The 287017-nt window shown below is 47.3% G+C and overlaps 4 protein-coding genes across 13 annotated transcripts; 3 read left to right on the top strand and 1 right to left on the bottom strand.

The window, feature by feature from the left end:
- The first annotated feature begins 71672 nt into the window (after positions 1-71672).
- On the top strand, positions 71673-146837 carry PKNOX2 (PBX/knotted 1 homeobox 2). 4 transcript variants are annotated; one of them, XM_088017561.1, is made up of 10 exons: positions 71673-71759; positions 86906-87045; positions 103920-104091; positions 115505-115693; positions 127259-127376; positions 127842-127939; positions 128743-128862; positions 144456-144532; positions 145439-145617; positions 146611-146837. In XM_088017561.1, exons 1-10 carry the CDS (start codon positions 71673-71675, stop codon positions 146835-146837), a joined length of 1407 nt encoding a protein of 468 aa, XP_087873687.1. The 4 variants fall into 4 exon arrangements, with proteins under 4 accessions (XP_087873687.1, XP_027981763.1, XP_087873688.1 ...); XM_028125962.2 differs by having other exon boundaries at positions 127247-127376; XM_088017562.1 differs by lacking the exons at positions 127259-127376; positions 127842-127939.
- Positions 146838-158658: 11821 nt separating this feature from the next.
- FEZ1 (fasciculation and elongation protein zeta 1) lies at positions 158659-202695 on the bottom strand. 6 transcript variants are annotated; one of them, XM_028125992.2, is made up of 11 exons: positions 202553-202693; positions 196806-197161; positions 188525-188624; positions 172816-172902; positions 170741-170909; positions 167566-167837; positions 166518-166598; positions 165321-165396; positions 161413-161478; positions 159459-159549; positions 158659-159001 (listed from the first exon to the last, which is right to left on the bottom strand). In XM_028125992.2, the coding sequence occupies exons 2-11, from the start codon at positions 197114-197116 to the stop codon at positions 158914-158916; spliced, it is 1341 nt and encodes a 446-aa protein (XP_027981793.1). In that variant the 5' UTR covers positions 197117-197161; positions 202553-202693; the 3' UTR covers positions 158659-158913. The 6 variants fall into 6 exon arrangements, 4 of the variants coding, with proteins under 4 accessions (XP_027981793.1, XP_027981794.1, XP_027981795.1 ...); XM_028125993.2 differs by lacking the exon at positions 172816-172902 and having other exon boundaries at positions 202553-202695; XM_028125994.2 differs by lacking the exon at positions 159459-159549 and having other exon boundaries at positions 158903-159001; positions 202553-202691.
- Positions 202696-237026: 34331 nt separating this feature from the next.
- Positions 237027-249943, top strand: EI24 (EI24 autophagy associated transmembrane protein). 2 transcript variants are annotated; one of them, XM_028125938.2, is made up of 11 exons: positions 237030-237216; positions 239442-239551; positions 242630-242775; positions 243241-243301; positions 244359-244425; positions 244908-245032; positions 245363-245482; positions 245835-245946; positions 246638-246749; positions 247139-247213; positions 248804-249943. In XM_028125938.2, the coding sequence occupies exons 2-11, from the start codon at positions 239510-239512 to the stop codon at positions 248964-248966; spliced, it is 1023 nt and encodes a 340-aa protein (XP_027981739.1). In that variant the 5' UTR covers positions 237030-237216; positions 239442-239509; the 3' UTR covers positions 248967-249943. The 2 variants fall into 2 exon arrangements, with proteins under 2 accessions (XP_027981740.1, XP_027981739.1); XM_028125939.2 differs by lacking the exon at positions 247139-247213 and having other exon boundaries at positions 237027-237216.
- A 6296-nt stretch (positions 249944-256239) lies between these two features.
- Positions 256240-286060, top strand: STT3A (STT3 oligosaccharyltransferase complex catalytic subunit A). The gene is made up of 18 exons (XM_028125914.2): positions 256240-256316; positions 258581-258707; positions 259972-260032; positions 263455-263576; positions 263938-264083; positions 265272-265362; positions 266184-266290; positions 267124-267288; positions 268716-268896; positions 269890-270045; positions 271569-271660; positions 272505-272660; positions 272887-273075; positions 274090-274206; positions 274324-274426; positions 284040-284228; positions 285037-285152; positions 285782-286060. The coding sequence occupies exons 2-18, from the start codon at positions 258620-258622 to the stop codon at positions 285818-285820; spliced, it is 2118 nt and encodes a 705-aa protein (XP_027981715.1). The 5' UTR covers positions 256240-256316; positions 258581-258619; the 3' UTR covers positions 285821-286060.
- Positions 286061-287017: the final 957 nt, after the last annotated feature.

The raw sequence follows: 287017 nt of genomic DNA, 5'->3' as shown, positions 1-287017 counted from the left end.
GGAATTTGGGGATGAGGTTTGGTGGGCAGTGTGCGTTCCTGAGTTAGGGGGCCTGAGTTCCAGATCCAACTGTCGCTCTGTGACCTTGTGGGCTTTTGTGGGCTACAGCTTCCTGATTGGCAAAATGGGAAGGTGATTTCGGTGTTGGGGGCCCCGGGCGTCTTTTCAGCGCTAACATTCTATAGTTTTTTGGAGTTGTTTTTTGTTTTTTTTTTTCCACGATCACAAAGACTTGAATAGGTGCTTAACTATTTGTTGTGCTGTGTGATTCAAGATGGTGTAGGTGTAGTTAACCCTCAAGGAACTTACCGTCTAAGACAACATGGGACATGGACAGTCATGTGAGCAGGAACCAGCAGAAATAAGAATCTTCTTGGATATTCTGAGTAAGACCGGGGAATGGCCAAATGAGAAGTACCTTCCTCCTGACAATGGTGACGTAGCGTTATGCAGGCTCTGGGGCCAGAGGGTGGAGTTGGAGGACCTAATGTCTATGATAGTCCCCACTTATTGAACGTCCAGAGCTATACCGAACACTTTGCATTTATTATCTTGCTTACCTTGATACTAATCCTTTGAGCTAAGTGTGATTATTATCCTTCCTTTGCGGATGAGACTCAGAGAACTGAAGTTTCTTGCCTGTGGTCACATAACGCAGGCCTTACCCGGGTCTGAATGACGCAGGGGGTCCACACTCCTAACCACTCTGCCACACGGCCTTCCATGACCCGGGGGAGGGAGTGATTAACCTCAGAAGGGTGAGGGATGTTTAGCAGCAGTAGACGAGGTCTCCTCGCTCCCGGAGAGGGTCCTCTTCCTCTTCCCTGACAAGAGCACAGGGGTCATGCCCTGTGGGACCCCACATGCTGGAGCCCTGCCAGTTCACCTAGGAGAGCTGTTTGTCAAACTGTAGCCTTTTTTTTTTTTTTAACCTTTTAATAAACTAGAAAACAAGTGGCACAGCAACCACGGCACCAAGAATACAGACAAGGGTGCAGTGGGGGCAAAAAGAGCAGCCAGCCAGGAGGAAGATTGACCTGGGGCTGGGGGCCAGGCCCCGCCTAGGCTAGGCTCTGTGGGCAATGCCTTGGGCTACTCTCTCAGTTGCTGGGCTTCCTCCCTGAATATTCTAGGATCCTGGAAGGCTGGAGGGTTAATCCAGGGTGCTAAGAGAATGCTGTGTGTCCCATGTGTTTATTATGCAGTGGCCAGTAGCCAGGCATGGCTGCAGGTCCGGTCCTGGGCACAGAGGTAAGGGAGACAGCAGTGCCTGTCCTCAAGGAGCTCACATCTCATTCATTTTCCTCATCACCTCCGTGCTGGGTCTCAGAGTCCCCTCTTGCCCCTCCTGTCTACCACAGATTGCGTCCTTCAGGCGGTCGGTCAAGGAACGTTAAGTACCTACTGTGTGCAAAGCCTTGTTGTAAGTGCAAGGAATAGTGCTGAACAAGGCAGAGGCTCTGCTGTTAGGGAGTTCCAATTCTAAGTGGGGTGGGAGAGAGTGAATAAACAAGGAAGCATGTATGGAGAGAAGAAAATGTTAGGTGCTGGTGAATGCTACGAGGAAGATAAAGTAGGTGCCATGGGAGTGCGCCTTGGCTGATGTTGAGGGAGGCTCTCTGAGGATGGGAGATCTGCATCAAAACGTGGTAGATGAGAGGGTGGCAGCAACATATGGATAGGAAGGGAGAACATCTCCGTTGGAAGGAAAAGTTAAGGCAGAGTCACCGATGGGCCTGAACCCATGCACCTGGAAATTAGCAGACGAGAGAGAGAGAGAGAGAGAGCGCACAGAGAGAAATGAGATCAGAGAGGCAGATAGGGGCCATTCAAAGGGTCTTAGGAGGCCATGCACAGGCATTTGGATCTTACTCCACACACAGTGGAGAGCCACCGGGAGACTGTCAGTCGGGAGGGGAGTGAGGAGAGCCGACCGAGTTTGCTACAGAAAGACCCCTCTGCCTGCTGTGTAGAGTCAGAGAGACTTGGTCTTGGCCATAGAGATAGAAGATAAGGGATAGTGGTTGGATTCAGGTAGCTCTACTCCCATGTACTTTGGGAGTTGGGCCAAAAGGCCTTCCTGATGAACCGGAAGTGAAAGGAAAGGGGGAGGAATTAAGACTGACTCACGGATTTTCAGCAAGTGAGTGGAGAGTATGCCTTTACTTAGATGGGGAAGGCTTGGCGGGAGGGAATGTGTGGATTTGAGGAGGGAAATTAAAAGCTCTGTTTTGAATATGCTATGTCTCAGATGCCTTTTAGACACTGAAATAGAGACGTTGAGCAGACAGTTGAATACAGATGTCTGGGGATCTGGTAGAAGATGCAGCTGGAGATGTCAGGCCTAGAGACCTGAGTGTGAAGGAAAGTACTTAAAGCTACAAGCCTAGGTAAGAGCTCACGGAGACAGAGCTTACAGAAGGGAAGAGTACTGAAGACACTCTAGTGTTTATAAGAAATGCCCACAAAGGAAACTGAGAAAGTGTGCCAGCGAGGTATGAGAAAAACCAGGTGAGTGAGGTGTCACAGAACCTGGAGAAGACAGCTTTTTGAGAAGGAACAACTGGCAAACTGTGCTGAAGACAGATGAGGACAGGGAATTGACCATCCATTTTGGCAAGGTAGAGTCATTAGTAACATCGGCAATGAGTCATTGGTGGAGTAGTGATTGGAATGGGCTTTATTTGGAGAGAAAAGAGTCAAGGTGAGGAAGTGGAGGCAGTAAGTATAGACTCCTTTGAACAGATCTGCTGTGACGGGGAGCTCAAAAAGGGGTAGAAATTGGAGGAGGGAGTGGGGTCAAGGGAGCGTTTATTTAAAGGAGGTGTGTTTGGATGTCAATGGAAACAACCCAGCAAAGAGGGAGAAAATGATAAAGCAAGAAGAAAGAGAAAAGCTGGGAAAAAATGAGGGGTTGGTGAGCAGGGGAGGGGATGGGTTCGGAGTCCAGGGAAGGTGTTGACCTTGGGTAGGAGCCAGGACTCTTTTTCCATTGCAGTCAGAGTGGGGTAGGCAGAGCATTTTGGCTCCGATGCAGACACAATAAAGGACTTGTTGATGGGAAGATGAGGTAGTTCTCATCTTATAGAAATCTGTTTTCTTTATGAAATAAATGGCAAGGTCATCAACTGAGAATGGGCTAGGGAAGGGAGTGTTGGAGATTTGAGGAGAGAGAAGGAAGTGGGGTAGTTTCCCCAGAGACTGGGAAATTGAATTTTCTAAGGAAGTGTAGTAGGTTTCTCTGACAGCGGCGAGTGAGATTTGTGGTCATGTTTGTAGCGAGTCTAGTCAGCAAATTTGTGTCATTTTTCTCAGCAATGTGCAGCTGCTCTGGGGCGGGCCGCTAATAAATGTGGATAGGATACCAGGGCTGGAGTTCTGTTAGACCGGTAGACCGGTCCAGGGGAAGGAGAGATGCCAGATGTTCAGGGTATTGGCAAGGGAGTCGTTCAAGTGTTGGACTGTGGAATCAGAGCTAGGTAAGGAAGAAAGTGGACATGCAGGGAGTGGTAGCAATGGATAACCCCCAAAAAGTGACTTTTTAATGAAATGAAGGTCTTGATGAGGTTGGAGAATTGATGTAGTGGGAGTGTCAGAGTAAGCTAGCTCTAAAGAGGGTGGTGATGGTCAGAAAGTAGGATATTAGAAATCTACATTTAGTAGGTGATTCAGTGATTGGTGTGACAAAGTCTAGGGAATGGCCATGTGATTAGAGCGAAAACTCGTTGGGGCTAGAAGATCAAGGAACTAAGAGGCCAGGGTATTGGATGGACCATCTTCATGGGTGTTGAAGTATCCAATGATGATTGCAGAAGTAGCAGTGGAGAAGGAGTCAGAAATCCAGATGCTGAAGTCATCCATGAATGCAGGAGAATGACCAAAAAGTTGGTAGAAAGAGAGAATTATATATGTAGGAGGGGTCAAGAGGTCTGATATTAAGCTCTTCAAATAAGCTTGGGTTAGAAGGGAGAAAGAGACAGTTTAGATGGGGAGCAAGGTAGGCATATACCCACCTCCCATTCTGAAGCACAATGGATGTGGGAGATAGACCTACCTCTATTGGAAAGGGCTTCTAAGGACACATGTCCTCAGGGGGAAGCTGGGTTTCACTTAAAGCAAGAAAGTGAAGGAGACAGTCCAAGAGGACCAAGATTTCCAGAGGGCACAGTCAAAGGATGTGGAGAAGGAGGAGAGAGGGAGAGGTGGAGGGGGGAGGTGGACACAGTAGCAGGAAGTTGAGCATCTGTACGGTGTTACATGATCAGGTAAGCTTAGGCTTCTGATGGTAACTCAGGTAAATGGGAAACTGAGGCATATGGGAATTAGTCCTGAATGTCATAGCAGTCTGTGGTTGAGGACATTGATATGGCTGAGCTTGGCTCGTGATAGAGATGTTGGGGCTCCAGTTGAAAACCTGGGGAGACGGGCTGACTCACTGGAGTTGGAACCATGTAGCGGCTAATCTAGCTCACTAACGGAGCTGTTCACATATGGGGATGGAAGAGTAGAATCATATCACAAAAAATATCAAAGTAGGAAGAGCATTTTAGAGATCCCCAATCAACTCTTACTTTTCAGATGAGGAAACTCAGGCCCAGAGAGGTCAAATACTTTGTTCAAGGTCATCGAGCTAATAAGTAGGATTAGAACTTACCTGGAATAGAGGTATGCATATAGTTTGTCTACGCTGCTTGTCGAAGGCTGAGGCAGAAGGAGCGGGAGCATCCTGGCTCCATCTGGGACAGCATTTTGTCTTGCTGAGCTATTCCTGTCTTGGGGTTGCCATGTTTGTTCCAAACAGGAACATGTACCTGGCTTGACGGGGGCTATTGGAAACCAGAGAGCTTGGACTAGGGACTCTGTCCTCGTCACCATCTGTGTTATCTTGGTCAATTGGCCTAGCTTATCCTACTTTAGGACCTCCCTCTGTGATTGTATGTGGCAAGAAGTAGTTGTAGGCCTGTGAAGTGCCGTGGGCTAGGCTATACCCAGACCTCTCAGGACCGGGCTGTGGTATGTCCTGGAGTAGGCTCCTGTCTGACCAAATGAATGACACATTTCCTGGGAGTCTACCCTGTGCCCAGCCCTGCTTCCATGAAGCTCAGGGTCTACTTGAGGAGACCACACTTGCACACGGGAACTCATAGGTAAGCTTAGTGCTAAAAAAACACCTGGAGGTCTTTGACACACACATTTCGGATGAGGAACTGCCATGGGAGCAACAAAACAAAGACTCTACCCAGGCCTCTTAACGTTTGGTCCAAAGCTGTGTCACCAGTGTGGGCTACGTTTTTATTCAACTTGCAGTGTCGGCGCTGTGGCCCAGCATCTGAGGGACTGCCCAGTAGGCCCCGTCCATCTCTCTCCTGCAGGACGCCATCAGAGTTCTAGTCCCCTCCCCCTAAGCCAGGGGCAGGTACTGAGCAGATCATGGTGCCCGGGGGTCCTTTGGCCCTCAGAATAGGATGCCAGTGAACATGCCCGGATGAGCTGGCTCCTGCCTTTCGGCCCCTCTCTCCTTTCAGCCTGTGCAAGTGTTAAATACGGCATCAAATTAAACAAAATTAAATACATTTCCATGCAGCATTTTTCTCTTGACTGAATCAAACAATGCGGTTGCCATAGGAACAGCCTTTTCTGAAAAGGTCACCTGCAAGAAACTGTGTTTTAGGTACAACTCAAGGAGATTATGGGGGATTAACTCATTTTATACATATATATTAAATATATATATTTTTTCTTTAAAGGGGCTGTTATGAAGGAATAATATCCAACTGAGCTGGAAGATACCCACAGAAAAAAATTTTAAGTCCCTGATAAAGGTTTTTTTTTTCCTTTCCTTTTTTTTTTTTTTTTTTTTTAACCAGCATGCAGTAAGGGTGATATCTGAAATGGCGACTCTGTGTTTTTACTTGGCTTTAATTAAACCTCAGTCGGGGCTGAGAAATGTGGTGAAGCGAGATAATTGCACTATTCCCAGTACAGTTTTTAAACTCCGGCTTTGATATGCACCTCGTGACAGCCTCAACCTGCACCCAGGCTCCTGGGGCTGCTTGAAGCTCGGCTTATAACCACCCCTCTTAACCTGCAGGCATCTGGGGACCGGCACTCCGGATCTGGAATGGGAAATTAGGGCTGGGGGAGGAGGGGCCCAGGCCATCTGCACAGAGGCAGGGAGAGACCGTGTCTCCCCTAAAAAAAGTTCCTCTCTGGCATTCTGGAGTTCTCTGTCAGACTTCAGTATCCCACATGCCAGGGGAGGACAAGTTCAAGCCAGCCTAACTTGGAAAGACAATAGGATGGGTCTTCTCCAGCATTTCCCCATAATTTAGAGAGTAGTGGAATGATCCTGAGGAGATTCTAACTGTATGTGAGTGAAAACAGGCTGTCTGGTAGAGTCCTCCATGAGTGTCCCAGGCAGGATAGGGGACAATCTGTGTTTCTCCTCAGTGCTTTTTCTCCAGGGCCTGCATGAGGTTCTCCCAAGGTTGAGGCTCCATATCTCACACACTCACACAATACCACGTCACCCCTCTGGGCTCCACATGCCCCCCTCCAAGTCCATCCGTGACGGCGCAGGCATGGCAAGGTTCTGGCTGTCCCTGGTGCCAGGGAGATGCACATGCTCAGCTAAATTGTGCAAGGATTATGCCTGACACTTTCCCTCATGCCCACTGAGTCCTGCTTGCTTTCCAGGAGGGCAGAGGGTGGGTTGTCTTGTCTTAGGCCACTGGGGATCTGTGTAACTGCCCTGGCGTCCTTGTCACTAGCTAGATCATTCAAAACTAGCTGGTCCGGGCAGATAAGCTCGGCTCTCGCATCAAGGTCACACGGGGCTCAGTATCCTCCAGAGCTCAGGCCACTCGCTGGGGCCAGGTCTCCCCTGTGGGCCTGGAAGAGTTGGTGGCCAACACCAGCTTACAACTACCTCAGGAGGAAAGGGATTGAAAGCGTGGGATATATACACGTGAGAGGGTCAAATATGATCCTAGCCAATGTATAGAACAGACCCAATTTACACAAATCCCCTCAGAAATGTTCCTTCGAAGCCTTCTCCATGGCTGACCCACCATCACACAGAACTTCTTTCCCTGTCTCTATCAGCCTGCTGTGCCTGAGATTTTCTTGTATTGGTCCCCAGATCCCCAGAGTCCAGTCCCTTCTCCTAATTTACCCCAGTGCCAACCACCGTAGGCTTAAATAGTAAGAGTGAGGACTTGCAAAATAGGCAGATCAGGGTTTTAATTCCGACTGGCCACTTTACCAGTCGAAAGCCTCTCTTTTCTCATCTGTCAAATGGGGAAAATAATAGCCACCATCTTAAATAGTGGGTCCTTGTGGGGCTGTTCTACAGATTAAATGAGGTGGCCTGAGGGAAAGTATCTGGATAACATAGGTGCTCAATGGATGTTTGTTGAATGTTTCAGGAACATGACTTTTGTACAAAACAAACCCTGTGTTTCCTTTCCTATAAAATCCGACTTACCAGCCTAGGGACTACTGCAGAGATTAAAGAAGGAACAGCAATTTCTCACTCTAATCCCCTAATACAATCACTGGCGGTTCTCTTGAACTCTTAAGAAAAGCTAATCTATAGTTATCCAGGGAAGAAGTTTATTTTTAGAGCAATTCATCTCTCTGAACTCACATGCACCCTTAAGACAAGATTCCTGAGTGCCTGGCCAACCTGGAAAGACCCAGAAAAAGACCACTGCCCCGAGTAGGAGGGCTGGCCTTTGGGTTACCCAAATCTACCTCATTTCCCCAGTTAGGGCAAGGTGGAGCTGCTGTTGGCAGGACAGGCTGTTGTTGCGAGTATGGGTCTCCTTCTTTTTCCCCATGTTGGGTCCCACCGTTCAGCTTGGCAAATGAGGAGACCCTCCCAAGTATCCTCAGAGACAGTTGGCAAGGAGGAGAGTCAAATCAGGAGCTGTTAGTCCATGGGCTTTAGAGTCAGACCAAACTGGGTTTGAAACCTGCCTCTGCCAATCTTGAAGCTGTGTGTGACCTTGAACTAGTTACTTCCCCACCAGAACCTCAGTTTCTTGTCTGTACAATAGGAACACACTGTCCATCTCACAGTGTGGGCACTAGGTTTAAGTGAGATAGTACTTGCAAAGCACTTACAATGGTAGTCAGCACACAGAAGACTCTTAACACATGGCATCGTTATTTATCGAGTATAGGGTGAGCATCGGAATCCCCTGGAGGGCTTGTTAAAGCACAGATTGTCAGGCCTACCTCCAGAGTCTCTGATCTAGTACGTCTGAGATGGGGCTGAAGGAATTTCCATTTCTGACTAGTTCCCACATAATGCTGCTAGTACAGAGACCACACTTGGAAAAAACATTGGTCTATACAATCCAAATTGACCATAATCCATTAAATTTACACCTTAAGCATCCAACCTAGTTTACAAAGACTTCCAAGTGGGTTTAGAGGACAAAATTATCTAGACCGGTGCTGTCCAATAGAACTTTCTGCAGTGATGGAAATGTTCTATATCTGTCCTGTCCAGTTTGGTAGCCACCAGCCACGTGAACACTTGTAATGTGGCTAGTAAATGTGAGGAACAGCATTTTACATTTAAACTTAGATAATCACTTGTGGCTAATGACGGCCATATTGAATAGTGCAAGCTAGATTCTCATAGATCCAGCTTAGTGAGGGCATGTCTGTTAACCAGGAAAATATATGGTGAAGTGGATGATACCTCAAGAACATTACAGCCACCTGCTCTTTCAGTGAGTTCCTTCTACCTAAGGACCTTCTCTGGAGACTTTAGGAGTCGAGAAATGAAGCCTCCCCCTGCCCTCAGATATCTGAATATCTAGGTATACTGCTCTCTGAAGGAAGTAGGAACCATTGAAATATATGAAGTGTGGGGTTTGGACATCCAAGTCGAATAAATACGATGGACCTCTTAGGGACAATGGCAGAGGAGCGATGCACCCGGGCAGGGACCTGTGTTTCAGGGATAGAAAACAGTAAAGATATTTTCCGGAAGGACGTAGGGCTCAGAAGGCAGTATGATTTGTTCGTGGTTAGAAGACAGAAAAACAGAAGGGTCTGTCTAAAAGGAAAACATTCTGTGACCCAGGGCTCGACAGCTAGGAACAGCGTGAAAGATCAGGACTTGTTCATGGTGATGGAGAGTGGGAAAGAAGACGATGATATTTGTGGCTAGGATGGAGAGATGCTAATTTGAGCCAGTTCTGTGAGTGGGAAAGCAGGAAAGTGTTACTATTCAAAAGTCACCCTGACGATGTTTGCCCTAAAATCTCTCATCTCACGCTATGTCGACTGTGCTTCGGAAGACACTATAACATGGCATTTAAGATCGGTTCTGAGAGTCTCAAGGATCTGATTTGGAGCTAGTTCTGCCACCTACAAGCCATAGGCAAATTATGTAACTCGTCTTAGCCTTGGTGTCTCCGTCTGTAAAGGAAAATAGCAATGGCACACACCTATAGGGTTGTTTTGAGAATTGAACGAGATCATGGATATCAGGCGCTTCGTATGATGCCTGGCACAGGGCAGGTGCTTTTGAGAAGGCAGCTTTTATTATGTTGCACGCACCTACTGACTTTGCTTCTAGTCTCAGCACTAGAGTTGCCCCATGGGCTGTCCCATCAGGGCAGGATGCAGGTCAGACTCTGGAAGCCCTTCCCTGAGTGCGTCGATAGGGGAGGGAATGTCTTATCCTGGACCTCTTCCCTGGACAGAGGTGACCTCTCTGCCTGCAGCCCCCCGGGGGTGAGCCTTTACAACAATAACCATGATGGATTGTGGTGTGTGTTAGCGCCAAGACACAAGAAATAGCATCACCAGAAAACCAACTTAAGCCTGGCCTGATTTAGTACAGAGAAAATGACAGCTGCTGTGCTCGGCTGGCTTCCACCCAGCAGAAGGCTATTTTTTGCAAATAAAATGGTAAGTTGCTAATCAGAAAGATAAATTAAGAAGCATTAAGATAATGATGGTCTAATCACCGTCCACACAGAGAATTGCTAGAGTGAATATCCAGGCTACCGAGTGCTTGAGCACATTTGGTGATTATTTGTATTATGAAGGGAATGATGGATTCCAGGCCTGGAATCAATCTAGCTCAGGAAACCCACAAGACCAGCTTCCTCGGGGAGAGGACACTGGGGACTTCTGGAGGTCATCTGATCCTCTTTCCGCCCCCACCCCCAGATCTGAGCAGCCTCCCCCAAACCATTCTTCATTTACGGCTGTTTCACTGCTGAGGTCCTTCTGCTTCTGTGAGGGCATTTCTTGGCCCAGCTTTTCAGGTACCCAATATGCTTCTGCTTGGGGACTGACTGTATGGGAGGATCTACTCTAGTCTGAGTGAAACAGAAGGAGCCACATCTGGGAGTGAGCAGGCCACAGAGCAGAGAATAGAATCTGGGTTTCTCCTGCTTTCCCTGGGCTATTAGGCAGAAATGTCCCATAGCATACTAGAGTTTGGAGCGATTAAGACCGCAGAGACTGTTGTTCCCCTCATTCTTCAGTTGGGGACCGCAAGTCCTAGGGATGGTGATTTGCTCAATATCTCAGAGGCGGAGCCAAAGCTAAGACTCAGGCTGGTGCTCCTGTACAGCCATCCTGCCTTGGAAAGGACTCTCATGCTAGAATGAGAAGGAACTTTTAGGAAACCTATCTCAGATTCCCAGTTCTGTCCCGATGCCTCACTGGGGATAAGGACATTGACTGGTGTTGAGAAATCAAACTATATAAATAAAGAAGGCCTAGTTCATTGTCTTGACTGTTGGGTTGAGGAGTTGAGATGTGATCTAGGGCTATGAGTCATTTAGCTTCTCCTAAGCTTCAGTGTAACCTCACCGGGATCCTCATCTGTAAAGTGGTGATAATAAATGACCTAACTTATAGGTTTGCCATGAGGCTTACATGAAAGGCTGCATTTAAAGTGCTGTGCTTGACGTCATTATTATTACATTACCGTGAGTAAATGTAGCAGATGCCTGGCGGCACTTAGTTTCTAGACAGTGCTGTGCTCGGGCCAGCCTGTCCCAGTTTGCAAAAGCTGTTTGTTAAATTTTCAGGAATTTGTCAAGCCACTGGTTAAACATGGCCATGATTAAAATTAAATTATGTAAACTTGAGTTTAATAAATTATATTTTAAAACAAAGGTATCGGGGAGTTCTTGTTGAATGGGTGCAGGGCTTTTGTTTGGGATGATAAAAATTCTGGAAATTAGTAGTGGTTATGTTTGTACAACACTGTGAATGTACTTAACACCAGTGAATGGTACACTTAAAAGTTTTTTCTTAATTGGCGTGTAATGGACATATAACATTATATTAGTTCCCAGTGTACAACATAACGATTCGATGTTTGAATATATTTTTTAAATTAATTAATTAATTAATTTACTTACTTATTTATTTATTATGTTATGTTAATCACCATACATCACATCATTAGTTTTTGATGTAGTGTTCCATGATTCATTGTTAATATATTGCAAAAGGACCACCACAATAAGTCTAGTTGACATTCATCACTCTACAGAGTGATGAGAATACAGAATGAGAACTTTTAAGATTTACTCTCTGAGCGACTTTCAAATATGCAGTACAGTATTATGAACTGTGGCCACCATGCTGTCCATTACATCCTCTAAAAATGATTAAAGTTGTAAGTTTTTTTGTGTATATTTCACTAAGATTAGAACAAAAACAAAGGTAAGAAATACTCAAAATGTATGAGTTCCTAAGCATTTCGCTCCATTTTACTATTACCGCATCCTTGAGGTTACTCATGCCTATTGTGGCTGGGTGGCGGATCGACTGTGTAATGGTGACTCAGCATCTCTTCCCTGTAGCTTGGACTTGGCTATGGTGGGTGCAGTAGTCCGTAGAGCAGACTGTGAAATATTTACCAGCATACCCCTGGTCCCAGGCGTGCCACGAATGAGGGACGGGGCATGGTGAGGGTCTTGTGAGGATTAATGAGGAACCATAAGACAAGCCCCCAGCCCAGCACTTGCCATGTAGGACACACTCAGTTATGGATGTAACTGGGGAGACGTGGAAGGAACAAAGAGGTGGTGAAGAACAGAACTGGGGACAGGGCACCAGTGCCTACAAGTGGCTAAAAATGCAGAAGTGGTAACTAAAAGAAATTTTTGTGCTTCACAAATTTGCTTTCCCGAAAATTTGCTTGTCATTTGAGTTTTTAAAAATCAAGTCGTATCTTAAAGGTGTTAGGAATCTGTCACTGACAAGTCCCATGGTAAATAATTTTGCACTGGAAGGAATCCTTTTGAAACATAAATAATTTCTTCCCCTAAACTGAAATTTTGTGTAAAATGGATTTTTACTCAATTTCTTCAAAGTAAGGTGACCCAGACCTCATGAAAGTATTGTGTCGAATGGACTGGCTGGCACTGACCCGCTGTGCCACCCCTCGCTACCAGCGGAGGCTCTAGGAACCCCTCGTCCCCACTGCCCACTACCTGTCCCTGGCGCCTGGGGCTGGCTGAGGGCGGCGTGCTGGGCCTCCCAACTGTGTACCTGGCTGGCCTCTGGCAACCACTGGTCAGGACAGTTTTTTGCAGTATGCTCTCCTTCCTCCCTCCCCCCCCCACACATGGTTCCTTGTGAATCTAGCCGTGAGTTCCCTCTGGGAGGGACATCTGCAGGCGTGGCCCTTGGCCCTTTCCCAACAGGGGCTGGCGTTGCCATTTGGCCAGAGTCTCCCATGCTGATTTGGCCCGAATGTTCAGGGAAGGCTAGCACATGTTGTAAGCGTCAAAGTATGGCCTGTAGGTTCTTGTCCTTTCCTGAGAAGGAGGGCGTTACCGATGCTTTCATGCTGGAAAGCATGTACTGTACATGGGTCCTCTCCTCCAGCTCACTCGAGCAAGCAGTGCTGAGGCCCAGGCTGCCTGAGAACTTGCCGACCAGGGAGACCTCTCTGCCTCTGACCTTTCTCTCCCTCCAACTTTCACTATTAAGAATCTTACCACGTTCATCCTCCCCAGCACCCTATGAGGTCCATATTTTATTATCCCATGTTGTAGCTGAGAAAACGGAGGCACAGAGAGGCTCGTTAGCTTGCCTGAAGTCTTCCAGCTGGTAAGTGGGGGTACCGGGCCGCTGTTCCAGGGCTGTCTGACCTCAGAGCCCAGGCCGAACCAGAATACCGTGCCATCTAGGGAGTAGCCAGTGGAAGCAGGAGAAGCAGCATCCCTTTGGGGAGAATTCAGGTGGAGACTCAGCCCAGACACTCTCCATCTGGGCTACCCATCCCCACCCCCCCCCCCCGGACTCCACCAACTCTGCTTAGCAACCCTGGGACTGGTGGGTGGCTCACAGCGCAGACCAGTTCCTCCCCCTACCCCCCCCCAACCTCCCCCACAGAGCCGTCGTGGCTACAGCCTGGGGAAGGATGTGTTAGCAGCCAAATGCTCTGGAGTCCTTATGGAAACAGAGCCTGACTCTCCACCCATGTTGGCTAGGTGGAAGGGTCCTCGGGGCCCCACCAGATGGGGTAGTCACTCCCTCTGCACGGTCTCCAAAGCCTAGGAATCTCCAGGCAGACAGCAACATGTGGCTTTGGGCTAGTTCCCGGCTGAGTGGGTGGGGGACGAAAGGGGCTGGAAATTCCTGAAGACTCAGTCTTCTGGGGAACAAATGAATCTTCTTCCTCCTGGGTCTCCTCGGCAGCTGCTGAGCTATAGAATTTATCGAAGCCCTTCACGCTTTGTGACAGACCGCTAATGAAAGAGAGGCCAAGCTTTTGCGTCTGCCGTCTTTGGTTTCTAATTTGCCCGGGATTCTACCCCCAAGAGGGGGCAAGTGACTTGGAAGCCAGGAGGGCCCCACAGAGCCCTGCAGCCTGTCAGCAGAGCTTGGCTTGAAAGGCCCCTGCCGAGGGCCACCCAGGGGGCTGCTCCCAGCTCCAAGTACCTGCCAGGGATGTGAAACATGCCCTGGGATTAATGGGAACCAGATGGGCAGGACAGCCCCTCCACCTGGCCTCCACCAGAGAAATGCTCAGATTTCTGGCATTGTGGTGAAGCTTTTCTTAGGATTTCTCTAATACTGTGGGGGTTTTTTGTTTTGTTTTGTTGTTGTTGTTGTTGTTTTTGCTCCAGGCCAGATGCCCAGGAACAGAAGCCAGGAGTCCTGGTGCTTTCTATCCAAATGTAAAGATGAGGAAACGAGGCAGGGGGGGACCCTTAAGGTCGCCTAATGCAATGGTCTCAACCCAGGCCTCTCATTAGCATCACTGGGGGGCTTTTTAAAACTACCTGGGCCTGAGCCCTACCCCAGATCACTACATAAAAACCTCTCAGGAAGGAATCCAGGTGTTGTTTTATTTTAAAAGCTGCCCAGATGTTCTAATGTGCTGCCCAGGCTGGGAGCCACTGAACACCTCCTTTAGAGAGGAGGAAAGTGGAGCCCCGTTTGTAGAAGTGATAAGCCCAAGGTCACACAGTCAGGACAGGTTTCTCTGCCTCCAACTCCCAGCTGAGAGTCTGTTCTACTAGGCCTCTTCTGTGTCCCCATGACCCATTGGCCCCCAGAGTTTCTATTGAGAATTGCAGCAGCCTTTTTTCCTCCTGCTTTGCCTATTTCTGGCCCTCACGTCCTCCAAACCACACCTAAGTGCATCTCCTCTAGGAAGCTCTCCCTGACCACCCCAGCTCTTCTGGCTTGTCATAGTACGGACCATACATAGCCTTGCTATTTGAAGCGTGGTCTGGGGACCAGCAGCACCAGCATCATCTGGGAGACTGTTAGAAATGCCTCAGCATGTCTCAGTTCCCAACACAGACGTACTGAATCGGAATTTTAGCAAGATCCCCAGACTAAATATTCATAAGCATACCAAAGGTGGGGAAGCGATGATGTTGATTGTGTAACACACACCCTCTATCAGATTCCTCTGTGTAGATTTTTTGTCTCAACAACAACATTGCCTTCTTCTTGAGAAGGGGACCCATGTATTACATCTTGCACAGAGCATGTAACAACAGAGCACAATGCTAGGCATGCAGTAGGTGGTTCTTATTTTTTGGTTGACCAGAAACTGTCTCTCCCAGCTGTCTGGGGTGCGGACATCTCAGAAGGGTGGACATGGAGTCGGGAAATGGTCAGCTCTTCAAGCTGAGTGCAGAGCAGGCCAGCAGGGGCCCTGTTGACCAGGGCACGGCATCTCAGCTGCTGGTTGGGGTAGGGGGTGACTCCCACAGTGGAGGGAGCCCGGAAATAAGGACAGAAGTGAGCACCTTCTCATCTCTAGCTCTACACCCCTTCCCTCCTCAGCCACTGACCCACTGCATGATCTGGGCAGAGAAGGTGACTTTGTGCTCCAGCATCCTTTTCCCCACAATGGGAATGATAGTGTCTGCTCCATAGCCCTTCTGGGGTCACCTCGAATTTTGGGGCACCTAATTTTGAATGAGGATCAAGTGAGATAATGGACGTGAATGCACTTGGCTACCTCCAGTCCCATTTACTTATGAGGCCAGTTTCTTATTCTTCCCGTTCCCATTTTCTGGATGAGCAAACTGAGATTTCATTTTCAGCCCTCTGCTTTCAGGATCTGGGTCAGATTTAAGCAGAAATAGTTACCCCTGGTGCTGCAGCCGGAGGCTCCGTGGAGAAGGGGGTGCTCGTAAAGGAACAGAACAAATGTTGCCCAGGCCAGAGCATGGAGTTAGCCTGACCTGGTCCTAATGGGAGAGGAGATGAAGGTGGGAAGGAAGACTGGAACCTTAAATCACTTTTTGCAAAAAATGGCTCCTCACCACTAGCATGTCACCCGGTGCTCATTAAATGTGTAAGCACCTTCACCAGAGGCCTGTGCCGTCTGGATGCTTTATCCTTTGCCCAATAACCGTTAATCAGCCCGCAGCAGAAGCTCGAGCCCTGTGAGGGCTGGGTCTTGCCTGGCAACCACAATCTGTTCCTATTTCATCTAAAAAATAAAATGGATAGGATGTTGTGTTTCTCCTCCACCCCCAGCATGAAAGAGTGAAGGATCAGAGCCCTCTCCCAACTCCCACCCCCACCCCTTGATGAAAAATTAACCAGCTGTGCAGAGTGAATGAATCCCTAAAGGGGAATGAGGTCTCTGATGTGAGCTGGGCTGGGTTCTGGGAGCTCCAGAAATCCTCCTGGTCGTTAATTCTCCAGCCCCTGGATCCTTGGAGCAGCCTTGGACAGGTGTGTGCAGCATGCTAATTGGCCACTCCTCCCGCACCAGCTGTGCCCAGCAACTGGTGGAGCTGAGAAGACCCTGGACAGGGTTTTGATGTGATGCTATCCCTGTGTGCTTTGGGGGAAACTGGAGTAGCTTGAAGCACACTCCTGGTTTCCCTGGGTCTCCATTTACTCTTCTGTGGGCTTCCTGATGACAGAGGCGGAGACTTCATTTGTATCTGAACCCCAGTACCTAATAGGATTGGACACATAGCAGTGATTGTAATGAATGAAGGAAGATGTGGGTGAGCAAGCGTGTGAGTGAGCGAGGGCTTGACCATGAGCCAAGAGTCTACTCCACAAGCTCACTCAGCCCCTGTGATACCATTCATCCATTCATTCATTCATTCAGTGGGTCAATATTAAGCAGCGTGGTTATTTATAAAGAGCACATGGCTCATTCACTCAATTACTTTCATTCATTCATTCAACAAACACTAGGTACCAGCCTCGTCCTAGGGATACACACGTAGCATGCTCATTCTCTGAGATGCTAACCTTACAGTGGGAGAAGCAGATGGTAAGCTGAAAACAGCAAGTGTGTGAGAACAGCCTTGAGAGTGAATTCCTGAGGGACCCCAGAGGAGGGTGCCCAACTCCACAGAGGGGATAGGGGGTTTCCGTGGGGGCTGGGGGTGGAGCGGTGACACCTGAGCTGAGCCTGGAAGTGGGGGACAGGAGTGAATGAGGAGAAGCTGGTGGGAGAAGGGAGTTTCTGGCAGAGGGAGCTGAGGCCAACACCAGTATCACCCCAGTGGTAGAGCTAGAGCATGGAGGGTGAATCTTCCCGCTCCACACTGGGCAGCCCCATTTTGTCCAGGTGCTGGCAGGATGGTACAGCAGAAAAAATAAGGGACAGGAGACTTAGGTCAGGTGTCATCAGATCTCTGGGCCTCACTTTCTCAAATATAAAACAGGAGGCAGGTGGTGGGACCCTAGGGTTCCCTGCCCCGCACCCTGGGGGCTTACAGTGGGCTCTCTTCCAAGCACTGGCTGGGCACACTGGGGAGCAACTTGGAGGACAGACTGGCTGGACCCTACTCTGATGCCCCTCAGCTCTGGACTCTTTCTCCCTCATTCCGCTACAGGCCAGGGCAGCCACGCCGGAGTATGGCAGGTGGTCTCTCAGGACCAACGTATTCAGAGCCCTATCTGCTAGAGCAGGGACTGAGTCATCCTTCCAAGTCTTAGGCTAGCCACTGCAGGAAACAGTAGGGCCGTTCCTCAAAAAGCTAAACAGAGTTTCCACGTGGCCCAGCAATTCCAATCTGAGATATACACCCAAACGAATGGAATACAGAGACTCTAAAATATACTTGTGTAATATGTACGTAATCACAGAAGCATTATTCACAAGAGCCAAAAGGTGGAAACAACTGGTGTCCATCAACGGATGAATGAATAAACAAGATGTAGTGTATCCGTAGGCTCTAGTGCTTACTACAACATGGATGAACCTTGGAAACATGACGCTAAGTGAAAAAAAAGCTAGACCCAGAAGACCAGATATTATATTATATATTGCCACGTATATGAAATGTCTAGAATAGGCACGTTCATAAAGACAGAAAGCAGATCGGAGGTTCCCAGGGGTTGGGAGGACAGCAGGGATGGGAAGTTATTGCTTAAAAGATACGGCGTTTCCATTTGCGGTGATGGAAAATTCTTGGAAACAGGGGTGATGGTTGCACAAAAGTACGGACGCAATTGATGCCACTGAATTGTACACTTAAAAATGGTTAAAAGGGCATATTTTATGTTATATACGTGACCACAATTTTTTAAAAAAAGAATCGTAGGCTAGCTTTTGTGGAAGACCAACCAATCAATACTTGATCTGATAGACCCTCCCAGCCACCTCCCCACAGGCTTTTCTCCCCACCCCCCCACCCCCCCCACCCCCGCCCAGGATTTCTCCCAGCATTGAGTTCTGCCAGGCTAGCGTGTTTCATTTTTGTTTTTATTTCCTGCATCTGCATCTGCTACCACCAGAATCTATTATTGCTCTCTGGGGCTCGTGCCCCTGACAGCGATTATTTGTACATGTAAATCAGAGAGCCTGGGACAAAGCTTTAATGACAGTCTCTTTGGTGGTGCGGTGGCAGCCACAGGAGATGAGTAAGTGCCAGCCCCCGCTGGTTTCCCTTTGGTGCGTGCTCGGGTGGCGTGGGGGTGAGGGGCTGACCCCAGCCGGTTCAGTTTTAAGGAACTCCTTCTGATAGTAATGTTGATTCTGGGGGCACTGCTGCTGAGTCCTCTGCAGACAGGCTCCATGTTTGAATCCCCAGCTCCTACTACAAGGCCAGGCATGTAGTGGGCACTCCCTTCAGGACTATTGGAACTTAGTAGGTCTCGTCCTTGGGATCGGCAACAGCAACCCCTTTCTTTCTCCCGTCCCTTTGCTATCAGTAATGTTGAGGTCACTGAGATCCCAGAGAGCACTGGGCTTCTCTGAGACCTAAGACCGACTTACACTATCCATGGTAAGTGCTTGCCTTGGAAGAGAGGAGATACAGCAGTTGGAGACCGGGGACTTTGACCCACGTTTGATGTGCGCATGAAATGTGGAAGTGGTCCAGTTCGAACAAGAACCCAGAGTGGGGACAGACTGTGGGTGTTAGTGAGCTCCTGTGGGGAACAGGGGCAGTCCCTGTGGACCCCATAGGCTTATTTCCAGGTCAACACCGAAGGGAAAAAGCCAAGATCGAGAACAGCACTGTTGTGCGTGGTGCCATTTCTGTCAGAAACATATCTGTCTGGAGGCAGGTACACAAACTCTAACAGTAATTGTCCCTGGGGGTGGAGTGGTGGAATGGGGGATTCAGGGTCATAAGTGGGAGAAAAAGCTTTTCATATCTATACCATCTTGTGCTGCTTCAATTCCTTACCTTCTTGGCCATATGCTTTTAATTGCCTAATCACAAAAACAAATTTTAATTTTTTTTTAGGCCAACACCATTTGTTGGAAGTGAGCAGGTGTCTGACTAATGGGCAAGGGAGGGAAACGTAGCTCCCTCTCCCTTTGCTTCTGTCGGTGAGTGACTTCAGGGGGAGGTTGGAGGTATGGAGAGGGACCCTGTCCTTCTAGAGCTCACTCAAGTGTGAGGCATTACTCGAATTTCTTTCTCCGGGAGAGATCTTCCTTTTTCAGTAGTTCATTTCCTTGTTCTTTGTCTGGCCTCTTGGACAAACAGCTCTCTGGTCTTAGATCTGAAAGAATCCCCCTCTTACTCTCGGGTCTTTGTCTTTTGCAAATCTTTTCAAACTTTGGAAAGAATCAGTCTTCATCAGTGACCAGCCTCAGGGAAGTTAGTTTTTATTGGGGTAGTTATAACACACACACACACACACACACACACCACATTACATACCCCCCCACACCACACACACCACATTACGTACCACACACACACACCACATTACATACCATACACACACACACACATTACATACCACACACACACCACACACACACACACACACACACCACATTACGTACCACACACACACACCACATTATATACCATACACACACACATTACATACCACACACACACCACACACATTACATACCACACACACACCACACACACACACACCACATTACGTACCACACACACACCACATTACATACCATACACACACACACACCACACACACACACACACCACATTACATACCATACACACACACACACACACCACACACATTACATGCCATACACACACCACACACACACACACCACATTATGTACCACACACACACCACATTACATACCATACACACACACACCACACACACACACACACCACACACACACACATTACATACCATACACACACACCACACACACACACATTACATACCATACACACACACAGCACACACACCACATTACATACCATACACACACACCACACACACCACATTACATACCACACACACACACACACACACACACACACACACACCACACACATATCACATACATATGCCACATACACATATCACACACATATACCACATACACACCACACACACATATCACATGCATATACCACACACACACAGCACACACATACCACACACACAAACTTCACACACACCACATACATATGCCACACACACCACACATACATATACCACACACACACAACACAACACACCATATACACACACCACACACATACCATACACATACCATACACACACTATACACACGTATAGCATACACATACCACACACACACCCCCTACACATATACCACACACACACCCTATACACACACACCACATACACACTCTCTCTCTCTCTCTCTATCCCTGGGGAAATACAATGTCTTCTCCCTTCTCCCTCTTACCTCTTATTCAAATATCTTCAAAATGGCTGTGGATATTACCTTTAATCTCATTTCCTCAGGCATTGATGGAGGGAGGAAAAAAATCAGAATGTTACAGAATATTCTGAGCAGTGGAAAACTGTGTGTCAAGGAAGGAAGTTGTCTCCTAGGCTGAACTCCATAGCTCACTGCCACTAACGTTGTAATAATATTTTTCTCAAATGACAAAGCTTCCTAACATGACGATCCTACTTAACTTGTAATTTCAGACAATTATTTCCACGTTAACTAGAGGAAATTAACACAATAAACTGAAATACAAATGATTCTTGCTAGAAGTTGTTTTGAATGTTTCTGTTCAAAGAACTAGTTGTTATCATATTTTCATTTCCATAAGTATTTATGGACCATCTCCTTTGGGGCCTCACAGAATGTGTGGGATAGCCAGGGGTCTGAGACAAGCCCCTGCTCTTCCGGAACTTGCCATCACAGTGGACAACTTTCTCTAGCTAGGTGGCCAGAGGAGGAGTCAGAAAAGAACCGACTTAGGCACGAAGAGAAAGGAGAAACCCGTGCCAAGTGGAGAAGCTGGGAGAATTGGGATCGGAGGAGAAAGAGACCTGGGAGCTGGGCCATAAAGAATATAGGGAGGTGGGGTCAGGGGAAAGGGTGGGGTGGGGAGGCCAAGTGGCTGGGCGTTGTGAGTGAGCAGAAAAGTATGAGCCGTCTCAGCGCCGTGGAAAGGTTACTGTGAGTGTTGGGCACAGTATGGTATGATGGAGTCTCCCAGCTTCTCCACTTGGCGTGCACATACCACTCTCAGAGCCAGAGAGCATTGTGGGGACCCGGACGGCCTTTGGTGGGTGCAGGGCTTTGGAGGGGGAGCTCACAGTGAGTTGGAGCAGGGGGCAAGAGGGCAGCACAAGGAAGCTGTAGCTGTGGGCGGGTCCTCCCAGAGTAGGGTAGATCCTAGGGTCAGATGTGACAATGAGCCGAAAGGAAATGAGGCCCGAGAGGTCACTGGGTTTGGCCAGAAGGTGGCTTTCATAAAGGGCAGTTTCGGAGCCTAAGCCAACACAAGTGATCCCCTTCCTGACCAGCCATAACCTTTCTTGTCTGTATCATTTTGGCATTTGGCTTCTATTTAGTTTATTCTTTCATAGATTGCTATTTCTTATTCTTCCCTCATACACACCATGCATAATTCTCCCTCCGGCCCCATGTGTGTGTAAGCATTTGGAGAATGTTCTCTTGTTCTCTCCACCTCCGCACCAGCTAGCGCATGGGAGGCAGCCTTCTCCCTCTCAGTGAAGGACAAATCCAGGCTTTCAGGTGCTCAGGTCAAATACCTCGGGGTCATCCTGGCCTCTTTCTTTCACACTCTACAGCAATGAATTCAGAAGCCTTGGCAGACCAAACTCCTCCCCACTGTTCCCACTCTGGTCCCAGACTCCACTCTCTCTTGCCTAGAGTATTGCAGTTGGCCCCCAACCTGTTGTCCTTCGTCACCCTTTTCAGCCTGTTCTCAACCCCCGCAGCCAGCCAGAGTCTCCGTCTAAAATGATAATCGGATCACGCCACTCTTCTGCTCAAAAGCCTCCAATGGCCTCCATTTCATTCAGAGTGAAAATTCAGTCTTCCCAAGGCCCTACCTGCTCCCGATCCTTGCCAGTCGGTTCTGCCACATCTCCCGGCTGGCTCTGCTCCAGCCATGCTGGTCTCCTTGCTCTTCTTCCAACACACCCCTCCTGCCCTGAACACTCTCTGGTTGCTTTAAGTCTCTTGCTCAATTGTCATCTCACCAATGCGGCTTCCTGACCCCCCCACCCCCACCCCACTTTGACTCCTAGGACTCCTTCCTCCTTTTTGTTCTGGCATATTCTTCTCCATGGCTCTTATCTCCTCCATCTGGCATTATCTATCGCACCCAATTAGAAGGGCATTACAAAGACGGGGAGTTTGTTTTGTTTCCTGCTATGAGCCCAGTGCCTAGAACAGTGCCTGGCACATAGAAGGTGATTAATAAATACGAGCTGAATGAAAGGGAAGGGAAGCTAACATTTATAGGGTACTTGCTATGCGATAAGTTATATCTTAAGCAACTTTACTTATATCATTTATTCCTTACAACGATCCTCAGAGTACTATTATTTCCATGATATAGATGAGGAAACAGATCAGTACAGATATAAATCAACACTTATTATTTAAGCTGAGGATTCAGAATGGAGGCAGAGAGCAGGGAGTGAATAGAATATCTGACTTCAATTTGCTCTCCTTCATTTATCCATAAAATAAGCACCTGAGTATGTCAGGCCGTCTGCTAGTTTCTGGGGACCTAAAACGAATAGGAAACTATATGTGATCTCCAGGCTAGTGGTGGAAACAGCGATTTATAAGTACTGTAAGGGAGGTAGGAATTCATCATGCAGAAAGTACTTAATTCTGGAGAAGTCAGAGAAGGCTCCCTGGAGAAGGTGACATCTGAAGCGAATCTCTGCAGGGAGTGCTATGCATTCAAGCAAATGACTGCTCCTGGAAGGATAAAGGCCAAGCTTCTGAGCCTGGCATGTGGGGTCCTCCATAACCCAGCCTCTGTCCTCCTCACCGGCCTCATCTCCTGCCACCCCTTCATCAAATACACGAACTTCTCATCATTTCCTGCATCACCGTGCTATTTCCTACCCTTGCAAATGCTATTTCCTCTGTCTGGAATGCTCGCCTCTTCAGCTCTGTTTGTTTGTTTGGGCCCAGGTCAGCAGCAGCATCTCCCCAGATGGACCTGGCCCTTCTTTGAGCCCCATATTACCCTCCCCATCCACTAGCTCATGGTCACATTTCTGTAACTCCCTCCAAATCATAACCCCTCTGAGGACAAATGGTTTTAATCGCTTTTGTTCTTGCTGCTGTGTGACACCATGGACCTGTCACGGGGCGACACTCAAATTGGGACTGACTGTTTGGACCACGCTGAGCCTATGCTAGAGGGGAGAAGAGTGCTTTTAAGGTTTGGGGAGACCCATGTATGGTGAGGGGGGGCTAATGAGCAGTTGAACCGGCCCGACTGAACAAGCTAGAAAGTGGGAGCTTGGGTCCCTCAGAAGGTGGTATCGAGGACACGGAGGAGCCCCTGCACTGTGGAAATATTGACGGGGCTGATGAAGCACCCTGCACGGGGCACCCTTACAGCTGGGCATGGGAGATCTAGAAAAGTCAAGCCTCGTGCTGAGAGCCATGAGCCTCGAGGGCCACCTGTGCATCGGTGTCCTGGCTGGAGGCCCACGTGGAATGCTCTGGAGCGAACAGATTGGTCACAGCCTTGTGGAAACATTACTGCCTACTCCCCGCAGCCTGGCCACCTGAGTGGAGGGCTCTTTCTAGACTGGAATGAAGCACAAAGGGCATTAGCTAGAGGGGCTGTCCCAGACTCGGGTCCAGATAAAAGCAGAATCAGAGCCTCCTTCCTTGTGCTCCCACCGTGCCCTGAGGAACATTTAGCCTTGGCCATGTGCAGGAAGGTCTCCCAGGTAGCAAGTGTCAAGCTCCTGAAAGGGTAGCTGTTAGCACAGCCTCAGGGACCAAGTAAATAGTTGGAATGAATGCATGCATGCAAGCTAAGCTGCAGGCCTCCATCAGAAGTGGTCAAACTTCTGACGGGCCCCTGACCTTCCACTTATTCCCACGGTCTCCTCCACCTGTGAGACAGGCCTCTGGGCCAGGCCTCGTTCTTCCCTTTCTCAGTCCTTACCCGACCATCCATGCTCAAGTCAGAAGTCCAAAAGCACCTGTCAGGTTTCCTCAGGCCAAGTTCTAATCCGGGCTCCAGTCTGAGCGTGTGACTCTGCCGACATCCCCTCCCTGGGCGCAGGATTCGGGACTCAGTTCATGAGCCCCTCAGCTACCTCCCGGGGGAAATGAAGAACTGGCCACTCAGGGCAGGGTGAAGGGCAGGGTGGTGGAGGGAAGGTATGCTCCACTAGGAGTCAGGATAGGTGGGTTTGAATCCTGGCAACACCACTTCCTCATGACAGTCAGCATCTCTGCGCCTCAACATATTAATCTATGAAATGGGGTCAGTTACCTCTGCCATGTTTGTCTCAAGACTGATTGGGAGAAAGCAGGGGATGTGGTCATGTTCCGCCAGTGGCACTGGCGGGTGTCTGAAGTTGTCCCGAGGGCCTCCTGGTTCCCCTCCCGGAGAGGGTGAACGAGGAACCTGGGAGCTGGGGCAGGCTGGGTCCCCTCACATCCTCTCACCTGCTTCCCTCTGGGCTTTCCTGAGCTCAGGTCCTGGGCCAGGAATGACCTAGGTGCTCCCCCCAAAACTGCAGAGCAAGCCCAGAGGGACCCAAAGCCTCTTGGTCTCTTCCCTATTTCTGAGCACCGCCCCCCCCCCCCCCCCCCCCGCCACGGCCCTGCCTTCCTCACTGTGGCTGGGGGTGAAGGTAGGCCCTGGCCTGGGAGACTGATGGTCTCTTTCCCCATGAAAGGCTGATACTTGTCAACCCTGGGCTGACTGTCCAGGGTCGGGGTCACCATCCTCTGCTTCTTGCCCCTACTCTCCCCGGGGAAGGAGAGGGAGAAAGCTTGCAACAGCGCCTCGGGGCAGTCCACTACAGGGCGGGGTGTGGGGACAAGAAGCAGGCTGAAAGGGGTGGCTCCCATCCTCCTATTGGAATGGCCCTTTTAGACACTGCTTGGGAAGGAACAAAGCTGACAAAGGCTAGGGCTAGAGAACTCTCTATTCCCACCCCAGTTAGCCCTCTTTGGGCCCCTCCCTATCAGACTACTACTACTAGTGACAACAGCAAGTGGTGCTTGAATAAGGTGGGTTACCTAACCTAGCTGTGCTAGGCGCTGTGCTAGGTGCTGTGCCTCTCTGATTCTATCTCATCCTCTTTGTTCTGGGGTGTTATCATTATTATCCCCATTTCACACGTGAGGTCACTGAGGCACAGAGGCGTCACCTGCCACAGTCCCCCAGCTGTAGGGGCTGGCAAGTAGTAGGACCAAGATTCAAATCCCAGTATTTAGAATCTCAAGCCCACACTCTTAATCACTAGTCTATGAGAAGGAGAAAATGGCACATTCGTGCAAGAGCCCTGCCTCTGGGTACTCAGTGTGCTTTAGGGTGGCTGGGGTGCAGGTGAGTGTGTGTGTGTGTGTGCGCGCATGTGTGTGTGAGAGAAGGACTGGGGGGACGTGGGTACAGGGAGGGGAGGCTGGGGAAGTTGAAAATGCCTGCAGAAGCCACATATTCTTTGTCCTGATACAACCTACATAGATCCAAACAGGCAGAGCCCTGCATTTTGTCTCAATGGGGAAACCTGAAAGCCAAGCTGCCCCGACTCAGAATAAGCTTCCTGGGACCTGAACACGTGCCTGGCACATGGCAGGCATTTAAGATTTGTTAAAGGACTCAAAGCGTGGATGGACAAATAGATACATCTCTGATCTAGAGGTCGGAAGAAGAGGTTTGAGGCTCTAGCAGATTGCAGTGCGTGGCCCTGGGCAAGCCTTGTCCTCCAGCTCGTCCCCAGTCCCCTTCTCTGGGAAATGAAGGTGCTGCTAATAGATGCTGATTTCAGCCCTGAGCTGAAATGGGCTGCTCAAGTTGAGAACCTGAGCTCGAAGGCATCAGCCTGCTCCACTAACGTCCAGGGCCCTGCTGGCTCTAGCTCAGGAAGAGTTTGTTCGGAGGCAGATCAGATGCAGCCAATCCACTGCTGGGACTGCCTGAGAAAGGACCATGGGCAGCAGAGATAGAAGGGCACGGAGAGAAAATGGCTCAGCCCGTCCTGGGCACCTCAGGTGCACGATCCACCGGCCTGTATCCCCTGGGGGGAGGTGGGACCAGGCTGCCCTTCACCTTGGATTAATCAGACATGAGGTCCTAGGCTCTCCTTCCCAAAGACCCTCCAGTAGGGACAGGGTCTCCAAAGCAGGACTGACTTCTCTTGCATGCAAGAAGGAATGTGGCATCTGATTTCACTTCCCACAGCTGCCAGCATAGATTCGAGATATATATATATATATATATATATATATTTTTTTTTTGTGGTGCAGACAGAGTAAAAAGAAAAAAGTGTTGAATTGTTTGGCATTATCAAGGATTTCGGCTCCCCAGGACTCCTGCATAAAGAGATGGAAATATAGCTGCTAGAGCCAAGAAACACAGAGAAGTATATGAATTTATTACATATTATCTTTCCTCCTTTCAAATAGCCTGGGAAATGTCAAAAGATCATCTATTGTTTCATCGCTGATAAAAAAAACCATTTGGATTTGGTGGGCTCTGGGCTTGGGGTTGAGGCAGGCAGAGGGAGAGGTAGACAGAGGTGTTCCCCACCGGGCAACCTTCAGGAGGCTCAGCCATCTCTCCAATTCTTCCTTTCTGGGTGTTCGTTTCACAGATATACTTGGGCGCAGGCAAGCATGCAATTACACAGTTGCGTGCTTGTGAATGTTGAAATGCCTACTGTGTGCAAGGTTCTGTGTGTGCTGCTGTGTCCCAGGGCGTGGTGGCAAGCTCTGGGCTACAAGGAGGTCAAGGCCTGGGGCTGACTGTGTGCTGAGCATGGTCGTGGCATCTCGGGCACAGCTAACTGTGCCAGCCTGGAGAATCCAGAGCAGGGGGTGACTCTGCTGCCTGGAGGAGATCCAGGAAGGCTTCACAGAGAAGGTGACATCTGAGCTGGACTTTGAAGGATGAGTAGACTTCCTACTGGCAGAGGAGGAGAGGAAAGGCATTGCCTGCAAAGAGAAGACAGCGTGGATGGCACAGGTCAAGAGGCCACGTTCTGCCATCAGACCTAGAAGCTGGGCCTGGAGAGGAGGAGAATACCTGGCCAGAGAATACTCTCTGGCCCCGAGCTTGACCCAGACTCTGGCAATCCATGGAGTCACTGAGGCCATGTCTGTGGGTGTGAAGCTCCCACTGACCACCATCTCCCCTCCTGCCTTCAGCAAGCTGGCCTGTGGCCCAAGCTGGGCTCAGAGCCTTCCAGGGAAGGAGCTGGCCTCTGGCTCACCCCACCCTGCTGCCCTCCGCTGGCTGGAAAGAGGCTGACTGTTGAGGCGCTCTTGGCCACCCCATGTACTGGTGGGGCCATGGACCAAGGGGACTGGGTCAGGCCCTCCAGGGCCAAGGCAGTTTCCAAGTCAGGCCTGGTGCCAGGAGCCGCCAGTCTTGAGTACAAACAGTGCCTGACAGGGGACAGAGTCGGCAGATGGGGCCAGGGCCAGGGTGTTCTGGCTGAACGCCCCCTCAAAAAGAGGCCCATATCCCCCTCTCCATGCCCTCTCCACCTCTTTTCCCAGGAGGGTCTCAGAACTCAGGGAATGTCTGTTGTGAGAAACTTTGGAGGCAGCCGAAGCGTCCAGAACATTGTGGTTGTCCAGCTCCAACCCGAGCCCAGCAATCCACAAGCATTTTGTGGCCAGCCTGTTCTTCCTTTTGTCAAACTGAAAGCTTCCCCCGTGGCTCCACCTGGACAGGCAGATCTTTGAGAGCCTGCTCCCTCAGAGGTCGGGCCTCTGTCCACTCCAGCCTCTCGAAGAGACCCAGGTGGAGCGGGCGCAAGCCTCTGCTTCCCTCAGCAGCCCCCTCTTGTTGCTCTTAATTCTGGCCGTGGAGAACCAGGCCGATTTTCCTTTTTTTTCCACGCAGATGGCTGTTTCTCTACATCTCCCAAAACCTTAACCCCCAGGTAGGTAAGAGAGACCCCCAAGTCCTGAAAATAAGCATAACCTAAATCCCTTACTTTTGAGTTCTGCTTTTCAGTTTTCATTGCCTTCCCACACTTCCTTCTCTTCTGGCCCGCAAACCACCCTAAGGGGTAAGCAGAGCGAGCATTGCCTCACCCTCACTTTTGCAGATGAGCAAATGGGGTACTGACTGAGTGACATGCCTGAGGCCAGACAGCTTTTCTGTGGCAGAACTGGCACTGGGCCCCAGTCTCCAGGCTTCTGGTCACAGCCCCGGCCTCCGTAGCACGTCCCCAGGCAGACCAGGGTGCAGTGGTGAGCCCTTCCCTGCCCGGAGAGACCTCACACCCCACCTCCTTCTCCCCAGTGAATCAGGGAGTTCAGTGTCATGGCCTCGAAGGTTCTTCCCCACCTCAAGGCTCCTCCTTCAGAAAACGGCTGTGTAGACGTTTCTCCTTCCGTTTTTGGGAAACGTTGATGGAAATGGAGGACAAAGCTGAATCCGCACTGCAGAACCTCGGAGAGAACTGGGCTCCTGCGTAGGGACGGGCACGAGGAGGATGACACAGCATAGGCTCGTAGATGATGCCCCTTACCACATGAAGGTGAGACAGCCTGTCGACGCAGTCCTCCGTGGCAGGGCACGTCGTCGTTCGTCGCCAGACCGTTTCCGCCCTTCCGCCACACTCCCTTCTTTCCGCACTTCCCCGGGATAGAGGTAGTGCCTCTCTGAACGAGGGGCCTCTCAGAGAACGCAGGGATGTTGCCGGGTTCTGGAAGCACCAGCCGTTGCAGGAGACTCTCCCCACACGCAGCGAGCGTGGCTTTGTACAGGAGCTCCACAGGCTGGTAGACGCGGAAAACAGCCCTGGGCCACCACAGAGAAGGCTGCTCAGGTGGGGCCGCTTTGAAATGAGTTCGCTTGGATAGAGACCAAGAAGAGCTGATGCCCTGGACTGTCGCCCCAGCCCTGGCCCCAGGGACACGTCTCGCCCAGCTCTGGCCCTGGAAGGAAGACTTTCCATTCCCTCTCCCTGGAAACCCCCTGACTTACGGGAAGCTGGGTGTTATCTTAAGGTCTGTAAACGGCCTGCCTGCTTTTCCAGCTGGAGCTGTTCATTCAGAACAATTAGCACGCAGTTTAGAGCTGGAATGGAGCATATGGTGGGGGTCCCCAGGAGCGAGCGTGTGGCAGCTCAGAAAGGAGGGGTGTGGCCTAGGGAACGAGGGGAGGAGGTCTTTGGAAAGGGGAGGGCTCCAAGCCTGCTGCCTGATTCAGGTACACCTGCTCTTGGTATCTGACAGAACAGAAGTGAGGGCTTGTGCAAATTCCTTTTACGCCTTGGGTCGTGAATGCATTCGATGCTCCTTAAACTGGCATTTTATGTCAAGAGACTTAAAAGCCCCATAAGCCTGGAGAATGTTCTCCTCTGGAGAGCTTTAGGGCACATACCCAGGCATCTGCACTGGGATGGGAGCAGAGATACAATCTACCCCAGCACTCTTTTACATTCATTCATTCCCTAAATATTGACGGATTGCCTATGACGTGCCAGGTACTGGCCCAGGCCTTAGAGATACATCCGTGAAGGAAACAAAGCCCTTGTGAAGCTTTCATTCTAGTGTGGAATGGCAGGCATAATATTTAAGTCAAACATGATACCTAAGTAAACTGCTGAATGTGTTCGAAGGCATGCTGATCTTGGCAACCTACAAGATACGCACTGTGATTTCCTTTTTTACGTCCAGGGAGACGGGGACCCCAAGGGTTTGTAAAAAGCCTGTTCCCAGAGTTAGGAAGTGGCGAAGCCCAGATTTAGACTCATCCAGCCCCATGCCTGCGGCACTCACCTTGCCTCAAACATAGACGAGACACCCGAGGTCATCTGAACAACCTCCCGACAATCTGAGCAGGTCACAGAGTCAGACTTGCCGAGAAGACCTAGAAAGTTGCCAGTCTGGCCTCAGCCTTTTACGGAGGAAAAATGACCCCCAGAGACGCAGTCATCTGTGTAAGGTCACACACCATTGCAGAACTGAAACCTGGAGGGCCTGGCCTGCAGGCACCCTTTCTTCCTACCGAACCGCGCTCACGGTGAGGTCTTCTCAGCCAGCCCACAAATGTGTCCTTAAGGAGAGCCAGCCTCCTGCCAACTCTTTGCATCCCTTCCTGCCTCAGGGACCGTACCCACGGCTCAAGGCTCCCACCTGTGCTCCTGTCCCAGGTCAGAAGGCCTCGTGGTCTGGCAGGGGTGAGGGGTGGGGGGTGAGTCTCGGAGCCTCCCCGGATGGTGATTTGTGGTGATTTGAGAATACCGGAGAGGGGGCTGCCGAACAGCATTGCCACCCCACCCCCAGCCCAAGTTTTAATGTGCTCAAAGGAATGGCTGTAAACAGGTGTTAGGTGTCTTGCAGGGTCAGGAGCTAAACAGCACTCTGTCTGGAAGAAAAATTGCAGTAACAGCATCGGGGGCGACTGCAGAGGTAGAGAGGAGGGAAGAGAAAAGGCAAACTGACCGTAATGCAGTGGTTATGAGGCTTAAATTGGAGCCCAGGGCAGGCAAAGAACAGAGCCATAAATTCAGCCTCCTGAAAGAAGATTCTGGAGGTAGGAGACACAGGCTCACTTAAAATATGTCTGAGATGAGAACCAAAGATCGTTATTTTTGAGTAAGGATATAAAATGCTAAACACTGCCTTTATTAGTCCTTTCTAAAAGCCAGGTGTAAAATACTGCCATTCCCAAGATTGTGTTTTTCCTTTTTTTTTCTTTTAATGGCAGAAATTAAAATCTCCTTAAGCCATTAGCCATTACTCCCCAAGGTGAGCCCCCAAAGCCGTTCTGCCAGGAACCCATCCCCTCATCCAAAAGGTATGGTGGCCACCCCACTAAGCCTTGGACGCCCCTCCCCTCCCCTCCGTTGGCCTCCATTGGCACTGCATGCCCTCCTGGCAGCAGGTGGCTGAAAAGGCCAAAAAGTTTTATGGGTCTACCCAAGTAGACCCTGTCTCCCACCAGTTGCCAATTTGGCCGGTTGCTCCCCACTCACAAATACCTAACACGAAAGATATTCATCGTGCTGGAGCGCGGCCAGGCAGGCCTTCCCCAGAGCAAGCGGTGCTCAGTGGATCAGCCCTAGGTGCTATCAAATGGCACTTCTGCTCCCAGGGCCCCGGCTCCGCATGCCGCCTTGCTTTCTGCCTTTCCACTCTGTCTTTATTTCTTTCCTTTTTTTCTTTTCTTTCCATCAAAGGCTGATGCTACCAGAGAAAAAGTTCATAAAAATGTTATGTCCACCATAAAACCCCTAATGTGGCATTCTGCATGATCCATGCATTAACATTAACATTTCCCAGACAGTTATTCTGAGATAATGGTCCCAGCCATAATTCAGCGGCAACGTTCCTTCGAGCAAATGTTATGGAGGAATAAATGACTTGCCGAGTGTGCTGCTGCACTGGGGGCAGGGAGAGGTGAACAGCTCGGAAATGCAGACTCTGGACCTCAGAGCCCCCTGCACGGCCTGACAACGGCGTGTAGGGCTTGCACCGGCTCTGACCACAGACTCTCTGTGGCCCCGGCAGGCCAGGACCCTCTGCACCCTGCTTCTGTTCCACACCAATCCTGTCTTTCTTCTCGGTGCTCTCTTGGGAGGATAGGCCAAGGAGAAGGCTTCAAGCCATCAGGGTCGGAGGCAGAGCTGCGAGGATGAAGAGGGTCTTCGGCACTTTAACCAGCCTCCTTTCCCCCGTCCCTCCCCATGTGGTCCCAGCACGCTTCTTGCTCGCCTGTCCCCGGGGATTTGTATTATCCGTTTGCATGGCTGTGTCCCCTGGGGTAACTGTGCTCTCCTTAGGAGCAGTGTACACATCTTTGTCTTTTTGGTGACCCAGCACAAAGCAGATGCTCAATAAATGTTGGTTGAAGGTAAGGATGCATGGATGGACAGACGGACGGATGGATGGATAGTTGGATGAGCGATGACAGAAAAAGATCCAGAAATGAAAGGAGACCATAGGATGAACAGGATTTGACCTTAGTGATAAAGGGGGAAATGCTTCAAATCAACATTTAGTGAATATAATCATAAGGGTGTGAACCCAAATGGAACTTGGGGATCTGCTGCTGTACTTACTCGTTTGACTCTTCAGGAACAGGAGGCGTGGAGGAGTTGCTGTCCACGCCAGGGCCAGAACTCTAGACCATGAGCGCAATGCTCTACTCGCCACCATCTTGCCACTAATATGCAAGACTAATCATGTGCCAAAGGCCCCCTTTCTACCCTCCAGGAACTTGCTTCCTGATGAAGGAGGCATATCAGGCACAAATACAACTCACCATAATTCAAGGCAGAAAACAATGAGTGCTCCAGTGGGAAATGACTTCAATTCAGAAAACTAAAAAGGGACACAAAAGATATGCAAAGGATAGGCCTTAGAGGATGAGCAAGACCAGAAGAGGCAAACATGGAAGGGAGGGACAGCATTTGGAAAAGAGGAATCCGTGTGAGCAAAGGCCCAGAGATGGCTGGAAACAAGAATCCCTCACAGATAGTTCATTTGTATCAGTGGGTGTTGAGTGTATGGTCCAGGGAGACCATTTGGCTATTGGGTTGGCCTTCCTTAGAATGTGCTCTTTAATGGCTTCTTTTTCTCCGTTCTGACAAGTGATCAGCTTGTGATCACGCCCTTGGCCACAGTGGTCAGCTCTCCGGTTTGTGCCTGGGCTGGGCCTTGCTAGCTTCACTGGCCTTCTGAGCTCCAGCAGGAACTGCCCCCCAGGGGTGACAGCCACACCACTGCTGTCCCTTCCCACCCCTGCCCAGCTCTGCTCACGCCCCAGGAGAAGATTAAGCAGGAGCCCCATTCCTCCCAGAAATGGGGGGAGGGGGCAGGGAATCTCTTTGAGAAGCACAGGGAAACATGTTGGCTCTTTTCCAAATGCCACATGTCACGACCGCTCTGATCTCTCCCAAGAGCAATTCCCCAGAATGGAGGACCAGATTTATTACACTGGCAAAGGAGATGATGACCACCACAATGTATTCGAAGCACCCTGGAGAGGCTTTGCCCCAGTCAGAACCATCTTCCTCACTCAGGGGTCTCATCATGTCCTAGAGCTGGAAGGGGTCTTGGAGGTCAACTGGTTTAACTTGCCATGCTGTGAAGGCACCTCCAGGACACAGGCTTTCACTGTCTTCCTGGTGGAGGCAGCTTGTCTGCTCTGGGGCAACTCTCACCGGTAGGAGACCCTCACATGAAGGGGAAATGTGTCTCTCTGTCACTTCCCCCTTTCTGTCCTGGTTCTGCTCTGAGCCTCACAGTGTAAGACCAATAGCTCTTCTGTGTCGTGGCGATTTAAACATTGACAACACTCATGTCTCTCCCCGGGTCTTCTGTGCTGTGGGTAGATACCGTCCATCAATATCGTCGCCTACCTCCCTGATGCACTCCGTAGGGTCAGTGTTCCTCTGATCAAGTAAGTAAGCGTGGCCCTCCAGCATGGTCTAAACCATTGCCTCCTTCACCTGGACTTGTAGGAATGCAGCCTAAGATTGCAGTTCCCTTTTTTTTTTTTTTTGGCAGCCACACACAACACTGGTACCCATTGAATTTTCAGTCAAACTTCCCTCTTTTTTATTCACATGCAATGATTTGAAGCTCCATCTCCCTCACTTGTACAGCTTGCATTTTCCTCCTGCAGTAGAACTTTCTATTTCTCTTTACTCAACATCATCTCCTTGCTTTCAGCCTGCGTTTCCTGCCTCACGAGCTCTTTCTCCATCTTCATTCTGTCTGTAAACACATTAACTCTCCCTTCCAGGGTGTAGAAGGATAAGCTCACCTTCTAGAACGTCATGCAGATCTCGCTGGTAAACATACTCAATGGCACAAAGCCGGTCACTTCAACACGAAAGCCCACCCTCCACACTGGGATCTGCTGACCACTACTGACGGGGGCGATCACAGTCTCGCTAGAAGTTCACCTACCTGTTTTCCTGTCCAACTTGCTCCTCAGACCAGCCTATCTTACCCAGAAGGGTATCATGGAAGGTGCTGTCATGGGTCTTGCTGAAATCAACATACTTCTCAGAATTTTCCTTGGGTCTGCCAACCTAGGAATTCTGGTCTTTCCACAAAGGGCAATCAAGTTAAACATGACTGGTCTTCAATGAAGCTATTCTGGTTCTTGGTCATCACTTCTCTCTTTCATAATTAATTCAATGTAGAATTTTTGTTAGTAATTAATATTGAATTTACAGTTATGTGGCTTCCAGAATCTGTTTGCCACTTTGTGAAAACAGAGATGACTTTTGCGTGTTTGCATCTCTAAAAAAAAAAAAATTTTCTTTTCGTCTGTTCACAAACAGCTAACTGTGCCTCACAGTCCTATCTTTAAGTTCTTTCCATGCTCTGAGGTATGCTTTACTGGTATCTGCGGCCTTGACTTTACTTAAAGCCATAAGCTCCTCGATTACCATCTCCTCACCTATCTCAAACTTGAACCCTTTAGAAATCATTTTTCTGTTTTGATGATTGTTGTCCTTGAAGAAAACAAAGTAAAGTGGGAGTTAAATTGTTTGCTTTCCTTCTGTCGTCCGATAACCTCATATGTCTTCCCTGGGCTGTAGCTACTCACTCTCTGATTTTTTTTCTCTTCATTTTGCTTCAAGTATTGCTTTTTAAGAGACAAAAGAGAGGGGGGATGTTGGGGGGGTGTTTTCAGACACCAGTGCATTCTGGGCTTTGGCCTTCCTAACACCCTTCTAACAGGTGCAGGCTACTCTTTTGTTGCTTCTTGTTTATAAGCCCCTCCTTTCATCTTTTGTACTTTTAAATCATCCTGGAGCTCAGAGTTGAGAATGAAGACAAAAGATGTGATGTCTATGACATTGCACATTCACCATGAGAAAGACATGGATGAACTCTACCTTCTTTTACCAGCCCTCCTTAGAAATATAATTAGCAATGAAATTCAACCCAACCAATATTTTTTGATCACCTCTTATGCCCAAGGCACAGTTCCAGATACTGTGAGTTGTCCCCGCCTGAGACACGATGGAGGAGGCAGACACACATATTACCATAGCCCTAAACGAGATGAGACAAAGTTGGCAATGCTGGAATATGCAAAGTGCTGTGAGAGCCCAAAGGGAGGAGAGACCATTTCTGCCTGGGAAGATCCAGGAAAGATTCTTGCAGAAGGTAGCATTTGAAATGGCCATGGAATGCTGGGTAAGATCAGAAGTCAGAGACGCAAAGAAGGCTATAAATTCCTTAGCAAAGCACAAAGGTAAGGAAGCAAGATGGTGTTTGGAGAACAGCAGGTGACTTTGCGTGGCTAGACCATCTTGTGGACTGGGGTAGAACACAGCCCCAGACGCTCATTCCCAGCTTTCTGCTCTGCCCTGGTGTCCCACCAAGACACCGAGCACCATGCACCCTCAAATAAGCCCATCGGCTTATCCTTCCAAGCGTATTTTTCCTCTGTAATCCATTTTTTCGGACATCAGTCATCCTCCCCGTAAATTGAACACTGAACTCAGAATCAAAAGATCTGACTTGCAATCTAGGATCCAGCACTTAGACCGGACGAGTCTCTTAATTCCTCTGAGCCTCTGTTTCTTCATCCCTGAAATGGAGAAACAGTGTCTAACTTCCCTCCTCACAAAGGGGAGTCATGAGGATCAAATGAAAAAACGAGGCGGGAACTGCTCTGTAAGTGAGGGGTGGAGCGCTGTGTATGGCAAAGAACCATGTCAGTGCTGAGGACTCTGGCCCCCAGACAGGTGCACCGCGTGGTAAGTTCTCTTGGAGGGAAGGGGAGGTGCCTTCGGGCAGAGCCTGATGCTGAGGTTACAGACGCACCTTGGGGAGGGAACGAGGAGAAGCCCAGGGCAAAGGGAGAGATACGGTCATTCAGAGGTGGCAGACCCAAGCCCGTTTTGGTTGGGGTTGAAGCAAACCGTTTTTGAGCCTTCTCAGAGCTGTCGGCATTCACCCTGAGTGCCAGAGGCTGTGGAACATCACTGTGCCCTGCCTCGGGGCAGCCGACTGCGAGGTGCATCAGGAAGGTCTCAGGGAACTTCCCCGCAAGCCTCCTCCAGCAGAAAGGCCGTGTGCGGGTGCATGTGCGTGGGAAGCGGGGGAAGGCCGGAGCAGCAAGCGCGTTAGGTCTCAGATAACAGCTGGTGCAAACACGTCTGTACCCTTCCTCCCTCCCTCCTACCCCGTGCCATACACTCTGAGCACAAAAGTGACAAAGCCACAATCTCCGACCCGAGAGGACACCAGGGGATATGCCTGCACTTCCAAGCCATTATGGCCAGTGGCATAAAGAGGCGTGCTGAGTCACGGGAGCGCGGAGGTGGGAGGTAGCCTGCCGGAGAGGTAAGGAGGCTCAGGCAACACTCCTAGGTGGAGAGAGCCCTGAGCTGAATCTTTAGTTCTGTGCAGTTGTCCAAGGAGATGAGGCAAGAAGGGGCATTCCAGGAAGACAGAAGAGCAGATGCAAAAGGCCAGAGGCAAGAGAAATCGTCCTAAGCTCCTGTCCAGCCATGCGGCTGGAGCCCGTGGTGAGGCGACAGGAAGAAGCTGCAGGTTGAGGGGCAATGGGGGGCATAGACACTGGGGATGGGAAGGAGAGGGTATTTAAAGCACATTTAGGAAGAAATCTCAACACGTCTTGGAAAGTAGAAAGTGAGAGAAGCAGGGAGGAAGGGAAAAAGAAAAGTTGAGGGCGTGTCCGGGTTTCCTTCTTGAGTGCCTGCCACAGTGACGGTGCCGTTCATCCAAAAGGAGGAACATGCGAGAACCAACCGTGGGCAAGTGGGCAGAATGGAGATAACGGAGTTGATGGCTGGGTGGGGTTGACTTTGGGGGCTGGGGGTGCTGTGGGAAGTCTGGGCAACATCCTACTGCAATCGGTTCTGCACCTAAAATCCCCCATCCCGAGTAGAATTCATTTTGTCTCTAAACTGAATTAGTAGCACCTTGAGGGTAGAGACTTGTCTTACTCATCTTTGCATCCCTCACAGTATCCCTGGCATCCTTACAGACCCAGGGCTGGAATGCGTCCTAGACTTGCTGATGACGGACCATTTCTTCGACTTCTCTGGCCTCAGTTTCTTTTTATTTATTTATTTATTTATTTGACAGAGAGAGAGAGCACAAGCAGGGTGAGCGGCAGGCAGAGGGAGAAGCAGGCTCTCCGCTGAGCAGGGAGCCGTACGCGAGGCTCGATCCCAGAACCCTGAGATCATGACCTGAGCCGAAGGCAGACGCTGAACTTAGCCACCCAGGCGCCCCTGGCCTTAGTTTTCTTAATGCACTTGATCATGATGCCTCAAAGACACCATTGTGGAGAAGCACAGATGCCCTGGAGGCAGACACACCTGGTAGGAAGCCTGGCCCCTACCAGCTGGGTGATATTGACCGGGCTGCTTGACCCCTGTAAGGCTGTGCTAAGTCGGTAGCCACCAGCCACATGTGTCTATTTAAATGAAATTAAGTTACAAATATTCAGTTACTCAGTCACAGCGGCCACAATTCAAGTGCTTAATAGCCACATGGTGTCTATGATATTGGAAGGCGCAGACAGAGGACTTTTCCAGTGTTGCATGGGAGTTCCGTTGGACTATGCTGGGCGAAGACACAGGGATATGAGCATCTACTTCACAGGGTCAGTGAGGGTCAATGAGGTCATGCGTGTGTCACACACTGGGCACAATGACTGGTGTACAAGAACCTGCAGTAAACATCAGAGCTTCTTTTTCGGAATGAACTAGAAGAGATCACTGAGGCCCAGGATAGCAGCATTGCTTGAGAACACCCTTGGGGGTGCGGAGCGCCGTGGGCACCAAGATGCTGGGCCCTGACCTTAGGGAGAATACGTAGATTCGTGCCGGGAGAGTTGAAGGGGCCTCAATGTGCAGTTTGAGAATTTGGGGTTGATGGGAGGGGCCTCCAGAGAGAGGCATTTTGGGGACTTATATGACACTAAGATGATCTCAGAAAGACTAAGGGGTGGGTGCCCCGCTGTGACGTCACTTATGGACCTGGGTTTGGATCCTGCTCTGGGTCCTGGGCTGCAGCAGATGGCCTGGGACCTGGGGGTGGGGAGGGGAGTGGGAAGCCCTTGCTCACAAGTCCATCTGCATTATAATAGCAGGAAAGGCGCTGAGCCTGTGTCCAGATGGCCTAGCGATGTCTCTTCCTGAGATCATGCTGTGTCTCTGCAGGCTTTTGCCCCTTTTTGTGTGCCCTGCATGTTGGGGGCCAAATGAGCAGGATCCATCACTGATCTGGAGTCAGCAGGGAGGGGACAGGGGTTGTCGCAGGAGGCCTGGCCAGAGGGAGCTTGTGGCTTCGTGCTGGGCTTCCCTCAGAGCTACACTGGATGCCAGGAACTGGAAAGGCAGCTGGGAGCAGATGACTTGCAGTGCTGAGAGGCTCCCCCTTCTCAGGGGCTATCCCAGGGAACCGCACCTTCCCTCCCTGAGCTGGGAACCAGCCTGGGCTAGAGGCAGAGATTTTCTGATGAGGATTCCCCTTGGCCCCCCAGCCCAGCAGACAGCCCTGGCCCAGGGCCTCAGACAGACTCTGGGATTATCCCTGATGAGCAGCTTCCCCTAGGGGAGAAGAACGTTCACTTTGGGCTGGGAAGAGGGAGTGGGGTAAGGGAAAGCTGGTGTAGTGGGAAAGCCCCAAGCTAGGCTGGGCTCTGGCCTGGGCAAGGGCTCTCACTCATCCTAAGTGTGGCTGGGGAATCATGCCCCTCTGGTCTTCCCTCCAGTCAAGGGCCTGGACTGGATCACCCCCAAGCACCGTCCAGTCCTCTGCTCCACCACAGTGTGTGGAGGGTGGGTGGAGGGTGGAGAGGAAGAGCGGGTGTGCTGTAGTTTTCCTGGTGCTGACAGGGCTCAGAGGCTGGAGGTCCACTCCTCGGCAGCCCTGCCCCTCCCCACCTCCTCCACTCTCTCCTCCCTAGTAGGATGGATTGAGGCGGTGTGGAGAAATCCGAATAACTAATCAGAGTCCTCATTAACCCCCTGCCGGGATGCTCAAACATTCACTTTGCTGTTTGTGAAGCAGAAAAAAAAACCCTCTCCCTGCATTAAAATTGATGCGTTATTAATCCCTGTGCTCCCAACCTGGTGGGCTACTGCCCCATCCCACCTGGGGCCCAGGGGCTTGGAGTCACTACCTTGGGCCACTTGCATTTTCTATTATTGATCGGCCCAGCACAGAGGCCTCACTTCACAGGGAGCCGGCCTGGTGCCAGCACAGAGAGGCAGCGGCTTTGTTTTCTCCCTGGCCAGGTGGGGCCCCTCTGCTTAGCCCCACCCAGGGGTACAAGTGCCAGGCTGCCTGTGACACCACCCGCCGGGGTGGGGCAGGTTGAGTGACCCTGTCTCTCTCCAGACCTGGGAAGGCATGGTGACCTGCTCTACACTTGAGCCGGCCCATGGAGGGGGCAGCTTCCTAGTACAGTGGTGGGCTGGGCTTTGAAGGCCTTAGCATTTGTCCTCCCCAAGAGCTGACACTTTCTGCCCCCACGGCCTCCCTGGCACTACCCCACACCAGGCCTTAAAGCTGGTCTCTGGCTCTCTGACCCAGGCACTCACCACTGCATTGCACAGCCTCCAGATAAGAACAGCATCCACAGATATTCATCTGGACCTGGCACCAGGAGCCATGGGGGATCCAAAGTCACTTAAGGCACAGTCCCTAACCTCAAGAAGATTGCATTGTAGTGGGGTCAAGATGTCCATGCGCATAAAGAACACTATATAAGAGCAAGGGAAGGAGGAAGGGAGAGAGGCAGGGAGGGGGGCAGGGACTTATGGAAGAGAGAAGGCGCCCCCTACGTTCCCTTTGAGCCTAAGATGGTGTGGAAAGGAGCATGGAGGAAACAAGACCTACCATGCATTCGTCATTCCCATCTGGTTGGTCCTGGCCCAGGCTTCATTATTGGTTATTGATCAGCCCTGTATGGGTCTGTCCACATCTGTTGCCTGTCTTGTCCTGTGAACTCACAGCCAGTGCCTCGGCCTGTGTAAACCCCATTATGCCCCATTATGTGCCCTTCTGTGCAGTAGGTCCCTAGAGACAGCTTTGTTAGGATCAGGAGAAGGAGAAAGAGCTGAAAGTGGAGGATGAGAAGAATTTAATCCCTAGCTCTTATTTCCAGTCACTTCAGTTTACTACGCTGAGTAATGGTCAGAGGTCACCTTCCTGATCTTTGACTCGGGTTGGTGCGATGATCATTCCGCTAATATTTTTGAGTACTACTAGGTGCTAGGGATTCAAGGTGAGCGAAACAAACACGGTTCTCTGCCCACATGGAGCTTATAGCCTAGTGCCTTAGAGCCTAGGCATTATTCAAAGAATCATATATTAATGTATAATTATAAACTGAACTAAGTACTCAAACTGAATGAAGAAATGCAATATACAGAGGTTCCTCACCTGGCCTGAGGGTTTAGTGTAGCTCCTCTGAGGGAGTGACTTGAGCTGAGATGTGAAAGTGAAGCAGGCTGTTACTAGTTGAAAGCAGACAAGAAAAAAGCATCTTCCAGGAAGCTAGGTTGGCTTGTGCAAAGGTCCTGTGGTCAGAAGAAGCATATTCTATTTGAGGGACCAAAGGCCTGGGTGGCTAGAAGGCAAAGAGCAAGCTAGATGAAGCTGGGAGAGGCAGCTGCTTCAGGGTGAGGTTGGACAGGGCCAAACCACACCTGAACTTCTAGAACAAGGTAAGGATTTTGGCCTTGATCTCAAGAGGAATGGGAAGCCAGTAATGTGTTAGAAACCAGGGAGAAGAGAGGGAGGGGATAGAATGGATTTGCACTTCAAAAAGACCTCCCTGGCTGTTTAGTAGAGAACAGATGGGGAGTATCAATATGTTAAATGGGTCATCTTAGTTTCTTGCTGTTTCCTATCTCCCACTTTGGCAAGTTGAAGTCTATAGAATATGCTGGAGCTTTATGAAGGGAGATATATATCTCAATTCTGAACACCCAGTATTATGCCTCAGCTGAGGACCTGCAGAAATAAACTATCATCCTTGAAGTGGTGGCCCTCCCTTTTATTGTGACCACGGCAAGCCCAGCATTCTGATGTATATGGGGACCCCAGCCATCCTGAGAGATATCTGGAGGGAAAGCAGTTGAGCTATGGCTTGGCAGAGCTAGGAAGAGGAAGGTAGGGGGGGCCGCAGGGGAGGCGGGGAAGCAGAAAGGTAGGAGTACCTGGGGGTAGCAGGCACTGGCATGACACCTTGTGCGGGGCGTGCATGCACATGACACAAACAGGTGTGCACCCCCCACTGGCTGCACGTGCCTCTCCGTTTGCCTAACGGCTCCTCTGTCCTTGGTTGTTCCAGCTTGCTGCCCTTAAAGAACTGCTTTTGTTTCATTTCGGACCAGAGCCCTTCCTTTTTTCATTTCAACAATCATTAATTGATCATAGCTTATCTATATGGATACTCTCAGGATCAACAACCCCCCCCACCACGATACACACACACACACACACACACACACACACACACACACACACACACACACACACTGTCTTTGCCATTGAGCATTCTGCCTTTTGTGGGAGCTAGATATGTAAACGCCTGACCCTTAGAAGGCAGAACAAACTAAGCACTAAGTGTAGGGCCACCCTATGACCCCATTTGCTTGGGACGGTCTCGGTTGAAGGCTGTAATTTCTGTGTAATTATTAATCGTGCTCCCCTTCATCCACCAAAATTGGGTGATAAATTATATGTGGTCATCCTAACGATATGCCGTGGCTGTACAGAGGTGTGAGCAATATTTATAGGAATGCAGGAGATATCACAGAGTAAATAACGTATAAGCTGAGGCCTTGAAGAATGAGCCACATCTCGGCTACTAGAGCAAGGGAATGGAGCATCCCAGTCTTGGGGAGTAAAACCAGCAAGGGCCGGGAGGCATCTATGAGTAGAGTCTGCAGAGGGGAGGATGAGCACAGTTTGTCTAGAACCTAGACCAGGGTCAGCGAACTTTTCATGGAATGTTTCAGCCAGTAAATATTCCAGGTGTTGTGTTTCAACTACTCAACTCTCCCACTGTTGAGGAAAGCAGCCATGGATAATGGCAAGTAAATGGGTGTGGCTATGTTCCAATAAAACTTTATTTGCAAAAACAGGCCGCCTCAGGATTTGGCATGGGTATAGTTTGCCATCCCCTGACTTGAAGGAGAGATGTGAGAGATAAGCCAGGGAAATGAGGTAGGGGCCATATCATGAAAGGTCTCAACTGCCTGACCTATGTTTGTTTGTTTGTTTAATAAGATTTTTGAATGTAGGAACAGATCGTCTAGGTCCTAGGGTTCACTGTCAGGGTTTGGAGGGCCCTGGAGGAAAGCAGGGAGCAACAGTGGGGAAAGCAGTTCCCCACTGTCTCTGGGTCCAGGCACCTCCCTTGGAGGCAGATCTTTGAGCTGGAGGGCTGGGGTGCCCTGGAGAGCACTGGCCCCATCATACAGAGTCTTCCCTTTTGTTTTATAATTCCTTCCCGTTCCCTACCCCCGGGGTGGGGGTGGGGGGATCACACCCTGTTGGGCAGACACAGCGACAAAGTGCCACCCTATCCTTTCCCTTGGAGTGAAAGCAAATAGTGACCACCTTCCCCTCCCCTCCCCAACCAGGGCAGGGCTGCTGATGGTGGCTAATGGACTCCCCATAGACCCTGGTGCCTTCACAGTTTAATTGTCACAGTGGACCCTTGGCTGCGGAGCTAGAAGGGGGAGCAATTGGCCATCTGCCATCAGCCGTGTGCCCCCAAGCCCTCCAGACTGCAAGGCTTACTTTCCCATGAATATCTCAATGGAACAGCTTGAGATTCCCAACCCCACTGTGGGAAATGCAGCTTCCCCGAGGTCCAAGAGAGGAAGGGTGTTTGAATTCTCCTGGTCCTGTCTTGCTCCAAGGTTCATGCTCCAGGAATAAGTCCTGCTCCCCTTCCGATCTCTGTCTTGCTTGTGAGGCCTCCTTTGCTCTACCTGCACAGCTTCCCTATTCACGGGCATGGCCCCTTCTCTCTCTTCCCAGCACAGAGCTGTCTCGTGTGTGCATTCTTACTAAGGATGCAGGAGCCAGGCCTGCCGGAACTCACTCCCCTCAGGCCCCAAAAACTCAGTAATCAGAAGAAATACTATTTTAATGAAAGAAAACAATTTTAATCGAGATCAATGACAAAAATACATGAGACACAAAACACAAAGGCTTTTAAATGATGACAGGATCGGTTTTACTGATTCTTCCTTCTGCCTCACATTACAATATGACTAGGCAGCACGCTTTTATCGATCCAGTTTTTATCTTCATTACTGAGCTTTTTGACGCCCCTTTGGCCTCACTCACCCAGGCCTGGTCTCTGCCAGGAGAAGAGGCCAGAGCCCCAGAGCCGGAGTAAGTTAAGCTTCACAGATGAGGCAACTTCTTCAGATCCCTCTCCCATCTGCATAGAAGGAACCTCACTGTCCGTTTTCTCCTGCACAGTCTGGCCTGCCCACCTTCTTGCTGGGACCTTCTTTCTGCTCTCTTCTGCTGAGTTTCACACTTCATCTTTGAGGCCCTGGCTTCGTTTCCCCAGGAAGTTAGTGGGGAACTTTAAATTCCAAACGCTCTACTCCCTTCCATTTACCTTTTCTGCTTTTATTATCTGACACTGTGTATTTTATTTATGTGTCTTGTTATATCACCTGTCCACCACTCTCATCTCCACCCTCCCCCAACCAGGATGTGAGCTCTGTGAGTGCTGAGATTTTTATCTTTCTTTTTTTTTTTTTTTAACAATGATGAACAGTTCCTAGCACATAGCAGGCACTCGATAAATTTTTGTTGAATGAGCGAATGACAACTGAGTTCCCTTTTCTTTGATCTTTCCCCTCCCAGACTAGGCCCTACTTTAGTAGCCAAAGGATGGTTAAATCTTTTTGCTAAGTGAGAGAACATCTGCCCTGGGCCTCCATCCTAAGCCATGCAAAAAGGCAGCAGGGGCTTTAAAGTCACAGCCATTATTTAACAAGTCCAAGACAGGCAATAGAAAAAAATATATTCCAGAGCAAACTCCAGGGTTTTCAAGGTATGTTGTGCATGTTTTTCCCTTTAAATAGGGAGTGATATTTGAAAGATTTGAATTCCGTGTAAGTTGAATCAATACTGATTCTTTTTGCAGCCTTGGCCAAGACACCTTAAGCCTTAGTTTTGATTATTCTATCTGTAAAATGGGTGTATTGATTTCAGCACTATCAACGTCACAAAGTTACTGTGAAGCTCGAGCAAAAAGATAATGGATGTGGCTGGATATGCTTTGGGATGTATAAATCACCGTGCAGATACAGAGGTGTACGTAATCTCACTAACACTTGGCTAAGGCAGAGCAAGGGGCCTTCTGATGAGACCCTGACGCAAGCAACAATCTGGTCCTAACTTCCTCACTTTACAGATAGAGAAACTGAGGCCCAGGACGTGATGTGCCAACGGTCACATCCAGAGCTAATAATACAGGAAGGTTATGGCTAGGAGTCGGGTGTCCTGGCTCCAGGTGCAGTTTCTAGCCTCTCTGAGTATCTCCGTTGTTAATTCCACCAGAACGGGGATCGTGGGCTCTGCTCAGAACCCAGGTCAAAATCACCATGGACAGAAGAGAATTCCTGACTTTCAGATATCCTTGTGAATCCCAACCCTTCACAACCAGCCTAGGGAGGGAAGCATTTTAAATGCAATCTTTTTACCATCCCTTCCATTTCTGAGATTCATTTCTGAGTGGCATCTGAATGAGAATTTTACAGACATTTCATTTCTCGTCCTTGTTATCATGCGTTTGCTGTCCTCCAGGAGCCAGTTAGGACCGAAACCTCTGTGAGGCCCGAGGTGTAACTCTCTGGGAGTGGGGACTTGTGGCTTGGGGGGCAGTTCATCAGGTTGGCAGCATCTCCACAGGCATCGTGATGGTTGCAGGAGGGAACAGGGCCCCCCGAGAAGGTAAGGGGGGCACAGAGAGATTCAGTTTTTCAATGTCATGCTTCCTGTGCGTTCCTTAATGGCTGAAATTTACATGTGTGGGGGAAAATCACAGTTTCCCCTGGAAGGCCTGAAAGGGAAAGCCAGAGCCATCAGACTGTGTTGCAAATGGGTATACCCACTTGCAAGAACTCTGTACTGGTGTGACTGGGAATCTTTTGACTTCTTACACAGGGTGTATGGCTGTGATCATGACTGGTAACTGGAGTTTGTGCCTTTGTGGGTCTGTGACCGTGTTTCTGGGATTGTGTGTTTGTGTGTGTGTGTGTGTGTGTTGTCATCCCTCCTATCTTTGTGACCATGTGCAGTTCAACGTGTGTTTCTTTAAAAAAAATTATTTCTCATTTCCTGCATAAATTACTCCATGTAAAAGGCCATCCGGAGCTCAGTTCCTAGCATCCTTTTTCAATAAAGCAATATTATCACAGGCTAGTCCCAAAACTAGTCCCAGGAGAGGCTTTTCCTAGATTCTTTGTCAAACAAAATGTCAGCAACTCACCAAATGATGAGAAGAAGAATTCTTCTTGTTTATTTCCCAAGTGAGGCCGACCTGAAGCAGCTCAGCCTCTTTGCATCCTTTCTCTGGCTGGGCGGACCGCGGCAGTTGGGCAGGTGGACAGGGGTGCTGAGGAGGTCACCATGAAACCCCTTGGGCTCTGCTCTTTCACTTCACTCTTTACCCAGCTTTGTGACTTTGGGCAAGTGACAAAGTCACTTTTCTAACCTCAGTTTCCCCTTTTAAAAACAGGACTAATAACACCTACTTTATAGGGCTGTTGCAAGAATTAAATAATAAACTGGATACCATAGATCTTTGTAAAGGACATTAGCATGTTATGTGTACATATCCTCTGCTGAATATAGACATTTATTAATTCCTTTGTTCAACAAATATTTATTGAACACCCAATATGTCCAAATATATATTGGGTTCTGCAGAGATATATAGGTTTGAGACTCAGTTTAGGATGATAAAATCTAGTGGGGTAGACAGAGTGGCAGACAGACAACCACAATCTGGTGGGATAAGTGCTAAAAGAATAGCACAGAGGATGTTCTAGGCTTCTAGAACCGTCCTTGCAGCAGCCATGAGGAGGATGGAGTAGGCCTATTAGGAGGGCCATTAGGAGGCTATTGCTGAGCTAAGGTGTGGTAGAGGAGCTAGAGAGAAGGAAAATGCAGTTCACTCCAGTTGGGGCAAAAATGGTTAGCTTGTGCCAAGGTACACTTATTTTCTGCTTCTGGAGAGATCTTTTGGGGCTGAGAAGGCTGTCTCAGAACCAGGGTCATTCAGCAGGCTGGCTGGAGGAGGGAGCAGGGGCTCACTGGCTGGAGGGTCAGAGCCCTGGGGGTAGGAACTGCAGGGGAGTCATCAGAGAAGGGGCTGAGCCCAGCTGAGCAAAAAGGGAGGGTGGAGACAGGCAGGGCTTTGCAGAGATATTCAGAGTGTTTCCAGTGGGTCTGAAGTTTTCTCCAAGAAAGGAAATCCCACTGGAAAAGTTAAGGGCTGGTCTTAGTTGTGTTGAAAGGGACATTTGCTCTCCATAATGGAGTCCTAATCAGCAGTCTCTGATTTGTTTCTGGTCAGATTCTGCCCAGGTCTCTTGACTGCCTTTGGCATTCCTGTTCATCCATTCATTACCTCATTTAATAAATACACATTGCGCCTGATGGTGGGCCAGAGCTGGAAGCACAAATGTGAGGAGCACCTTGCTCAGGAAGCTCAGAGTGTAATGGGAGGGCCACCTATAGGAGCATATAACATCATTTAGTGAGACAATAGCCTGGACTTCACGGCTAAGAATTTTGAACTTTATTGTAGAAGAGATATGGTCCCAGTTATTCGGGGAGCAGAAAGGAGGGAATGACTTACCCTGTGTGCGATAGGGGGTTATGGAGAGAAAATGTTACAGAGCTGAATCTTGAAGGATGGTTAGGATTTGGCCAAACAAGATCTGCGCAAACTGTCATTACCATCTTTGTCATTAATGACGATAGTCACCATCTATGAAAGTCTAGTCTGGGTCAGGACTGCATACTTTACTATATGCTAGGCACATCACATGGGTGATGTAATACCACAAACTCCTAATAAATAATTTGTGAGTTAGCGATTATTGTTTGCATTTTACAGAAATAGGAAAACCAAGACTTATAGAAGTCATACAGCTAGGAACAGCGAGCTCTAGGATTTGAATCCAAGTTTGTCTGACTTCAAAGCCTCTTCTATTCTGCTGGACTATCCCTCTGCATTCATTTATATTATATGTTAGTGCAGGAGTCCTCTGAAATAATCCATAGTTTGGTCAAAAGCTCTTCATTCAGAGACACATTGAAATACAGAGAATTAGAATGCCTTTGGCAATAAATAATGATAACTAAATAGCAAACTTTCAACTGAACTGATTAAGCATTCATCTGAATTAGTATTTTCCAGTAGCAATCCCTCTTCATGTGACAGGAGTGATACTTTCCATATCTACAAGGACACAGTACTAACCTGGGTATGGATGGCAGGGATAAAAGAAATAGAAGACACAGATCTTGTCCTCAAAGACATATGATGCCATTGAGGAGATGCAGATTAACACAGAAAGCAGAAGGTCACAAAATAGAGTAAGCCTGAGTCACAGGGCGGGGGTGCAAGAGGTTGACTTCATTCAGTTGCTGAAGATCAGAGAAAGGCAAGCCTTGAGCTGGTCTTTGAGGAAAGGGGACCCGAGTAACTGCAGGACCTTGATGGAGCTGGACACGAGAGAGGAAGGGGGAGCAAAAGGCCCTCCCAGAAGGGCACGTGGCCTAGCAGCGGGGGCACAGGGCTCAGACATGGTGTGCGCTAGGTCGTGAGACAGTGGCAGTCTAGTCTGGCTGGAGATACGTTTGGGTTGGAAAGATCCAGGGGGTTTGGTAGGAGAGGTAGGTTTGGGCTGATTATGGGGGACAAAATGGAAGCTAAGAAATTCAAATATTGCCTTCTTAGGCCCTGGAAGCCATTATAAATTTTTGAGCAGGGGAGAATCAGTATAAACAAGTCTGTAAATCATCTTAGCTTCTAAGGAGTCCCTCTCTTCCTAGAGGAATGGAATCTGGTCTCTTTGAGACCAGCCTTGTCGCTCTAGTGATATGTGAGGCTTTCGCTGGGACAGATGAGTTCAACAGCTGATACAGAGCAGTCAGAGAATGAGATCACACTGTCAGGTCCAGCTTTTGGTGTACAATGATGAAGACTGACGATGAGGATAGTGATGATGGACCAGAATTCAAAGGGTGAAGGGTTTTGACCCACATCGCCTAGCAAACCCATGGCCGGCCTTGAACAAGCTGCCATGCTTCCTTGGCTTTCTCACCCCAGCAACGAGGTGAGAGCAGCCTTAGACCCTCACAGATGTCTGCCATTGGGGAGGTGCCTAAGGGTCCTTCCGTCACTGCCCTCATGCCACAATAGGCCCTGGGATGGGTTCCAGAGCAAGAACAGGCTCTTTCAAGGCTCTTAGGCCAAAGGAGACAACGACTCTGATGTTTTTTGCTCCCGGGATAGATACAGGGTGGGCAGCTTTCCCAAAGTGGACAGGAGATAGGCCTTTGCTGTGGGCTTCTGGCCAGAGGCTTCAGAGGCCCAGGGTTCACCACTGTCCTGTTCATCTGCAAAAAGTACAAGTTGGCAAAACAGGCAAAGGCATTCTCTGGGGAAGCCTGCCCGTCCTTGTCAGAGGGTGCCCTGGTTTAAAATCTGGACAGGCCAGGAAGGGCCCGACCAGAGCCAGAGAACCGGGAGTGGAGGCTGCTCCATTTCCTGGAGATCTTGTAGGGACAGAAGGGACTTCATCTTCAAGATGAAGCTCCTGCCTCCTTCTTTGTCCCTGAAACATCTGGGCCATCGGGTCACCCAGGGTCCATGTCTTCCCATCCATCTCTCTCTCTCTCTCTCTCTCTCTCTCTCTTTCTGTCTGCCTCCCTGCCTGTCAGGCTGCCTGTTAATTAAGCCCAAGTCCTCGGGACCGGGCCGGTCGTGTTGCAGGCCACACACTAGTCTCTAGAGGGGAGGGATTTCGTAGGGCAACAAGAGGGAGGGTGGTGTGTCTCTCTGGCCAAGATGGAAAAAGGGACACTCCGGCCCCTCCCTCAGGCAAGGCAGGCGTGAGTGTGGAGGGACAGCGGGGCTCCCAGAGCTGCGCCTGGATAGGATGGGGGGGCGCAACCCTCAGGCTGTCTCCTCCCCACGCCCCCCAACCCCAGACCGTCTCTCATTCTCCTCAGCGCTTTCTGTCATGTGTGTTGCCCTCCTTATGCTCAGAGGAGTCGCTGACAGCGACAGAACGGAGATTACGAGTGATATTTCTGCCTGGAACCTTTCTCCAGGCTGTTGGGAACTAGGTAGTTGTCGGTTCTAGGAAAGGAGAAATCTGTATATTGTAGCCCTGAAGCAGTGCCCTGAGTGGGGGCATGCGGCTGTCACCTGAGACGGTTCCTCCTCCCTCAGATGTGTCCTTAGTAGTGCCTGCGCGGGGGCAGGGTCGGCTTCTCGTCTCTAATGTGGTTCCTGCCTGAGGCGCTCCGGACCCTCAGTGCCCCCTTAGGGGTGGCAGCTAGAGGCGGGGCTAGAGCTAGAGCAGAAAGACAGACAGACATGGAAAAGCCTGTGGCTGCACCAGAACATGGAGAAGGAGCTCCGGCCCCTCAGTCAGAAAGGACACAATTAGCAGCGCCTGGGGGGCTCAGTGGTTAAGCATCTGCCTTCGGCTCAGGTCATGATCCCAGGGTCCTGGGATCGAGCCCCGCATTGGGCTCCCTGCTCGGCGGGAAGCCTGCTTCTCCCTCTGCTTGCTGCTTCCCCTGCTTGTGTTCCCTCTCTCTCTCTCTGACAAATAAATAAAACCTTAAAAAAAAAAAAAAGGACACAATTAGAGGCTGAAGGAGCCAGCAGGCAGGGCTTCCATGCTTCCACGCCCCGACCGAGACCTTCTCTCTCCCCCACCCCTACACTGTGGACTTGGGCAGAGGAGGGGGTAGCGAGGCCGACAGCCAGAAACAGCAGTAGCCACACGTTGGAGGGTACAATTATTTCCTTATTATCTAGACTGTGAGCACCTCGAAGCCAGGGAGAGCGTGTGTGTGTGTGTGTGTGTGTGTGTGTGTGTGTGTGTGTGTGTGTGTGTGATCTTTGTATGCCCAGACCTCAGTACACGGTAGGTTCATAATACATGGAGGCTAAATTAAAGCAATGTGCACCTGCCCAGAGGGGTGGAAGAGGGGAGGAAGGAAGAGTAAAAAGCTCCCCAAGAACAGAGCTTCCATCTGCCAGCTCGGCCCCAGACACCTGGGAAATGAGGCAGGGGAGGCTGACAACCGCAGAGCTCCCAGGAACGGCCCACCCCACAACTCAGGGCATATCCACCCCTGCTTTCTTCTGGGAGCCCAGCATTTACTCAGCACTTACTACTGCAGGCACTCCCTTTGGATGGGTAAGAACTACAAGAACAAAGACAAGGGGGGAGGTTGGAATAGCAAAATGTCAATGTCTGGAGTCAGAAGACATGCCACTTGCTGGCTGGTGTTTGAGGTGAGCCCAGTACCTGACCTTCCTAAGCCTCCTTATCCACATCTGTAAAATGGGAACAACCACCTGGCAAAGAAAAAGCACCTCTCATACATTGCAGATAGGATGTAAATTGGTGTGACCTTCCTATAAGTAATTTATAAAAATTTTTTAAAAGTGAACATATCTTTGGATTTGGCAGCTCCACATCTAGAAGCTTATTCTAAGACAATGATCAAGTCTGGAGCAAAATTCAGCTATAAGAATGGGCATTATTTATAATAGCAAAGACTGGAAATAATCTAGACAACAAATGATGGAAATTTGGCTGAATAATTATAGTACATCCATAAATGGAATGTCATTTAACCGCTAGGATTATAATGTATATTTTCCTTATATGCAAAGGTGTTTATATGTTACAGATATAAAAAGCTGACTACAGAACAGTCTATATAGTATGATACTGTTTTTAAGAAATAGGAGTTTTATTCTACATATTAACTGTGGTTATCTTCGTATTGTGGGATTACAACTAACTTAAGTTTTCTCCCTCTTACTTATCTATTTTGTACTAATCATATATTGTTTTGTAGTGATAATGAAAATTAAGTTGTATTAAAATAATGACCTTTATAGGTTGCTTTAAGAGTTAAAGAAGATATTACATGTGAAAGTCCTTTGTAAACTGAAAAATTACAGGCATAAGACAGGGTCTCTGCCCATGAGGAGCTTAGAGTTTGGAAAGAGATGAAAAATACATACGATAACTATCGCATGAAACAGAATGTGGCAAGAGCTTCCAGGGAATGATAAACAGCATGTTATTGGAAACACAGAGGAGGTAAAATTACTTGTGGTTCCAGAGGAAAGAGTCAGAATGTTTGAGTTGAATACTGAAGAATTGCTAAGGTCCTATCAGGTAGAAATATAGAACTGGGGCTGCAGGAGAAGTGGGAAGCTGCGGGACAGGTTTGGAGAATGGGAAATGCTTGCGTTTGGGTGGAGGGCAGAGAGCCTGCAGGTAATGGAGAGAGAGTCCAGCAGGGCAGTTTGGAGCCAGACTGCAGACACCTTGAAGGCTGCACTTGGTAAAATGCCATCAGTGAACTTTTGTTGGTGTCTTCGATGAGTAGGGAGTCACTGAAAGTTCTGGGGAAGGAGCTGACACCGCGGCAAACCCCTCAGGAGTAGTGGGGTCCTGCCTCATATGGGGCCCGGGATGGATGCAGAGTGAGGGCACCTGCCGGGGAAGCTCAGTGCGGAGGCAGCTGACAAGCTGGAGGGGCAAACTGTGGGGATGACGAGGGGCCTGGCAGCCATGGCCAGGGACAGGGCCCATCCTTGGTTGTGTCACTGGGCATGGAAAGGAGGGAAGACCATCTTCTGCCCTGATGGGAAAGGGATGGGAAGTGGTGGCAGAGTGAAATGAGGTGGGGCTCAGGGAAGGAAGAATAGGACCTGTCTCCTGGGTTTGCTGCCTGCCTGGGGCGGGGGGGGGCAGAGAACTGGGAGCCATTCACAGAATTCACCCCCGGCCCCAGGGAGGAGAAACAGGCTTGGGGTGTGGGGAGTGAGACAAGAGTAATCTGGTGCTCAGGACACATCCTCCCTTAGTTGGTCCTGATCCCTTGGGCCTCTCTGTGTGGCTGTCCCAGGGCTGGCACTGGCCAGGGGGGGCCTGACCCTCCTGCTGCTTTGAATGTGTCTCTATTCCTCAGCTCCTCTCCGGAGGAGTCTGGGTTGTGGGCAGAGGGTTTGTGTCAACCCAGTAAGCTTTTTTTAATGGAAATTCATTAACCAACCTCCCTATCTTGGAAGCTTCTCTCAGCTCATCCCGTCCTCCTGGCATACCCCAGCTTACTGTTTCCTGCAAGCGAGAATTCGTACCCCTCAGGATCCGGATGCTTAGTCTCTGCCACCCTCACCCCCAGTGGTGCCTGTGTTGGTGTGCGCATGCACACACACACACACACACACACACACACACACACACACTGGAAGGAAGGCAGGAAAGTCTTGTTCAGGCAAATGTCTAAATTTCCTTTTCCCCACTGGAGCTCCCAGCCCAGGCCACTGTTTAGCTCCTCCTGTTGTCATGTCACTAGTTAATTACATTCTTTACTGAGGTGCAAATGTGTTTTTACAAGGAGACTAAGATGGTGTTAACTAGGAAGGAACTGTGAATGTTAAAGATGCATTTACCTCGGCTTGTAAGGCTGGGACTCTTGGCTGGAAGTGCTCCCCGAAGCTGCCCTGAAAATGCAGCCCAGGCATCAAGCCGCCCTCCTCCCCCTCCCTCCTGTGATCCTGCCATCCTAGCCCCAAATGCGGCCTCCTTGGGGTCAAACTGGCAACTTGATCCATAAGGAGAAAAGTAATGTGAGTGTCTGGGAAGTGTCAGGCCAGGCCTTAGAACAGTGCAGACCACCGACCTCCATTTCTGAATGTCTTGGTTTATTTCAAATATTGAGAACCAAAAGAATTCCCTTCGATCTAAAAATAAATCAGTAAGTAGTCCAGCCAAAGCCGACTTTAGGCCAAGGCTGTCCTTCACTACCAGTCTCTGCTTGGGGTCCAGTGCCCTCCTGACTCTTCCTCCCTGCTGCCCACAGACCCCCTTTCCCCCACCCATTAACGTCTCCCCAAGACCCCCAGCCAAAGCCTGCCCTTGGAAAAGGATCTGAGACTCAGCCGCACAGCTGAACAGGTGTGACTGCTATCCTTCCTTTGAGTTTCCTACAGTTTAAAACAAGAAGCCCTGCCCTACCCAGGGCCCAGAATCCCTCAGAGACCCGTCCACACTTTGGGGGAGAGAGGGCCACGTATACAACTGATATCAGGAAACCAGACAGGTGACCACAGGGCACTTGCAACTGTGTGACGAGGATTTGGGCTCTCAAATGGCTCAGTGGGCCTGAGCAGCCACACCGAGGAGAGAGATTGACATCGTAAATATGGCGGGGGGGGGTCCCTAGAGCAGATGGCATATATCCCTCAGAGCCAGAGCAGGTGCCCCCTTGTTCTCTGATCACCGGGGCCTCTAATCCCTTCTGAGAGCTGCTCTGCCCTTTTTTCTACAGGTGCTTTGGCGCTAGCTGACAGGAAGAATTTCTGGCCCAGCTGGGAGTGAGAAGAGGGAGTGAGTCTCCTGAGGGCCATCCTCGAGTCCGCCAGGATCACCCGAACAGTAAGAGATGCTTCTCCATCCTTAAACACAGAGTGAAACCCTCCAGGCAGATGATCTTTTCTTCTGAAAACCTCGAGAAGCAGCCATCACATTAGCTGGCACTTAGCGTATACAAGCTGGAAACCCCCAATACTGTATTATTTTTCTCATGTCCTTCCTCCTCAGCTCCTTGAGGACAGGGCCAGAGCTGTGTCTCACCCCTGTGCCCCTCTTTTCTTCTCCGTAGTCTGGGAACAATAAAGTGTTGTTGATGCCGATGCCAATGGATGGGCTGTTGCTTACATCCACGATGATGATAACCTTTGTATAACCTTCCGGAACAAGCATTATCACCTAAGACTCGCCTGGGGGGTCTTTGTTAAGAGGCAGTACCTGGGCCTCACACCAAAGAGTCTGAGTTTCTAAGCCGAGGTTAAGACCGGGAATCTGCACCCCGAGTGTTTTTGATGAACACAGAAGAAACTGCATCCCAGGTGTTTCTGATGAACTCTGAGAAATAGTTCGTTAGAATGTGTAAGGCATTTTGAATGGAGAATCTGCTTTAATCCTCTTATCAGATAGGGATTTTTAAATCCCCTTAAGTAACTTCATGATCTCAAAGACATTAAGTATCAGTATAGGCAGGGATTTAGAAATCCAGTTATCCAAAACAACCCTTCTTTCTTTCCACTATGCCATGATAAGGGCCGGATCTGTTATGGTGAGATTGGGCCCCAACCCCAAAGGACGCTGCCCAGGACTTTTGTAAGTTTCCCTGCTGTCTCAGGCCTGCCGTGACCTTGCAGGTCATCAGCCTTCATTTTGGGGGCAGTCATCATTGCCCAATTCCTCACAAAAGCTGGTTTCCCTGGAGAGAGGGAGAGGGGACAGTGAACCAGAAAGGGGAACGTTCCTGGGGCCAGCTCCCCAAGTTAGCGAGGCCGCAGGTGTTCCAGAGGAGCATACCAGCAGAACTGGCCCCCAATACTTGTCCTGGTTCCTATGCCTTCTGGCCATTTGGGGAGCTCTGTGTTTTAGGTGTATGAAGGGGTGGGGAGCATGCTGAAGCATGCTGTGGCTCCTAGAGGTAAAAGCCAGAGGAAAAGAGAAAAAGGCACACGTAGGGAGCTCAAGGCTTCACCCTAAGTGTGGGTTCGGCGATGCCCATTTCAGGGACAGGCTGACAATCTCTTCAACACCCTTCGGAGCCTGTGTGCACAGCAAGGTGAAAGGGAGATCTCTGCAGACCATAGTTGTGGTGAGGGTTTAAAGAAGATGGGGAGACGGTTAAAAAAAAAAAAAAAAGGAGAGAGAGAGAGAGAGAAAAAAAAAGGGACAGGGTTAGAGACTCCCGGTGAACCAGGGCGGACAGGTGTTGTCGCCAAGTCCAGTGGTTTTCTCAGGGCCTGGCAATCGCACTGAGCTGCTTCTTGCTGAACTACTCAGTAGAGTCCTATTTCTCTCCACGCCAAGGCTGCAGATGCTCGAGTCCAAACAGGCCAGACCATGCCTATTTATTCTAGACATGCTAGAATAAAGGGAAGGATGGAAACGGGTTGAGGGACTGCTAACGCCTGCCGAGGCTGTGTCTTTCCATAGGAGGGAAAGTTTCCATGGATGACATAGAGGCGACCTCACATGGCCCCCTGACCTCCCCCTCCCCCTCCCTCCACCCCACCCCCCCCACGGCCCACCGGACTCTCTTGCTGAGTGCCAGTCTGGTCCATTCCAGGCACTAAACACAGCTGACCCCGTTGCTGGGATCGGTGCAGTCGGCAAGGACAATTTTTGCAGCTAACGCTGGAAGTGTGGCAATCAGAGGAACCACCAGCTGTCTCGCTTAAATTCTTAGCTCTCTCGCTCTCTTTTTTTAAAATCGTTTTGCTTACATAATCCACCCCCTTTTTATTTTCTAATTCTCTCCTTGCAAAGCTGGCACCAGAGGGGAAGGGCTGGGGCGGAGGGGGTAGCAATTACACATCAGTTTGGGGAGCATTTACATTTTGCAATTACAATTTTAAAAATAAGCCTCGTTAATGATCTCCACGTGTCAACGACAAACCCTAACTGACATACTCTCCTGGGCTTGCCTGCCTCCCCCTGCAGTCAGAGGCTCGGTGGAGGCAGAGGTACCTAGGGAGACACAGGGGGAGGCTGGGGGGGCAGCATCGGAGGGGCCCGCAAGAGCCATCAGCGTGCCCTTGAGGTTGGTGGAGGACAGGTGTGCGGCTGAGCGCCTCGAAACCTAGAATTCGGGACTCCAGCTTCCCTCCTCTTCCCTGCACTCGTACCCCCCGAGGTGGGAATTTTCAGAGCCCTGTTGGGGAAGCGTAAATCCTAGTCTGCAGGAGTCAGCCGGAGTGCCTGGATCCTCGTGGACTGGGTAGAGGGACTGATCACACCGGCGGGGCTCAGGAAGGGAGCAGGATTAGTTGTATCGCAGTTTGGGAAGGATGTTTCTCCTCTTATAATTGGCTAACCTATATTTCATGAAGCCCTCTGATCTCTTGGGCCAGCACTTTGGAACCAGACACACTCAGATTCAAATTCTAGCTCTGCTGTTCATTGGCTATAAGATTTGGGGCAAGTTAAGTAACTTAAGTTTTCTGACTAGCATTGTCTTTATGCAATTGGGATAATGGTATTTACCTTAGAAGGCTTCTTTGAGGATTAAATGAGATAATGTGTGAGAAAGCATCTCATCCAGCAGCTGGCCCTCGATAAATGCCCTGTGAATGTCAGCTCCTCACCACGCCCCTCCCCAGGACCCCCAACATGCTTCCTCCTGCCCGCATTAAAGCTGTCTTTCCAGCTACGGGGGACACTAAGGAAGGGCGATCTGGTCTGATTCTGCCAGGTCTCCCCTCCAAGTCAAGCCATCTGCACCCTGAGCAGCTCCTGAAGGGGACCTCCCACCCCCTCCCACACACCCCTGCCATCTCCCTATAGGATTCTCGGCAGAACCTTGGCCTCAGGCTTCCGTTCCAGCTTTCCACCTGTCGTGGGCTGGCTGGCTCCCGACTCTGACTTTCAACAGCCCACTTCTCTTTTCTGGACACAACTTCAATGGAGTGACCTTTTCTCAGGCCCCACCTATGTCCTTTATCTGTAAAGTGAAGGAGGTGGGCCAGGCGCTCTCCGAGGTGCCTTTCAGGCTTGACATCTGTAAGGCTCAGATGCTCCTTCCCTAGAAGCTTCCTCTCGGCCCCTTATCTGCGTGGAAGGCTTTCATCTCAAGCAGCTTCATCCAGGCCAGTCTTGGGACGGACCACGTATCGTCAAAAACTGACATTTGTTACTTGAAACATACATAAAATAGCTCTTCCCTGTGGCAAAACCAGAGAGGCATCTTATAAAAATCTGAGACAAGGAAGACTTCCGAAAGCAGGCCCCTTGGCATAGGGCGGAGAACACAGAAAGGGACTATATCCTTCCGGTTCCGGTGCTTAGGCGAACCACAGTTAAATATTATGTTTTAGTTATTGTTCTAAAAACTTGCTTTTTTAACCTAGCCTATGTAATGGGCAGCTTTCCAGGTCAAAATAGATTGACTCCATTGTTTTTAACCGATGCATAGTATTCTCTTCTGTGGACATTTCATTATTGATTTTAGGTATTTTTAAAATTAGAAGTAAAGTATGTACGTGAGGGAAAAACAGTGTAAGAGATATAAAATAGAATGAAAAGGGTCCCTTCTTTCCCCTACCTCTACCCACAAGGTCCAAATGACCCAAAGTCAACGACAATGAACAATTTCTGATTTTAGTTATTTGGTGGCTGGTGTTTACTATGTTATATAATATACTTAAATCCCTCTTTCTTAACTTCTGTATTTATCTATTCACTCCTTGCTACGAGAGCCGGGAAAATTAGCACACATTCTCCCCTTCCAATTTGGATTAGTTTGATAATTTTTATTAAACCATATTTGACACTATGTTTATTATATAGTATTCTATAGAATTTAGTGTGTTTATATATTACATGGCATATACTGTGTAGCACATAGTATTATATATAATGAACTCTACGTGATATATATTTAGTATAATAGTAGCTTTACAGATTTAGAAGATCTACAGTCTATCACTGTAGTTCCCTTTGTGTTCCAACTATAGGTTGATCGTAAGATAGAAATATTATCCAACCACAGAACTAAATAGTGTGATTTGACCAAGGGAAAGGAAACGGAACTGTCTGTCATTACAGCTTGGCCGCTGCAGGAGAATCTTCTGATTCTTGCTGCGTACTACTTGCCCCTCTTCCCTGCCCCGCAGCTCGCTCCCTCCCCGCTGGCTCCCGCTGGGCCGCCGCCATGTCTTGCATGGACGCTGTCCCCTTCCTCTGATTCCTCTGTTTTACTGGAATACCACCTCTAATTATTTCTGATACGGATGAGTGGGAAATAAATTCTCAGTTCTTACGTGTCCAAGACAGACTTGACTTTGCCTTGAAACTTGGTTGATCTTCTGATGGAGCTCAGAATCCCATGTTCAAAGCTGTTTCTCTTAGGTTTCGAAGACATTATTCTACCGTCTTCCTATTTCCGATCTTGCAATGAGAATTTATGAAAACTTTCAGTTTGCTTTGCTTTTGCAAGTTTGAAACATCACCACTGTGTGCTGAGGCTTGAGATTTTGTTTGCTCCTTTCTTTTTTTCATTACCCGTGCTCAAGTCCTGGGACCATTTTCGATCTGAAGTCACCTGTCTTGCTTCAGCGCAGGGAAATTGTCATTTCATTATTTCTTTGTTTATCCCGCTCACTTGGCTCTGTTTCCTCCTGGAAGCTCCACTGCCCAGCACAGAGCCTGGTGAATAGTAGGTGCTCTGTTAATGCTTGCCAAATTTGTTGCTTGGGACCTTGATTCTACATAGGTCCCTATTTTCAACTCGCCGCGTGGACTTGGACAAGTTTTCTCGTTTGAACAGAGAGGTCAGGCCTCATGACTGCTCGGGATACTTCCACTCTGCCTGTCCTCTGGCAAACTGCCCTGGAGCCTTGAGTCCCTGCTGCTCCTGGGATTGGGGAAGAAGCTGAGGAGTGAGAAGTGAGGGGAAGGCGGAGGTTGGGCAGTTGGGCAGTCAGTGGCCAGCCTCCCATGACAGACATTTCCCTGAACCTTTCATCTGTTCAGCAGCCCCTGCCTGTCCCCCTTGGAGACCTCTCTCCTTGACCTTCCCCATCATTCTTAAATGGGCCTCCTTTCCTCTTCATCTGTGCTCCCTCTACCTTCTCAGCTCACCTCCACACAAAGCTCCCACTAGTGAAATAATCCCTGACCATGGCAAGTGTCTCATTAAGTGAGATTTTTTTTTTCACTTTTATGACATTCCAGGACAAAGAGACAGCAGACTACCCTCCACAATCCTGCACAGCAGATGCTCTGACCAGAGACAGCCAGGCCCTAAGAAGAGAAGAAAGATTAGAGGGCCCCGCCGATAGATAGCTTGGATCTGCCCCAGCCTTAGGCTACCTTGTGCCCTGGGGGAGGCATCTTGGATGAGAATTCCCACTTGCTTCTCTTCCCCACCCCAGAGACTGGCTCTGGGAGTAGACACCTCACACGCAGCTTCCCTGACTGCCCAGACCAACCTGCTCTGGACAGAACCTCTAGATCCGGGAGCCAAGATGCTTTCCTCCTTTTCCCTGAGAGGGCCAGACGCTGGAAGATCCAGATTCACAAGGGCTCAGATCCCAGAAGATTACTCTGTAAGTCAGAGCATCCTAATTGGTCCCTAAGAGCCAGAGTCCACTGTCTTCTCTCTTCTTCCATCCCCTGGTCCTTGCCCCACCATGGGAAGCGGCGTCCCCTCTTACTGGAGAGAGAAGAGGGGAAAGTAGAGGCACAATTTTGAATTTCAAGGCCACAAAGATTCTGTACCAAAGGCAGGAATGAGAGCTCAATGATAGGACACGAGTTGGCATTGCAAAAAAAGCAAAATTAAGGTTTGAGGTGAGTTCTAATTTTCAGACGAGCTGCTAGTATTCAAAGATTCTGCTGCTAATATGAAACGCTTCTCCTTGGTGCCTGAGTACAGCAGGGGAAAGGGCCAGAAGATGACTAAAGGTTTCCCTATTAGAAGCCAGAGAACTGCAGACCCCTTTCCAAGGCTGGAGTTTGAAGGGGCTGGGGCTTGGCGGGGGACAGGCAGGAGCCAGTGGGAAGGAGAACACAGCCCTGGTCCTCTGCACTTTGTTTAGCAGCTGCCTGCTTGGGAGGCTGTGGGTAACAACCCTGCAGCTGGCCTGCAGAGATGTCCTCACTGGTCACCCGTTTGGACCGCTGCCCAGGATCCATCGGGCTGGGAGAGGAAGAAGACGACGGGAAGGAGGGTGAGCAGGAAGGGACTTCTGCAGGGGGATAAAGCTAGAACTCAGGGAGACATGACAAGAGATGGGATGCCCCCTATGGATGGGCTGCCCCAACTTGAAAAAGCCAATGCTGCTCAACTGGACGGGCTTTCCAAAGCTAGAGCCAGGTGCCTCTGAGCCTGTGAGTCATGGGCATACTTCCCTCCAGAACAGGCACTTCTTTGCAGCTGTGGGTGGTCCCTGGAAAACCAGGGGCGGGTGGGGAAAGAAGTCCAAGCGGAGACAGCCACAGAGAGCAGACGGACGACGGACTGCACGCTCCCTTCCAGCCCACCCCGCCCTGGGGGGCCCCACCTGGGCTGCAGCAGGGTCCCGCAGTCCTGGCTGACAGGAAGGAGACGCTGACGGAATCCCAGTCGCCGTGAGTCAGAGCCTTGGCCCCAGCACCACGGAGTGTGGGGTCAGGGCCCTGGCTGGCCCCGCTTTCGCACAGCATGCATCCCCAGACTCCGACTCCCAGACAGCTAAAGCACACGATCCAATTCCCAATTACACATCGCCCCTTCGATGCAGCCCTCCCCCACGAATTTCTGTCATTTCATACGCGTCCTTTAATTTTATTCCTTCCCTTCGTAATTGAACCCACAGTCCAGTGAGTCGACGATGGAGACTCAGGATGAGTCTCTTTCAGCACGATTCATGTTTTCCATCTTTGTCTCAGTGGCATGATGGTCATGAGACCCCTACTTCTTCTCGCTGCCATCAGCACTTCTGATGTTAACCTCTTCCGCTTACTCTTGTGAAATAACAAAAGCAAACCGCGATGCAATATTGAAGTAACCGGGCCCACACTGCTGTCCGAGGCTGGCGGGGCTCGCGGAAGCAGGCTGCTAAGTGGTGCCTCCATCCAAAGGTGTGAAGTCCGCGTGCGTTAACAGGGCTACAGATGCCCAGATTCGGCATTCGGAAGACCTTTAGGTGGACTGCTATCATAGAAATCCAGGGCGTGGGAAAGTTAAATGACAGCCTGATTGGATGGCGCGACTCCGTCGGTAGCTTGTTTCCACAATCACCCTTGCCTCTTCTGTACTTCTCCCAACTTCTGGGGGGCTCACTCCTCCTGCGGCATTCCCCACCTCCACCCTGAGACGTCTCGGTTAAATGTTCAGACTCTGAAAGCAGACCATGGGTCGCATTGCAGGACTTCCTCAGCCACTCTAAGCCTCAGTTTTCACATCCAAGAGCGGGCACAGCCCTCCTGCCTATCCCAGGTGGTGGCTGGGAAAAATACACAGGGTCATCTGCGTCAGGAACTTAGCATAATGCCCCAGGGCGTGGGGAAGGCTCAATAAATAGCAGCTGTTATTCAGTCCACTTACCAACTCACCCCCATCAAAATTTGCTCCAAGGAAACAAACTCGCCCTCCCTGAGGTGTAAATGACTGCTGGAATTTGAAGAGCTATATTTTCCAGATTTGTTTGGTCCTTTCACATTTTAACAGTAAGCCAGTGAAATTAAATTGTAACTGTGTACATATTCAAGCTCCAAAAGGAGATAGAGCTTGTGACGTCATATGGCACAGGATTTCTGCCCCCTAGAAAGGAAACGCAAGGAAGGGCTGTGATCTTGTCTACCAGGGAGCACAGGGTTCAATGGGCAAGGTGGGACATGTGGATGGGAAGCAGATTTCCCATAATATACAGAAACACACGTACTGATCGTTCACGCTTCCATGCTCTACTTCTGCTTCACGGAAGAGTAGAGTTTTGAGCAAAATTTCGATGAAGGAAAGGACACGAGAGTGTAATACAGAGACCTTGATGGCAGATGAGAAGCCCAGCAAAAAGCATGGAGGAAAACTTTCATAAGGTGATAGAGGGCGTGTCTGCTCAGCTGGGGCTTGAGTCCAGTTGGTAATGCCCAGGAATGGGCTCACTGCCCAGCATCACTTTTTCTTTTGCACATGGTGGCCATCATCCTCCCTTCCTGGGGGCTCCCTTTACTGACAGATGAGGAACACAGAGCCAGTGTCCCTGCTCTCATTGCAAATAGCCGTGAGGACCAAGGTTGAGGGAGGCTCCTGGGCAGCCTTTCCTCCCCGAGCTGACCTTGTTGCTGTGGACTCTGCCTAGTGTCCCTCCCTTTTCTTGCAAGCTCACCTAGGCCACCCCAAAGGCCTCGGGAGAAAGGACATCCATTAGCTGGGTAAGGAAGTATCAGGGATGAGTGGCTTTTCCATGATAAACTGAGCCCAGAGAGCCACTTGCTTCAACAGCCCTGACTCCCGACCATTGTTTTCTGGAGGCAATTTTTTAGAAAACGGAACCAGCGAGAGGTCATGGTATAGTCCTAAGAGAGAAAAGGGGCCTGGCTGACCCTCTTCAGAGCCCCTGGTTCCAGCAGAATCTGAGAACATCACAAGGGACAGTCGGGATAGGAATCGGGGTCCCTTATCTCTGTGGATGCCACCCCCCCAGTCCTGTGGCTCCAGCCCCCTCCCTGCCCTCCCCCGCTTTCCTTCCTCTCTCCAGCTCCCTGGGAGTACTGTCCTCCCTGTGGGCCCACCTCAGAGAAGAGAAAGATTTCTAAAAGGGAGGGAGGCAGATAGGGCAGCAGGGAGGTGGCTGCTTGGCTCCTTCCAGAACAGAAGCGCTCCTTCCATCTGGGCTCCCCAGCATCTGAGCTGTTCCTCTGTCTCTGTTGAGTTGTGAGCCTCAGGGGCCCAGCCCGTGTTGTTTTCTCAGCTCTGTTCCGAGCAGCGGCTGCCGTCAGCTCTTGACAAATAATAATAAACCTGGGAATCAGGTTTGTCGAGGGGGATTTCAGTCCCTGGGTTCATTTTTAGATTTGTTTCTCTGCGTGCGCGCGCGCGTGCGCGTGTGTGTGTGTGTGTGTGCAGACAAGAGAGTACGTGATGGCGTCTTAGGGGAGCAGGCTGGGGCTCCCAGGTGCCATGGCAATCCACTCTAGCCATGGAAGAACTGGAGGCCGCTCTCCTCTGCCGCTGATCGTTGGGACTGCCTGCAGGTTTAAAATAAAAGAGAAAGAACTGAATGAAAGGCCTCTAGCTTTCTCCTTTCCCTCTTCCTCCCCACCTCTCCCACTCTTGCAATTTGGGTAGAGCCGAAGGGGGCTGGCAATGAAACAGAGGGGATAGAATCCCAGCTCTAGGTCCAAGAGTTGCCTGAGCCATGGGTGGGAACTTGGCAATAGGCCCAGGGAGAGGCTCCTTGACAGAACCTTCACACGGACCCCACCCCAGGGCAGCAGCATGGCCTCCCGGCCTCCACTCCTGAGATGCAGCACCAAGTGGAGGGCTTTCCTGGAAAGTGGAAAATGTTCGGAGTTGAGCATCAGTGGCAGAAGCTGGACCCAACCGTGGGTGAGCGTGAAATTTAGGGCCCATCGTGGGGCCCGTCTGGGGCAGAGCAGCACCCACTTTGAGCGGTTAGGGGGTGGCCATCGGAGGTCATTGCTGCCATCCCCCGGCCTCCAGGCAGGCAAAGGTGCAAAGCACTTACCGGTGAGACACATGCAAGGACTGTACTTATGCTGACAACTGGCATGCTTCCCCCCTTTCTGTTTTTTTGTTTTATTTTGTTTAAAGGAACCAAAGGGGGAAAAATTGCCAAGATGTGAAGTGCTTTAAGAGGAGACGAGAATCTTCATCAAAATGCTAAAAGCTGGAGGGGGAGAGTAATGTGAAAACTCTTGCCTGCTATTTATGGGATTGATTCTCAGATCAAGAAGAAGCAAGCAGTCGGATGAAAGGAATTATTGTTAAAGCTCCTCGGTAGGAAGATCTAATGGACAATTGCTGCTATCAGGGGGAATTAAATTGCTGTTTCACTTTGTAAAATATATCAGCAGCTTTTTGAAGCCGGGAAAGGTGTGACAGCTCAGGCAGGGAGGAGAGCGAGGGCTGTCACTTCCTGGCCCTGGTGTAGGGAAGCAGGGGACCGGAAGGAAAGAGGGCTGGGGCAGAGCACAAGTCGCTCTCCTAACTCTGACCCTGGTCCAAGTGTTTGAAGCCAAATTAGCTAAGCCGGGGGAGTCAGGGGGCAAGGCGGCAGCCCTGATGGGCCCAAAGTCTGGGCCCTGATGGTCTCGGAACCCCCATGAATCAGAGAGGCATGGCAGGAAGCAAGAGGGCAAGGTGGGGGCTCCTCTCTGGGAAAGCAGGTCAGGGGGTGACGTGGGTCCGTGACCGCCAGCAGTCCCACTCACAGCCAGCGCGGAGTCGAATCCTCTGCCTTTTGTAACCACTGAGCATCCCCTCACTAAACTGTGCGCACAGAGGGATCCAGGGTGGATAATAACCACCCCTGCTCCCAGAACGGGGTCTCTCGTCTGGGATCGGTGAGTGCATAAATGATCTGTTGACCCAGCCACACACGTGGGAGACATACTGTTATTCCAGATAAAGACCAAACCACAAAATGGCTTTGGGGGTGGGGAAAGGAGGGGAGTGGAGGCCCTTGGGAGGAGGACCACGACCATTTGGAGGAGACTGTGCTCCTGGTAGGGGAACAGGAGGGTCTCTGGCTTCTCTGATTTCACAGAAGGCTCTTACCCCTTCCAAAGACAATTTGCCCCACTTGGCAGTTAAGGGCTGAAGGAGGAGAGAAAGGTGGGGGGAGAGAGACATTTTCCCATCTCTCAGGGAGTCAGAAGTCAGCAGTCCTAGTTACAGCTCGTCCTGGCTTCTGCTGTCTCCACTCTGTTCCCTGGAGACCAACACCGTAATAATAGGGCATGACCTGGCACCACCACCCAAGCAGTCTCCTCAGGAAGGTAGCAAATGACAATTCGCTCAGAGAGCTGGCGGCCAAGGGGTCTGAGTTGCCTCAGTTGCTGTCTTGCTGAAGTCAGTAGAGAAACGTTTCCTATTGAGAGGTCCAAGCAGGAACCAGAGGGGCACCAGGGAAGTGGTCCTTCTGGCTGGGGCATTCTGCAATGACTTGGGGCTCTGTGCCAGGTGCAATGTCCCTGTGGACCTGGGTCATGGTGGAGCGGTGGCTCATTTTGGAGCTTTAGCCAGCCAGCCAGCCTTCAGGACAGCAGGGGTCTGGTCCGGAGCGCAAAGCCTGCTAGGGTCGCCTTCCCCCTGTGCTCCTTCAGTAACATAGAGTCACCTGCCTGGCTCCCACACCCCACTCTGAGCCTGCCCTTTTCAGACTAGAGGACTTCCATTCACCCCCAGCACCCAAGGTCAGAAAGATGGGGGCAAAGCAACATCTGCGAGGCCACGGCATTCCTGTCACCTGAATCCTCAGGCCCCTGAGCTACCACCCGATTCCTAAGCACCTGGTCCAGCGTTTGGTGGGCTCCTGGGGGGCTGGCCCCTTCCCCTTCTTTCCTCAAGGACCTTCACTTTTCCCTCACTTGCAAACATGTCAACCAGACCTCCTCACATTTTACAACTTCCCAGCCCAGAGCTACAGCCTCCCTCTTACCTCCATGCTCTCCGCCATCCCTGCAATGGTCCCACCCCGTCACCACCCAGCACTGACTGCGTACACTACGCACAGTGACCACAGTGTTTCCTCTAAAGCTCGAGATTTCTAGCCCTTCCTGGGTTTTGCGAAGAAATCTGGGGTGTGTGTGTGTGTGTGTGTGCGCGCGCGCGAGCGTGCACACACGCACCCCTGCGTTTCTTTAGATAAATCCACAGAGTCACATGAAATCAGTGACAGGTTGACACCGTTATTTCAAGATTCATCGCTCCGAGTTGCCAGCACAGGAAACCTAGCCAACTCCTTCCCACCAACAACACTTTTTTTCCAGGCATAATTTATAGCAGCGGGGTGAATTTGTTTCCAAAAGATGAATATCACACTATCAGCAACAGCTGCCTCTCATTTTTATTTGTTTTTAAATTTGACTCAAAGTCCAATTCTCTATACACATCCGAGGCTGTAAATCCTAAGGCGACTGATTACATGATTTAGTAAACAGGTTCTATTATATAATGCAATTAAAGTGGGGCTCCGAAGCGCCACCTACAGGCCGCTTCTGGGAAGGGAGCTGGGCCCGAGACTATCATTTTGATCGAGGCTCTAGGTTGAAGGAAAATAAACGGGATTGCGCCAGGGTTGAGGCGGGTGCTCCTGAGGGAGACGTTGCAGCCAGCCAGGTTACTAATGCAGCCTTTTGGACCCTCCTGCTGAGTTCACTCTGTTATTTCAGCCTCCTGCGAATCTGTCTAGACGTCAGAACCCAGGCGTGGGTAGCGGCTCAGACGGCCCCCTCCCAGGCCTGGGGTTAGAGGGTGGGATGGTAGCCACCTGGGGGCTCCTGGGCTGGGGGTGGTGAGGAGAGCCCCTGGCTCTCCGGCCTCAGGGGCCTCCCTCCCTCACTCTCGAATGGGAAGTGAGGAGGCGAAGATGTGAGCTGACTAGCCTTTGAAATGAAGCTACAAGCCAACTATTTCCATTCCATTCAACAAAGCTTGTGTTGAGGGCTAACCATGGGCAAAGACTTTGAGAATATTCTGGTGAAATCCCTCATTTTGCAGTCCAAGAGGGGAATGTGACTTGTACTGGCCACAGGTAAGCGGCAGAGCTAGATGAGGAATCCAGACTTTTTGACCCTGAGCACCGGCTTCAATCATGGGAATTTACAAAAGAGGAAATTGAGGCCCAGGCAGGGGATGGGACTTCCACAGCCTCTACTTGTAGCTAGGGAAGGAAAATAATGAAAATCCTGCTGGTGTGTGTCAGAGGACAGAAGAGAAGGGCTTCTATGGGGCCCTCTGCAGTGTGTCTTAGCTTCCTTTCTGGGGAAGAAAGGAACACAGGGAGGAAGGAAGGCGGGGGAGGAAGGAAGAAAGACCCAGGGCCAATGCTCCCTCCCCTCACCCCTCTGCCCTAAACTACAACACTCTTCAGATGAATCAAGTTCTGGGGCCTCAAGGATTCTAGCTTCTCCAAAGAACTTTTGTAAGCCTAGGTCCCACACATATAACTGAGGTGAGGATGAAGGGACTTTCTTCCCTGGGCGCTAAGCGAGAAACTGGACCAGAAGGGGGTGGGGCACAGATGGATGAAGAAAACAGGACTGTCAGAGTCCAAAAGGGCGGAAATACATCCACACCTCGGCCGGTGCCCACCCTCCGCCCAGTCTCCCACCTAGGGCAAAGAGGTGCGACTGTGAGGAGCCAAAGGGAAGCTGGTCCCGCCCCCCTCCCTAAGCGGGTCCGGACGTGATGTAGTCTCAGCTAGGGTCAGAGGGCAAGAACAAATGCTGTCGCTGTCGGACCAGCTGGCCAGAGAGCTCCCAATTAGACTTTATTTCTCATCCTTAAGGCCCTGAGCCCCCAACCCCAGCACCCCAGCCCAATTACTGCCGGGCAGCATTAACCCCTTGGTGCCCCAGGCCGTTAATGGAATGTTAATTGGTCTAATGGGTTTCATGTCAACAAGTCCTAATGAGCTCCTTCCTAACGAGCTCCTGATTTTTTTCTAAGCCTGTTTGTCAACACACTGGAGTTTGGGCTACAGACCCAGGGCCTCACCTTGCAGGGCTGGGGGGAGCAAGCGTTGAGGAGACGGGGAGTGGGTGCTCCTGGGCTGCCCATTCCTACTTCCTAAAGGGGTGTCTTTTTATCCCCCCTCACCCACCCCCAAACTGTGCAACACGGCCTTACTGGGCTCCGGAGCTCTGTAAAGTGGTGGCTTTAGCTCCTTTTGATATCAGTGACACGAATTATTTCTTCTTGGGTATCATTGTGGGGTTGAATGTTGCGTTAGGGGATTTTCCCCCACCTCCCAGCTGTCCTATAATAAAGGTTTTCAGCATTAAGAACAATCTTTTGACATGAGCCTGCCCTCGACGGGAAGTTTCTCGGTGGTAAATCATTCCCTGTGCGTCCTCCATTTGCAGGCTCGGGTGTTCTCCCTTGAGTGCCCTGGTGTCAGGTAACAGAGCGCTGGGTCCTCTGCACAGGGCCAAGCAGCCTCTCTGAGCCACTGACAAGTAAGTGCAGGAAGCCCCAGGCTGGGTTTCTAGAGCGCAGGCCTGCTGCTCCCCTCCGTACTCCCAAAGAAAGTGCAAAAAGGGCCAGGTACCCAGGGATTGCGCAGGAGTTCCCCCCACCCACTCTGGAGTCTCGCCGGGCCCAGTTTCAGATGAGAGAAGCTGGATTCCCCTTTCCTCTCCAGGGTCCGTTCCATGCATCCCTCAGCCCTGCCCAGCCCCCCAAGCCTAGCCAGCGGGCTTCCCCAAGGATGGGGGAGTGCCTGTGTTTGTGGAGTGGTGTGAAGAAAAGAGCAAGCTTCCGGAGATGGGTGTGGGGTCTCCCCCAGTGTCTCCTTACCAGAGGCTTCTGTGCCTGAGTGAGCAGAGAACCGATGAAACTTAAGCCCCTGATGAAAAGTCCTCCTGTTCTCTGGCAGGAGAAGCCCCCAGAGGGCAATGGGTTAGTGGCCTAGTGGCCTGTGGTGACCCCAGAGAGGGGGAGGGGAGGGGCAAAGGCCATCTGGGTCCTCAGAAAATTGTCCTTGTGTCCTCTGGTGAGGCGGGTCTGGCCCCTGCTCACAGCCTGACAGACTCCAGACTGAAAAATCTCCTCTCAGCCTGGGCGTCGGGGGTTGCTTCTGGCTGCAGACCGCTTTTACCCATCTCTCCTTGCCTCCAGGCTGGGTAGCCCTCCTGCCAAGTTGCAAATATTTCTAGAGACAACAACTCTAAAATGACCCTACCTCCCATTCATTGGACAGTGAACAAAAGAATGCAGATTAAAGCCCCCTCTCTTTAGCCCCAATCCTCCCAATTGAGCGTCCTCTGCTCTGCCTTTACTGGGTTTCTCATCCGTGGAATGAGGTTACCCCAAGACCCAAACCCAAGGTTAAAGGGAACCAGTTGCCCCTAAGAGGGGAAAGAAACCGCCTAGTGAGAGCTCCCACCCCAGACTCTGCCCCCAGGCTCCCTCTCCTGGAGGCTTCTGGCATTACAGCCCCAAAGTGGTTCACTTTCTCCCCGGCCAAGGAGCGTCCAAGACTGGAGCTCCAGGGAAGAGGTCCTGAGGCCCCAACCAAAGTTACCTCGTCTGCCAGAGTTCCAGGAAAGGCTGAGCCTAACACAACCCCTGAAATATCCCGATTTCCTTTTGTCCCTCAGGGTCCAGAAGAGATTCCACACCCATTTTAATCTCTGAAACGTCTTAATTCTGAAAGTTTCTTCTGACAGCTCAAGGAGTCTCTATCCTCTTTTTGCCTCGGGAACCCTTTCCACTCTGCTCTTGCCTTCCTTGGATGTTTACCGCCACCCAGACAAAGAGCCAGCCACGAACACCAGGCATTGGTTCTCCCGCCTGAAGTGACTGGCTCCCCCGAGGGCTCCCTCCTGACACTCTTTGCATAAATAAAGCATGGATCTGGGGGCCTCATGTGTGCGTGAGGTGGGGAGACCCTGAGTGTTTCTGCTGCAGAGACACCCTGGTGTCTTTGGTAAGCCAGGGTAGGCAAGGTGTAGGTAGCAGAGAGGTCAAAGGGAATGCCCTGCAGGCACAGCAGAAGCCCTCTCTCTCTCCGCGGTCTCCTCATCTCTCCCTCTTCTGGCCCGCTGCGCCATCACCTCCCGACTGATAACACTCCCTGGAGAGGAGATCTTCCCTCCTTTCGTTTATCCTCCCACACCTCCTAGCTCTTTGCTCATAGTTGACACTTGACAAATAGTCCTTGAATGAACACCTACATGCCCAGCGCTCCTGCACGCACTTAAGGTCAAAGCATAGTTAGTGCGCAGACTCAGGTCAGGCCAGGCTGGCTGCTTCCTCCTCTTCCTGAAAAATAACCAAACACTCTCTCTCTCTCTCTCTCTCTCTCTCTCTCTCTCTCTCTCTCACACACACACACACACACACACACACACACACACACCCCTCTCAGGGCTCTGGAGACCAGCCCCTTCCCTTAGGCAGCTCCAAACACCCTCAGGTCACCCCAGAATTCACATATATGAACATTTCAGAAGACCCTAGGGAAGGCATGGGAGGGCATCAGTGGGTTGAGGATGGAGCCCCACAGTGCCCTCAGGGAGAGGGGAGGGAAGGTCTGAGTCTGTGCTCTCAAATGTTTCTAGCTCATCAGCACCCTTCACCCAGGAGAAGGACAAGTCCCTCCCCCCACAGAGGTGCTTAGGAGTTTCCAGGCCCCACGATGGACAGGCCTTCGGCGGGCAAGAAGCCCGCGGTTTCCAGCTCTAAATATTTCAGGGCATCTAGTGTAGCTCAACAGCTTTCTGGGCATTCCGTTTCCTTGGGAGGGGGGGCGGGTATTGCCAGGCTGTCTCCACTTACAGCACCACGTTGCATTTCAAGAAGAAACCTTGACGCCCAGGAGGGGCAGCTCACTTACTGGTGATGGGTAGGGTGACAGCGGGGGACAAGGCACGGGGAGATTCGGGTCCAATCCCTGCTTCACTAGCACCGCCCCGCCCCCACCACACACACATCATTCCTCTTGGCCTCTGTCTCCTCCTCTGTAAGAGGGGGTGGGCTTGGCTCTGCTCTTCTGGCCCCAGGTGCCGGGGACTCTACTGAACGCAGGCTAAGGAGGCTTACTTAAAAGAATGTTGCAGACACATCCATATGCCCACAGTCACAAGCACACACCTAGAAAGACTCGGCAAGTGACGGGAGGCTCACCCAGGCTCTCGGACGTCCCCCAGCCTCCTTCCCTTCCCTGAAGACCGACTGGTCGCCCTGCGCTGCCGGCTCCACCCTCCAGTCTCCGGGAGCCGACCTGCACCCCCACCTCCCTTTTCGGCCACTAGGGGGTGTGGCGAGCACACCTGGGAGGGGTTAGTCCTCGCTTCGCAGACCCTGGGGCCGGGAGGTGGGACTTGGAAGGGGAAGGGCAGGAGGCTTCCTGCCCCTGCGGGCGCAGGTGGCTGTTCCAGAAGCCTGGGAAAGGGCCAGCGCCCTTGTCTTGTGGGATACCCGAATGGCCGCCAATGCCCTGTGCTGCCACCAGCCAGGCTCCCCTACTCCTTCCTCTCCCCAGCCACCAGGCCCCAGCTGATGCTGAACAAAGACGAGGCTACGTGGGTACAGGTTGTTTCACGTGTAATTTGAATATCGTTTCTTTCAAGTCAAAAGAGCACAGCAAGCCCCTCCCCACCCTTAGCTCTCTGTTTGTTCCCCTAAAGGGCCTCCAGCGCTTGTTGTAGCCCCTCAGTCCAGGTGGCCCAGCCTGAGAAAACCTCGAGAGCCGGCGGGTCCCCAGGGCTACCCGCGCTCAGCCTATTAACGGTGCGGCCCCCTTTCTCCTGCCACAGATCCTCGATGTGAATCAATCCCATGATGCAACATGCCTCCCCAGCCCCCGCTCTGACGATGATGGCCACGCAGAATGTCCCTCCCCCACCCTACCAGGACAGCCCGCAGGTGAGTGTCGACTGAGCAGATGATGGGAAAGGGGGTGGCCTTCCCCGGGCGGGACAGAGCGAGGTCTCCCCCAGCTGTCTCCTGGCCACTCTCTGGGCTCTTCACACCCCCCGCCCCCGGCTCTGGAGAGCTGGCCAACACAGACCCCCGGAGGGGCCACTGCGTTTGACAAAGTGGGGTTCAGATCCTACTTGAGTAGCTCTGTCACCAACATCTGGGACCCTCGTCTGGAGCGCCCAGTCATGGTCCTGCCCCCACCCTCACCCTGCTTCCCACTCGGAGCAGATATCAGACAAATGCACCCAACCCCTCGCTCAGGGAGATCCAGATGCAGGTAAATCAAGTCCGCTTTTGAGTATCTGGGGAAACCTTAATTAGGGGTTCCTTTGTACTAGATCCCCCCATTTACCGGTCACTGGAGCCCTTTTGTCCCATCCTTCTCTGCCTGCCCATCCCAGGAATCGCCCTTCTGTTCAGGATTCTGTCGGCTTCTTGCTAGAAAAAGGCCAGGACTGTATCTCTACGTCCTCCAGCCCTTTCCCTCGGTTCCCAGTTTCCATCCCTCCGCTCAGACCCAGCAGCCCCCCGAGCTCTCCTGAGACTCCATCCTGGTCGCACCTCTTAAGAAGGTGGCATCTTCACGCTGTCTTCCTATTGTCTCCTCTCCTCCTTCTAGAGGCCTGGCCCAGCTTTGGTGGGTTGGGCTCCCCCCGGTTCTTCAGATCCATCACTTCAGACCCGTGCTTCCCCCCGCGCGCACCTCTCTCCCCACTTGGTTCTCTGGAGACCCTGAGTTAGTTACGCGGTTTGTCACAGGAGCGTCGGTTCCCCGGCCCTTACCTCCACTTCCTCCTATTTTCTCTACGCCGGTCTCTCAAGTCAGTATGACTCCAGGAAGGGTTTACTGAGTATCTGAGATGTGAAATGCAGCTAGCTAGAACCCTCGTTCACTCATTCACTCAACAAACGCTCAGTGAGAGCCTACTGTGCACCCGGGATCCAGCAGCTGGTCTTTGCTCTGATGCCCCTTCCTCCTGAGCCTTTCACACACAGCCGTTCTCAGGGACCACGTGGAAGATCTGTGCAGCGCTCGAGGGCTATTAAGATGCAGCACAGGGTGAGCAGACTTTTGCTCACATTAGGTCCTAGGATCCTGACACCCCCCAGCCTGGTGCGAGCATGTAGTGGCTGCACCATCCATCCCTGTTTCCCACCCCTACCCCCCACCCCGGGAAATCACCACTTTCCAGAACGTCCAGCATGCAGACCACCACGGACTCCTCTCCCCTCACCCCCGAAAATTCAAAAGCACTTGTCATTCCCCGACCTTCGAGCACACATCTTTTTTTTTTAAGATTTTGTTTATTTATTTATTTATTTGAGAGAGAGAGAGAGAGAGAGAAACAGCATGAGAGGGGAGAGGGTCAGAGGGAGAAGCAGGCTCCCTGCTGAGCTGGGAGCCCGATACGGGACTCGATCCCAGGACTCTGGGATCATGACCTGAGCCGAAGGCAGTCGCTTAACCGACTGAGCCACCCAGGCGCCTGAGCACACATCCTTTTACCCCCACCCGTGCCCCAACATGTCAATTCCATGCCTTCCTCAGCTCTCCCCAACCTAGCCTCCTATGTGGCCAACCTTCTGCCCACGTCAGTAGCTTTCCACGAATGACTGCAGGGGTAGACTCGGCATTTACATGGTTCCTCCATTTGAAAGCTTCCAGGCCTGCAGCACTACGTAAGGACCCTCCCCCTCAGAGTCAGAAGGAAGTGCAGGAGGCCTGGACTGGGGAGACCTAGGAGCCTAGGGGCCGTAATGGGGAACTAGCTTCCTCCTCCCTCAGTAGACACAGACATCATTCTCTCATCTGCTCAGGCAGTGTTGGGGACCCCGAGGGTCCCGAGAAAGAGGCAGGCACTTTGGCTCCGTTTCTTTTGTAGTCGGATCCTGCTCTCCTAGCTCCACAGTAGAAATGGCCAACGGACATGGGGTCACTTCCTATCCTCAGCAGGTGGTGGGTGCGAAGGCCTCATACGCAAGGCTCAGGGACAGCCGAGGGCAGGGCCAAGAAGTCAGAGAGCATTGGACTGGCATGGCTGGTGGCTGCTGCCTCCCTTCCGCCCGCCCCAAGCCTTGTTTTGCCTGCTGGGGCAGCTGGGAGAAGGCTGGGTTTGGTGGGGATTAGCAAGAGCGCGGCAGCAGGGCCTCTGTGGTCCAAGAATGCGGATCCGGGTGTAGTTAAGTACAGGAGCCTAATTGAATTCTCAGCATACAGCTGAGAACTAATACATCCCAGCTGCTGAGGGACGTGATGGAGGTAGGGCCACAGCTCTCGGGCACTCAGCCCCCCGGAAGTCACCGGTGAGCGGCTCGAGTCTTTTGCGGGGAGGAAGGGAGGCTCCAGGTCCCCATCTAGGGCCTCAGAGTAGACACCCTGGGCACGACTGTGCAAAGCTCTCCTCTCTTAGGAGCCACCAGTACTTCACCATAGAAAATCCATTTACAGCAAAGGAATACTTTGCCCTGAGGAAGCCACACATCTATTTGTAACCCCGGGGCCCAGGAAAGAGGTGTCTGACAGCAAGTGCCAGTGTCCCTGGTCAAGTGACTAAGCCAAAGTCTGGGGTCCTTATGGCCTTGGCTAGGCCACTAGGCTATGGCTGGATTGCCGTGGGCCTTCCCTGAGCCAACCCGGTTCCCAAAGAGACTGATCAGGATGGGGGCTTGTGGGGAGTCATTCGGGCATTGACGACATGGGCGGGATGGAAGAGGTGAGTGAGAGCCCCAGACCAAGGACCTCTGACTCATGGGGGAAGGCTGGTCTCTGCAGAGAGAACTAGACTTTGAGGCCGATTGGCTCTTGGGGAGGGGCCCTTTCTCCACACTCTTTGGGGGCTTCTAGGAGGGGCTCCCACATAGGAATGTCTTCTATGTGAGTCTTCTGCTGGGGAACTTGCTGTGATCCTCCTGCCTTCTTCCCTTTCTGCTTTCAAGAGGCTGAACCCAGCTTCCCAGGGGAAGCCCTGCTCCATTGCCCTCATCATGCTCATTATCCTAGAGAACCAGCTATTCTCTGACACTCAATGTCCTCAGGAAAGCCGGGCCTAATAAGAACATGGGTCAGGCACACAGGGGAGTCCCTTCCTAAACGGGGCTCTCTGAAAAGGATTCCCCACTTCCTCCGATTCCTTTAGGTCTAATCTCATTACTTTTGGATCCGGTATGACTTGTTTCCTCAAGGCCTGGACAGCAGAGCACATCTCTATATCACCTCCTTGGAAACCCAGTTTCTTCCACAGGCAAAAACGGACAGTCTCTGATACGAAGTCCCCAAAATGAAAAAGGAAGCGAGAAGCAGAGCCCTTCCTCTGAGACCCATGCAATCGTTTTAATAATGTTCCCGTTGTGCTAAGGGCTAGCAATACCGAGCATAATCTATTCAAATGCACAGGAGAATCTCACTTTGGAAAATTAGGAATCTGCATTAAAAAATTCCCAAGCCCCGGACCTTCTTTATAATAAATTAGAATTTTTTTTTTCAAGGCAAGTTCTTAACTTGGCAATTTCATTTTTGAAGTTTGGGGAATAAAGTTATTAAAAATGAGGGAGGCTTTTTTTTCTTCCCATTTCAGGAGAGTAGCCTTAATGGTTATGGCCCCCTGCTATCTGGGCACAAGCCAAGTGGTATGATGGCCAAGCAGCTTCGGGCCCCTCTCTTCTGTTTCAGTCCATCCTGGAAAAACCCTGCAATTACTTGTAAGGATGTCACTGTTTATTGGGCACTAAAGGCCGACCATGAGTTTAGAAGGTGCAAACCCAACAACCCACTGGAAGCCTTCCTGTGGTCAGCTTCCTTCTGGTGGCTTCTGGTTAACTTCTGTTAGAGTCACAGCGCCCTCTACTGTCTGGCCACAGTACCTCGATTCCAGCGTGGTCTAGCTGGGTCCTCGATCTTCACGTTCTGCCCTGAGAGGTAGGGGCAAGTCCGTGGGGACTGAGGATTTCTACAATGATTGTTTAATGAAAACATTGTCTCCAGGGAGACCTGGATATGAGCTAGGTGTGTGGTCCCCCCCGTTCAATATATGCTGTTAATTCCTACCTGACTCTCTTTCCCTCTTCTACGTTCCTGCAGCAGCCTGGCCATCTGTCACCTGGACTTTCCCAGCCCCCTCCTCCCACCGCCCCAACCCCCCACCTGCTCTTAACAGAACTCTAAAAGCCATTCTCTCTACTATTCTCCCCTCCCAGCAAGTCCCCCCTCCCAGGCTTGTCGAGGTAACACAGCCACCCGCTCACGCCTGGGTGTATACCCTCCCTTCATGGACTCTGTCTCCACCTCTGAATGTCCTTCAAGTTCTTCCCCTTCTGGAAGACTCCAGATGCAATGTCACCACCGAGCAAAGTTCTCCCTTCTGCAGTTCCACCAGCAATTTCAGGAAAGCATTGGGATCTAGTAGTGAAAGCAACATCTTCCCCTCCCTCGCCTTCCCCCCACACACCAACGCCTGCTAGCAGCACCCTCCCCCCACGCTTCCTCAAACACAGACACATACCTACCGTTCCACAAATATCTTTGCCCTTGGCTTATAGGCAAGACAAATATTTTATCTGGTCTATTTGTGTGTGTATTCAACGTTTAGTATTCCTCTGTCTGCGTGTCCCCAGCATGTCGGGCTGCGTGAGCATTTGACCAGAAAGCAGACGTCCTGGCAGGTCCCAGTCTGTCCCACTAGGCGCAGCCCCCCTGTGGAGGTGGGCACCCAGTTACCACTTTAGGAACAAACTGGTACGTAAAGATGACTTGGTGATGGGCGATGTTAAAAAGGTTTTGGTCGTTCACCCAAGATGCGGCCTCATTAGTGAGCAGAAGGAGGCAAGGCCGGCAAAGTCAGAACCCCTCTCTCAGGACCAGGATGGGAAGCTCACTTCAGAAGATAGACACACATTGGCTTGGGACCCTTTGGCAAAAGCTGTGTTCCTCTGTCCCCCTCCATCCTCCCGTGACCCTCAGAGTGAGGAGGCTGGTGCTCAGGACCCAGAAAACTGTGCCTGGAGATCTGGGGTCAAAATGATGCTGTCTCACCTGTCCTGCAAGAGGAAGGCGAAGGCTCGGCCAGCCATGTCCCAGGAAGGTCAGACCCAGCCAGACCCGCCTCTCTTGCCCCAACCCCACCCCCCACCACCAAGTACCTTCTTTCCCTCCCTGTCACAGCACCATTCCCACTCTGGGCAGGGCCAGGGGAGCAGACGTCCTGGGGAAGCTGGATGGGCTTTGATCAGTCATTAGGATCCCCATGCTGGTTTCATTAGCTGGAGGCAGAGGGGGTGGCTGGGGCCCCTGGCTGTGAATGGCCCCCAGCCAGGCCATGCAGCTGTGCTGGGCAGAGCGAGTTCAGATGTTTTCACACTTTACATTCCTCTCATCTCTTTGAGGGCTGGAGCCCCCTGCCTTTCACTTTGCAGCAATAGAGTGAATTCAGCAGCTTTGAAAGCCCCCCCTAAGCCTTTTCTGTGGCCGTGATTGACGGCTCCCTCCGCCTCTGGGGGCAACACCCCAGGGACCATATGGGCGACCTGCCTTCCCCAGCTTTGACTCATCAAAATGGACTCTTCTCTTTCTTTTTTTTATTTTTTGCTGGGCCTTTCTTCTCTTTGTGCAGTGACCTCTGTCCCTGGCCTGCTTGGGCCACCCATGTGTTTCAGCTGGACATATCCCTGAACTCCAACTCACTCAAGACCTACATTCCTCATTGTGTCAAAGGCAAAACAACCTATAGGTCTGACCAGGGGGCCTTCGTGCTCCCACTTAGGAGGTGGTGGGCTGGCAATATGACTTTTAAGCTTGTGAAGAAATACTCCACTGGCCTTGTCTAGGTTTTTTTATTTGATGAACTTATACGTGAATTCTGAAATTTACCCAAAACACAGAGATTTAATTGTCTATCCTCTTGCCTCCAAGCAGGGTGAGTGCCCCAAACAGCTACAAAAATAGTTAATGGCCCAAGTATACAAAGCTTAAAATAAATCAGGGAACAGGTGATCAAAGTCTGCAGCAGGCCCGAGGAGCACTTGGACTTGCCTTGCCTCCCTTTCTGGTGTCATCTTCTGGTGTAGGTGTCTACAGGGTCTAGAGGGAGGGGGACGGGTGAGTGAGGGCCCAAGGGTGCTTGTTGTCCTTGGAGTTTGTGGTCCGGAGGAGTGGGAGGACCCCCACATGGCAGAAATTCAGGAATCCTAGGCCTTGTCCCAGTTCCACTGCTGATGCTTGAGATACATTGAGGTCAGTCATTTCAGCACGATTTCTTCCATCCACGCATCCATTCAATAAATACCGAGTGCTTTCTGTGAGCTTGCAGACCTTTTGCTAAGTACTAGACATATAAAATGTATAGTTCCTGACCTAATGGAGTTTGTAGTCTATTTGCTTCTGCATCCGTAAAATGGGAATAATGTGTGCCCTCCCCAGCCCACAGGATTGTTGAAAGCGTGGGCAGGAAAAGCAGAGTGATCTTTCCTGGCCTCTTTACCTCCGTGACCCTGACGCTGAGTATTCACTCACTCTCTTCTGTACATCTTCAGTAGCCAAGATTGCACTGAACTTTCATTACTCTGCTTTTTATTAGGAATATGATAGGCATATCAAATATGTTTCTAGCTGTGAATATACCCCCTTGCGCGCACAGGCACACACATGTGCACATACGCACACACACGCACGCACACACCAGGCCCAAGGAGGCACACCTACACTGAGATTCTGATAAACCCACTAACGGACCTCCTGGAAATCACTGGTTTGGGACTGTAATACAAGTGAGGGGTTCTCCAGAGATGGTTGGGAAGGGTGGAGAGCAGATAGTTGTCCGGAAAGGGCCCAAAGCTAGGAAGTGAGGCTCAGATTTAAGTTCACAACCTTGCCCCCATCAGCCACATGTCACTAATACCCCACAAGGGCAAACAGGGCCAGTGAACATTTTACAAGCCTCATTTTGAAAACCACTGCCTACAAACCCTTTTAAGACTAATTAATTAACTAAGACCCCCTCATTTTACACCACAAAGTCATTTTTCTGTGGTTTGTTCTATCCAGTGGGCCCTGGGATCACAATGTAGGTGATCTAGGCCTGCTGTTGCAGGAGCCCCTTCGAATCAGCTCTTCCCTTCCCTGTGCTGAAGGGTGGAGCGTGGGGACATTTAGAGGAGGCACTGTCAACCCCTCCCTTTTTTGGATCCCTGAACCTTTCGACACCTCTCTCACTCATCCGCTCGCTCGGTCAGTCAGTCGGGCATTTAACAAGCACACTGGGAGCCTATCATGAGCCAGGCATGGTAATGGTGGCTGGGACACCAGTCCACTTAGGAAGACAGACAATGAAGGGCCCCGAAGTGTTACAGACATTAAGGTGAGAGGCATACACAGATGAGGAAGGGTCCAGGCGACCTAGGTCTGAGGAGTGTGGAGTGTTGGGAAAGGCTTCTTGGGAGACATACTGCTCCAGCTGAGTCTTGAAAGAGGGGTAGGATTACACATGGTCGGGAGGGAGGCAGGGCGGGGGAAACGTGGACATTTCCTGCTGACGCAGCTGTGGGAACAAAGGCAGGAGGATGTAAATCATCAGGCATGTTCGGGCAACCCTGCACGGTAGGGTCTGACCAGGGTACAACATAAGGGGAGGGCACTGTACCAGCAACAAGACCAGGGTCAGGGAGCTGGTCCAGGCCTGGAGCACCCTGTGAGTTGTGCTCTCCCCACAGAAACATCATTTTTTGCCCTTGCCCCCTGCTGCCTCCCACCTGTTGAGGCCAAACCTGATGTTTACCAAATAGCTTCGAGCCCTGACCTCTTCCCAGGTCCTTGGACTCTCTCCTGTCGTGAGGGAACCAGATCCTGCCCGGCCAGCTTGCCCAAGCACCGCGGAGTGCCAGCTCCCAGGCAAGCCCAGCCCAGCCCTGCTGGAGCCTCAGCGGCCCCTAGTGGGCCAGGCCTTGCAGGGCCCCCCCGTTCTCCAGAACACGATGCTTCCGTGGCCTGGCGTAGCAGGCACCGGGGATGGGCGGCTCCCACCTTGCCCGGGTCAGGTGGAAGGCTCAGAAGAGGGGTTGTCCTCTTTAGAGGAGTGGCCTTGCTGAGTCACTCTGAGAAGATGCAGGCCTGGGTCGTCCAGGGTTGGAAGAAAGGACTCTGTGAGAGGTTCTTGGGTATAGGAGTCACAAAGAGCAAGGCCACGCGTGGGGGGAAAGGGTGTGACATGGGCAATGTGGGTCCTGGGGCGTCTGCGGCAGGTATGGACAGGGAATGGAGTTTGGATTCGGAGGGAAGACTAGCAAAAAGGAACAATAAAAATGCTTAGAAACCAAGGTTTACTGAGCACTCACTGTGGGCCATTCACCCTCGCATATGGCTTCACTGTAGCCCTGGGAAAAAAGATTATTAGCTCCATTTGTACCTGATGGAGAAACTGAGGCTCAGAGGAACTGAGTCTCACAGTTCCTCTGGGAACTGTGGGCAGTTGTGGGAACTGCCCACAACACCATGGCCCCCTCTCCCTGGGCCTGAACCCAAGCCTGCCCCATTCCCCTGGGGGCTTGGAAGAGAGTGGGTTTCCTCCACAGGGGCAGGACCCCCTAGGCAGCCCATGGGACAGAAGCCAAAGAGGCTTGTGGATTCTATTAATGATAACTACCATATACTGTCTATTAAGTGCAACTGCTTCGCACGCATTATCTCATTTAATTCTAACAACCCTGCACCGTAGGTATAGTTGCTCCCATTTTATAGGTGAGGGCCCTGGATCAGAAAGGTTGAGTAACTTGCCCAACTAGCACAGGCAGAGCGTCACATCGAGAAGAAATGTTCCTGCTCGTATAGCCTACTGTGTCCCATTATCTCCAGCCCTGGGCTGGTTGCCCACCAGTCCCAGACAATATGTAGTCAGCAACTGTGACTTCTCTGCTGGGCCTGAGGCATTCAGTGTCAAGAAGGTAAACCTGCAGCCAAAAAGCTATCTTTGGATGGGAAGCTGACCTCCTCCACACCAGTCATCCCTGCATTCAAGAGATATTTTGGATACTCTCTCTATCAAACCCTGAGGCTACAATAGTAGACAGAAGAGACCTAGCCCCTGCCCTCCAGGGGCCTAAAGGCTAGTCGTTGAGAGAGGCACGTCAGCCCATGTGGCTACACAGCGTGCTCGGGGCCGTGGGAGCACAGAGCCGGTGGGCCTGCCCGCTGCTGATGCTCAGCCAGCATCCCCCGAAGGAGGCAGCAATCCTCACCACGGCGGTGGGAAGCAGGAAGCGTCATCACCATTTCACAGATCAGGAAACTGAGACCCCCTGAAAGGTAAAGTTCCGGATCCAGGGTTGGCCAGTAGTGAGGGGCAGAGGTGGGATTCAGTTCTACCTGATGCCGGCGTCTCCCACGAACCACCTCTGTGGGGTGCTAGAAGGACTCTGGTGTCGTTCCTCGTCCTGAGCCACCTGCCCCCACCTCCCAGGAGCAAAAGAGAGGAGCTCTGAATGGAGGCTGACAGCAGAAGGTGATGGAAGGCTTGGAGCCCTGTGCAATCGGGCTCTGGGTCACAGGCCCCGCTGCAGCCTCGGAGGGGAGTGAACCCAGCAGCCCTGGGCCACCTTCAATTAATGAACCACCCATACCTTCCTGCTTGGGCTCCATACAGAAGGACTGTTTCTCGCATGACCCATGATCAGTGTTTGGGGGATGACTTGTGTGTGGACAGCCTCTTGGGGGATGAGGATTCGCTGGGCCACAGTGGGGACAAGAAACTGCGTGGAGAACCCCCCCCCATACACCCCCAGCATGGCTGAGAAGTAACGCCTCCACCTGATTCTGGCTGCCTTCCTTTCTGTCCCCTTTGTCACTTGACCGGGAGATGGAGCCGGTTGGGGGGTGGGGGCGGTCCTTCCCATTCTCCTCTTCAAAGAAAAAAAGCCCTTGGTTCTTGCCTTTACATACACTGTGATCTCTAGCTGTCTCTTCACCTCTGTGGGCTTCAGTTTTCTCGTGCAAAATGGGGACGACACCAACTTATTGCCCAGGATGACTGTTGAACGTGAAAGCCTATAGAGGTATTTTATTAGCTCATTAGAACATAACGTGCCACTCTCCTCCTCCAGTTGGGGAAGGGTGGTGCCTGGCAGAAACGAAAGCATGGGTGGGCTTTCCAGTGCCAGTGAGGGCAACAGGGGTGGGTAGGTGAGATGAGCTTCTCAAATCACGTTGTGGAGCATCTCCTACCCATTTCCTGGTCAGACTGGACTGTCAGAGAGGCTGCCGGATTTGCCTGCAGATTTTGCCTTCCTCTACACACAGCTTACGAACGTCAACTCTCCCCGCTCTGTTTTAGGATGGGGGTGGGGATCATGAACTTTCATCTCAACGTGTTTCAAACCAAGTATCTGGGCAGGGCCCTTGTGCTCCAAGCTTAAGGTAGGGCCGGTTCCAGCTGAATGAGGGAGAGATGGCCAGTGGTTATAGCTTTCATGGAAGGAAAGAGTATGGAGTGGTGGCCTCAGGGTCTTTGCCCCAAGAAAGGACCCTAAGGTAAGCAGAGGTGGGAACCCTAGAACCCTGTGTAGGCTCTCCCAGCACCCCATCTCTTTCCAGGGAATGCTGTCACCCTTCTCCATCTATTACCCTGTTCTCTCTCTCTCTCTCTCTCTCTCTTTTAAGATTTTATTTATTTACTTGAGAGAGAGCATGAGAGCAGGACCAGTAGGGAGGGGCAGAGGGAGAGGGAGAAGCGGGCTCCCTGCCGAGCAGGGAGCCTGATGCGGGGCTCGATCGCAGGACCTCAGCTGAGATCCTGACCTGAGCCGAAGGCAGATGCTTAATCGCCTGAGCCACCCAGGCGCCCCACCCTGTTCTCTTGATTACTTCTGACTGCTTGTGCAGTAAGTACTCACCCCTGCTTTTTACAGATAAGAAAGCCAAGGGTCAAAGAGGTCAGGAAACTTGCTGATAATTGACAGAGGGAGCAATGAACCCGGGGCCTCAGATTCCCTGCTCCTTCCCCTCTCCAAGACTTCTCCGATCTTCTAGAAAGCTCTCAAAACACTGTTCAACTTTGCCTTTCCTCCTCTGTGCCTCAGTTCTCCTTGGTGAACAGGGACAGTCCTTGCGTCGGTGCAGTGCTGTCCCCACACCCTGTCCCCAGTTTGCTGCCAAGGCAGAATTTCCAGAGTGCTCTGAGGTCCCCTTGGAGGAAGGCTCAGAGTCTGGAGTGGCCAGTTCTGAGACCAGCTGTGAACATACCAAGTGGCCTCGTGGAGTCTGTACCTGCCAGACCGAGCAGAACAGGACAGTTACTTGGAGTGAATGCCTGACATTTAGGCGTGCTAGTGAATGTCAGACAACCAGTTCTCTGGGCTGCCCAGAAACCTCCTCCCAGCACCTCCACAAGTGGCCCTCCTCCCCCCAGGTCCTGAGGCAGCTGCTGGGGGGTGGGGGGCGGTGGGGGGTGGGGGCCTCTCCCTGGGAGCTTCAGTTCTTGGGAAATGGGAAGTCCCTGGCTAGAAAAGGGGATCTATTTGGAGGTAAACACTCATTCTCCAAACCTGGAGGAAATGCAGAGTTTGCTGAATTGGCCCCCAGGAGCTAAATAAATTTGAATCATTGCCCTGCTCAGACCAGATCGGCTTTCTCCCGCCCCCACCCCCTCCCTGAGCCCCAGGAGCAGCCTCTTAGCTGGGACCTCTTGGGATGCTAGCAAGTGACCGCTTTTGATTTATTCTTATTCTGTGCTTTCCTCTGTAACCCAGCAGTCCTGCCTAGAAAGAGGAAGTGAGAGGAAAAGCATTTCCCCTCATCCCTCTCTCCTAGATGCTCATCTTCATGGAAGTCCCTTGTGGATTCCTTCAAGGACCCGAGGAAATTCACCCTTTGGGGGGCAAGGTGGAGCATACCAGCCACCCCTACATCTCACCTGTAATCAAGCTCTGCAGGCATAGCTGTGCCTTGTTTAGAAAAGAAGCACATTCTGGAAATCATGTGTTTAACTCCCACCATCTTGGGAGCACTTTGGAGTTTTCCAAAGCACTCCTACATACTATACATCCTCCAGTCAGAGCCTCTGGTCGACCCTGTGCTGTGGGTGGCGATTGTTAGAATACCCCGATGGTGTCTGAGCCTGTCCCTGTTGGGACTTCAGATGCTGCCCAGCTAGAGTTTCCATCCCCTCCACAGGGGCCCAGCCGGTCAGTCTCTGCTTGGCCCCTGCAGTAGTCGAAATTCACCGCCTCCTGGATGGAGCCCATTCCAGCCTCAAACGGCTCAGAGGCTTGGAAACTTATTATTTGGGTTGAGCCCGAATCTGTCTCCATGTTTATATAGATTGAGTGCATTGCTTGTAGTTTGACCCTTTGGGGCCTGCAGAGCAGAACCGATACAATCTAATCCCTTGTTCAGATATTCAAAGGGGGCTCCCATGTCTCATCTCCGCTGTCCCTCAAATCTTTCTTACATATTCCAGATTCAAATACTCCTCCTACGACATAATGCAGAATCCCTTCACCAACCTGATCAATTCTCTGAACGTACTTTCCTATACTTGTTTCAGCAGAGAGGAGTGAGACTAGAGGCTTTGTGTGAGTCATGCTTCTGTTCATGCATCCTCAGATAGCACTAGGTGAGGTTGCTTGTCTTTGTTTTTTGTTTGTTTGTTTGTTTGTTTGTTTTTTGACAGACGCATTACACTTTGGAAATTTTAAGCTTTCTGTCAACTCAAACACTGCTGTTAAACCATGTCTCTCCTGTTCTGCACTTATATTATTTTCTTTTTTTGCCCAAGTGTTAGAAGCATTAAATTCTGACTTATTAGATGAAAATTAATCTTATTAGACTTAGCCTGTGGCCAAAATCTGTAAAGATCTTTTGGATCTCAGTCTTATATGTCACCTATAAATTTGCTGAGCATTTCTTCAGCCCCCTTCTCAATCACTGATAAATATACTAAAGAAGAGGGCTAAGGAGAAAGCATGTCCTAGAAACCTTCCCCTAGCTGACCTCTGTCCTTTAAATGCCACCCTTTGGGTGTAGCTTCCTAATCCATGCAGCCGTCTGCCGGTCACGGCTCTCCATGTCTTCCACAAGGGTGTCGTGGGAGGTACCTTGCTGAGGTCACTTACACCATCCGTGTCTACACGTTTTCCTCACCTGCCAGCAGAGCAACCATGTTAAATCCAGAAACAGCTCCATGAGAGCAGGCACTCAGCCTTGTAACCTCAGTGCCTACCCAGCACGGTGCCTAGGAACTCAGGGAATATTTGAAGAAATGACTGTTTGCATTAGTGGACAAAAGAGACTGGCCCAGATCAATGTGAGGATGAGCAGTATTCAGTTTTTCTGATTCCACCTTCTTTCTCTATTTTGAAAATTGGAACATTTGTTTCTACTTTCGTCCTTATAGCACCTCTTTAAAACCCATGGGTCCTAAGATGACACCAATTTGCTTCCTGATGAGAAAGTAGGAGTTTAGGAAAGTTGAGGGACTTGCCCAAGGTCAAAGGCTAATAATGGGAGACGGTAGGATTCAAGCAATCGTCTTCTGGCTTGAAGGTACCATGATGCTCTGTCTAGCCTCCCATACTCTGAGTTTGGGAGAGTTCCCCCAGTCCTGTCAACAGTGACAAGGTTATCTCTTCCTAACAAAAAATGATAGGGATCCAGTATAATAAAGCAGATAGCTTTCTTTTAAGAAATGAAAGAGCTCATTTGCCATCTGCCAATCATTTATTGAGCCCCAAATATTTATGAGCATCTACTAGTGCCTGGCTATTCTGGGCCCTAGGAATACAACTGCTAATCAAGCCCTCTTTGAGCTTAAAGTTTGGTTGGGAGTGGGAGAGAAAATAACTAAGCAAGTAGATGTGTAATTCTGATCATAGAAAGAAAGCAGAGTAAGGGGACAGCAAGGGACAGAGGGGCTCTGTTTCAAGCTGAACACATGGCACCTGAGCAAAAATATAAATGAGGTAAATGAGACAGCAAAAACATGTCTTGGGGGTATCAGTACTAGCAATAATGTGCTTGTATTGATGGAAGGACCATGCTTTTCCTTTCAGGAAGAAGGGACCTAGATCTATGATGAACATTCCAACTGTAAAACATCTGACTCTTTCAAGATGTATTCATTCATTCATTCATTCATTCATTCATTCATTTTCTCAACAAAGGCTAAGCATCTACTCTGTGTCCATTGGGTGCCATGGATGAAGGTGGAACCACAGCTTTAGTGCAGGAGGCAGACAGGTATATCAAGCCCAACAGTGCTGTGTACAGACTAGCGGAAGAGAAGAGTTGAGGCAGGGTCACCATTCGTGACATTTTAGGGATCCATTTGACTAAAGAAAATATCTTAAAGAAGCATTAAATTCTGTAATGATGGTCATCCAAAAATTTAAGCCACCTAATCCTTTCTTTAAATAAAATTTTATACAGAAAGTCCAATATATAACATTAGAAGGAGTTGCTCTGGCACAAAATCAGGGGCCTAGGGATACCTTCAAAAACATCACATAGAACAAAAATCACTACCCAAAATACTTGTTATGGCTAAGAACAGAAGTCTCTCCAGTGTCCCCTAAAATCTGTTTACCTCCAAGTGCCCAGGGAAACCAAATTTAGAGACCCATTCAATTATCAATGAAAACAGTTACTTCTGGCTTGAGTGAAATGGAATAAAGCTCTGCCCAAATGAGAACTGATTCAGCTATTTTTTTTTTCCTGCTCTTCAAAGTCATCAAATCAACTTATTACTGCCCAGAACAGCCCAAATGACCCATAAGCACAATTTAAAGGGTTCATCATTTTGGTTTTTTTCCTGCATCTTGGCAGAGGTCACCACCTTCATTTGCATTAAGAATCGTCTCTTTTGAAGAGAGCTGATGCCCCACCTGGTTTTGTACGGTCCTAAATTATTCTCTAGAATGTTCTCATCTGAAGAATGCTTTCTTCTCGCTGGAGCACGTAAACAAATGGATGCTTGTTATACACTCACTGTTCCCTGGCACACATTGTCTCGTTCACACACGCACCACAGGTCAAGGTAGGCCTCCCAATTCCAGCTGGGGGCCAGCTCTCCTGGCCACACTAACCCGCCACCTCCCCTTTCTTCTCTCCGCAGATGACAGCAACTGCCCAGGCTCCCTCTAAGACCCAGGCTGTCCACATCTCCGCACCCTCGGCCGCTGCCAGCACGCCTGTGCCCAGTGCCCCCATTGACCCCCAGGCCCAGTTGGAGGCTGACAAGCGAGCTGTGTACAGGTAGGAGACTCTTCAGCTGTGTCCGGAAGCCCCAGGCAGCCTCCGGTCCAGCTCAGCCCTGAGAGATGAGCACGCAGGCCAGTGGGTGGGCTCATAAAGGCCGTGGCCAACAGCCACTCTCCTCACCACCTTCTCTCTCAAATCAATCTGGACATACCTCAGCTGGCTGCTGTGGGTTGACGCTAGCTTCCTGGGATTGTCTAGTGAGGGGCAAGAGAGCCCAGGGAAGAATCTTCCAGAAGGACCCTTTTCTCATCCCAGCTGGGGATTGAGCCCTCGTGGGCATCAGAAACCCTCAGCTCCGCTGACGGCCACCTCGGGAGGCTCTCCTTGCACGTCCCCCATTGTTGCCTTCACTCCAGCAAGCCCACCGGACCACTGGACACCTGCCAGGACCATCTAGGACTTGGTATTACACAAACTTTAGTATGCCTGAAAATCACTGGGGAGAGCTTATTAAGATGCATATTTCTGGGCTCCATGCTCAGAAACGCTGAATCAGTAGGTCAAACTATAAGAAAAGGAAGATGAATGTTTTAAAAAGCATTCTAGATGAATCTAATGCAGCTGGTCCTTGGAGCACATCTGATTCATGGTTGTCTTTGTTAGCAAGAGCTGTGGTGTGCCGCTGTGTAGGTTCTGGGGCCCTCCCTCCAGATGGGGAGATCGCTGAGAGCAGGGCCGGGCCCTGAATGTTGCAGAGGGTGGGAGGGGCTCAGGGCCTGGCTGTTCTGTGTATGCGGTTGAGAAGAGGCAGTTGTCTGAGAGCAGCCTGAACGAAGCTCCAGCAGAGATTTTAGTCATTACGTCTCTGTGCGGAGCCCACACCGCTAGAAAAGATGCCCGAGTCAATGCTGAGTATTGAGGTTGGACCCTTACTCACACTCACTTGTGTGAGCACAGACATTCCCGTGCATGCCGCAAGCACGTCTCGCCTGGGACCTCGCACACGCTGCAGCAGGTGCCAGGATCAGTAACAGGTGGAATGGTCCACCCAAGATGAATGGGAAGAGGATTGATCCCTTCCTCACTCCTCCCCGAAATGACAGTGCTGTTATGGGAATGGTGGTAATTATTGCTGTTACTCTCATTATCATTGGCATTATTTTTAGCTACTCAGATGAGCCGAAAGCCTCTAATGCCAACATGGAGTCCAGAGCAGTGAGGCCTGATCCAGAGGTCCTGCCGCGAGGGTCTTTTCCAGCCCCGGTGGAAGGAGGAGTCACTGTGCCTGGGCCCCACTCTACCCAGTGCACAGGGCAGGCCCAGCTTGCCTGCAGGAGAGAGCCCTGCTTTGGGCCCCAAAGAACTCCCAGATCTGGTCACAGCACCAGTCAGACGGAGCACTCCTGTCTCCTTTCCTTCCTTCGTTCCTGCTGTTTTATCAACCCCTCACTAGAATATGTGGAGGCGCTGAGCTGGACTCCAGGCGAAAGAGGGTGAACCTACAAAAGCAAATGCCTGGGCTCTTCCCTGTCTCCCTGGGAACGGACAAATATGCAGACAAGAAACCAACACCTTGTGGTCAGAGCTTTAACAGAGAAGGCTTCACAGAGGCGGCAGTATTTGAGTTTGATCATAAAGGGTAGTAAGAGAGTCCACCGGAAGGAGAAATGGGCTGGAATAGAGCCTTCCGGACAGAGCAGGGCCTCTGTGTTCCAAGAATGGCCAGTGGCCAGAGCAACTGGGAGTGGGGAGATGAGGCTACATGAGCACCTGGAAATTAAACTGCACGGTGGTCTTGGGCTTGTGTTGGAGCGTCAGAAGGGAGAGGATAGTACCATGGCCCCTGATGGTCTCACGGCTTGGGGGGACAGCCGTCATACTCCATGTAGAGCATTGCTACCCACAGTATGGCCCGGGGACTGGCAGCACTGCATCACCCGGAAGCTGTTTAGAGATGCAGACCCTCAGGTCCCACTCGCACCACGTGAGGCATGTACGCACCATCCACCATCCTAGGCACCTTTGCAGACTCCTAGGGGACAGGGATCTGTAATGAGCACAGACTGTAGCCTAGAAAGACCCCTGATTAGTGGCATAACAAAAAGTTTCTGGAAACCCAGGCTTGCATCCCCCCTCCTTTGTGTACTAATCTCTCGGAGCTTTAGTTTCCCGACAGAAGCTAACCAGTAGGCTTGGTAAGATCACTGAGAGCCCCTGTAAGCACCTGGCACTGTGTCTGGTACAGATGGGTTCCTCGGCCCTTCCCAAGATCCCAGGCTCATTCCCCACCCAGGCCAGCCTGCAGGAGAAGTGGGTTACCTCTTTCATGGGAGCTGCCCATCATGATGTCACTTGAAATATAAAGGGCCAGATCTTCCTCCTACCAACACTTCTTCCTGCTCACCTGAGCTTTACCTTCTCCCACCGGGCTGAGCCCCCAACAGTCCTCGGCATTTGCCCAAATCATCTCTGCAGCTGTCTGACCATGAGGAAGGAATCCCAGGTTGGTTGCCACCAACGGCCCAGCCAAACATGGAAGCCCAGCATCGCAGAACAACCAACACCTTTGCCCGGCTTTTCTCTGCAGTCCTTCCTGCCCCAGGGGCCCGGGGTTTTCTCTCACAACCACACCTCTCCCATTAGTACCAGCTGCTCTCTCTACAGCCATTGCAGGATGACCGGAGAGGGAGCTCAGCCTCCTGAAGGGTCGGGTAATTTTAATTAGATTTGCCTGCCTTGGGGCAGCCTGGCTGCTCCCAGGCACATCGGGGAGTCGGCATTTTATGTCAATAAATGTAACAAGACTCTTTCGATTCAGATTAGTGCCCAGCACCGACTTTTGGGAGACTCCACCGAGGCCCATCCCAGAACCACAGATGAAGGAAGGGTGGAGGGGGCCCTTCTCTGACCAGGCCCCTGCAGGGTGGCAGGGGCACAGTGTGACAAAAGGGAGGGGTGTGCCTGTGAGCCCAGGGAGCCTGCCAGTGCCCCTGAGGTTTTGTGTATGAGGACGTGTTAATGAAATGTATTGGTTCTTTCTGATGTGGAAAGTGTGTGTGTGTGTGTGTGTGTGTGCGTGTGTGTGTGTGTGTGTGTGTGTGTGAGTGTGGCTGGGGAGAGGGGAGGCAGTCTGTCTTTAATTGGATCATACCAGAGCATCATCTGGGCTAATCAGCAAGGCAACCAGGAGCTCCCGCTCAGATTAATGATTGCAGTCTAATCCGAGCAGATCCCATGATTGGATGCACATCGCGGGTAATTGTGTTTGTGGCCCAAGAGCGATGCTGGGTAGGGGTCTGAGGAGGGGAGGCCCCATGCAGTGGGGACTGCAGGATTGGACCTAGCTCAGTTCTCTCCTTCCCTAGCCCCCCACCCCCACCCCTGGGGCTTTTCCCCCAAGAAGTTCAAACTTAGCTTGGACCACCCCACCCCACCCCACCCCTCCACGCTGATGGACAGCATTCAGTGCTGTCCGGGACCTGGTGGTTAGGTTGCCAGGCTGCGCAAAGACAGGGCCAGGAGGGTGAGGTTAATCCAGCTTTTGCTCTCCCTCCTCCCCTCTGGTCTCCTTCGTTCCCCTTTGAAGTGAGTGGGTTCCCATGGAAACCACGATGTCCTGGGGAGCAGAAGAGTGGCAGGGAGCTAGGCTTGGCCAGGTGCGAGGGGGGGAAGAGGTTGGCTTTGCGCAGAAGGCTCTGCTAGGGCATCAGTTCTCCCCGCCGCAAGGCTGAAAAGCTCTCTGAGAACCGGGGAAGGGGCTCCACCCAGCGTGGAAGAAGTTACTCGCTAGTGATAGGGAATGCTGGGCTGCAGGCTTGAGCCATGAGAAAGTATCGGGGGCAGTGTGCTTGGCATCTGCATTGAAAATGCTGGAAAATCGAGCTGTGGTGCAGGTGGAGAGGGTGGATAGCTGCTGCCCCCTGTATTTCTCCTCTGCGGCGTGGCTCACAGTTGAACTGATTGCACTGACAGTGTTTCTGTTTCCCCCACTAGATCATTAACTCCATGAGGGCATGGTCTATGTCTGTTTTATTCATTGATCCATCTCTGGCCCCTTAGACAATACCTTAAAGTCGGCAGCTTGGACGGAGTACGTACCAAAGCAATGCTTGCTGAACGGATTCATTAAATAGGCAGTACCCCATAAATATACCACGGTTCTGGGCTGGTGGCCGGCAAACTGGCCATCAGGGGCGAGGGGATAGAGAGCCCTGCTTTGCAGCATTTGCTGATTTCCACCCCGTAAATGCTCCCACCATGGCCCATTTCAAGCTACCAGTGTGATCCCGCTGAACAGAGTTGTGAAGAAAGAGGCTCTTGCCTGCCACACAAGCAGCCAAGCTACAGTCTCTGATTTTAAACTGGTCAGTACATTGGTTTTTATTATTTCTTTTATTTATTTATTTTCTAAAAGATTTTATTTATCTGAGAGTGTGTGTACAAGCGGGGGTGGGGGCCAGAGGGAGAAGCAGACTCCCTGCTGAGCAGGGAGCCTGATGCCCATGCGGGGCTCCATCCCAGGACCCTGAGAATCATGACCTGCCTGAGCCACCCAGTCACCCTTATTTAATTTTTTTTTAAGAGAGGGAGAAGGGGGAGAGGGAGAGAATCCCAAGCAGGCTCCTTGCCCACTCAGACCCTAACATGGGGCTCGATCTCACGACCCTGAGATCATGATCCGAGCCAAAATCAAGAGTCAGAAACTTAACCAACTGAGCCACACAGGCACCCCCTTTTTTTGTTGGGGGGAGGTAAACAGGTCAGTACATCTTATAACCAGTTCTTTGGAATGGTTTTATTCATGCCTTTAGCCATGATCCCACATTTCTCGTTCCTCACTCGCCTCTCTACCTCTGGGTTCTAAATGTAAAATGTTCTCTCTGAATGAGTTCATACTTCCAACAGTGCCTAGCATGGAGTAGGTGTTTGCAATTGTGCTTTTTCACCTTAACCCCGAGGCAGTGAATTTTCTCCTTCCTAGTTTGTATCTGGCACTATTTCTTCCCATCTGCTTGAGCCAAGCCCCGCCTTCAGCCCAACCTCCCCACCTTCCCCAGGTAGATTCCAAGCCCTTCCTGGTTTACCCGTTAACAAAACTCCTTCCGGCAGCTCCAGAAACCCTGCTTCAAACCAGGCTTCGCCTCCTCTGCAGTTTCCCGGCTTTCAGAGTCTTGGCCTTTCCCTGTGACACGTCCAGGTTTTCGGGTCGCTGTCATCTCTCTTCTTCTCAACACGGACTCAGAGCTTCTAAGGATGTGATCCCTCCCCCTGGGCAGCTCATGCTGAAGTCCAGCTCTAGTCCAGTAAAAACAGTGCATATCTCTAAAGCCCTGTCTCTGTGATACTTGTTCCCGTCTCATCCAGACTGGGTCCCTCTAGAAGCCACACTCAGCTGGGGAAAGATCAGAACAGGGCAGTGAAAGTGTTCAGATCGCTCTCTTGAGACCATCCTCGTGGAGGTCACCGAGGTACCAGGCTTGGGTCCAGCAGCCCTAGAGTTAAAGGTGTAAATTCAGTAGAATGGCCGTGCTGGGCAAGGCCACGCGCTCTAGAAATAGACTTGGGGATCACTAGCTTTGTCGCCTTGAGTGACTTAATCTCTCTGAGCCTCTGTTTTCTCAACTATAAAAAAGAAAACAGTAACAGCTAGACTAAAATTAGAGAATATAGGATAGTACCTGACACACAAATCAGTGTTTGCTGCATGGGGTGGGCCGCGGGGAGTGGGGGTGGGGGTGAGGATGTTGTAGGCAAGAGGGGCCAGCACGCATCCCCTTGGTCTGTTCAGGATGCGAAACAGTCCGGGGCATTCAGGGGTTGGAATTCAGGGCTAGGAACACGGCCCTTGGATTTAGATCGCCTGGGTGTACATTCTGGCTCCACCCAAGGCACTAAGCCTTCTGGGCCCCATTTTCCTTGTCTATAAAATAGGGCTACAAATAATGCTATCTCTTCACCAGGGTTGTTATGAGGAATAAATGAGAGAATGCACGGTAGGCGCTCGGTAAAGAATCTCGCATTTGGTGAGCACGCTGTGGGTGTTCGCTGCTATCAGACATTTGGGGAAGTGCGAGCAGCGATGGGTCAGCCTAGAAGGTCAATGCTGAGAGGCAAGGCAGCCAGAGGTAGGACTGGAAAGGACCTGCAGTTGAGTGGTCTCCATACTGCCATTCAGCTAAACGTGTAGTGAGCTCTGCTCTGTGTAAAGCATTGTGTTAAGTTCCAAGAGGGGTTTTGAATAAAGAAGAGTCAGTCCAGCGAGTAGGAGAAAGACATAGAAAGTCACTATAATATAAACTTGGCACATAGGATGGGCTCACAAAAGTATTTGTGGAATTGACTGCAAGGCTTCTGGCCCACAGTGCAGCGTGGGAGAGTTACACTGCTTTTCCCAAGGGAGGCGAGCCCGAGGGAAATGATAGCCAAGCTGCCTTTCCCGGGGCAGGGCTGGTCAGTGGGGGCAGGAGGAAGCCCTGAGGTTTGGGAGCTGGGCGGAGGGCCTGGGTCCTGCTGTGCCTGTCCCCCTCAGCAGCTGCCTGGCCAGGGGACCCTGGGAACTGGCACTTCCTAACGAAGTGTCTTTGAGGGAACACTTCCACCTTGTGACCGAAGGGTGTCCTGGCTCCAGTGAGTTGACCCTGGGGCTCAACCCTATGCCTTCCCTGGCACTGGGCTCAGTCATTCCTGGAATGTGCTGGGCGAGGTGGCCTGAGAAGAATGTGGGAGAAATTCAGCCATTCCAAGCCGAAAAGGCAGCACCAGATGCTTCATGCTAGGACTTCTAGACTAGATGCTGGGAGCAGATGTTCCAGGCTGTGTTCTGGACTGGGCTCTATGGGCTGGGGGCTCCGGCAGACTCCCTGTTCTTGGAAGCAGTTGGATTCACCGGCATCAGAGATAACGTTTCAGCTGGTGACTATAGTCAGGGGAGTGATCCTGCTAGAGCCATCATCTGGAAGTAAAACCACCCTCAGTTCTCCCCTGGCACTAGGCAAAGCCTGTTCCCTGCCCCTCCTGCCAGCATCTGAAGGCCCCCCAACCCAAGCACAGCCTCTGAACGTGCTGCTGGCAGACAGAGAGGCTGCAGCTGCCTGGTCCAGGGAGCAGATGTGTTCCGAGGCAGTGGGTCCTACAGCTTCCCCAGCTCACCGGCCTGGGCCAGGCCCCGCGGAGAAGTCCAGGTACCCCGCCAGGACAAGGCACACTGATAAGAGATCAGGAGCCTGGAACCCACTGACTTTTATCCTCACAAGGTTATATTAGGATTAAAGGAGATAACCAAAGCTAACCGCTGACAGTGCTTGGCACATAGAAGGCTCACAATGAACGGTGGCTGCATTCATGTGTAGTTACTGTGATAAGTACAAGACTGGATCTGTCCCCCTCATAAGAGGGAAGATGACCAGCGATTGGGCCTCCCACTGCTGGGAACCAGGTGGGGTGGAATAGGAGGAGAGCCAGCAGGTGGGGCTTTGAGGATTCAGGTGACCAGGGACTCTCACCAGGGCTGGACTGAGCCAGTCTTGCCCTTCTTTCCCCCCGCCCAAAGATTTTATTTATTTATTTGACAGAGAGACAGAGAGAGAGAGAGCACGAGCCGGGGGAGTGGCAGACAGAGGGAAAGGGAGAAGCAGGCTCCCCGCTGAGCAGGGAGCCCAATGCGAGGCTCCATCCCAGGACCCCGGGATCATGACCTGAGCCAAAGGCAGACTCTTAACCGACTGAGCCACCCAGGCGCCCCATGTCCCCGTCTCGCCCTTCTTCTAACCATGGTGCCACTCTCTGATTTTCTCAAGCACTGGTCCATTTCATGGTGAAATGGAAAGAACATAAGACTAAGACTTCTGTCTAAATTCTGACCCTACCGCTGGGCAAATTATTTAGCCTCTTTAGATAAGCTGTCCCCCTTCCTCATAGGATAGGCACCAAACGAGAACCCGAAAGGTCTGCAAACATGTAAAAGCCCTCCCAAACACACAGAAATATGATTATTATGAGAGAAGATTCTTTTGGAAACTCATTTGACAAGACAGAGATTCTCTTGCGCTGCAATGATCTTGATGCTCAAAGGGTAAACCTGGCGGCTCAGGTCTGCGACCCCAAGGACAGAAGAGAAAAAGGGAGGAGGAGGAAGTGATTTCAGCAATACACAGGAGAGGGGGACGAACAAAAAATTTGGAGTTTGGGTACCCAGATTTCAATCTCTACTCAGTCACTTACTAGCTTGATACCATTATTTAACTACACGCTTCTCAGTTTGCTAATTGGTAAAACAGGAGTAAGAAGGATATTGAGTGTTTGAATGCAACAAGCACAGGGAAAAGCACTTCGAAGGTAACTTACAAAGGGCCACCAAGTGTGGGGGTGTGTGTGTGTGCAGTCACTGCCAGTGGCCAAGGCAGCAGGGACAGAGCGCCCTCCCCATAACACCCCGTCCCCCAGACGGAACCTCTGGTGCCTTGGACAGAAGCTCTGACTGCCTCTCACTAGCTGCCCGTGGGAAAGACACTTCCCTTCTCTGTGCCTGAGTCACTTCTCCTTAAAACGAAGGGGCTGGACACGAGATCCTAGCAGGTCTCAAGTTTTAGGTTGTTTGTATTCTTGCCCTTGCAGACTCACCTCAGCAATCACTTCGTTGAGATCTCACATATTATTATTATTATTATTATTATTATTATTATTACTATTATTTTAAGGCACTGGAGGGAGGGGTGTGTGTGTGTGTGTGAGTGCGTGGGGGCGAAGGGATGGGGACAGAGCAGACTGTGGCCTGCTCTGGGCCCCACCCTTGCCAAGAATGGACCTGTCCACCCACCTGGGGGAGGAGAGCTGGTTGGAGCCCAGGAACCCTAGCAGATGCGATTCCGATTTAGCAACACGAAGAAGTCCTCTCCAAGGCAACCCAGGCGAACACACCACCCACTAGGCAGGACTAAAAATACACCCGCATGGTTTCAACGTCACACCTGAAGTAAAAATACATCCAACCAGGAGCTGCTGGCTCGTTCTCCCCCACCGCACTCCACTCTCTCCATCTGGTGCCTTCAAGGGGAGGAGAAATGGAAGGCCAGGCGAGCTCTTCCTTCACATTCACCCCCCCTCCCTCCAGGACCCTGCCAGCCCCCACCCCCTCGCAGACCCAGCAGAGCCCAAAGAAGACAGGTCTTTTTGTCGCCATTGTAGCTAGAAGCTGCCAGATGGCAATGTCTGATCAGAATCCAGGGGTGGATTCTGAGCCCGAAAGAACTTGAGGACTGTGTCTTAGAACCTTCCCTCCCATGGTTCATTTGTTCCCACTCATTGATTCACCAAATATTTATTGATCCTCTGTTGTGTGCCAGGCACTGTGCTTGACCCTTGGGAATTCAAAAAGAGAGAAGACAAGCTCGTGGACCAGAGCATCTCGCCACATAGTGAGGAAGACAGATCTGCGCACATACAACTATAGTTAGTAGAATTTAATGAGTGTCATAAGGGAAATAAAAATAAATTCTTACTGGCAGTGCTTTTTTGGTTAAAAAAAAAAAAGAGGTTCTGAGTTCTGATAAATTGTACGTTGCCTCCCCTCCTCCTCTCTCTGTGCCTCTATTTGAATTGGCACGTGGGCTTGTTTTCCCTGCCAAATGAGGCAGTGGATATGGGAATAGAAATTTATTGGAGCTGATGGTGTCAATGTTGCTCTGAATAAAAAAGGTGCCCACACACCTTTCCAGGGAAATGGAACAAGCATTAATTGATAACTTACTAAGTGCCAGACATTCTGTGTGTTTCTTCATTGAATCTTTACGATAACCTGCGTGGTAGGTGATGTTAGCCCTGCTTTATAAAAGAGGAAACTGAGGCTCAGAAAAATTCAGTAACCTGACCCCAAGTCACACAGCTGTCTCACTCCAAAGTCTATGCTTATTTCGGACCACCAAGTTTCTCACCCTAAACTGTAAGCAAGGTCAGGATAGAAACCCCAAAGCATTTCCTAAGATGCTTCCAAGGAGGCCACGGTTTTCTTGCTGGAGAGAGCCACTAGGAAGCCTTGGTAGAATGGATGGCATCTTGAGATGGATACTGAAGATGATGAGAAGGGACAGGGAGAGATGCAGGAACACAGTTCCAGTGACAGGAGCAGCAGGGGCAAAGGTGAGCAGTCCAGTTTGCCTGAGTTGGTGAAGGGGGTTAGTGAAGAGACAAGGACCCAGGGGCCACCTGCTGTCTGGCCAACACCACATGCTCTGCCAACTCTGTTAAGAAAAAAATACTGAAAAGAAGTCTGGGGCCACACCCTGAAGCCCCTGGAATGTTCATCTGAGGATGTGAACTTTATTAGTTTATTAGCATCTTGGAGAAATTTCACGATAGTTGCCAGAATGAATACTTGTAATGGAGCTTCTTGGCCCTGAATAGGGGCCCAGGAAAAAGACAGGGGGCCGTCCCAGAAGGTGGCTCTAGGGTATTGTCTGTGATTCTCTGATCCCAGCGACCTCTGACCTGAGGCACTAGAAATAAAGGATCAAAGTGCCAGCCCCCCGGGTAGAGTTTCCAAGGTGGTGGGCCTTCGGCGACTCAAGACCTGCACTGTGTTTGTCAGTGGAGACAAGTGGGGGGGGGTGGGGGGGTGGCTGCAGAGCGAGCCTCGTCATTGCTTTTCCCACCTTCCCCCACCTCCCTGGCCAATGGACTCATGTCCTCTGCAGCAGTCTGACCCTGACGAGGCCGCTGTCCCACCAGCTCATCATTGAACATCTCCACCCCGAAATTTTGCTCTCTTACCAACCATTTCACCATCTGAACAGTCCATCCCTCATCCCAGCTAGGGAGGGCCTTGGAGGCTCTGGCCCCTCTTCCCATTGGAAGAAGCAGCCAGGGCCGGGGAGGGGGTGAGGGCTAACACTGAGCCAGATGAGCCTGGGCTGTGAGGTCAGGTGCAGGACAGGCCTGGGGGCTCCAAGGTCAGTGACAGGGAGAGGAGGTGGACAGCCAGGCAGGCTGCCACACACTTGGCTGGACCCATAATTGAGGTCTGCAGTCCTAGCCAAGGTCACAAGGGAAGGGATGGCTGAGAGGCTCAGAAGTGATGGAGTGGTATGACTGTGAATCACAAGGTTTATCACCCAGAAAGAGAACTCAACACTAATGTGCCCCGCTGCGTGTGACCATCCTGCACGCGCCCCCGCCCCCAGCCTGTCCACGGATCTAGTCTCTATCTGTCTCTTATGTTCTTTGCATCTGAGCTTTCCTGAAGCTCTGTATTTTTGCATTCTTTCTAACTTTTTCCTGTCTCTGCTTCTGTATTTCTGGTCCTATAAGCAGGAAGACGTGTTAAAAAAAAATTTTTTTTTATTTCCAAAAAACCCAGGTTGTCCAAGGAGAAAGGAGGAGAAGCAGAAAAGGGTCCAACTGTCTTTTCTCGAGTCCTTTTAACAAAAGGAAACGAGCTTCAGCCTTATAGGGGAACCTGAAGTCAGGGATGAGTATATGAATTACCAAAGATGTGATGGTTTCCATCCCTGGGAGACCTTTGAAAGTGTTGGAGAAACCTATCAGGCCAACTTATGTTAAGAATATCTGTCCTGAGGTGGGGAGGCATAAGATGGTGGTATTGAGGCTCGCCCCCCCAAGGAGGATCTCAGAAGCCTCACCAGGAGAGGAGCAGAGTGGGCAGCATTGCTTTGCCCTGAAGAAAAACCGGGGCTGGAGCGAGGGGTCGCTCAGCCCCTCGGCTGCTGGAGAGAGGATGGTATTCACCACTGCCAAGGGCTTCAGCCAAAATCCCGCCCTGTCTCCAATCTGCCCCCCGGGGGGGCAGCCCCACACAGCCCGGCCCCAAACTGGGCATTCCAGGCCAGCAAATGGGTGATGTGAAAAAAAAAAAGCAAAGGCAGAAATGTCAGAAGTAATTAAACCAAACGATGGCTTAAACCCCTGTAGAAATCAACACATCCGGTTTAATCACCTTCTTAAGCTAGCACGAGACTGCAGTTCTGGGGAGAGCGGTTCTTTATTTCTTTGGATCGTTAACAGAAACTGCCTATCTTGAGCTTGATTTTGGTTCAGTTGCTCCTGAGGAGAGGTGATGGGGGTGGGGGTGGGGGTAGGGGCTCAGAAAAGAAAAAAGAAATAATAAATGTTATTTGAGATCATCTCTTCTAACCCTCTCCCCGCGTCAGCCCTGCTCCAGGCTCTGTCCGCACTCACGGCTCTCACCACCCCCCAGCACCCAGGCAGAGGCACAGTGCTGAATGTGCTAAATTAGGCCATTAGAGAAATTCATTTCTCTTTATTAGTCTGTGTCAAATCCTTTTTATTAGTGGCTGGAAACGACCTCTCTTCTGCAGTAAAATGTCATGCCAGTTCACTCCTTTTATTTGTTCTGCACTGACGAGGCTCAAACTCTCACTGAATTAGTGCAGTGAGATTTATTTCCTCCAAATTTTGAACGGCTTAAGAGAGATTGGGGTGGAGGGGGCAGTCAGGTGGGAGGCGACGGGGAGAAGAGTGGAGAAAGATCTGGGAGGGAGAAGGTGAGCTCTTATGGAGGTCAAATGTCCTCCGCTCTTTGGAAATAAAGTCTAACGGCCATCTTTCATATCTTGTACATCATCGCCTGGGCACTGGGGACTGAGTTTCCACATTCCTGCTTCTAGCCTCTGAAGGGTATTGATCCACAATGGCACAGATCTGGACAGCAGGAAAAGGAACTCCTTAAAACCCACTGTAGCTGGACAAACTGAAGCTCGGTGTAGGCCAAGGATAAAGAAGCAAATCTCACACCTACCTGGAAATCCTTCTTCCCATCCTTCGCCTGGTTCAGACAGGCCCATTCACATCCCTGGTGGCTAAGATGCCCAGCTCCCGTGGTCCCTGCCCTATTCACCCCACCCTACCCCAAGCCGGCAGTAGTGGCTTCCGGCCTCATCGCCAGCCTTCTGGGGTAATGTTGGAGGGTAGCTTAGAAATACAGGTCAAGCCATAGGCCAGGCAGCTGGGGAAGGGGCTGGAACTGGGCCTCAGAGGAGCGCATAGCATGACTGAAGCCTAGAACCCAGCCGGCTTGTTGGGAAACAGCCTGTTTCTCCTTGGGGGGCGGGGCGCAGAGTGTCTCAAGGGTCCCCACGCTTGAGGTAGCAGGTGGCAGTCTGGGTTTATCGAGGGATCCAGGAGGCTAGAACATGGGAGCCACAGGCAGCCCACTGACCCTGGCTAACATTTGTACAAAAGCTGTGGGCAAGCTCGGGTGCCATCTGAGCCCCTGGACTCAGGGATCCCGGGATCAGAGTGGGCAGAAGCAGGGATCTGGGGAGCGTGGTATCTGAGAAGAGAGATTTGGGAGCTGATGATGTGGCCCCGGTGGGGAGGGGCTGGAGAGAGGGGGCCATGCCAGCATCCACGAGAGGTCTGCTCTGTGCTCCAGGGGCCCCTGGTTAAATTGGGGGCGGGGGGAGGCGGCAATAGAAAGTATGTTTCTTTCTTCTGAGAGAGCAGAAGCCACAGAAAACACCCCAGATATGCCCTCACACGTGGATACACACACACACACACACACACACACACACACAGACACACACACACGTTCTGGGGAGATCTGACACCTGGAAGTAAGAAGTTTATAAAAAGGGCCCATGCTGTGGCTCTGCATAGAAGGTGCACACTGTTCGCCAGTGTGTGTGACAATGTCCCCATCCTTCCCTACCCTCCCGCCTGTGATCTAACACCTGCTTCTCTCTTCAACCTCATCTCCTTCCATTCCCATCCTGCCTACCTCACTCCACACACACTTATCTGGATTTTGTTCTAGAAACAAGCCAAGCTCCTTCCTATCTTAAATGCTTTGCTTTTTTTTTCCTGTTTGGAATGCCCCTCCCTCAGATCTCTGCCTGACGGCCTCCTCATCATTTGAAGCTTAACTTAAATGTCACCTCCTCAGAGAGGCCCTCCCTGACTACTCTCTGCCCTGCAGGGTCAAGGACGGTGGCCAAGAAGACCACTCTCCCCGCCTACCTGAACTCTAATGCTGGGAGACCCCATCCCTCTTCCCCGCCCCACATGGCATTCATGCTGTGTACACAAACCCACAAACCCCTCACACATACTGCATACAAACAATACATAACGCGTGCACACACGCTGCATACGATATAGGGCATTTGCGCACTGTACTCACAGCACGCAAAACCCGCCCCCGGCTTTCGTACCCACAACCCATATGTGCCTGCATCCTGCACAGACGCCTTGTGCGCGCACAAAACCAACACACGGGACAGGACGCTTGGACAACACTCACACCTGCTCTCATCGACAGCCCACATTCAAGCCGGGTGCACACGCGTGCACACGCATGCACACGCAGAGGCCGTCCGCTCCCCCTGCAGCAGCTGCCCACCCTCCCTGCAACCAGGGAGGAAGGAGCATGCGGTGACCGGTGGCTACTGCGGGGCTGGGGCAGGGGCTGCACCCCCCACCACCTGGCACGATGCCGCGGATTATTAGTTCCTGGTAATTTAGTGCCCTTGTACAGAGTCGATTTGTGCCTTTCATTCCTAATTGATCTAGTGGCTGTTTAAATGGCAGCAGGCATCTGTTGAGAGTAGGAAGGTTCATAAGGCGCAATAATTCATAACACCGTCTGGAATTTGCCTTTCACGTCCCTCAGCTAAACCACTGCAGGGCTCTGCTTAAATTACAGCCACTGAGGCTTTCTTTGGTATTCCACTCAGGGCCAGGAGAATCTTGCATTAAACTGGGATCAGGTTAGATTAGACTATAATATGCTACGGTATTAGTGCCTGCAAATGAAGACTTACACTGGAGTTTAACCCCTGCACCTGGTTTTCTCTTTGTCTTCAGCCGGCTGGGTAAGGGAAACCCATTGTTTGCCCTACCAGCTTCCTGTCGGAGCCGAATGGATATTCTAGCCATGGGGGGCTGCCCATGCACCAGCCTCACACATTGACCCTTTTTCTTCTCCAGACTGTAACCTAGGCTGCAGCCTGGGGCTCCCACTGTTTATGCAACAGCTCCCAAAACAAGGGTCGGGAGATGGTGTCCAGGGACACCAAGCGGCTCATCCAAAGCAGGAATGTATCTCTCCTCATCCGCCACTGCCCCTCAGCCTGAGTAGAATGCCCAGTAGGTGTAGGTGTGAGTGTGGATGGAACTGAGCACCTTCTGTCTTTTTGCCCAGAATTATTAGAATCCCAGCATGGGACAGGCTGTTAAGGGTTCCCTCATCTACGTGCAAACACTGTGTAGGCTGGATAGTCAGTCTTCCTCTTGCTGTGTTCGTAGCGTACTGGAAGGGAAAACGCATGGTCTGTTTGCCTTTTCAAGACTTACTGTGTTCTCCAATATGGTAGCCATTAGCCACATGTGACTATTTACATTAAAATTAGTTAAAATTAAATAAATTTAAAATTCAGTGTTGCAGGCACCAGAGTCCTATTTCAGGTGTTCCTTGGCCCCCTGTAGTTAGTGGCTACCATATTGGACAGAGGAGATTGTAGAACACTTCCATCATTGCAGAAAGTTCTGTCAGACCATGCTGGCTAGAACATGCCTATTGGCAGAGGCCTGAGTGCCAGGCCCAACACACAAACTTCCCCCTCTCCCAGCAAGCAGGGCTTACTCAAAAAGAAAAAGGGCTGGATTGTGTGGTCCCAAGGGACTGAGGAGAGCCCACAGAGGGATGGGCAGATGCTCTTCCGGAATCTCAGTGGAAGGGAATAAGGCTGCAGGTCCAGGGTCAACAATCTGTGCAAACACATGCACCCATGCTGGATGCTAAGACCTCATTGTTCACACGTGCTGCGGAGAAATAAGAACAATGTGCAAATAGACACACACATATAATATGCAATAAATATTTCATGGGATCCACATACCTCTTCCAGACTCTGGACACAGTGAAGAGTAAGGTGGGCTTGGCTCTTGCCATCATCTAGCTCACAGTCTAGTGAGGAAGGCCAATAATAAAACAAACAGCTCAGAGAGCCGTCAGCAGAGGCTAGGGGCAGGGGAGTGAAGGAAGCTTCCCAGACTTGGTGATGTCTAATCGAGGACCCCTAGGGTCAGTCAGGCACTGAAGTAGGCACTCCGGCTTACATAATGCATCCCGGTACGACACCCACATGCTCACACATGCTCACACCCACGCTGTCTTCATTTGCTGATTCATCATCCGCCACCAAACATTTAGTAAGCGCCTGCTATGAGCATGCAGGGCAACATCCTAAGGATACAGTGATCATTAAAACGGGGACTTTCTTGGAAGAGAACGGCGATGCTGATGATCATTGAGTCACGGTTGTGCTAAGTGTGCACTGATAGAAAGGTACAGGGAGATGTCATACGTGTAACTGGGGTGTGTGACCTAAACTGAGTCAGCCAGTAGACGCGGGACAGGTGGAGACACCTGCCCACCGTGCGTGGACGTGTATTCGAGCTCACACACATCCCTCTGTGTACAATGGTAGACACACACGTGAGCACATCTGCTGCCCTCAGCTGGCTCCAGACGGCCAAGAATGAGTCTGTGACCCACCACTACTGCTCACGTCCAGGACTTTTCTGGACACTTCCTATATGTCCTTCCCAGGTTGACCTTGAACCAGAAATGGACACTTATTTCTGTGAAGGCTTATACCCCTCATCTCTCACCAGATATCCACGCAGTTTATCTGACCAAAGAGAAAAGTTAGGCACCCAGAGGGGAGGAATAGAGCCTCTAAGGCTCCAGAAACCGGGACACTGGATCCTCCATGCCAGGGCATGAGGTGCTGCCATCCAGGCTGGCATGGGGACTGGGGAATGTTCTCAAGAAGCAGGACCTTGGGAGAAGAAGTGACGGGAGTGCGGGAAAGGGGCCCTGGTGGCTTCTGAGCCCAGCCAGCAGCAGGTCTCTGTGTGTGCGCATGTGTGAGCTCTTGATGTCCCCACAGGCACCCTCTTTTCCCGCTCCTGACGCTGCTGTTTGAGAAATGTGAACAGGCCACCCAGGGCTCAGAGTGCATCACCTCCGCCAGCTTTGATGTGGACATCGAGAACTTTGTCCACCAGCAGGAACAGGAGCACAAACCCTTCTTCAGCGATGACCCAGAACTGGACAATCTGGTAAAGACCCTCCAACCCCCACCCTGGCTAGGGTCTTCCTACCCTCTGATCCTTCCGCAAGCCCTAGAAATGATCCTTTTATTCATTCCATTCATTCAACAGAAACTGTGCAGTGCCCACTACGGGGCAGGCCCTAGATGCACCCGTTCTAGCAGTTGAGAACCATTGCTGCTGGTTCCTTAAACCAAGAGTTGCATGCCCAGGTTTTGCTGCCAATGGCCTTCTGTTCTCTGCTCACTGCGGCACCTGCATCCTGCATCCCAATACCCTGCCCCCGCCACCACTTGCGGTGCAGAGAGGAGGGGAGGAGGGTCATAGGAGCCAGAAGGCGTGGAATGGCTGCTCTGAGGCCCGGAGTCCTGGCGTGTTAATAAATAATGTCTTGGGCTGCCCAGAGAGGAGCTGACATCTGGCGAGCTCCAGTGTGAAGGATAAGGGCAACAGGCATATTCAAACACATCAATAGAGAAAAAGACCTGGAGACACAGGCGTGTTAAGAAGGCCAATAGATGTCCTGCCCATCTGGGGGGGACACAGACCAAGCTCCTAAACCCAATTTATCATCCAGATCATCACTACAGGTTTTCTAAAATACATATTCCTGGGCCCCACCACCTGGGCATTGTGATTCCATTACGTTTGGTGAGGCCTGTGAATCTACATTTTTAAGTTTCCCAGGCAATTGCAATCATCAATAAGATTTGATAACCACTACCATAGGTGACATCTGAAATTCTCTCCTGGCCCTGGGAATTCTGCTGAGAGAGAGAGAGAGAGAGAGAAACAGAGCAGCTGCTCTATTCATTCAACATGATATACGGTTATCCTGGAATTATTAATTATTAACCACAATTTTTTATTTTTCTGTGGGTGGATTACCTAGACCATGCATGGTGAATTTGGAAACTCTGCAAAACTCACCTCCATAAATTGATTATAGTGCTGACCTCCCGTAGTCAGAGTTTAGCTGATACCTGCTCCTAAAAGGGAAATAGAATTAGAAAAGCAAATGTGGCACCAAAAACAAAGGAAGAAAATGTATGCACATGCGCGTGTGTGCCCATGCACACGCACACACTCAGAGCACCTACAGAACAGATCTCAGTGACTTACGTATTATTCTGTGCTGTGAATTATCCACCCCACTGCTTCTCTCAAGAGTTGAACGTGATATTTTATGGAGTCCAGAAGAGCTGCCAGGGGAGCCCAGCCTGGCCTGGAAATTGGTGAGGTGTGAGAGGGGGGCTGGCGGTTCGAGAGAGGGAAGCATGGGCTGGCCGTCAGGGCTGTTAGGGTGAGTACCTGAGGGCCCTGGGTCGGCTCTGCTCATCCCTGGCCCTCCCTCTCCCCTGGCTGGGATGGGGCAGCCACACTGCCCAGGAGCTCAGCCCGCTGTCTGTCTGGTTCCCTGCAGGCTGGTCCAGCCCCACCCTGCTGGTCAGCAGGTCACCATCTCAGGACCGCCGCTGTGACGTAGGCCTTGGGATTCAGCCCTGCAGCAGCCACAGAGATAGGAGAGGAGGCAGCTATTTTGGCAGCGGGGGGCGGGGGGTTGGCTGGAATGGGCCTGGCAGAGCCACGACCCACTCCCGTCCCATGACACAAAAAGAAGCGGAGGCCCAAGTTGGTAGAAAGTGCCTCAAATCAGGCTGAGTCATGGGAAAGAACTGAAACCTTTTTAGGAAGCAAGAGTCCTGGGGCAGCAAACCTCACCTGCCTTGCCCGCCACTACCTGCCAGGTGAAGTGTTCACGGACACCCTGAGAACAGCCTCCCTTTCTAGGATAACCTGGAATTTACCAAAAAGTGGCCACAGCTCTGTGCTCTCCCCTTGCTAACACCACCTGGGTCTCCCGGGGTTTTGTTCCCTCAAAGAATCCAATCTCTTGATTCTGCCCAGCAGAACTTGGTTAAATGTCTAGCCCCAGTGGCCCCGTACCTCTGGTGTTCCCGGGTCTTCTATCCCAGGTGGCCGGGGTGGGAATGGTCCAGTGGGCAGAACGGTCCTCAGACACCGTGTCCACCCACATGGACCTGATTTACTTAGAGGTCTTGGCCACAGTCAGTGGCTTGGCCGACCGGTCAGGGGTTTGAAGAGTTGAAGGAGCTCTTGGAGACGGAGGACCTGAGCCTGGCTTCACGGCTTAGCCTGTGTGCAACTTGAATGATGTAACTCCTCTGAAGCTCGGTTCCCTCGTCTGTAGAGCTAACACACCTCTCTCAGGTGACGGCAATAAAAAAAAATTAACAAGATGGCATGTGGAACGAAATGTCCTTTAAAAATGCATGGCATCCGGAAGGTTAATCTCAAATGCAGTATCGCTAAGGTAAGGAGATCCACCTTCCCAGCGTCTCCTGCAGGCCATCAAAGAGACTGTGGGGCGGAGACCTTGCAGCTTCATTTGGGGGGTCAAGCAGTGCCCTTTGCCACCCCCTTTGTAGTCCTGTGTGCGGAGGGGGCGGCTGGAGAGGCCAACGACAGGAGCCGTCATTAGAACAAGAATCATGTAGCCAGCACAGCCGAGATGCACATAATTAGAAATTAGAAAAAGGTCAGATCGCGTCATTATCAGCTCAATCAGCTGCTGAGTGCCACAGCCAGTTAATTTGGCATCTGTATTTTTTACAACCCCGCACACGTAACCCAACGGACTGTAACTCTTTATCCGGACAGATATACTGCGCAGCGGAGCAGGGACATAAAATGAGAGACCCCAAGCAAATGAGCTGAGATAATTGAGAGATTTATTTTTTATATATATGTGTGTCAGGGCGGCTTTCCTTTGCCCTTGAATATTGACTTTCACAGATGGGATTGTCAGGAGGACATGGGGGTCCCCCAAAACTTTGTCCCACCCCGGGCCATGCTCTGATCCTGCTTTCTCCCGAGCCCAGAGAGCCCATAGGCCCCAGCCGTGGCAGGCCAACCGTTTGGACGTACATGCCCCCACCTCCAGCTGCCCGTGCTCCATTCCTCCAAGCAAACTGCCTTGCTGAGCGATCCCTTCCCCTGCTCCCAGCAGTCTGCCAGACAAGTTCCCATGGGAACCACTGATTGTGCTCTCCCAGAGCTGCCCAAAGGTCAAAGAGGTTCCCAGATCGTAGGCTTCTGGGGGAACTTCCCTCCCCTGGCTAGCCACCTCTGCCACAGCACTGATGCCCAAAGAGAGACTCAGTCACAAAACGCTAAGGGAAGAGCACAACCACGGGGAGAAGCCAGTCCAGCGCATCCAACTACCCATTTTATAGATGGGGACGCTGAAGTCCAGAGGAGGGAAATGAGTCGTTAGGACCAGAACCCAGGTCTGCTGGCTCCCAAGGCCCTGCTCCTTCCAGGGTGTCCTCACCTCTCTTCTTCCTGGGAGCAGGAAAGCCCTCATTTATAAATGCCACCAGCATCTCCACGCCCCTACCTCCCCTCCCCCCACCCATCCCCTGCCACCCACTCTCTGACCTTCTGTACCTCCCTGTTTCAGGGCTATGGGGGTGGCTTCTCACCCCCATGGTGGTTAAGCTGGCATGCCGGCTGCTGAGCTCCCTGGGGGGATACCCTCCCCCACCCCAGTCCGCACACCCACCCAGGGCTCACCAGGCCCATTTCTCACCTGGCCCACTGATCCCCTGCTTGGACCTAGCAGCCTCTGACTGGCAGTTGGTAAAGTTTGTAAAATTTGCAAGTTCCCCAAACCCCTTTGAAAGGTAAAAGCTTTTTGTTTTATAAAATCTGATTTACGGGCCCCCAGTGCAGTGCCGAGGTTTTATATATTATGCAAGATTTCAAACCGAGGCTGTAAAACGTACGGTTTCAGTTTCATGCATGGAATTTTTTTATGTGTAAATTTTTTAACATTTATGGGGCACGTTTTAATGAGACTCTGGTGTGGCTCGGGGGACAGATTATGGCTGCCTGACCGCAAAGCCAGCTCCAAAATGGGGCCCCCCAGGCCCCTGGGCCCACTCTAAGGAGGCAGGGCCAGAGGCCGGAGGCTGTGAATAAGGAGGCACATGAAGGAGCCGGGCCAGAGCTCTGGGCCCACAGAGACCCCCGGTGGCCCCGATCAGAGTCGTTCACTTCAGCCTGCAGTGCAACTCTCCTCACCGACATAGGAGCAGAAAATCTTACCAACACCAAGCTAGGGAAAGCAAGTAAGACTAATCAGAACTAGTCGTGATAACATTTATAGAGCACTTACTAGGTGCCAGGTGCTGTTGTAAACACCTTACATGATATTATCTTATTTAATCCTCTCTTCAAACCCACAAGGTATGTGCGTATTACGTGTATTATTATCCCCATTTTAAAATGAGGAGATTGAGGTGCAAGGTGAAATCGCTGAAGTTCAAGATCGCACAGCTAGTCCGAGGCAAGGGTGTGAGTCAGATACTGCGCAATCTAGAACTCCGGCACCCACACTCTTAGCAGCCGCGCTGACCTCTAGCCACTGTTCTCCTAGGGCTTTCTATGTACCGGCTCTTGTTTTTAGTTCTTTCTAGATGCATCTCATCTAATCCTCAGTACAACGCTGAGGGACTCACTACTATTATCCCATTTTACAGGAGCAATGGGGAAAGTAAAGTGCAGAGATTAAGTAAATTGTTCAGGATTTCTCAGTGGTTGGAAGACCCAAGACTCAGCCGCCAAAACCCATCATTCTCGAGCATGCTTCTCTGTGCAATTCTCATGACAGCCCCATGAGGTAGTCCTTGTCAGCCCCATTTTACACAGGAGAAAATCAAGGAGTGAGAGTCCTACCGCCAATAAGTTACAGAGCTGGGATTTGCACCAAGTGGGTCTAACTCCCAAAGCCCACCTCTTCCCTCTAAACCACTTGCTTCTCCAAATTCTGAGGACATTGGAGGCGAAGTACCATGTTATTGACTTAAAAGTCATGGAACTTGTCATGCATGATGGCTTCCGTCATCATTCTATCCCGTCGTCTGGCAGTTCTCCCATCCCTGGTCTTCACCTTTTTCCCACACCCCATTCCTTGTTCCAGGGACCCCGCACTTCCAACTGCTCAGATCCAGCTGGTGGGTCAGGAACAATTCCTGATTTTATTTTAGCTTTGGCTGCCCTAACGACCCGCAGGAAATATCTGAGCACTTTAAGGAATGCGAGTTTAGAAACTCTTTTGTCTGTAAGTGAGGGAGAGTAGTTCCAGCTTCCCAACTTGCAGAGGGAGGAGAGGGTGAAAAGAGCCTGCCCTCCAGGGAAAGGGGGCCTCCCTAACTGCCGCGCGGGATTTAGGTTACCTGAACGAATTGCCCCTGTGTCTCCGTAGTTGTGAGACTCAAATGAGATAATGATGAGAAAAGCATTTTGCAAATCACAAAGTGGTGTGTGTGTGTGTGTGTGTGTGTGTGTGTGTGTGTGTGTGTTTTGGAAGGCAAGGATTTATGACCATCAAGGGCAGAAGCCACAATCCTACAGGAGGCCACTTTTTAGAAAGGAACTTGGTGGTAGTGGGGTGGGGGAGAGGGTTGGCATAAAGAATGGGCATTTATCAAATAGCTACTGTGTGCCCAGAACTTTTGCATACATTGTCTTATTCAATTTTCATACCCACTCTACCGGGTAGGTATTATCATCCTAAATTTTACCGATAAAGTAAAACTGCTTGTCCAAAATCAGCAGGCAGGAAATAATAGATTTGGGACATCACACCATGCGACTTCATAGCCAGCGAGAAGCCCCAGTCCTGTGTACTCTCCTGGGACCAGTGAGGTGCTAGTGTGCAGTGGTGTGAGACTAAAATGTAAGGTCGCGTCTTGTTTTGCTTTTGTTGAAGGGTACTCCTCAGAAAAAAGGGACTGTTTCTTTATTTTGAAAGCACAAGGGAGAGAGAGAAGCTGGAGGTGAAGCAAGACTTGGGGGGCAAGATTGAGAACACATTCATCACGTTTGATGATGATATTAAATTAAATGGAATTGTTATTGCTCTAGAAGATTTGAAATAACTTTTTATATGACATTGATCACTTAGAAAAATAGTTTAATAAATCAGAGTTTTATTCTGATTTAGAAGCAAAAACCTGAAATTGCAAACACGTAGGATAGAGAATGATTTACTAAACATAAATACAGGAGGAAAAACACTGGGAATGCTTCTTTTTCTACTCACTGAATATGGGATAGCAATAGAAAAGCCAACAGGATATTAGAAATTATTAAAAGAGGTTTAAAAATTGTACCCATTTGCTTCCCTGTGGTTTCTAAGATATTTCACATCATGTCGCCTTTAGCCTCATCAACTCTTGCAAGCAAGGGATGATCATTATCCCCATTTTCCAAATGAGGAAGTTGAGGCTCACAGAAGTCATGGACTTGGCCCAGTAACAGCTAATTTTATAAACAGTAGGCCTATTTCAGGTTGTCTGACAACATCCCGCACAGACTTGCTACTCTGCCTAACAGCCACCCCCACTAATGGTATGGCCCACCTCTTTCTCTAATATTGAACAGGTCCTCCATATTCATTGCCTCGGAATACCATTATGATTTACTCTACCTTCTTAAATCTTTAAACCAAGGCTCTTATCCCATAAAAAAGTCATCCTTCAATTGTGCTTTGTTAGACCAAAAAGTGGGTCCACTTTTGGCCACTGGACACCAAATCTGGTGTAAGCTCCCTGTGTATTTTATTTCAACAAAACAATTCTGAGTAGATTTTACTTTGTATTTTATCTTATCTGTTTGTACTTTCTGATTCCTTTTTAATAATAAGTATTTATTGGCTATGCTTTTAAAATGAATAGATATATATACCTTTCTGTGTGGTGGATGCATGTATGTAGATTTAAATTAACCAAATGAGTAAATGAAATTTTGATTAAAAAAGAAGAATAGTACAGTAAAAAAAAGCTCAGAGACCGAAGGAAAAAAGAAATGGAAGAAGGGAATGAAGGAAGGAAGAAAGAAAGGAAGGAAGGAAGGAAGGAAGGAAGGAAGGAAGGAAGGAAGGAAGAAAGAAAAGAAAGAAAGAAAGAAAGAAAGAAAGAAAGAAAGAAAGAAAGAAAGAAAGAAAGAAAGAAAGAAAGAAAGAAAAAGAAAGGAAGGAAGGAAGGAAGAAAGGAAGGAAGGAAGGAAGAAAGGGAGGGAGAGGGGGTGGAAGGAAGGAAAAGAAGGAAGGAAGGAAAGAAATAAGAAAGGGAGGAAAGAAGGAAGGAAGGGAGGGAGGGAGGGACAGGGGGAGGGAGGGAGGGAGAAAGGGAAAAGGAAAAGGTTTAAGGAATTAGGATGTTTTGTCTGGAGAAGGCAAAGCCAGTTGGATAATTTATTCAAGTCAGATGCCTTGTCCCATGTATGGCATAGACTGAGACTCCATATTTGTGTTGAATGGATAACAACAAATTAAGGGAGGTTATATTGATGGAGGCACTAGGTGTTCTTGGTGCCTGCAGAAGGCTGGGTAAGTGCTTCATATCCAGGAAGGAGAGATTTTGTACATATAAGGAAGAACTTCTCCATCAGCAGGCTGAGAGAAATAGAGATGATCTGAAGTGAAGGTGCTGGCTGGGAGAGCCTCAGAAGAGAGCAGCCATGTATCGTAAGAGAGTTTGGACCATCCACTCACCTAGATGCCAGCCCAGATCATCTCCCCAGGGCCCCTCCCAGCCCCGTCAGTGAGCCGAGGGCACAAGTCCCGATAATGTTCAGGGAATCAGAAAATGGAAAGCACCTGACAGTCCAACCCTCTCTTTTTACCCAGGAGAAGGCAGACACCTAACATTGGTGAGGTCTTCTGAGTCCTATGGGCGAGGCCAGGAATGAGAGATGAGAAACCAGAGCAGCCGAATGAGAGAAGGTTACCAGGGAGGGCTCTGGAAATCCTAAACTTTAATGTCCCCAAAGCTATTTGGTCTTCCTAGAACCCTGTGCTTCCCATCACTGAACCACAGCCCCCCCCAAATCATGCCCCCTACAAACTGCTTTTCTCCATCTACGCAAATCCCAAGAGCCTGTCTTGGGAACAACATAGGCCATGGGACTTCATAGCCTAGTGTTACCGCTTATCAGCCATGTGACTCTAAACAAGTGAAACTTAATATCTCTGGGCTTCATTTTCTTCAACTGTAAAATATGGGCAATCATGGTACCTCCTTGCAGAGGTGGTTGTGGGGTATAAATAAGGTAAGGCATGTGGAAGGTTTAACACAGTGCCTGAGACATAGTAAGAATAAGACATGTTTGGGGATTGTTATCAACAATCAGTGAGCATTTATTAAATGCTTTGTATGGTGCTAATTATTCTGAAAGACAGAAACCAAGATATCCATGACCAAAGTCAAGTAGAAAATTGAGAGCAAATGTTCCTTCAGTACCAAATAAACCATTCTAAAGTCACAATTCTCTTCTTTGCCTGGGAGAGCACAGTCTCTTTTGGTCTCAGCCCCATGGAGGGAGCACTCCCTTAGGATAAGACCCTTGGATTGAGCCCTGCATGAAGACACAAAATTGTTGGTCTCTATCTTTGAGTGACACTTAGTGTCAGTACTCCAAGAGTCCTTAATTAGTTAAGCACCATTCCTGCCCATCAGGCAATCCAAAAGCTAACCCAGGAACTACTCAATCGTTCCCCACTAGAAATGCCAGTGAAGCTCAGAGAGGAGCGTGGCACTGGTGTCCAGCCACACCACTCTGCTCACGCCGGACTGTCAAAATTCTCTGGGAGAGATTCCCTGCCTTGTTTCCTAGGCATCAAGATGCTAGCCAGCAGTTAGGAGGGTAGGATTAAACAGAGACCCTGTATACTGCTTATGTCGACATCAGTGGCTCTCAAAGGGCAACAAGCCCCACCTTTTTTTTTTCATTTCGATATAATTATAGATTCACACGGAGTTCTAGGAACTAATACAAAGAAGTTCTGATTCCCCTCTTGCATAATGCATATAGTTTCACAACCAGGAAATTGACAATGATGCAATCCACCAATTTTACTCGGATGACACCATTTTACATGCACTCTTGTGTGTGTTTAATTTTGTGCCATTTTATCACGGATAGAGATTCATGTAAACTCTGACACAGTTGAGAGACAGAACAGTTCCTCGCTCTGCACCCCCGGGGCCACCACCAATCTGTTCTCCATCTCCATAATGTTGTCATTTCAAGAATGTTAGATAAATGGCATCATACAGTATGTAACCTTTTGAGATTGGCTTTTTTTCCCTCAGCATAATTATTCCTTTGAAATCCATCCAAGTTGTTGAGTGTATCAACAGTTTGTTCCTTTTTGTTGCTAAGTAGTCGTACATGACATGGACGTACCACAGTGTCTTTACCCACTCACCTGGTGAAGTATATTTTGGTTGTTTCCGGTTTGGGGCTGTTAGAAATAAGGCTGCTTTGAACATTCACATACTGTTTTTGTGTGAACATATATTTTATTTCCCTGGGATAAAGGCCCAAGAGTACAATTCCAGGGTGTATAGTAAGTGTATATATAGTTTTGCTTAAAAAAAAAAGCTGTTCCACTGTTTTCCAGAGTGCGTGAACAATTTTTCATATCCCCCAGTAATGTACGAGTGATCCAGTGTCTGGTTCTTTGCCATGGTGTTATCACTATTTTTCATTTTAACCATTCTGATAGATGTGTAAGTGATATCTCGCTGTGGTTTTAATTTGCATTTCCCTGATGGCTAAGGAAAATGAGTATCTTCTCATGTGCTTACTTGCCATCTGTGTATCTTCTTCAGTGAAATGTCCAATGTTGTCTTTTTCCCCTGTTCTAATTGGATTGCTTGCTATTTTACTGTTTAGTTCTGAGAGCTCTTTATATATTCTAGAAAGAATTCCTTTGTCAGATATATGGTTGCAAGTATTTTCTTCCAGTCTGTAGTTTGCCTTCTCATCTTTTTCACAGGTTCTTCTGAAGAGCAAACATTTTAAATATTGATGAGTTCTAATTTATCAGTTTTTCCTTTTCTGAGTCAAGCTTGTGTGGACCTCCTTGCCCACTCTTAGGAACTCGTGATTTTCTCCTGCATTTTTGTCCTAAAAGTTTTATAGTTTTATATCTTACATTTAGGTCTTTGGTCCAATTCAGTTAATTTTTATATAAGATGTGAGACTTAAAGCAAGGTTTGCTTTTTTTCCTTGTGGATGTCTGAGTGCTCCAGCATCATTTGAACAATGCTTTTTTGAAAAGCAATTTGGCAGTATTTACCATGAGCCAAAAGAATGTCCATAGCTTTTTCTCCTGTCACTTCTGGGAATTCACCCTGAGGAAATAATGCAGACACATGACTCAAAGCGGGAAGCTTGGAAAACAGTCACTGTAACATTTTTTATAAAATTGAAAAATTAGAAGTAGCCTAAATGCCCAACAATGAGGGATTGGTTAAGGAGGGCACACATGAAATAATAGGCAACAATTAAAAATATATTTACTGAATAATTTTTACCCATTCAACAAATATTTACTCAGTGTCCAGAGTGTTGGTGCCAAGGATAACATGGTGAGCAAATTAGACACCCTCTCTCCCTTCTAGAAGCTCGCAGGCTGGAAGTGACAACAGAGAAGATGGTGCTGCTGTATAGAAAAATACATGTGGTAAACTAACAAAGTTGTAAGCACAAAGTGACTAAAGCAATGTTAAAATAGATGCCTGTGGAAAAGAAAAAGAAATCATCATTCTTTTACGGTGATTGGGTCAAGGGCAGTTATTTTCCTCCTTGACTTCCAAACCGCCCGTAGCAATTGTCTTGGTCTAATAATAACCATGATAAAGAGAAAAGCTCCAATTGAGAACTAGCCTCTTGCCATGAAGGGTGGGGAGTGTCCATCTGAAGAGGGACAGTCACACGTCCAACAATCCAAAGGGCACAGGACAGCTCGATGTTCAGAGCCCAGCTAAGTCATGCGGGATGATCCCGTCAGTCAGCAAGTATCAATGGGGCATCTGCAAGGTGACCTGTGTCACATGAGGCCCTCAGAATACATGCTTAAGAACAGACAGTCCCTGACTTCTGGAGGCGCCCACAAGAGCTCCGATCTCCAGCTTCCTCATGCCTGCTCAGCGCTCCACACTTTGCAGCTTCTACGTTCCCTCCTACAATCCTTTCCACAAACCTAGAAGGTTGTTAAGGAGGGCATAATTATCCCCACTTTTCCAACAACAAGATGCAGACCAGTTGCCCGAGGTCCCCCAGATAGGAGTGGCAGGGTCGGGGCCAGAGACCTGTCTTTTAGCTCGATGGTTCTCCAAATACCATTTACTCGAGAGCGGTTGTGTTAACAGTGGGCTAAAAGCATGCAAACCATAACTAGAATTTAAATCCAATGGATGAGAAAGCTTATGCCTAAGGCAGGGCATGGGCTTCTCCTCCCTGGTGGACTTGGGGCTTAGGAGGTCAAGGTGGCAGGAGGAGTGTGATACGAACACCTGAGCTCACCTCCCCCTCCTCTCCTCAGATGGTGAAGGCAATCCAGGTCCTGAGAATTCACCTGCTGGAATTGGAGAAAGTCAATGAACTCTGCAAGGACTTTTGTAACCGGTACATCACCTGCCTCAAAACCAAGATGCACAGCGATAACTTGCTCAGGAATGACCTCGGGGGACCCTACTCCCCCAATCAGCCCTCCATAAATCTTCACTCACAGGTAACACACAAGGCTGGGTCCTATCTCCTAAGCCAGGCTCCTAAGCCAGGTGTAGGAATGTCTGAAGGTCCCCTGGTGGCCTAGGAAAAGAGCTTAGACTCACTGGATACTTTCAGCGTGAGGGCCCTCCTCTGATCCACTCCTGTTCATCAGGCAGCACCAGAACTCACCGTACTGGGGCATGGGTATTCCTTAGAAAATGACCAAAGTGATTCCTGGCTTCCTGGCCCAAGATATCCTAAGAAATGCACGTAAGTGTTGAGATGAAGCAGGGGCAGAGCCGGGAATGGACCCCGACCTCTTAGCCCCAAACACTTCTCGAGAGGGCTTGCTGAGCTCTCTGTGTTCTTGAGAAGGGGGGTTTGGTCCTTCCCTGAATGAGGGCAGCTTCCCATGCGACTGCTTCTCCCGGATCAGTTTCCAGTTGCTCGCCCTACCCTGGCTCATCTGTCTTCCTAAGGTTCAGGGCCGCTGTGGATGTCACCTCCAGTCACCCCCCCCCAAGAGTCACCCGCCACCTTCATCGGGGGAGCTGGGGGACGTAGAAATGGCAGCTATGTGTTCTGGATGAGAATGGGCTCTTCTCTCCAGAGCGGAATATTTTCCCCAAACCGTACGGAGCTAAGAAAACTGCCTGGTGATGCCTTTCCACCGGGCTCACCAACATCTACGTAAGCCATAGCTCACCACTTTCTTCCCTCCCACTGAGTCCCCGAGTCTGGGACAGACAGATGGAGGGCCCCAGGAGGCTTACAGTAACCTCTTCTCATGAGACAATCAGGCTTGGGGAAAAGGGTAAACTTTCTAAGAATGATGGGCGCTGGAAAAAGTGCCTAAGATAGGTGGTGCCATTTTTATCTCTAAGCTTTAGGGGCCAGCACACTTGATCCATCCCTCCAGGTTGTAGAGGCAGGGGAAGGGTCAGGGGGCCTCCTAGAAGGCCAGCCCCACCTTGCACAAATCCAAAGGGATCTCTGGGGGACTCAACAGTGAGTACTGCATGGGACATGAGGCAAGAAGTTTATTTCCTCTTCCCATTGCTTGAAATCACCAACTCACTTTATTACAGATCTAAAAACAGCCGCCCAGGCTTCTGCTTGCTAATATTCTCTTGAAATAGACTCATTCCTTCAGAGTCTTATTGTACTTTCCCTTATGATCAAAATTAGCAAGAAACTTGCATAAAAGAGGACAATAATTGCTCAACGAGCATCTCGTTTGTAATTTATTAGTTTCTATTATTGTGGGTTACCATGGCGACGCTGCGCAGCCTGGTGACGGGAGAGATGCAAGATAGGAGCTGAGGAGGCTGTGAGGCCTCAGCAAACGGAGATGCACATTTTTATCAGTAATTTTCATGAAAATAATAAGTGAGGAGTTAATGAGATGGAAAGCCATCCTGTGGCTATTGTGAATTTTTTTTAAGTGTTGATCTAATTAGAATGCATCGGTCAGGAAAAGTAATGAGGATTTAGTGCCTCACAGAGATGTGAGGATCATATCAGAAAATTAGCACAAGTCTTTGGAAATAATCAGGTCCTTGGAGAGGCTCTGGATTTCCCCTCCTGGGCTCTCCAAGTCTACCTCGAGGGCTGACACTGGGGCTGTACCAGGGTAGTGGGGGAGGAGTGGAGGGCCAGAGGGCTTAGCAGCCACAGCGGGCCCCCTCCAGGTTGGGGTCCTGGGGCCGACAAGGCAGTCTGCTGCAGGCAGGGCCACTGGGGACGCGGGGTTGGCAGAGATGGATAACACGGGCTCTGGGTGAGCCAGGGCGCGGAGTCACTGCCTGCGAAAGTCAGTCCTCCTGGGAGATCCCAGCCTTCGGGGCCTCTGAGCTTTGAGGAAAGAGGAGAGAACTTTGATTCCCGTCATTGTAAATATCAGATCTCTGCCTGACAGCCAAGCTGGCCCTGGGGTGGCCACTGCAGAAAGGCTTCTGATCTGCCTAGAAAGAGGAACTCAGATAATCAGGCAAAAACAAAGACAAGCTCGAAAAAGAAGACAGGACACTTGGCAAGATGTTTCTATTTGGAATTTCTCAAACCTGTCCCTTTCATTGCCTCTGCCTTGCCGCCCCCTACTAGGTTCAGCCTTCAGTGGGTAAATGAGATAATCAGACACACGCTGCTGCCATGGATTCCTAACCTGCTCACCTGTCCTCTCTGGCTAGCCCTCGGCCCTCCACACACACGCACACACGCACACGTGCACGCGCACACCACAAACACAAACACACCTACACATGCCTCTTCAGCTTCTGCTGCTGGATTTATGGTCCTAAGACTCTGTTTATGTCCTTCTGCTCAAAAGCTCTGATTGTCCTCAGAGTTTTCTCATCCTTTCGCCTGATAGTCAAGGCGTTCCCAGGTCCACATTCCCCCATGCCTGTCTGCTCGGACGACACTTCCACAGCTCTGCAGGACCAAACCCGGCCTCTTCCCAAGGACAGTAACAAGGCTGCTCTCCCCTGGAGGCCTCTCTGAAGCCCCATCCAGAAAGGCCTTTTCTTTCTCCCAACTAAGTGCTGGAACACTGGGGGCCACTTATATGTAAATCTCCCATGTCACTTTATCTCAGAGTCGCTGGTATAAGTGTTATTCTCCTCTCCTAGATAACAGATGTGTTTTGAGTACAGACACTATTTTATATGCAGTTATAACCCACGCCTGGTGGCGGCTCACCCAAGGTCTGATGCGTGGACGGCCAGTAAATATCTGTGGAAAGAAGTAAGACAAGGAGACAGATGGACACAGATCAAGGGAAGCCAGAAGAAGCCAAAGGAGGGAAGGAGAAATCAGAAGAAAGATAAAGGCAGAGAAAGACAACTCTGGAGGGAGGCAGAGGAAGGATGAAGGTCTAGAGGAGAAGGGAAGTGAGGCTGAGGAGGCCCCAGGTGGAAAAGAGAGAGAAAAGGAAGTGCAGCAGCTGAGGGCTGGGGGATGAAGGGGCAGGCTGGGGAGGTGCAGGGTCAGTGTGAAGCCAGGTGCGTGGAGGAGGGAGGGTGCGTAGGACGCGCCACCCTCCCAGGGAAGGCTCCTGTCACTCTCCCTGAGCTGGGGGATGCGGGGCTGGCCGGGCCTTCCTAGGGAAGGAGAGGCCTCAGCTGCCAAGAGACTTTGTGTGCAGGAAGCTGGCCTGGGGATCAGGGCATGGGAGCCAATGTGGGAAAGAAGAGAGAAAAAGAGTGTCTGGGGCGTGTGTGTGTGTGTGTGTGTGTGTGTGTGTGTGTGTGTGTGTGTGTGGCGGGGGTGTGCCCGTGGTGGGGGCGGGGGGGGGGTGCGCATGCACACAAACAATGGTTCACATTCGTCATGGTTCAGCCTTAATACCCCCAGCCTGAAATAGCCGCACTGAGCACCAGCCCGGCCCAGGGAGGGGTGTCTCCCCTCTGGAACATGATCCTCAGGATCAACATTCCAGGTGCCCGCCAGCTTTGTTGCAAACTGCTGGCTCATGTTTTTCCCTGGGTGCTAATCATTTGGCCTTGTGTTGCAAAGTGGGAGACATTTTTTTATTCAAATTGGTGTCCCCACCCCCCCACCCGCCCCAGATGCCATACTGTGTCCCCATTCAGCTCTATGGCAGTTGGGCACCTTCCCTGCTTGGCCTTCCATTTCGGAATGTGAGCTGTCTCTTGCGGGTGGGAGGGGGGTAGGGAGTAAGGGAAACGGCTTCCACCAAGCCCGAGAGCTGAACCAGGGTTCCCAAGGAATTGGGCCAAAGCTAGGTTTTCCCACGTCCCCGGGAAGCCATCCTGTTCCACCTGCACCTGAAGACATCCAAGCTTCCTCACACCTCCAAGCCCAGGCTTCTTGCAAGGGCAGCCTCCTCGGTAAGGAGGCTCACTCTAGACTCTGACTTCTGTTTGGACAGGCTTCTCCTGGCTTTTCCTAGAGGGCATAAACCAACTAGAGAGAACCTAACTCCCGCCTTGCTCAAGTATCAATTTGACTTGAAACTCCCCCCTCTTTCTTCAGTGGGGCTGGATCTAAGCCAGGGCCCTATCACAGGGCAAATTGGACTGAGCCGAAGTTCTCAGTCACCAAGCATTTGGGGGGCATTGCACCGTGCTAGGTCCTATGAGAGCATGAGTGAATTATCCAAAAGGAGCTCCCAATCTCAGTGCGAGGGAGCTGTGAGTCACACCTGAGGATCTAGATAAGTTATGTGAGCCATAGAAGGCTCCGGATCCAGGGAACATTGAGGCAGGCAGGAAAGGAGCAGCCAGAGACAGGGGTCTGGACTGAACAAACCACATGTGTGGCTTCAGGTTACCCCCGTCACTGCTCAGCCCCCTTCCCCCTCCTCCCAGAGAAAGCCTGTACACTCTCATGGCCACAGTCTGTTCCTGCCTGGAGACAGAATGAGCAAACCTCAGCATGGATTAGATAGGCCAGCAGGAGGATTTTGCCCATTGTGATTGGAGAAGTTGCAGGTTCTCTGGCCTTGGGAGGACTTCCAAGGGAAGAAGGGAGAGGGGGAGGGGGTGGTAGGCTATTTGGGAGCGCCAAAAGTGAGTGCTCCTGGTGTAGAGAGAAGCCTGGGAGAAGGTAAGGAACAGAGACAGCCTTTCAGAATCCCTGGAGAGAAGGAGCTGGTAAGGACGAGGGGTCATTCATTCTGGCCCCATGAATCTGTTCAAGCACAACTGAGCCTGCTGAGTTCCAGGGACCTCAAAGTGGATATGGCAGGATCTCTGACCTCCAGATATAACAAGGGGACTATCTTGCAACCAAGTTGGAGGAGTTATGCTTTGAGGCTGAAAAGGATGGCCAATCACCAAAGATGGGAGATGTAGTGGGCAGCGTAGGTGATGGGGTAAGGGTCGGAAACATGTCGGAGGCAAATTAATTGAGTAGCCCCCTCGTGTGCCGCTCCAGGAAGAACTGGCAGGGAGCGGGGAGAATGTCAACATTTCCCGAACCTCCTCTACATCTCAAACACCGTATCTACTGTGTGCTTTACATATATTACCTTATTTACTCCTCACAACAAGGCTGCAAGGGGCACATGATTTTCTCCCCCAGGAAAGAGAAGCTCAGAGAAGTTAAGACACTGGCTCAAGTAAGCAGCAGAGACTGAGATAGGTTGCTCTGGAGTCTATGTTCAACTTAATAATAAGTCTTTGGGTTTTTTTTGTGTGACACATAGGAAGAACCGGGGGTCCTGGGCCCTGGGTGGGGATGGGTGACCCCCTTAGCTCTAGAGCAGCGATTTGGAGACTAGAGAGCAAGAAACCCAGAAACCCATTGCTGGGAAGCAAGACTTTAGACTTGCTAATTGGGAGAAGAAAGGCACAGAGTGAACCCAGCTCTGAGATGTGGGGCTTGGCAGAGCAGATAGAACTCTATAGCTCTGCTAACTCTCTAAAAAAATAGGAAGCGGCCAGTGAGTACACCCCTACCTGGGGCAGGTGGACTTGCCTACTGACCTACAGGGAGTTTGCATTCTCTAGATTAGCAGGAGGTCAAGGAGGTGGGGGACAGTCACCTCAGTCACCCCCTGGAAGTTCTGCCCGGTGGCCAAGCATCCACTTGGATTTGACCAGGAAGTTTTAAGGCCGGTGGGAGGAGGGGGAGGTAATCTATCCTGCAAGATCACCACTGAGATGGAAAGGGGGCACCCTTAGACCGCAGCGACAGGAAGTAGAGTTCCGGGAGCTACCCTGCCTCACTCTCACCATAGCCATCAAAGCTGTCCCTTTTGCCATCCTAGCCCCCAGCCCTCCGGCCCAGGGGGGTGCCAGGACACCATGAGGACCGCCCTTCCTGCCAGGCCAGTGAAACCTGAGCAGTTCTCTCCTTCCCAGAAGGAATGTTCCTTAAGAGTGGTAGCTGCCCCTTGTCCCCACAGGCCAGAAGCGCCTTTCCCTTGAGACTAAAGCCCCCAGCAGGAACGGAACAGCAATAGGATTAGGTGGCTTGTTTACATGTGTTGGCTTCCCTGAGTTTGGGAGCCCAGCTCTTCCCAGCCAAAGACAGGACTCTGGCCCTGCCAGAATGGAGGGACACTGCCAGGAACAGCGTGTCTGGGGACAGGGGCAACCTCCCCACCCCTGTAAGACACACACACACACACACACACACACACACACACACACACACACTCAAACAAACCATCCCAGGGCCAAAGCCCAGTCAGGCCATGCATTTATTGAGCATCTATCATGCACCCAACACTGTGGTAGGCAGTTTGGGGGAATTCAAAGAAAGAACACTCTTTCCCTCAAAATATCTGCAACCAAAGCTAGGAAAAGAAGACACACGCATAAGAAAGAGAACCATTATGCTTTATGTCCAGTATATCAGGCCACCAGGAAGCATTGAAGGAGTCAAGAGCATGGGCCACGGGCATGCCCAGGATGAGTCCAGACCAAGCTTTCCAGCAGAAGTGAGGCACCCCAGACCAAGTCCCCACCCCCCAGCCCAGGCCAGTTAGCCCACAGACCTGTCCTCCAGGGAGGGTTTGGGGGAGAGCAATCTGAGCTGGTGGATCAGCAGAGACCCCTAGTGGCCTGGAGGTGGATGGCAGACAGCGGGGCCCCATAGGATGTACTGCCCCCTCCAACTCCTACCCGCTCCACCTGTTTACCAACCCCCCCCCCCACACACACACACAGTAGATCCTAGGGAATGGCATTGGTTTTTCTAAAATCATCAGTCGGAAGGACCTTTGCAGTGTCATCTAGTTCATGTCCCCTGTTCCACAGGCATCCTGGTAAGATAAACATTCCAGCTCTTTCAAAATAACTTAAAGGAAAATTTTTCTATCCGTCTTTGCCTTCACTCCTTCCTTTCTTCCTCCCATCAGTTTATTCCAGGAATTTCTTCCTTTGGTGGAAATTTCGTTTCCCCGGGCAACAGAAGCCCTTTACTTATTAACAGTGAAGACTGGTGGTTCCAGGGACTGAGCCGGCTCCCCCCGGGCTGACATCAGACCATGAGGTCAGAGTTCATAGCCATAGTCCATTCCTTTGTGCCACACACACCCCACCTGAACACCCTCCGCATCCAGGCGCGATCCCAGAACCTTTCACTTGTCCTTAGGAAGGCCTTCCTTTTGAACAAATCATCTTTTTTGTTGTTGTTCCAAAATGAGATTTGGAGTAAAACTCACCCAAGTGACCACCGTGGCCGATGGCGTGAGGCAGTGAAGGCTTTGCAGCTGGTCCACGGGGTTTAGGAGGTGCGAGCTCTCAGCCATTCTAAAGCTGGTCTGCCCACTTCAGAGAGGCTCTCTGCCTCTCTGTGTCTCAGAAAAACAGCACACAAGGATCGTCAGTGGGACAGCTTCTGGGGAGGCCTGTGGAGCCCAGCTCGTATGTTTCCATCCAAGTCCTGGGTCCCTTGGTCCAGGCCCGGAGATGTCATTCCCAGGAAACTCTAGGGAAGTTTTCAGCTTTAGGACCTTGTCCTACTTGGAAAGCAAATCTTGCTACTAGAAAGTAGGAGCCCACACACACCCCAGTTTGGTGGGATGGCTCCACCAGGGAAGCCAGGCTTCCAGCAGTTTTCAGAGGCTTGGGGACACCATGGCCATGTTTCTGGTGGGACAAGGCGGAGTTCTTGAGCTAGATAACCAGCTCTGAGCCCCTGGTTCCTGGACAATTGGGGCAGGGATGTGAGACTCTGAATGCTGAAGCATGTCGCTAAAACCTGTTCACATGTGCTTCTCACTTCTTTATGGGCGCTAAGGAGTCTGGAAGGAAACAGCTCTGTTTGGGTCTAGACAGAGCATCATCCACCTGCTTGGGAGTCTGATAAGCCTCAAGAGGAAGCTGTCAAGAAGATAAAAATACTGTGTGCTTAGCCAACATTTTTCTCCCCAAGGGGCTTCCACTGCTGCTGTATTAGCTCCTCCCTCGGAAAAGCCGTAGACTGTTCCCAGAGATTCAGAGCCTCATCATCTCTGTAGAGACGAAGGCTCAAGAGAGCTAGACCCGCGGCTCCCCCTGAAATGGCGGCAGTCAGGTCACAGAGCTCATTCAAGACAGGGTCGCAGCTCCCACTTGTGGGTCTTGGCTGGGTCCCGGGAATGTCTTCGGTGAGGAGGCGTGAAGGAGGGGGGCGCGAGGCGAGGACGGACCACCGCGGCTCGGTGTGCAGTCCCAGCTGAATCTCCACTGCTACTAAGTAAAGAACCCAAACGGCTCTAGGATCTTCTAGGACAGGTTTTTAAATCCTGGCTGTGCCGAACTCAGCTCCCTCGTTGAGTGGCTTTAGCCCAAGGAAGTGGAAAGTGATTTATTGAGTGCTTACATGTGCCAGGCACCCTGCTTACGTGGAGCCGGGATGTCTGACTCCAAAGCGCATCTCTCCAAGCGAGCATCAGTGCTGCGCTCAGAGCCTAAGGACCTGGGTTCGAGGCACAACTGCGTGACTCTAGGAAGTCACTTTGGTTCTCTGGACCTCAGTTCCTCTTCAGGCAAATAGAATCATCTCTCCCATAGTAGTGAGGAGATTAAAATGAAATAGCATGGTAAAAGAATGCTAATATTCGATGTGTGTAATAAATAGGTAGTTTCAGAGCCATTGATCTGTGGAACCAGCCGAGGGCGGTTTTTACAAATACAGATCACAGAGGTGATCTGTTTTTGTAAGGTCTGGTTCAATGACCCTGACACTCTGTGTGTAGGGGATGGATATTATTTCCCCAGACCTCAGGGAGGCCCAGATTTTCCTTGCTCTTTTTTGCCCAGCTAAGATGGGGCTAGCCCTAGCCCTGCCCATGGTCTTCGATACTCCATTCCTTTGCTGATATAACTTGGCTGCCTCTCGGCATGTTCCAGCCAACGACCCCAGAGTAGGAGAAGGTAGTGATCTAATGAGAAGAGTCTGATCTAATGCATAAATTGCCTTTAGTCCCAAACCCAGAACCTGGCGTGGAGGTCAGCAAGACCGCAGGGCAGAGAACCAGCCAGAGTGTGAGTAAGCAGATGAAGTATCCAGGCGATAGCTTACCCTCCTGCCTCTGGCTGGCAAAAAATGTGTGTTGGTTGAATCCCAAGGCCCACATCTTGTATTTATTTTACTGATTTTGCTTGTGTTTTCCTAACCTTGCTGGATACTTTTTTTCAGGGAAAAAGCAAGTCTGGGGCAACTTTTTATGTTTGAAATTCCCAAATGCCTTTCCCCGATGAGGAGTACCGTGGCATGAATAATTCCAGACAAGAGATTAGTGAAAAGCCATTTCCATTAGTTTTAGGGTGAAAGGCATGGAGGGATGACACCCTCTTCTATTACATTTACCATCCAGCTTTGCTTCAGCTTCCAATGACACCAACATTGGTTTATGTCCTGTGAGAATGGTTGGCGGGGGTGTTGGGACGAGGGCAGGATCAACCTTAGATGGACACAGAGCTGAAAAACAGGCTTTGAGGGCTCCTGGATGTTAGCAGTGGGCCAGACACATTTCATAAATGAGACTGAGGCTCCCAGAAGGGCCAGGATTTGCTGATTCCCAAGTCCATGGTCTTCCCTCTGTAGCCCATGCTGCCTCTTTACTTCGGGGGTTTGATTGTTTTACCTGTTCACCTTGCCTCCAGTAACTATGTACTGAACCCCTATGATTCCAGGAGCACCTCGTAGTCCGGTTCTTGGCACAAGGTGGGTGTTCAGTATTTGTGGATGAAGGAGGGCTGTGTTCTAGTCCCATTGCGGCAAACCAGCTGGGGGCCTTGGGTGAGTCACTTGGGTGTCTAAGAAGCCTCAGTTCCTTATGTGCGCTCAGGGAGTTGGCTTTTAAGGGCTCTTCCAGTTTTTAGGCTTCAGAAGGTGGGCCTCAGTATTAGACTTGAACCGCTTGAGTGGGAAGACCAAGAGTTTGGCTCCAAGAAACTCTAGACCTTCCCTGGAGGCTAAAAGCCCAAGCTTCTCTCCCAGTCCTAAAACGAAAGTCAGGGAGCTTGGGGCCTTCTTTTCCCCCAGTGGTGGTCTATTTTCTTGACTGTTTACCTGTCTAAATTCTTTTTTTTTTTTTAAAGATTTTATTTATTTATTTGAGAGAGAGAGAGAATGAGAGATACAGAGCACGAGAAGGAAGAGGGTCAGAGGGAGAAGCAGACTCCCCGCTGAGCGGGGAGCCCGATGCGGGACTCGATCCCGGGACTCCAGGATCATGACCTGAGCCGAAGGCAGTTGCTTAACCAACTGAGCCACCCAGGCACCCTACCTGTCTAAATTCTTACAGCTCATTGCGTTATGACTCCAAGCTGTGTGCATGAGAGCGTCAGCCCTAGATGGTCATCAGACAGGTTACCTGGTTCAAGCCCTGTTTTCAGATGAGGCTCTGTAGTCGGAGGTGCTCAGGGACCCAGGCCGGTCTCCCAGAGCTCCTTCCACGGCACCTCATTGGCCACCGTTCTTGCTTTCTCCAGATAAAGCCTAGAGACCCCAACCTCTCACACACCCAATTCCTTCCCCACAATTTCTCCCCGCCCTGAGCAAGAGCCCAGCCCCCAGGCAGGGAGGGTTTATTGATGCTTCCTGGAGGCTGCGACCAAGCTCCGTCCCCTCATGCATGGCATGCGGAATCCCTCCACATCAGGTCCAAGCACTTCCTGGCCCAGCTGTGACATGGCAATGACGAGGGGACCAGAGTGCCAGGAAAAAATGCTCTTATCTGCTTTGACTGCTGCAAAAACAAACTGCAAGGATTGTTTCCTGGGAGAAACGGGGGCTGGCTGGTTGACAATGTGGGGCAAAGGAAGACTCTGTCTGCAGTGGGATTCTGTGTTGGCAGCCTGGGGAAAAGGAAGGAATCAATGAGATGTGCCAAAGGGTGGCTTGAGGTTGAGGCTCCTATGAGATGCCCTTAGAACGCAGGTTCTAAAGAGGCTAGGGTGGCTGTTTTTGTATTATTATTGAACAATGATTTTAGTGGCCACTGTGTGCCAGGCACCTGAGTTAGATGCTCAGGATACAAAGATAAAACGTTGGAGGCCACTTGTGTGTGGAGCTGGGTGTAATAAATAATGTGATATAGGTACGTGAGGAAGTGAGGTTCTCAGGGGGAGAGGGTGTCAGGGAAGGCATCTGAAGACAGTTCAGTGTGAAGGGTGAAGAGGTGCTAGGCAGATAAAGCCTGGTTCTCAACCCTGGCCACACGCTAAAACCACTTAGGGAGCTTGTAAGACACCAAAGTCCCGGCCACACCCCTAACCAATTGAATTAGAATCTCTGGGGTTAGAACCCAGGCATCAGTATTGGAAATTCCAAAGTGAAGCCGAAGTGGGGACCACTGGTTTATGAGGTGATTTGTGTCTCAGGTTTCAGAAGAACGGAATGTCTAAGTGGATAAATATTGTTGGTTGGTTGGTTGGTTGGCTGGCTGGCTGGTTGGTTGGTTGGTTGGTTGGTTGGTTTTTAATATTGAGCCTTTTTATTCACTGCTTCTAGAAGGCCATGAGAATTGCCTTTCAGATTTGGGTCCTGGGAGGCGCAGGAAAAAGGGAGGAAGGAAGACAGGAAGGGAGAAAGGGAGAGGAGAAGTTTGGGGCTGTGGCTTCTAAGCATTTAGTGACATTGTCACAAACCACGCCTCCCTTACTGCCAGGACCTCCTGCAGAATTCCCCCAATTCCATGTCTGGAGTCTCCAATAACCCCCAGGGGATTGTGGTCCCAGCCTCAGCGCTCCAGCAGGGCAACATCGCCATGACAACCGTCAACTCACAAGTGGTGTCAGGTCGGTGCAGGGGATTATGGGGAACACCCCTGGGAGGAGAAGGGGTGGCCCCAAGGGGATTCCAGGGGGTGGGGGGCAGGGTACCGTACAAACAATCTTAGGAAATGGGAGGGGTGCCCCCTGCCAAGGAGGGGCTTCCAGTTCAATTTCTTGACTAAAGTGTTCTGTAAGTTTATAGATGGCTAGCACCAACACCTGATTGTGATATTTTGGAACAAATTTGGGTCAAAGTCTCATGAGTCTCTCAAAGACCAAGTAAAGCTGTTGTCCCTGCCCCCAAACACTTCCCACCAGAAGCTCTGTTCTCTGGACCCCATTCCCACCCCATCGCTCCCCAACAGGGGCTTGAGTGTCTCCAGAATAGAAGGTGTTTACATGGGAGTGCCAAGTGAGTTGGAAATCCTGCTTGCCCTCACTCCTACCCACCCCCATGGCAGGGGACCCAAAAACTGGTTGTCTCCTCAGGTGGAGCCTTATACCAGCCAGTTACCATGGTAACCTCCCAGGGTCAGGTGGTCACCCAAGCAATCCCCCAGGGAGCCATCCAGATCCAGAATACGCAGGTGAGTGTGTGTGCACAGGCGTGTGCTCATGTGCACAGGTGGGGGGGTTGGACAACCATAACTGTTTGCTCTCTGCTAGGCCCTTTACACAAGTGACTCACTTAATCCTCATTATTCCTCTAAGAGGTATCATTACCCCCACTTTACAGATCGGAAGCTGGGGCTCTGAAAGGCTTCATCAACTCCTGGGATTTCTACCCCTCAGGGTTATGTCGAAGGATTCTGCATCTCCCATCCCTGGTCTCTAGCCAGAGCCACTCTGTAGCTCAGTGGGATAGAGCACACACACAGGTTGGGGGAGGAAGATGTGAAGTCAGACCTGAGATGTGACATTAATTCTGTCATCTTGGATAAGTCACCTGACCTTCCTGAGCCTCAGAGCTCTTATCCACAGAAGGGGGATTAACACCACCTGCACAGAGCCCTACCAACTTCCGGGGCTGCTGTCAGTGCTAACCACGGTGATGGGGAGGAAGGTGCTTTGCAAACCGTGAAGTAACCTAGAAATGCTAATAACTAGTGGATGGTTTCTGGCAAATTTGTCTCTCCTCTACCCTCTGCATGTCCCTGTTTCCTCTGTGTCCTCTCTCATCCCCTTCTCCTCTTCCTCCTTCTCCTTCTCCCTGTCTCCCGTTCTCTGAGGGGCTGGTGCAGAGTGAAAGGAAAGGTGACCTCCCCAGGGCCCTAAGAATGAGTTGGAAAAGGGGGCTGGCAGCAAGAGCCTGCCATCACTATGGCAACAGGTCCCTAGCTGCTGGCCCGCCAGGCTGTTGATGCTGATTTTTTCTCCACGTGCCCTGAAGGTTAACCTTGACCTCACCTCCCTCCTGGACAATGAGGATAAGAAGTCCAAGAACAAACGAGGAGTCTTGCCCAAGCATGCCACCAATATAATGCGTTCTTGGCTCTTCCAGCATCTCATGGTGAGTGTGCGTGTATTGGGGGTGTGGAGTGGCAGCGTGGAGTACGAATAACCCCCTAGGTTCCAGACTCTGCGGTCATCCTTGGATCTACAGAGGGCGTGGCCCCAGAGAGAGGATCTCTGATAGGGATCCCATCTTCCAGAGGCCAAGGCAGAGGAGAGGGACCACTATGGACCCACTCTAGTGGGATCTAAAGCTGGGAGGCTCTCTGGTGCTTGCTGCTGCCACGAAGAAGTGTGACATCAAGTGAGGGAATGAGGACAGACATAGTCTGAGGCGAGCTGAGGCCTGAGCAAGTGTTTCAGGGACGGGGTAAGATTCTGTGGGGCCAGGACGGTGGTTGCTGTGGGCAGCCATGCACTCTCCTGCCCTTCTCCCAGGGAAGAAAACGTGGATCCTCAGCCAGGGCTCTTCTGTTTCCCAGAGTCCTCACCTCTGGGGTAGCAGCAGATGTGTGTCCCCTTTCCCCTGTCCCTCTGATCAGAGCAGCCGGATGAGGCACCGTGCTGGGCAGCGGTGGCTGCGACCATCAGGTCTGGAAGAGCAGCAGCCCAGGGAGAAATCTCCCTCCTCACATGACCAGCTCAGCTCTGGTGCAGGACAACTGCCTTCATGAGCCTCTGTGGCCATTTCCGTAAAATGGCGACCAAGCCTCGGGTATAAACGTAATGTCTATAAAGAGCCTGCTGTGTGCACTAACATGATAGCAGTCATGTGCTGTGTGCGGGGTTAGTTGCAACAGACAGGGCTGTGGTTGAATGTCAGGAATGAATTCAAAACTATAATCCCCTAGCATCATCCAAGAGCTGTAGTAGTAAATGAAGGCCAATGGCCATGTCTGGGCCGATTGTGAAGGGTGTGCATGCATGTGTGCACGTGTGTGTGTGTGTGTGTGTGTGTGTGTGTGTGTGTGTGTGTACCCAGGGTGGGAGGTAGATTCTGGAAGCACCAGCAGGCTTCCAGCAGTCTGCGAGGTCTTGGCCTAGCATGGCAGTACCAAGATAGATCCATACAAACAAATACTAAGGGACTGTCTTGTCTTGGCCTGTGAGGAAGAACAAGGAGTAAGGGAAACTCTTTCTTCAGAGGGGATAGAAATCAAATGGATCGTGGGAATTAATCAGCTGGTCAATCAACAACACTTTATTTGAAATGGGAGTACCTCCAGAAGCCACGGAGCCTGAGCCTGGGCTGTGGTTCTCCGATACAGGATTCTTAGGGACTCTGGCCCGGAAGCGCTGGGCCGCATAACCCAGTGAACAGGAAGACTTGCTCTGTGGTGACCGAAGTGGGGCTGGGGCTCTGCCTCTCTGCCCCCAACTTGTCCACCCCCCTCCCCGCTCTAGGGTCTTGGAGCTGCCCCAGGGCTTTGCTGAGGAAGCACACTTTGGAAAGCACCACCTAGAGGAACCTAATTTGGAGAGAGGGGGCTGGAAGGCCAAGGGGCAAGGTGAGGGGAAGAGGTCGGAGAGACTCTGAGAGCCTAGTGATGAAGCCCGGGAGCCAGGGCCAGGTCCATCCTCAGGCTTCTTGGGAGCAGCTCTGAATCAGTGGCTGAAGATGGGGGCAGGGATGCCAGGCCTCCTGCCTGTTCTGGTTTTCCACACCGCCAGAGCGCCCCAGTGGCCCTGTGAGCCCGGTGTCCATGCTACAGCTCCCAGCCCACCCGTGGGAAGAGGGGCTCCCTGGGGAAGGATCTTCTGTGCGCTGGCCCATCACAGCCAAGATGGGGGCAGGCGCTCCTCTCCGCCCACCCCCCCCATGGGTCCAGAGCTGGCTCCACCCACCGCAGCACAGTGATGTGTAACCACAGACTGCAGGTGTGGTAGAAAGCTCATGGGCTCCTGCGGTGGCCAAACCTGAGCTCAGGTCTAGACTTTACCTCTGACTCTGTAACCTGGACACATTCACCTCTTGTGAAGAGAACCAGGAAGCAATGCAGCAATTGCCAAGACCCTGGCACACTGAGGTGCTTAATCAATGTTAGTGCCCTGTCCTTCCTGCCTCACCTCCCCCACGCCATGCATTTTTGACGACTGATGGGAACACACCCACAGCCTCACCTCTGAGGGGGAGAAAAGGCTAAGAAGGAGAGGAGACTGCCAGACCAGTTCCCCCGCCCACGAGCCCAGGCGCCCAGGCCAGCACCCCATGCTGACCCCGATCACCCGTCCCGGGGCCCCTGCCTCAGCTGCCTGCCACTCCCCATTTGCATCTCGCCCCTGACATAAGTCTGAGCCAGAGACTGGAGGGTCATCCTATCAGCCCCTCCTGGCTGTGTCTGCTCTCTGACTGCAGACTTCAGTTCACAGGCTGCCCTCTTGCCCCCTCCCTGCTGAGCACCCCTCTATAGCTTAGGGCTGTTTCTTTCCACTCCGTGGCCACTGCCCCCTGGACAGGGGATGGCAGAGGAAGGTAGAGGCGGAGAAGAGAGAGGGGGAAGTCGCTGAGCACACAGCGGAAGAGAAGGAAGGACCCAGATCAGCTCCACCAAAGGGACTGGGAACCATGGAGAGGGCTTGCTGAAAAGCATGAGTAGGACCTTCTGCCCACACCCTCCCCCCCCCCCGGACCCTCTCCAGCTCAGAGTGCACTCAGTGCGGATACTATTAATAAAGCACTTAACGTTGGCAAAGTCCTCCGCCGCTTAATGCCTCCCTCACAGTGGCCATCAGGAGAGGACAAGGGAGTGACCCCCAGGCCTTTAAAAAAAAAAAAAACAGTCACAACTCAGAACTTCTGGACTGGGGAAGGAAGGGGATGGGGAGAAGTCCAGGCTCTAGGGACACAGCCTGGCACAGGGGTCCCCTGCAGACCCAGGCTTGGCCATGGATCAGTCTGGCTACCCAGATATTGGTGGGTGCACAGGCCCCCAAACCCCAGCTCAGGAGAGGCTATAAAGACTGGGTAACAAGGGCACAGCAAAAAGAACGCAGGCTTCGAAGCCAGACAGAGGGGTACGAATTGAGGTCCCGCCACGGGCTATGCAATCTCTCGGAGTCGATTTCTTTGAAAAAAGATGATACCCATTTCCCACGCTTACAAAACTAAATGAGATAACTTATATAAAGAGCCAAAGATGGTACACAGGCACATTTAGGAAATGTGAATCCTCTTTGAACTATCTAGAACCGTGGACTAAGAGCAAGTTTTTGAGACCAAGGCCCACAGTTTGTGAAAATTAGAGGTGGATGCCTGACCTGTTGTTCTGATCTATAACATCTATTGATTTTTACCATCATTTGAACCTAAAAAACATACTGACGAACACTGTTACTTACCTGTTCTGTGTATATGTGTCTGTGTCAAATGTACATGTCGCGTATCTCTGACTCAGTTGTAAATTGCTCCAGAATAGGGATCATACGTTATACTTCTTACGTGGACCCTAAAGATTTGATTCCCAAAGTGTGTACCTTTATAGGATGTTATAGGTGTTGCTCCCAAGATGAGGTAAAGGAGTTTGGGAAAATCTGGGTTATACAGAGTTTAGCTCGGTTCTTGATTCTCAGTGTACTAGGGACATTGTGAATTCACAAGAGGGGGCATGGTTCGAAGCTTTCCCCAAACATATTTTGATTAGTCGAAGCCCCCCTTCCCCACCTTGCTTTCACTGTCTCTTTGAGGAACAACTCTGAGACTGTAGCTCGTGGGAAATCTAACTCTGCAGTAACACCGTATGGGCTGTTCAGTTTTAGGAAAAAAAGGGTAGAAAATGTATGGAAAAGGACAGATTTCAGTATCCAGTGGGTGTTCTCCTATCCTATCCAGTGCGGTGGGGACAACCCATGTGTTGATTGGCCAATTGGAAAAGTTGGTTGAAGAAAGGAACAGCCATTAAAAAGATACATTTTATTTTAATTTAGAAGATACACATATATATTGATTTGCCAATGTCTTGATAGAGGGCCAAGATCTTTTTCTGATGAGAGGTTGTCCTTTTACTTGCGCAAACCTCTCCTATAATAGAACATCTATAAATTCCATCTTTATTTAACATTGGATAAGAACTTTGATGTCTGGGAAGTAATTTGGCTGTAGGATCTTTCTAGATTTTTGTTATGTGTTCCAGCCACTTACATTTGTCCCAGCGATCCTCACTACACGGCATTTTTAAGGAAATCAGAGTCTCGTCTTTCCAAAGCAGTCCAGTTAGTTTTCTTAGCAAGAATAACTTTCTTGTCGCGCTTACGTTTTATTGGTTTACAGAGTAACTACATTACATCATTACACTAACACATGGAACTGGCATAAACCAGCCTGGATACAAACAGTGCCGACTTCCTGATAAGCAGATAAATGGTCTAACGAACATTCTACACAGTAGCCTATTCACCTTGAGCACCGGGACTATGTGAACGGCAGTTGTTGTGGTTTGCGAGAGAAACGGAGAGCATCGTAAATCTACAGTCTCCATTGGTAGAGATTGTTGGTTCAAACTTCTGTAGTGAATCCTAGTTTTTCCTGTTGCCTTCCTTCCCTCGGGGAGAAGTTAGTATTCTTTGATTCCTTCTGTCCCGTGTCTGAGGCTTCTTGTCACTTCCACTGCTGTGTGGCATTAGCAGCTACAGAAATGGATTCCGATGACAGAATGCTCCTGAGGTGGGACTTAAACCCCAGAGCCTTTTCTGTCAGGCTGCAATGAGAGTGGGAAGGTTTCATCCATTAGCTGCTTGCTCTGGGGTCCCTGAAGAATCCCAGGATATTTTCTTGCTACTGCGTTTTTGGCTGAAAGAGGCCAAACTCCTGCCGGAAGCAATCACTCCCCAGCAAACCCAGGCTGGGGGAGAACCCCCCCGCCCCCCGCAGAGGGTCCTCTCCACGGAGGATGGAGGGAGAGGGCTACTCTTCCTGCCTGGCTTCTGCCCCCATCCCCTCTGCTCCGGACTCCAGCGCCCCTCGCCCTGGCCCCGTCATTCTGCTCATTCCCACCCAAAATATGGCTGTTCTCTGTGTCGCTGCCACCAAAGCGTAGAAGCAACATTACAGAATATTCTCTGCATGTGGGGAAATCCCAGAGAGGAAACCAGGCCCCAGCAGGTCCCGCCTCACATCAAACAAGCCACTGCATTCGCCACTGCACGGGGCCAGATTCATGCTGAGCATCGTCAGGCACCATCTCATATAAGCCACCCGACCAGCAGAGGAGCTGGGTACTATTATTACCCTTATTGTCTTTTCAAAGATTTCATTTATTTATTTGAGAGGGAGTGAGAGAGAGCGAGAGAGAGAGAGAGAGAGATCACAAGCAGGGGGGAAGGGTGAGAGGGAGAAGCAGGTTCCCCGCTGAGCAGGGAGCTCGATGTGGGTGGGGCTCGATCCCAGGAGCCCAGGATCATGACCTGAGCCAAAGGCAGACGCCGAACCGACTAAGCCACCCAGGCGCCCTGTTATCCTCATTTTACCAGTAACCAAACTAGACTCAAAGAAGGGAACACGTTCCCCAACATCTCGTGGGATTTGGACCTAAGTCTGTGGCACCTTGGGGCTCTAGTTCCTCACCCACAACGCTCTGCATTGACCCAGGAAACCAGAGCAGCTCTCGACTCCCACACAAAGTCTAGGCGAAGCAAAGGGGACCCCCCAGCTCTCAGCGGATGCTGTGAGCGGAGGCTCTCCATGGAGACACCGAGCCCTGTCCTGGGAACGGGGCAGGAGAGCCATCTGCCAGCCCTAGTTTTCAGATACGGTGAGGCTGCCTCCCCATCCCTCCCTTCGCTCTCCCTTCTCCATCCCTCACATCCTCAGTGCCGGGGTGGCGTCCAGCCAGTGTCACAGTTGTACCCTGCTCGTCCACCCCGCCTCGCGCAGCTGAGGGCCTGGCTCCAGCGCCCTCGCATGAACTCTGTGGCTGTCACAAAAGCCAAGCGCACAAAATGCACCGGGGCCCTTCTCTCTGTGACTTTTTTTGAATTGAAATATAATTCACATACCACCATCCACCCTTTGTAACTAAAGTCAGAGATTTTTTAGTATATTTAGATTTGTGCCATCATCCCCACTGTCGAATTCCAGAATATTTTCATCCCTGAAAGAAATTCTGTACCCCTTAGCCATCGCTCCCCAGCCCGGAGAAACCAGTAATCGACTTTGGGTCTCTATGGATTTGCTGATTTCAGATCTTTCACGTGATGGAATTTATCATACGTGGCCCTCTGTGAGTGGCTTCTCTCACTTAGCATCAGGCTTCCAAGGTTCGTCCGTATTGTCACATGCTTCAGGGCTTCCTTCTGTTTCATGGCAGAACGGGATTCCACTGTATGGACAGCCCACACTTTGTTTATCCACTCATCAGCCGGCGCACGTGGGCTCCTCCCCGCTGGGGGACACTGGCTGCCGCACACCCAGGTACAGTGCGTGCCCTGCCCGTGGGCTCCCGGCCAAGGAGGGTGTGTGGACGTGAAGTCCAGCTGGTTGCCTCTATGCCTTGGTGTGATCTTCAGTGACTCAACAAACATTCTTTGTGTGTCTTGCTTGCCACCTTCCCTGTGCCTAGCATTGTATTAAGCCCCAAGGACCTATACATCGATCCCTGTCAGAGACCCACTTATGGGATCCATCACCAGCTGACTTAGAAACAGGGATGTCTCTTACAAACAGAAAGAGTGTGGTCTACGGAGCGGGCGTGGTATGGGGAGGCAGGCTCTGGATTTGACTGTCGCACCCCTTCTTACCTAGCCGGGGGACCTGGGGCAAGTTGCTGGACCTCATCAGGTCTCAGTCTCCCCTGCTCTAAAATGGGAATCACAATATCCAGCTCATAGCATTGTCGTGAGGATGGAATAAGATGAGTGTGAAAGTATTTTGTCCTGATCCAGACATAGCTACTGTTGCAAATGCCTCCCGTCTCACTCCGGGAGTCCCCGTAATCTGCCCTGTCTCAGAAAAAGCTGAGAGAAATCTTGACACTTCCCGGGAATCTGTGGGGAAAAGTAAGAAAACTTGAAAAGCAAAAAAATAGCTCAGAGAGACTTAGAGAGAACGTTTTTGTTCCAGAACATCTTTTTTTTTTTTTAATTTTATTTTATTATGTTATGTTGTCTGCTACTTTAACTTTGTCACACGATCTGAAATTCCACTCATCGGAGATCCACTTAAAAGTATGCAATGCCTGTCAAAAACAGGTACCAATGGAGAGGCCAGGATGCCATCATTCATTCACAGCTGAGTATGAATTAGTTCCAAAGCTTACTTTTTTACTCCCATTCGGCTAAGATCAGCTTCATGGGAAGAGTGCCAGTGCTTATTAGCGGTAGCAAATGAAGATTAGAATATTGTTTAACACAGCATTTTGAGGAGGCAAACCAGTAGGGTGCCAGGGGAATGATTTCTAGCAATTGTTCTTCACCTCTTTGAGGCCCCTGACCTTTTGAGAATCTGATGAAAGTTTTATCTACATCATCATGAATATAGTTTTAAGAGATTTGACCCTGAAGTCCTAGCAGCCAGAGGCCTCAGATTCGAAAGGCTGACGGCAGGGTCACAGGACGGCCCTGGGGCTTTGAGAAGAGACAGAGAAGTGGCAGCAGGGCTCAGGAAAAGGCAAGAGGATGAAGTCTGTGCTCACCCATCTCGGAATTTCCTCAGATCTAGCCCGCTCCGTGAAATTAGAGCAAAATCTGTGGTTTGTCCCTGAGTCCCGTAGGCTCCTTTCCACCAGAACACACATCTTTAGCTAAACCAGCCTTTGGGGGCTAGCCTGGAAGGCTAGCTATTAAAGAAATAACTTGTTTCTATGGGAAAATGTGACCTAAGTTCCAAATACCGTATCTATCCACTAACACCTAAGTTTCAGGTATGAGACATGATTCTAGCCCTTGGGGGACTGATAATTTAATTGGGGAAATAAATTATACATGTAAACCATGAGCAGTCAACCCATGATATAATCAAGTATTAGCATGCGCACACACACTTAAGGGGTCCAAGAACGGAGGAAACAATACTGGTGAGAGGAGTTGGGCCATCTGTGCTGGTCAGACACATCCAGGTTAGTGTGTCCGCGACTGAGCAGCACATTTCAAAAGGTCCTTTGACAAGCCGTGTCCAGAGAAGAGCAGCCAGGGTGGGGAAATGTCTGTTCAGGTGACTTTTAATGGGAAACGTGTCATAAGATGAATGGTTAAGGGGACTGGGGATGTTCAGTCCGTAGACCCCTGTTCCTCTAAGGCCAGCATGGCATAGTATAAGGAACAAGGGATTTGGAGGCAGACAGACCTGAGATTGATCCCAGCTCCATTGTTTTACTCGCTATATATGACCTTGAATGGGTCAACTAGCATCTCTGGTGTTAATTTCCTCTTCATAAAGTAGAGATAATGGTACCCACCTATGGCGAAGATGATCAATAATATGTTAAAAAGCACAGTGCCTGACAGATGGTCTAGCCCAGAGGTGGAGCGGACGTGGTTACAGATACAGGGGGTGTGAGTCTCGGCTCTGCCTTTCACTGCTCGGATAACCCGGAGCCAGTTCTTTAACCCCTCTGGGCTGGGTTTTCTCACGCATAAAATGTGAATAATGATGCCTGCTTCATAGGTGCCTGGGAGATTCAATGAGACTAAATGGCAGGTACTTTGACAGAGTACTCCGTGAATATTTTAAGTATTCAAAGTTAGCCAAAAACTGTAGGCATCCAGCAAGTGGTGGTAACTCTTGTTATGAAGTGAGAGGCAGTGCTGTAGGCTTCTGTGTGACTCCGGAGGACAGTCTAGGCTCTCTGGCTGGATGAGTAGGGGGAAGACTTGCATTTGGTAGAAAGACCCTCCCAACCATCAGCACAAAGGGCTGCCCCTCTGTACATTGGCACCGCAGAGCCTCACTTCCCCGCCTTCTTCAGGACGGTGCACGCACAGAAAATGATAGGAAACCAACCAGCTACACTGCTTGCTGCTGGAGACCAGCTGGGGGACTCCCACTGGCCCAGACCCCACCGAGCCACCCCGGCACTGTCTCTGCGCACTGGTAACTTGTTTGGGGGCACCGCTGAAAGTGCCGGTGTCAGGGACGCCTGCCCAGTGGGAGAGATGGCCTCGGGGACTTCCAGGGCTCTGGACATGATTGAGATGTTGCTTTTAACAAGCCCTGCATGGGATGCTGATGCACAAAGTTAGGGTTTAGCGGAGGACCTGGGATCTGGGCCAGGCCTGGCAGTGTGGCTAGGGTTTAGGATGGAGTAGGAAGAGAAGGAGGAGTTGTCTGGATGAGAATTCTCTCCTGATTGACCATCAGTGGCCCTGTCTGGCCCGTGATTGTTGCTGACCAAAGAGACAGACCCCTCCTCCTAGGGTCGTGAGCACGAAATCCTCCTCTCCCCTTCCTTGCCCCCCCTGGAGGCTGGGGAACTGTGTGGTTCCTTGTCATGCCACGACTGCTGTCTCTCTCCCCTGCTGCTCAGGCATCTGTACCTGTAGAGCTTTGGTGGAAGGTACACCGGGACCTGGAAGTCAGGCTGGCCATGGCTCAGCTGCATTCATCTTTCTGTGCCAGAGAAACATGAAGTCTTAGATGCCTGCCTGTGATGTGAAACTGTTTTCTCCCACCCACCCTTCACTGTAGGAACAAAGAGAGAACAGACCCCTGGAAGCTGCCCTCAACTCCCCAGGATAGATGGAGAGTGTTGGAAGCCATAGTCCCAGGGTGTGGGCCACACTGGCTGTTTGAGCAGCAGGGAGTCCCAGGGAAGGAGGGAGACTGGTGGTCTCCATCAAAGACAGGGCCTTGTTGACAACTGGCTGGTCAGCTGCAGGGTTGGATGGAGCTGGTCCGAGAAGACCGGGGGTATGGGGGGCTGCTAGCTCGCCCTGAGCCCCGGGACACTCCATGGGGGGGGGGGTCCTGCAGCTCTCAAAGATTCCACCTGAAAAATGGCCAGGGGAGATTCACAGCTTCCCAGCATCCTCCCAAAAAGCCTGAGACCCAGGCTAAGGGAAAACACCCCATCATATGTGCCCAGGGGCTGGAGCAGTCCCAGAATCCAGGAAATAAAACCATTTGAAAGAAGGAGCGCCTCCCTCCATGCGCGGAAGGAGCTGCTGGGGGCTCTCGCCATCTGTCAGAAAAACAACCTGTGGCTTTCACACCAAAGGGGGCCACATGTACCAAGCAGCAGGTTTATTTTATTTGTTATTTATTTATTTACTGAACAAACACTCACAGAGTGCCAGGCACCGTTCTAAGCACCTTTGAAATATTAACTCATTGAATCCTAATTACCACCTCGGGGCAGGTGGAATTATTTCCCCCATTTTACAGAAGACGAACCCACGTAACAAGCTCAAGGTCTTGAGCTGGTGAGAGACCAGTATTCAAAGCCTGGCTCTAGAGTTCATGTTCTTACCCACTTCTTACCATGCTGCCCCAAAGACTCCTCTAGAAAGCTGGCTGGTGTGCCTCCATAGACCCTAAGTACCCCACTCTCCTCCCCACAAACCTGCATGGAACAATCACTTGCAGGAACGGCCCTTGTAGCAAGTAGGGCAGCCTGATTCTGGGGAGAATTCCCGGGGAGTCCGACTCACTGATGCTCCCCAGCCTCTCCCACTCATCTTCACTCACAAAGGCCCCCAGGGAATGGTGACAACCACCAGTTACCCCCTTAGGTTCCTATGATCATCAATTCCACAAATACATACTGAACACTTAGCATGTGCCGGGCATTTTCCTTGGCACTGATGAGGTAGGGGTGGAAAGAACGGTGGGGGTCCTTTTCCTCAAAAAAATGCAGCGTGTCTGGTTGGGGTGACAGACGACTAAACAAATCATCCGTGTAGCGTGTGAAACCCTGGGCAGGATAAGGGCTTAGCTCATAGGAGAGGTGTCTCAGTGGGCCTGAGGCACTGGGGGCACGTTAGGAAGGACCGGTCTTGCTTGCTGCGGCATGAAGGATGGATTGAAATAGAAACCAGAGGGAGGGAGAATAGTTCCAAGATGGCGAGAGGGTGAAGAACCAAAAGGCGGCAGAGTTTTTTACAAGGGAAAACTATGCAGCAATGAAAATGAATAACTTCAGTAATTATAGATTAGTCTCACACTAACGTGGAGTAAACTCCTGCATGCCAGTGGATTCCATGTATATAGGGTCCAAACACCAGGCAAAAGTAAACTATGATGTTTAACGATGTGACATAGGAAAATTATAAAGAAAAGCAAGAAAGTCATTACCATAAAAACCAGGTTATCTTTGGGGAGGATATCTTTGAGGGTAGTGATTAGGAAAGGGTACAAGAGGGGCTTTTGGGTGCTGGAAGCATCTTATTTTTTGACCTGGATGGTGGTCCCACTGGTGTTTGTGATGATAGATAAAGCTATACATTTTAGTTCCCTGGACCTTTCTGTGCGGGTATAATTATAAGGGTGAGAGGAGTGAAAAGGAGAGAGAAAAGAATGGAGGGCCTGCAGGAGGTGCATGATAGTAAGAAAGAGGCATTCCTCGGGTGGCTCACTGGGCTTCTCTCCACTCCAGAAGGCTCGTTTTTTTCCCACTTAGCATCTGTGAAATCAGGGTGCACCCTGCCATCGATGGCATCTCAGATGTGATGAAATGTGATTGTTTCGGGGCCCCTCACCATGCCGACTGCCTCCATGGGGTCGGTGTCTGACCCTCCTAGAGCAGGGCCAGGCCCTCAGAGTTGGGGCTGCCACAGGGTGCGTGCCCACATTTGGTCAGGAGCCAGAAGGGAAGACGGCTGTCGTTGTCGCCAGTGCGGTGCTTGGTCTTGGGGGGAAAGTGGGGAAGGAAATCTGGCTCCAAACCCTGCTTCACCAGCAGCACAAGGCCATGGATGCCAGCAGGCCCCCACTTCCCCTGTGCTCTGTCCCTCGGTGACTGGCCAGCCTCATGCTCATCTGCCTGCCCCGGGAGGAGGAAGGACAGTCTCGGGGTGGGCTCGGGGTGAAGGGAGTGGCCAGGGACCCATGAACCGGCCCTGGCCGCACTTCTTCCAGACCCAGCACCGCAGGTGGAACTCAGCCTTCAACTGAAAGATGCCTTCAGCTTCAATTTAGGGCAGGGGAGACCTGAGTTAGGAGGCTGCAAAGCGAGGTGTCAGAAAGAGGCAGGAAAGAGTTCAGGTCAGATTTTGGAGGAACTTCCTGATGGCAGCTGGGCCACCACGAAACACCCACTCTGTGTAAACGCTGCAGTTCCCTTCTCTGGAGACTGCACAGCAGGTTCTGTGACATCTGGGAGGCTTCACTACATTGTCCAGAGTGAGTCCGTGAAGCACACACGCTTTACCTGCATTATCTCATTAAATCAGCCCCCGAGTCCCAGAGGTGCGCGCTATTCTGTTATTTCCATTTTAAGCCAAGGAAACTAAGGATGGGCGATGGAGAACAACAAATCGCCAAGCTCACAGAGCTAGTAAGTGGGGGGTGCAGGACTTGACCTCTCCAGAGGCCGTGTTCTTGACCACCAGGCAGCTCTGCCTCATCGCATGAAGCTCCACGCCCACCCTGAGAAGGATCTGTCATTTTCTGGTCCATTGTGTATCTCTTTTTCTGGAAGGATTATCTGCTTCCAGAAAGCTGCTGCCTGCTTTCCTCCCAACTCCAGCAGAGTTCTTCCAAACAGTGGCCAGAGAGTGGCTACCATGGCTTGAGGGCTTACCACGATCTCACTTGATTCCTCTTCCCGTCCTTGGCCCGGAGCCTTTCCAATTGTGCTAAAAGTAGCACTGAGCAAATTGAGGTCTGTCCAGGGGCCAGGACTATTTTGACTCTGTCCTCAGGAATCATCTGGTCTGAGGCGTGTACAAGCTGGACTGCTCCTATGAGCACTCAGATGTGGTGCCAGGAATGTTCTGGCCGACACACCTGTCCCCAGAGCCGGGCCAAAGCTGCCACTCACCCCATGGCCCCCACCACGTGCCTCCTGAGATGCTGGTTCCAGGCGGGATGGGTGGTGTCATTTGCACGGTGGGAGGGTAAAAGGTTTATATTGCTTTATGTCCTCATACGAGGACAACCAGCCAGATTCCGTGACACTGCCTCCCACCCTCTCCATTCAATGGGAGCATGTTAACCTCTGGATTTACGACATCCACTCAGAACGGAGGCCTGCGCCAGGAGCCTCCTTAGAGACAGCACACACTATCCCTCCATGGGAGGCTGAAGGATGTCCTTCCCCAGAGGTCTTTAAGAGGAGAAGAGACTTGCATCTAGCTGGCTTCAATGTAAGTCTTGGTGCAAGGCTCGTGCCCGGAAGGCCCATCCCCGCCTTTGCTGGGATGGCCTGGCTGTTCTTCAAAGTCCAGCTGAAGTGCCGCCTCTCTCAGGAAGTCCTCCCTGAAAGCAGCTCCCCAGTCTCGTAGGGAAACCTACTACCATACAGTGGGCTAAAGGCCGTTATTCAAACACAGCCATGACGAACTCTGCCCCAGGAAGATGGGAAATGCCTCACAGAGGATCTGATCTGTGGCAGGTCTTTCCAGAAGCTCAGAAACACACACAGTGGAAAAGTGGGGGAAAGAGCGTTGCAGCGGAGGGAACGGCGGGTGCAAGGACAAGAAGGCACGAAAGGGGCTAGTGCAGTCCGGGCAGGCCAGAGAGTTGCCTTGTTTTTGCTGGGTTCGCACACCAAGTGGCCACGGACAGGGAGGCTGCGTGGCTCCTTCTCATGGCTAGGGGAATTGGACCTCTGTGCAGCAGGAAAATAGGGCGTGGGCCCCACCCCTTCCCCAGAAGGTGTCAGAAGCGTGGAGCCCCCACTCCTCTGCCCCCTGAGGCCTGCGATCTCACCTCCCAGCCTTCCTCTGTTCCTTCCCAGCCAGGAGGAAGTTGTCTCCTAGTTGACCTGGGGGGTGGTCCCATTGGTGTTTTCCTGCTTGTTAGAATCTTAATATTGGATGAATCCCAAGGCCCAGCTGCCCTGGCATGGCAGCCAGGGTCAGAGGTGTGAATTAAAACAACACGTGACCCTGACTGCCTTGGTCAGGGGATGCTGGGGTCAACTGCAGAGGTTGCTCGCCTTTGTCGCTGATAATGAGAGCACTCCCGAGGCTGTTGCCCTCACGCTTGTTCCTTAGACAGCCTTAAGCCCCTCGCCCACATCATTCCATAATAATAGCATGAAGAGCCACCTCCTCGCGAGCACTTTAATGAGTACAATTTCAATTAATCACTAGACGACTTTATGATGTAGGGCTAAGGGACATGCCTGAGACCTCACAACATGTCGTGACAGAGCCAGGATCTGAGGCCCAGTCTCTGGGACTTCAGAAAGCCCAAGCAGCTCTGTGTAATGCCACCTCAAGTCATGAGGAATGGCCCTGGCTGGAGGAGGCTGGACAGCTTGGCCCTCTGCCCTAAGAGCCTCCAGATCTCCCCTTGCTTCAGGGCAAGGCTCCCACCCATTCTGACACTCGTCACATCTTTACTGCACGCCTCCTGGGTGCAAGGTGTGGGTGCAGGGACACAAAGATGCAGAAACCCAGTTACCATGCGGCTCACCACCCAGGGGGACCCACAAGGACCCCTATTCCACCACCACCCAAAACCTTCCTGTTCTTAATGTGACCTGTGCAGCCTTCCCAGTGCTCTGGCCAACACATTTCTCCTTCTAACCTTCTATAGGGCCCATTACCCAAACCACCCAACCTTTGCTTTTTTTCTGCTTTCTTTCACTCGGGAGTCATTTGCATGTCATTTGCATGTGAAAGACACTGGGGATACATTAATAAGACGAATTAATAAGACATGGTCTCTGCCCTCATGAAGCACAGTCTAAGAGTGGGAGACAAGCATGTCATCAGTGCAGGGACTGAAGTGCCCTGGGACACCACTTCCTCACTCACCACCACAAAGACACAGACTCAGTCTTACAAAGTGGCAGCATGAAGTAAGGGAGGGAGACCGGACCAAGATGAAAAGAACTGAGTTCCAAGCTGGTGCCACCCCCTGAGGGAACACTGGAGAAGTTACTCAGTTTCTTCAGCTGTAAAGTGGGAATAACAATACTTAACCTGCCTACCTGATAAAATGTTAGCGATGTGCTTTGTTAAATGAGATTAAGTGCATGACAAGCTTTCACAGGTTACCGAGTATTCTACAACTAGGAGTTATCATTATATTTATCTTCTGTCTCCTGCGATGCCTGCATAAATCTGGGCACAGAGTAGATAGTTGGTAAATTTCAGTCAATTTAAATTGAATTGGTTCAGATACCCCCATTTACCACCCTCTGATAGTACTGTGGGCTTTTGAGGCCGTTGTCAATCTAATACTAATAATGCTTGACCTGCCTTGCTGGGGGTTGGCTGTGAGGACCAAGTCAGGATGTGAAAGTGCCTTAGAAGCTATCAATATAGAGCCATACTGACTCTTGGGAAAGCAATTTGGTCTCCCACCTTGGCGGGGGGGGGGGTTCCCTGAGGGCCTGATGGTCCTGACTGTGGAGCCACAGACATGGGGCAGCCTCCCCCAAGCCCTAGTCCCATTGCTTTTGGGAAACAAAAATTGTACTTTCCCCAGTTTAGGCTCCCAAACCGCTGGGTTGCCTGGGCCGAGATAGCACCTGTGACGTAGGCATGGTCTCTAGAGGGACCAGGCCACCATGTGCCCACCCCGCATTAGCCCTTCACCTCTCATTTCAGCACCCCTACCCCACGGAGGATGAGAAGAGGCAGATCGCAGCCCAGACAAACCTCACCCTCCTGCAAGTAAATAACTGGTGAGTTATCACCCGCCCATAGGCTCTCAGATCCAGGGGCCACTTGCTTGGCAAGGGAATGCATAGCAGGGAAAAGAGACAGCCTAGCTCAGCCCAGCTACCACAGCAGTCCTCCCCTTTGGGCTAGAAGCAGAAAGCTAGAATCAGCCCAACTGCCTAGAGCTTCATCTGCAGCTTCTCAGTGCCCTCTGCTGGGAGATTGTATCAGGACCATCACTGGAAGCTTCTTGCTGAATAGAAAGCCCAGCCCCGCCTGCACTGCAGACACACACAGGAGGAATGCAGGCGTCCAAGCTCTGGAGGAGCCGCCAGTGGTCATCTGGTCTACCCACCACCTCTGCGAACTGAAAAACTACAACATTCTGCAAAGCTCGGGTGGGAAGGAGGAGGGAGAGTTGGCTGTTCTGACTTCACAGGCATCTGTTTTCCCCTTCTCTGTGTCTGGCTGGGTTGCCACAGAAATCTCAGAGAGCAAGATCTGGTTGGGTGGGGGTGGACCCAAGATTTGGGGCCCCTGATCTGAGCCCTGGGCCCTGGAGAAAAGTCAGGGTTTAGTGCTTCTAAGGGGACCCCTACTTCCTCTGTTCAATCCTGATGAGTCCTGAGCAGAGATTTCTGACCCTCCTCACGCATCCTTCCCATGCTGCTTCGTGGATACCAAGCTCCAGGTGATTCCATGAGCCCTGCAGTGCCCAGGGCTCTTCTCCCAGCTAGGCTTTCACACCCTAGATGAGCCCCCAGTTTGTTCTGTACAGTGGATCAGCTGCTGAGAGTCTGGAAGAGGCTCTCACTCCCTGCACGTGCGCGCACACACACACATGCACATGCACACACACACACAAACCCCACAACCCCGGGGGGTGGGGGGAGGTGACTAACCAGGTCTCTACCCTTACCCCTGGGCAGGTTCATCAATGCGCGGAGGCGCATCCTGCAGCCCATGCTTGATGCCAGCAACCCAGACCCTGCCCCTAAAGCCAAGAAGATCAAGTCGCAGCACCGGCCCACCCAAAGATTCTGGCCCAACTCCATTGCTGCAGGGGTGCTGCAACAGCAGGGTGGCGCCCCGGGAACGAACCCGGACGGTAAGAACTGGGGGTGGGTGTACTCTAGCCTGGGGCTGGTGGGCGGACCTCCTGGACAGGTTCTGCAAAGACGCAAGGGCTGACCATCCCCTTGCCTCCATGGCAGCGGCAGCTTGGTCACAATAGTGATCTCCATCGAAGGATGTGCGCAGGCCTGAAAGAGGGGGATGTTTTTGCATATACTGTCACAAACCAAAAAGCAACCTCACAAAGACGAGTGGGAGTCCATGGTCATCTGAGTCAATGACTGCTCAGCAGAGCCCCCTCCTCACTCCCACACCCTCCCGAAGTTCTGTCACGCCCATGAGTGTCTGCACGGCTCCCCAAGAGCCAGGGCCATCTATAAATACCGAAGCAGGCGGCTGGCTTGTGAACGGAGGCCAGGAAGAGCTTTGTTTTCCCAGCTTCTCCATCACACCCTCCATATACACTTTTCTAATTGCCGGTCGCCTGGTGCACAATGAATAATTCAATGAGCCAGACGTTTTATAGCTTGGCACGTGAAGATAGCTCTGTGTGGGAAGTGGAGTGGAGGTGTGCGCGTGCACGTGCATACCTTCGTGTGCATCTCTATGGTGGCGTTCGTGTTCCTCTGTGCTGGGCAGTCGCCATGTCAGGTGTAGCGGAAACACACGGATTTTGAGCCAGACAGACCAAGGGGAGAATCCCGACTCTGTCGTGCCTGACCGTCCCCTTGAGCTAATGCCTTAACCATCCGAGACTCAGTTTCCTCCTCTTTAGAATGGGGATGATAAGACCTACTGTGCAGAATTGTTAGAAAGTCAACGTATTTAACATCCTTACATAGAAGGTGCTCAGTGAGCGGTAACTAGGCGCCGCGCCGCTTCAGGGGGATGGGGGGGGTGCTGACAAACGCGTGGGCCGGGGGGGCTCCGCACCTGCGAACTGCCAACCACTCCGTGGGCCGGTCCCTGCCACTCTGTCCGACACCGCACTTCCTGGGCCTAAGCCTTGTCTTCTCCTCCCACGTAGGTTCCATCAGCTTGGACAACCTGCAGTCCCTGTCCTCAGACAACGCCACCATGGCCATGCAGCAGGCTATGATGGCCGCACACGACGACTCCCTGGACGGGACGGAAGAAGACGATGAGGACGAGATGGAGGAGGAGGAGGAGGAGGAGCTGGAGGAGGAGGCCGACGAGCTGCAGACGACGAACGTCGGCGACCTAGGCTTGGAACACAGTGACTCCCTGGAATAGTTGGCAGCCCGGATGGCACTGGTCACCGAGCAGGAGAGGAGCGTCGTCAGGAGGGCTCCAGGGTGGGAGGGAGGGGGGCACCGCAGGCAGCGCCGACGAAGTTGGCCCTAGCTTCCCCCCAATCAGCAGCTTGAAGAAAGGCAGAGGAGACACCTGCTCCTCCCCAACCACCAAGCTCCAGCGAGCACCCCAGCCCCACTTCCCTGAACTGCAGAGGACTCTGTCTGCGGGGCCGCTCGAGCAGCCCACACGGAACGGCAGGAGTGAGAGCCGGACTCACCAAATCCCTGAGGACAGATGGCACCCGCGCCCCCCCACCCCCCCACTGAAGGACTTGAGTTGTTTCCAAGCCCCGCACTGTGAGGCGGATCGGTGCCGTTCAGAGTGAGCCTTGCCAGGGACAGAGTTAGGAGGAAAGGGAGAGTCAAGGGGGTCCGGGTTCCACCCCCATGAGGTTCTCAGCTCCTTGACAGACATTCAAGGGCAGGAGGAGTCCAGACGCATCACCAGTGGCTAGCAGAGCGGGAGGCCCTGAGGCGCCACATCCCGCAGATCGGAATGGGACCTGGGCTCCCGAAGGCTCCGGCTCATTCCTCCAAGGACCTGTCTCAGGCATGGGCAACCGTGGACTTGGGAGAGAGGGCAGGAGCCACACAGACACCTTCTCTCTCTCTCTCTCTCTCTCTCTCTCTCTCTCCCCCTGAAATGAATGGTAAGCTGGCAGGCTCGGATTGTAGGGGGTTAAGAGGAATCCCTTCCCCTGGGTTGGCTCCAGGACCCAAGGAGATGGCAGAACTGAGCTAGGAGCCATATCAAGATGACTTTGGGGACCACAGCCATCCCTAGGTGGTCACAGAACTCAGCTCCTGTAGCAGCAGGACAATGGTGTCTTATCCCAGATGTCCCGGCCCTCAGATGGAGCTCCTCAGATGTCCCGGCCCTCAGCCCCCCACGGCCGTCCCCCCTGCTCCCAGGCTGGCCCCACCAGCCCCCATTTTGCTCTCTTTCTTCATTCTATCCTTCAGAGAAGGCAGAAGAAACATTGGAAAAGAAGCATCCAGTCCAGTGGGAAGCCAGGGGTTGGAGAAGGTGCTACATCCCTCTTCCCATCAATATCTGAAGTGTGGGTGAGGGCCCAGAGAAATGGTGCCCCAGCGCCAAGGGGTGCCCCACCCCCACACACCTCGTTGATCCACCCACCACCATGACCCGCAGCACTGGAGGAACCGGGGCTCCCTCGAGGAGGAGGCTTTCCATCACCTGCCCTAACTCACCCCCTCCCACCCCAACTTCCAGGCCCCCATGATTGGCACCCCCTCCTCCCCTCTTCTCCCACCCCTTGGCTGTGAATGACAGGACTGATCACACGTGTGTTTTCCAGTGGATTTTAATTTAATGGACTTGCAGTTTCATTTGTAAATTGTGCATTGGCCATCTCCTTCAGTGGCAGGATGCGAGTGGCTACCTGGCTCAACCTGAGGGGACCCTCAGGGCCCTCTGGGGCTTCCCCTCCCCCACCTGGTTGGGGTGGAGCAAAAAGATGGTCGCTTTCCTGAGGTCTCCCTGAAATGAATGTATTTCTCCCCCAAAAGAGCTGATATTTAATGTTTTAATAGGGATTTTTGAGAAACAAATAACCTTATTTATAATCTGGGTGATCCAATCATTTTTTACTCCCTTTTGATGCCATAAGTAGAGGAAAGTCTAGCTTTTTTGGCGTGAGACTTTTGCAATGTGCAGTGGGATAAAATACATTTCCTTTTCTGGTTCGTCTTTCTTGTTCTCTCTCTCTCTCTCTCTCTCTCTCTCTCTCACACACACACACACACACACACACACACCCTTTCACCTACCCCTTTGGACAGCGACACACCCAGCACAGGCACACCCGCACACATGCCCACACACCCTCCTCCCAGCCCCTCCACCTGCCTAATGTTATGCAACCTCCTTCTGATGTATCCACCAAACCAGTACTGAATGTGGCCGAGAAGTTTTCAGTAAATCTTATTACCTACCATAATTCTGGTGCGCAGTTCTTTTTCCATGGTTAGTGGTTAGTGGGACCTTGGACCGGAGAAAATTTGGAGGCCTCAGCCTACCTCTTGTTGAACTAAATACCCATGGCAGGGAACAAGGTGGAGGGCTCTCTGAGTGACCTCAGTTTACCTGTCTGGGCAAAGAAGACAGCCACGTTTGGCACACTCACTGCATACATGCCGGGCTCAAAGACAAAGAGATTAGGGAGAGGAGACCAGAGGACGCTCTGCACTGCCCTCTCCTGGCAATTCTCCCCCATAGCAGTGGCGCGCTCAGAATGTGGTCCCCTGGTGCACCATACCCTACCTCCCTCAAAGGCCTTTGCTTTTCCCTGAGGCATCCTAGGCTCCAAGGGTTTTCATCCTCAAAGCTGGTGGCACCACTGCCCCTCCCCTAGTTCTCCCGCGTCCACCCAGGGCCCAGGAATTGGAAAGGAGAGGAAGTCTTGATTGCCACTTTTAATCCTAGAGCTGTGTCCAGAGAGGAGCCTGCCTTTTGAACCCCAGGGCTCAGCACTGTATCCTCCGGGGGGGCAAGTGGAAACTTAGGCACAGCTCCTAACCCCAAGTAAGCTAGCTTTCCTGTTACTTTCAGCCCAGAATTTTCCTTATCTGGGCACTGTTGGTGAGATGTCCAGGGCACCGGTTTAGGAGCAAGAGGGACCATCCCTTGTTCACATCCACAAAGGCTGAGGAGTCTGCACTTACCTGTGGACACCCTCCAGCCAGGCTGACGGTGGGGAAGGGAGTGCTCACATGGGCAAAATGGGCCTGCCCGCAGCCCTGATGACTGCTCCCTAGGTCACCGCTCTCAAAGAGCCCAAGCCTCCCATCATACCAAGAGAGTCTGCAAACAGAGACCCCCACCGCTAGGCAGTAAGAAAGTCTCAAGACCCGCAAGAAGATTGTACCTTAGAGCCCCACCTCCCAGAGCTGGGAAACCAGCAGACTTTCAAAGAAGTGTTTTCCAAGGAAGACAATGTTAAAAGACATGCCATCAAAAAAAAAAAAAAAAAAAATCCGTGGCCAAATTAATCTAGGATGAACTGCATATTCTATTTTGCTGGTGGGGTTCCGTAAGACGCACTAGTGTAGTAAAGGCTCTGAGGAGTCCTGCAGGAAGAAACCTGTTTATCCTGTTCTCCAGATTTATTTGCCTTTTTTTTTCAAGTAATATCTATTCGAGTTTTACTGGTATTCCACAAAACAGTCTATGCAACACTCTTCTAAGAAATTACAGAGTAGCTGCCCCAGCCCCTCTCACCCCTTCCTCAGTTTTTCCATCAAGTTCTGGCAGCTTGTCAACCATGCCACCAATGAAAAGGGGGTTTCCCAAACCATTTGAGATGTGGAAGCCCCCTCTCTCTCCGTGCATGACCAAGTCCTACCCAACCCATGGAGAAGATGTGCCACAGTCCCTGTGGAAGTACGAGAAAAGGGACAACGCAGGAGGGGAATGGGTGCTGGTGTCAGGACCCTGGAAACCGGGCCAGCAGACTTCTGGCCCCAACCCCGATCCCAGCAGGGCAGACCTATCAGGTTGGAAGCTTCCTGCTCCTGGGAGCTGATGGCCGGAGCAAGAGCTATACTGCCTTGACCAAGAGATCCCTCTGCTACCTTGAACACGGCCAGATGAGGGCAATGGTTCTGTCACACTCACTCGTTCACCCGACGTGTATTTACTGAGCACCGACTCTGTCTCAGGCAGCTCCCGATACAGAGGATACAACTGGGATCAACAAAGACAAATTTCTTGCCTTCAGGGAGTTTACACATCCTAGGAAAACACCGAGACTGATTGTGTGTTGGTAACATCCTCCTAATGGTTAAAATATGACCTCATCCTGGTCCAGTGAGCTCGAACGTGTTCGTTCAGAGTTGCAAACAAGACTCTCAGGTCCGATGTGGCATTCGGATCAAATACAGCTCCCAGATATGTTTTGTTTGGACCCAATATTGTTTCTAAAAATTTTTGTGCCAACATCTAAAAGATAGAGAACTGCAACTCAGGACCTATATTCCTACACAGCCACAGCAGGGTGTAATCGAATCATTGCTACTCCTTATGATGTGCTCTCCATGCTGTCACGACATTGGCCATCCATGTGGTCTCCCCAACATTGACAATGAGTGCCACTTGCCACGTTCAGGTCAGGTCATCACTGCTTGGTTGGCTCATTGGTTAATTATGCTCCCCACTCCCTTTTATTTTTTTCCTTTTTTTTTTTTTTGACTTTCCTTCCAGTATCTGCATTCTTGCTTTTAAGAAAGGAACTATTTCTCCATACCCACTGCTCCATCAAGTGTGATAAAACAAAACAGTCCAAGAGGCTCTGCCTTTGAAAAAAAAAAAATCCGAGAGAACGTGTCTGTGGAAGAGAAGATATTCCTACCTTTCATTGCAAAGTATGCCTGTGTCCCTCATCAGGCATCTTCACTCTTGTCACCTGCCTACCTGGCCTCTACAGGCAAACATTAACCCTGGGGCATATAACCTGCCAGGGTTGCTTGTTATATGCAGATTCGATCCCGTGACCAACTTTTTCCCAGACTCCAAGGCGAGATGCCTAAGGATTTTGAGAAACACTACTCTCAGAAAATAGTTTTTGGAGCACCTGTGTGGCTCAGTCGTTTAAGCAGCGGACCCTCAATTTTGGCTCAGGTCATGATCTCAGGGTCGTGAGATCCAGCTCTGCCATGGGCTCTGTGCTGGGTGTGGAGCCTGTTTAAGATTCTTTCTCTCCCTCCCTCTGCCTCTTCCTTCCCCCGGCCCCCCGCCCTCTCCTCTCAAAAAAAGAAAAGAAATAGTTTTATGTTGCCTTTTAGAAATTACTTGTTTATAGCTGCTCCCTTAACTTCCTTTCTCTATATAGACTGCAACCCCATTTTTCAGCCAGTGAGATTCGCAGGTGTCTACTAGGTACCTGGCATCATACAGGGGAGAGAGGGCAATTCAACTTTGCAGAGCCTCACGGGCAAGGGATCATGGAGGACTGGCAGAGAGAATGCCGATCGATTGCGTCATACTCTGTGCATTTCCACTCTGACATCTTATTTCCATCCCACAGATAAGGCAGATCTTATTATACCACTTTCAAGTGTACATATCTTATAGTTTTATATTTCTCAGCCTTTCCTGGGCCAATCTCATTTAGCCCCCTTGCAAATTAAATGCATCTCATTAAAGTGAACCCATTTAGGACAATGCCCTTCAGGTGTGTGCATCTTTGTACATCTTTCATTTTAAGACAAGTGTTTGATTTATTTTTCATCTCATTACACTCTTTAAAATTATGTGCATCTCATTACACTCAGCGCGGTGAGACGACTTATTTCAGGTGTAGACATTACACCCAGTATTATCAGGCAAGAATATTTTTTTCATTTCATTACAAGCCTTACAATTTATGTACATCTCATTACAATCAGCCATTTAAGACAATTCCCTTCAGTTGTGTATATCTCATTATACCTTTTCATTTTCAGATTTTTATTTCATGTTATTACACCCAAGCATTAGTCAGAGAACTCATGTCAGGTGTGCATATCTCACATCCACCTGTTATTTTGTGAATTTCAGGGTGGTGGTTTCTCCCATAGCATTGCAAACTTTTCATTACACGGAACTCATTTAAGGCTGGCTCCGCCCCCCCGTGGGCCTCCCATGCTCCTTTGCAGGGAGAGGAAGAGCCCTGGGTTCTCCAGGATTTGGTCAAGACTCTGCTAAGAGCTCCCCTTCAGACACACACGGACCATCTAAGTTAACTTCCTCACTTGCACATTGAGGGGTTAGAGGAGATGGTCGCTAAGCTCCCCTCAGTTGATGCTCCATGAAACTAGTCCTGCGGATGATAACGTGGGTCCCCACCTTCTCCTGGGGGGGGCGGGGAATGCTCCGCTCTCTGGACAGCCCCCCACCCCTGCTGGAGAAGCTGGGATTGACATCACCGTCCAGGCTTCCAGCAGCCAGGGGGCTTCACGCTTCTGCTGACCTTCTGACGGGGTCTCACTGTGTATCCACTCGGGGTCACGTTTTGGAAGGAGATGGAATAAGTTGGCTCTCGTGCTGGAATCTCCCAGCACCTCGGGGCCCGCGGCATCCTTGCCTCTGGTGCAGCCCCACCCAGGAGCTCTGGGCCCGGAACACCTAGAATTGCTGGGCGGCCATCTGGAGCTGCAAGCTCCCAAGTTCTGTTCTCCGCTAAATCAGAGTCTCCCGGGCTCGGACCAAGGTAGGTGCACTGTAGACAGCACCCCAGTGATTCTGAACCCCTGCCTCACCCAGGCCCGATTTCAGAAAAGGGTCCGAGGTAGCCGGTGCCCTGAGCAGAAAATGCCTGATGCTCTGAGTATTGCCCCTCCCAGGGGTGTTTGTCCACAGCAGGGATCCAAGCTGAGAGGCAAAAAAAAAATCGTTTCTTAGCCCGGAGAGGGTCAGGAAACCCAACCTGCTCGACCCATATAGGAACACACACACCATATATTGTCATCTGCCTTTACCGCCCACCCCCAGCCTTCCGGGAGCCCCATGCCTCCCAGGCAGAAAGGCTACATTGTACACAGAGCCACTCAATCCCTCTGCCTTCCACCAGGTTCCCAGATCTGCCTTCCGGAGACAGCCCAAAGAAGCAGAACCTCTCCAGACTGGTTAAATGTGGTCTTCAAGGCTTAGTGAATATGTGGGGAGCAGCATTTTAGGACACCTGCAATGCCTTTCTCGAATCTCTTGAACTAGTCCTCACGTTCCCACCTGTCTGGCCTAATCATAAGGCACGTGAGGTTCTCTGGGTCTGGGGTGGTCTGTGTGTTTCCTCTTCTGTCTCTCTACTTGCCTCCTTAGCAGTGAAAATAGAATCTTTTCGCTAAGTGCAAAAATACATGGGACTTTGCACCCTCCCTCCTGCACCACTCCCCTTGAATGAACCTGCTGAGAAATCAGAATACGACCCGGCTCCTGCCTCTTTGCTTTGTCTCCTTGTCCAGGGGTGCCCGGAGGCCACAGGCTGTGGAACCAGCAGGTGCCAGTACTCACTGGGCCACCAGAAAGCAGGATTTAGTGAGGACAGAGGGTAGGGGGTAAGGCTGAGTTTAGGGGAATAGCCCACTCCTTCTCTTGTCTTATTTTCAGCTCCTCTGAGCCTACGGGATTGAAAACATGATCAGGTCCCCAACAATAGAAAGGCCACAGCGCCCAGCCCTTTCTCTATGTTCCTTGAAGCTTACTAGTAAAAAGTACAATTTACTGAGCGTTTAGCATATATGCAAGACACTGTATTCAGAATAACCCTGGGAGAATTACTGATCTTAGTATTCCCATTTTTAAAATGAGGAAACTGGGGCTCAGAGAAATTATTGTCTCAAAAATTATTTAGCTAACATGGGGGCGCCAGGTGGTGCAGTCAGGTGAGCGTCCGACCCTTGGTTTCGGCTCCGATCACGATCCCGGGCTCGTGGGATCAAGCCCCACTTTGGGCTCCATGCTCAGTGTGGAGTCCGCTTCTCTCCCTCTGTCTCTGCCCCTCCCCCTGCTCTCGCTCCTGCTGTCTTTCTCTTTCAAATAAATAAATAAATCTTTTTTAAAAATTATTTGGCTAAAACATAGTAGAGCTGGGATTTGAACCGAAGGCCAAAACCCATGCTCCTCCTATGAGGTAATTTGTCCCCCTAAGCCCCAGCATGACCAGAGCTGGCCTTCGGGGTCAGAGGCAAGGGCCCTCCTCTTCCCTGCAATCTCAGAGGTGCCTGCATCCTTGCACCTGCCTTCGCTTCTCTCCTCTAAGCACCCCACATGCAACAGCATTCAAAGATGTGGCATCCAAACCTTAGCCTGCTTCCCCCAACCCAGCAGAGCACCTACCCCGGAGCCCACCAGCTCCTCACTGGAGCGACTACATCTGGGGGAAGAGCAGGGGATGGGGTGGGGGCAGGGACCAGACCTCTGCACACTTTTCTAGGAGCTGTGCTTCGGAAAGGGGGCCCCCAGAGCTCATCTTAGAGAAGAGGCTGCCGTTGACCATCCACAAACTGGGATAAAGAAGTGGACAACAGCAAGGCCGATTGGCCAGTGGCTGACGGCTGCTTGGATGTGTTGTAGAGACTGCAGCGTGGGGTCGGGAACCACTGAGGCCTGGCGATCTGTCGATGATGACAGCTGACATCCAAGCCTCCTCTCCTACCCGTGAGGTGACTCCTTCCCTCCCATCCCAGAGGACAAGGCTAGGCTCTTGGGCTCTTAGGCTTGACTGCCAAGGGAGTAAGGGCAAAACCAGGTCGGAAGGGAGATGGCAGAGAATGTGTCCCCAGACAGAGTGGACGGGCCGGCAGCCCAGGGGCACTGTCAGACGGGGCAGCCCTCCACAGGGAGAACACCAGCGTGACGCTGTTGGGGGGCGGGTAGAAATGCTCCAGACTGGAACCCAGACCCCCGCTCTTCCGCTAACTTGCTTTTGCGGTCCTGCGATGCACTTTGCTGCCGTCAGGCAGGTTGTAGGGTGGAAGAGAGAATGAGGAGGGGGACACTAGCGTAGGGGCAAGAGACAGAGGGAGGGAGGGAGAGAGGAACTAGATGTGCATGTGTCTCTGGGGTTTTTCAGACAAAGCTATTATCAAAATGCCAACCAGCTCCTGCCTGGCCAATTTGCATATTCCATGCTGTGCTCTTTGAAGCAGGATGAATATGCATGAGGGCTTGGGCGGGGTGTGGAGCTGCTGGGCTGTGGGCTAAGGTGGCTCATTGTTCTTTTAAAAAGAAAGGCATTGATAGGAAGCCAAGGCACCTTTCTGGTCAGCAGAGGGGCCTCTGCTTCCCGACCCTTCGCGAGGGAGGAGAGCGAAGCTGAGGCTCAGACAGAAGGCCTGGAGACTACCCCCTCATCCTCTCGAGGAAATAAATAATCAGGCGCCATCAAGAACGCAAGTCTCTTCTCCAAGAGCAGCATTTAATTACTCTGCCCTCCACGCATGCTAATCACGGAGGCTGGCTCAGTGATGGGACTTACCTCTCCCCATTTTGTGCTCCTGCTGCAAGGCAGGCTGGGCGCCCCCGGGTTCCTCCCTGCTCTTGGCCTTTGGTGAGACCCCCAAAGCCGCGGTGCCTGGGTGAGGTGGGAGGCGGGACACCGCAGGTGCTTGGAGCAGGCACGGAAGGACTGGGTGCTCATCAGAACCTGATTTATGGTTCCTCCTGAGACACCTGCAGGATGCACCTCCTCACTGACCAACCACACCTCTTCTTCCCTAGCCACCAGCTAGATAAAGTCATCCTCCAGACCGTCCAGCAGGCACGAAAAAGCTCTCTTTAATTTTTCAAAGCCAATTTATCCCACAAACGTTGGGGCCACAACACTCTTCCCTGTTAGCTTTTCCTGCTGAGTTATCACACCTGTTTCCCTCCTGAAAGAGAGACGAGGCCAGGGAATGTTTGGAAAACAGCTTGTCCCCACGTGGTTGTTTGTTTCAACCCCACATAAACGAAGGCTGGTGTCTGGCTCTACCGTGGAGTTTCCTTACCCGGACTTGATCACATGACACTTGGCAAAAGCCACACTTGGAGCCTTTAACACATCCCTCAAAGCCCACCCGCTACCTACTGAGGAGGCTGCCCGCAGACTCGGGCCCCCCCAGTACCCTCGCTGTGTGCGGCCAGCCGAGACCAGACTTGCGTTTGGCCACTAGGGCCGCCCGCAGTCTGAAGCGTCAGTCCACCTTGGGGCGCCTTCCCCGCGCTTCTGTAACCGGAAGGGTGAGCAGAGGGGAATGCTGCGGGCGGGGAATCGCATTCACCTGAGCACCACACTTCGCACTCAGGTTCAGCCTCCACGCAAAGCTTCTCCGAACCTTAACGCAAATACCGATTGCCTGGAGAGCTTGTTAAAATGCAGATTCTGATGTGGAAGGTCTGGGCCGGGGCGTCTCTCACAGCTCCCCACGCTGAGGAGCAAGGATAGAGGGAAGGACCATGCACAACCATGACAATCGGACCTAACATTCCCCGCTAAGACTGCTGATGGGGACAAAAGGCGAGACAAGAGGAACCACTGTCCCCACCTTTGCCCGCTCACCTCCTCTAGCGTGAGTGTATTCCTGACACTTGAGATTTATTTTTAACTGCCAGCAACTTTGATTAGCTTGTCTCTGCTGCCTCAGACACCTGCTGGCAGGATACACTGGGGGAAGGAGTGGCTGACCCAGATCTGACAAATGCAAGGCAGGAAGAAAAGCTCTGGAGGATTCTCTGCTTCCCTTTTGCTGAGACGGGTGAAAAACTCCACAGCCGGCAAATGACCTGGTGCCCCCAGTGACCCTTTGCATCCTTAACCACAGTGCCAATGAATGCAGAACTGAAGTCATCTCCTTCTGTCAAAGCACTGGGACTCGTCAGTGTTGGCCCCTAAGGATCTGCATGGGTGCCTGTGGTTGCTTCGATTCTCCCACAGCAGCCAGGGCTCTACCCGCGTAGACATTCTGCTCCAGGTGGATGCCTGAGCTAGACCTGCAGGCACCGGGCAGCTTCCCTGGAGGACTAGGGCCCCCTCACCCCAAGCTAAGATGGCTCCTGCTCGGCAGCCCTGCTCCCAGAAAAGCAGAAGCCCAAGAAGTGAGAGGCAAGGCACCAGGGATGCCTTCTACTGTCACCCACGTCAACCCACAGCCTCCCGTGGAGCTGCCGGTGTGACAAAGTATGGCTTTCTGTTTGGCACGTTCGGTTAAAGCAAATGCCATACGAAGAGCGAGTGCAAGGGGTCAGTCTGACTCTACCCCTTCTGAACATCGCTGCTGGCTGCTCTCCTCTCTGTAAAACCTGGGCAACACCATTGCCTCCTCCCCTCTGGGACACTCAGTTATGACCTGATAGTGTCAGCAGCAGGCACATGGCGAGGGCTCCATAAAGGTTTTTGTTTGAAGATGGGGCTGTGGAGGGGCGCCTGAGTGGCTCAGTCGGTTAAGCGTCTGCCTCCGGCTCAGAACATGATCACAGGGTCCTGGGATCGAGCCCCGCATCGGGCTCCCTGCTCAGTGGGGAGCCTGCTTCTCCCTCTGCCTTTCCCCTTGCTCCTTCTCTCTCTCTCTGTCAAATAAATAAATAAAATCTTAAAAAAAAAAAAGATGGGGTTGTGGGAATTCATGGGGCTCTTGTCATTCAAGCCAGAAGATGGAAGCCAAGCGAGTTCCGAGCTCTGGCTGTGGTGAAATCAAGGCAGCATCCAGGTGTGAGGACAACAGTCACCTGCTGGTCCCAGGAGCAGCAAAGCACCCAGGAGTCGGACCTCTGGGGCTGCAGGAAGGGCAGGGGAGGGCGCGCACAGCCACAGGACACCATTCCCCGAGGTCACTGGGGCGCCGGGGCAATGGCCGCGATTCCCCAAGCTGGGCTTGCTAGCAGAGCTGACTCCCTCCAGCCCCCGAGCCTCCGGGTCCCCGCAGAGGGTCTGGCAAGGACCAGTGTGGCCATCTCAGCAGGAGGCACGGGCTGCGCCTCGAGACTCACTGCTAACTTCCCCGTCCCCCGCTGGTCTGACACCCCCCGTCAGTAGTTCCTAGAACACATTACGCAGCCCCCTTTACAGCTGCCAAGCAGCGAGATCTTGGGGGTCTGTGGATGGCCTGCTCTTTCTGACTGTACCCCATGCAGCACCCCCACGGCCCACGGCGGGGGGGGCCCACACTCGGGTCCCTCCATGCCCGGCCATCTGCCATAGGCCCCGGGACGTCTCGCAAAGGCAGCTCCGCAGCCTTTCTCTCTCCAGGTATGACAGACCACACTCCGGGGCACATGAAGAATATTAATTAAATGAAGGTTTATTTCAAAATTAGTCTTAGAGGGTAAGCTGTTTTCGAGGGCTGGAGCCAGGCTACATCGTGAGCGGTGAGAGCGCCTGCCTTCCCCCGGCAGAGGTGCCTCACCAGCCCTGCCCCTCGGTCATGCATCCAATGATCACTAGGACTAGAAGCCAACAGCAAAGGACCCCGCGCGCTTGCTCATGTTTAATCCAGGTTAAGCTATACACGTTTAAATACACATCGGAGGTTACGTGGTGTCATGCAGTCCCTGGGATGGAATGACTCTTGCTCTGTGACCTCCGTGGCAAGGCTGCCCCTGAGGGCAAGGTTAGGTGGGGCAGAGCACTGCAAAGAGAAGGTGAGAGGAGAGAGGTCAAAGCACCGCGTGGGTCAGGACCTGCCAGCCCAGGGGGGCCCCGGCCGAGAGGCGGTCCTGTCCCGAGCAGAGAGCCGCCCTCCAGGACCCAGGGAATAACTGCGGTCACATGTCTTCCTTCCGGAAGAAGGAAGAGACAATGGGAGGTAGCCTGTCTGGAGCACTGATTAGGTCTCGGATGCCTGTCTGCCTGGGTTCAAACCCTAGATCTGGCCTGTGCTAATTCTACGACCTTGGGGAAATCGCTCCACCTCTCTGCGCTCGCTCCTCCGTGTGTGCAGTAGACGGTGCCTCTGCCTACCCCACAGGGTTGTTCAGAAGCAAATAGAAAGTGCTCAGTAAATGTTAACTAGTTTTATGAATTCACTGACATTTCCGTGGATCACGGTGGGGAAAGGGGTCCAGCCCTCGGGCTCCCAGACTTACCGATCCCATTTCCACAGACCTCCTTTGAGAAATTGGCTTTGAAAGCCTTTAAGAGGCAGAAGTTCTTCCCTATGTTCAGCCTGAAGTCCTCCTGCAGAAATTTAAGACTAATCTTTCTGATCCTTATGGAAACAATACCACCCAGAGGTTCTTAACCGAGATCCACAAGCCTACTGGAACCATACCCAATGTCGTGTGTGCATGTGGGGCAAAGCTGAATGAAATCAAGAATCCAGACAACGGATGACCATCAGTGAATATTGTTACGGCCTGAATGTCCAGGGCACCCCATCAAATTCCCATGTGCAGCTGTATTTGGAGATGGATCCTCTAAGGAGGTGAGGTTAAATGAGTCATAGGATGGGGCTCTGCTCTGATAGGATTAGTGTCCTTATAAGAGGAGACACCAAAGAGCCCTAGCATTCTCTCCCTTCACATGCACACAGGAGAGGGAGGCCACGTGAGGACACAGCAAGAGGGTGGCTGTCTACAAGCCACGAAGAGAGCCCTTGCTAGGAACTGGATTTGCTGGCATCTTGATCATGGACTTCTAGCCTCTGAAACTGTGAGAAAATACCTTTCTGTTGTTGAAGCCCCTCCCCTCCCCGCCCCTCCCCCCCCCGTATTTTGTTGTAGCAGCCTGAGCTGACTAATACAGATATTAACATCACAAAAAGAAAGACAACCAGAGAATGTGTGTCTCTTAATGGAAGTTTAGCACCACTGACCGCGTAATGCTTATCAAAAGATTTGAGAATGAGTCTGATCCAGCCTCTAGCTCTGCCAGCTAACAGGAAATACAAAAAATGGAAGAACATATTAAATTAAACCATGGGGACACAACCGACTGGCAGAAGCCAAAACAAGGAAATTCTATGGGGCAAACAACCTGGTTTCTCCAAGAAATAAATTTCAAGGAATGAGAAGAAAGGAAAGAGAATATATATATATATATATAAAGAGATCTAGGAGACATATTATCCAATTACAATGTACGGGCTTTCACTGGATCTTGATTCAAACAGACTGAGAAAATGTAACAGGGAAATGTGAACCCTGATTGGATAGTCAAAGATATTGAGACATTTATATTGCGGTTAGGTTTTTTTGTAAAGAGTCCTTATGTTTTAGAAATGTACACTGAGGGGCGCCTGGGTGGCTCAGCTGTTGGGTGTCTGCCTTCGGCTCAGGTCATGGTCCCAGGGTCCTGGGATCCAGCCCTGCACTGGGCTCCCTGCTCGGCGGGAAGCCTGCTTCTCCCTCTGCCACTCCCCCTGCTTGTGTTCCTGCTCTCGCTGTGTCTCTCTCTGTCAAATAAATAAATAAAATCTTTAAAAAAAAAACAAAAGAAAAGAAATGTACACTGAAATACTTATAGATTAAGAAAACTGATGGTTGGGATTTGCTTCAAAATAATATGGAGGGGAGAAACTAGGTAGGGGTGTAAGTGAACAGTGATCAGCCATGAATCAGTGGTCGCTGAAGCAGGATGAGTACATGAGAGTTCACTATTCCGGTCACTCGACCCATATATGTTAACAGTTTCCTTAATAAAAGATAAAACAAAAGTCAGGAAAAGATGTAGCTAGGCATGACTTCAAGCAGCTGAGACTAGTACACGTAGCCTGGGCTCTGGTTTTTCCCCACGAAATAGCCTGCACTCTCCAGAACTTTCACAATCTGGTTCTGCTGCTCTAATGTGGTGGCGCTCTGGTGACTCTGGGATGAAGGAATCTCCTTCTCCCGCCTCCTGGCAACATGCAAGGACAAAACCCCATTCCTGTGAGGGCCTCACAATTGCCCACGGGCGGCCCCTGGCCCTGTGTGCCCTGTGCAGTCTGGGTGGAAGGATGCTCCGGGAAGGTTGAGGAGCAGAGCGGGCTCCCCCCGCGGCAGGCCTGGGGGAGGGGACCCCAGGAAGCCGCGCTCCAGGGGTCCCGGGGGCTGCTCTCACCTTTTAAAATGTAGTCCGTTAGCAAAGTGGGCACCTTCTCATTATCCTCCTTCATGGCAAAGAGAACTAGGGAAGGAGAGAGAGAGAGAGAGATGAGCCGAGATGCCAGCAGGGCATAAAGCTCACTTCTAGGCAGACAACCCACCGACCCAAGAGTGAGAAATGATTCAACGAAATGAGACATTCACTGAGTATGGAGCAAACGTCTAGCAGCTTCTGTCAAGCATCAACATTCCACATGCTGATGGAGTAGAATACATCCAAAAAGTCAGAGTGGCCTGTTGGTGACTTTATTTTCTTTTATATTTTACTTTTTTTTTTTGGCTCATCTATAATCTCCACATTATTTCCTAAGTATCTATTTTTAATAAGCATGAAAAGAAATAAAGCAACTTAAAAAAGAATCAGCTTTCAGATGCAATATAAATTAAGAATAACAATCATCACATTATTGAATCACCAATAAAAGTCTTTAAGGACATTCTAGTATATGTGCTGCCGAAGCGAGCACTAAGGACATTCTATTCATGTAAGCAGATATTGGAAACATTTCTGTAATTATTATAATCATAAATTATTATTGCTATTTATCAATAACAAATGAACTTATTTTAACAAATAATTTATTTTCTATTTTATGCCCACTATAGTGCTAGCATTTGTGGAAATGCAGAAGAATTATGGACCCTCAAGGAGCTCATAGACTTTTCATTGAGACACTTCATGATTTACACACATATAAGGCAAACAAGAGGGAAGTTACAAAAGTGTAAAGGCTTTTTTTATAGAAGTTTTGAAAATAGTTTTTTCTGTTATTAAACGAGGTAGCGCTTTCTCATATTCATAATTCATATTGTGGAAGTCAGCTTTGTAGAAAATCTTTTAAGAATGTTGTTGGACTTTGTTTACAATATCATAAAATGAGGGGAGGAGAGAGTGCACCGATAATATTCTTCATCACAGATCCCTTAAATAAACCATGGTGTGTCTATCCCATGTAGTCTTACAGAGCTCCATGAAAAACAAGAAACAGATCCATGGGTACAAGACATATTTACCGGTGAAGCAAGAAGGCTGCAGAACATTATGGATTAACTTCTAAATTAATAAATAAATGCTAATATTCATAGAAAAAAATCTGGCAGAATGTGCATGAAAGTGTTAAGACTGGTTATCTCTGGATGCAAAACCACAGGGGATGCTCCTTTCTACATCCTATTTCTGCAGGGTCTGGCCTTTTTTTTTTTTTTTAAAGATTTTATTTATTTATTTGACAGAGAGATATGTGATATTGTATTGACAGAGAGATATTTAAGATATTGTAAACAGCGAGAGAGGGAACACAAGCAGGGGGAGTGGGAGAGGGAGAAGCAGGCTTCCCGCCGAGCAGGGAGCCTGATGCTGGGCTCATCCCAGAATCCCGGGATCATGACCTGAGCCGAAGACAACGGCTTAACAACTGAGCCACCCAGGCGCCCAGGGTCTGGCCTTCTTCAATGAGTACGCTTTGCTTTTCTGCGAGCAGGGAAAGCAGTAAAGGTCAGCCAACACCGGTCACCAGGAGGAGGCAGCTTCGACAATATGGGGATGGATCTCCATCCGTTTCCATGGCCTTGCTCTCCATTGTTGACCCTGCCTTGCTTCAGGTCAGGGTCACGAAACTTGACTCCAAAAATGGGGAGTGGGTGATGGACGGAACCTGGGGGTGGCATGAGTCAGTGGCCAGGTCCAGAGGAAAGAAAGAGCCTGAAACTGGGGCTCTCCAGGTGTTGGTTTCTTTTATTTCTTCTGTAGGTTTTGGATGTGTATTCCTGTCAACCTAACAGGCTGGAAGTACTTTACAACTGAATATGGGCACACAAAATGCTGCACCAAGAAGACAGCTGTGGGCAGCGCCTGGGTGGCTCAGTGGGTTAAGCGTCTGCCTTCGGCTCAAGTCTTGATCCCAGCGTCCCCGGGATCGAGCCTCACCTCCGGCTCCTTGCTCAGTGGGGAATCTGTTTCTGCCCCTCCCCCTGCTTGTGCTCTCTCTCTCTCTCTCTCTCAAATAAATAAAATCTAAAAAAAAAAAAGAAGAAGACAGATGTAAAAATGTAATCCTTGCATTCAGCCAATATGTGTCTAAGTTCATTGCCAAAATCCAAAATGTACAGGAGTGGTCCGGTCCCAAGAGCTGGTCCAGGACATCCTTGGTTCAGGAGTAAAAAGACGACATTCACAGATCCATATGAGGATTGGTCAAAAAAAAAAAAAGAAAGCTTTTATAACCTGCAGCAGAATTCACATTCAGGGAAGATGGCAGTTTTTTCTCTTAAAAAGAATAAAATATTGGAATGTGGTGTACCCACATGATAGAAGAGAGAGCCATAAAAAGAATGTTAACCAAATGTTAACTGATATGACTAAAATCATAATACAAAATTTTATAGCCAGTATAATCCCAAGTATGTGCAGAAGACATAAAACATTATGGCTGAAAACACCAAAATAGTAACCACAGTGGAGGGGGACAATGAATTATTTATTTTCTTTTGTTCACTGTTCTGTATTTCCAAACTATTCTAAATGATGGATACACTCCAATTAAAAATTTTTAAACGAACTTGAAACATGTAAATAAACTCACTGTTTCTTAATTAAAATGAAAGGATTTCGCACTGAATTCCTGAATGGGTATCTGTAATAAATTTATAGCTCTTCCTTTAAAAAAAAATGATCGAGTACTTTACATATATCAACCTTCGTAATCTGTCCAAATTATTTTCCAAATGCTTAACTACTTGTGAAAACACAAACACCTATAAATGTCAGTTCGTTGCTGTCTGCTCCCTTGAAAAAAAATCTTAGTGCCTATGTATGCAAATAAAGGAGTTTAAAAGGAGTGAAGAGGAGAGATTCTCAAGGACGCGGTATCCATGGATGTAGGCAGTGTTTCTGTTTACCAGAACCTTCTGCTTTGGTTCCCCAGATTGATAGCAATGAAAATGTCTGGTCACCTTTATAGCACCGGGGTCGGGGGGGGGGGGCAGCAGGTGTCTGTCTTCCTCAGCTGAACAGAAGAAACTCCTCTTGCCCTCCCCTGGGGTAGCAAATGGCCCTGCACTAGCCCTAGCCCGCTGCTCAAGCCATTCCCTCAGAGGCGGAGGCAGGGCGCCGATGGGCTGGACAGACCTGGTGACTATGTCACTGGGCGCAGTGCACGGTTGCCAGGGAGATGGACATTCTTGTGATTCACTGAGCCTGCCACCCCATCTCGGCCTCGGATTTTTCTCTTCCTAAAAGAATCAGGGCTGACACTGATGGCTAATACTGTGCACCCCCAGCCCTTGGGGGGTTGTTGTGCTTGATGTACGTAAAGAGATTTTGCCTACAAAGGGCTCTTTATCACACACTGGTTTCTCCCATCACTCAGGATGTTTATTAATATTTGACAATAGAGCCAAAGCAGAGGAGAGGGGGCAGTCATTTCCTGGAAAGAAAACTATTCTTTCTGGTCACCCACCCCTGCCACCCAAGAAGCCTTGCTTCTCCTTAAAAATGCAGCCAGCCCCATGGACCAAGCCCCTTGCTGCGGGGCCATAGGTGGGACAAAGCAACCGCAAGTTGCTGCCCAGACAAGGCAGGGAAGGCAAGGCTTTGAGCACTGCTGGGTGAGCCACAGAGAGGGCACCCCCCCCGCCCCCAACCTCTTTCACCAGCTCATTCCTTCCTGGCAAGACTCTGCCCTTTAAAAGGAACCAGGGAGAAAACAAGACAGCTCTGGGTAACACTGCAGAGCACTTTAGTTTTGCCCCTGCATGGGAGGAAAGTGACGCAGGGATACGGAGCACATCCTGACCCGTCTAACCGCTGCCCCTCACGGGGAGGGAGGGACGGAGCCCATCTCTCTGGGGATGAGAGGAACTCACTGTTTGTCAGCATCTGGAGATCTTCCACTGACGGGGGCAAGGCTTTCTTCTCATAAGGGATGACCGTGTTCAGATACTATGAGATAAACATACAGACATGCCAGGCAGGGCTGGAGACACAAGTGTGGACCCTCCACAGGGGAGACCCGTTGACAATTCGCATGGGGACTGTGATCGTCTCTCCCCAACATGCTCCATCGAAGCTGACACTCTCAGCAACCCCCATGATACTCTGCCCACCACTGCCTCGGGACCCTTTCCCCATCTCTGGCGAAAGTCTCTAAAATAAGTCTTTCCCATACTAGCCCTCCATGCCATCGAATACATTCTTCTGACAATACAAGCTTTTGGACATTTAGGAGTCCTGGTGAGCTTTTTCTCCTTCAGGGTTAGCGCAGAGAACATTTTAAAGGGAGATTATACTTTTGTATCCTTTGCTGTGAAATATGAAATCAAACGGTCTCTCTTTTGTCAAAAATGACAGGGGAGAGAACCTCAACCTTGGTCTCGGACGTTGGGTTTGCTCCCTCTGCTGGATATGAGGTGCTTCTACAACAAGATCATCTTGGCCTGGTGGGGCGCGAGAACAGGGTGCCAGAGAGATCCTGAAGGTTGGGGGGGAGGTTCTCTCGGTCCCCCAGTGAGAAGAGCTCCAGCCCAAATGCCAAAAGACTTATATTTTGGTCTTGGTTCTGCCCCTAGCAGTGTGGTCTTGAGAGAAGACCTAATCTCTCCAGATCTTAGTTCTCACCGCTGCAAAATGAGGGGACTGGGTTAGATGTTCCCCAAATCTCTTCGCATGCTGCAGTGCTACAATTCTCACCCTTAGGATTCAGCTACAAAGATGTCCGACGCACGAACACAATTACGTGCGCTTACTCCAAACTTGTCCGTTTATGCACTTGCCCTTTCTATCAGATTATGCACTTCGTGAGAGCAGGAACCAAGACTGACTCATCTTTGCACCTGAGGGCCCGGCAACAGCTCAAACAAAACAAAACAAAACAAAACAAGACAAAAACCAGTTCACCTTGTAAAAGACCTGCCTGTCCCTTCCTAAGAGTGGAAGAAGATGTTAAGACCTCCCTCTGCCCGAGGGCTGGGATAACTCTAGTGAGTCACCACGCCCCGGTCTGCAGGGGAGGCCGGGCTGCAAGAGTCCAGGAGGAAAGCTGGGAGCTGGGGAACTGCTTGTACCTGTTTGTCCGTTCCCGAGGAGCCAAAGGTCTGGCGGATGCCGCTCTGCAGAATGTTGGAGATGCCTTCCATGCTGAAGCGCTGGGGAGAGAGGGGGAGGAGATAGATGCCTTCCATGCTTCCTGCTTCATAGTCATCACTCCCAGGGGACTTGGGTGTCCTCCCTAAGCCACCCAGACCCACCGGCCACCACCCTGCCCCGGATAACACCTGAGCTAAAAAACAGGCCAAAATTTAAGCCTGAGTTTTGCAAGAACCAAGAGTAGGGTCTCAAAGACTCCTATCTTAGTGGTCCCTCGAGGCAATGGGTCCCCCTGCACACCCCCGGTTTCCTCATTTCAGCCTCCGTGTGGACAGAAAGAATAAAGCAGGACCGTACACCTGAGGCAGGTGATGATGCAAGCCTCTCACAGAGGAAAACAAAATGTCCGGCCACTGGGGAGAGCAGAGGTAAAGCTGCTGTCCTCATCTGGGAAGCCTTTTCCAAAATGCACAAGCCGAGGCCCAATTCAGGAGGTCTGGGACAGTGCCTCGGCCAATGTGTTTTGAATAATCTCCTTGGAGGATTCTCCTGAGCTTCCCTGATCAAGAACCACTGGTTTGAAGAATCCTGTCAGTCTACGGCAAGGCGTCAGAATTTTCAATCCCGAAACAACCGCGCCCCGCCCCCGCCCCCGCCATCCTAAAGAGAGCCGTCAGGATGAGTAGCGGGGATGCCGACCCTGAGTCCCGGGGCACAGCGCCCCTCAATCTTAGCCACCTTCACCCCTCTTTCTAAGGTCGTGCCTCAGGGAACACAGACCACACGCAAGTATTTTCCCATGTCCACGTCTGGTGTCCCCCAGCTAGACCGAGGTCCTCAAGGGGAGGAAAGGAGAAAGGGGTGCCTTCTCTCTCTTTACAGCCCTACTGCTGCCAAGGGTCCTGCTCACAGTCACTGCTCAATCCCGGTCTGCTCATGGGCCTGTGCAGGCGGGGTACCGGGGCCCCACACGGCGAGGCTTGGAGGCCGGATGCACCTCGTCTGCCCGCGGGGCGGTTCACCTACCTTGAGCGGCATCTGGTTTCCCTTCTCTATCCGGCTGCTCTGCAGGCTCAGACCTTTCTCTTTCCGCCTCTTCTTCATCAGTTCTCGCTGCTCCTTCTGCTTGTTCTGAACCTCGATAAGCACCGTAATGAAGGAGTTCTTCACTTCCTTCTCGAACTCCAGCTCGTCCCGGCGGGCCAGCTGTTGCACCAGCTCCTCCGAGAAGTCCCGGATGGCGCCCTCCACCTGGTCCAGCAGCTCGCTCAGCTCCGACCCAGACAGGTGCCTCAGGCCTGCAGGGGAAGACCGTCCCGCAGGTGACCATCCCTGCAGCCGAGCCAGAGCCCACCGGACGGCTCCCGGGGCCGCTGCCGTGTGAGGTGGGGCTGCCCCTCCCGAGGGGACCCCTCCCACCTCCTTACAGGACTGGCAATTCAGGGGCACACCAGGAAGGAAGGGACCCATATACGACAGCCAAAGTGCACACCACTGTCAGGATAACAAAAGAGGAAGAAGAAACAGTCCCCACAGAAGCCCGTGGACTCCGTTCACAAAAATGTGCATGGACGGGGACGCCTGGGTGGCTCAGTCAGTTAAGCATCTGCCTTCGGCTTCAGGTCATGATCCCAGGGTCCTGGAATCGAGTCCCGCATCGGGCTCCTTGCTCCGAGGAGAGCCTGCTTCTCCCTCTGCTGGCTCTGCCTGCCACTCCCCCTGCTTGTGCTCTCTCTCTCTAACAAATAAATAAATAAAATCTTTAAAAAAAAATGTGCATGGACAGACATGTGACTTTTTGATCCCTTCTTCCTCTTCCTATTTTTCCTCTGTGTCTCTGATATTCCTGGTGTGAAATGGGTCAAGGATCAGAGGAGAAAACATTAAGAGGAGGTTTTGGGCATAGGTGCTGCAGAGCAGGAGAGAGGTGGCGTTTGTCCCAAGAGCTGATCAAGATCTAGCCGGCCAGCAAAATAAGCACAGCGATCTGAGCCCCCTTCACCCCATGGTCCTGCGCGACAGTGCAGATATTCAGAAACACGGGAAGCGTGCGGCAGACTGGGACCACAGACTGAAAAGTGCGCCCTGGCTGGCTGGTACCGAGCCTGCTGTCAGAGAAAAGGAAAGGGAAGCTGAGATAATGGGGTACAGAAAACTTAGTCTTAAGCTCTTGTCCCTTCCGATTTCTTCATTTAAAATAGATTGGGGGGGAGAGTGCGTCTGGTGGGCTCAGTCTGTAGAGCATGCCACTCTCGATCCCAAGGTTACGAGTTCAAGCCCCATGGTGGGCAGGGAGCCTACTTAAAATAATAATAATAATAATAATAATAATAATAATAGATTGGGGGGAGCATCTTTTCAAATTTGTCCCTTTCTAACATCTTTTGTTTCTGCCCCGGAATCCATTTTACTTCTCTGTTTCTGCCGTGGCCTGTGGATTTGCTGACTCGGTTCGACCTCCCCCTTTATTCTGCTCTTTAGAGCTGTCCCCCTCCTGCGTTTGCCATTTCACTGTGCACTTCAGCTGTTTTCCTGAGTCTTCCGCTGAGCGCAGCTATGTTTGGAGCCTTTGTGTGGCTGAGACCAGCCTGAATGCAGCTCCACAGCCAAATCTGCCCCATCATTGCGAACACATTCCTTCTGCTTTTGCCCTGACCCCGGACTCTGCTCTTCAGAGCCACAGAGTTTCATTTTCAGGACATGGTTCCTCAGAGCAGGCCTCGATTTTCACCCGTGTTTGGACCTTGACACCTGCCCAGCCGGCCTTCCCTCTGCATTGTTTCTAAGTCTCTGCCAGCCCACAGGTGCATCTCCTCCCAAGGAGCGCGGCCCCTCCTGCAGGACGGGCACCATTACCCTTCCAGACGGATGGCTTTTATACTCAGTTCTGCCTTTGCTGTGTCATATCCTTTCATTTCACACCTTATCCACCCCTTTCTTTGCGTGATCATAATTACTATGAACCTGTGTCAGAGAGCTAACACGACACACAGATTAAGAGTGTGGATTCTGGGGATGCCTGGGTGGCTCAGTCGGCTAAGCGTCTGCCTTCAGCTCAGGTCGTGATCCCAGGGTCCTGGGATCGAGTCCCAAATCAGACTCCATGCTCAGCAGGGAGCCTGCTTCTCCTTCTGCCTGCCACTCCCCCTGCTTGTGCTCTCTCTCTCTCTCTCTGACAAATAAATAAATAAAACCTTAAAAAAAAAAAAAAGAGTGTGGATTCTGGCGTTAACCTGCCTGGCTTTGCTTGTGGGCCCCACCGCTTACCACCGGGATGTGGTGTTGGGGCAGATACAAATGAAAAATAGGAAGCTTGGCTCTCCCTGTTGAAAGTAAGGAAAGAGACTTTCTCTCTCCTTCCCCTGCCTGTTCTCTGTGAATGCCTTCCTCTGTCCTTTGCAGATGGACACCAATCATTTGGACAGCAAAATAAGCCCCTTGTCAGTCCCAGGACTCAGCAGTATTTCCTCAACCACCTGGGAGGCACAGGTTGGAAAAGTCATCATCAAGGAAGATGACAGGGCCCTAACTAGTCACCCTTCTCCAGACTGCTAAACCGATTTAATGTAATGGGTTGTAGACGAGAGTAGGATTTCTTTCTGGTTTTGCAATCCCTTCAGCGGGTTGCCTGTGAAGGGCGCTCTGTTCTGGCTTCACGCTTATTCAATAATAAAATTGTTGGCTTTCTCTTCTTCTGTGGAAAGGTTTTCTGGGTGGGGAGGAGATTCTGTTTTTAATTATATGTCCCCAGCAGTGGCATTGAACAAGTCACTTAGCCTCTCAGCATCCTCAATTACCCCGATCCTAATGGAGTTGGGGTGGGGATGAAATGAGATGATGCACAGAAATTCTTATAATTGGGTCTGGCACATAGAGAGCTTCCCAAAAATATCAGCTATCATGATTATTACCTTTTTCATTGATTTTATGGTAGCATCATTTTGGAGAATGGATTCCGATTTCTTCTGCTTATTCTGCTTCGGTCTTGTTCTTTGGTTAGTTTTACCATTTTGATTTTGCTCGACTGCCTTTCCCCCTAGCCCCCAAAATTTGCGAACTTCTCTCCTGACCGCCAGTAAGAAAGGGATTGCCAGCTCCCTGGATTGGAGGTGCTACTAGCTACATGCGAAGCATGTGCCCACGGCCTGGCCCACAGGCAGGAGGGTTCATCCTCAGTAAGCCCACCCACCAGGCCCCTCACCTTCGTGGGACCAGTTGTTGTTGAAGGTCTGGGTCAAGGCCTGCATCTCCCGCAGGAGGGCTGAGTCTGCCTGGGAGGAGGTTTCTCCCTCATCCTCCTCTTCCAGGACCTCCTCTTCTTCCTCAGGGTCTGGGGAGTTCTGCATCATTTCTTCTATCTCCTCAATCACCTGAAGGAGGTACGCAAGAGAGTGCTAACTCTGTTCTCTGCTGGAGGGACATCCCAACTCGGATTTTGATCAGTTAAGGATGTCTCTAACTTGCTGCCTATAAAATTCCTAAAGCAATATTGTTATTTAATAAATGTTGAATAATAATAAAAATAGACCTGACCAAAGGCTTACACACACTGTTCCTTTAATGTAAAGCACTCTTGAATGTGCAATCTCTTCCAAGAACACCATTTAGATGAGTGCTTTATTGGAAATAAACTCCTCTTTCGGGAAACAAAGCAGAGCTGCCTGGAAGGAACATTTACTTCAATGTGCTGAGCACTTTATTTCTAAGTGGGAAAACACTCTAGCCACCCAACTTTAACACAAAACCCAGTCCATTAATTGTTACAGTGCTTATGCTGTTCCCAGAACAACTCAAAATGGGGAGGCTTTCTTTTTTTTTTTTTTTACGTAGAGGAAATTTCTCCAGAATTCACCTGGATAGGAACTTGAGCAGTGCAGCCACAAATGCCAAACAGGAGGCTAACATAACAAAAGGGTAAGTAGGGTCTGGAGAGCAGAAAGGAGCTAAGAAACCCAGCTGTAATCTCCACTCTTACTAGGGATCAGCCCCCAGAAGAGAGAGCTAAATCAGAGGATCGTCAGAGGAAGACGGGTGAGCTGCTCCGTTCATTAACTGTTGACACGTAAAGAAAACGGAAGAAGCAAAGACAGTCTGAAAGCCGTCCATGGATGGGTCTGGTCACGACCGGGCACTCTGCATTTGTCTGTCCTCAATTCTGTGACGGATTCAGGCTCCAGGCCCCTGGGCTGTGTTCTCTCTGAGGCAGGCTTCTTCACGTTAGCTGGACCAAGGACAAGGGGACTTAGGGGGCCCACACCTTAGGAATAATTTCTATTTTGTTCCCACACCTTCTCACCTCCATTCAGCAAATTTAGGGAATACTTAGGCTTTGCTTCCTGAAAGCCGTTTATAAAATGCAAGCAAATGACAAACCCCCTTCAGAATCTTATGGCTGAGTTTCTCCTTCTCCCACAGAGAACTTATCGCTAACCTTGGATCACTGAATTGTATTTCCCTTACAGCTCACAGGAAGAAATGTCAGCCCCTCTTCTCTTTTCATCTGGTGCCCTTCAATCTCTTGATCCTTACCTGTTTAATAGCCCACCTTTTTGCCACAGATATGAAAGAGTTCCTTTGGCCGAAAAGCACTTTCTGGCCCCACAGGCTCCTGGTGGAGCTTTTTCGAAACTACTTTGTGAAAAACTTGTATGGCACCTGCTTAAAAAGTCGCCCAGAAATATTTGTTGACCGAAAAGTTGAAAAAAAAAATCCAGAGACCCAAGATTATTCCCCGCTAAGTAATAAATGACTAAAGCCAAAATATAATTAATTCAGTCAAATGTCAAGCACCACTTTTTTTTTTTTAAGCAAAGACACAACTGTCCGTTAAGACTCCTTTTGGAAGGCTCAACATTTTGTGTGTTCTATGAAATATGAGAAAATACCCATCATACAAAAGCCTCAACTGTCACTTCTATTTTTGCAAGAATAGGTATTTGGGACCCTCATTTAAGTGTCTTGACTCTTAATGAGACTACACTCAGAGGTTTAGCAAGAAGTGAAGCCCGTCAACACCAGGCCTATCTCTGGCTACAATCAAACATGAGCCCCGCCCAACCCAAGTGTCAGGAATTACGTTCCAGTTTACTGCAGGCGGGTAAACTGAGGCCTAGAGAGACATGAAATCCCTTATCAAAGACACTCCAAGTCATCGACCAGGCAACCACGAGACCATATATTTGTCTTCTGCTTTAAACGGACATGACAAGTATGTACTTAGACTTTTTCTTGATCCAAAGAACAAAAAGTCCCAAGAACCAAGAGAAATATTCATACCTGATCTGCTGTGAGTAGAGGTTCCTCATTGATACCAGAATCATGTTCACTCTTCTCATTGAACTCTTCCTCTTCTTTCTCATGGATCTGAAGGGGGGTGGGGGGGTGGAATTCTGATTGATCATCAGCAGAACTAGGGTTCTCTTTACTGTCTGGTCTCTAGAACAGACACGGACTGAGAGGCCCCTCCGGCCATCCACTGTGTAAGGAGGGAATCTGAAGAGATGCCCAGAGTTTCATCCAATTCCAAACACACCCCTTCTGCACAGCATGCATCCCTGAGTCCAGCAAAGGATGTCTGACTCGAAGGGAGGAGCACTGTTCTTTAGCCCACAGACAGGTCATCCCTGCATGAACAAGGAACCTTCCCAAGGTGAGTGATACCGCAACCAATTCCAGCAGCGAAGGCTCTCTTATTTAAACAAGGACTTTCAATCTGGGGGTTAGTTTCCAGAGTTTACTGTATGAGGCATTTTAAGGAGTGGGTTGTTCCAGTCCAAAGAGTCAAGCTTTTAGAACTGGATGCAAGGCCACCCTGTGACTGGAATCTAGGCATGGTGTCACGGCCGCTGAAGGGTGTAGTGAATCTACAGGAGACGTGCCACGGAACAACCTGATCACGTGAACTGAGGCACAGACAAAACAACAGCACTGAAACAGGTGCCCCATTTCTCCACGATTCCATAGTGCCAAGTACGATTCTGAAGGTTCACAACCATTGAGATTCTAGATGTTGCAATCCAACAAGATATCCACAGCACATCTGGCTTTCCTGACTAGATCCCAAACGGCCACAGTCTGGCATTTATGTTCAAATCCTGCACAAAATCAACGACTAAACCACCCAACAATCTATGTCCAGAAGTTGGATTTGAAAGTCATATAGGGGCTGGGGAGCGATGCCTCCAGGAAGTCTTTCTGCAGAGACACCTCCCATCCAGGAATCAATTTTTACTTGCTCATCGATAGCTGGCATGCTGATCTGCCTCTTTCCTGGGGATTACACTTCTGCTGTTAGAAGAGAAGACACCCAGTTCCATCCCAAGCAATCATGTCAGAGATGGGCTATCTTCAGAAACTTCTCCCCTATTCTTTGAGCGCCACCTTGGGCAGACACCCCTAACAAAACACATCGCCTTCTATCTACGTTTGCTTAAAACCAGGACTCTGTCATTAAAAAAAGTTAATCAAATGTATCTTAAATGCCATCAGCACTCCACCTGGATAGGGGTAGGGCAGGGAGGTAATGGGATCTGCTGAGGGGCTTGTGTGCCAGATGGTGACATCTATTTCTGTTGGCGAACCCATATGCTCTTCTCTCTGCCAAGTCTACCACCTGTGGTAGCCGCCTAGCTTCCGCACCCCCCACTCTGCAGAACGAAGCTCCTGGAGCCACGGCTTGTTCATGACTACGCTCCTAGGGCAAACTTCCTCGGGGCCAGAAAGGCCTGTGCTGGAAGTCAGAGTTCCTTGCTTTCTGTTTGGATTCTTTTTTATAAGCAAGTGTTAGTCTATACCCGGAATTTTTTTTTTTTTTTTTTGACAGTAAGTGTATTCTAAAGATGGAAGGTTTATGTTTTCTGAGATATGGCCAATTTTCACTGACTGTTAATAGTGCATCGTTGAGGTAAACCGTCCCCCATCACGAGGTCTTCCCCCTGAGTTCCTGGTGGAAGACAGGGAGGGAGCTTCTAGGCATAGACCCTTCTCGTTGTTTAAATGTTAGCGAACCTGAGCAGGGGCGTGGATGTCTCTTAGAGCTTTCTCTCCTCTCCCTGTGCCTGCCACAAAGCCTACAGGTCTGACTTGTCAGGCTTGGGCAAAAAAAGACCTGAGAATCACCTATAATCACTGACAAGTTGCCCTGAGTTCCTAGGACTGTGGGAGCTGCACCTACCCCACATTTTCTCAGACCTCAGAAGTCTGCCACTAAAAACTAAAGTAAAAGGAGAAGCAAACACAAAGTACTTAAAGAAAGCCCCGGCTCCTTCCCTCTCCCCGGGTGGATTATTCCCTGCCGGTTTCAGCACACCCACCCTGTCCCTGACCTTCCCTCCACCCTCTCTAACTTTCGGTCTCCACTCTCCGCGTCTTGGGTCGGAGGCTCTCATCCTTCTGCACCCCCTCTAGTGCTCCTCCCACATTTCCTCCGGTCCTAGCGGACTCTGTTCCACCCCAACCGCTTCTGTCACTTCTCAATGAGCCCTCTTGCCTTACAAATGCCACTTACAGAATCCCTCCCTGCCCTTCATTAGCGGGACAATATCTTGCGCAGAGAGTGTAAAGCTGGATGGGGACTAACAGGGGAAAAAAAGAAGGAATTTTGAAAAATGATGGCAGTTATGTGTATGGATAGGATTATATGATTTACACACACACACACACACACACACACACACACACACACACACACACACTAAGCAGGTGGACAAGTATATGGATCCTCTTATTCTTAACAGATGCCAGAGACCTAGAAATCACCACAGGGAGTTTCTTTAGCCTCTCGTGGGACGATGGGAAGGCTAGAGCCACAAACAACCTGCAGGCCAGGTCATTTGGGGCTGAATTTCTGTGTAGACTGAAACTCAAGTCGGTTCCATACTGTAGAAGTGAACCATGATTCTTCTAAGAAAAATCATCCTTCCAAGTGACATCTTCCCAGAATGGAGGAAAGAAGACCAAGAGCCAGAACGGGTCTGGCCATCCTCCTTGGCAAGCTGTTTCTGCCTTCTGCTTTCCCTAAAGGGTGTGCCTTTAAGGTTGTGATGTGGTAGCTTAAAGCCTGGTGATAAGTGAGGGAACCTTCCCTGGGGCCTATCATGCTGCTAAATCTTGCGGAACAGTAGTCTGAGTGAGGACTAAAATGACACTGAGTCCTTGTGTTCGAAAGTGACTATTAACCAGTGTCTCTTGTCAGAGCAATCCAGATGATTCTATTCACAAGAAACGGAGTCTCACTGACAGATTTACATTCTACCACCAGCATAGAAGAATCCTCATTTCTCTGTATCCTAGCTAAATCAAGGTAATGTCACACCAATGATAGGTATAAAACTGTATTTTATGGGGTGCCTGGGTGGTGCAGTCGACTGAGCGACTGACTCGGTTTCAGCTCAGGTCCTGAGACCGAGCCGCAAATTGAGCTCTGCACTCAGCATGGAGATTGCTTGAGATTCTTTTTTTTTCTTTTAAAGATTTTATTTATTTACTTGAGAGACAGAGAGAGAGACCCTGGGTGGACAGGTGGGGGAGGGTCAAAGGGAAAGGGGGAAGCAGACTCCCTGCTGAGCAGGGAGCCCAACTTGGGGCTTGATCCCAGGATCATGACCCGAGCCAAAGGCAGGAGCTTAACCAACTGAACCAACCGGTGCTTGAGATTCTATCTCCCCCTCCCTCTGCCCCTTCCACTTGTGCTCTCTCTCTCTCTCTCAAATAAATAATAAATCTTCTAAAAAATAAAAAAAAAAAGAAAGGGAGTCTCTAACACATTGTATTTCCCTCCCCTTATCATACTTGTTCCACATAGGTGGTTGCCTTCCTGACCAAAATTAAGAGAACAAAGATCCATTTTCACCTTCAGTCAACAAGTTAAAAAAAAAAAAAATCCACGACATGCACCCAGCCCGGAGAAAAGACAACAATATCCCTTCATGCTTGTGACCAACCAGGAAACATCGGTATGGGGTTAAGTCAACGCCTCGGAATCCCCACAGGGAGACCCACCAGAGCACAGCAAACGGCATGTAGACAACAGAAGTTTCGTGAAAGAATTAATGAACAAATGAAAGAGGGAGGAATGGTCGCACTATCCCCTCCTATAGTCAGTCCGCCTCCACAGACAACTTAGCTGCTCAGTTACCTGGAAAACAGAAGGGTTGAACGCACGGTCCTGGACTTTTTTTCCACTTGTCCAAGACAACCACCACCTGCTATTAATTACCGTTACAGGGATAAAAGAGACTATCTTTTATATAAGTCAGGAACAGAATATTGATTAATTGAGAAACCCAATAAATGTGGAGAGTTGTAAATAATAATACTACATAGCTTGAGTGTATTATTTTGACCTAAAAATAAAAGAATATACTTATTTTTCCCCCAAGCTCCTAATGTAAGGTCAATGCCTTTTTCTCCACGATGGGCTTCTGAATAGAGGTTCCACACTGTCCTTCTATCATCCACATCAGAACACCCTTTTTAAATGGGTCCCGTTTCCATTTTTTTTTTAAGATTTTATTTATTTATCTGAGAGAGAGCAAGAGCAAGAAAGAGAGAGAGAGGGAAAGCACACAGGGAAAGGGAGAAGCTGGGAGCTGGATGTGGGACTCGATCCCAGGACCCTGGGATCATGACCTGAACTGGAGGCAGACGACGCTTAACCAACTGAGCCACCCAGGGGCCTTCCATTTTTTTAATAGCAGAAGGAAGATACATAGGTGATTGAGCACACACATTTATCTCCTCTTCCTTCTTTTTTTTTAAGATTTTATTTATTCATTTGAGAGAGAGAGAATGAGAGATAGAGAGCACGAGAGGGAAGAGGGTCGGAGGGAGAAGCAGACTCCCCACTGAGCTGGGAGCCCCATGTGGGACTCGATCCCGGGACTCCAGGATCGTGACCTGAGCCGAAGGCAGTCGCTCAACCAACTGAGCCACCCAGGCGCCCCTATCTCCTCTTCCTTCTGAAACCCCACTAAAGTGAGAGCAAAAGGACCGAAAGACAATATCCTGCAAGTAGAAAACAAACCCGAGGAAAGACAGCGGCCAATGAGATGCTAGAAAGCAGATGCTGAGCCAGCAGGCTAGAGGGTTAAGCCCTATGGGAGAAAGCTTCCCCAAGTATGTGCCTTCACCCCAAAAATGCTGAAAGACTCTAGAATCGGAGACTTCAGGGGCACTGGGAGGTGGGGCTGCAAAGGGAAGGATCTGCCAAGATTCTTCATAGGAGCAGTGAGACCCCAAGTCTCTTCTCCTCTCCCATGAAGAAAGACAACTACTACCTTCTCACCATGAAAAGAGGTGGCGGTTTCACTTTGGAAAGGTTGAGCTAAGGAGGACTTGCACCTAAGAGACACCAGGCCACCTGAAAACAGGGGTGAGGGATCTTGCCGAAAACAGAGGGATTAAGTGAAAGTCTACATACTCACCAGAGACCCTCAGCCTCCTGCCCTGATTAGGCTCCAAGGATGCTGGCAGTCAGGCTTATCCTCCTCAAGCAAAACATTGGAGGACTCCACTTAGTGGTCAATACACTTCTGTTGCACTGTGCAAATAAGAGACGTACAGATACATGCCAATATTTGGGGTGTCCCAGCAAAATGACCAGGTCCTTACTGATCATTACAGTGGGGGCCAGTAGGAAACAAGCCCTGTCCCCACAGGAAGATCTCTGTGAGTCTAGCCTCACTTTTAAATATGCCCAAGGATTGTCAAACATTTGCAGACAATCCCCGACATGAAAAACAGGGACTAAAGCAAATACATAGGAAAGGTAAATCAAAAGCTATACAGAGGGCAGGAGAGACTCCTTCCTATCATTACTGCACTCAGAGGGCTATCAAGAAAACATTGCTTCCTTGAAACATGGCCTGTTTAGTAGAATTAATTTTAAAAAACAACAAGAGCGAGCTCTTAGAAATCAAAATTATGGTAGCAAAATTTGTATTTTCCGTAGAAGAGTTGAAGATAAGGCTGGGAAAACCACCTAGAGAGTAAAAGAAAATAAGTAGATAGAGAACGGGAGGGGAGAAGAAGCAAAAGATCAGTTTAAGTCCAACACTTGAATAAAAGGAATTCTGAAAAGCAAAAACAGAAGAGATGGCCTCTTTCAGCCACAAAAGAGTAGCTAGTATTGGACTTTCCCTGCCACGTACAAGTATAAATCTGGACAAAATCTAAGAGCCGATTGTTTTGAGGCACTGGGCACAGACAGTGCAAGGCTGTGATCATTGAAAGAAGGGAAAACATGAAACAAATGAAAGCTGAGAATCTGTCACCTGTGAACTAACACTACAAGAAATATTATAGAAAGATTTTGGGCCTGAAAAAAAAATGCTTAAAAATCAGACTTACAGGAAGAAATAAATAACACCAGAAATGGTAAATATAAAAAAATTATGTTTTTTCCTTCTCCTCATTTCTTTAAAAGACAACTAACTGTCTAGAGCAAAACTAATAACTTGTGTTGTGGGGTAAGAATGTGGACTGAAGTAAATTTTATGACGACAAGCACAAAGGATGACAGGAATACACTTACACTGTTGAAAGTGTTTTACATTTTATGTGAAGTAGCAAAATATGAATCCTAAATAGACTATGATAACTTAATAATGCAGAGTGTAATCCTTAGAGCAGTCAGTAAAAAACAAAAACAAAACAAACAAAAAACAAGCACACAAAGAGGTATAGCTAAAGTCCAAAGGAAGAGGGGCGCCTGCGTGGTTCAGTCATTAAGTGTCTGCCATCGACTCAAGTCATGATCCCAGGGTCCCAGGATCGAGTCCCACTTCGGGCTCCCTGCTCCGTGGGGAATCTGCTTCTCCCTCTCCCTATGCCCTGCCACTCCCCCTGCTTGTGCTTGCTCTCTCTGTGTCAAATAAATAAATAAAATCTTTAAAAAATAAAAATAATAAAATCCAATGGAAGAAAGAAAATGGAATACCAAGAAAATTTGATTAACACAAAAGAAGGCAAGGAAAGTGGGACAGAGGAACAACAACAAAAAACCCAGATAGGACAAATAGAAATGCAAGATCATACCGCTAAACACAAACTATTAAAGTTATCTTAAATGCTAATGAACTGAATACTATGCAGATGAACTAAACTCAATAAACCAAAAAGCATAGATCATCATTGTCAGACTAAACATAAAAGATTTAACTGTATGCAATCTATAAAAGACACACATTAAACATAAAGACAGGGGCGCCTGGGTGGCTCAGTCATTAACATCTGCCTTCACTCAGGTCATGATCCCAGGGTCCTGGGATTGAGCCCCGCATCAGGCTCCCTGTTTGGCAGGAAGCCTGCTTCTCCCTCTCCCACTGCCCCTGCTTGTGTTCCCTCTCTCGCCGTGTCTCTGTCAAATAAATAAATAAATTCTAAAAATCTTAAAAAAAAAAAATAAACAAAGACACAGGTGAAAAGTAAATGGATTGAGGGCGCCTGGGTGGCTCAGTTGGTTAAGCGACTGCCTTCACTCAGGTCATGATCCCAGGGTCCTGGGACCGAGCCCCGCATCGGGCTCCCTGCTCGGCAGGGAGTCTGCTTCTTCCTCTGACCCTCCCCCCTTCATGTGCTCTTTCTCTCTCATTCTTTCTCTCAAATAAATAAATAAAATCTTTAAAAAAAAAGAAAAGTAAATGGATTGATAGAAACATGATACAATCTGGTAATTACACTACCGGGTATTTACCCAAAGAAAATGAAAACATTAATTAAAAAAAAAATATGCAGCCCTACATTTATTGCAGCATTATTTACAATAGCCAAGATATGAAAGCGGCCCAAGTGTCCATTGATAGATGAATGGATAAAGAAGATGTGATGTATATATCTATATATAATGGAATATTATTCAACCATAAAAAAGAATGAGATTTTGCCATTTGTGACAACATGAATGGACCCAGAGGGTATTATGCTAAGTGAAATAAGCCAGACAGAGAAAGGCAAATACCATGATTTCACTTATATGTGTAATCTAAAAGACAAAACAAACAAAAATATAAATACAGAGAACAAACTAGTGATTGCCAGAGGGAAGGGTGGTGGGGAGAGACATGGGCAAGATAGCTGAAGAGGGTTAAGAGATACAAACTTCCAGTTATAAAATAAACAAGTCAAGGGGCACCTGGCTGGTCCAGTTGGTAGAGCATGCAACTCTTGATCTCAGGGTCATGAGTTCAAGCCCCATGTTGGGTGTAGATTACTTAATTACTTAAAATTAATCAATCAATCCATCATGGAGATGAAAAGTATAGCAAAGGGAATACAGTCGATAATATTGTAATAACATTGTATGACGACAGCTGGTAACTACACTTATCATGGTTAAGCATTGCATAATGTATAGAATTGTCAACTCACTATGTTGCGCACCTGAAAAGAGAACTAATTTAACATTGTACATCAACTATACTTCAATAATAAAACTTAAAACAAAAAAATCAATTGTAATGGATAAACAGACAAAAAACTCAGTTAAGAGCTAGAAGAATTCAACAATACTATAAACCAACTTAATCTAGTTGACCTTTACAGAACATTACAACCAATAATTACAGAATATACATGCTTTTCCATGGCACATAACGCATTCATAATATACAACACATGCTGGGCTATATATCAATCCCAATATATTTTAAAAGATTGAATTTGTACAGATTGTGTTCTCTGACAAGATTAAATCAGAAATCAATACAAAATGATAACTATAAAATCCCCAAACATTTTGAAATTAAGTAACATACATCTAAATAACCCATAGGTCAAAGAAGAAATTACAAGAGAAATTAGAAAATATTTCAAACTGAGGTTAGTAAAAACATACCATCTTAAAATTGTGGGATTCAGGTAAAGCAATGCTTAAAGGAAATTTTACTATTTTAAGGTGCTTATGTTGTTGCTGGTTTGAAGATATGTGTCCTCCCAAAATTCATTTGTCGATATCTTAATGCCCAACGTGATGGTATTAAGAGGTGGGGCCTCAAGGATTTGCTTAGGTCATAAGGGTAGAGGCCTCATGAATGGGATTGGTACCTTATAAAAGAGGCTCCATAGAGCTCCTGAGATTCCTTGTACCATGTAAGAACACAGCCAGAAATTGGCGGTCTGCAAGCCAATAGAGCACCTTTACCAGAACCTAATCATGCTGGCACCCTGATCTTGGATGTCCAGGCTCCTTAACTGTGAGAAATAAATTTCTGTTGTTTATAAGCCACCCTGTCTGTCGTATTTTGTTATAGCAGCCCGGGTGGACTAAGACAATTATTTTTAAAGTTTAAAATCTGATCTAAGCTCCCACCTTAAGAGGCTTAGTAAAACCCTACTAAGTATAAGGAAGGAAATAATAAAGTTAAGGAAAGAAATCAACAGATTAGAAAATGAACAAACAACAGAGGAAAAGAAGAAGCCCAGAGGGGTTCTCTGGAGAGATTAATAAAAGTGATAACCCCCCCACCCACACAAAAAGTGATAAACCCATAATGAGACTGAAGAGAGGAGAGGGGAAGGAGAGGGAGAGAAGGAGAAGAAAACACAAATTAGCAGATCAGAAATAAAAAGGAGAGCATCACTATAGTAAGATCTGTAGAGATCGTACTAACATTAAAATAATAAGAGCATATCATAAACAACTTTGTGGTCAATACTTCAATTACTTAGATTAAATGAAAAAACTCCCCAAAAAACACTATTTACCAAAATCAACTGAAGGAAGAAACAGAAAATCAGAACACCCCTATATTTATTTAAGAAATTGAATGCGTCATCAAAAACCTTCCACAGAGAAAACCCCTGGTCCAGATGGTTTCGCTGGTGTAGTCTACCAAACATGTAAGGGAGAAGTAATACGAATCTAAGACAAACTCTTTCAGAAACTAGAGAAAGAAAAATTCCCAATTCATGTTGTGACATTACAAGAAAATTACAGAAAAATTTCCTTGTGAACAGAGACACAAAAATCTTTAATAAAATATTAGCAAATCAAATCCCACATTATATAAAATGGATACTATATCATGACTAAGTGGGGTTTACTTAAGAATGGAAGGTTGGTTTAATATTTGAAAATCAATTCGTGTAATTCACCACATTAACATATAAATTGATCTACATATATAAATTGATCTATGGATTTAACACAGTCACAAGTTGAATTTCCAGCAACTTAGAGGAATTAATTAGCTGATTCCAAAATTTATACTGAAATGCAAAGGACCAAAAATAGCCAAAACAACTTCAAAAAAAAAAGAACAAAGTTGAAAGACTTATACAGTTGACCGTCGAACAATGCAGGGGCTAGGGGTGCGGATGCCCGGCATTGTCAAAAATCTACATGTAACTTCTGACTCCCCCAAAACTTAACTACTGGTTAAGTTGACAGAAACCTTACTGATAATATAGACAGCTGATTAACACATATTTGGCATTTTATATGTATTATATACTGTATTTTTACAATAAAGTAAGCTTGAGAGAAGAAAATGTTACAAAGAAAATCATAAGGAAGAGAAAACACATTTACAGTACAGTACTGTTTTTCCCCCAAAATATCACACAGTTTAAACCGGTGTTGTTCAAGGGTCAGCAGCTGTGCTACTTTATATCAAGACTTATTACAAAGCTACAGTAATGAAGACAGCATGGTATTGGCATAGAGATAGACACACATCAATGAAACAGAATAAAGAATTCAGAAATAGATCCACACATATATGGTCAATTGATATTCGACAAAGGTGCCAAGACAATTTAATAGGGAAAGAATAATGTTTCCAATTAGTAGTACCAGAACAATTGGATACACACACACACACACACACAAATGAACTTTGACCCTTACCCTACACCATATACAGAAACTAACTTGAAATGAATCATAAGCCACAGACGCACTAAAACTATACAACTTCTAGAAGACTTGTGAAAAAAATATCAATGACTACTTAAATACTGCACACAAAGCACAAACTATAAAAAGGAAAAAAAGCAACAAACTGGGCTTCATCGCATTTAAAAAACATTGGACCTTCAAAATAGGTTAAGGAAGTTAAAAGGCAATCCATAGGCAAGAAGATGTGCATAAAACATATATCAGCCAAAGGACTATGTCTAGAATGTATGTGTTAAGTTAATTACACAAGGAAGCCATTAGACTGAGGTGGTTTTAATGCCTTAATAGCCTACCAAGCAAACCAAAACCTAAGCCTCTAATGCCTCAAGGGTAAGAATTCAAATCAAAGAACAACCAATCACAAACAGCCAACTAGGCTTTCCCAAATAATACAACTACTTAAGCTATAGCCAGTCAAATAATTTTCTTCCTTTGCTTCCACCTTTTCTATATAAAAGGTGTTCCTCTAGTTCCCGTTGGTGGAGCACTCCTAAGCACTTTGGGTTTGGGGCTGTCCTATTTGATCTTAGTTAAATAAACTCTTAAAATTTTAGTATGCCTCATTTTATCTTTTAATATAAAGCACAATAGCAACTTAACAAGAATACACAGTGGGCAAAGGATTCACTGAAGAAGATACACAGATTATAACTAAGCACATGAAAAGATGTTCAATATCATGTTACTAAGGAAGTGCAAATTTAACCAAAATAAGGTACTCTATATGACTACTCCAAAGTCTAAAATGTTAAAGGCTGTCCATATCAGGTGTTGGTGAGGATATGGACTAACTGGAGCTCTCAAATTGGAAAACAGTTTGGCAGATTCTTAAAAATGTCATACATTTACCATAAGACCCCAACATTCCACTCATAGATTTGTTTTTACCCAAGAGAAATGGAGACATAGGTCTACAAACAGACTTAGGCAAGAATATTCATAATAGCTTTATTTACAATATTCAAAAACAACCCAAATGTTCATCAACAGGTGAATGAATAGCCAATTATGGTATATCTCTATAATGGAACAACCCTCAGCAATAAAAAGGAGTGAACTGTTGATATAAGCAACCAAATGGATGAATATCTAAATAATTATACTGAGTTTTTAAAAGCCAGACCCCCCCAAAAAAAAGAGTACCTGCTCCATCATCCCATTTATACAAAATTCTAGAAAACGCAAACTAATCTATAGTGACAGAAATGGGTTGCCTGGAGATTGGGGGGTGAAAGGGAGTGGTTAATGGATATGCTCGATATCTTGATTGTGGTGATAGTTTCACAGATGTATACATATGTCAAAACTTATCAAATTGAAAACTTTAAAATGTGCCATTTATTGTATGCCAATCATCCTTCAGTAAAGCTATGAGAAAAAAAGAAAACCACACAATGAAATAAAAGAAAAGAACAATACACCATGACCAAGTTGGGTTTATCTCAATAATGCAAGGTTGACTTAATATTTGAGAATCAGTTCATGTCATTTATCCCATTAACATCATAAAGGAGAGAACGACATACATAATCATCTCAATAGAGGCAGAAAACAGAAATAATTCATCTTCAGAGAAATAACACAAGAAAACATGCCACAATTTAGTCATGAGCTTGCAGACTGAAAGGGCCCACGAAGTATAATGCAGAATGAATGGTGGGGGGAGGGAACCTCACTATAAGAAACATCAATGGAAAATTTCAAATGAGAAAGAAAAAAGAATATCCTAAACGCTTTCAGAAAGAACCAAAAGAGAAGTCACATATAAAAGGAGAATCAGAATGGATTTGAGGGCTTCTCAACAGCAAGGGAAAGCTGGAAGATAAGAGAACAATGCCTTCAGAATTCCAGGTAAAAAAAATTTTGCAACCTAAAATAATTATCAAATCAAACTCTCAATCAAGTATATGACAGAAAATTAAAGACATTCTAGTATATTTTAAAAAACATATTCCTCTGTACCCTTTCTCAAGAATATAGTGAATTTTTTTTTCCCACCAAAACAAGGGAATATACCCAGAAAGATAAAAAAAAATATAGCAGTCAGGCAGGAAGAATCCCCGGGGATGAAAGTGAAGAAAAGTCCCACGACAACAGCTGTACACTAGATCTAGAATACAACCAGACTAGTTTATAGTAGAAAGATGGAGGTACTCATTTGGATGTTTTCAAGACCAAAAAAAAAAAAAAAAGAATTGATAGAATGTCTGATTTTTTTTTTTAAGATTTTATTTATCTATTTGACAGAGAGAGCACAAGGGAGGTGGGGCGCGGGGGAGGGGCAGAGGCAGAGGGAGAAGAAGCAGACTGCCCACTGAGCAGGGAGCCTGATGCAGGTGCAGGGCTCCATCCCAGGACCCTGAGATCACTACCTGAGCTGCAGGCAGACGTCCAACCAACTAAGCCACCCAGGCACCCCTGAATGTCTGGGTTTTTTTTAACCATATTGTGAGATTTAAATTTCACTCAGAGTTTGGGGTTGAACTATTGATGGATAGGTATACAGAAAATTAAGCAAATAAAAAACAAGATAATTCTTTACTCCAAGTTAAACAAAAGGTTGTATAAAAAATATTCTTATACAACACTACATGATTCAGTAAGAAATAGTACTTACATAGCTATGACTGTTTTTATATTTAATATTGATTTCACTATAAATTGGTGACAACCCTCTATTAGAAGGGGGAAGGCTAAGTGTGAATATTTGAGGTGGTGTGAAAGTGTTAAATCTTATCTTCTATAGTATAAAGTTAATAGATAACAGCCCAAACTGTTGATTTTCATCATCAAGCGAACAGCAATATAAATGTGTTACTTAGAAAATTTGAGATATATGCCAAAAGAAATAAAAGTGGTTGCCTCTATGGAGTAAGGAAAGACAAGTCAGGAGCTGCTGGTGGCAGGGGAGGTGGGGAGGCTTTAGGTCTTATAATATTTTTAAAGTATTATTTGACTTTTAAGACTATGTACAATGTGTGGGGCGCTTGGGTGGTTCAGACGCTTAAGCGTCTGCCTTCAGCTCCGGTCATGATCTCAGGGTCCTGGGATTGAGCCCCGCATCGGGCTCCCTGCTCAGTGGAGAGCCTGCTTCTCCCTCTCCCTCTCCCCCCTCCCCCCCTCCCCATTCATGTTTTCTCTCGCTCTATCTCAAATAAATAAATAAAATATTTTTTAAGAAAAAGACTATGTACATGTGTTACTTTGATTTTAAAAAAGCAAAACACGACTCTCTTTGCTGTCATAATCCAACAGTTTCTATAATGTTTGATTACATTTCTTAGAGTCACAAGGACAAGCATAAAGAGGTTTAGGAACAAACACAACTGATTCTTGGTGATGAACCCCTTAAGTAGAAGAAGAGCTATGAGGGCTTGCGCAAAGAAGCCTACCAGCTGTTTGCATTCAGCAAGTCAAGGGCACTGGGTCGGCCGCTCTCTTACAGGAATACAGAGCGCTGGTTAATCTAGCAAATCATTTAAACTGAGGTCGGTTAAAAGAGCTTCTACTGTAATGAATCCTGATAATAAAGGAGATGAAATAAAACAGCCTTAATCCATCCACTTTTGCTACCCTGTCATTTTCCCATGGGTTGGATGGAAGAAATTTCACAAGGAGTGGAACTCAAGATCATCCTTCTCAGGGTCATTCAATTTGCCCTGAAATATTAACCCTCTTGAGGGAAATCTGCAAATGAGGATAAATTAGAGACCTTACGAAGGGCAGGCTATCTTATACATCCTTTGGCTTAATCCACAAAATGAGTTGGAAAGGTGGCCAAAGAGATAACAAAGCAAAATCTGCCTTTTGCACCATGATGGACCTGATTTCATTTCAGTAACTAGATTATTCCATGGTTGCCTCCTCGTCCTTTGCATTTGGAGTAAGGATACACATTAGCATCTCAAGAGAAAATAAGCAGTCGGGAGCCAAAACAGGACTTGGGACGCAGCCTCCTGTATCCACACTGAGTAGGCTTGTCCCGAATCTCCTAGTGTCAAAGTCGCCACCTTACCTACCCCATCAGTGAAACCTTGAGGTTTTGAGAATTTTGGATTGCTAATTATTAAAAGAGTTAAGGATGTACAGCCACCTTTTCAACAAATCAGCCGACTGCTGATCTCTTTGCTGTGCTATTTGGAGCAATGATCTGCAGAAATATTGCCCAGTAAGGGAAATGTGTCTCTTGCTCTTTTACTTGGACTCAATTCTGGATGACGTAGGAAGATGAGATCCACCTCCCTTTCCCCCATTTGCTGAGCCCACAGGGCGTAACAGCCCTTCCTGATAAGAAATTGTCAAATTTCCTGTACAGCTGAAACTAGAAAACCAAGCAAGGCAGAAATCGGCTTTTAGGAAGGACAGAGCTATTAAATGATTTTACTTTTCTATACGTAGATTCAGCTAGGAAGGGCCATTTGGATCTTCTGAAAGGACACTTCTCATAGCCCGTGCAAATCAACTCAAAACAAGAATTCTCTTTATTCAGAAGTCTTTAGGCTACTTTCTTCTTTGGCATCAGTAAGCACAGAATGTGACTCAGGTTCAGCTGCATAAACGTCTTCTTGGTTGAGTCTATAACCATCTCACTGGCCACTCCCCATTGAGTGGCCACCTCACTAATGTCTAGGCCCCAGCTTTGGTCATTTGCCAGGCTTTGACCTTGCCACAAATCTATCAGTATTTGCCATCTTGTTTTTGGTGGGACTGAACAGTTCATTTTAGATAGGAAAACTTGATTTTTTTTTTTAATCATTATTATTTGAACACAAGAGAAGCCTGTTATGGTCACTCTCTTCCCCTTACTTTCAGACCACCTTATTTTGCACGTTGCAGGACACAGATCAACCACAGAGTAATTTGCATTTACACTTTTTACAGATAGCCATTCGAATCACCTCGTATACACTGGATGTCCCCTCATCTTATTGTTCACCTCCTCCACAACTCCTGCCTTCCCGGCAATGTTTTGGAGCTGTTGCTGAGTTTCATTACCTAATGGGGAAGACTGTTGAATTACTGAATGATTTTCTAACTGGAATCCACATCTTCTTAAGCCGTATTAAGTAAGGGGCCCCAGAGAGGTACCTCAGTATCAGAGCTGTTGCCATTCAGAGCCTCCATGTTTGGGTCCCTCCAGTCTTCTGAGAGTGAAGGGATGTAATTGTCTGTCAGAGCATCCCAAACCCTGTAAACAAAGAGAAGCTCTTATTAGCACACATCTGTGGCCTAGCCCCGCCTGGAGGAAGGAAGAGCTGGGCCAGGGGAGGAGAGAGGCTTCTGTGTGTGCCAGGCTGAGATCATCTGCCTTCCAGCATGCAAGAGCAAAGCAGCTTAGAAACGGAATTAGAGGCACTACCAGGAAAGAAAGAGCCAAGAGAATGGACCAGGGGCTTCAGCATGAAAGGTGCTTGCTTAAGAGAAGAGGGCTTTCTCACCATTGAGATATAAATGGTAGAGTCTACACTCAAATCACCTCTGGCAAAAAATAAATTGCCCCTGAAAATAAATCTGCCCCTCGACCAAGTAGTTCATGTGTCATGAACCTAAGAAATGCCCATTTTGGAGGCGCCTGGGTGGCTCAGCCAGTTAAGCGTCTGCCTTCGGCTCAGGTCATGATCCCAGGGTCCTGGAATCGAGTCCCACATCGGGCTCCCTGCTCAGTGGGGAGTCTGCTTCTCCCTCTGCCTGCCACTCCCCCTGTTTGTGCTCTCTCTCTCTGTGTCAAATAAATAAATACAATCTTTTAAAAAAAGAAAAGAAAAGCCCATGTTGGAGGCACCTGGGAGGCTCAGTCATTAAGCATCTACCTTCTGCTCAGGTCATGATTCCAGGGTTCTGGGATGGAGCCCCACATAGGGCTCTCTGCTCCGCGGGAAGCCCGCTTCTCCCTCTCCCACTCCCCCTGCTTGTGTTCCTTCTCTCGCTTTGTCTCTTTCTGTCAAATAAATAAATAAAATCTTTAAAAAAATGCCCATGGGGCGCCTGGGTGGCTCAGTTGGTTAAGCGACTGCCTTCGGCTCAGGTCATGATCCTCGAATCCCGGGATCGAGTCCTGCATCGGGCTCCCTGCTCAGCGGGGAGTCTGCTTCTCCCTCTGACCCTCTTCCCTCCCGTGCTCTCTATCTCTCATTCTCTCTCTCTCAAATAAATAAATAAAATCTTTAAAAAAATAAAAATAAAAATAAAAAAATGCCCACGTTTCCTTTCCTTTCCTATGGGCAAAGAAGATTGAGAGAGAAGGAGGAAGATCATGATAGATGATAGATAGATAGATAGATAGATAGATAGATAGATAGATAGATAGATATAGACAGGCAGGTGAATATCGGGGCAGATTTTCTGGCAGAATCTCATTAAGATCAGGGCCATCATAGAGTTTAGATGCATTTCAATTTCAGAGGCCTGCAACCTAAATGGTTAAGAATTAACTCCTTTACATCAAAAACTAATGATGTAGTGCATGGTGATTAACATAACATAATAATAATTAAAAAAAAAGAATTAACTCCTTGATATCTAATGTAGCTAAGGGGATAATGCCAATGCTATTCATGCTTACTTATTACCCAAAATGCTCTAGAGAGCCCACAGGTGGTACAATGCCGCCCTCTAGCAATAGAAGTCTCCGTCGTGGACGCTCTAAGGCAAATATATGAAAGGAATCAATCAATACCCTCTAACAGTTGGTTTTTAGTGAGGGAACATGGGGCTCCCTTTATTACATTTCTTTTAAAAATTCCGATATGTACATTATAAGAAACGCTTTTCTACAATTCAGGGCATTTAACTCACTTATCTCAGAAACATTTCTTGGAGGTTAGGGGAAACTACCCAAAGTCACGAACTCTCACACACAGGAAAATAAACAAATGAGTCAACACTGAGAGATTAATGTAAATCAGTAAACCAAGTTCCTAAAATGATGCCATCCAAGGTAGCCAGTGACACTTGAGTTAATATTAGCTAATGATAAATGAGGGCTCTATGCAATCTCCCTCAGGTGCCTACGCATGTCAAACACGAGCGATACCTACGAAAACAAGGTCTAAGAAGGTAAACTTTATTTAGATTGACTAATATAAGGAAACAGCCATTTAAAAATAAGCAACTAAGTATACATATGGATCAAATTCAAAACATGACAAAATCCAGGGTAAGATGCTGACAAGGTAAGTGCAGGATGGACAAGAGCACAGACACTGGAAATTTGGACAGGGGAGTGCTCTTAACATACGTAAAATCCAGAATGTTATAGGATTTGCGGGCATAGAAGAAAAGAGATTTTTCGTAGTGCACAAGGTATACAATCAGTCATGAAGCACATTGAAGGAACTCAAGAAAACACAATTTCATAGCCATGCTTGGGTGATCCGCTTATTCGTTATTCTCCTACAATTACAAGAAAGCACTTTGAGAGGACTCATCAAGTGTTCATTAGACATCCATTCAGCAGGATTTCAGAGTCTGCTTCTTAAACATGGGTGATAATCCAATCTCCATCAGGCACCATTAGAGCTTCATTAATCCAGCCTAATGCTAAACACCAAGTCTCAGTAGCATTCTAAAGCCGAGAGGCAAACACGATTTGCTGTCTCCAAGACAAAACTCCCAGCACCACACCCACCAGGAAGGCCAGCGGACCACTTCTCCTTGCATCGCTGTATTACATTCTCTGCTGCAAGAATCAACAACAAGCATGCGGGCATTGACCTTCGGATTTGTCCCTGCAGCAAGTGCCTGGGAAAATGAAATTCAGCAAAGCCCCAAATAGGCAGGAGCCTTTTGTGCCTGTCCTAGGCTGGATAGAAGCTGGGAACTTTAATGAACTGCACACTTGCCAATGACCTTGAAACTGTGTGCATTCTTAAAATGACAAGTAGGGACTCTGTCACATCATGTACGGAGGGGCAACTTTTCTCATGTGAGCCTTCACTGACATGCTCTGGATTTCATCTTCTGATTCTAGATTTTTAGGGATGACTCCATACACACTTGTCTCCTCAGGATTTCAAACCATCCTCATTCTTTCCTGTCTTGTCCGTATTTTCTTCTTCTTTTCTGAAGTACTCTTTCCCCTTTGAGGTTCATAAAGAACCTTTAAGATGGAAGGACTCTTTCTCTCTGTAATTGCTCGCATACCTTCTCACACTCCCACACGCATTCAGTGCCCACGTAACAATAACACTAGCAGCCAACACTTCATGGGCATTGACTATAAGCCAGATACTCTTCTAAACCTTTCTGTGGATCAATTCATTCATTCCTCACAACTCTATAAGGCAGATCCTAAGGAGAAAAAAACTGAAACAGAGAAGTCCGTTAACTTGTCTAAGTTCACACAGCCAGTAATTGCAGAGGTGGGATTTGAAACTGGGCAATATGGCTACAGAGCCTATATTCCTAACCACATAACTCTTCTGATTCTTTATAATTTTATGATGGGCACTGGCACGGGCTTGAGAATAATATACCAAGTTCCCAATCACAAGCCAGAACAGCAGTTCAGACACCGGCTCTGCGTGAAAGCTCTCTAACTATATTATCCTTGGACAGGATGCTTTCATCCGTCTACAAAAGGAGGAATGGTGGGGGCAGCGGGGGCCATGAGGGCTTCCGGTCTAGCTCTCCTGCCCCAGCGACAGTTAAATGGAAGCCAAAGGCAGAACCCTCACAGCAGGCAGCCAGCCACTGGAGCGGGAGCCGAAGAGCCGGTGGTGGGAGGTGGGAGGGAAAAACACAAAGCTTTTGTGAGGAAGAGAATGGGAAGGACTTTCTCCCCAGAGAGGCTATCTATTCTCCCACAAGCAGGGGCCTTGGGAATGAATATACTCCCTTTTATAGGCACCCTGAGGGGGACTGTGAAATTCTACTTCCCTGAGAAGCACCCCGCTACTTACTCTTATCTTAGGGAAGGGAGACTCTGAATGTTACCTCCTAGATCTGTTATCAAAGAGCCAAGATTAAACAGGTTGCCTCAATTCCTGTAATTATGCTGCCATGGCACCCGTGATTCAGTTTGCTCTCAGTCCCTGTAATGACAGAAATGGCTCTTCGTGTGCATGGTTTATGGCCTGGGCTTAGTTAGGTGCCTATGGAATAGACTAAACTATCTTTCACCATACAGGGCTAGGGATTCGGAAACAGACACTGGCAGAGTGAACGGACTGAGCAGGATGGGTTGTGACAGGACCCGAATACAAAGATCTGGGTCTACTGGCAACATGGCCATCAAGGCTACGTGAGTCCTGCCCAGCCCCCAACACACACGCACGCACGCACGCACGCACACACGCACTCACCCCTCTTTGTACCTATTCTTGACAACATGGCAGGGAGCTAGCCTAAAGGGCCTATTAGAATTCCAATTTGATAACATTTCTCTTAATACCCTCAAGGCTGGCTCCTGCCCTCAGCCAGTGTTTTGTGTCCAGTCAAGCCGATAGCCACACTTGGCTGTGTGTTCACGTGAGTATGTTAATACTTGTTTGGCAGTTAAGACTTAGGAATTATTATTAGTACATGATGGCTTCGAACAACTCTTTAGATTCTTTCAAGGACTTAAATGGAAGCAATACTACCTCTGCCCTCTGGGGAAACAACCTCTGAGAAGAGAAATAGCTTTCTTAAAAATCAGTTATCCATGGTTTTCCCTACCCTGAGTATTTGGTATTTACTTGTCTTCACGTTCAAGTATGCCTGACTACGGGGTATTTATTTACAGTGTGGACTTTATTTGATTTTAAGTTTTTACTTATTTAAGTCATCTCTACACCCAGCGTGGGGCTAGAACTCACAACCCCAAGATCAATAGTTGCATGCTCTTCCGACTGAGTCAGACAGGCGCGACCCTGTGTAGACTTTATTTTTAACACCTTTAACCCAATAATTCTATCTAAAGAACAGGAAACTGTGATTGTTCTCACATGTTTGGCCCCTCTGCATCCAGGGTGCCTGTAAGAGGGCCTATCACAACCCCAGTGAGGCAGGCGGTGGGCTGAGGTCCCTAAAGGGTCTCTGGCCTCCGCATTCAATCTCTTACGACAAAGGAAAGGATAATCATACATGTGCAAAGAATAGATTCTGGAAGTTTCTAAACTTACAACCAGGAAATAGCTATTCAAATTTGACTCTCCTGTAGTATCTAAAACTTCCATGCCCTGACAATCAAGAGTTAAGTTGACATCTCAGCCAATTCCCTATTGGCCAAATAGTTCCACATGAAAAGAAAGAAATCCAAACTTTAAAGGGAATTACTGCACTCACTTTATGACTTGTGCTATCTTTAAGGAGGTCAGTTTGACTAAGAATTTCACAGCTTTTGTTTTATGTTTCTATTATTTAGCTCTAACCCAGCCAAAACACTTTCAGTCCATTTGTGGATGAAATACCCATCCCAATACCAAACCTAGGCAAGTTTATTACAAGCTATGCTCAGGAGAATCATATCCAGATTAGATATTAAATTATCTTTTTCCTTACTTCATCATAATTTTATAGTTTATAATTTTACAGTGTCTGGATAGGTATCTATAGGCAAAATGTGCAATTTAACTCTGATTTTTATTTTAAGTTGGAAGGGTTTAGATACATTGACCGCCTAGAAAGCACAGTGTTAATTTCTCTGTTCTGGCTTCCTCCCTCTGTGCTATCCCCAAACTGTACCTTATCTCTAAGGAAATATTCAACCTTTGGTCTTTTAGCTGAAGCAGTCAATGAGGCAGGCAAGTCAGAAAAATCAGGGTGAGCGGAATAACCCCATGTGATGGTAATTAACATTGAGTGGCCTCTGCTAATGTGCTAGAAGAGAGTAAGAACCTGCTCACTGGGCCTTCATCCTTAATGAGGCAGTGGGGAGCTGGGGCGGGGGGGGGGGTTAGATAGGGAAGAAATGATTTGTTGGAAGCAAAGATGGGACACATCTTAAAATGTCATTTTCAGAGCACAGCCCGGGTGAGGTAAGGAATTAGGTTCTTTCCAAGTCCTTAGCCCCGCTTCATCAAGATTGAGCTCTGAAGGTTTCCAAGATGAGGACCCACACAGTCGACTAGAGTTAAGTGACTAGCCCAAGGTCACACAGTGAGTTAGCAAGAGTATGAAAATTATAATTCACAGTCTTGGTGTTGTCTCGTTCATTGCACCAGGAATGAAAAAAATACTCTGTATAATAAAGCCCCAGAGCCATTCTTTTTAGACTTACAGGAGTTGAACAAATTATAACAGGCTCAGAATTTAAGAAGAATCAGTTTCAAAGTTAAAACTGAATTAAAACACATAGCTCACAGTTACAGTACTGGTCACCAGAGTAAAATATTCTCTCTGATCATGACTTCAGGCCAACATTAATTAAAAAGGAGAGAAGGAAATGGTGTGGATCTGGAAATGCATTACCTTCACCTACAAGGCCAGCCATAATGGCTCACCCAATTCATTCGACATTCAGTATTCCCTTCAAAAAATATTCCTGGATTACTTACAACACACCAAGGCCTATACTAGACATGGGGATATAATAGTGAGTGAGACAGACAGACACAGAGCCCGGGTACACTCACAGGGTCATCAAGTCAGCAACTACCTCCCACACAGGTCAGGCTCCCTTGTCTCGGACACATTCTCTTACCCCACTTACTTATGGCAATGCTCCCCGCCCCCCAGCTCAAGTTCATAAAAAGAGAAACCAAAAGCCCAGTTGCCCCAAAGTTCCATTACAACTACTTGACATTTCTTGTGTGATTCCTTAAGAACAACTGATTCAGGGGCACCTGGGTGGCTCAGTCGTTAAGCGTCTGCCTTCGGCTCAGGTCATGATCCCAGGGTCTTGGGATCGAGCCCCGCATCGGGCTCCCTGCTCCGCGGGAAGCCTGCGTCTCCCTCTCCCACTCCCCCTGCTTGTGTTCCCTCTCTCGCTATGCCTCTCTCTCTGTCAAATAAATAAAAAAATCTTAAAAAAAAAAAGAACAATTGATGCATATTTTCTCTCTACAGGGAATTCAGGCCTATTTTCTATTAAGTGCCCGAAACACCCTTCTTTAACTTATGTACCAAATTATCCCCTTCTTTTTCTAGTCATTCCTCAAACAGCATTTTTCTCAAAGCCCTTTTCTTGACTACAGTTAAGACCCCAGGAGGTGGCTAGTAAGTGACACAGGGACTCTGCCTCCTCAAAAGCCAGGTCACCTAATTATCACCTTTACTGTGCCCAAGGTAATTCCCTGGGCTCTCAGTTCAGTTTGTATGCTTTCTTGTTTGGACATATCTTAACATTTGTAGACAACTTTCCAGTCCTGAGGAGGGTTTGTAAACGGGTGATTTTCATAATTCTGCTGCTTCTTGAAGCAAACTGTTCCAGTGACATATTCCTCTGTCACAGTTAATTAATTTTTTCCTGGTCCTTATTTCTAATATCTGGGTGGATTACTACTGATATAAAGAAAACTGAAGGGGCACCTGGGTGGCTTAGTTGGTTAAGTGTCTGCCTTCGGCTCAGGTCATGATTTCAGGGGTCCTGGGATGGAGCCCTGTCTCGGGCTCCCTGCTTAGCGGGGAATCTGCTTCTCCCTCTCCCTCTGCCCCTCCCCACTGCTTGTGCTCTCTCTCATGCTCCCTCTCTCAAATAAATAAAATCTTTAAAAAAGGAGGGGCAACCCTCTCGGGTCCCCTCCGTCTTCAGGAGCTTTGTACTATCACTCAATAAACCTTGCTTTGCTGCCCACCAGTCTGCCCCATCTACCTCTTCATTCTTCGAAGCGGTGTGACCAAGAACAGTGGACAGCGAAGGGAAAAGTCCTGTAACATGTGCTTCTAGAAATTATTAAATGTATCCTAAATATGCCAGTCTGAAGAATGCTGTTATAACAAACAGTTCACCATTGTTTACTTCTTTGTTTTCCCCAGAAAGTAAGCCTTCTAAGGGTTAAGAATTCTAATTAATGTATGTAATTAAAGCTACTAGAAATAATAAGGGAAACAGCTCCACATGCAAAGTAAAATGTGTGCTTTAATGAGGAAAAAGAAAGCTATAGAAGGCTTGTGCAAAATAAATCTTTGGAAAGGAAAAAAAAAGAAAGAAAACTGAAGATAGCAGACCCTAAAATGGATCATGCTCCTAAAATTCCATTTCGTATCAAAGAAAACCTATTTTCTAAAAATCTTTCATTCCGTTAAGGTTTCCATTTTAAGAAAGCTCTACAGGTCACTGTACAGGGACATAATAGTATAATGTCAGCAATTACTGGGGCCCTGCCCCACCACAGAAAAGTCTAAGTGATATGCCACGAGCCCTTGGACAGAAACCAGTTCTATGTCAAGGAGCCCCAGACTATGGGGCTCGCGTCTGAAGCAACAGAGGGCAATTAAGACTTCTTACTCCTCGTCCTGCAGGGTCTCCTCCTCCTCCTGGATCTGGAACTGGTTCTTCACAGGAGCGAGTATCTCCGTCTTGGCGTTGTAGTTCCGAAAGCAGACATTGAGCTTCTCGTCAAATTCGTTCACGAGGTCCTCCATGGACTTGAAGCTGATTATTTCGGAAGAAAAATTCTCCAGCTCAGAGAGGGAGGGGTCCTCTAGATGGTGGGGAGATGAGCCATAGAAACACTGTGGTTTCTCCTCCCGGTCCTCTGAGCAGCAGGGCCGAAGGTCCTCGAACTCTTCATCCAGACTCACCAGGGGGGCCTCCATTCTTGCCCAGCGATAGGACAAGGGCAACTCTCAGGACTCGTTTATCTAGGAGAAATAAACAAGGTAATGTGAGCTGGGGCTGGGCTTTTGTGCCAGCCCTGCTGAGGAGCCATAACCAGGTCGTCCCTGACTCTGGATCCCTCTGAAAATGAAAATTCCACTTTCCAGGTATCCATCACTGCTGCTCACTGTTATACATGTGAGGCATTCAAACAGTGTCATCAGTGTGAATAACCTAACAGGAGTAAACTTTGGACACATGCCTGCTTCCAGTGTCCTGCTCCCCAAGACAAAGCACAGTGGTTTAAGATGCAGCCCCTGGACCAGACTGCCTAGGTTTCCATCCTGTTTTGACCCTTAACAGTTGCAACCTGACAAGTTACTTAACTCTCTGTGCTTCCTTTTATTTTTTTCTCAAGACAGAAATAATAATCTGCAAGGGATTGTCTTAAGGGTTAAGGGAGTAAACCCAGGTAAGTGCTCAGAACAGTGTCTGGAAGATAATAAACATCATCGTTGTTCCATATGTTCTCCGTTTAATAACATTATTATTATTATTATCATTATTATTGTTGTTCCCATAGGTCCACATCCTTAACCACATGCTCTGAACCAGAAGTCTTTCATAACTTATTTGGTGGCAAAACCTGACCTGACCTCACTTGGCAACTAAAGCTGATCTACATGAATATAAAGTTGCTTATGGTTTTAATTTATCCCATTTCGTGTGTTTTGCTGCAGAAATATTAATGTTTTTAATTATGGTGATTGCTGCCCCAAACCCCAGGAGGTGATATGCAGAATATGCACTCTGTTACTGCTTTCTAAAATGCCTGGGCCCAAGGGTTTTGGATAGGGATTCATGGACCTGGGTATTACTACCCTCATCAATAAATCATAGACCAATAGAGACTTTCAAACAAGCACCTGAGCTTTTCTAAGATACAGAGCTTCTGTTTCGGGCTAAAGGAATGGATCAAATGATTGGTTATCCTGACAGAGAGAGACCCGACTACCCATGTGCTCCAAGGCCAGCCTCCATAACCATCTCAGGCACCCCCCACCGAAAGGCTGCATACTCGGGCCTGCTTTCTTTTCCATGGCTCTCGGTCCTCCTCATACACTGCCTTCAACTGCAATTTATCCAACCATGTGGATATACAAGCCCTTCCCCAATTTTAATTTAAATTCCTCAGGGGGCACAGACGTCCTCTGGACATCACGCATGGCTCCTAGCACGCCCTGGTGTGCAGCTAGGCAATCAATCAATGTGCGCTCATTGAAAAATGATCATCTGTCCCCCACATACATTTTCTCATTTTCCATTTCAGCAGCCCAGCCTTGTTGTCTATCATACTCCACTGTCTTCCCTGTAAAATGCAAAGGCAACCAAACTTTCCTCTCCTGTCTGTGTGATTACTGGTCCAGTTAGATGCTGAAATTGGAACCAACACCCGAGGAGAACCGGACAGACAGCAAAAACCAGGGGTTTTGCCCTGCAGTGCTGTTCTCCCTCTCTGCCTATAAAATTACACTCTACATAAGTGAGGCAAAGGTAATGCCAGGTGAGGACCTAGTATCGAGGACTATACTGGAATTAAGCCAATTACCATCACATCCCATCAAAACATATTCTAAGTATTTATGGCTCGCAAAGGCAACATGATAAGATATCAAGATAAACAGATATAAAAGCAGTATGATATCTTGGAAAGAACATATGCTCAAGAGCCAAACAGACCTGCCAATGTGTGGCTAAGTGACAAGCATCATGGGTCCTGTTTTTCTCATCTGTTAAAATATGAAGGTGTTGGTGTAGAGCTAATAGCTTTGCAAGTTAATTTTAATAACTTATTAACAATCTTAATTTTAATAATATATTTTAATAATGTATTTCATTTAATCCAATATGTCTAAAAGGTTGCCTTTCAAAATGTAATCTATATTTTAAAATATTAATGAAACAATTTACATTCTTTTTTCATACTAAGTCTTTGAAATCCAGTGGGTATTCACCGAACATTTCCATTTAGACTAGCCACAGGTGGCCCACAGCTACCATATTGGACAACACGGCTATAAAACAATACACAACTAATTGCCAGTCCAGGATTCTTCATCTAGGGTCTACAGATCCCTAAAAGGGCTCTTTGAATATAACTATATTTTATGCACTTAAAAACATATTTGGAGGAGAATCCCATAGGTTTCTCTACATTGCCAAGAGGGCCAATAGCACAAAAAAGATTGAGAATCCCTGAGTGCCAAAGTAAGTTGAGAAAAGATCACAGAGCACAACAGGGAGCAAGAAAAGCTTTACAGATGAGGGATTTGTGTGGACTACAGCAGGACTCTGTGATGGTTAAGAGCCTGCACTCCAGGTTCCCCTCCTGATCCCATCACTTCTTAGGTGTGAGACTTGGGCAAATTATCAGCCTCTGATAAATTTGTGTCTCAGTTTCCTCATCCATAAAATGAGGTTTAAAATAGTATTTAGGGGCGCCTGGGTGGCTCAGTCAGTTAAGCATCCCACTCTTGGTTTGGGCTCAGGTCATGATCTCAGGGTCATGAGATGGAGCCCCACATCGGGCCCTGTGCTCAGCGATGAGTCTGCTTAAGATTCTCTCTCCCTCTCCCTCTGCTCCTTCCCCTGCTCATGCTCTCTCTCTCTCTCTCTCTCTCTCAAATAAATAAATAAATATTTTTAAAAACTAAAATAAAATAGTATTTAAGTTGAAGTTTATTTTGTAGAATAATGAAGATAATCTTTGTAAGTGCTAAGCACAATGTATGGCATATGTAGTGTCCAATAAATGTCAATGAATTTAGGAAAATGAGGATAACTCAGTTTCATGGAAATGTAGGGAGAGGGTGTTTCAAGTAAAAAAAAAAAAAAAAAAAATTCCCCCTGCCATGACAGTCTATGTGCAATGCTCCAAATGTTGATCAAATGGTTTAACTATTGCTGAATAAACTTTATCACTTTTTTTTTTCGATTTTATTTGGTCAAAGCTTCTTGGAACACTGGCCCCATTTCAGAGAGACATGAAAGCTAACCAGCTGATGTTCCAGATATTTACACTTCCTTTAAATCTGTACTCTTCTCTAGGACAGAAGGGGGAGCTGGAAAGAGTAAGCGATACCAGTGGGGTGCTAGTTTGAAATGGCACAGTCTATACTATTAACCAGCAACAAGAGAGCAATCTAACCAGAATCTAAGACAAAGATTGAGATTTGGGTGTTGGCAACAGGGGGATTATGCTGAAAGCACCCATCCTCAGCCCAGGCAGCCTCTGGAGAAAATGGATTCACCTAGATGATTATAAAAGAAGAACGGGATACCACAGCTCCAGAGTTCAGAAACATGGTCATCTCAACAATCCACAATGTAGCCTGATTTCTTTTAATTGACTCACCACCCAGGAGCCAAGAAGCTCTGGATGAATGACCACCCGGCGATGAAACAAAAACTGAAAGCCTGCACTGGAAACTGGAAGTTACTCAACACCCAAGCTGAGTCAGGTATTTGTAGAAAGACCCCAGGCTGTGGCAGAGGCCATGAAAGCCTGGCTCAAGGAGGGGCCTCTGGTTTGACGCTGGCCACCCTTCTGGAACCGGTGCCCCTTCTGTCCTTCATTTCGCTCACTTTCTTTGGCTCTTCTCCCTTGGTGAGGCGCCTTTGCACCCCCACTGAAATGCCCTACTCTTGCATCCTGACAAGCTCGGCCCTGTCTTCACTCCCAACTCATCTCCGAGGCCTCCTCCCTGAAAAGCTGGGGTTAATACAATTAACAGAGCTTATCCTCTGTCTCTACACTTCCCAAACCAACTTTTAAAAAAAGGCAGGCAGGAAGAATGGCAGGAAAAGGGAACCGCAGAAGGGTCACCTTGCCTTTTTCTCTGTATCCTAGAATACAGTGCAGGGCTATAGTTTATGTCGTATAATCTATTCCATTTACTTTGGCTCCCGATAGGGTATAATTTGGAAAAGAAAAGACGGCTCTGAGCTTAACAGAGATCTGGTAGGAAACACAGAAGCCTCTCCCTTGCAGCATAATGATGCAGCTTGGGGCTGCAGTAACAAATTTTCACTCCCTGCTTTGCTGAGCTGAGCAGAGTGAAGCGGGAGCAGAGGAGAATTCACCATGCCTCCCCCTGCTGGGCCTCTGCACCTCCACAGAGGCCCCATTCCATCTCCCCCTTCTTCCTATTACCTGTCCCATAGATCAGTTGATTCCTAGCCCCTCGCACGCCCCATCCCTAAAATCTGCCCTGCACTGATCCACCGCAGTTGTCCCACTGCTGCTCAGCAAAACCAGCCAGGACACAGGACTGTGCCAGCTTCCCATTTTCACAGAAAGAGTATTTCGTTGCATATTAAGTCAGCAACCCCTTTGCGGTTCTGCTTCCCCCTCTTTCCCCTCCTCCTGCTGCTCCATTCACCCTCATTTCACATCCCCCTCTCGACACCCCCCCCCCGGGTCTGTTGGGGTAAAGAAAGGCTTTTCCAAGCAGCACAATGGCTGGCGCTCCAAGAAAGCTGGGCTCACCCCGAGCAGGCCGCACACATACTCCACGGCCCTTCGGCCAAACAAGAGCGGGACACGGGAGTGGCAGGGAGTTCCGGGGGTGTCGAGCGGCGAGAAGGGAAGGGATAGGCAAAAAAGAAGAGAGGGCTGGAATAACACGCCCGTCCTAGGGCTCTGTCAAGCCTCGTGCCCCTGAGCCCCAGAGGCCCTGGGCCCACCGGAGGGCAGCGCCCCCACCGCTACCATCACCCTCGTCCTTTCTCCGACCTGTTCCGTAGTAAAACAATCGTTCCCGCAGCGCCTGCGGCAGCTGATAGAGGTTCTGACACTGCAGGAATGCATGGTCCTGGGGACGGCCTCGGCACCCCAGGGAGGGGCACGGGCGGGTGCGGGCTCAGGCTCTTAGGGGCATAGATGACTCTGGGGCGTTGAAGAGTAGCCAGACCAGATAACGGTCCAGGGAGGAGGTACAGACCCACTGCCCCACACCATCGGGCAGCGTTCCCGGTTCCCCCAAACCCCAGACAGCGCCGCGCCTCCCTTCTCTCTCTCTCTCTCTCTCTCACACACACACACACGCGCACACACACACACACTCGCACGCACACTCACGCCAGGCCTGGCTGGGGGGCCGAGGCTCTGCTCTGATGATGCTTGAAGTGCCCATCATCCCACAGCTCCCGACCCGGGGGCTGCGCTCCCGTGAAGGGCTGGGCAGGAGGGCGACGGCCTCGGGGCTCTTCCGTTCCGATTCCAGGATGGGACGGGCTGGGGGCGCGGGGCTTCGGCACCCCCCGACCTGCTGGCCAAGAAGCCGGAGTCGCGGGGCCCCTCCTTCTCCACCCCCGTCCAACCCCCACCCACGGCAGTGGGTCGGCCGGGCTAAGGTCGCCCCCCGCGACGGCACCTGTCCGGGTCCTGGTGGAGGGAGGCGGATCGCGGGGCTCAGCGGGACACCCCCATCCACGGGCCGCGGGGAGCGGCGGGAGCACAGCGCGGCGGCGGCGGCGGCGGCGGCGGCGGCAGCGGCAGCAGCGAGCCAGCGAGCGCTCCCCCCGCAGCTCGGCCGGCGCCCGGCTCCGCTCCCCTCCTCCACCCCGCCCCCTCCGCCCCCTCCCCGCGCTCGTGCCCGGGCACTCGGGGGCGCGCCCGCGCTCGGGCACCCGCCCGCTGGCACGCGCCGGGCCGGACGTCATCTCCTCATTAGCATTCCGAGCCTTCCCTGCAGCATGTGGCCTGCCTTTATTAATATTTATGACTTACTATTTCTCCCCCCTCTAACATTGGACGTTCTGCTTCCCTCATGAATATTCAGAAGCTCCAAGATGTGTGCGTGCAGTAACTCCCAATACGGATACCTCACAGCGCCTGACACTGTAGATTCTCCATAAATACACAGGCAGGTGGCTGAGTGGATGGGCAGGCGGATGCCCTCAAACACACCAAAGACTCCCTTGGACTTTTTTGGGCTCTGACTCATTCTACTCTAATGGAGACCGAGGTGGGCAAGCTGAGGGATGCCTGCCAGTCCAAACCCAGTTCAGACCTCAAGCCAAAAGTGATAAAGGCGTTTACCGCCCCAAGGTGCAGGATGAGAGCTGGATCCAGGCTGATAAAGCTGAGTGAGGTTTCTGGCACAGGAGGACTTGAGGTAATAGAGGATAATTCATCAGGGGATTATAAGGAAGGACCCTGGGGTCTTATGAAAATTAACTCCTCATTCATTTATCTTGTCCACTATGCATAAGTCTGTCCTTAAGGATGCTGTCAATGCAAAGTCTAATAATTCATGAAAGCAGATAACTAAAAGCACAGGCACTGCAGGTATCAATGGAAGGCACCTGATGAGCATGTCTGCTTGGAGAACCCAAATACTTTGGTCGAGTTAGAGATGAAGTCAGATCAACTGGCGGAAGTGTGGTGAAGGACCCCTGGGCAACGCTGAGAGCTTCAGCTGAAAGCAGCTGGAGCCCTTTTTTTTGCTCATTTATGCATTCATTCCACAGACATTTCAATCGTGAGACAAAGGTGGAGCAAGGGAATAAGGTCCCATTGAGAGGAAAGGAAGAGTTGGTCACTTTGCCCTTCAGGCGGCATCAACCAGATAGAGTGGGGGAAAAAGAAGGTGGTTGGGGCACCTGGGTGGCTCAAGTGCGTTAAGCGTCTGCCTTGGCTCCGGTCATGATCCCAGGGTCCTCGGATCAAGTCCTGCACCAGGCTCCTTGCTCAGCAGGAAGGCTGCTTCTCCCTGTGCCCCTCCCCCTGCTCATTCTCTCTCTTTCTCTCTCTCAAATAAATAAATAAATAAAAATCTTAAAAAAAATAAAAAGGAGGTGGTTAAAAGGTCCCTGAGTCGGGGCAACGTGACTGGCTCAGTCAGTTAAGTGTGGGACTCTTGATTTCAGCTCAGGTCATGATCTCAGGGTCGTGGGATGGAGCCCTGGGTTGGGCTCCTTGCTGGGCATGGAGTCTGCTTGAGATTCTCTCTCTCCCTCTGCCCTTCCCCCACTCTCTCTCTCTAAAATAATTTTTTTAAAGATTTTATTTATTTATTTGACAGAGCAAGACACCGCAAGAGAGGGAACACAAGCAGGGGGAGGAGGAGAGGGAGAAGCAGGCTTCCTGCTGAGCAGGGAGCCCGAGGTGGGGCTCGATCCCAGGACCCTGGGATCATGACATGAGCCGAAGCCAGGAGCCCTCTAAAATAAATCTTTAAAGAAAAGGGGCAGAGGTTGAGCGCCTGGGTGGCTCGGTCAGTTAAGCGTCTGCCTTCAGCTCAGGTTGTGATCCCGGGGTCCTGGGATAGAGTCCCCCCACATTGAGCTCCTTGCTCAACAGGGAGCCTGCTTCTCCCTCTGCCCGCTGCTCTCCCTGCTCATGCTCTCTCTCTCTCTCTGACAAATAAATAAATAAAATCTTTAAAAAATAAAAATAAAATATATTTTTTTAAAGGGGCCCCTGAGTCTCCTTTGTTGGGATGATAACCCAGTTCTGTGACTTAGGCAAGTTAACCTTCTTGTGCCTCATTTCCTTGTCAGTAAAATGAGGATAAATAAATAGCTCCCACCTCTGAGGCCGGTCGTAGGATTAGAGTTAATATATGTAAAGTACTTTCAGGCACAATAGAAGGTACTATGTAAGTTTTGGTCATTATCCTCTTTAGGAGAAGCTTGGGGACACTGTACCAGAGGCCACCTTCTGTCCTGATGTTCAAAGCATGGGACTCACAGGTTTGAGAGAGGTTTTCGAGGAAACATAGCAAAGTGATAAAGAGCTTGGGCTTTGCAGAAAATTTAGGGTCAAACCCCAGTGTTCTGTGTATCAGCTGGTGACCCTGCACAAGTTACTTAGCAGCTTTAAGCCTCAATTTCCTCATCTGTAAAGTGGGGATTCCAATATCTCCTACAAGTTTATTGTGCAGATTAAATAAAGTAATGCATGCAAAATGCTTAACATAGTGCCTGACATATAGTAAGTATTCAAAAGGGGAATTCTGTTGTTCTTATTTTTGTGAGGATTTAAAGGAACTAGAAGCTGACAACTGATACTCTAGGCATCTGGAATGAGATTGTCCTAAAACACAAGCAAAGTTATTCTTCCAGCAAATATTTCTTTCATTTAATTATGGTAAAATACATACAACATAAAATTTACCATTTTAACCATTTTTAAATGCACAATCCCGTGGCATTAAGTACCTTCACATTATTATTGCCGTCATCACCTCTATCATCCCAAATTGAAACTCTGTATTAATTAAATAATAAATCTCCATTCCTTCTTCCCTGCACACCCTGAAACCACCACTCAACTTTCTGTCTCTATGAATTTGACTATTCTATGTTTGTCCTTTTGTGTCTGGGTTATTTCACGTAGCATATGTTTTCAAGGTTCATCCATGTTGTAGCATGGGTCAGAATTTCATTCTTTTTTAAAATGGAATGATGTTCCATGGTGTGGATATACCACATTCTGTTTTGTTTTGTTTTGTTTTTTTAAGATTTTATTTAGTTAATTCACAGAGACAGACACAGCGAGAGAGGGAACACAAGCGGGGGAGTGGGAGAGGGAAAAGCAGGCTTCCCGGGGAGCAGGGGCCCCAGTGAGGGCCTCGATCCTAGGACCCTGGGATCAGGACCTGAGCCAAAGGCAGTCGCTTAACGACTGAGCCACCCAGGCGCCCCTGTTTTTGTTTTTGTTTTTGTTTAAAGATTTATTTATTTATTTATCTTAGAGAGAGAGAGTGCGTGAGTAGGGGGAAGGCCAGAGGGAGAAGGAGAGAGAGAATCTCAGACTCCCTGCTGAGCAGGGAGCCCAACTCAGGGCTCGATCCCAGGACCCTGAGATCATGACCAGAGCCAAAATCAAGAGTCGGACGCTTAACTGACTGAGCCACCCAGGCACCCCTAGCTGAGGCGATTTTTAAAGCTTTTTTAAAAATGTGGCCCAGCATCTCCTTGCTAAGCTTAGGGTAAAATGCAATGAGGAATGGTGGCCTGGACCCCCTGCACTCCTGTGCATTGTGTTGCACATAAGGTTTCTGAGAATTTTATCCCAGCAGAAACACTGCCAGCCTGGGCTGAAAAGATCAGGGATGGGATGAAATGTTCGACTTCTGAAATCCACAGTCAGGAAACAGCCTGATTGAGGCACTCGGCTACGAACACCTGGTGTCCTCCAAGAAAAAGGAAGAAGGCAACTCCGAAGGCAGGGTGGCTACCCTGGACCTGGACGATGGCGCTCTGAGGCACAGAGGATCGTTCTCAGGCCTTGAAACCTCATGGAATTTGCCCTGCTGGGTTTCAAGCTTGCTTTAAGTCACTGGTCCTTTTCCTCCTTCCACTTTCTCCCTGTCCTACCCTTGTATTATAGAAGCCAACCAGTTCCACTGGTCCATAAAGGGAGGGCAAGTTTGCCCCAGGGGGTATCACACCCACCATCTCACCCATCCCTGATTTAGAGGATCACATTTGGAACTTTTTGAGTGGATGACATTTTGATGAGATCTAGAGTTAATGTTGAAATGGGTCAAGACTTGGGAATGTTGGGATGGAATGAATGTATTTCGCACAAGAGGACCAGAGGGCAGACTGTAGTGGGTTGGATAGTGTCCCCCCAAAACTCATGTCCACCCATGTCTTAGTCCATTCAGGCTGCTATAACCAAGTACCACAGTGTGGGTGGCTTATAAACAACAGAAATTTATTTTTAGTGCTTATGGAGGCTGGAAGTCCAAGAGCATGGTGCCAAAATGGTTTCCAGGGAAGGTTCTCTTCCGGGTTGCAGATGGCCATTTTCTGACAAAGTAGAAGGAGCTAGGGATCTCCCTTGGGCCACCTTTATAAAGGCACTGATCCCATTCATGAGGGCTTCACTTCACCTGTGAGGTTCGCAAAGGCCCCACCTCCGAGTACCATCACACTGGCCATTGGGTTTCCAACCTGTGACTTTTAGGAGGACACAAAAATTCAGACCCTAACAACCCCAAACTGTAGCATGTGACCTTACTTGGAAATAGGGGTTTTGCAGATCTAATTAATTAAGATGAGATCATACTGGATTAGGGTGGGCCTGAAATTCAATAACTTGGTGACATTGTTAAGGCCGTCTCAAGAAACTAATACAGAATCCCAGAAGAAATATGTAAGATAATTCAACATTCAACTCATATTAAAACCTCCTATGTGCAATCCATGTCAAGCTTTGGCACAGGACCTAGCAAATTGTAAGTGCTCAATAAGTGCTGCTTATATGTTATTGTTAAAAGTTTCAAAAATCTTCCTTAGGGTAGATAGTAGAGCTATTCCCACCTCCTAACCTCAGTTAGTCCAATTTTATTTATACATACTTAAGAACTTTTAGAGCTTAAGAGAGTTTCCAAGCAAATGACATTCCCATTAGACAAAGTGATCAGTGCTTTAAAGAAGATATAAAGTGGGGGTTTTAAAAGATTTTATTTATTGGGGTGCTGGGTGGCTCAGTTGGTTAAGCGGCTGCCTTTGGCTCAGGTCATGATCCTGGAGTCCTGGGATCGAGTCCCGCATCGGGCTCCCTGCTCAGCAGGGAGTCTGCTTCTCCCTCTGACCCTCCCCCCTCTCATGCTCTCTCTATCTCATTCTTTCTCTCAAATAAATAAATAAAATCTTTAAAAAAATTGTTTTAAGCAAAAAAATAAAAGATTTTATTTATTTATTTGAGAGAGAGACCTCACGTGGGAGCACGAGCACGAGCGGGGGGAGGGGCAGAGGGAGAGGGAAAAGCCCACTCCCGGCTGAGCATGGAGCCCCACCAGGACTTGGGACTTGGGACTTGGGACTCAGAACTCAGGACCCCTGGATCATGACCTGAGTGCAAGGCAGGCATTTAACCGACTGAGCCACCCAGGCGCCCCAGATATAAAGTATTTTAAACAAAGTTCTATGATTGCTATGTGATGGTGGGGAAAAGAGCAGCGTATTTGCCGGAAACCCGCAGGGCAGGGTTTCTCAAGTTCAGCACTGTTGATATTTTGGGTGATTGCTGTTGGAGGCTGTCCTGTGTGTTGCAGGAGGTTTATCAGCATCCCTGGCCACTAGGTGCCAGTAGCATCCCCCCAGTTGTAACCAACCAAAAATGCTTCTGGATTTCAAGTGACCCCTGGAGGGGAAAATCACAAAACCACGGAGTCAAGAACCGCCACCTTAGACATAGGTCTTTGAGGGGTAAGCAAATGTTCTGCTAGCTCAGGGCTGCGTTTCCTACAGAGAGAACTAGCAGAGCCAAAGCCTGGGTTATTTGGAAAGGTATACATGCGCTTTTTAAGTAAGAAAAACTTGAGGCTGATCATAGGTTCAAACTACCGGTTGTGGGAAATACAGGGTAAATAATACTGCTGGAATCACACTAATACTATTCTAGGGGCTGATTTTAGTCCCTGTACTGAACTTATTTTAGTCCCTAGTTTACTTGATATAATCAAAGAATCTTGGAGAATATAGAGCATTTAAAGGCCATCTAATCTAACCTCCCACCTGATTCAGAAACCAATATCCCTCTAGGGTGATGTTAGATACCTCCTGTGATGAGAAACCTGACCTTGCAGGGTGGCACATTCCTTTTTGATTTTGGGGATTTTTTGTGCTTTTAATGGCTTTCAAGGCTAGAAACAGCTTGTTATTGTTAGAAATTCAGTGATAGCGTGATATGGATTGTGCTCGTTCTACTTGATTTTCCTTAGAAGGATCCTTCTTGAAGAAGCCAGTTTTCCATGGCATTCTGGAAATGAACTGCTGAATCTTTTTTGAAAGCCTACATCAATCACAGCCCAGCAAATAAAGATGAGCTCATAGCTGCGAACATTTTAAGGCTGCTTGATTTTTTCCATCACTGGTAGCTCTCAAACACCAACATTCAATTCCAGCCCATATTCATCTCCATCCTCAATATCCAGGGTTGATTAAACTCCCTGATTTGTTTCCACAAGGGAAGTGGAATATTCCCCAAGATTCAAAATCTATTCATAGCCATCTAGTCAGTAGGTAATTACTCCACTACAAAGCAAAACACCAAGAACAAGAGCACATTACTTTCAAAAAGAATAAGCAGCACTATAAAAACTGACAATAAATCAACTCCAAGAATAATCACAAATTCCAGAATAGTCACCTCCGTTACCTGATGAAAAATGACAAAATACATGAACTAATGGGCAAATAAAGAATGAGATCCCTAAAGATACTGGAAATTCCATTAAGTGTAATATGATGACAATTTTTTTTCTATAAAGATAATACTTGGCAATTTCAGGAAAGGAGAACCACAGATTTTACTTTGAAAAGGAAAATGAGGTCCCCAGTGTGGGGGAAGCTTTTAGATCTACAGTGGTCAGAAAAGAAAGGTCGTTAACCTTCCCCTCTCTGTAGCTACCAAGTGATTTATCAGCGCAGGTCAGCATGTACCTGGGTGAATGGGGACAGAAGAGGCTTATTGTTGTCTCCTACTCTCGATAGGAAATAAAGCCTCAACCACAGTGTCATGAGGGGAGGCCACTCATGAGATGGTTCAGGTCCATGAGCTCACTTTTAGATTAATTTTTGGTTCTTCGTACATCCACCAGGCCAAGCAGACACATCATTTATATAAACCCCTGAGGATTGACTCCCCCTGCCCTCTATCTCAGACAATCTCTATTTTATGCTACCCCAGAAGACCCTGGGGTGTTCACATTCAGAAATGTGATGATTCAGAAATGAACTTGAGGAGGTGAAAATACCAATTAACATTGTCATTTCACTGCACTCGTCTGGTCATATAAAAATCACTTCACCAGCAAACCCCCAAAGCCCCGCATGTTCTGCAAATGCTGCCCCAGGCCACAGTTGTCCTCCTTAAGACTCGACTTTGAGTCACAACAGCATTTTCCACCCCGTAGAAATGATGAGCAAAGAACCCCCAAAGTCTCACTTTCAGCAGTTAAGCTTTTTTCACAAAGTCATTGTCGCCAGGATTTAAATAAACCAGTCTCTTCTAGTTGTCACATCCTACAAGATGAGAGCTTCACAATGTTGAACACCAAGCCCCAAAGAAGAGTTATGGTTGGTGATGAGCAAGATGGCTCCCCAAAAATATACAGACCAAATGACATCCTGCAAAATTATTGACATAGCATGTCATTGCAATTGGGTCTTGGGGAGCTATGAGAGGAAAAATCCGGTGTTAGATATTGATCAGATCCCTGGGACGTGAGAAAAGAAGTCGATGAGGCAAATACTGACTTAGAAACACACAGAGCAGTTAGATATAGAACGAATATAAACACAAAAACTTCAAGGAGCTTGGCAACCTATAACCATTCAAAATCTGCTGATTTTGTAGGGTTGCATATTCAAAAAACTCCAGATTCTTTCCAGGTTAAGAATGTGTTCATTGGGTCTAATGGACATGAATGAAATGGAAAATGTATACATCAAAGGAAGCTCTCTCCTTACCTATCAGAAGAGAAAAGATTACCCCATAGTCTAGTGATGATTATTCTTTAATCCTTTTTTTTTTTAAGATTACTTATTTATTTATTTGACAGAGAGAGAGACAGCGAGAGAGGGAACACAAGCAGGGGGGAGTGGGAGAGGGAGAAGCAGGCTTCCCGCCGAGCAGGGAGCCTGACCCGGGAAACGATCCCAGGACTCTGAGATCATGACCCGAGCTGAAGGCAGTCCCTTAACCAACTGAGCCACCCAGGTGCCCCTATTCTTTAATCCTTTTGTAAACCTTGTTTAGAACAGAAAAATATTTAATCCATATTGAATAATCCAGCTCTTTATACTTGCAAGATCTAGGAAAAATTCTCAGTCTAGTGTTTCATTTTTTTATTTTAAGATTTTTATTTATTTATTTGACAGAGAGAGAGACAGCAAGAGAGGGAACACAAGCAGGGGGAGTGGGAGAGGGAGAAGAAGGCCTCCCGCTGAGTAGGGAGCCTGATGTGGGACTCGATCCCAGGACCCTGGGGTCATGATCTGAGCCAAAGGCAGACGCTTAATGACTGAACCACCCAGGCGCTCCAGTCCAGTGTTTCATATAACTGTATGATTATGGCTGATCTGATTATCTAGAGGACATTGCAAGAAAAAAAAATTAAAGGGAAGGGAGGAGAAGCAGAAGGGTGTGCGATGTTGGCAGACTGGGAAAGCTGCATAAACTAGGAGTCAGGAGTTTTGGATTTCAGTGTCAACTTAACATTAGCTAGCTCTGTGACTTAGGGAGAATTACTTAGGTTTTCTGACCTCGGTTTGCTCATCTACAATATAAAGGGTTTCAAGTAAGATCTTTTCCTTCTCTTAAATTTAATCAATCTAAACTTTACCTTTTCCTTCCAAAACCAATCGCAACATTTTGTTTAAATTGACTCCAAACTCTGAGGGATCTTGGAATGTCTTTAAATTCCCTTGCCTTTGTGTGTCCATTTGTAGACTCCTAAGTATTTCGCAGAGGTGTTAGGAGAAAACATGATGGCACAACGCTTAGTTATACACAGCCCTAGGGAGAGAGCCAAGTGAATTAAATCTACGAACTAACTCCAAATTGCATTTTATTCAGGGATTTCCTCTAACCCAGCTTCAGTTGCTACTCAGTCATAAGAATGATTTATATTCAGTGGATGTTCTTTAATATCCCCTTCTAGTATTGCCAGATTTACCAAACAAAAATATAAGACACCCAGTTAAATTTGAATTTCAGATAAATAATGAATAGTTTTTTCTAAATAAGTATGTCACAAATATTGCATAGAATAGACTTGTACTAAAAATGTGTTCATTGTTTGCCTGAAATTCAAATTTAACTGGACACTCTGTATCTTCATATTGTATCTGGCAACCCTACATCTACCCTTACTTTGGTTGGAGATAAGCAAATCCTAAATGATGGGTGTGTGTGTGTGTGTGTGTGTGTGTGTGTGTGTGTGTGTGCGCGCGCGCGCACGCGCATATGCGTGCGTATATATGATAATTGAGTTTCATACTTTTGTATAGCTTCTCTCAATAAAAAAAGTTAAAAACAATATTTCTAAATGATATTTTAATTAACCTTGAGTAATAACTATGGCCTATATATCATTGTTCCTCTCTCTCTCTCTCTCCCCTTTCCACACCTATAGAATGTCTTTTGTTGGAGGGGAAAATATCTTTCATGAGCCTCTCAGAGTGCCTTATCTGTGTATTTGCAAAAGACTGACTAGACCACTTCAACAAGGAGAGATGAGTGTAAGAGTAAGGAGAATAAGTGTAAGGCAAGGTCAGTAAGGAGGAAATTTTAAAAGAAGTAATGACATCAGCCTCTTTATCATATTTACCGTTTTTTTATCTGATCATAGTAGACCATGGGGCCTGATAAACCATAAACTAAAACTTGATCAGTACATATACACAAAAACTTGTATGTAAATGCTCATAGTGACTTTATTCATAAGAGCCAAGACAGTGGGAACGACCCGAATGTCCATCTGCCGATGATGGATAAACAAATTGTGGTATATCCATACAGTGGAATATTATTCAGCCGTAAAAAAGGAACAGGGTACTGACACAGGCTGTAACATGATGAACCTTGAAAACATGCTAAATGAAAGAAGTCAGACATGGAAAGCCAAAAATTGCATGATTTCATTTATATAAAATATCTAGGTAAATCCATAGAGAAAGAAAGTAGACAAGTGGTTTCCAGGGGCCATATGGAAGGGGAACAGTGAGTAACTGCTAATGAATGTGTAGTTTCTTTACTCTCATTTGGGAAGATGAAAATGTACTAAAAATGGATAATGTGATGGTTGTACAAGTCTGTGATCATACTGAAATCCACTGAATTGTATACTATAAAAGGGAGACTTCTATGACATGTGATTATATCTCAATAAAGCTATTATTTTTTTAAAAGTCAATGCATTAGAGAAAACCTTGCTCAGCTCTCGGGTGATGCTACAGAACTACCCAAAGAGAGCCATTTCTAAAGAGCCAACAGAGTAACAAGACTTGTGACTATCATTTGGGTGCTTTACATGCAAGGAGCTCTAATACTACTTTTTAATTAACGTTTTTTTATATTATTTAATTTTCACAATGTCCCAAAAAGTAGGTGCCATTACTCTCTGTCTTGGGAGAAGAGGAAATGGACTCTGAGAAACAGAGTAATTTGTTTGAGGCTGGCACAGGTAGGTAAGGTGCAGGGCAGAGGTTCTACCCCAGGGCCATTTGATTCCTAAGCCTGGGATAGCCCCAGTTCACACCCTGTCCATCAGAGAAACCAGGAACCATAGGGATTCTAGCTAAGCCTAGAAAAAGGACAGGCAGGGCACTGCTAGTGGCCCCACTGTTCACTCCTTCCTCTTCAGAAGTTCCATCTCCCCAGTGGATCTCGGTGGTTTTGTTTTTACTACCTTCTTAGCCTTCTTCAACCTCATTGCATGGTTAGCTCTTGCCTTAGATGCTGCTTGGAAATTTCCTCACCCTTAGACGTCTTTAATAAAAGGTGCTTGGACTCTCAGAACCCTACAAAAGCTCTGCGTGGTATTTTGCCTGCAATCAAAACTTAATGTCAGAATTTGCCCACATGTTGTGAGATGTTTTAGTCTCTGTCTTCCAGCCCTTATTCTTTTCTTGGTGCTGCTGAGGCACACTTGAGTACAGAAAAACATTAAAAGGTCTAGCTCCTGGTGTCCAGTTTGGCATAGAGTCCTGACCCAAGCCCCTGAACTGGATTATAGAGTGAGCTTTGCATTGATCAGGGGCTTCTCCTTGAGGCCATTCAGAGAGCTGGGCATTTTTCCTCCCCCTTTGCCCTCCTCAGCAGGAAGGAAGGCTGCTTTCCCCTCCCCTCTTCCGCAGGACTACCTCCCACCACTTCCATCCCTCCACACTTTGCTGACTTTCACTGTGGCTGCCAGGTTGCCATGCCAATAAGGTTCCCATGGTTACTAAGAAGAGCTGCTGCATTCCCATAAGCAGTGACTGTCTACCCAAAGAGAAAGGGAGACCATTATGCCCCCAGGGCAAAAACAAGGACTGAAGGGGTCTCAGCTCAGGGAATGTTAGAAGACAGATCTTGTTTCTCTCTGATGTCTCCAGGCTGGACCCTTGACCAATTCCCATTGCCTTCTCACAAATTCTCTCTTCCCTAAACCTGGAGAGAGAGGTGCCTGGCACTAGTTCAAGTCCATTGTTTTGCCTAGTGTGGGAACTGAATAGACACCGCATTGTGAAGATCAAGTTAATATGTAAATATACTAATACATCTGGGCTCTTTGTCGAGCTAGGAAAATGGCAAAATGCAAAACATGCTTTACTCTCTCTTCAACTGGATGTCTTGCCTGGAAATCTGCTTTTCTCCTTATGGTATTCCTCCCTGGATTGACTATCTTAGGTCACGCCACGTTTTGTTTTTTTTTGTTTTTAATCAAAGTTTGTTTTCTCTCAAATATAAAGAAATGCATTTTAATATAAAACTCAGTAATAAAAAAATAAGACAAAATGATTTACAGTCCAAAATAAAAATATTTATTTCTTTTTTTTTTTTAAGATTTTATTTATTTACTTGAGAGAGAGAATGAGAGAGAGAGAGCACATGAGAGGGGGGAGGGTCAGAGGGAGAAACAGACTCCCTGCTGAGCAGGGAGCCCGATGTGGGACTTGATCCTGTGACTCCAGGATCATGACCTGAACCGAAGGCAGTCGCTTAACCAACTGAGCCACCCAGGCGCTCTATTTATTTCTTTTTAAAATACACATTTTGCAGGGGGAGGGGGCACCTGGCTGACTCAGTTGGTAAAGTGTGCAACTCTTCATCTTGGGGCTGTGTGTTCAAGCTCCACTTAGATATAGAGATTACTTAAAAATAAAATCTTAAAAAATAATAATAAATAACATATACTTTTTTATTGTTACTCGGTTATCCTATGTTGTTGTAGAACATCATTTTTGAAATACCATTTACTTATTTATATTTTGTCATGGTGAATTTTCTCTCAGCATTTATCAGTTCAAAAAAAAAACCCTGGAAATTCCTAAAAACAAAACAAAAACATAGTTACCTTCAGTGCCTAAAAGCAGGGCATAAATTTCCCTTTAAGGAAAGTGTTCTTCCCCAATACCAGTGAGAGAAAAGAGACTCTTACCTTTGAAGATGAGAAATCCACACCAAGATGAGTTTGCATAAACAGACCTTACTAAAATAGCCCTTATCTTCCATTAGTTCCTTCTATATTTCCTAGTCACTTCCCGACAATATATTGTCCCTTGAAACCCACTTTCCTTTGTTGAAAGAGTATATAAGCTCCCCAATCTAAATGCTTCTTTGATTTTCACTTCTTTTTTGTGATCTCCCATGCACATGAACTAAGTGCCTTTTCTCCTGTTAATCTGTCTTTTGTTCGTTTAATTCACAGGCTCCAGTTACAGAACTTGAGAGAGTAGAGAAAAACTTTTTCCTTCCTAACACACTCATGTTCATAGCAACATTATTCACAACAGACAAGAAGTGGAAACAACACAAATGTCCATCCATGGATGAATGGATATACAACATATGGAATATATATATATATATAAAATGGAAGGTTTCTGAGCCTTAAAAAGGAAGGAAATTCTGACACCTGCTATATAACATGTGTTAATCTTAAATATAAAACTGTCAGTTATTTTACCAGTTTAAAAAATGGGTTTATTCGTGAATAGCAGAGAATTGGCGTCTGGGATGAGCAAGCTCTGGCAAAACTATAGGCAAGTCTGCAGAACAAAGGGGAGGAAGTCTCTTTTATATAGGAAAGGGGGAAGTTGGAAGAGTTGTTATAAACAAAAAGTCCACTGGAGTAACCTGGAAGACTGAAATATAGCGGCTTTTCATTGGCTGAGCTCTGACTCTCTCTCTCTCTCTTTAGCCAGGCTGTTGCTGAGGGAGGAGGAAAGCTTGCCATCCTTCCGCTGGGATAGTAAAGTAGTATCCACGGGCAAAGTCCATCTCTTCTGCTTGGGTCTGCAATTAACTGAGTGATAGGGCTTGAGAGCTCCCCCTGCTGGTCTGCCAACTCCTTTCTAAACAAAGTTTCCATTTATTTATTTATTTATTTATTTATTTATTTATTTATTTATTTGGATTAGTTGTCTTTCAATTTTACAGATGCTCAAAGTCATACAGCATGTAATTGGCAGAGTTAACATCTGAACACTGACATTTAAATTTTAGAATCTGAACTCTTAACCGTAAGTCCGTGATGTCTCCAATTATAACATATAAAAAATAATACACTGGTATATTATTTGAAAGCAAGCAAAGGGGTGAGTAAATACAGTATTTGAGGGCAATTAAAAGAAAGAAATCAACTGTTTTGAGCAACTACCATATGCCAGGCACTGTACTGTGTGCTTTACTTATATTACCTCATTTAACCCTCACACACCTACTATGAAGTAGATACTATTTTTTTATTTTCCATTCTATTTTTTTTTAAAGATTTTATTTATTTGACAGAGAGAGACACAGTGAGAGAGGGAACACAAGCAGGGGGAGTGGGAGAGGGAGAAGCCGGCTTCCCGCGGAACAGGGAGCGGGATGCGGGGCTCGATCCCAGGACTCTGGGATCATGACCTGAGCGGAAGGCAGATGCTTAACGACTGAGCCACCCAGGCGCCCCTATTTCCGTTTTATAGTTGGAGAAACTGAGATTCAAAGAGCTTGTATAACAAAGTAACTTCAGGTCCACCTCAAAGTAAAGTTCATACTCTTAATTACCAGGAAGTGTTGGCTATATATTCATGGTTATAAAAAAGTTTTCCTTTCATTAATTTTCACACATGGATGCACCTTGAAGACATTTGCTGAGTGAAATAAACCAGTCACAAAAAGACAAATACCATATGATTCCATTTATAGGTATCTAGAGTAAATTCATAGAAACAGAAAGTAAAGTGGTGGTTGCGAGGGGCTGGGGGAAGAAGGAAATGGGGAGTTGTTATTTAATGACTATAAAGTTTCAGTTTACAAGAAAAAGTTCTGAAGATTGGTTGCAGAGCAATGTGAAAAAGGTTAACATGATAAATCTTATGTTACATGTGTTTTACTACAATTAAAAAACCCAAACAGAGTTACCATATGTTCCATCAGTCCCAATCCTAGGTATGTGCCCAGGAGAAATAAAAAACATATGTCCCTATAAAACTTGTGCAGGAACGTTCATAGCAGCACTATTTGTAATAGCCTGGAAGTGAAACAAGTCAAAAAAGTCCATCAACTGATGAATTGATCAACAAAATGTGGTGTATCCACACAATGGACTATTATTCAGCTACAAAAGGAATGAAGTACTATACATGCTCTAACATGAATGAACCTTAAAACACTGGGCTAAGTGAAAGAAGCCAGACACGAAAAGCTACCTATTGTATGATTCCATTTATATGAAACATCCAGCATAGGTATCTACAGATATAGAAAGATTAGTGTTTAGGTAGCTCACATGGTTTAGTGTCTGCCTTCAGCTCAGGTCGTGATCCCAGGGTCCTGGGATCAAGTACCATATCCTCATATTAGGTTCCTTGCTCGGCAGGGAGCCTACTTCTCCCTCTGCCTGCCACTTCCCCTGCTTGTGCTCTCTCTCTCTCTCTCATATAAATAAATAAAATCTTTTTTAAAAGTAAAATAAAATAAGGGGCGCCTGGGTGACTCAGTTGTCAAGCGTCTGCCTTCAGCTAGGGTCGTGATCCCAGGGTCCTGGGATTGAGCCCCGCATCGGGCTCCCTGCTCCGCGGGAAGCCTGCTTCTCCCTCGCCCACTCCGCCTGCTTGTACTGTGTCTCTGTCAAATAAATAAATAAATAATCTTTTAAAAAATAAATAAATAAATAAAACTAAAATAAAAAATAAAATTAGATTGTGGTGATGGCTGTACAATTCTGTGATATAAATCATTGGGTTATATACTTTAAATGGGGGAAATGTATGCTATGTGAATTATACCCCAATAAGCTGTTTTAAAAACTGAAAAAAAATCAAAAAGAAACACCTAGGTCTTAGCAAATTGCTGGGTTCTAATAGCTCTTGTAGATTAACAAGAAAAATCAAACAAAGCAGGCCTTTTGGCCTGAATCTCTAGTTAACTAAGGAGGGATTCTTTTTAATTTTGTTCTAATTCTTGGGCTCAGCAAATTCTGTCCAGACCTTTATTTTTAGCTCTGCCATAGCTGTATTGTTTCTTTAATTCCTGGGTGGCATCAAAGTGAAGCAGGCATGTGTGAATGTGTGTGTGAGTATGTGAGTGTGTGTGTGTGTAAAGGAGACTTCTTTCCTAAGCATTCATTGAGAGGGAAGTCCCTACCATTACACTTAACATTATACTGTGTTGTCCCAGGCAACTTATTTCTCTTTTGCTTCAATGTCATCATTTCTGAAATGGTAACAATAATGTAGCCAGGTGCAGGGGTGGAAGAGGTTCAACCACTTGCAGCAATGAAATCCACACAGTGAGGCCAATACTGGGAAGACAGGGACTCTCATCACAAAGACTGTCTCCAAAGTGCTGAAAATACATCCTGGTTTTTACAAGGAAAACGTGGCACGTGCAAGTGGGCAGTGAAGGTCAGGTCAATCATTGACTTGGGGTCAATCAGGTGGAGTCTTGCTGGTGTCAGGAGAGTTGTTACAGCTTGAGGGGGTAGTCTAGGTTCCCATCAGGGGATGCTTTGCACACAGGGTTGTTTGCCTGAGTGAAGAAATAAGCTGGAAAGAAGAACTTAGTCAATTAGAAAGTACAGGCTGAGGCCAAAACAGAGGTAGCTGTCCTCTTTCAGAAATAAATATCATTCCTGTCAGCTTGCCTAAGAAAAAAAGACTTACTGGGTGTCTCCAGTGGAAAACCAGCCACATTTAGAGCACACTCCTATGGATTATCTGTCTTTAAGAGTTTCATTTCTGTAGGAGAGGAAAAACTTCCATTTACTCTGTTAGGTTCTGTGTCTATGCCTGTGAATTAAATGACCAATTAACAGGAGAAAAGCATACACATTTTATTTAATAATTTTTATGTATCCATGGGAGTTTTCATGAGGAAAATGAAGACCAGAAGAAGCAGTCAGGACCAAGACCTTATATACTTTTTAAATAAAGAAATGATAAATTTGTGAAGAAGTGAAAAGACAAAGGGGTTTGAAGTAGGGGCAGTAAATTGTGGGAAAGTCACTAGGAAATATGTGGGGGAAACTACTAGAACATCAGGGTTATTTTGGTAGGTCTGTGTGTACCCATCCACACAGCATCCATTCAGCATCAACTCTAGTCTCCGGTGACAAGAGTTGTCTTGCTGGTAAGGGAGGGCCCCTTTCTCATGGGAAATGTTTTGACCAGCTTTTAGGTAGAAAGGGGAGGTCAGAGAGCATTTCCCACACCTGCAGTTTCTCAAGCTTCTTCAGCTCAAAATAATAGGTAGACCAAAGCAGCTCATTTTGGGGTGGCATGTTCTGAACCCCTCACTGCCCTTGAGCTACTTCACAATTTTGTAAATTGCAAATAACTCCTAGAAATGCAAAACAATGGGCACCTGGGTGGCTCAGTCGTTAAGCGTCTGCCTTTGGCTCAGGTCATGATCCCAGGGTCCTGGAATCGGCCCCGCATCGGGCATCCTGCTCGGCGGGAAGCCTGCTTCTCCCTCTCCCACTCCCCCTGCTTGTGTTCCCTCTCTCGCTGTGTCTCTGTCAAATAAATAAATAAATTCTAAAAAAAAAATGCAAAACAATTCTTCCCTATAGACATGCAAATGGACTCTGTCAAGTGGAGGTTCAGTTCGCTTCCCACTTCCCTGAATCTTAGAAAAAAAGTCAGATTATCATCCATTTGTAAATTAATTTTGACATTCCTTTATATAAATGTGTTTCTTTGACTTCTCCTTTAAACTGGTTGTAACATTCTACTGAGTCCCACATTAGTTAGTTAAATTTTTAACATGTGCTGTTGTTGTTTTTTAATCTGTGGAAGAAATTTGTCCTTTTTTTTTTTGAAATTTGTCTTTTTTTTTTTTTAAAGTAAACTCTACTCCCAAGGTGGGGCTTGAACTCACAACCCCGAGTTCGAGAGTTACATTCTCTACCGACTGAGCCAGGCTTGCACCCTGAAGTTTGTCCTTTTAAACTCTCTTGGCTTTCTGTTTCTGGTTGGGAACCAACTGTTTCTGGTTCGGGCTTTTCCCAGTGCATCACGAAACTTACCAGCAAATTGAAAGGGTAAACATTTATTGTACTAAAGATTTCATCATAACCTTCTTCATTTTTTAGCGATTCCTCTGGTAGTCACATCAAAAGAAATTTGTCTAGGGATCATAAGAGCTTACATTTACTGAGTAGTGAGTGCCAGGCACCGTTTTAAGTACTTTATTTGCATTATCCCTCTGAGCCACGTACTAAGAACCAAAACTCTTACCATTTAGCATCACAAGACTGCAATCTCACGGTCTTTGTTGGCATTACTTACTGGGAAAGTCCTGGACTGTCCTGCCCAAGCAAATGGCTCAATTGTACATTACATGAATTTCCCATCAACCCTTCAGTGGAAAGCATTAATGATGGTTTGTACACTATAATTCTTTGAATCACATTCTTTGCCAATCAAAATAAATTACATACTTTCATTTCTTTGTGACAACATGAGTGGACCTGAAAACATTTTGCTAAGTAAGAAAAAAAAAACAGTCAAAAAGGATCACATATTGTATGATTGATTACATTTATACGAAACAGCATGGTTATGGAGACCCACTTCAAGAACTTGGAGTTGATTTTTTTTTTTTTAAGATTTTATTTATTTGACAGAGAGGCAGCGAGAGAGGGAACACAAGCAGGGGGAGTGGCAGAGGGAGAAGCAGGCTTCCTGCCGAGCAGGGAGCCCGATGTGGAGCTCAATCCCAGGACCCTGGGGCCATGACCTGAGCCGAAGGCAGACGCTTAACGACCGAGCCACCCAGGGGTCCCTCATTTAAAGATTATTTTAAACTGAAGACTTTGAGATACAGCAGGTGCAGAAAGAAATCTTTTCAAAGGTTCCTTTATCTAACTAAAAGAAAGACTTCCAAGAGTGAAACTGCCATAAATATCCCCTGGGGTGCTTCACTTCTAGGAAGAAGATGGGCCACTCAAGCGGGGAAGAGAAATTGCATAAACAAACTTTATTATAAACTGTCATACTTGCCCTTTGCTTCCCTAAAAGCCCATTTGTCTTTCTTGAAAACAAACAAAAAACCCCACCAAACCATTTATTCTTCCCATAGGAACCCTTTGTCTCCCCCCACCAAATTTTCCCCTATTAAATTGATATATAAACCCCTATCTCTAGCTGTTCAGAGAACCTCTTCAGCTGAATGGTCTCACATGCCTATAAATAAAACTTCTTTTCTCCTGTTCGTCTGTCTATTGTTATTTCAAAAGCCCCCATTACTGAACCGAATTTGGTAGAAGAAAAGATTTCCCTCCCAACACAGGCAAAGAGAATAGGTAAATCTATATACAGACGGAAAGTCTATCTGTATCTGCCTAGCGGGGGTGGGCTGGGTGGGTACTGCGGGAAAATGGGGAATGACCGCTAATGGGTGGAGGGGAGTATTTTACAGGTAGTGAAAATGTTTCAAAATTGTGATGATGGTTGCAGAAACTGCGCTAAAATCCATTGATTTGTACACTTTAAACGGGCGAACTGTATAAGGTGGGAATTATATCTCAATATGGTTGTTACATTTTTGTTTAATTCTCTAAATCCATCCTCTCACATCCTTGCCTTGCTTTTTCCACTAGTCCTGGACTGTTGTAGCATGATTCTTACTCAATCTTACCTTCAATCAAGTCCCCGGTATTGAAAGAATTACTTGAAACCAAACTTCCAAGTTCTAAGACCATTGGCCCCTCTGAGTCATGGCCAGAGAGCGAGTGCGGGGAGGGGCAGAGGGAAAGAATCTCAAGCGGACTCTGTGCTAAGCATGGAGCCCCATGTGGGGCTGGATCGCATGCCCCTGAGACCCTGATCTGAGCAGAAACCAACAGACACAGGATGTTTAACTGACTGAGCCACCCAGGCTCCCCAGTGGTGCGTTTTTCCATACTAAACTCAGCTTTGTCCTACTAGCAGAAAGGGCTGGTTTAAGAATTAGTGTGTGTGTGTGTGTGTGTGTGTGTGTGTGTGTGTGCACGTGCATGCGCGTGTGCACGCTAAAATATACATAAAGATAAAACTTAGCATATTCACCAGTTTGGCATTAAATACATTCACATTAGTTACAACTGTCACCGCTATTCCATCTCCAGGACTTCTTCATCATCCCCAATGGAAACTTCATAACTGTGTAACAATAACCCCTGTTCTCCCCTGCTCCCAGCCTCTGGTAACCACTATTCTAGGCACCTAAACCAGGTGGAATCTCCTGCATTTTACTCGGTTTCATCTACCCCTTAATTTCTGAAACACAAAGCTAATCTCATTCCTTCCCTGATTCAAATGTTTTGTTTTTTCTAAAGATTTTATTCTTAAGTAATCTCTACCCCCACCATGGGGCCCGGACTTACAACCTTGAGATCAAGACTCAGAGGCTCTACCCATGGAGCCAGCCAGGCACTCCTGATCCAAATGTTTTAATGTAAAGGTCAAGAAATGGCAGTGCCTGGCTGAATCTTTCAGTTTTTCCAATATTTAAAAAATCAGATTTCACATGGAAATCCTGATTTCCAACCTCTCTTGAAGAATTTTATCACCTAGCAACATTTTCTGCATTGCCACCAGATAGCAGCAACTCCCAGAGCCAAGTCACCACTTTCTCCACGCCATCCATGCTGCTCAGCCTGCTTCAGGGGGCCTATAGACATCTGACTTTACAAGCCATGTTTGAACAGTTCCTCTGGGTCTGCAGGAAAAAGTCAAGACAAAACTGTCTCCTTAGGCAGCGATAGGGAAAGAATCAGATGTCCATATCACCTTGGTGTGATCTTCAAAGCAGTGCTGAGTGAAAAAAAAATTAGAAGCAGGCTGACATCTATCACACATCATTTATGTAAATTAAAAAAATTATGTACATATTATAAGATGATTTGTGTTTTATAAGAACATATTCAAATAAAATGAAATCAAACACACAGAACATCTGTGTAGGAAAGGATGGGGAAAGGGGAGTGGAGATTAGTGATACAGGGGAATGCAGAAATGTAAACAAACAAACAAACAAGTGAGGCCTTGCTCAGCCCAATGATGGCAGTATACTGTGAACTGAGAAGTACAATGAGCTCAACTAGCTGTAACTGATTAAAAAAAAATAAGTAAAAACAAGAAGCTAAAACTCCTTAGCAGTTTATTTATTTATATATCTTTTTCAAAGATTTTATTTATTTGTCAGAGAGAGAGAGAGCAAGCACAAGCAGGGAGAGTGGCAGGCAGAGGGAGAAGCAGGCTCCCTGCTGAGCAGGGAGCCTGATGCGGGACTTGATCCCAGGACCATGGAATCATGACCTGAGCTGAAGGCAGTTGCTTAACTGACTGAGCCACCCAGAGGTCCCTCCTTACCACCTTCCATAATGGTCTTTGCTCACCTGACCAGCCTCTCCTTCCTGTTCCACCTCCCATGGGTTCTGTGCTTATGGTTACCTTACCTGTTCCTCATCCTAAACCAGAATGGTGATTTTTCCTTCTGGCCCACAGACATTTCATCAACCTGACTTTGGCTCAGGTCATGATCTCAGGGTCCTGGGATTGAGCCCTGTATGGGGCTCTGAGCTCAGCAGAGAGTCTGCTTATCCCTCTCTCTCTGCTCTTCCCCCTCTCCTGCTCATGGTCTCTCTCTCTCTCTCTCAAATAAATAAATAAAATCTTAAAAAAAAAAAAAATTTATGGGGCGCCTGGTTGGCTCAGTCATTAAGCGTTTGCCTTTGGCTCAGGTCATGATCCCAGGGTCCCGGATCGAGCCCCGCATCGGGCTCCCTGCTCCGCGGGAAGCCTGCTTCTCCCTCTCCCACTCCCCCTGCTTGTGTTCCCTCTCTCGCTGTGTCTCTGTCAAATAAATACATAAAAACCTTTAAAAAAAAAACAATTTATCTGAGTTCAAGTGAATAAAGTAAAGCTTCTATTTCATTTGTAAATTGCTGCCTGATGGACATTATTATTCATAATATCTTTCAATGGCTGAAATACATTTTCACTGGTTTATTTGTGTAGGGGATTTTTGCCAACTGAATTTGGGCTCCTTCCTACTATCTACCTATGGACCCTGTGGCCAACACTCCTAGAATACCAGATTCCAACGATGGCCAAAGGGGCATTTTTCTCATTAGAGTCATACACTTAATTGGGGTGTTTAGACCATTTACATTTAATGGAATTATTGATATGACTAGGTTTAAATCTAACATCTTATTTTTTTATTTATCCCATCTGTCTCTTCCTGCTCCTTCTACCTTCCTTTCAATTAACTGAGTCTCTTTAATGATTCCATCTTATACCCCTTGTTGGCTTATTAACTATAACTCTTATTCCTTATTTTACAGGTTGTTTTAGGGTTTATAGTCTACATCTTTAACTTACCACATTCAACATTTAAGTAATATTGTATTCATGTGTATTTTAAGAAGCTTAAAAGAATATATGTTCATTTGTCTTTTCCTGGGCTTTGTAATATTGTCATACATTTTGCTTCTACACATGGTATGACCCTCCAATATATTATTATTTTTGCTTTAAACAGCTCATTATTTTTGAAAGAGATCTAAAAAAATTGTGTTAAATCTTTTATACACATACATGCCATTAGAGCTTTTCATTCCTTTGTGTAAATCTGAGTTTCTATCTGGTATAATTTTCCTTCTTCTTGAAGAACTTCCTTTAATATTTCTTGCAGTGTAGGTCTTCTGGTGATGAATTCTTTTACCCTTTCTATCTCTGAAAAAGTCTTTTTTTTTTTAACAATGATGATTTTTATTTTATTTTTTTTTTAAGATTTTATTTATTTGACAGAAAGAGCACAAGCAAAGGGGGAGAGAGGGAGAAGCAGGCTCCCTGCTGAGCAAGGAGCCTGATGTGGGACTCGATCCCAGGACCCTGGGATCATGACCTGGGCTGAAGGCAACCGCTTAACCGACTGAGCCACCCAGGTGTCCCTGAAAAAGTCTTTTTTTCACCTTTAAAAAACTGTATTGAGGCAAAATTCCCATAGCATAAAAATCATTTTAAAGCATTTTAAAGCAAACAGTTAAGTGGCATAAAATTAAATGTACACTCAAAAAATCATGTAACTACTGCTGATGAAGGATAATTGGAAGGCAGGCAGGCAGGGACAAGGAAACCACCCTTAAAAGGAATTTTACACCGCCCTGGAGGGAGCCCTCCACCCTTTCCCATATGATAGATAGGTGACAAAAATTCTGATTGTATGACAGGCTCAGGTTAACCAGATGGAAACAGCCCACCAACAAGCCCATAAAAACCCCTAGACTTAGAAACTCCAGGGGCAACCCCTTCTGGTCCCCTCCCTTCCTGGGAGCCTTGTACTATCACTTTGCTATCACTCAATAAACCTTGCTTTGCTGCCGACCACTCTAACTGGTCTATCTCTTCATTCTTCCGAGCGGAGTGACCAAGAACTGTGGGCAGCGACAGAGGAAAAATCCTGCAACATTACCTCTATATAGTTCCAAAACATTTTCATCTCTCCAAAATAAAAAGACTGTACCCATTAAGTACCTTCTCATTCTTCCTTTCTCCAGCCCCTGGCAATCACCAATTGCATTGTCTTTATGGATATTTCCTATAAAGGGAATTACTGTAATATGTGACCTTTTGTAACTATTTTTTTCACTTAGCATAATGCTTTTGAAGTTTATCCAGTTGTAGCATGTATCAATACTTCATTCCTTTTTATGACTGAATACATTGTATGTATATATTACACTTTATTTATTCATTCATTACTGCACATTTAATCTCTTTCCACTTTTTGACTGTGAATAGTGCTGCTATGAACATTTTTGTACCGATACAGTTCTTTTATGTCACCTTTATTTCCAAAAGTATTTTGCTGGGGCACCTGGGTGGCTCAGTCGGTTAAGCATCTGCCTTCAGCTCGGGTCATGATCTCAGGGTCCTGGGATCAAGTCCCACATCAGGCTCCCTGCTCAGCGGGGAGTCTGCTTCTCCCGCTCTCTCTCTCTGTCAAACAAACAAACAAACAAAATCTTAAAAAAAAAAAAAGTATTTTGCTGGGCACAGAATTTCAGTTTGACAATTATTTCCTTTGAGTATGTTAAAGATGTTCCTCCATTCACATATGGCTTACATTATTTTTTTTAAAGATTTTTATTGATTCACTCATGAGAGACAGAGGGAGAGAGAGAGAGAGAGAGAGAGAGAAGCAGAGGGAGAAGCAGGCTCCCAAGGAGCAGGGAGCCCGATGCAGGACTCGATCCCAGGACCCTGGGATCATGACCTGAGCCAAAGGCAGACACTTAACCATCTGAGCCACCCAGGCGCCCCGGCTTACATTATTTCCATCATTCTGATTTTTGATTCTCCAAACATAGTATTTCTTTTCTCTCTGACAGCTTTTTTTTTAAAGATTTTATTTATTTATTTGACAGAGAGACAGTGAGAGAGGGAACCCAAGCAGGGGGGAGTGGGAGAAGCAGGCTCCCCGCCAAGCAGGGAGCCCCGCCTGATCCCAGGACCCTGAGATCATGACCTGAGCTGAAGGCAGACGCTTAACGTCTGAGCCACCCAGGCGTCCCTCTCTGACAGCTTTTAAGATTTTCTCTTTATCACTGGTTTTAAGCAATTTGATTATGATGCGCCTTGGTGTATGTAGTGCTCTTCCTGTTTCTTGTGATTGAGTGTCTCAGATCTGTCGGCTTATAGTTTTCATCCAATGTGGACATTTTTCAGCCATTCTTCCCCAACTCACCTTAGTCTCCTTTAGCATTCTTTAAATCCCTTGAACATGTCCCCTGGCCCACTGATCCACAGTTTCCTTCTGTTTCATTTTGGATATTTTCCATTCTTGTCTTTATAATTTCACCGTTTTTTCTTTTGTAGTGCCTAATCTGCTGTGTAATCCTATAAAATGTATTTTTCATCTCAGACATTATAGTTTAAATCTCTAGAAGTTTGATCTGGTTCTTTTTTAATATTTTCATACATCTACTTAACTTGCTCAGTTTCTTCCTTTTTTTTTTAAGATTTTATTTGTTTGAGAGCGAGCATGCACGCACATGCCTCGAGTGCACAAACACACACACACACACACACACACACACATTCGTGAGCAGAGGGAGGGGCAGAGGGAGAGAGAGAATCCCAAGCAGACTCCTTGCTAAACGCGGAGCCTGACGGGGGGCTTGATTTCACAACCCTGAGATCATGACCAAACCGAAATCAAGACTTAGATGCTTAAACGACTAAGCCACTCTCATGCCTCCACTACCTTCTTGGATATATGGAATACAGTCACCATAACTCTTCTTGGTGTTCTTATTCTATCATGGCGTCATTTAAGGATCTGTTGCTATTGATTGGTTATTCTCATGACGCATTATATTTTCCTGCATCTTTGCATGCCTGGTCATTTCTGATTAAATGCCAAACATTATGAATGTTTCCTTGTGGGGAGCTGGATATTTTTCTATTCCTATACATATTCTTGAGCTTCTTTCTGGGATAGAATAGACTTAATTGAAACACTTTGGTACTTCCTTTTTTAAATTTTTTTTTAAAGATTTTATTTATTTTTTAGCAGGGAGAGAGAGACAGCGAGAGAGGGAACACAAGCAGGGGAGTGGGAGAGGGAGAGGGAGAAGCAGGCTTTCCGCTGAGCAGGGAGCCCGATGTGGGACTCGATCCCAGGACCCTGGGATCATGACCTGAGCTGAAGGCAGACACTTAACGACTGAGCCACCCAGGCGCCCTGGTGCTTTCTTTCAAGGATGAGGATGGCTTTTCAGCTTTCTTAGGTAGGACTAGGGCAGCCTTTGGTAAGGGCTGGTTTTTCCCAGCCCTACTGAGACAATATCTTTCTGGGCACTATTCTCTACCTTATGTCCTTTAATTATCAAGTTCTTTCCCCTCTCGTTGGTGAGAACATCAAGTATTCCTAGCTCTTTGTGAGGTTCAGGGATTATTTCCTCAAGTCCTTTTGGGTGGCTCTTTCTCAAACTTGAGTACTTTCCTCATACTTATGTGCTGATGTGTGTTCAGCTGAACCTGTGAGGAGCCTCTCTACAGCTCCCAGGAGCCTCTATCCCTCTCTCTGTTCTCATCCCTCTTTAGAGATCCACCCTATGAACTCTAGTCACCTGTGCCTCCCAGGACCCCCAACTCCAGCTGCTATCCTCGGAGACTGCTGGGTTCAACTGGGTTTCCACCTGTGTTACGGCCTCCATATAGTAAGGTGAATCAATAGTAGGCTCATCTCATTTGTTTCCCCGGCACTCAAGGATCACTGTCCTGCTTTGCCTCATGTCCAGTATCTGAAAACCATTGTTGTGTGCATATTGTCTGTTTCTGTGGTTGTTTCATATAGGAGGGTTACTGTTTTTTTTTTTTTAAGATTTTATTTATTTGACAGAGACAGACACAGCGAGAGAGGGAACACAAGCAGGGGGAGTGGGAGAGGGAGAAGCAGGCTTCCTGTGGAGCAGGGAGCCCGATGCGGGGCTTGATCCCGGGACCCTGGGATCATGACTTGAGCCAAAGGCAGACGCTTAACGACTGAGCCACCCCGGCGCCCCTAGGAGGGTTACTGTTACTACATCTTGGCCAGAAGAGGAAGTCTCCCTTCCACATAATTTAATTCAGTTCTTGATTACTCTGCAGTAGATAATATCATTATAGATGAGGCGTCTGAAGCTTGCAGAAATGGAATAACCTTGCCCAGAGGAGGGACGCCTGGGTGGCTCAGTTGGTTAAGCATCTGCCATCAGCTTGGGGCATGATCCCAGGGTCCTGGGATTGAGTCCCATGTCCTGCTCTCTGCTCCGTGGGGAGCCTGCTTCTCCCGCTCCCTCTGCCTGCCACTCCCCCTGCTTGTGCTCTCTCTGTCAAATAAATAAATAAAATATTTAAAAAAAAACCCAACTCAGCAACTATCTAAAAACAAACAAACACACAAAAAAACCAAAAAACCTTGCACAGAGGCTTGCATGGGTATGTGACCTGTGGACGCTAAAACAAAACAAATAAGCAAAAGATACAAAGATACAAATCTCTCCTGATGGAAGGTAAAGTGGCAAATCAAGAAACGTGCAAAAATCCTCTGATTCCCCAGTACTGTGCCCTTCCTGCCCTTATGACTACCATGGGGCAGTGTTTCTCTGGCTTAAGCCCAACAACTCCTGCACCACAAACACCCGGAGGGCTGGTTTAAACTGCAAATTTTTGGACTCCATCCCTGATACCCTGAATCAAAATCTCTGGTCTGACTCCTTAGAATGTGTTCTTCTAGCAAATATCCTACACCTTGCCTTAAGAAATAGACAAGGCTCCACAAGAACTTTTGATTTTATCCTCTCTCAAATCTCTTCAAGAATCTTTCTCTAGGGGTGCCTGGGTGGCTCAGTCGGTGGTTAAGCGTCTGACTTCAGCTCAGGTCATGTTCCCTGGGTCCTGGGGTCAGGCTCCCTGCTCATCTGGGCATCTACTTCTCCCTCTCCCTCTGTCCCTCCTCCCCACTGATCGTGCTCACTCTCCTTCAAATAAATAAAATCTTATATTTAAAAAAAAAAAGAATCTTTCTCTAGCTTCTCCTTCTGGTTTCTTCAACTTTCCTTTGTATCTGGCTCTTTCTCCTTATAAAAAAGCACTCAATTTTCTCCCAGCTTAAAAAATAAAAGGTTTTTTTAGTTCTAATTACCTGATTCTCTTTCACATTTAAGCTTTTGTTAATGAAAATTGTTATTTTTTAAAAATGTTTTATTTAGGGGCGCCTGGGTGCCTCAGTTGGTTAAGCGACTGCCTTCCGCTCAGGTCATGATCCTGGAGTCTGGGATCGAGTCCCGCATCGGGCTCCCTGCTCGGCGGGGAGTCTGCTTCTCCCTCTGACCCTCTTCCCTCTCGTGCTCTCTCTCTCTCATTCTCTCTCTCTCAAATAAATAAATAAAATCTTTAAAAAAATGTTTTATTTATTTATTTGACGGAAAGATAGCGAGAGAGCAGGAACACAAGCAGGGGGAGCGGGAGGAGAGAAAAGCAGGCTTCCCGCGGGGCGGGGAGCCCGATGCGGGACTCGATCACCGGACCCTGGGATCATGACCTGAGCCGAAGGCAGACGCTTAACGACTGAGCCAGCCAGGCGCCCAATATGCTAAAATTTTTTAATCAATTTACTGTTGATGCATGTTTTGGTTGTTTGCAGAATTTGGCAGTTGGGAACAGGACTGCTATAGGTATTCCTCGGTGTGCCTTTCATTTTTACGTTGGTAAACTGAAGTTAGAGGGAGCACAGTGTATAAAGAGCACCCTTATTTCTGACACCACTTGCAAGTTCAGGAGGCCCCAAGACCTCCCCTAGTTTCAATACTTTTCTAGAAGGACTCACATAACTCATTTAAAAGCTATGTTATACTCATGGCTTCAGTTTATGCTGCTTCATTTCTTTCTTTCTTTTTTTTTTTTAAGATTTTATTTCTTTTTTCGACAGAGAGAGAGACACAGCGAGAGAGGGAACACAAGCAGGGGGAGAGGGAGAGGGAGAAGCAGACTCCCCGCCAAGCAGGGAGCCCGATGCGGGGCTCAATCCCAGGACCCTGGGACCATGACCTGAGCTGAAGGCCGATGCTTAACGACTGAGCCACCCAGGCGCCCCATCTTTCTTTTTTTTTTTCTTTAAGTTTTTATTTTTGGAACATAAGAATAAAAAATTTTAAAAAAAGATTTTATTTTTGGGGCGCCTGGGTGGTTCAGTTGGTTGGGTGTCTGCCTTCGGCTCAGGTCATGATCTCCAGGTGCTAGGATCGAGTCCTGCTTTGGGCTCCTGGCTCAGTGGGGAGTTTGTTTCTCCCTCTCCCTTTGCCTCTCCCCCTGCTTGTGCCCTCTCTCTCTCTCTCAAATGAATAAATAAAATCTTAAAAAAAAAATTTTTTTTTTAAGTAATCTCTAGACCCCACCTGGGGCTTGAACTCACAACCCCGAGATAAAGAATCACATGCTCCACTGACTGAGCTAGCCAGGCACCCCAATGCTGCTTCATTTCTGTGTGTGTTTCCCTGGTTGTTCTCTTCTACTTCCATCATTCCAACTATCCCCTACATGCCAACAACTCCCAAATCTGTACTGTTACCAGATCTCTTTTTTGAGTCCAGATCCAGTTGCCTACTGAAATATCTCCATTTGTGTATATGGCAGGCGCCTGGAATTCAACATGCATAAAACTGAATTTATCTTCCTCCATGATTCTTATCTCTCCTGCATTTCCAATTTCAGGTCATGACCTTTCTTATCCATCAGGTTAGCCACCCTAGAAACGTAAGAGCCATTCTTGAGCCCTTCTCTCTACCTCCTCGCCCAATCACCAAGTCCTTAAGTTGCTTTTTTTTCTTTTTTTAAAAAGATTTTATTTATTTATTTGAGAGAAAGCAAGAGTGAGAGAGAGAGAGAGAGAGAGAGCACGAGCAGGGGGTGAGGGAGAGAGGCAGAAGAAGAAGCAAGCTCCTCGCTGAGCAGAGATCCTGATGTGGGACTCGATCCCAGGGCCTTGGGATCATGACCTGAGCCAAAGGCAGATGCTTCACCAACTGAGCCACCCAGGTGCCCTTAAGTTGCTTTTTTCTTGTCTCTAAATTGTTTTCTGCAGATTCAGGCTTTCATCATTCTGCCTTTAAATAATGGAAACAACCAGCCTGTGACCTCCACATTCACTACTGCCAAGTTTGTTCTCTTCAAATCCATGTGTCTTCTTGTTACCAGAGTGGTCGTTCATGAATGCAACTATAATCATATCGTTTTCCTTCATGTTCCTCCCTGGTTCTTTGCTGCCACCAAAATAGTGTCCGAAGTTCATGCGCTGATATAGAAAGCTGTGATCTAACTGCCTATTTCAACTTCTATTAATTGATTCACTTGTTCTTTAACCAATAGTTGAGTACCTGCTCCAATGCTAGACACTTCGCTAGGCACTGGGGATTACAAAAAAAGAACAAAGCAGTTCTCGTTTGAGGGTAGACAGATAATTGCATAAGTAATGATAATTTAGCAGGATGAGTACTATGATAAGGGAAGTTCCGAGTGCTCCAGGAGCTCAAAGGAAGAGCTGGGGCTTCACAGAGGATGTGATGGTGAGGAGGACTCTGCCTGAGGAAGGTGTGTGTGCATGGAGGGCGCAGAGGGAGGCAGATGGAGTGCCATTTGAAGACCTGGAAGAGAGAGAAACATTGGTGTGTTGTAGGAATTATGACTGAAATACAGAGTACAGAGAGACATATGGTAAAAGAGATATATAGGCACAGGTCCCCAGAGTTTTTGTAAACCATAATAATGATAAATAGTTTAGACTCTGTCTTGATGGGAATAGGAGCCACTGAACGGTTTTAGGCAGGGAGAGGAATAATCAGATTTCCATTTTCTAAAAGCTCTGTCTGCCTGCTATGTGGGGAATGGGTTAGAGGGAACTGACTGGAGGCAGGAAGACTTTTATACGAATTTAGGTGAAAAGCAGTGGTGGTGATAGAGATGGATTCAAGGGTGGAATTGAGAGATTTTTAGGGGGTTGAATCAAAGCTACATTTGACCTTTGAACCATGCAGGTCCACTTATGTGTAGATTTTCTTTGATAAATACAGTACAGTACTGTAAATGTATTTTCTCTTCCTTACTATCTTCTTAGCATTTTCTTTTCTCCAGTTTACTTTATTACAATGCAATATAGAATACACATAACATACAAAATGTGTATTAATAGACTATTCATGTAATCAATAAGATTTCCAGTCAACAGGAGGCTATCAGTGGTTAAATTTAGGGAGAGTCAAAGCTTTTATGTGGATTTTGGACTGTGTGCTGGGGTGGGGGCGGGCAGCACCCTTAATGTCTGCGTCGTTCAAGGGTCAATGTACTTGGTGATGGTTGGGATGTGGGAGGTAAAGAAGAGGAAGCCAAATATGACTATGTTGTATCTGCAGCCACACTGTTCTTGTTTTTGTTCCTGGAACATACCAACCAAGTTCTTGCCATAGGGCTGTGTACTTGGTTTCCCTTGTTTACCCCAGATGGTTACACGGCTGTCTCCTTCTCTGCATTCAGATCCCAACACAAAGTCAGCTCCTTAACATGCCTTCCCTTCCTACCCTTCACATAGCCACGGTCAGCCAGCTTGCCGGCCTTCTCTAGGATGCTTCCGTGTTTTATTTTTTTTATCATTTATCACAATTATCTTATTGTATTTTATGCCATCCTGTCTATTTACTCAACCCCATTAATGCGGACATTTTGTCTGTCTTGCTTATCACTAAATCCTATTATTTGAAAAGAGTCTGGCAAACAGAAACCACTTGATAAATAGGGAGTTTATCTCTTGCCATTTCTCCTTCCATTCTAAATTCCAGCCTTAATGAACAAATTACAGTGCTCTAAATATGCTGCTTCCTTGGTGTAGAATTCCTTCCTTATCCTTTCTTCTTTTTGTTAATTGCGCATTGCCCCTCAAGACTTTTTTATAAAATTGCATTGCCTCGTCTGTTTTCCAGCTGGAGAAAAGCATGTTGAGAACATGATATATTCCAAACACCTGGCCAAGATACATAGGTAGGTAACAGGCACTTGATAAATGTGTAGAATGATCACCTGGAAGCTTCTTAGAAATGCAGACTCCTAGTCTGCACCTCAGATGAACTGAATGACAATCTCTATTTAGCAAGGTCTCTAGGTGATTCATTTTTACATTAAAATTTGAGGAGTGATGATAATACACAGCTTAAGTTTAACTAGGAGGACTTGTAGTGATTCACAAAGCCAGGTATTGTGAAGAAAAGGGCATGGCACTTGGAATCCCACAAACCAGGCTGGTTTTATTGTTTTTTGTTTTTTTTTAATTTTATTAGTTACCTCACTTAAGTGGTTGTTGTGAAATAGTAAGTTTGAAAGGCTTGGTACATGTTTGATGTTTAATAAATCAGAGTATCTCTCTCCCCTGGAAGATTCCAAGACTGGTAACTGGGAGATCTAGCCTCTAGATCTGATATTGTCACCAATTCCCTAAATCAGGGCACATAGAATTAGAAGGAACTCTAACCTCATCTGTGTAAATATGCCATATCTATGTAAAGATATCTATGTAAAGATTTACATAGATACCATTTATTTTTTTTAAGATTTTATTTATTTATTTGACAGAGAGAGGGACACAGTGAGAGAGGAAACACAAGCAAGGGGAGTGGGAGAGGGAGAAGCAGGCTTCCCGTAGAGCAGGGAGCCCGATGTGGGGCTCCATCCCAGGACCCGGGGATCATGACCTGAGTCAAAGACAGACGCTTAACAACTGAGCCTCTCAGGCGCCCCTAGGTACCATTTATTTTAGCAACCTTGTGTTACAGATACAGAAACTAAGACTCACAGCTAGACTGGAGGTCAAGTTGTCCGAGTTTAGTGCTCTGCCATACAGCTTCCTCATTTGTAAAGTTAGGAAAATAATACCCTCTCCTATTTATCTCATAGGTTGCATCTAATCTTTTGTTTGTGAGAGCTCTTTAAAAGTGCAAAGTAGGGCACCTGGGTGGCTCAGTTGGTTAAGCGACTGCCTTCGGCTCAGGTCATGATCCTGGAGTCCTGGGATCGAGTCCCGCGTCGGGCTCCCTGCTCAGCGGGGAGTCTGCTTCTCCCTCTGACCCTCCCCCCTCTCATGCTCTCTATCTCTCATTCTCTCTCTCTCGAATAAATAAAATCTTTAAAAAAAATTATTTAAAAAAAATAAATAAAAGTGCAAAGTATAATTATTACTGTTTTTTAATTCTAGATCATATTATACATGCTGGGATTCGTAAGATTTCCTTCCATCAAGCAAATTAGAGATTAATATGTATTAAATTCTTTTTTAAGTTCACACTTTTTTTGGTAAAAGGATAGAGTTCGGAGGAATGGCTACTATGCTGATAGTTACAATATTCAGTCTATCATTAAACCACTTAAATCTCTTTATAACACGATATCTAAGCCTCAGAGGATGGATTGTCAAAATAAAATTCCAAAAGAAAAAAAAAGCTATTTTATGTAATAAACAGTTTAAGATTTTTACTTGAATGGGGGCAAAAGGAATGCATAGGAATGTCTCCTCTTTGTAATGACTTAAGTGCTAGAGTAAATAAAGCAATAGTTTTGCAGGATTTCCTTTCCTTTGGTGCCTGTGGTCCTTGGTCACCGCTTTGAAGAATGAAGAGGTTGACCAGACAGAGTAGTGGGCAGCAAAGCAAAGTTTATTGAGTGACAGTAAAGGGATAGTACAGAACTCCGGAAGAGGGAGGGGACCTGAGAGGGCTGCCATCAGCTTTCTAAGTCTAGGGGTTTTCAATGGGCTTGTTGGAGGGCTGTTTTAATCTAATTAACCCTCCCTGTCATCCAACTAGGTTTTTGCCATCTATCTATCACGTGGGCAAGGGTGGAGGGCTCCTACCAGGGGGTGTAAAATCCTTTTAAGGGTGGTTTCCTCTTAGGGCAGGGGCAGCTTGTCCCTGGACACCTTTCTTCCACCTATCTTTGATCAATAGATTCATGAGAAAAGGAAACTTGAGTGGATATTCCTAGATCTGTTTTCAGTGACAATGAGATTATTGAAACAAGTAAGAAAAAATGTCCCATCTCTGCCCCCTCCCCCCCAACCTCTCCAGGAGTTTACATATAAATCCTAGGTTGGCCCTTTACTTCAGGGCTTCTATTCTGAATGCTTCATTCCCTTCTCTGATCTTGGTCATTTCTACTGATCCTCTTCCTTGAAGGGAAGGGAAGGTTTCTGCAGGCTCAAGGTACGGGGCTGGTTTATTTTGGCATGGGGCTGGATGTTGAGCCAGGGAGAAGAGGTCAACAACAACTCCTAGCCCACTTAACTGGAAGAGTCAGGAGGCCTGGGCATTTGCTCTGCCAATGACCTTGAGTGAGTCACTTGACACCCAGGCTTCCTGTCCCACAAATAGGAGGTTGCACTAAATAGCTTCTCAAGGTAAAAATCTGATCCTATAGGTGGCCCTAGCACTAGCAGTTCTAAACACAAGAGGTAAAGGGAAATATTAAGAGAAAAGAAAAGAAATGGTGAGATATAAGAGGCTGGGAATAGAAAAGAAAAAGTTCTAGGTGAGGCTTAATGTGGATGCTAAGGAGTTGCCATCCCTGGGGTAAAAATGGATTGGTGGGGATGGAGATGAAAAGGCTTTACTTCTTTTCACTTTTAGAGTTTTAATCTCAACCATCACTTTGCCGGCAGAGTGCACACCTAAGCAGCCGAACTGCATGGCGCCGTGTCCTGTTCTTAATGATCTTGACTTAAGCCCATCGTTGCATAGTACCCCTTGGTTACGGAAAATTTCCAACTAGATAAAGCAAGGTGACCTCTGTATTTTTTGTTAGGCTTCGTAGGATTTTAGAAGGACAAGCAACCCTGCAGGAGTAAACGGGGAGGACAAAAACCAGGTTGAGGGATCTGGCAGAACTGGAAGAGGGATCTGGTAGAACTGGATGAGGCAGGCGGTCCGCGGAAGCGTGCTGGGCGCTCCTGGGCGTCTCTGGACCCGGCGCAGGACGGGCGGGGTCGGAGCACGGACTGCATTTCCCAGGCTCCACCGCTCCGCCTGGCCCCGCCCCCTCCGCCGCTGCGGCCCCGCCCCCTCCACCCCACCCCGGGCTGCGCGGCGCGTCGCGGCGCGGCTCGGCTCGGCTCGGCTCGGCTGGGCGCCCGCCCGACTTCCCAGCGGCCCCGTGCGGCCCGGGCATGCCCAGTGCGGGCGCAGCGGCCCCGGCCCTGGGAGCGCCCGGGCGGGACCTGGCTGCCGGGCGCGGAGGGTCCAATAGGAGCCGAGTGGGCCCTCGGTGGGCGAGGGGCCGGGTGGGGCCGGAGCCGCGGCGGCGGAGCGGCCGGGTAAGTGCAAGACTGGCCGAGCCAGGCCACTGGCTTCGCGGCAGCTGGGGCCCTGCGAGGGCTGGGAGGGCCCGAGCGCGGGGGTGCGTGGTTCCGGGCAGGGGATTCGGGAGACGACCCCTAGCAGGAAGGTTCTGGCCCGAGTCGGGCCAGGCCGGGGCGCGGGACGCAGCCCGCAGCCCCGCGCGAGACGGTGCCCGAGGTGCGGCGCGTCTATGTTTAGCTCTGCGTGTGACCGGAGGTGAGCGTGCTCCGCACTTCGTGCACGGCTGGGTTCCTGGGGGAAAACTATGTTTCCGGTCGAAATTGGCAAGGAGCTACGGCGGAGACGGGTCCGAGCTGACCCGTGGATCTGAAGCAGTCTGTGGAGCTCTCGAGAGAAGCGAGGATGCTCACCCTTTCTGCGCCTGGTGTTGCCTAGAACAGCTTCCTCCTTTCCGGACTTGGGTTTGGTGGCTTAGAAATGAAAGAACAGGATTGTGCCTCAGAAGATGCTTAACAAGCTCTAATAACTATTCGGCATCTAAAGGCCACCTGTATTTCCAGGTTCAAGAGAAGTTGCCCATGGGATCCTCGGGTTAAACAAACTCATTGCAAAGTTTGAGTAAAAAGTCCCGACTGAGGGTTAGAATACCAGGGTTTTGAAGTTCGCAGTAGCCTTTCTTTGCTGTAATCTTGGGCAAGCATTTAACTTCGGAGACTCAGTTCCTCCATCTGTAAAGTGATGAGAACCAGATGCATCTTATTTCCTTCCAACTCCATTGTAAAATTTCCCGTGTGGTCTTAAATTGTGGCACGTTCTATTTTTCTCCATGCCTCAGCTTTTTGTTAAACCGGGCAATTCAAGTATCCGTGAAGGAAGGCCGCTAGGGTCTCTGTATAGAATTGACTTGTCCTTCGACGGCCGCTCTTGGTCAGTAGGTAACCTGCCCCTGGTACGTTCGGAAGCCAGGTGTTAATGGCCACGGTTCAGATAACCCAGCTGTTCTGCTGGACTAGAACTGCCGTGCTTCAACGCTCTTTGTCAGTGTCCTGTGAGAAATGCAGACTCAGTGATTGGCTTCCTCAAACTCCCAAGCTAGCTCAGTCCTTAGTGGGATTGTGTTTATATAGAAGTTACTGTTTTTCTGTTATTACACCTATTCAAAAGACCTGTGAAGAATTTTAATATCGTTAATTTGCAGAGGAGGAAATAGCTGGTTAAGAATGAATCCGTGATAGTCTTCAGAAAGTGGTATTGTGTGTTGAATAGTTACTATTCACCTGACAGTGAGTTACCCTGTCACCCTGAGGTGTTTTTGTTTTTAAGTGGAGTATTCACAGAAGTTTTTGAATCCTAGAAACTTCTTTATCTGAGGTAATAGGATTTGACCTTAGGAGCATATGGTATATACGGTGCTGTGCAAGTTGTGCAAGTACCTTCCTACTGCTATATTCACTGCTCTTCTGCTTCTGGGTTGGCAGCAGTCCAGTTGGGTCAAGGTTCAGTTTGAAGTGGTTATATGTGTGAGGGAAAATGTGCTTATGTTTTGAAATTGGAGTTTTATACAAGATGCTTGTGAAACTCTGTCATAATTTTTGAAGCTAGGTTTCTCATTCACCTGAGAAATACCTAAAATGAGAAAGCTGTAGTGTTTTAAGGAATATTTATACATGGAACTTTTTTGACCTAATTTATATTCCACTGTTTCTTGCATGCTTATTAAAATTGTGTGTGTATATATGTATATATTTAAAGTTGGAAAACACGGGAGGCCTATTTGGTAGTCTATTTCACATTTAGTCATTTTTGCCAGAACCTTCATCTTGCTCTTGCATTTTCATTCAAGAGTTTGAGGTTCTACATCAAGTATAACTACCACTTACGAGGATACTGAAATGTAATTATCACTCATTTCCAAATCCGCAAGTATTTGGGATGTGTAGGAGGGATGGTTTGGGACATCAAGGCCCAGAGAGGAGACTCCTAGACTGAGAGCACATTTACCCCTACTTAAAAGTGGAAGGGTGGGAAGTGACTTAAAAATTGTATTGCTTTCAGGTTTCAGCAGTTACAGGTATACCTTCATTTAGTTCCCTGTGTTCTATCTATGGGAGTGCCCGAATCTGCTACACTCCTGGTAGAGATGCAAGTATATGGAAAAGTCCTTATGTAGAAATGTACGTGAAATAACTTACCTGTAAGATACCTATTTGTTGCCCCATTACGCTCCATCTGTTTCCAGGTCCTTCATGATGAAAGATTTTGAGACGCTTCTCCCTCTGTGTAGTTGGTAGTTTGGGTGGCGAAGAGATGGCTGACAGTGTCAAGACCTTTCTCCAGGACCTTGCCAGGGTGAGTACATCGTTGTGTCATCTCTCTATCTTTTTGCTGCAGGAACTGACTAGGAAATTCTTTAGGTTTTTTGTGGGGGCAATTTTTGTTATATTTGTTGGGTCCCTCACCTATAGGTTTTCATTCTTATCCACACTACTCAGGAGATTAAGTGTTATCTTGCATCTTCCAGAAGCTTGGGAAAGCTGTCTAGTGAGTGTCTCTAGTATTGGAACCTTGGTTAGTTTGACTCCAGAGCCTTTTTTTCAAAAATAATGTCTATTTTGGAATAATTTTAGACTTACAGAAAAGTTGCAAAATAGTACAAAGAGTTGCCCTATATCCTTCACCAGCATCAAGTTATTTTATGCAACCATGGTCCGCTGGCCAAAATTAAACAATGAGCATTGATAGAATACTATTACCTGAACTACTTTATTCCTATTTACATTACAGAACCTACTTTCGCCCCATTCTACATGGTCCAGATGACGATGCTCTAGGAAAATGTCCCATAAAGATCTGTTTAGGACTTAGTAACCCAATTAACCAGTAGCAGAAAATTCCATTATAGTGTGTGTCTGAGGCTAAATGCTCTGGTTGTAACCCTTGTAGCTATATCCTTGGGAGCAGGGGGATCCTTCCTTAGTGGGAATGCTTAAAAGTTTATTACCTTTGAGTAAAAGAGGGAGAATTGAAGGAGTATCTTAGAAGGGTCAAAGAGACTTCATGCAATGAGATCTACTTTTTTTTTTTTTTAAGATTTTTATTTATTTATTTGAGAGAGGGATAGGGAGCATGAGCAGGGGGAGGAGTGGAGGGAGAACCAGACTCCCCACCGAGCAGGGAGCCTGATGTGGCGGCTCTGGGGGCTCGATCCCAGGACCCTGGGATCATGACCTGAGCCAAGGGCAGACACTTAACCAATTGTAAGCCACCCAGGAGCCCTGAGATCTACTTTTAATAACTTTACCTCATCTTTCCATTCTTGTGCTATAAAATTTCAACCCTAGATCAGTTCTACAATGCACTGTTAATGTTTGTCCGACCCAGTTAGACTGTAAGCATTCAGAGGTGGGAATCCGGTCATCGTCCTAGCACATACAAGGCCCTCAGCCCTTTGAACTTCACTAACTTAAATATTTAAGCAGTTTGTGAAGATTTAGAAGTTAAAAGCAAAATAAAACTCTACTTGCAGATAAAAAGATCACATGCACACTGTGCCAATTTATGCTGTCAGTGGTTAGTACATAACCGCTTGGCCCATTCCTATTTTTCTGTATCCTGGCAGTTATCTCCAAAATTTGTTAGTAGCTAATAATAGGTAAAAATGCCATTTTTTTAGTCCAGTTTGGCCTTTGCTTCCAGAATCGTTTTTTTCCCCACCTATTCTTTGTGAGGTTGAATATCCCAGTGCTACCAATCCATTTTGGACATAAATCTGTTGTGGCACATAGTTTAAACTATTTTTGTTGTTTTTTGGTTGTATACTTGTCCTGGTAGGCTACATATTTCTTGGGCATTTTCATGTGACCAACGTCTAGCTCATTGAGGATGTTTAACATGTGGGTGGATGGATGGATGGATGAAGTTTTGGAACTGGGTGATAGGCTCTTCTGGGCTTTGTAGCACTAACTTTTCTGCTATTGGAGCTCTTTCAATATGGTGGGCAAGTGCCTCTGTCACTATCTTTATAGACTTAACAGCCAACAGCCCTCCCCCTTCACACACTCCTTAAGGACATTCTTTCCTCTAACTATACTACCACGTTGTTTCTGTCTTATGTGGCAGGCTCTCATCCTCCAGCTATTCATATCTTACAGTAGTGATTTCTTTGTCTTTCCCTAACTGTGGTCCAGCCCCTGGTCCTTTCTAGAGACCAGTGTTTCATTTGTCCTTGTATCCCTGGAGTTTAGTACAGGGTATAGGGCATACTAGAGGTATTTGATTAATATTGAAAGAGTATGGAGGAGGGCAGTAACCGGACTTTCTATAGTCTTAAGTGTGGAGGGATTAGAAAACCACTGTTTTGCAACCATGTTATTCAAGCTTGGTTTGGCCAAGAATTGTCAATGGGTGCTAAATCTCAGGGAGAGAAACTTAATGAGCAGGATATTTGCCTGATCTCAGCAGTGTCTGCCCACCGATGGCTTATTATTGCAAGAGGAGAAATTTGCAACCATACAGTGGAGAAGCTAGACAGCACCGTGACTGAGTATGTAACATAACATCACCAGCAAGGGCAGACAGGTGTCTTCCTCTGCCTCTACTATCTAGAAGGGCACACCAGCCTTTCTGCGATACCCATGCCAAAAATGGGGTAGCCTGGGTCTAATCGTGAGAAAACCTAACTTGAGGGAACCATGAAATAACTAGCCTCTGTACTTCAAGAAGAAAGACAGGCTGAGGAGCTGTTTCTAATTAACAGGGGCTAAGGAGATATGACAAGTAAATGTAGCATGTGACTCTGAACTGATTTGTGACAGGTGCAGGGTAAACATGCTATAGAGGGCATTGTCGGGACAAATGGAGAAACTGGAATATGGCCTGGGGATTAAAGTATTTCAGTATTAAATTTCTGGAATCGCTAACTTGCGGTTATAGAAAAGAATATCATTCTTAGGAATACACATTCTGGGGGTGCCTGGGTGGCTCTGTTGGTTAAGCATCTGCCTTTGGCTGAGGTCGTGATCCCAGGACCCTGGGATCAAGCCCTGCATCGGGCTCCCTGCTCAGCGGGAGCCTATTTCTCCCTCTCCCTATGCCGCTTCTCCTGCTTGTGATCTCTTTCTCTCTGTCAAATTAAAAAAAAAAAAGTGATACCCATTCTGATATGGGAGAAAATGTGTATATATACATGTAAATAATAAGTTAATTTACCATATTTATTATTACTTGGTAAATCTGGAGAAAGGATATTTAGAAGTTCTATTCTTACAACTGCTGTAAATTTTGAATTATATCAAACTATCAAGGCTCCCTTAAGCCATGTGGCAAAATAAGTTCAGTGGTTTCCACTGTTACTTTACTTTATGTAACTTAGGGAAGTCTTCTCTGATCCATAATCCTTCCTCTTTAAAATAATACCCTTGTCCATAGGGAATCAAAGATTCCATCTGGGGAATTTGTACCATCTCAAAGCTAGATGCTCGGATTCAGCAAAAGAGAGAGGAGCAGCGTCGAAGAAGGGCAAGCAGTGTGCTGGCACAGAGGAGAGCCCAAAGTATAGAAAGGAAGCAAGAGAGGTAAGGAGTGGGGGCTGATGTCAGGAAATGTCTGAGGGGGAGGGACTTCAGGAAGTGACTGGTCCATAGTGTAGAATTAAGACCCTATATAGTCACTTGGAATTTCAGTACCCCCTTGTTTGCTTTTTGCATTTTTTTCCAAAAAAAATATTACAGGTGACTCTTCCCCCCCCCGCCCCACATCAGATTAAACTAGGGTTTAGCAATCATGCTTGCTGAGAATGTCATGGTGTTTTAAAAGACAGAATGGTGAATCGAGAACCACACACACACACAAAGAAGAAAAACTGCTTCTCTAGAAATATTTTTAGCCTTTTCTCATTGACACTAGGAGGACATTGGGAGAATAATAGGTGCTAGAAAAATAACAGTAACCAACAAAAGGTCTAAGGTGGGGAGTGACTGAATGATGATATGGAAATAGCCCGTATATCTTATGAGCTGAATACATGTGGTCTTTTCCAGTGAGCCACGTATCGTTAGTCGAATTTTCCAGTGCTGCGCTTGGAATGGTGGAGTATTCTGGGTAAGTTCTTTTTCCTCAAATGCCAGGTGCCTTCAGGTTGTTGCTATGTTAATAGTTCTTGACCCTTGTCTTGAAACTGAGACAAGTAGCTTTCACGTGGTGATACATGCTCAAGACCATAACTGAGGAGTCTGTGCACCAATGGTGATTTTATTCCCACACAAAGAACACTTGTATGTAAATGTCAGGGATAGCCCTAAATATACACTTTTATTTTTATTTATTTATTTATTTATTAATTATTTTATTTCATTTTTGAGAGAGAACACAAATAGGGAGGCAGAGGGAAAGGGAGAAAGAATCTCAAGCAGGCTCCGTGCCCAGCGCAGAGCCCCATGCGGGTCTCGATCCCATGACCCTGAGATCATGACCTGAGCCAAAATCAGGAGTCAGATGCTTAACCGATTGAGCCACCCAGGCGCCTCTACACTTTTATTTTTTAAAAAATGACTATTTCACCAGTTTTAATGTTAAAAGAGTTCCTCTTGGCATTGGACATTTTGGCTAAGAGTGACTATGGGAGATCAGAAGGGCAGGGCAGAAGGACAGGGGCAAGGTTATCTTCGCATCTGGTCTTATCAATCTGTTAGAGTTGATTACTGTTAAAACCCATACCAGAAAAAGTTACCTAGAGTTCATCAAGAACCAACACAGACTTAACGGAAGTTTAAGTACTTTGAAGAACAGGTAGTTAAAAATTTTTTTTTTTTTGACTTGGAATTCAGTGTAACTCAAGTTGTCTTTGTCTTGATCTAAACATCAGAGATGTTTCCAGATGTTTAATTAATAAGTATTACTACGTATTTAGTATGTACCTGTATTTTGGTCTGAACACTATTTGAAACGTTCATCTCTGTCCCCAGGAGTCTCAGTGTTTTCACAGGCAGTGTCAGGTTTGTACCTTAGGGGAGTATTGGGAGGTAGAAATAGTTCTCAGTTTTGGTGTCTCCAAGCTTCCTTGAAAAGTCACCTCTGTCTGGAAAATAATGACACTGAAAGTTGGAACTCTTGTTTTACAAAAGAAGAGCTTTTAATGTTTATTACTTCTTCCCTTTAGTTAAGTCTCCTCTTGTTTTATCGAGTGTTTATTCCTGTGCTACAGTCGGTGACAGCCCAAATTATTGGTAAGTGTATGCATTGCTGTGTGCCACCTGCCCGGGATGGGGGTGGGAGGTATTGCCCTGTCTCCCTAGCTTCATGGAACACTACCGCGTACCAGGAGCTTTAGATGTTTTTAGGTCAGGCCTCTCAACAACCCTTTGGGTACTGTTACAGATAGCTTTTTTATGGGTGAGGAAATAGAAATAGAATAGAAATTGGTTACTGAGGTTAAACCATTAGTAAGTGGCAGAGCTGGGATTGAAACTCAGGTAATTTCCTGCATAGTGTGTGACATCTCAGTCACCACCAGGTAAGCAGCACAGATGGCTCCTCTGAATGAGAGCTGTGACTAGAGGTTGGTGTGTGTCTGGAGAGGACAGCTGTCTGAAATCAGTATGGTGATGTGCTGGCAGGAAACATAGGTGGGGGGTGGAGGGAAGAGTGACCACCTAGGAGTTCCATGTTTGGTCTTTAAACTGACAGCTCTTTTCCCCCCCCTTTTTAGGTGATCCATCACTACATGGAGATGTTTGGTCGTGGCTGGAATTCTTCCTTACGTCCATTTTCAGTGCTCTTTGGGTGCTCCCTCTGTTTGTGCTTAGCAAAGTTGTAAATGCCATTTGGTTTCAAGTAGGTCCATGGCAGAATGGAGTCTGGGTCCTGCAGCATGATGGTTGATGGGTGGTGGGTTGATGGGTGGCAGGTTTTAGCCTCGTGGTTGGTGGCCATGCAGGGAATGATTTCATAGCCTTAACCTTTCTTGCTCATGCAGCCAGTGGGTGATCCTTGTACACTTGTAAAGTGGAATTATTGTCTCAGGTCACAAAAGCCTCCCTTGGCCAGATGTCCAGGAGCTTTTCTCACCTGGCAGATCTAAGGGTAGACCAGTGACCTTAGCTTTGGGGATGGGTGGTGAAGCCATCTTAGTCATGTTTTGGTGAGCTACTTTCTCTGTTACAGGACATAGCTGACCTGGCATTTGAGGTATCAGGGAGGAAGCCTCACCCGTTCCCTAGTGTCAGCAAAATAATTGCTGACATGCTCTTCAACCTTTTGCTGCAGGCTCTTTTCCTCATCCAGGTGAGACTGGCCTTCTGGGTACATGGGCAAGTTTTGAAAAAAGGTTTGTTAAAAGGAGCTTCACAAAGACAGTATTGCATTTAAACTGGGGCAGATAAGCTTTATGGGAGGTAATGATTTTTAAATCATTTTTTCACAGAAACAACTAGAAAATTTAAAAATTGTAAAATAATAAGCAACATGAATTTACCTCCTCTTCCTTGCCCACGGGCATTCTCCACTCTCCTACTGTTGAGAAACTTGAGCATCTATGAGGCTGTATTATATACGCAGAGGGGGATGACTCAGTGGCGGGTGAAGAGTGTTAGGTCTTGAAGCTTTGGGATTAAGATTTTCCATATTTGTTCTTTAGGGGATGTTTGTGAGTCTCTTTCCCATCCACCTTGTTGGTCAGCTGGTTAGTCTTCTGCATATGTCCCTTCTCTACTCACTGTACTGCTTTGAATATCGTTGGTTCAATAAAGGTGAGTCCATCTAAAGAAACTCAGAAGTAGGAGGTCCAGTTTGGAAATGCTGCTAAACAGACTTCTCGAGAACTGTTCAATACTTAGGCCCTTGGTAAACCATCTTTGGAAGGAAGTAGCCTCTTCGGCAAGAGGGAGTTTACACTTGGCTTACGGGGTTTAATCCGTAACTTTGATGCCAGGGGGACATGGCAATGTAACATTACCTTCATGGTGCTTAATGTGATGTAGCTCTGACTGAGCCATACAGTGGCATAAAGGAGCACTCATTTTCCTGAATTTGAGAAATCAATTTGATGTCAGTGCTTTCATATTCTTTGGGGGATGTTTTTAAGACCTTGGCATATTTGTCCGGTTGTCTGTGGTTGGAAGAGGTTACTTGGTTTCTAGAGAATGGCTGCCTTTTTATTTGATACCTTACTTTGTTTGAGACTAATCATGACAAAGGATGCTGATGTTGTAATTCATAATTCCTAGCAGCTTTAAAGTTATGATTATTGAATTGAAAAACTTCACACAGAAGCCTTATATCATTATTTGGACAGTTCCAATTTATATGCTTTAACTGTTCCAGATGACAGATGTGTACCTAAAAACTCAAACCTCAAATAATTTGTCTACCATATTTAGTCATTTGACTAAAAGGAAGTAAGCAATCTAATTATTAATTGTATTGGCTGTCTTGTTTTAGGAATTGAAATGCACCAGCGGTTGTCAAACATAGAAAGGAATTGGCCTTACTACTTTGGGTTTGGCTTGCCCTTGGCTTTCCTCACAGCAATGCAGTCCTCATACATTATCAGGTAATTTGGCCAGAGGGACTTGATGGGGACTAGTAAAAATACTCAGTGTAGGGAGCATCTGTATGCCTGGTTTTATGGTAGGCACTTATTTGGCCATCAGGAGGCCTGTAGACTTTTTCTCTTTGACAGAGAGACATTTGTCAGTTAGCATTAAAATCTAGTCTGCATGATGCTAAATGCCATATTCTTTTATGTTGCCTCCTGGAGCAGTGTTTACTGTAGCTAGTGCTTAGGAAAACAAAAAAAAGGTTTTTTTGAAGATGTGTTTGATAGATTTAGGTTTCATCAAGCCATGAGGTTAGCTCTGGAGGCAAGGGAACTCTGGGCTTCTAATCTCTTCTCCAAAGTCCTGGCTGTCATGAAGGCGTCTTTTTCTCTTCTGTTTACAGTGGCTGCCTCTTCTCCATCCTCTTTCCTCTATTTATTATCAGCGCCAATGAAGCAAAGACCCCTGGCAAAGCATAGTAAGTACTAGCCGGTATTAGCTAAAGTGTAGTAAAGCTGTGTCTCTGTATAAAGGATTGGGGCTATAAGGTCACAATTACAGGAATGAGACTCTTTTTAAAAAAATAATCTCTTACAGTGTTGAAAGCATTAATATACACTATGACAATAGAAGAACACTTGTGGAATATATCCCCCAATTTTCCCCATGCACATATGCACATATGTTTCAAAAAATGATGCTATTATACATATTCTTAAAATTTAAGTCACTGAATATAAGGCACTGTAAACACCTGTAGTGAAACCCATTTTTGTAAGAATGGTCAACTTTTTATAGTGGATCATGTGATCTGGCTTACATGAGTTTATTGATAGTGATAGTAAAACAAAGTATTTTTTAATATTTTATTTATTTGAGCGAGAGTATGAGGGGGCCAGGCAGCAGAGGGAGAGGGAGAAGCAGACTCACCACTGAGCAGGTTACTCTGGGCTCGATCCCAAGACCCTGAGATCATGACCTGAACCAAAGGCAGACACTAAACTGACTGCGCCACCCAGGTGCCCCAAAATAAAGTATTTTAAAATGAATCTTTAGCGGGGTGCCTGGGTGGTGCAGCCGGGTCAGTGTCTGACTTTTGATGTCGATTGAGGTCATGATCTCAGGATTGTGAGATCAGGCCCCATGTTGGGCTCCGTGCTGAGCGTGGAGCCCACTTGAAATTCTCTCTCGCTTTTTCTCTGACCTTCCCTCACCACTCGAGCACCCGTTTGTTTGTGCATGCGTGCTCTCTCTCTAAAAACAATACATTTAAAAAACAAAATGAAGTGAATCTTTAGCGATAATAATAGCAATCCTAAAGTTTTACCATTTATTATTTTTTTACATATATATATATTTTTTTATTTATTTGACAGAGAGAGACACAGTGAGAGGGAACACAAGCAAGGGGAGGGGGAGAGGGAGAAGCTGGCTTCTGGGTGAGCAGGGAGCCCGATGCGGGGCTCGATCCCAGGACTCCAGGATCATGACCTGAGCCGAAGGCAGACGCTTAACGACTGAGCCACCCAGGCGCCCCAAGTTTTACCATTTTAAAACAAGTTTAATCTTTGATCAATTTTGGTTGAGTCAGTGAGGATACGTGTATTAGAAATTTCAGATCTGTTTCAGGTGTTTGCTTACTCTTACTATCCAGCAGTGCTTAGTGTAATGGCAATCTCGTGTAATTGGCTTTCCCTTGAAACTCTTGAAAATGAAGCACGTACAGTATATGGTATCTTCAGACATAGCTGGAGGTTTATAAACAGCCATAGAAAAGTACTTCTCTAATCAGAATTAATCTGAAATGTAACTTTATTTCCTGTGAGCCTTTATACTTCAAATGGTGATTCCATTGCACTCATGACAGCAACTGGACCCAGCGCCTTCTTTAGTTGCTGCCTTTTAACCCACGTGTCTAAAATCTATAGAGTACTTCCTTGATCAAATTTCAGTTGTCTTGTTTTCCCCATGTCATTTTAAGTTTAATGTAGTCAAGTAAGTTGTTAAGTAATTAAAACATTAAGTTTGATGAACTGGGATCTAACAAATCGGGTCTCTTGCCTTCCAGTCTTTTCCAGCTACGCCTCTTCTCCTTGGTGGTTTTCTTAAGCAACAGACTTTTCCACAAGACGGTCTACTTGCAGTCCGCCCTGAGTAGCTCGACCTCTGCAGAGAAATTCCCTTCACCGCATCCGTCTCCTGCCAAACTGAAGGCTGCTGCAGGCCACTGAGTCGCCTGCCATCCAGAGGAGATGGGTGGGTTTGGAAGCAGGCTGTAGAAGCTCTTTTCCTCGTCCCCTCCTCTGCCAGGAAAGGCAGGACCTGCTCTGCCAAGGGTCCTCTGCCTATTCCCTTCTCTCTGAGGAATTGGGACTTTTGTCTCTGGTGCGCTTAAGGCAGAATCTTCCTGACACCAGTGTGGGGATTTTTAACACCGGTGAGTCTGAATGGACCACAAGTTTTTTCTGTAGCTCTTTTCTAGCACTTGCCAGCCCCCGTGCCTGGACTGATTGGAATACAATTTTTGTCCCTGTGCCATTGACCCTCCCAGCTCCCCGTCCTGCCTTCCACCACCCTCGGATGAATGGATTTTGTAATTCTAGCTGTTGTGTTTTGTGGACCTGTTATTTGTGTTGTTTTTCTGTGAAGCACATGTATTGGATGTGGGAGAGAAAGGAGTATCTCACTTGCTCCCAGCCATTCCCTTCATAGCCATCACTGTCTAGTGTTTCTTGTAACTCAGGTTAGATTCAGATCTCTCTGGCTCCACTGCAAAAAAACAAGTCTGAAGAGATGGGACAGGAGGAAAGACCTCACAGCCAGATCTGCTGGGTTTGGGGGAGTGATTTTCTTTCTTCCCCTTGAAGGGGAAAAAGCTTTTTCACTGGTACCTTTAAAGTTCCCCAGCTAAAGGGAGGTACCAGTTCTGGACAAGTGCCACTGAAACACCGAATGCTCAGAGACCCTGAACTTGGAACCCGGAAGGTCTCAAGTGTACTGCTGGCCACTGCTGGGTCTGTCTGGTATTTCAAGGGAATATTGGGTGCTGCAAATAGGAACTGAAGGGGTACACTTATTAAACCCATTAAGCCTGTGATTGGTTGGTGTTTTCCTGTCATTTTAAAGAGACTAAATATGGGGGGGCAGATGTCAAAACACTTGTCCAATTTTAAAATGTCACAATTAAACGTGAGCTGGTTTCCGACAAGCGTGTAGTGGTTGAATTTTCAAGAATCATCACCTTGTGAAACGTTAAAAGGGTTAAGTGGTACCACGACTTTGCCTCAGACAATTTGGTTGTAGTTTTGGGAGATTAGTCCTGAAAAGTGTTCCCTGAGGAGGTGTGGATTATGGGATTATAACCATGTTTACATCTTATGATAGAAATGGGAATTGTTTTAAAGTCCCTATGTATGTCTCCTGTGTATTCATGAAGGGAGAGAGGTCCTTTCAGGTTTCAGTATGTTGAACATTCGCATTAGGGAAGAGATTACACATTCGGTTAACAGAAACCCTTATTTACAAGATGATAAGGATATAAAAATCCTTGCTGGGAGACCTACAAGCAAGTTTAAAGTACAGGTTTTAGAATAGTGGGCATCTTGGAAGTGGGTGTTGTTAGCAGCTTGTGCACAAGAAATTGTAAAAGATGTAGTTAAAATAAGATGTCATTCCAGTATTCCTCTGTGACCCCTCTGGTCATTTGGCCACGTTGCTGTGGGTGGTTTGAAGAAGACCTCAGTATTTCCACAGCCATTACCTTAAGGTGAGTGTAAAGTTCTTACAACTGGCTTTGTTCTTTAAGGGCCCACATCTTAGCTGCCTGAAATTTGTGTTTGTACCAACTGAGCTGGTCTTTACTTTAGAAGGGTGAGTTGTCACGTGGATGAAGGCATGTGATTCTTATCCAGCACTGTGCCTCACTATAGAAAAATGCGCAAAGTTGGAAGTGAGGTGTCTGCAAAGTTTTATTGGTGTAATTGAAAGACCAGGCCTGAAATCAAAAGGCCAGGCATATCTGCAGTAAAAATCTGGCAACCATCTCAAATGAGATGTCCACAAAAGCAGAGTCAATTCCTCTTACATTTTCACTACGGCGGTGGTTGGGAAATTAGGAGCAAAGGGATAGTAGGCTTCTTTTTTTGCCAAGTTCAGAATGGCAATTGGAGGCAAACTGACAGTTACTGAAAGGAAGGGAGATCGTACTTCTAAACATGAGAGAGCCTGAGTTTTAACCATGCAACCAGGAGGATCTAAGGCATCCTGTTCACAAAAGTCCTTTTCAGGAATAGGCGTCAGCTTGAACAGGCGTATGGGATTCAAAAGACTGCCCTTTTATCCCATCTAGAGCTCAGTTGTCCATGATAGCAACTCGAAAAATTGGAAAGTGGATACTTCAGACCTGAGTACATTTGCTAAGTCTGTTGGAAACTTAAGTGGACAGGTTCATGTACTGACTTGTTCATTGCTCTGCACTTAGTAAGGAGCCAAGATAAAGTTGAAGAGGAATGGTGACAAACTGGAGCAAACCCAGAAGAGGGCAGTCAGTGGCTAGAGGTTTTTGAACCGCCTTAAGAGGATGACAGGTGTGGGAATAAAAAGGCAATTACAGTTGTCTGTTCACTGTCTATTCATTTTCCAACCTCTAATATTTTCTGGTTATAGAAGTAGTACGTTCAGCTTCTATATTCACATGTTTACCTCCATCAACCATCTGGTAAAGGTTATCAGCTCAGTAGTACAATGGAATAGACCTTTTCCTCCTCCCTATTAATATTCCTCCTATGCTATCTGACCCACAGAAATTAAAAGGAAGCTGACTTCAGGTCAGTGCAACATGCCTTTTAAACAATGACAGCCATGCATCACTGAGGTATTTTGGATGGACCTAAAGTGAGTCCATAGAGCCAGTCAAGGATCAAGTGGGGAATGGATGACTTCATCATGTAACATTTAAGTGCCTTATCTGTTGGGCACTTTGCAAAGCACTGGGGATTCAAGGGTGAACCAGAAGGATGATTACTGTCCTCTTGGACCTAACAACACAGTGAGGGAGAGTGACAAGTGATAAAGCAAATTTTTAAAAATAACACGATCAAATGCTGCTACTTTACCCAGGTCTCAAAGCCAGATATAAAACATTGGATTTCAGGGAATCTCAGGGTGAGAGGTTAGGCTGTACATTCAGCCTCCTATTCTTGTACTCATCATCTGATTTCAAGTTTAAATGTTTTGTAGTGCTTTACATAAGTAGTTCTGGATCAGCATCAGAATCATCTCTGGAGCTTTCCCTAAATACACATACTACCTGACCCTGGAGGAAATTTAATTCCAGAACAAAAAGTAACTTTAAAAATTCTAATAACTACTCTAGGGGCACCTGGGTGGCTCAGTCGTTAAGCGCCTGCCTTCAGCTCAGGTCATGATCCCAGGGTCCTGGGATAGAGCCCCGCATCGGGCTCCCTTGCTTGGCAGGAAGCTTCTCCCTCTTCCACTCCCCCCTGCTTGTGTTCCCTTTCCCATTGTGTCTCTGTCAAATAAATCTTAAAAAAATTCTAATAACTACTCATAGAAATTTGGGCAACTATTGCATCCATAAAGTAAGAACATATTGTTGTGAAAAGGGGACAGAATAGGAAAGTTCTCGGAACTTAAAACAGTTGTGGAAGTAAATGTAATGGCTTATAAAAGTGATAGATGTGCGCAGACATTTCTACAAAGAAGACCTACAGATGGCCAAGAGACACATGGAAAGATGTTCAACATCATAATCAGGGAAATGCAAATCAAAACTACAATGAAATATCACCTCACACTCGTCAGAATGGTTAAAATAAACACAAGAAACAAGTGTTGGTGAGGATGGAGAAAAGGAACCCTTGTGCACTGTTGGTGGGAATCAAACTGGTGCAGCCACTGTGGAAAACAGCATGGAATTTCCCCAAAAAAATGTAAAAATAGAACCACCCTATGTGATCCAGTAATTTGCACTACTGGGTATTTACCAAAAAAATACAAAAATACTAATTCAAAGGGATGCATGCACCCTAATGTTTATTGCAGCATTATTTACGTTAGCCAAACTTCGGAAGCAGCCCAGGTGTCCTTTGATAGGTGAATGGATATATATACATACGTAGAGTGGGATATTCAGCCACAAAAAGAATGAAATCTTGCCATTTGCAATGACATGGATGGAGCTAGAGAATACGATGCTAAGTGAAATAAGAGAAAGACAAATACTATATGATCTTACTCATATGTGGAATTTAGAAACAAATGAACATAGAAAAAAGACAAACCAAGAAACAGACTCTTAACTATAGAGAACAAACATGGTTGCCAGAGAGGAGGTGGGTGAGGGGCTGGGGGGAGATAGGGGATTAAAGACTACACATCATGATGAGAAAAAAACGATAAAGTATATAAAAAAGTGACCCTGAAGAGCCTAAATTAGAGAATTGCAAGATAAAACTGAGGAAATTTCTCAGAATATAATGATCAAGATATGGAAAAAAGTTAATCATGGAAATGTCCAAGAATCAGGAGGTCTGACATTCATCTAAATTGCACCTTCAGAAATGAGAACGGGAACATGGAGACAGGAATAAAACCAAAGAAAACTTCCTGGACCGATGATGAAATTGGTGTTTTCAGATAGAAAGGGCCCGCAGAGAGTAAAGGTGCAAATGAGAGCAAAAATGAAAGGAAAACACACCTGGATGGGATCTCTAAGGAAAAGTCATTTATCAGAGAGAAAAACAGGTTACTTACAAAGGACTGTGATTCACATGGGCATTAGACTTCTCAAGAACAACTCTAGATAACAGAAGGTAAAATTGTAATGCCTTAAAAAGGATGCTTTTTTGTGTGGTCATGTGTATAGGAGATGCGTGGGTCCCCATTTTGTTCCCATAATTCTAGCTATGTTATAAAGGGTAAAACAAAGGCATTGTTTGCTTTCCATTCAGCTTTTCTGAAAAAGTTACATGAAAAATCTATCAAAGGGAAAAATAAATCCAAGAAATAGATGACTAATTAAAACAAAAAGCACCCAACCAAACACGAAACAGTGAAATAAATGCATTAAGAAGAAATCTTGATAATGTCGCTTTGCAGCACATTTGGAAAAGTAGATTCTGGGTAGAGGATCTTCAGGAAGAAAATAAATACTGTTACTCTGGTGTGCCTCAGATGAGATGAAGGCATGTAAAAGAGGTAAGTCAACACTTCGGGAAACACTAGGAGCTCCATAGGAACGATCTGACTCGTACAAAGCAAGCAAAAATAGCATTATTCTAAGCAATTCATGGAATAGTAAAAATAGTGTTTCTGAAAGAACCAACTCAAAACTTTTGGTCCAATAAAGCAGGAAGGAGAAGGATTAACTAATATGCTGAATTCATGTACAATCTCTGGGTTCACAATAATTTCCCCCATGACTTTGCTGTGCCGACTTTTATTTAATTATAGATAAGACTTTCCCTATCAACTGGTAGTAATGAATCACCTAAAAATTGGCTTAATGGGGTGCCTGGGTGGCTCAGTCCGTTAAGCGTCTGCTTTTGGCTCAGGTCATGACCCCATGATCCTGGGATAGAGCCCCAGGACAGGCTCCCTGCTTAGGGGGGAGCCTGCTTCTCCCTCTCCTGCAGCATCCCTTGCTTGTGTGTTCTCTCTCTCTGTCTCTGTCAAATAAATAAATACAATCTTTAAAAAATCAGCTTCAGTTTTAAACTTTGTTCTTTGGTAGTATATTTTGACTTTTGAAAAGGTTGACTTAGTTTTACCACCTGGAAACTTAAGAGATTCCCTTTAAGAAACACGTTCAATAATTATTTTAAAAAATTAATGAAAACCCAAGATCTTATGTTCTTCAAACAGTATCTTTTTTTTAACTTTAAAGGAATCTAATTTTAAATTCCTTTTTCTTTTTTGACAGGAAAAAAAAAGCGCCCTAATTCCTGTTTTGCAGAAGCATTTATTTGAAGTTCCGCAATTCCTTTAGGTTCCGCTTTAGTTTCCTTGCGTTAATAAAACACTGAACGCATTGTAAAAACAAAACAAAAAAGCCGAGAGCTGTTGAATCATAACGTCCGAGGGTAAACCTGGTCATGCGAATTGTGAAAAGCACTGATTTTGAAGCACAGATTTAAATGTGCTTTCAGCATGTTTGGTCGGTTGCATTCATAGCACCGTAAATAGTAAGATAAACGAGTGGCATTGGCACTGACTTTGAACAGTTACCGACGCTCCCATTTTCTTTAGAGTAGCATCAGAGAGAGAGAGAGAGAGAGAGAGAGAGAGAGAGAGAGAGAGAGAGTGTGTGTACTTGCGTGTTTGAGAGGCGATGTATTTGGATGACCTTCGCCCTCTTCCCTACCCTCAGCATTTCTTTTGCGGGGGGAGGGGGGTGTGACTAAGGGGGAGAGAAAGTGGTTAGGGCAGCTTTCACTGGCAGATATCTTAAAAAGGGGTGAGCTGACCAGGCACAGCAAGGCTGCCTGCTGGGTCTCCAGATAAAGCCTATCTACCGCTTGGAAGGGCTGCCTCTGCGGCAGTGGTTGACTCTCACTAGTCAGGCAGCGCAGACCCTGCCAGCTTAACCCCCACGATCTCTCTAGGCCTAGACATGCTCGCTATCGAAGTCCGGGGCTTAAGAAAGGACTATGCAGGGCGCCTGGGTGGCTCAGACGGTTAAGCGTCTGCCTTCGGCCCAGGTCATGATCCCAGGGTCCTGGGATCGAGTTCCGTATCCGGCTCCTTGCTCAGCAGGGAATCTGCTTCTCCCTCTCCCTCTGCCTCTCCCCCTGCTTGTTCTCTGTCTCTCTCGCAAATGAATAAATAAAATCTTTAAAAAAAAAGGGGGGGATATGCCTCAGAAATGTGGCAGGGCTCTCTCGTCTATCGCAGTTTACGGGAGCATTGTCAAAAACAGCTCTTGAGCGAATTCTCAGACAAATCTTGTACAAGATGTAGCGGTCCGAACCAGAAAGCGTTTGAGTTTTCATCGAGAATAGGCAGAAGAATCTTCCCTCCTCTTCTTTAGCCTTATGTTAGGTAACAGTCAATTTCTGCACTTTCTTCCAAACTGAGACGAGAAGTCTCCCGGCACGGCTTTTTGGGATTTGTAGATTCAGTTTATCGCTCCGCGTAGTTTCCGCTTCTGGTCACATGACTGGGGTAAATCCGCCACACCTTCACCCCGGCGACTCCTTCTCGGTCCGTAGACCGACACGTCACTCCTCGGCTCTCAACCAAACTGCTCCGAGCACGTTCTTTCCGCGCTCTCGCTCTCACGAGCAAGCCTATCACAGCTCGGCGGGAGCACGAAGTCCCGCCTCCTGGCTGCTAAGTGACATCTGTATTGTCCAGTTAAGAAGTGCGAGCGCTGCTTTGTCCACGCCTTTGGCTCTGACAGACAGTTCCGCAATCCTATCGTTCTTTCGAAGTGTGGTAACGAACCAGGGCCAGCCAATGGGGAGCGGTCCAGGAGGCGGACCAGGCAGCTGCCAGGGTTGGGTGCGCCGCTGAACGGATGGCAGAGACAGCGGAGCGGATTCCTGAGGAACGCTGGCCAGGTGAGAAGGCCTTAGGCTATAACTTGAGAATTAGCTGCAGGTGCAGCCCAGGTTGTTGGTGGCGCTGAACGAAGAGCAGGAGGTGGGGCTCTAATGGTGGCGGGTGGGGTGTGTGAAGCGGAGTTTAGGGCCTTGCAGAGGAGGGGGCGTGGGATGTGGGGTGGGGACATCCCGGAATGGAAGGACGTGAAGGTCCGCAATGGGGCGTGCGCTTTGGCTAGGAGGGTGTGCGAAAGATCGGATCCTGGGACTAGTCCTGGAGAGGAAGGCGCTCAGGACGCTGAGTGGTGGGGTGCCCGCGATGGGTAGTGTCGGAGGTGTGGAGTTATGTGAGGTGGGAGGCAGGGAGTTGGGACCTGCTAGAGTGAGCAGAAGAGGGGCGTGGAGGGGAGTAAAAGAGTGAGAGGGTGCGAGAAAGTGTGTAGGCAAACTGGGCTGGGGAGGTCGCCGTCTTGGGAACTAGAACGAGGGTGGGACTGGGATGCCACGGCTCACAGGCACCGTCGAGGAGAGCAGATGCTAAGTGTATGAAAGTGTCTTTGCCCTTACTTGCTCTAGCGATGTGCTCAAATGACCAGAGAGCACACTAGGAAAACTCCCTAAGGTCCTGACTTAAATTACCAGTTCCTGTACTCAGGTTTCAAGTAGAGGTTCCGGTGCTCTCATTTCTTCTGCTGACTCTTCTAGGCATGTGGCTCATACCAACTCAGTGGTGTAAACATTTTTCTGTTTCAGGCATTCCAGAAAAACATACAAACCTGTGGGGTGTGGCAGGATTATTGACTTCCTAGGGTTAGGTGTTTATTTTTGATTGCAAGAGAGGGTAAAATTTTGGGGTTGTAATTTAAAAACACACGTAAAACTGCCCCTCTGGGACAGCTAATTGTGGAAAAGATGTTGGGGCTAGGAATGTGTGCTTCTTAATGCCTTCCACCTAGTCCGGTGTTATTTTTTCCCCTCGTTTCCTCCAGTAATAGTGAGGAAAAGATTGGGAGGGATGCAGGTTCCTTTTTTCCCCCTGCAGTCTTGAACAATGTTGCATATCCTTTGTTACTATATTCTTTATCATTTGGCCCTTGATCAGCTTATGGTTTAAGGAGGCAGCACTGTCTTAAACAGAAATAGCTAACCTCCTTCCTTCAGCATTTTGTTTTAATCTAGTATTTTTTTTCTTCCCTAAGCTTTTCTTGCTTCAGTAGGAATAATTTATTTTCTTTTCCCTTCAGATTTTCATCTAGTTGCATGAGCTGTCTCTGAGATCAGTGGCTTAAATCAGCATTGTCAATTACAGACACGTCTTGAGATGGGCATTTGGAAGTGGCTGTAGATCTGAGCAGTAGTTGCAGTGTGATATATGGGATTGAAAGTGCAGTGATACACATATGTGTATCTTTCCCTCTTGAGTGCATCACTACCTGCAGTAGTGATCAGTCATGCTCTTTAGTTGACCCTTTGACCCCGTTGGGATTTGGAACAGAAAGAAGCTTGTAGCCAGTCAGTTGCTGCTGAAATGTAGGGCCATAAATTGGGCATATTCAGTCATGACTTATTTCTCTGATTTCTACTTTCATCTCTGTACTTAATATTCATTTCCTGCTTTCTTCCATACATTCCTGCTTTTTTCTAGAATGCTCTCTTTCTGGGGCACCTGGGTGGCTTAGTTGTTAAGCATCTGCCTTCGGCTCAGGTCATGATCCCAGGGTCCTGGGATCGAGCCCCGCATTGGGCTCCCTGCTCTGCAGGAAGCCTACTTCTCCTTCTCTCACTCCCCCTGCTTGTGTTCCCTCTCTCGCTATGTCTCTGTCAAATAAATAAATAAAAATCTTTAAAAAAAAAATAGAATGCTCTCTTTCTCCATTTAATTATTTTTTTTCTCTATTTCCAGTCTTTCCTATTTTCTTTGCATCTCTTCCCCTAACCACCTTTTTTCTCTTCCCATGTTTGCTCCTTACTCCTTTTGTATCAGGCTATTGCCAGTAGCGATTATGTACTTGTTAGCTGTGAAGGAATAGGAAGCAGAATTACGGTGATAGAATCCAGTCACTCCTTTTGAGTCTTGACACATAGACCTGCCTTATGCCTACTTCCTTGCCAGTCAGTCATACCTCAGGCAAGGCTTGGGTGTTAGTATTAGCTCTGACCCTCTCTGGCGTGTTCATTAGCTCCTGTCTCCTTTATGGCTTTTTTGCCACCATAAAATATGAAAATTAATTAGATAAATTGGAAGTGTTTAATATCCTACACTGTTGACTTTTCCATTTCAGCCATTTGAGTGTCATCTGCTGCTACCCATTGATGTCAAGATGACTAAGCTGGGATTTTTGCGGTTGTCCTATGAGAAGCAGGACACACTTCTGAAGCTTCTCATTCTGTCGATGGCTGCTGTGTTATGTGAGTGTGCACATGGACCTCTCTTTGGGGATGGAAAGGAGAAAATCTTGAAAAAAGATCAAGAATGGCTTTCTTAGATGCCTTGTTCTTTTCAGTAGGTTGTGATGTGTTCTTTTTTTTTTTTTAAGATTTTATTTATTTGAGAGAGAGAGAATGAGAGATAGAGAGCACGAGAGGGAAGAGGGTCAGAGGAGAAGCAGACTCCCCGCCGAGCAGGGAGCCCGATGTGGGACTCGATCCTGGGACTCCAGGATCATGACCTGAGCCGAAGGCAGTCGCTTAACCAACTGAGCCACCCAGGCGCCCTGTGATGTGTTCTTTTTACTGTTGTCTAATAGTATAATTTTATGAAGACAAAATACAGGAAACACAGGATTATAAAAGTCAGGTAGAGATCATCTGAGAAAGAATGGGAAGCATGCTGTGCTAATTCTGTTTTCTCATAGGGCTGGAAGATATACTGGGGACCCTTGGACACTGAATTTTATAAAAGACAATTGTCTTCAGTCTAGTTGCCTACTCTAGTATTTCTGAAAATCTCTTCAGAACTTATTCTGTTTTTTTAGATTTTCTAGCTCTTGATGAGTTATAAGTATAATCTCTTAGTTTGCTCCAAAGTAAAGGTTAGTTGTGGGAAGGGGAGGTCAACATATAAAAAAAGTGATCATGTAAGTTGAGTGCAGTATTAATAGGTGAATGCGTTGTTACAGGCCTTGGTAATAAGTAGTTAAATGTGTCCTACCTACGTGGAAAGTGTAGGTGTCATTGTCAAGGGAAAGTGAACTTGTTTTTGTTTCTTCTGTGTGGGAGAGATGGATAAATACTTTATTCACGGTTTGTTTTTTTTTTAAGATTTTATTTATTTATTTGACAGAGACACAGTGAGAGAGGGAACACAAGCAGGGGGAGTGGGAGAGGGAGAAGCAGGCTTCCCGCCAAGCAGGGAACCCGATGTGGGGCTCGATCTCAGGACCCTGGGATCATGACCTGAGCCAAAGGCAGACGCTTAACAACTGAGCCACCCAGGCGCCCCAGGGTTTTTTTTTTTTTTTTAAGTAAACTCTACCCCCAACATGGGATTCAACTCATGACCCCAAGATCAAGAGTCACAGGCTGTACCGACTGAGCCAGCCAGGCACCCCTATTTAGGGATCATTTTACGTTTCCTGTGACTTCTGTGCTGGATAATATTGTCTCTATGATACTATAATCTATTATTTTTCATGGCAGACTACCATTAAAATACTAACTTTGGTTTACGCAGCGTTCTCCACTCGTCTCTTTGCTGTCCTGAGATTTGAAAGTGTCATCCATGAGTTCGATCCGTGAGTACTTTTGCTTGGTCTTTTATTTGCTTTGGGAAGCTTCAGGTTCATGGGTTTCAAATTTCAAATTCTAATCAGCTCTTGGTGATGGGGATGTGCTTCCTACATATTTAGGGCAAAAAACCCTCAAGTTTTCCAAAGGAGATAATTGCTTCCTTTTGAGACATTTCTGTTGGAATTAACCAAGTGAGTATCCCAAACTCATTATCTGGCTACGCTAAGAGAAGTCTGGCTACTCAGCTTGGTCCACAGTTAGTGATACAAATTGAGGGAAAGGGGCCTGGTCTGTGTTTAAGGCTCAAAAGAAAATCACAAATCATGAACTTGAGATTTATGACTTTTTGTTTAACAATTTATATGATAGAAATTGGGCCTGTTGGCTAAGTTCTAAGATATTGGGGAAAATTTAAAGCCATGAGTTTGATTAGGGATTTTAGGTGAGTATTCATTTTGTTTCAAGCACTGTTTTACAGGTTATCTCTAAATCCTTACAACCCTATGAGATGGAGGTGCTATTTTCTCCTTTATGTAAATGAGACTGAGGCTAGGAGAGGTTATTGAAGGTTACATGTTTGGAGGAGCCAAGATTTGAATCTAGGTTTGTCCACCTCTAGACACTAGAGTCACTATGTTGTATTGCCTAAAGTTCAGGCCTAATTAAAAATTTGGAAAGCCAGAATCATAGATTCTTTAAGTGTCATTAATATTTTAAAAATAACATATTTTAGCTTATGGAGCATTGATTCAAAAGTTGATTTGCAAATTTGTTATTTTGTGTAGGTATTTGAAAGCACTTTGGAGGCACACAAATATATTCTTTGGGGCCTCTCAGATCAATTTATATTTTTTTCTCATGAATGAGAAAACGTATCCTTTTGTTTCTTGATCACCAGTCTGTTAAGGCTTTTTCTCAGATTCTCTAGATGACAAACATTGAGGCAAGATGGTCAGGGTAAATGAGACAGTCTGCTCTGTGGCCATAGACCTAGAAGGAACTGTAAAGATCTTGTGATTTGATGCTTTCTTTTGTGGAGCAGGAAACTGATGCCTGGGTTGTGACCCCAGTCCAGACCTCTTCCCACTAATTTATACATCCTCTGCCTTGCCCTGCCTGCCCGTAGGTGAAGGACATAGTTCTCATACATGTCGACTGCCTGCTACCCTCATTCCTGTGTTTCTCTGACAGTTACCAAAATAACATTCATTAGCAACAAACAGAAGGATAGAGATTTCTGCCATCTGCTACTTCTGCTTACTTCAGCTGCTAAAACTTGACTGACCAAGAAGGAAATAGGGTTAGAGGGATGGGCAGGAAAGGTGGTTAGTCATCATTACCTTTAGTAATTAAAAATTCCTTTTATTTATTTATATTTTTCCTTTTTTTCTTATTCGTTTTTACTTTTTTAATTAAATTTTTATTTGAATGTAGTTGGTACACAGTGTTACATTAGTTTCAGGGGTACAACGTAGCGATTGGACAAGTTTTATACACTATGGTGTGTTCAGCACAAATGTAGCTATCATCTGTCACCATACAATGTTAGGACTATATTCCTTATGCTGTGCCTTTTATTCCCGTGACTTATTCATTCCATAATTGGAAGCCTGTGCCTCCCATGCTTTTTCATCCATTTAGCCCATCCCCTCAGCCTCTGCCCCTGTGGTAACCAGCAGTTCGTTCTGTTTTTACAGGTCTGATTCTGCTTTTTGTTTATTATTGTGAAATCATATGGTATTTGTCTTTCTCAGTCTGACTTTCTTTTAGCATAATACTCTAGGTCTTTCCATGTTGCTGCAAATGGCATGATCTCATCTTTTTTATGGTTGTGTAATATTCCATCGTATATATATATATATATATATATATATATATATATATATATATATATATATATGTGTGTGTATATATTTGTGTGTGTGTATATACCACATCATCCTTATCCATTCTTCTATCAGTGGACTCTTAGGTTGCTTCTGTATCTTGGCTACTGTAGGTAATGCTGCAGTAAACATATGGGTGCTTTTAAATTATATATATTTTTTATATATATCATATATCTTTTTAAGTTAGTGTTTTCATTTTCTTCAGGTAAATTCTCAGTAGAGGAATTACTAGATCATATAGTATTTCTGTTTTAAATTTTTTTTTTGATTTTATTATCTTTTTAATTTTTCGACAGAGAGAGAGAACGCAAGCAGGGGGAGTGGGAGAAGCAGGCTTCCCGCTAAGCAGGGAGCCCGATGTGGGATTCGATCCCAGGACCCTGGGATCATGTCCTGAGCCGAAGGCAGATGCTTAACAACTGAGCCACCCAGGCGCCCTCTGTTTTTAATTTTTGGAGGAACCTCTGTATTGTTTTCCACAGTGGTTGTACCAATTTACATTCCCACCAGCAGTGCATGAGGGTTCCTTTTTCTCCACATCCTCACCAATACTTGTTATGTCTTGTCTTTTTGATTTTAGCCATTCTGACAGGTGTAAGGTGATACCTCATTGTGGTTTTGATTTGCACTTCCCTGATGATGAGTGATGTTGACCATCTTTTCATATGTCTGTTGGTCATTCTTATTTTTATTTTTAACTTTTTTAATTGTCATTTTCTCTTCTTTTAAAATAAGAAACTTAAGAGGTTACATACCTTGGACCTAAAGAATTGTGTCCTTCCCTCTATAACTCCAGGAATTTGTATCAAATATTTTTTTGAAGATCTTATTTTTAAGTAATCTCTACACCCAATGTGGGGCTCAAACTTACAACTCTGAGATCATGAGTCACATGCTCTATCAACTGAGCCAGACAGGCACCCCTCAAATATTTTTATGTAATTTATATTTTTATGCTATTATGTAGGTGGCATCCAGAACTATTTTAAATAACATGAGTAGGACTTCTAAGTTTAAACACTCAATAAGAAGTTTGTGTTGCTGAGTTGATTAAAAAAATTGTAAGGTGTATAGGTGTTATACCAACATCTTTAGAGATGCTCATCACTTGAAGTTATCTTTGTGTCCTCCTATGTGGTATCAAAATGTTCTTTTTTATGTTCCTGTTTCTTGGAAAGGGCCAAATTTATTGGTGCCTACATCTCAGCTGTTTATGTTTGGTGCTTGAATTCTCTGGTGCTAATGCCTACTAATTGCCAGGCTGGTAAAGTATCCTGCTTGAGTTAGGCTCCAGTTGCATTTTCTTCTTAGAGAAGCAGTGCTTTAGTTGAGACAAACATGGAGCTAGAAATGAGCAGACTTAGGGTAATATAAAATGATTTTCATACTTGGCCTAATTTTTGGTACCGAATTGATTTTTATTGGAGTAAGGGTAAGTTCCTCAATTATGAAACCTGAGGAACAAAATTCTCTGCAAATTGGTACCACTATGTGAGTATGAAGAGGAGGAGACACAGATCATTTCCTTCTTGCCACAGGTACTTTAATTATCGGACTACCCGGTTCCTGGCTGAAGAGGGATTTTATAAATTCCATAACTGGTTTGATGACCGGGCCTGGTACCCTTTGGGACGAATCATTGGAGGAACAATTTATCCAGGTGAGAGGAACAGGATTTTTTTTTTTTAATTTTTTAAGAGAAATCAGGCATTCTACAATAAGGAACAGTTTCTCTTATTTCTAATATCTTTATTTTGTGACAATTGTAACTTCATTCTGATTACAGATCCCTAAAAATGGATCTTATATATACAGGAGAATATATATGGGAGATGGGGATGGGTGGATTTTCATAAATTCTCGAATTTATAGGCCTAGCACAGTTGCAAGGTGTTAGTATTTATGGTGGTTTTTTAGGAGTTGTGTTATCACTTTATTGATACTTTGATTTTCTCTTTCTCTTTCCCTTAAGTTCTTGTCTTACTAAGATAACCTAATGGGGTTTCTTCTTCCTATTACAGGCTTAATGATCACGTCTGCTGCAATCTACCATGTACTCCATTTTTTCCACATCACCATCGACATTCGGAATGTCTGTGTGTTCCTGGCCCCTCTCTTCTCTTCCTTCACCACCATCGTCACATACCACCTTACCAAAGAGCTCAAGGTGAAGGATTTGGGGTGATAGGCTTGGGAATGAATGTTGTTGAACCTCTCCAGCAGATGCTAAAGGGTAGGGGATTGAGAGCCTCAGAAGGGCAGGGAGCCAGAGACTAAAGACAGCTTTGGCTAGGCTAAATTATTGGGTTCACTCCAGCCCCTTCCTAGAATATGTGGTTTCTCTTTATTTCTCCTTATTAGAGAACATTTGAAGGTCAAATATAAATTTCTACATAAGGAAAAAAAAACATTTAAAATGTAAAATGTGAGCTTTAGATTTTGAAGTTCTCACAATCTAAGGGAGAGGAAAAATAACTACAGGAAGTGTTCCAAAATGGTTAATTTTTTCTACTGGCAGTGCACATTTAGCAATTATTTGTTGATTTTTTTTTAAACATTTATTTAAAAGTTATTAAACCACTTTTGTAGTAGGCTCTAGAATACTGACTCTCTATTTCTAGGTTTCTACATTGTTGATCCTGGTTCCTTGGATGCTATTCTTAGTTTGTGGCTATGGTGTCAGGGAGATACCTGAGAGGTGATAAACTAGTAGGAGGTCTTGGGACACTTGAGTTTAGTTTGGAAACCTTTTCAGCCTTCTCTTTGCTGCCCTGTTCCAAATTTGACTCTTCCAACAGACAAGTCCTTACTCTCTTTTGGAGTGTGAGTTATATTTCGATGTTCCTCTCTTCTGAGCTCACAGATTGCCTTGTGATATTCCAGCTTTATTATCCAAGCTCCTGGCATCTTTAGTCCAGATAGATGATCACCTTTTGGCTTTTTAACTTAAATAATAGTTGTCTTCCTTTGATTATCCTTGCCCACCTCCTAGAGGTGTGACTGTTCAGGAGTGTGCAGATATTATTAGGGATTTGGGACTCATAAGCCTGGGAATACTCCAGCCAAACAGCCCATTTCTGGGGCAGTGTCTGATGTCTGACAGCTTACATGGTTTGCCTGTCCTTAGCATATGTGTATTCAATTTCAGAGAAACTGGTCTCATCATGGGGAATTCGTTGTGAAGTTTTTAGCTTTCTTGTGCTGCAAACATTTCTAGCATTTCTAGCATCACTTCTGCCTTGGAAAGTTTTGGACTGTTCCCTGGGCCCATTTTAAATAGAATGGATTAGTAGATCCTCTCTTCTCTCTCAGGAATGGATGGTGTTAACTTCCTGTTACCCCTCTTTTCTTATAGGACGCAGGGGCTGGGCTTCTTGCTGCTGCCATGATTGCTGTAGTTCCTGGGTATATCTCCCGATCTGTGGCTGGCTCCTACGATAATGAAGGTAAGACTTAAAATGCTGAAGATGATCTGTTCATTTCATTACTCAGTAGATCTTCAGGAAGTGCAGTAGAATCTGAGTTCATATCTGATGTTTAGCAGTAGCAAAAATGGTATCTGGGTGAGGAGATTAGAAATGGGCAGGAAGGGACCTCAGACAAATTTATAATCTCTCTGTCTGTCATCTCCTCCGGAAAGGTAGCTGGTAATTTTCCTTATATAAGGTCTTTTGCTCTTCTCTGGATTCATAAAAGTGGAGTTAGTTCAGTGTTGAATGTTACTGTTATTTTAACATTGTAATCACTTGCTTTTTTTTCCTAGATAAGAGAGATGGATATTCTTTATTATTTATTTATTTTTTTAAAGATTTTATTTATTTGAGAGGGTGAGAGAGAGAGCACGAGTGGTGGGGAGGGGCCGAGGGAGAGGGAGAAGCAGACTCCCTGCTGAGCGCGGAGCCTGATGTGGGGCTTGGTTCCAGGACTCCGGGGTCATGACCTGAGCCAAAGGCAGTTGCTTCACCAACTGAACCAGCCAGGCACCCTGAGAAATGAATATTCTTTTTTTTTTTTTTTTTTAAAGGTTTTACTTATTTGTCAGAGAGAGGGAGAGAGCGCACAAGCAAGGAAGACGGCAGAGGGAGAAGTAGGCTCCCCACTGAACAAGGAGCCTGATGCGGGGCTTGATCCCAGGACCCTGGGATCATGACCTGAGCCGAAGGCAGACACTTAACTGACTGAGCCACCCCGACACCCCCAGAATAGTATTCTTAAATATTATGCCAGTACGGCCTTTTATTGAATTGTTGTTCTGTTCTTTCTGCAGGGATTGCCATCTTTTGCATGCTACTCACCTACTACATGTGGATCAAAGCAGTAAAGACTGGTTCCATCTATTGGGCAGCCAAGTGTGCCCTTGCTTATTTCTACATGGTAACTTTTCACTCCTTTCTTCCACGAGTGTCTCTATTGGGATCAACTGATATAAGCTGGAAATAGCTCTTGGGCTTTGAGACCATGGATTGGAGGCTAGAAGTCTTTATTGTCTTATGTCCCTACAAAACCCAATCCAAGGCAGGTGTGGATATCTATCCATTGTATAATAGCAAAGTAGAGATAATGTTTTTAATTTTTAAAGTTCTCCTAATACTGTATGTCCTATGGGTACATATTGGTTATATTTTTTCCTGTTCAATCTTATGTATTCACTTCTCCCCTTAACTGCTTCCTCTTACTATGTATCCTTAAATCCTCCATATAATGTTATAATAGATTGCATCTAGATTAACCCTGAGGGTTGGGTGCTTCTTTTGTGATCATGATGGCAGGAGGCATAGGGAATAGGGGATTGAGTTACAGTAATAGGTGTGAATTTGATTTTCCTATTTAAAGAAACCAGTTATTTAGACTCTTTAAGCCACTTGGCTTAAAGGAAGTTTATAGTTACTATAAAGAGATATTCTTTGCAAGGTCGTAGGTAATATCCTAAGGTGTAGTGGGGGCCTGAGGAGGAATGCTTAGAGGAACTCTTCTTTTTTTTTTTTTTTAACGATTTTATTTATTTATTTGACAGAGAGAGACACAGCGAGAGAGGGAACACAAGCAGGGGGAGTAGGGGAGGGAGAAGGAGGCTTCCCGCCGAGCAGGGAGCCAGATGTGGGGCTCGATCCCAGGACCCTGGGATCATGACCAGAGCCGAAGGCAGACACTTAACGACTGAGCCACCCAGGCGCCCTGAGGAACTCTTCTTTTTTATCCTGTCATAGGTTTCTTCATGGGGAGGTTATGTGTTCTTGATCAACTTGATCCCTCTCCATGTACTGGTGCTGATGCTTACAGGACGTTTCTCCCACCGGATCTACGTGGCCTACTGTACTGTTTACTGCCTGGGCACCATTCTTTCCATGCAGATCTCCTTTGTGGGTTTTCAGGTGAGCCCTAGACTGAGTAGAGTTTTTAGCTACTTCTACTTTCTCTAAACAGCTCCAACCAGCTTGATTTATCTTGGATTCCAATGAAGAGAGTAAGACTTACTCACAGTCTAACCTTGGACTGTTGTGCTAACTGAAGCAACAGAATCATTGGTCATTAAAGTCTCCTTTCAGGGTGCGTTAATATTTATTCCATAAAGTTTGAATTGAATGACTGTTAATTGGGCTTAGGTTTGTTGGAGGAGAGATACTTTGATCTGAGTTGATATAAATGCAAAGTTATTTGCAGTCCTTTTTAATGTTGATGAGTCTACGCATTAGTAATGACCCCTGAACTTCTTGATAGGGCCTGTGTGAAAGTCCTTTAGGAAGCAAAACACAAATGTTGTAACCACATTACTTGTAGGTTAAGAGACAACTATGAAACCAAAGAGTAATGTGTGGTGTGTTTGATTTCTCATGTAAAATTCTGATGGAAATGGAACCCTTATTCAGAGTTCAGCAGTATTTTCCTTACTGTTCACCTAGTGTATGCAATTTACTAATCAGTGAAATATAAAAATTAAAAATATGATCCTGGTCCTTAAGGGGTCCTTAAGGGAGTTACAGTCTTGCAGGGAAGGAAATACATGCAGGTGTCTATATTCTGTAATATAGCAGTTCTGGAAATGTAATTCCTGGACCAGCAGCATCTGGGAACTCGTTAGAAATGCAAATTCTGGGGGCAGCTGGCTGACTCAGTAGAGTATGCAACTTGATCTTGGGATTGTGAGCTTGAGCCCCATGTTGGGTGTAAAGATTATAAAAAATAGTAACAAATTTCAGTATTCTGAAGAAGCAAATGAACTCCAAATTTTTTATTAAAAAATGGAAATTCTGAGGCTTTATCAGAGACTCACTGAATCAAACTCTAGGGGAGGACTCCAGTCCAAAATCTGTGTCTTAACACCCTCTTTTCTTTGCCCTCCCCATGGTTATGGTGCTCCCTAGTTTGAGAACCACTGGTCTAAACAAAGAAGGAATTTATAAGTAATCTAAGAGATCTAAAGTGCATGGAACATAGAGAATAATGGATTTCAGTTTAGGCAGATTAGGAGGAAATGGTATTTGCATTGGGCCTTGGGTGATGAGAAATTCTGTGAATGTAAATTTTGGGAAAATGAGAAAATTGCTGTCTAGGCTAAACAAATAGTCTGAGTAAAGGCCAGAGGTATGATAATGATAGAGTATGAGATGCTTTGGAGGATTCCAAATACTCTTTGGAAAATGCAGCAGGCGAATTAGACCTTCCCCTCCATTGGCCCTAATTCCTCTGAGGCGTCAGAACTCATTTGACCCTTTTTTGGTCCAAACTAGGTCGGGATAATTCAGGTCTAGGCTAGATCCATTGTTTTGCAGCATTGTCACATATATGCTTTTACCTACAGCCTGTCCTTTCATCAGAGCACATGGCGGCCTTTGGGGTCTTTGGGCTCTGCCAGATCCATGCCTTTGTGGATTATCTGCGCAGCAAGTTGAATCCACAGCAGTTTGAAGTTCTTTTCCGAAGTGTCATCTCCCTGGTCGGCTTTGTTCTTCTCACCGTGGGAGCTCTCCTCATGCTGACAGGTAGGGAAGGCTCACAGCTTTTGTAAATGGGTATAGAACATATAATAAAACTTAAAAAATACGGGTTATTTCTTGACCACAGAAAGATTCATTCTTTTCCTCCTAAGAGTGTGAAGTCCTCCTTCATCACATTCAGTCCACTTGTCAGCTCAGTGTTTGGATTCTGCGTAGTTAAGAATGTCTCATTAGAGTAGCTCTTAATGTCAGAAACATCACACTTGGTGAAAGGACTGTATCTCACTTTGCTAATTTTTCTCTTTTTTTTTTTTTCTTTCCTATTGGTAGGGTGGAAGAAATCGATACTGCTGGCCGTACCCTACAAATATGGCCTTGTCTAATCCCATATGCACTAACCCATGGCTGTTTAGCATGCCATGTTTTCCTCACTTCTCAGAGGCTGATTTGATTCTGCCCACGTCTCTGTGTATTGTCTACTTTGGAGCAGCACTGGTGGATGTAGCTGACTTAGTTTATAGAATTGGCCATGGTTTGGCCAAATTTGACCTAAAACCCTTTGAAGGAAGCACTTTTGCCTCCCATCTCTGAGTTTATAATGTACAGCCTGACTTTATTCTGCTAGCTGTGCTGACAAAAGTACTCTCTAGTTTGAAAGAAAGGATGGGGTGAAATTCTCAAAGTATTGATGGCATTTTATTTTATTTATTTATTTTTTAAAGATTATTTACTTATTTGACAGAGATGGAGAGCACAAGCAGGTGGAGCGGCAGGCAGAGGGAGAGGGAGAAGCAGGCTTCCTGCCGAGGAAGGAGCCTGATGTGGGGCTTGATCCCAGGACCCTGGGGTCATGACCTGAGCTGAAGGCAGACGCTTAATGACTGAGCCACCCAGGCGCCCCTATTGATGGCATTTTAACAAAAACCTAATCCTTCTCTGTCTCAGACTTACTAAAATGGAAAATTGAGATTAGTTAGGGTCAGAGGTTGTTTTGTTTCAGGAGTGATTGTGAAATGTTTGTTGCTTCTTTGCTGCCAGGAAAAATATCTCCCTGGACGGGGCGTTTCTACTCACTGCTGGATCCTTCTTATGCTAAGAACAACATCCCCATCATCGCTTCTGTGTCTGAGCACCAGCCCACGACCTGGTCCTCATACTATTTTGATCTACAGCTTCTGGTCTTCATGTTTCCAGGTCTGTCTGCTTTGTGTTCTTAGGTGGCCTTTTGTAAGAACCACCATTTGATTCAAAATAAGTAAATTACCCTCATCCTTGTGTTTTGTTGTTTTTTTTTTTTAAAGATTTTTATTTATTTATTTATTTAACAGAGAGAGAGAGAGAGAGAGAGAGCACAAGTAGGCAGAGCGGCAGACAGAGGGAGCGGGAGAAGCAGGCTCTCCACCAAGCAGGGAGCCCGATGCGGGGCTCGATCCCAGGACCCTGGGATCATGACCTGAACTGAAGGCAGACGCTTAACCCACTGAGCCACCCAGCCGCCCCGTTGTTGTTCTTTTTTTGCCTGTTTACCCTGTGCTGTACAAAGGATGGCTAAGCATTTTTCTAATATTTGAGGCAGAGTAGGAGTCAGAAGTTGAACAGTTAGAGATGCTGGCAAGTTCAGAGCCTCATAGTTTTCTGTTCATTTGTGTTATAAGTTAAAATTCAACTTGAATTTGAATTCAGGTTTTGGTTTTGGTGTCTGAGTACTTTCAGAGTACCTCTCTCCCATCCCCCATCCGTGACTCCTCCCTGTTTATTTCTTGGCAGTACTGAAGTTTGAGAATAGGCATGGCTGATTGTAAAGACACAGCTACTTATCTTCTAGCCAATCCAGATATGTTTTTGGATTTACTAGAGGTGGGGTGCTTCCTTTTTTTTAATAATATAACTTCTATTTTTTTTTCTTATGAAATAAAACCTATTGTAAAAAATACAGACAAGTTAAAAAAAAAGTAAAAATTTCAGGAGTTCTCACCACGCATCTGTTGGTACTGTTATCATTTTGATGTATGTTCATCTAGTTAGTTATTCATTTATTTATTTTAGGTTTTTTTTTTTTTTTAAGATTTTACTAGAGAGAGTGAGAGAGCGAGCACAAGCGAGGTGAGGGGTAAAGAGAGTAGCAGACTCCCCGCTGAGCAAGGAGCCCTGTGCGGGGCTCGATCCCGGGACCCTGGGATCATGACCTGAGCTGAAGGCAGACGCTTAACCAACGGAGCCACCCAGGCGCCCCTTAGTTTTTTTTTTTAATTAAAAATTTTTTTTTTAGTAATCTTTACACCCACCCAGGATGGGGCTCAGACTCATAACCCCGAGATCAAGTGTCACATGCTCTTCTGACTGAGCCAGCCAGGCCCCCCCTCAGCCAGTTACTTACTGAATAAAAATGAAATGATATAGTTTTTCCCCAATTTTTTTCATTTTATGAAGAATCATAATTTATGTTATATAGTATTATTTTAGAGTTATATTTAAATATGTTTTTTGTAAGTACAGAGATAGGTAAAGAAGGCAAATGGTCCATATTATCCTGTAGCAATATTTTAATTGATGTATTGTACTCTATTATATAAATATACTATAAAAACTACCTCTTTTATGTTGGATGTTAGGTGGTTTCTGACTTTTTGCTATTTTTAAGAGTTCTGTAGTAAACATCTTTGCACGTATACATGATTATTTATTTTAGTTGCTTCTTTTTATTTTTACTTTTGTAGTTGGTCTCTATTACTGCTTTAGCAACCTGTCTGATGCCCGGATTTTCATCATCATGTATGGTGTGACCAGCATGTACTTTTCGGCTGTCATGGTGAGGAATGCCCTCAGTCATAGCATCAGTACTGCCCCTGACTCTGAGGGCCATGGCAGGATTCAGAATGTACTGATGATTGTGCAGATGCTTTCCTCGGAGCATTTGAGGGGCTGAGTTGTAAAGCTGCTCACTGTTGCTGCTCCTTCTCAAGGATGTGTAATGGGCTCATACGTTCTGCTTGTGTGGCCCAGCCTTCTTGGATTCATAACCTTGTATCAGGAAGGGGCACGTATACTCCGTTGGAGAAAGCGTCTGTGGGCAGGTTTCTTCCCCTCTCTTTCTGCATGTCTTAAGAAAGGAGTTGACATTTTTTCCTTAAAGCCCTGGGAGGATTGCCAAGTGTTAGATTGTTGAAAGTGGAGAGATTTTATATTTTGTAGTAAAACAGTGTTTCTTAAACCATAGTTAAATACATTTTTTTTTTTAAGATTTTATTTATGTATTTGACAGAGACACAGCGAGAGAGGGAACACAAGCAGGAGGAGTGGGAGAGGGAGAAGCAGGAGGGAGCCTGACACGGGGCTCGATCCCAGCACTCTGAGATCATGACCTGAGCCGTAGGCAGACGCCCAACGACTGAGCCACCCAGGCGCCTCCCATAGTTAAATACATTCTTCAACATATCGTTATTTGGGGACACATATACATATATACATATATAACTGAAAATAGTTTAAGGAATGTATACTTCTACTGTAGATATATCAAGTATTTTCTCATATTTTTTTATTGAGAAATCATGTTTGTTGAAAACCACTGAACTGATGTCATGATGTACTAATAGGTTGTAATTTGTAAAACGCTGATTGGACTATTTTTGTTTGCTTCCTGTCTCTTGTAGGTCCGTTTAATGCTAGTGTTGGCACCTGTTATGTGCATTCTTTCTGGCATTGGAGTCTCCCAGGTGCTGTCCACTTACATGAAGAATTTGGACATAAGTCGTCCAGACAAAAAGAGCAAGAAGCAACAGGATTCCACTTACCCTATTAAGAATGAAGTGAGAATTAAGCAACGCTAAGAACAGGCTTGGGAAACTCTGTGTGTATGTGTGTGTTTGTGTGTGTGTGTATCTATTTTTTGAGTGAGGGAATAGAATGTTGTCATAGTGGTCAGAGTGAACTCATATAGCCCCTGACTTGTTTTGATTCATTTCATCTATATTGTGTGTAAGAAGCTGTTCTGAGTTGTGAAATTTAATTTGCTTTATATTCTTCCTTGTTTAGGTGGCAAGTGGGATGATACTGGTCATGGCTTTCTTTCTCATCACCTATACCTTTCATTCAACGTGGGTGACCAGCGAGGCCTACTCTTCTCCCTCCATTGTGCTGTCTGCCCGTGGTGGGGATGGCAGTAGGATCATTTTTGATGACTTTCGAGAAGCATACTATTGGCTTCGTCACAATACTCCAGAGGTAAAAATTTGGGAGCGGTGGGATTGAGGGGTATGGGGAAGTGGGAGACGTTTGCTGTGATAGTGATTCAATAGCTTTTAGATGGGTGGAAAGCCTAGAGAAATTGGAACTATAGAACCCTGGTGTTGAATGAGCCCTATAGGTCAGCCTCCATTCAATTCAGGATTTCTTCTGTATCCTTACTGGTAATCATCTACACTCTGACAGCGTGGTGATTTTATCATGAGATAGACCACCCCAATTATAAAAGAAATCAGAAAATAGAAACAAGAAAAAAGATACGGGGGCGCCTGGTTGGCTCAGTTGGTTAAACGACTGCCTTCGGCTCAGGTCATGATCCTGGGAAGATCGAGTCCCACATCGGGCTCCCTGCTCAGCAGGGAGTCTGCTTCTGCCTCTGACCCTCCCCCCTCTCATGTTCTCTCTTTCATTCTCTCTCTCTCTCTCTCTCAGATAAGTAAATAAAATCTTAAAAAAAAAAAGAGAAAAACAAATTTTCCATAAAGTGATCACCTGATGATAAGCACTTTTAACATTTTGGTTTATAACTTTTAAGAATTTGAAGTGATTTTCTTGCAGTAGCAGTAGCCCTTCTGAGTTAGACACTTGATGAAAGCTGTAAGAATTTCTTAGTTCTTGTCCATTATATTCTGTGGTTTATATTCCCCCCCATCTTGATATTAACTGCTTTTTGTGTATTGCTAAAGATCATTTATTTAATATAATTATCTGATGACACCAAATTATTTATTTGGAAATATCACCCAGGCCCTATACCTACCATCGTTTTATGCTTGTTTATATAAGGTGATCTGAGATGAAAGTATTGGGAATGTTGAATTGTATAATTTGCACTGAGATTCCATGATTATATTATAAATGTAGGACCAAGTGCCAAGATTTATTTTCTGGTTAGGCAGTGCCTCACTTACTATCAGATGCCTTTCCAGTTCTTCTCTTGTACTTGAATTTTGGAGGCAGCGAGCTTATTTTCATTTCCTGTTCTTCTTTCAGGATGCGAAGGTCATGTCATGGTGGGATTATGGCTACCAGATTACGGCTATGGCGAATCGGACAATTTTAGTGGACAATAACACATGGAATAATACCCATATTTCTCGAGTAGGGCAGGTAAAGTGAAGGGATCATTTGAGTGTTTGGCACACAGGATCTAGTGGGGAATATTTCTCTCTGAGGGATCATATGACTTAGAATTTTGCTCTGAGAAATGTGCGTTTATTTTTCTAGGCAATGGCGTCCACAGAAGAAAAAGCCTATGAGATCATGAGGGAGCTTGATGTTAGCTATGTGCTGGTCATTTTTGGAGGCCTTACTGGGTATTCCTCTGATGGTATGTACTTGATTCTAACTATAGGTCAGAGATTCTAAGAAAACTACACGAATCTCCTATTTTTCTGGTCTTTTTTTTTTTCAATAATATCAACATACTTTCTTGGTTGGGAAAGTTCCTAAGTATTTGCAACTTCAGGGTTTATATGTTTGGATTTTTTTTTGGCAACAAGTAAGAGGTAAAAGTAAATAATTCTCATATAGGTATGGCATGCTGTAATTGTCTAAAGACCTAGGAGTAGTTCCACACCAGTAAGCAAAGAACATAAAGCTTAGCTGAACCTACTGTGGTGTTCATTTCACAGTATATATAAATCGAATAAACAAAAAGTAATAGCAAAGTAAAATACAATGTGAAAAAAAAGAACATAAGGCATCTGAAAATGAACTTAAGAATTAGCATTTCTAGTGGGTTTAAGCCATAGATTCATATGCCAGTTTAAAATGTTTCATATTTGTGTGTGTGTGTGTGTGTGGCATATGTTACCATGTTCCCTACGATTAATAGCAAAACCATGGTTTTTTTTTTTTTTAAGATTTTATTTATTTATTTGACAGAGAGAGACACAGCGAGAGCAGGAACACAAGCAGGGGGAGTGGAAGAGGGAGAAGCAGGCTTCCTGCGGAGCAGGGAGCCCAATGTGGGACTCGATCCCAGGACTCTGGGATCATGACCTGAGCCGAAGGCAGATGCTTAACGACTGAGCCACCCAGGCACCCGCAAAACCATGTTTTTAGAAGACTTGTCAAAATGTGGTTCTCTGCCTTAAAAAAACTTTTTTTTTTTTTTAATTTTATTTATTTATTTGACAGAGAGAGACACGGCGAGAGAGGGAACACAAGCAGGGGGAGTGGGGGAGGGAGAAGCAGGCTTCCGGTGGAGCAAGGAGCCCGATGCAGGGCTTGATCCCAGGACCCTGGGATGATGACCTGAGTCAAAGGCAGACGCTTAACAACTGAGCCACCCAGGCGCCCCTACCTTAAAAAAATTTTTAAAAAACTGAAGCAATACCTTATTTTTACTTGAAAATGTGAAACACTTTTGAAGGTTTATAATAAAAAGTGGTAGATACTACCCAGTCCCCAAGACTAAATTCCCTATGATACCAGTTTCCAGAGGCAATTATTTCTTCAGTTGTTCCTTTTAGTACTTATGTTCTTATTTCTAAAAATATGTATATTCCCTATTCATTGATCATTTTATTTATTTATTTATTTATTTATTAAAGATTTTATTTTTTTGTTAGAGCATGGGCAAGAGAGAGTGAGCGAGAGAGAGTGAGCAAGGGTACAAGCAGGGGGAGCTGCAGGCAGAGGGAGAAGCAGGCTCCCCACTGAGCAAGGAGCCTGATGCGGGACTCGATCCCAGGACCCTGGGATCATGACCTGAGCTGAAGGCAGACGCTTAACCAACTGAGCCACCCAGGCGTCCCTCATTGATCATTTTAGATATGCCATATCAGCTTATAATTGTAGAGAAGAAATTTTGTCCTTTTTATCACTCCCCACTTCCTCCTTTTCCTCTTGATTCTTCTTAGTGGGGTCAATTTTTAATTTTTGGTTAAATCCAGATAAAGTATTTTCAAAATCGTGACTATGTAAACATTCATTGCTGAGTCAGCCAGTATACCATGGTTACATTCTTACCTAAAATAACTTTTGTTTTCCTGCAATTAATAACTACCTCATATTTTTTTCTTAATTTTCTTTGAATATATGACTGCTTCTTAGAGATGTTTAAATTTTAGATTATATGTCTCTATATATAGTACATATAAAGTGCCAAGTATAAAGTTAGAAGACTGGTTTCCATGTGTGTCTTGTACAAGCAGAGGAAGAATGATGATGGCAAGGGCGTGTGTCCACAGACTTAAACTTTCACGATTGTACCAGCACTGTTTGTGTATAATCATTTATAGGTTTTTCTAGTAGTCACAATTAGCCAAATACTACAGAAAAGTATTTGTGTATGTATATATGTATATGTATTTTTATATATATGAATGTATACATTATATGTATTAGAAAGAGATAATTTCTCAAAATCTTAGCAGTAACCACTTTCAGTCAGTCAACCTTTTATTGCCTACAACGGTGCACAGAAGAAGTATGTTTAATGCTGGCATAAAAATGAATGTCATTATTTGGATTACATTGTAGTTTTTTTCTGTGAAATTAAGGAAAGTAGCATGTGAGACACCTGACAAAGTAACTTAACATTAAAAGAAAGTGCTAAGATGAAGAGGTTTCAATTGTACAAATATTTTTAAAAATTTTTTTAAAAGATTTTATTTATTCATTTGAGACACAGAGATAGAGAGCATGAGCACAGGGAGAGGCAGAGGTAGAGGGAGGAGCAGGCTCCCCGCCGAACCAGGAGCCTGATGTGGGGCTTGATCCCAGGACCCTGGAATCATGACCCAAGCTGAAGGCAGATGCCCAACCATCTGAGCCACCCAGGTGCCCCAATATTTTTTTTTAAAGATTTTATTTATTTATTTGACAGAGAGAGATATAGCTAGAGAGGGAACACAAACGGGGAGTGGGAGAGGGAGAAGCAGGCTTCCCACAGAGCAGGGAGCCTGATCCCAACCTGGGCGGAAGGCAGACACTTAACGACTGAGCCACCCAGGTGCCCCTCAATTGTACACATTTTTTAAGTGAACTTTGCATTGAACATTTTTAAAAATGCAGATTTGTAAGCATATAGCATGATCAGTTTCCACAAGGGGAGCGTATCCATGTAACTAGCGCCCAGATCAAGAAACAGAACATTACCAGTGTCCTAGAATTCTTCTTCATACATCCTGCATCTGCCCCCCCCAATCTTCTAAGGGTGACCACTGTCTTGGCTTCTAATGCCATTTGTTTGTTTTTTAAACAGATTTATTGAAGCATTTTAACATATTGTACACTGTGTATATTTAAAATCTGTAATTTGGTAAGTTTTGACATTAATACATACCTACCTGGGTAGTTTTGCCTGTTTTTGAATTTTATAAATGCAGTAGTATCGTATGTACCCTTTGTTTCTGGCTTGTTTGGTCAGTATTGTGTTTGTAAGATTCATTCATGTTGCAGGTCATAATAATTTCTTAATTCTCAGGGCACCTGAGTGGCTCAGTTGGTTAGGCGTCAGCCTTCTGCTCAGGTCATGATCCTGGAGTCCCGAGATTGAGTCCCACATTGCATTCTCTGCTTGGCAGGGAGTCTGCTTCTCCCTCTGCCCTTCATCCTGCTCTGTCTCTCTAATAAATAAATAAGATTTTTTTTAAAGATTTTATTTATTTATTTGACAGAGAGACACAGCGAGAGAGGGAACACAAGCAGGGGGAGTGGGAGAGGGAGAAGCAGGCTTCCCACGGAGCAGGGAGCTTAATTCTCATTCCTGTGTAGTATTCCATTGTGTGAATATAGCATAATATATGCATTTTATTTTTTATTTTAAAGATTTTATTTATTTATTTGACAGAGAGACACCGTGAAAGAGGGAACACAAGCAGGGGGAGTGGGAGAGGGAGAAGCAGGCTTCCCGCTGAGCAGAGAGTCCGATGTGGGGCTTGATCCCAGAACCCTGGGATCATGACCTGAGCTGAAGGCAGATGCTCAAGGACTGAGCCACCCAGGTGCCCCTATTTTTTATTTTTTTTGAAGATTTTATTTATTTATTTGAGCGAGAGAGAGAGAGAGAGAGCACAAGCTGGGGTGGGGGAGAAGCAGAGAGAGAAGCAGACTCCTGGCTGAGCAGGGAGCCCAATATTGGGTTCAATCCCAGGACCCTGGGATTATGACCTGAGCTGAAGGCAGATGCTTAACCAGCTGAGCCACCCAGGTGCCCCAATGTATGCGTTTTAGTGTTGATGGGTTCAGTTTGGGGCTGTCACAAATGATGCTCTTACGAACATTATCGTGCTTGTCTTCTGGTGAACATATATATAATGTTAATAATGGAATTGCTAGTTTGGAAGGAATGTATGTGTTCAGCTTTAATAGGTACTGGCAAAGAGATTTCTAAAGTGGTAGTACCAATTTACATTCCTGCCAACAGTATTGTTGGTTGTTCTGTATTCTTGCCTAACTCTTGGTATTACAAATCTTTTTCATTTGTGTCTGTATGTGGTGGTAATACAGATGTTCTAATGAAGATGGAGAAACTGTTCCCTCATAATCACTTGGTTATGTAGGACTATAAAAATGTGACAATCAGAGATTTAGTTAGGTCAAATTGATGCCTAATTGTGAGAATGATAGCATAGGTTAAGTTTATGTAAAGAAAGACTCAGACAGAACACCTTAACAGAGAAAAGCTTTCTTTGGACATTGTGCTATGTTTTTGAATTGTTGCAAGAGTAGTGATTGGACAATTTCTCTGATCTATATATGGAAGCTAGACTTAAAAAAAAAAATAAGATAACCACTGAATAAAGAACACTCATTATCTAAATTTATGAAAACATGCATGTGAAAATCATGAAAGAAGTATTGTTTAATTTTCTCATATTGAATTTATTTCTCAAGTTCAAATGATTAGGCTTCATTAGTTGGAATTCTGAAAAACTCAAGAGGTATTGTATGATGAAAAGGAGTGAACCCAAAATCCAGAGGTTGTTGCTATTATTGTTATTTAAACATGGTAACATTCCAGGTGGTGCCTTTTGTGAATACTTTTTAACATTTTAAAAGTAGCTTCTCCCTCCCTTCCTCCCTCCCTTTTTCTCCCTTCCTGCCTCCCTCTCTCTCTCCCCCTTTCAGTCTTTTACAAACACACACAGACACATGGACAAATGTGCCCCAGAACAGCTACTGGTATTGCCTTGATGGCTAATCCTCTCTTCCCCCCTGCCCTAACTCATTTTCAGTCATTATTCTTGCCTCTCCTGAGTCTATTAGAAAAAAAAACCACCACATCATGGGGCATCTGGGTGGCTCAATCGGTTAAGTGTCTGCCTTTGGCTCAGGTCCTGAACCCAGGGTCCTGGAATTGAGCCCCACATCGGGCTGCCTGCTCAGCGGGGAGACTGCTTCTCCGTCTCCCACTCTCCCTGCTTGCACTCTCTCTCTCTCTGTCAAATAAATAAAATCTTTTTTTTTTTAGGATTTTTTTAGATTTTATTTATTTATTTGACAGAGACACAGCAAGAGAGGGAACACTAGCAGGGGGAGTGGGAGAGGGAGAAGCAGGCTTCCCGCTGAGCAGGCAGCCTGATGTGGGGCTCAATCCCGGGACCCTAGGATCCCGACCTGAGCTGAAGGCAGACGCTTTACTACAGCTACCCAGACACCCCAATAAATAAAATCTTTAAAAAATAAGATAAAATAACCACCACATCTCATCAAGTTGTATATGTTAAATATGTACAGCTTTTGGTATATCAATCATACTTCAATAAAGTGGTTTTTAAAAAGCACACACTGGGCGCCTGGGTGGCTCATTCGTTAAGCGTCTACCTTCGGCTCAGGTCATGATCCCAGGGTCCTGGGATAAAGCCCCGCATCGGGCTCCCTGCTTGGTCGGGAGCCTGCTTCTCCCTTAACCTACTCCCTCTGCTTGTGTTCCTTCTCTTGCTGTGTCTCTCTCTCTCAAATAAATAAATAAAATCTTTAAAAAGAAATAAAAATGCACACAAAATTTTTGCCCTGAAGATGATTCTAAAATGTTGTGAGCATTTTTTAAAAAAGATTTTATTTATTGGGTGCCTGGGCGGCTCAGTTGTTAAGTGTCTGCCTTCAGCTCAGGTCATGATCCCAGGTTCCTGGAATCCAGCCCCCCATCGGGCTCCCTGCTCCATGGGAAGCCTGCTTCTCCCTCTCCCACTCTCCCTGCTTGTGTTCCCTCTCTCAGTGTCTCTCTCTCTCTATCAAATAAATAAATAAAATTAAAAAAAAAGATTTTATTTATTTGAGAGAGAGACAGAGCACAAGCAGGGAGAGGGGCAGAGGGAGAAGAACAAGCAGACTCCCCACTTAGCGGGGAGCCCCAACAAAGGGCTCAATCCCAGGACCCTGAGATCATGCCAGCCAAGTTAGATGCTTCACTGACTGAGCCACCCAGGCACCCCTCTTGTGAGCATTTTTATGCTAAGTGGTACCAGTTCCAAAAACAACATTTTCTAAAGGGATTAACATGCATTTGGGTATAAAAATTGTATTGCATTTATTTATTTATTTATTTAATTTTTTAAGAAGATTTTATCTATTCATTTGAGAGAGAGTACAACAGGGGGAGTTGCAGAGGGGGAGGAAGAAGCAGGCTCAGCTAAGCCACCCAGGTGCCCCATGTACTGCTTTCTTTTTTAAAGTTTCATTATTTCATGGTCATATCTCATGTTTCTTAAATGTTCTTAATTTAAACTTCCTTGAGATGTTGCGTCATGGACAAGATTTTGCCTTTTTGCAAGTCATGTTTATTTCATGTTACTCATTTTCTATTAAATGCTTATACAGATCTAAAATAAAATATTTAGATCTGATGATAGTTCAGACTCTCTTGTCCGAGTTTGATACAACACTGCCCTTTAACTTTCCCCTTTTGTGTAGGCAACAGACTCTTTGAGTGGTGGCCTGTCCTTCATGCAGTTGCTGTTACTTTTTACTTCCCCTTCTTTTTTTTATTTGAAATTTTTAATAGGAAAGAAAATAAGTAAGGGATTTTATTTTGTTTTTCTAAAGATTTTATTTATTTATTTATTTGAGAGAGAGAGATAGTGAGAGAGAGCATGATGAGCAGGGGGGATATCTTTGATGATCCAGTAGACCAGGGGTCCATTAGACTGCAGCCATACCCATTCATTTCTGTATTATCTCTCTCCCCAGTTTTGAGATATAACTGACATTTGACATTATGTAAGCTTAAAGTTTACAACGTAATGATAAGTTTAGTCAATATTCGTCACCTCACATAGTTAATTTTTTTTTCTTGTGATGAGAATTTTTAAAATCTCTTTTAGCAACTTCAAATATATAATACAGTATTGTTAACTGTAATCATCATGTTGTATATTATGTGCCCAGAACTTAGTAATCTTATAACTAGAAGTTTATCACCTTTGACCACCTTCACCCAGTTGCCCCCAATCCCGCACCCCCAGCCTCTGGCAACCACAAAATCTGGCTTCTAAGTTTGGGTTTTTTTTTAAGATTCCACTTATAAGTGAGATCCTACAGTATTTGTTTTTCATTGTTCGACTTATTTCACTTAGCATAACGCTCTCAAGGCCCATCCATGTTGTTGCAAATGGCTGGATTTCCTTTTTATTTTATTTTTTTTCTATGGCTGGATGGTATTCCATGTTATATATGTGAGATAAATATATATAGTAGTTTTTAATTTTTTGAGGAACCTGCATACTGTTTTCTATAGTAGCTGTATCAACTTACATGCCCACCAACAGTGTATAAGCTTTCCCGTTTTTCCACATCCTTGGCAGCATTTGTTATCTCTTGTCTTTTCTAACAGGTATGAGGTGATATCTCACTGTGGTTTTGATTTGTATTTCCGTCATGATTAGTGATGTTGAGCACTTTTGCATGTACGTGTTGGCCATCTGAATATCTTTGGAAAAATGTCTATTAAGGTCCTTTTCCCATTTTTAATCAGATTATTTGGGGGTTTTGTTATTGAGTTCTATGAGTTCCTTATATATGTTGGCTATTAATCCCCTATGTTAATACATGGTTTGCAGATATTTTCTCCCATTCCATAGGTGGCCTTTTCATGTTGCTGATTGTTTCTTTTGCTGTGCACTCTTCCATTCTTACAGCTTATCAGGTTTTTGCTTCAGACATAACGTTCAGGAAGCTACAATCTCAGTACTCCAGACACTACACTACACGAGGAAAGCAGTATTATATATGGAATGCTTACTATGTGACAAATGGTATACGAAGTGCTATACATGCTCTTACTCATAACTCTGTTGTACATACTCTCCTTTTTCTATCTGAAGCTCAAGAGAGGTTAAGTAACTTGTTCAGGGTCATTCACCTAGCATTGGCAATGCTAGAATTCAAACCCTGGCTGTTTAGATCCAGAGTCTGTGTTCTTAAGCAGTGAGATATCCCCTGGAACCCTTCGCTGTAGTGCAGTAGGAACCTTTTTTCCTACAGATCCATAATACATTTTTTTTTTAAGATTTTATTTATTTGACAGAGAGAGACACAGCGAGAGAGGGAACACAAGCAGGGGGAGTGGAAGAGGGAAAAGCAGGCTTCCTGGCGATGCAGGGCTCGATCCCAGGACCCTGGGATCATGACCTGAGCTGAAGGCAGACGCTTAACGACTGAGCCACCCAGGCGCCCCCAGATCAATAATACTTTTTATACTAACCATCCATTTCCCTAACACTCATGGAGGAGATACAGAGAGTGACATTCTTAGAGAGAGAACCTGAGTTTCTGGTGGTGTCAGTATATATGGACCCTGGTAGTGTGTTTGACATAGAAATGTTGACTTCTCATAGATATGTTTTCGAGGTTTGTAACTTTACAACTGTAGGTCAAGAAGGTAGCATGTTAGTTCTGATAAAGTTGCTTTCTGGGTCTGTGCTGTCTGATAGAAATATAATGCGAGCCACATATATTGTTTTAAATTTCTATTAGTCACATCAAAATAAGTAAAAAGAAACAAGAAGTGAATTTTAATAATTTAACTGAATATATTCAAACATTATTTAACCAAAATATTTTACTCACTTCGTTTTGTTTTGGTTTTGGACTAAGTCTTAGAAATCCAGTGTGTACTTCATACTTAACAGCAAATCTTAATTTGGATTAGCCACCTTTTTTTTTTAATTTTTTTAATTTTTTTTTTAAGATTTTATTTATTTATTTGAGAGAGACGGAGAGAGAGCACATGAGAGGCGGGATGGTCAGAGGGAGAGGCAGACTCCCTGCTGAGCAGGGAGCCCGATGCGGGACTCGATCCCGGGACTCCAGGATCATGAACTGAGCCGAAGGCAGTCACTTAACCAGCTGAGCCACCCAGGCGCCTGCCACCTTTTTTTTTTTTAAAGAGAGGGAGGGAGGGAGACAGAGCACAAGCAGGGGGTGGGCAGCAGGAGAGGGAGAAGCAGACTCCCCACTGAGCAGGGAGCCCCACATGGGGCTCCATCCCGGGACTCCAAGATCATGACCTGAGCTGAAGGCAGATGCTTAACTGACTGAGCCACCCAGGCGCCCCTGAACTAGCCACCTTTCAAGTTTCAGTAGCTACAGGTGGCTAGTACGTATATACAGCTACTATACTGGACAGCTCAGACCAACTAATAACCTGGAAATAATTTCTGTTGTGACTTAAGTCTGGACCAATAGCACAGGCTTTCAGAAGTCTATAGGAAAAGTTGTAAATTTTGAGGGAAAAGTTTTGCCCCCACATTGTATTTCCTATTTTAAAAAATTAGACTTAAATAGTACCATTTCTCATTAGAAAAATATTTTGAGGGATTTTCTTAGAAATAGTGACTTTTTCAAAGGTCACATCACTGTGTCGTACACTTTAAACTAATATTGTATGTCAACTATACTTAAAAAAAAAGGAAATAAATAATAGCTTTCATTAGGTGATTTAGCTCTAGCAACCTTTGTGACACAGCTGTTCCCTTTCTGCTTTTCTGTAGACATCAACAAGTTTCTGTGGATGGTCCGGATTGGAGGGAGCACGGACACAGGCAGACATATTAAGGAACACGATTATTATACTCCAACCGGGGAGTTCCGTGTGGACCGGGAGGGTTCTCCGGTGCTGCTCAACTGCCTTATGTACAAGATGTGTTACTACCGCTTTGGACAGGTCTACACAGAAGCCAGTAGGTGACTCAATAACATCGGTAATAACAGTAAGAACAGTGATGCTAATACCTATAGTGTTTTTCATCTGCCAGGCACTGCTCTGAGTGCTTTACATCTATTAACTTGTTTGATCCTTACAACAACCCAAAACACAGATACTACTATTATTTCCATTTTATATATGAGGAATTTGAGGTACAAATCAGGTACTTACCTGCCCAAAGTCACATAACTAGTGGCAGAGTTAGGTTAAACTCAGGCAGTCTGGCTCTGGATTCTGTGATTTTACCCATTACATTTTATTGCCTCTCAGGAAAAGGTATTGCAGTGGAGAGAGGAATGAAAGGGGGATACAGTGATACAAAGGACTTTTCATTTCTTTAAATAAATGCCTGGAGACTAATCTGATTAGGTTAAGTCTTCTGATTTTAATTTCTTGGTATTGCATTAGGGACAATGCTTGAAATGGATGCAGGTCTGATTTCTGATGGGTTCTTCTCTGATTCATGGAGGGGTTACTAGTGTAACACAGAGGCCTCTAGGTAGCAGTCCTCGGGAATGAGGGGCTGGGAAATCAGCCCCCTGTCTTGTAGAAGAGGTAGCCTCCATGGACTTTGTCAAACATCAGCTTGGAGAGGACTTGAATCAGGTTAACACTTGATTTGTCCTAACTACCTGATGTCTTTTTGTGTAGGCCCTACTCTCTAAACAAACTTCAGGCTGAGAAGTAACATTCCAGTTAGTAGATGATTTACCAGATTGATTTCCTCTTAGGAAATCAGCACTGTAGAAAGAAGTGTTTCTCCCTTTTTTTGTCCCTTCTAGAGCGTCCACCAGGCTTTGACCGTGTCCGGAATGCTGAGATTGGGAATAAAGACTTTGAACTTGATGTCCTGGAGGAAGCATATACCACAGAACATTGGCTAGTCAGAATATATAAGGTGAGTAGATGCTACACTGAGAAAGCAACTCTCATGTTTGTGGATTGGTTCTAGTGCTAAAAAATGGGCCATATATTTCTAATATAGGGACATTTCTAATGTCAGAAAAGTAGCTTTTACAACTCAGAATGTTACTATTTTTATTTCAGATTGTTCTTCAAGAGTAGACACCCTAGTCTCCTGTCATTTTCGTTGCGGTTACAGTGATATTTTTCCAGTTGGGGTTGTACTTGATTTGTTGTCGTGATTTTCAGGCCTGGAGGGGAAAAAAAGAGAGAGAGAGAGAGAGAGAGTGTGTGTGTGTGTGTGTGTCTACGTGTGTGCATGTATATGTGCACATGTGTACGCTACATTTTCTTCTCTCCTACTGAAGAATTTATGGCATAGAGTCACACAGAAGTGTGTTATATCTCTTACATAAGAAAAGATTGAGAACCCTTGATTTTTTTGGCAGGTAGATCATTTATACTCCTCCTCAGAGGTACTCCAAAAGGCTAAGCAGAGATTAGCTAGTCTCAAACCAGTGCTCATTTAGTCACAAAGCCAAATCAGGCAGCAGACCCCAACTTAGTAAAGCTCTTCCAACTTGACCTGATTGTAAATATTAAAATGACATCTTTATGTTGCAGGTAAAGGACCTGGATAATCGAGGCTTGTCACGGACATAAATGTTATGTCCACCTCTGATATGCTTCGCACTGAGCGTCACATTTAGGACACTGAAGACGTTTTTTAAATATGCAGTTTATAAGAACAGAGCACGATGGGATTAGTATTGTCTGGAAGTTTTGCCCTGGGCAGTATGGGCTGGGCCAAATGGAATGATTTTTTATAATTCTGAGCAGGTTACCAAATGAAATGTCATGGCTTTACTTTGGTCAATTAAAGGGGGGACCTTTTTTTTTAAATGTGCCTTATTTGTTTTGACTTATGACTGATTTGAGAAAGGCAAAAAATTGTGCTGGGCTGATAGAAGGACGAAAAGTAAACCTCATCCATGCTTTTAGCTCCCTAAATGAGCCATGTGGGGGCATTCTGTCTTTCTCAAATCAGGAACACCATCAAGGACTAGCTCACATCCCACTTGTACAAACAGTTTTGTCATTTCAAAAATTGCAGCACCTAACACAATGCTTTGCATATAGTGGGTGCTCAGTAAACTTTTATTAAATGAATAAATGTTTGTGGAACTAGGAGTGCTGTTTCTGGGCAGGAAAGTCAGCTGTATTGCCATCATGTCTCGGTTTCAATATCTCTTGTCATTAGAGGCTCTTTGCTTTTATGAGGGACAGAAAGTGGCTAACCACACCTGATCTCACCAGTATTCTTTGGGACTAGCTAGGTTTTTTGTTTTTGTTTTGTTTTGTTTTGTTTTTGAGCAAGAATAAACCAAGTGAGACTCAGTCACTTGAAGTTTTGAAGACTCAAGGCAGACAGTGAAATTGTTCTCAATGGAGAAGATGAAACTCCTCCAATATTATTTATAGAATTTGATGGTCAGGTGTTTTCGAATCAGCTGAAATATAATCATACATTTCTATTTGAAATCCAGCTTTTCAGTCAGTACTCATTTATTCATGATACAGTAAACATTTCTTTGCTCTTTTCCTTTACCTTATATGCTAAAACTCTTGTGATTATTTAAGGGTGAGCTTCTTTCTCAGTCTCAGCTAATAAATATGTGGCCCATGTTGTTATTATATACCACTAATAAACTCAGTGATCTGGTTTTGAAGCCCTTGCCAAATAAGCTACAAATTAGAAGCGGGGGGGAATTGCTATTAGCAAGTACCTGGAGACAGTGCTAGCCTGACTGCAGTAAGGGGGAAGAGAAACTTAAAAAAATTTTAACTCAAAGTACAGTA

The sequence above is a fragment of the Eumetopias jubatus genome, unplaced genomic scaffold (assembly GCF_037043125.1).
Source record: "Eumetopias jubatus isolate StellerSeaLion01/CBP00866 unplaced genomic scaffold, mEumJub1_p1.0 scaffold_13, whole genome shotgun sequence".
NCBI classification, from domain to species: domain Eukaryota; kingdom Metazoa; phylum Chordata; class Mammalia; order Carnivora; family Otariidae; genus Eumetopias; species Eumetopias jubatus.
Note: the sequence above shows the minus strand (reverse complement) of the source record. Positions and strands in the feature narration are given on the sequence as shown.

Coding starts and splice junctions, on each gene's coding strand:
- PKNOX2 (XM_028125962.2), top strand. CDS start 71,673: ATGATGCAACATGCCTCCCCAGCCCCCGCTCTGACGATGATGGCCACG. Junction 127,377..127,841: donor CAACTCACAAGTGGTGTCAG/GTCGGTGCAGGG, acceptor TTGTCTCCTCAG/GTGGAGCCTTATACCAGCCA. Junction 145,618..146,610: donor CCCGGGAACGAACCCGGACG/GTAAGAACTGGG, acceptor CCTCCCACGTAG/GTTCCATCAGCTTGGACAAC.
- FEZ1 (XM_028125992.2), bottom strand. CDS start 197,116: ATGGAGGCCCCCCTGGTGAGTCTGGATGAAGAGTTCGAGGACCTTCGG. Junction 188,625..196,805: donor GAGACCCTGCAGGACGAGGA/GTAAGAAGTCTT, acceptor CTTTGTTTACAG/GGTTTGGGATGCTCTGACAG. Junction 166,599..167,565: donor GAAACCAGATGCCGCTCAAG/GTAGGTGAACCG, acceptor CTCTCTCCCCAG/CGCTTCAGCATGGAAGGCAT.
- EI24 (XM_028125938.2), top strand. CDS start 239,510: ATGGCTGACAGTGTCAAGACCTTTCTCCAGGACCTTGCCAGG. Junction 245,947..246,637: donor ATATCGTTGGTTCAATAAAG/GTGAGTCCATCT, acceptor GTCTTGTTTTAG/GAATTGAAATGCACCAGCGG. Junction 247,214..248,803: donor AAGACCCCTGGCAAAGCATA/GTAAGTACTAGC, acceptor CTTGCCTTCCAG/TCTTTTCCAGCTACGCCTCT.
- STT3A (XM_028125914.2), top strand. CDS start 258,620: ATGACTAAGCTGGGATTTTTGCGGTTGTCCTATGAGAAGCAGGACACA. Junction 265,363..266,183: donor TGGCTCCTACGATAATGAAG/GTAAGACTTAAA, acceptor TTCTTTCTGCAG/GGATTGCCATCTTTTGCATG. Junction 270,046..271,568: donor TCTGGTCTTCATGTTTCCAG/GTCTGTCTGCTT, acceptor TTACTTTTGTAG/TTGGTCTCTATTACTGCTTT.